This window comes from Sorex fumeus, unplaced genomic scaffold (genome assembly GCF_029834395.1).
Source record: "Sorex fumeus unplaced genomic scaffold, SorFum_2.1 ptg000126l, whole genome shotgun sequence".
Taxonomy (NCBI): domain Eukaryota; kingdom Metazoa; phylum Chordata; class Mammalia; order Eulipotyphla; family Soricidae; genus Sorex; species Sorex fumeus.
In genome coordinates, this window is record NW_026606183.1 from 70,934 (window position 1) to 351,601 (window position 280,668).

Genomic DNA, 280,668 nt, shown 5'->3' on the forward strand with positions numbered 1-280,668 from the left:
TGTGCAAGACAAACGCCCTGCCCGCGCTGCCCTGTCCCCGGCCCGTGCCCGCTGCCCTGTCTCTCCAGGCCTGCTGCTGTCTTCAGACTCAGCCGTTCAGGGAGACGCCATGTCCTTTGTAGAGAGGAAGGCCTTAGTGGCCACACACCTACTTGCACATGAGACAGGCAACACTCCTAAGACAGCCCAGGGCCCTGGAACCACACCACTGCTGCTGCTCACTAATTATTTCTTATTTTAAACTTTTTTTTTTTTTAATTTTTGAGATTTGGGTTCACCCCCTTCGGTGCTCAGGACTCACTCCTGGCTCTGTACTCAGGGATACCCGGCGTTAGCCCCTGCACCCCAACACAGAAAGAACCCCTGCACTGATTAAAAAAAATAAAACAGTTGGATCTAGACACGGGGCCAAGGGGCTGACCCTCAGAATGCAAATACTGCACACCTGTGGCCAGGAGACCAGCAGGGGGCCCAGCAGGGGATATCACACAGTGCCCCTCACCGTTGAAATGACCACCTCTGAGGAGAGTGAGGACAGACAGCAGGGAAGAGGGAGCTCGTGCCCCTAACTGAACACTTGCAAAGCCCATGACTCCCTGCTGGCCAGGAGTCCCACTTCCGGGCCTGTCCCTGGAAAAATGAAATACTCCTGGCGGGTCTCAGGAGACCCTAGTTGGTGCTGAGGATCCAACCAGGGTCAGATGCATGCAAGGCAAGTGCCCTCCCTCCTGTTCTCTTTCTCCATCCACATTCTTTTTTTTTTTGCTTTTTGGGTCACGCCCGGCGATGCTCAGGGGTTACTCCTGGCTCTGCACTCAGGAATTACCCCTGGCGGTGCTCAGAGGACCATATGGGATGCTGGGAATCGAACCCGGGTCGGCCGCGTGCAAGGCAAACGCCCTACCCACTGTGCTATCACTCCAGCCCCATCCACATTCTTTTTTTATTTTTCTTTTGTTTTTGTTTGGGGCACACTCCTGGCAGTGCTCAGGGGACCAGATGGAGTGCTCCAGATTGAAATTGGGTCAACCATGTTCTTTTTTTTTGGGAGGGGGTCACACCCAGCGATGCACAGGGTTTACTCCTGGCTCTCTGCACTCAGGAATTACCCCTGGTGGTGCTCAGAGGAGCTAGAGCGGTAGCACAGCGAGTAGGGTGTTTGCCTTGCACGCGGCTGACCCAGATTCAATTCCCAGCATCCTATATGGTCCCCCGAGCACCGCCAGGAGTGATTCCTGAGTGCAGAGCCAGGAGTAACCCCTGAGCATTGCCGGGTGTGACCCAAAAAGCAAAATAAAAATAATAATAATAATAATAAATACATTTAAATAAAGTTACCAAACATAAAATGCAAAGCAAAATAAATAAATAAAAACAAAAAAAGAGTATCTGGCGGTGCTCAGGGGACCATATGGGAGGCTGGGAATCGAACCCGGGTTAGCCGTGTGCAAGGCAAACGCCTTACCCGCTGTGCTATCACTCCAGCTCCAGGTCAGCCACATTCTTTAAAAAAAAAAAAAAAAAAAAAGGAGAGTGGCCAGAGCAGCTAGGGTTTCCCTGCACACAGCTGAGCCAGGTTTGATCCCTTCCCTGGCATCCCATATGGTCCCCGCAGGCACTGTCAGGAGTAATTCCTGATTGCAGAACCAGGAGTCACCCCTGAACATCACCAGGTGTGACCCAAAAAAGCAAAATAAAATAAAATAGAAAGGATCCCTGAGCATAGCTGAGTACAGCCCCCAAAACCAAACAAATAGTAATAAAAATAGAGTTATTTGGGGCCTCACCCAGCTGTGACCGGGAGCTCCTTGGGGTCCGCCCGCAGTGCTCTGGGACCATGTAGAGCTAAAACTTGAACCCAGTACTCCAGCAGGTAAAGCCCTTTGAAGTTCTCCCCAGCCCAAACATCGGGCATAGCTTCTGAGGGTTGGTACCTCTGAGTTTGCTTTTCGTTGCACCTGGAATGTCTGGGCCCGAGATAATCATCTCAGAGTTCAAAGGCTTGTCTGTCTGGTCCTGCCAGGATGTTGGGAATTACCATATGCGGGTCACCAGACAAACACTTTTGTCTCTATGACTCCAAATGTCAAATTTTCTTCTCAGATAACGACCAACTTGGTTAAAATGGTATATAAGCCTGGGATGGGGGGTGGGGCGGGGGTTTCCCGAGCAAAAACACAGCACAGAAGGTATTGCTTTACACAGAGAAAACCCGGCTCCCATCCCCGGCACTCCAGAAGGTCCCTCGACCTCGCCAGGAATGGTCCCCGAGTGCTGAGCCAGGAGTCAGCCCTGAGCACCACTGGGTGCGGCCCCCAAACCGAAAACAAAACATCCTCAAATTCCAGAGTGGGGAGAGGCCAGACCTCAGGCAGGCTGAGTGTTTGTGAGGTGGAGGCTTGGCAGAGATCACACCATTGGGGGGGTGGGGTGGGCTTCTTTTTCTCTCTTTGGTGCCAGGATGGAATTCAGGGCCCTTTCGGGCCGGTCGGGAGCCCCCGGGTCTCCCCCACCCACCCCTGTCCCCAGTCCCACCCGGGAGTCCCCGTGACGACATCCCCATCCCGACTCGAGCTTCTTCACACCATCTCTCTGCGTGCAGTGTGCGGCCCTTATAGAACTCCTATAACTCAGCAACAAAAGACACCTGACCCAGTTAGAAACCGGGCAAAAGGCCCGGAGCGGGCTCAAAGGCAGTGTGTGCTTTGGGTCTCAGCCCCAAGTCCTGAGTGACCCCCCAGAGACACGAGAAAGGCACCTGGAGCAGTCCCTGAGCTCTGCCTGCAAACTAACAACACACTTGAATGGATTCTCCCCAGAGAAACTGCCCAGGGGCCCGGGGAGGCTTCCCGCCAGAGCCCCTGAGCTCCCTCCGAGGCCCAAGGCCCACCCACATGCCCGAGCTCAATCCTAGTGGCTCCATTCCCGGACCCCCAGCACCAAAACAAAGAGCACAACCTCAGGCACACCTAGACTAAGCCGTGGCAGAAACGAGGAGAAGAGAAGGAGGAGATTAAACTGTGTCGAAGTAGGGAGTGGGAGCCACAGTCTAGTGAGCATGGCCAGCCTGGGTTTATTTTTTAATTGTTTTTATTTATTTATTTATTTATGCTATTTGGGTCACACCTGGCGATGCACAGGGGTTACTCCTGGCTCTGCACTCAGGAATTCCTCCTGGCGGTGCTCAGGGGACCATATGGGATGCTGGGAATCGAACCCGGGTCGGCCAAGTACAAGGCAAACGCCCTACCCGCTGTGCTCTCGCTCCAGCCCCCAGCCTGGCTTTAATCCCCGGCATCCCAGAGGGTCCCCCAAGCACCGCCAGGAGTGATTCCTGAGTGCGGAGCCAGGAGTAAGCCCTGAGAACCCCAGGTGCAGCCCCCGAAACGAATAAAAAAAATACAAATATTAAAAATGAATCAAAATGAAATTTTAGGACCGCAGAGATCGTGCAGCAGGGAAGGCACTTGGCCTTGCCTGAGTTTGATCCAGGTTCGATCCCCGACATGACGTACATCCCCCGAGCGCCATCAGGATGAGCCGGGAGCATCATCAGGTGTGGCCTCGCAGCAGAAATAAGGAACCCGAGGCCAGGACCCTGGGAGTAATACAGGTGAGCTGGTGACTCTCCAGAGCAGAGCTGGAAATACCGCCAGATGTGGCTCCCACAAAAAGAATGTTTCCTTTTTTATTGTTTTTGTGTTTGGGCCACACCTGGTGGTACTTTAGGGCTTCCTCCTGGCTCAGGGGAGAGAGGCCCTCCCAGTCTGAGGATGATCCCCTCTGGAACGCCACAGCCACGTGGGTCAGTGGTGGGTCAGTACAGGCGGGGCCTCCGCCCTCACAGTCCCTGTACCATCAACAGCCCCTGGCTATTGCTGGCCTGAGAGGGGACACGTGAGGAGCTCAGCGAAGCCAGCAGCCGAGGAGAACAAAACCTGTCTCCAGGGCAAAGAACAACTGCCACCAGAAGGGCCATTCGGGACAAGTGCCCATCCTAGAACTCCCCTATGGACCACCACTGCCCATGTGATCCAAGGGAATGTGGGGACTGGATGAGCTGGAGGGGGAAGAGATAAGCCCGGAGAAGCCCCTGGGGTTGGGGACCCCATAGTCGGGGTTTACTCCTGGCTCATGCTCTCAGGAATTACTCCTGGCGGTGCTCGGGGGACCTTATGGGATGCTGGGAATCGAACCCGGGTTGGCCTCATGCAAGGCCAACGCCCTCCCCACTGTGCTATCGCTCCAGCCCCCATTGTGCTGGGCTCTTTCACCCTTGTCTTTGCCCTCTTGCCCCGTTTCCATCCAGAGGAATGTGATTAGGACCTGGGAAACAGAACCGTCCTAGGGTTCAGTGCCAGATTTAGCAGAAACAAGAGGAAAAGAAACCCACATGAAACAAAGCAGGCTGTGGGTTACATGTGAATTTTGGATAAATTCAAATTGCCTCCTTTCCTGGGCAGGGGTGTGAGGAGGTCACGGTAGGGGTCTTCTGCTCTCTGGGGGCCTTGCTCATGCACCAGATGACACACTGGCTCTCATGCATTCTGGGCGGCCACGGGGACACCCGGTCACCCCCCCTCACACCTGACAAATGTGGTGGCCGTCAGGAATTGAACTTGGGGCTCTGTGGTGGCCAGGAGTCTCTCAGGGCCCTCAGAGAGCCATAGTCCAGGGGGGAGGGTACTTGCCTTGCATGTGGCCAGTCCAGGTTCGATCCCTGCCACCCAAAATGATCCCCAAAGTCTACTAGGAGTGATCCCTGAGTGCAGAGCTAGGAGTAAGCCCTAAGCAAAAAATAATACATAAATAAAAATAGGGGCCGGCAGACCTGCATTCAACCCCCAGCATCCCACATGGTCCCCTGAGTACCCCCAGGAGTAATTCAGAGCCAAGTGTGGCCCAAAAAGCCAAAACAAAAACTCGGGGGAGAGGGGGGGCTGGAGCGATAGCACAGCGGGTAGGGCGTTTGCCTTGCACACTGCCAACCCGGGTTCGAATCCCAGCATTCCATATGGTCCCCTGAGCACTGCCAGGAGTGATTCCTGAGTGCAGAACCAGGAGGAACCCCTGTGCATCGCCTGGTGTGACCCAAAAAGAAAAAAAAAAAACCTCTTCCCAAGATAAATTAAAATAAAACAAATAACCTTTTAGTTTCAGTGTGTTTCATGAAAAATTCAAGACAGAACTTTTCTTCCAATGGGATAAAGGAAAAAAAAATATTGTTTATCTGAAATGCTGACCAGAATTTCCTGCATTTTCCCTGCAGTTGCCAAGGATCCCAGACAAGGCCGTTGAGAGGGGGAGGGTGGAGGCAGGGCCCACAGACCTGCGGGACAGCGTTTCCCTCTGGTCCTCTCGCCCGCCCGCCCTTCCCCACGGGGAACTATCCCAGAGGCTGCATGTGCGTGTGGGCGCATGTGCTTGTGTGTGTGTACGTGTGTGTGTGTGTGCATGTGTAGGTGTGTGTGCAGTATGTGTACAGTGTGTCACGTGCGTGTGTGCCTGTGAGCACGTGTGCATCTTTGCGTGTATATGTGCGCGCATGTGTATGCGTGTGCGTACATCTTTGTGTACGTGCGGTATGTGTACATGCATGTGTATGCTTCTTTGTATGTGTACGTTTGTGTGCATCTTTGTGTGTGCATGCATTTGTGTGTGGGGGGGTGCGCATGCGTGTATGTTAGGGGGTGTCCAGGGTGGTTCCTTTGGGTATCACACTGCCCAGGGTGGGTGTCACAGAAGCTGCTGGGAGCCAAGACAGCGGGGAGGGCCTGGCTTTAGTTGGGGGGGGGGCAGGGGAAGGAAAGGGAACTGACCAGTCCTGCAGGGGCCAGGCCAGGACCTCTGTATCGCCCCCTCAGGCCTGGCAACACAGAGGGCACTGAGGAGCCCAGCCCGGCTGCTGAGAGGTCGGTGGGTTGCCCGTGGCTGTGGCTGAGTCAGACCCCCAGAGCAGGGAGGACACTGAGGCCAGGTGCTGGAACATTTTAGGACCGAAATCCAATCATGAGCAACTTGGTAAAGGTGTATATCATTGTGATTCTATAAAACAAAATAGCGCTGTAGCACTGTCCTGTTGTTCATCAATTTGCTTGAGCGGGCACCAGTAACGTCTCCATTGTGAGACTTGTTACGGTTTTTGGCATATCGAATACGCCATGGGGAATGTGCCAAGTTCTGCCGTGTGGGTGGGATACTCTTGGTAGCTTGCCGGGCTCTCCGAGAGGGATGAAGGAATTGAACCTGGTTAGGCCGCGTGCAAGGCAAATGCCCAAAAAAATGTTTATTAAAATAAATAAATAAGTGGACGGGGTCTGAGGGATAGTCCAGCAGGGATGGAGCTTGCTTTGCACATGGTCGATCTGGATCCTCTGAGCACTGCCAGGAGAGATCCCTGATGCAGAGTCAGAAAGAAGCCCTGAGCACAACCAGGTGTAACCCAAAATTTTTTTAAAAATTGGGGAGGGGGCACACCTGGCAGTGCTTAGGGCTTACTCTTGACTGCACTCAGGATTCACTCCTGGTGGGCTGGGAACCATGTGGGATGCCGGGAATCGAACCCAGGTTGGCCATGAGCAAGGCGAGCACTCTACCTGCTGTACTGTCTGTGGACCCCCAAATTAAAAAAAAGATGTTTTTAATGCTCTAGAGAATTATTATTTGTGGAGAGAGGGTATTGGGCACATCTAGCTGTGTTCAGGGCTGACTCCTGGCTCTGTGCTCAGGAACCATTCCTGGGCAGTGCTCGGGGACCATATATGGTTCTGAGGATCCGGGGGTCTTGGCCACGTGCACTTTCCTCCCGGCGTAGAGCATCCTTCACTACATCACAACACTCTATCTTACCTCCCAGGACTCACACATGGTTCACACCTGGAAACTTGCACCTTTCAACCCGCTCTCACTCTGTGGGGCGGTGATTCAATGTGAGAGCCCGTGCCTGGAGCAGGGGGGTAGGACAGAGGCTCACGGGATCTGCCTTGCGTGCACCAGACTGGGTTTAATCCCCGGGTAGCAGACACTATCCCCCAAACACAGCCGGAAGTGATCCTTGAGTGCAGAGCCAGGAGCAAGACACAGCTGAGAGTAGCCCCAAACCCCCCTTTCAAAAAAGTGAAAATAGGGGCTGGAGCGATAGCACAGTTGGTATGGAATTTGCTTTGCAGGTGGCCAACCCGAGTTCGATTCCCGGCATCCTATATGGTCCCCGAGCACTGCCAGGAGTAATTCTTGAGTGCACGAGCCAGGAGTAACCCCTGTGCAATGCTGGGTGTGATACAAAAAGCAAAACAAACAACAACAACAACAACAAAACCCCAAGAAAGTAAAAATCTATACCATGACCAGATGGCATCCTGTCTCTCCAGGAGAGATGTCAGATGATGTTTCTCCAGACAGAAAGGTGGGCCCGGTGAAGAAGGGATGGTTTGGGTCTGGCAAGAGGGCGCTTGCCTTGCACACTTGAGTTCGAACCCTAACACTTCATGTGATTCCCCAGAACTCTGCCAGGAGTGAGCCCTGAGCACCTCGGGGTGCGCCTCTCCAACAAAGAAGCGACAGTTTCAAGGAAGGCCTTTGATCCCCCAGGGAGCCGGGGCTTATTATGAAGAGGCCCAGGGGGTCAACCAGAAACTCCGGGTGGATGATCTAAAGTAATAGACAGACAGACAGATAGACACACACACACACACACACACACACACACACACACACACACACACACTCATGAGGCTGGGCTGTTATTAGGTGTGAAGTGAAGCCTGAGTGGGGTCTGTGGAGGATCCCGGCTGCTTTGGAGGGTCTAGTGGCTTTTGTTTGTAAAACTGTCCCCTTCCTTACTGGGAAGTAGGGAATGGCCAGATTCCTTCAGTTTGGGGGTGGATTTTGTTTTTTTTGGGCTGGGGGGGGTCACACCTGGTGATGCACCGAGGTTACTCCTGGCTCATGCACTCAGGAATTACTCCCGGCGGTGCTCGGGGGACCATATGGGATGCTGGGAATCGAACCCGGATCAGCCGATGTGCTATCGCTCCAGTCTCTGGGGGTGGTTTTGGCGGGGGGGGGGGAGAGGATGGGATTTGGGTCACACCTGGCAGTGCCCAGTGGCTACTCAGTGCTCAGGAGCAGTCCTGGCAATGCTCAAGGGACTCTACGGGGTGCCAGGGAGCAACCTGCAAGGCAAGTAGCTTCCCCCTGGACCAGCTCCATGGCCTCCCCCAAATTCTTTTCCCTCTTATCCTTGGAGCAAGGCAGCCATGTCAGTCCACACAGCGCCCCCGCCCTGGCCACTGCTCCTGCCCCTGCTGCCCCGCACGTGAGCAGAGCCGGTATTTCGAGAGGCGGCTGGAACCTCCAAACCAGGGGCGGCTCTCGAGGTCGTGCCCCTGTGTACACAGGTCCTGCATAGTTCTGGCGTTTGCTTTCTCTCCTGCTAATCTTTCATTTGCAGGGTATTTCTGCCAAGAACCCAAAGGACTGGAGGGAAATTCCTCCTCCCCGTGAGGTGCTCGCCAGTGCTGGCTGGGCATGCATCTGTCTGCACCCAAGGGTACCCACAGGGGCCTTTCTTCTCCTTCCTCCACGTTCAGGGGCGCTGAGGCGGCTCCCAGCGTCACGCTCTGGGGTCCCTCCAGGCAGAGTTGAGCTGCAAACCCCACCTGCAAACCATACACCCTGTGAACGATCTCCGAGGACCTAAGAACAACTTGTTCTTATTGTTTTGGGGCCACACCTCGGCAATGCTCGGGGATGACTCTGGTCTGCACTCTAAAATGACTCCTAGTAGTGCTCAGGGAACCATATGGGATGCTGGGAATCGAACCTGGGTCTGATGCAGGCCAGGCCAACATTTTATCTCCTCTACTGGGGCTCCAGCCCCCAAAACAATTTTCTTTCTTTCTTTCTTTTTTCTTTTTGGACCACAACAGATGATGCTCAGGGCTTAAATCCTGGCTCTGCATTCAGGAATTACTCCTGGTGGTGCTCAGGGACCCTATGGGATGCTGGGGATCAAACCCAGGTCAGCCGCGTGCAAGGCAAATGTCCTACCCGCTGTGCTATGACTCCAGCCCCAAGAACATTTTTCTCAATCACTGTTCCTCTCTACTAATTTCAACTGCATCCAGAATTACTCTGTGTGTGTGTGTGTATGTGTGTGTGTGTGTGTGTGTGTGTAATTTGGAGGGTCCACACCAATGGGCGCAAAGGCTACTCCCAGCTCCAAGATTTGAGGGTCACTCTTGGGGTGTCAGGGCTTGAACCAGGGTGGCTACATGTCAGGCAAGGCCCCCAAATTATATATTTAATTTAATTTTGTTTTTTAATTTTTTTGCAGGGGGGGGTCACGCCTAGCGATGCTCAGAGGTTACTCCTGTCTCTTCACTCAGGAATTCCTCCTGGCGGTGCTCAGGGGACCATATGGGATGCTGGGAATCGAACCCGGGTCAGCTGTGTGCAAGACAAATGCCCTGCCCGCTGTGCTATCGCTCCAGCCCCAATATTTTTAATTTTAAAAGAAAAAAAATTTAAATTAAAAGCAAAATCTTTTTTTTTTTGGGGGGGGGGATAGTGTTTCGGCTGCACCCAGCGATGCTCAGGCCTACTCCTGGCTTGGGGAGAACCATCTGTGATATAGGGAATCATCCAGGACTGGCCACTCTGTGGATGCAAGGCAAGAGTTTCAGTTCTGTACCATCTCTCTGTAGCAAAGTAAATATTTTTATAGGACCTTTCTTTCTTTCTTTTTTTTTTCTTTTTGGGTCACACCCTGCAATGCACAGGGGTTACTCCTGGCTCATGCACTCAGAAATTACTCCTGGCGGTGCTCAGGGGACCATAAGGGTTGCTGGGAATCAAACCTGGGTTGGCCATGTGCAAGGCAAACGCCCTTTCCCCTGTGCTATCACTCCAGCCACTCCTTATCTCTTTCTTTGTTTTTTTGTTTATGGCTTTTTGTGACCACCCGACAATGCTCTGGCTCTGCACTCAGGAATTACTCCTGGCAGGCTCAAGGGATTTATGGGATTCCAGGGATCGAACCTGGGTAGGAAGTATTCCCACCCTCTATACTATTGCTTCAGCCCCCATGACATTATTTCTTATCTGTTCTTTTTTTTTCCCCCTTGGATCATACTCAAGCACTGTTGATCAGTGCTCAGGGGATACTCCTATCTCAATGCACAGGGGACACTCCTGGCTTGGTGCTCAGGGGACCAGGTGGTACCAGGGTGGAGCTTAAATCTCCTGGATACAGAGCCTGTGCACTAACCCTTGGTCTGTCTCCCTAGCCCTCCTTTCCTGACTCCAAAATGCTTTGTTTCTGTGCAAAGCTGGCATGTTCTGGGTGAGTTGTGATGACATCTCCACCCCTCAGAGGTCTCGGAGTCCCAGGATTGGGTTGGGGATCGATGCTGGTCTCAGTAGTTCCTGGAAGGCAGCAAACATGGATTCCTGCTGGCTCTGGAAGCTTGTACGATTTTTCCATGAGGTGGCAGCAGCTCTTCAAGAAGTCCTAGGAAATGATCTTGCTTGAAATTAATGCACAAACGTTTGGCCTCTAAAAAGATGTCTCAGCCGTGGTCCATGGGACGGGGGGAGGGCAAATGCTTGCCTTGCATGCAGCTGGCCCCTTGAGCCCTCCAGGAGTGATCCCTGAGCACAGAGCCAGAAAGAAGCCCTGAGCACCCCCAGGTGTAGCCCCCCAAACAAACAGACAAATATATGTTTTAATAATTCAAAAAATACATATCTCTTTTAGTCCCTTGAACTACCCTGTCTTTCAAGGTTTATAAAATCTGTCTTTAAAAATGAAGACTTGGGGCTGGAGCGATAGCACAGCGGGCAGGGCATTTGCCTTGCACGCAGCTGACCTGGGTTCGATTCCCAGCATCCCATATGGTCCCCTGAGTACTGCCAGGAGTGATTCCTGAGTGCAAAGCCAGGAGTAACCCCTGAGCATCGCCAGGTGTGACCCAAAAAGAAAAATAAATTAAAAAAAAATGAAGAATGAGGGGCTGGAGCGATAGCACAGCGGGTAGACGTTTGCCTTGCATGCAGCTGACCCAGGTTCGATTCCCAGCATCCCATATGGTCCCCTGAGCACCACCAGAGGTAATTCCTGAGTGCAGAGCCAGGAGTAACCCCTGAGCATCGCTGGGTGTGACCCAAAAAGAAAAAAAAGAAGAAGAAGACTGAGGGGCTGGAGAGAGTCAGGGAAACTCTTGCCTTGTACGCAGCGGCTTTGGCTAAGAACATGATTCAGGGGCAGAGCAATAGTACAACAGGGAGTGCTCTTGCCTTGCATTCAACTGACCTGGGTTCAATCCCTGGCATCCCATAGGGTTCTTTGAGAACCGCCAGGAGTAATTCCTGAGCATGGCCGGGTGTGGCCCAAACCCCCCCCCACCACCACCACCACACACACACATTCCAAGTCAGAGTCAGAGTCAGCTCCTAGCACTGTCAGAAACAGAAATGAAGACTCTGTACTGGTGACACTGTGCCAGTCTCTCTCTTGTCCAGCTGCCTCCCTGAATGTTTCTACTCCGTCAGAAATGACACCAATCTCGGGGGTGGAGCCACAGTACAGCACCAGGGTACTTGCCTGGCACGTGGCAAACCCAGGCTCTGTCCTCGGCACCACCTAGGGTCCCCCCGCCCAGCCAGCCAGCAGTGATTCCTGAGCTAGACCCGGGAGTAACTCCGAGCACTGCAGGGTGTACCCCCTCCGTCCACCAGCCTCCCAAAGCAGGAAAGATATTACATTGATCTCAATTCACACTGCTAGTAAGAGAAAAAGGACCCAGCCAACGGGAGGGAGACATCCAACAAGAATTAGGCTGGGGGCTGGAGCGATAGCACACAGTGGGTAGGGCGTTTGCCTTGCACGCGGTCGACCTGGGTTCTATTACCAGTTTCCCATCTGGTCCCCCGAGCACCACCAGAAATGATTCCTTTTTTCTTTTCTTCTTCTTTTTTTTTTTTTTTTTTGGCGTTTTGGGTCACACCTGGCAATGCACAGGGGTTACTCCGGCTCTGCACTTCGGAATTACTCCTAGCGGTAGCTCAGGGGACCATATGGGATGCTGCGAATCGAACCCGGGTCAGCTGTGTGCAAGGCAAACGCACTACCCGCTGTGCTATCATTCCAGCCCCAGAAGTGATTCCTGAGTGCAAATCCAGGAGTAACCCCTGAGCATCGCCGGGTGTGACCCAAAAAGCCAAAAAAAAAAAAAAAAGAACTAGGCTGGAGTGGGCTGGACTGAGAGTGTGGAGGGGAGGGGGCTTGCCTGGCACACAGCCCACCGAGGCTGGATCCCCGACATCCCACACCTCCCCCCAAGCCCATCAAGAGCAATTCCCAAATTCAGAGATCTAGGAGTAAGCCCCGAGCACTGCCAGGTGTGGCCTCCAAACAAAAGCATACAAACAAAAGAAGTGGGTGGGAGGGGCGTTCCCAGAGGGAATTGTTTCCCCTTGGGAACAAAGAGATGCTGGACTGGGCTGGTCTGAGCCCTGCTGGCCTCTGCCCCTCCGGCCCCAGGCTACACCTGAGGCGCTCAGTCTATGTTTTCACCCATCAGCATCCAAGCATCCAAGCGAACCTGGTTACCTGTGTGTGGCTTGAGAAAAAAAATATCCAGTTTTTTTTTTTCTTTTTGGGTCACACCCAGCGATGCTCAGGGGTTACTCCTGGTTCATGCAGTCAGGTATTACCCCTGGAGGTGCTCAAGGTACCACATGGGATGCTGGGAATTGAACCCCGCTCAGCTGTGTGCAAGGCAAACACCCTATCCGCAGTGCTATCACTCCAGGCCCTCCAGCATTCTTGAAGCGTCTGAAGCTCTGCATTCTGGTGCAGTTCTATTTTTGGCCTATTTTTCTGGGGGGGGGGGTTTGGGAGCCACACCCAGCTGCTGGGGGTCTTGCCCCTCCCCCCACCCCCTTCACCCGGTTCTGAGTTTCGTGAAGTGTGCGGGAGACCCTGGTGGGGGCAGACATAACTGAGTCAGGCCTCCGCCTTGCAATACCTGTGCAGAGGCCTGCTAACCTATCTCCCCAGTCTTGGGTTTGCCCTTTAATTGATTGATTGATTTTGGTTTGGGGGGATACTCCTGATTCTGTGCTCAGTGATGATTCTTGGCAGGGGACCCTATGAAATGCTGGAGATCGAACCTGGGTGGGCCACATGGGAGGCAGGCACCCTCCCCCTGTATTATTGCTCTGAGCCCCATGGGTTTCTCCTTTTAATGGGATTTCTCATCCATATTTACCAAAAAAAAATTTTTTTTTGCCTTTTGGGTCACACCCGGCATCGCACAGGGGTTACTCCTGGCTCTGTATTCAGGAATTACTCCTGGTGGTGCTCAGGGGTCCATATGGGGTGCTGGGAATCGAACCCGGGTCGGTCGCATGGGCGGCAAACGCCCTTCCCACTGTGCTATGGCTCCAGCCCCCTACCAAATTGTTTTTCCCAGCAGCTTTTCTTTCCCTTTCCCTGCTCCCCTGTTTATTTATTTAGAGGGGGCACACCCGGTGATGCTCAGGACTTACTTCTGGCTCTGAAATCAGGGGTCACTCCTGATGGGGCTCAGAGGACCATAATGATGTAGGTGGACCCCAGGGGTGGCTCACATGAGTCAGGAAGAGAAAGACAGTCACCTTCTCCTATCCGCCTCTGCTACCCGGGACCCGCTGGGAAGACTAGGGCTGGGAAAGTCTGCGATGAGGCCCCTGATCTGCACGGGCCTAAGCCGCCCCCCCCCCCCCGACCCCCACCCTGCCAGCCCTACCAGGTGGCCGTCAGTCCACGCCTGATGTCTGCTTGGTCTCCTCAGCAAGGAAGTCAATCCCTGATCCCCACCCACCTGATTTCTCAGGGGGCCACAGACTCAGGCTGGTGTGAGGATTTACTCTTTGCAGGAAAGGAGAAACCAGTCCCAGGCCTTACCCAAGGTTTTCGGGGTTTCTTGTCTCGCTCGCAGAAAAGAATTTCAGGAGTAGATTAGCACTGAGGTAAAACAGATTTTTATTTGGAGGATTTTTGAAGGGAAGGAGGAAAAGTGGGAGAGAATGGAGAGTAAGAGAGACAGAGTAACGTGCTCAAGAGAGAACTCGAGGGGAGAGGGGCTGGAGCGATAGCACAGTGGGTAGGGCGTTTGCCTTGCACGCGACCGATCCGGGTTCGATTCCCAGCATCCCATATGGTCCCCTGAGCACCTCCAGGGGTAATTCCTGAGTGCAGAGCCAGGAGTAACCCCTGTGCATCACCAGGCGTGACCCAAAAAAGAAAAAAAAAGAAGAGAGAACTCGGGCTTCTCCAAGGGCGGAGAGAGCCCCACACGAACCCCAGCATTAGACAGGAACGCATGAAAGTCCACATCTCAAGAGGGGAGATGCAGGCGACACATGTGCTCAGGCACTGCATGTACTTGGCAACGCGGGCACAAGCAGCACATGGGCTGGACAGTACATGCGCGCCCTTCCTATGTTCATGGTGTCTTTTATAGGCTCTTCACGGGTTGTCTTGATCCAGAAATTCTGGAGTCTTCTCAGGGCTGGATCACATTTTAATCAGATTAAGGGAGAGGTCCAAGGGTTTGAGGAACTTCATGGGGAGGAGTCCAACCTCCTCAGGGTCTGCTGAAGGTTTTTTTTTTCTTTTTTGCTTTTTGGGTCACGCTCGGTGATGCTCAGGGGTTACTTCTGGCTCTGCACTCAGGAATTACTCCTGTCGGTGCTGGGGGAACATATTGGATGCTGGGAATCAAACCCGGGTCGGTCACGTGCAAGGCAAATGCCCTACCCGCTGTGCTATCGCTCCAGCCCCTGCTGAAGGTCTTATCAGGGTCTGTTTTCTGTATCCGCAGGGTAGATCAGTCTTAAGATTTTCCTCTCAGAATTTCTGTTGAACTAAGGTTTTTTCCAAAGGCCTTTCCCTGTCTATCTGCCTGCATCAATAACATTACCCTCTCCTCACCTTAGAAAGGTTCGGAGCGATAGCACAGCGGGTAGGGCGTTTGCCTTGCACGCGGCCAACATGGCCGACCCGAGTTCGATTCCTCCGCCCCTCTCGGAGAGCCCGGCAAGCTACCGAGAGTATTCGATATGCCAGATACAGTAACAACAAAGTCTCCAATGGAGATGTTACTGGGCCCGCTCGAGCAAATCGATGATCAACGGGAGGGCCTTTACCTTTTACCTTTACCACCTTAGAAAGTAAAATCATAGTCCTTAACCCCTCGCCAATGTGTTGGGGCTGGGGGCACCCCAGCTGTCGGCCCAGTCTTTCAGGGACCCCCCCACCCGAGGGCAGCTGCACACCACCGGGATGCGAGGAGGGTCTATGAGGGGTGGTCACTGGCCCTTGGAGCCAACCCCGCGGCTAGAAATCAAAAAAAACTGGCCGCCCAGCACCCCAGGCGCCTGGAGATCACCTGACCTCAGGGTTAAGTGGGCTCACTCCATTCCCGCCCCGAGCCTGCTTTCACACCCATTTTTATAGAATTCTCCTGAGCTCTTCATGGGGCGCCTGGGGCCTATAATTTGAGAGATCATTAATTTAATATAATTACAAGGACACTGCTGGAATTAATGGCCAGATCACCAAAGCGCTGGTGGCTTCTGAGAGGGGCTCCGTTCCTCGCCTTCCTCCTAGGCCTCTTCTCCCTCCAGCTGCCCCCTCCCCTCCCTTCCCATGAGGCCTAGGCCCAAGCTGGGTTGCCAAAACATGGCACCGTGGGGAGGGCGTTTGCCTTGCACACAGCCAACCCGGGTTCAATCCCCGGCATCCCATATGGAGTTGCAGAGTCAGGAGTAAGCCTGAGCACTGCCAGGTGTGGTCCCCAACAACAAACAAAAATAAACAAACAGGGACTGGAGCAATAGCACAGCGCGGAGGGCATTTTGCCTTGCACGCAGCCGACCAGGGTTCGGTTCCCAGCATCCCATATGGTCCCCTGAGCACCACCAGGAGTAAATCCTGAGTGCAAAGCCAGAAGTAACCCCTGTGCAGAGCCAGGTGTGATCCAAAAACAAAACAAAAACAAAACAACAACAACAACAACAACAGCAAGCAAAAAAAAAGCAATGCTGTGCCCCAGCATATGGGCAGCCCAGGGCGGCACCCAGAAGGCGTCCAGGTCTCTCCTGGTGCCGTCCACAGGGCTGTGGCTGCTCAGCTGGTCTGAAGCGCCTTTGTCCTGTGCTCCTGGCCACACTCATGGCCCGTCCTCATTCCTGGCCTGTCTCAGCCTCGTGCTTGTGAAGCCCTGCTTGTATTCGACAGCTCTGCCTGGACACAAAGACACTCACTGTTGGGGCTTACAAGGCTATAAATAGGCTCTGACTCCCTACATCCAGCAAGCTGGTTTATTTATTTATTTATTTTTTGCATTTTGCAGGGCGGGGGGGGGGCACCCAAGCAGTCTCAGGGGGCCTTGGGCTACATCACTGAGTCACTGGCCTAGACGGTTCCGTGTTGGGGTTTTGCAGTGCCAGGGCCCTCCAGGGCCCACCTCAGAAGTTGTGGGACTGAAGCCAGGACTCACATGCAAAGCATTGGCGCTATTTCCCTGGCCTGGCAAACCAATTTTTTTTTTTGGGGGGGAGGCGGGGCCACACCTGGCAGTGCTTAGGGGTTTCTTCTGGCTCAGTATTTGGGGGAGCATTGCAGTGCTTGGATCAGAGCTGGGTTTCTGGGGCCTGGAGCGATAGCACAGCGGGTAGAGCGTTTGCCTTGCACGTGGCCGACCCGGGTTCGATTCCCAGCATCCCATCATCCCATAGGATCCCCCGAGCACCACCAGGACTAATTCCTGACAGAGCCAGGAGCAAGCCTTGCGCATCGCTGGGTGTGACCCCCCCCCAAAAAAAAAAAGCTGAGTTTCTGCATGTAAAGCATACGGGCTTCAATCCACTGAACTCTCTCTCTGGTCCAACCATTCTTATCTTTTTGTGTTTTGAGACCACACCCGGGGCACTTAGGGCCTACTCCTGACGTGGTGCTTGGGGGTGACTCCATATAGTGTGGGAATCCAACCCTGAGTCCTGAGTCTATCCTCCTCCACCTGTTGGGGTTATCTTCCTGGCCTGCAAATCATTTTTTGTTTGTTTTTGGGTTTTGGGGTCACCCTAGGTGGTACTCAGGGCTGACTCCTGGCTCTGTGCTCAGGGAGGAGCTGAGGGGACTGTGAGTGTTTCCAGAGACAGAACCCGGGCAAGTAAGTACTCTGACCCCCGTGCGGTCTCCAGTCCCCACAGAGCATTTTGAATTAAAAATGCACATAACCTCTCATGGTGATTCAATTAAAAAGGTGGAGGAATGCATGTAATATAATGTATTCCACTGAAACCATTCTTTTTTTTTTGCTTTTTGGGTCACACCTGACGATGCACAGGGGTTACTCCTGACTCTACCCTCAGGAATTACTCCTGGCGGTGCTCAGGAGACCATATGGGATGCTGGGATTCGAACCTGGGTTGGCTGTGTGCAAGGCAAACACGCTACCCGCTTGTGCTATCACTCCAGCCACTGAAATGGTTTTTAAAGGGTAGTTATTATTTAGGGTTTTTTTTTTTTTTGAGGGTTGGGGAGTCGGACCAATCCATGTGATGCTCAAAGCTTACTCCTGGCTCTCACTCAGGATCACTCCTGGTGGGTTCAGGGGACCATATGGAGGGTCAGGGATTGAACCTGGGTCTTGTTGCATGCAAGGTAATTGCCCTAACTGCTATACTATCACCCAGGTTTCATTTAGTTATTACTTAGTATTAATGCTAAAGACACGTAGGCTGTGCGGCCAATCCCCAGAACTCTTCTGTCTTACAAAACTAAAGTCTCTTCTCATTGAACAGTGCTCCACTCCCCCCCTCACCACACAACACTGTTATCAAATAGATGAGGTTTGTTCCTATGTCAAAGCGGAATCTCTCAGTATTTGTCTTTATTTGCAAAAGCAGATTCAGCTGTGAACATCCAATCAAATTCCCAGTCAAAAAGCAGATCTGGGGGCTGGAGCTATAGCACAACAGATAGGACGTTTGCCTTGCACGTAGGTGACCCGGGTTCAATTCCCAGCATCCCATATGGCTCCCCCGAGCACCACCAGGAGTAATTCCTGAGTACAGAGCCAGGAGTAACCCTTGTGCATTGCCGGGTGTGACCCCCCCACAAAAAAAAAAAAAACCAAAAAAACCCCACACAGATCTGAAAACTGTGTCTTTCTGCAACCGACCTGTCCCTCCCTCCATACGACACCCTTCAGAGAGCTGAGAGGTTGACACGTCCCCTGGGGCCACAGGGGCAGTGTCCTCTGGCTGAATAGGGGACCAGGGGTGGGGTGGCTGCTGGGAAGGGTCCAGCCCCTTTAGGTGAAACAAGAAGGGACCTGCATGGGGGGACCAGGAAGATAGAGCGGGGGGCTGACCTGGGTTCCATTCTCTGAACCACATAGTCCAGGAGTGATCCCTGAGCACAGAGCCAGGAGTCAACCCCGGACACTGGTGGGGGATGGCCCCAAAACCAAACAAAAAAGGAAGGATGGGGCCGCTGAGATAGTCCAGCAGGTAGGGGGGCTTGTCTGGCATGTGGCCAAACCAGATTCCATCCCCGACACCACAGAAGTCCCCTGAGTCCTCCAGGAGATATCGTGAGCACAGAGCCAGGAGTAAGCCTCAAGTACCACTGGGTGTGACCCAAAAACAGAAACAAAAGAAAAGAAGAGAAGAAGTGGGTGGGGAGAGGGCTGCTGAGAAGGTTCCTGAGATACAGCTTGGACCTGTCCTCGGCAGGGAGGGGCCCCGAGCCGGCCAGCCAGGTGTGCAGAGAGCCCGAGGCTTTGGGCTCCGGCCTGGGAACTTCACAAAAGACCCGTCTGGTTCTGCAGGTTGAGCTCTGAGGATTTACTCCCAGGCCTCCGATGGTATCTGTGCCCCTCTGCCTGTGCCAACTTGGCTCAGGGTGAAGGTCTGGGGGGTGGGGGGAGCCCGGCACAGGTGCCCTGCGCGGGGAGGGAGGGGGCAGGAAGCTCATCAGGAACATCTGGTTGGCGCTGAAACCGCCGCCTTCTAGAAGGAGGCACCAGAGCCAGGTCCAGCCCTGCTGGCAGCTCAGCTCAGCACGGGAGCAGCCTCAGCGCCTGGCACCCGGCAGCTTCTGGAACGTTCCTGGGGTGGGGCTTCTGCAAGCGGGTGGAGGTGGCTCTCCTTCCTCTCGCTTGGTGCGATTAGCTTAAATCCCGTGTCGTTCCTCTCCCCCGCCTAGGAGGTTTGTGGAAGACTGGCGCTGAAGGGGGGGCCTGAGCCCCCAGAGTGGGTGTCCACAAGCCACTTTCGAAGCCCTCCAGCCCCTCCAGCCCCACCCTATTTTTTTATCAGGAAAGTTCTCAGCCTGACTCAGGGGTCCTGGCCCCCAGTGGTCCCCCAGGGTATACCTGCTTTAGCCTTCCTGGGGCTCCACAGGGCCCCTGCACTCCTGCATTCCCTGTAGGAGGCTATGTGGGGCGGGGGTGTTTTGCAGGGTGTGGGTGTGTGGAAAAGCCCCCCCCCCCAGAGGATACAGCCGGGGTCTTCATTCTACCCTAAACCCCCTTCTCACCTGAGTGAGCTAATAGCCATACTGATGTACTCAATCTCTCCTCTCTTTTTTTTTTTTTTTTTTTTTGCTTTTTGGGTCATACCCGGCGATGTACAGGGGTTACTCCTGGCTTTGCACTCAGGAATTATCCCTGGCGGTGCTCAGGGGACCATATGGGATGCTGGGAATCGAACCCGGGTTGGCCACATGCAAGGCAAACGCCCTACCTGCTGTGCTATGGCTCCAGTCCTTCTCTTTCCTTTTTTGGGGGGATGGTGGGGCACACTTAGTGATGCTCAGGGCCTACTACTGGCTCTGTGCTCAGAGATAACTCCTGGTAAGGCTTGGCAGACTATACAGGGTGCCAGGGATCGAACTCGGTTAGCCCCATGCAAGGCAAACGTCCTACTCGCTGTACTATAGCTCTGGCCTGCATTTGACTTTCTTGTGGTTCTTTTGGGGCCACACATGGTGATGTCAGAAGTTTCTTCTTCTGGCCCTGAACTCAGGAACCACTTCTGGCAGTGTTCGTGGGACCATATGGGGGCTGGGGATTGAACTTGGGTTGACTGTGTGCAAGACGAATGCCCTCCCTGCTGGACTCTCTCTCTAGCCACTCATTTGACATTTTCTTAAAATTAATACACAAGGGGCTGGAGCAATAGCACAGCGAGTAGGGCGACCCGGGTTTGATTCCCAGCATCCCATATGGTCCCCTGAGCATCGCCGGGTGTGACCCAAAAAGAAGAAAAAAATCAATACACAAGGGCAAGGTGCAGCTCAGTGGTATAACCCAGGATGTGTTCGAACCCCAGCGCTGACCCTCAAATGGTGCAATGTTTATGAAAACTCAAAAACCCCACTTCAGCGTCTCAGCCAAGGCAGGTGAGACCGTGTGGACCTTCCCATGAGGTGAGCTCACGGCCTGGAGCAGGGACGGGGGTCCCTGACCTGGCCAGATGTACAAGGGGGCACAGGGGAAGTGCAGAATTTTCTGGATGGCCGTTGGGGGAGCAGTTTACACAGGCAAATGAGTTTGTTCCAGCTCCTGAAGGAACCGTATCAAAATGAATCCTTTCATTTGGGTGACAGGTGTGACAGAGGAGCTTGGTGCGGGGTGGGGGTGGGGGGGAGCGACTGGAAACTGCTTGTCTGCTGGGAGGGGGGTGGAATGGCAGTTCCTGAGGGGAGGCCACATGGGGGGCTGTCCTGATCCCAGACATCTGCCCAACACCCCCAGCCCCACGGCCCTTCTTCGCTAGGAAGTTGACCTGGGCCTCCCTCCTGGCCTGACTCAGGGGTCTCACATCCACCTGTCCCAGCTCTCAGTCCCCAAACTGGACCTTGGCCCTATCAGAACCTGTTTGCAGGGGCTGGAGCGATAGCACAGCGGGTAGGGCGTTTGCCTTGCACATGACCAACCCGGGTTCAATTTCCAGCATCCCATATGGTACCCTGAGCACCGTCAGGAGTAATTCTTGAGTGCAGAGCCAGGAGGAACCCCTGAGCATCGCTGGGTGTGACCCCAGAAGAAAAAAAAAATCTGTTTGCAGCTCTGTGTTCCCATGGTCAAGGATGAGGTGAAGGTCACACCTATGGCTTTCCCTGTCTGGGCACCTACCAAGAACAGGGCGGGTGCCGCTGAAGGTCTGCGAAGACTGTGAGAGGTCCAGAGGGGTTTGTGAAGCCAGTGGGCTGGGGACCGTGAGGGAGGCAGAGCACATGCCAGGAGACTGCAGGATGCTGAGCCCCTCCCACCCCGCCCCAGCATTGCCTGCGGGCCCCTTGCATGTGGCCTGATTTTAAAAGACACAGCCAACCCCTGTTAGATCCCCAGCATCCCACAGGGTCCCTGAGCACCGCCAGGAGTAAATCCTGAGTGCAAAGACAGGAGTAAACCCTGTGCATTGCTGGGTGTGACCCAAAAAGCAAAAAAAAAAAAAAAAAAAAAAAGGAATGACTGTGAAGTCCCAGCCAGAATTAGCTCTTACTCCCCAAAGCCAATGAATAATGGGCGCCCACGTGCGCGTGCGCGCGCGCGCACACACACACACACACACACACACACACACACACACACACAGAGTTTGTTTTGTTTTGTTTTGGATCATATGACACTTGATTGGTGCTCCGCAGTTGCTCCTGGCTCTGCACTCAGAAATTCCTGATCACTCCCAGTGGTGCTCAGGGCATCACAGGGAATGCTGGGGATTGAACCCAGTTTGACCACATGCACGGCAAGCACTCTACCCACTGTACTATCACTCCTGCTCATGTTTGTTTTTCCACACCCTGTGGTACTCAGGGTTAACTCCTGGCTCTGCTCTCAGGAATCACTCCTGGTGGGGCTTAGGGAACCCAGAGGAGGTTCCAGGGAGCAAACCCAGATTGGCCATGTGCAAGGGAAGCACCCCACTGGACTATGGCTCTGGCCCCATAAAAATAAATGTAGAGGGCTGGAGTGATAGCAAAGCCAGTAGGATGTTTGCCTTGCACGCGGCCGACCTGGGTTCGATTCCCAGCATCCCATGTGGTTCCCCGAGCACCGCCAGGAGTAATTCCTGAGTGCAGAGCCAGGAGGCTGTGCATCGCTGGGTGTGACTCAAAAAGAAAAAAAAATGTAGAAAGTGTGGGCCAGAGCAACTGTACAGGACGTAAGGTGCTTGCCTTGTACCCCAGATATAGTATCCCATCACTGGTACTACAGCAGATCACTGAACACTGTCATGAGCTTGAACTGCACACATGGGAGACGCGACCTCCCATGTGACATTCAACCAGAGGACCCCTGGAACAATGGGAAGGATGGTGAAGTGGGGGTGTTTTGGGGGCTCCATGGCACGGCGCAGAGGCCGCAGATAATGCCTCTATGCTGTGTCTTTGTGCTACTTTCTGTTATATCTTTTTGTTTCAGGGGCCACACTAAGGCTCAGTGTTCTAGCATTTTTCTTTTCGTTTTTGATTTTGTCTGGAACCCACCCCTACCAGCGGTCAGCGACTGCTCCCAGCTATGTGCTCATAGTCACCCCGGTGGTGTTCAGAAGACTGAGGGGTGCTGTGGATGGAATCTGGGACCCCACATGCAGACCTTTCTTCTTACTTACTTCTCTCTTCACTCCTGTTCTTGCATTCTTGCCTTTTTTTTTTTTTAATTTAAAGCAAATGTCTCTTTCTTTAAAATTTTTACTATTGGGGCTAGAGCAATAGCACAGCAGGTAGGGCGTTTGCCTTGCACGCGGTCAACCCGGGTTCGATTCCCAGCATCCCTTATGGTCCCCTGAGCACCGCCAGGGGTGATTCCTGAGTGCAGAGCCAGGAGTAACCTCTGTGCATGGCCGGGTGTGACCCAAAAAGCAAAAATAAATAAATAAATAAAATAAACTTTTTACTATTTATATATATATGTATGGACTGGAGTGATAGCACAGCGGGCAGGGCATTTGCCTTGCAAGTGGCCAACATGGCCGACCCAAGTTCGATTCTTCCACACCTCTCGGAGAGCCCGGCAAGCTACCGAGAGTATCTTGCCCGCACGGCAGAGCCTGGCAAGCTACCCGTGATGTATTCGATATGCCAAACACAGTAACAAGTGTCACAATGGAGACGTTACTGGGCCCACTCGAGCAAATTGTTGAACAACGGGAGGACAGTGACAGTGACAGTGATATATATGTATGTACGTATGGACTGGAGAGCTAGCACAGTGGGTAGGGCATTTGCCTTGGTCGACCCGGGTTCGATTCCTTCATCCCTCTCGGAGAGTCCGGCAAGCTACAGAGAGCATCCCGCCTGCTCAGCAGAGCCTGGCGAGCTCCCCGTGGCGTATTCAATATGCCAAAAACAGTAACAACAAGTCTCACAATGGAGACATTACTGGTGCCCGCTTGAGCAAATTGATGAACAATGGGAGGACAGGAAAGGACAGTGCATATATATATACATATATATAATATTTTTTTTGGAGGGGGAAGGGGAGGGCCTCCCCTGGCAATGTTCAGGTTCTCCTGTTCTGCACTCGGGAATCACTCCTGGCTCGAGGGAGTATATGAGTTGTAGGAACGAACCTTGCAAGGCCATGTGCAAGGCAAATGCCTTCCCTGCTGTCCTATCTCTCAGTCCCACGAACATGGTTTGAAAGATATACAGTCACACCATCTTAGGAAACAAAGTCCTTTTTTTTTTTAATTTTTATTTTCTTGGGTCACAGCCGGCGATGCACAGGGGTTACTCCTGGCTCTGCACTCAGGAATCACTCCTGGCGGTGCTCAGGGGACCATATGGGATGCTGGGAAGAGAACCTGGGTCGTCTGCGTGAAAGGCAAACGCCCTACCCGCTGTGCTATCTCTCCAGCTCCACAAAGTCCTTTTTGGATTTCTTGCTTTGCTTAGCAAACATTGTTCCCTGGGAAGTGGGTGGGGGTCAGTGCACCCGTGTAAACGCAGGCAGAAGGGAAAGGAGGGGGAAGAACCCCAGGAAATGCACAGGTTTGAAGCACCCCAAGCAGACCCCCCTCCGACCCCAGGGAAGCGCCTGCATGCATGTCTCCCCTCTCTGCTTGATTCCATTTTCTTCGCCTTGAAGTCCAATTAATGACACGACGAAAAATTCACAAGCTCCCTACTCAGGGCTTCCTCCTGGCGCTGTGTTCAGGGATCACTCCTGGCGAGGCTCGGGGGACCCCATGGGAGGCTGGGGATCAAACCCAGGTCGGCCACATGCAGGGTCCGTGACCTTCTCACTATACTATCCCTCCAGCCCCCAAGGGTTCCCTCGACATCCAAATTTCTGGCTTCCCTTCCTGAGAAAGTCTGGGGACAAGAGGCCTGGGCCTGATTGGCGACAGTGGCATCCCGATCCACTTAGAGGCATCTGTCACGTGACGGGCGCTTGCTCTGTGCCAGGACAAAGGATCAGAAACTGGAAGGGATGAGGCCCTGTGTTCTCAAGGAAGCAGCATCCGGGAGGAAGTGAGAACGTCGCTCGGATATTTATAACGCGAGCTCGAAATGTGCCGAGGAGCCAAGGAGTGGTAGAAAAGCGATAAAATAGCAAGTGCGACCACACTGCAGCGGAGAGTTCACTGAGGCTGTAGATATTTTTACCCGATTAAGAAATAAAACACGGGGGCCAGAGTGATAGCACGGCGCGAGGGTGTTTGCCTTGCACACGGCCGGTACAGGTTTGATCCCCAGGATGCCATATGGTTCTCCGAGCACTGCCAGAAGTAATTCCCGAGTGCAGTGCCAGGAGTCACCCCTGAACATTGCCGGATGTGCTCCCCCCCAAAAAAAAAGCTAATATCCTTCTGTTTAAATAAAGAACTTTAAAGGCTAGAGAGATAGCACAGCAGGTAGGGCATTTGCCTTGCACGTGGCCGACCCGGGTTCGATTCCCAGCATCCCATATGGTCCCCTGAGCACCGCCAGGAGTAACTCCTGAGTGCAGAGCCAGGAGTAACCCCTGTGCATCGCCGGGTGTGACCCAAAAAGCAGAAAGAAAGAAAGAAAGAAAGAAAGAAAGAAAGAAAGTTTGTATAAAAAATGAAAACTGGGGCTGGAGCGGTAGCACAGCGGGTAGGGTGTTTGTCTTGCATGCAGTAGACCCGGGTTCGATTCCCAGCATCCCATATCCCATATGGTCCCTGGAACACCGCCAGGAGTAATTCCTGAGTGCATGAGTCAGAAATAACTCCTGTGCATTGCCGGGTGTGACCCAAAAAGCAAAAAAAAAAAAAAAAACCTGGACTGGAGAAAAAATACAGTGGGGAGGGTGCTAGCCTTCCACGCCACTGACCTGGATTCAATCCTCAGCATCCCATATGGTGCCCCATCACTGCCAAGAGTAATTACTGGGCACAGAGCCAGGAGGAACCCCTGAGCATTGCCACATGTGGCCAAAAACAATAACAAAAATCAAACATTTTTGGGGGGTCTCTAGGGGTGTTCGGGGACTCAGGGGTCATGTCTGGCCATATTTGGTCAACAGGGCTGGACAGTGAAGTGCTGGGACTGGACGACAAACTCGGTGTGGCCTGTTTGCCACGGCTACATCTAGGGATTTTTATTTTAATTTTTAATTTAATTTTATTTTATTTTAATTTGGTTGGTGCTTTGGAGGACTGGGGCTACCCCGGACTAAAGATGCACCAACACCTCTCTCTCCATCCTGTCTTTTTTGGGGGGGTTGTGGGGTGTGTTTCCAGACGGACCCAGGGTCTACTTTTGGTGGTACTCAGGGTGGTACTTGGTGGAGTGCCGGGCAGGGGTTCGAGCCTGTGCCACTGCCTTTGAACCTACTCCCCAGTCTAAGCTGCACTTTTTTTTCCTTTTCCTTTTTTTCTTCTTTTTCATTTTTTTTTTTTTAGGTTTTTGGGTCCCACCTAGTGATGCTCAGGGGTTACTTTTCGCTCTGTGCTCAGGAATCACTCCTAGTAAGCTCAGCCATGGAATCTAGGTTGGCTGCGTAGCAAACACCCTCCCCACTGTATTGTCTCTGTATATCTCTTCAGCTCCTCTCCCTGAAACTCCCCACTCCTCTCCTCTCAGTATTTTTTTTGGGGCGGGCACATCTAGCAGTGCTCCGCAGAGCTCACTCCTGGTGGGTCTTTTTTTTTTTTCTTTTTGGGTCACATCCGGTGATGCACAGGGGTTACTCTTGGCTCATGCCCTCAGGAATTACTCCCAGAGGTGCTTGGGGGACCATATGGATGCCGGGGATTGAACCCGGGTTGACCGTGTGCAAGGCAAATGCCCTACCCTCTGTCCTATCACTCCAGCCCCACTCCTGGTGGGTCTTCGGGGATCATAGTTGGTGCTGAGGATTGAACTGTTGGCCATGGGTTGGCCACATGCAACAAGCACCTGATCTCCTGTTCTCTCTAGCCTCAACTCAAGACCTCAAATCAGGGGCCTAAGGAAGAGTTCAGGGGTCACATGCTTGTCTGCCCGCAGGCAACCCCACTTTAATCCTAGCACCTGGGAAGCACTAGGAGTCAGCCTGGAGCACTGCTGGGTTGCTGGGTGAGGGCCCCAAACCAAAAATCTTTGAAGATTCGGGCTGGAGAGATAGTACAGCGGGTGGGGCGTTTGCCTTGCATGCGGCCAACCCGGATTTGATTCCCAGCATCCCATATGGTCCCCTGAGCACCGCCAGGAGTGATTCCTGAGTGCAGAGCCAGGAGTGACCCCTGTGCATTGCTGGGTGTGACCCAAAAAGAAAAAAAAATCTTTGAAGGCATATTCTGTGTGTGTTCTTTCAACTTGTTTGTTTTATTTGATGTGACCATAGGACCAAGTGTGTGATCCAAGACAATGAGTGATCTCAGAGTCCGGGGACCCCAGCAAACCCTTACACTATCAGGATACTTTGTGTTTTGAGGCCCCAACCAGCGATGCTCAGGGGTTATTCCTGCTCTGCACCCAGAAATCACTCCTGGCAGTGCTGAGGGGCCCTATGAGATGCTAGGAATCAAACCCAGAAAAATGGAATGGCATCTGCCAGGCAAATGCCCTGTCTGTTGTACTATGGCTCGGTCTCCCCTCAGAATATTTTTTTTTCTTTTTGGGTCACATCTAGCAATGCTCAGGGGTTACTCCTGGCATTACACTCAGGAATTACTCATGGCGGTGCTCAGGGGACCATATGGAATGCTGGGAATTGAACCCAGGTCAGCCGCGTGCAAAGCAAACGACCTACCTACTGTGCTATTGTTCCAGCCCCCACCCCCCGCCCCAGAATAGTTTTAATTTGATACTTATTGTTGGTGGGGTCATAGCTGGCAGTGCTCAGGGCTGACTTACTCTTGGCTCTGCATTCAGGAATCACTCCTGACCGTGTGCAGGGTGCCAAGGATCAAACCTTCCCCAGCTACCCCCCAGAGGCGAGCGTCCTGGGGCTGGAGTGATGGTATAGTAGTCAGGACATTTGTCTTGCCTATGGTTGACCCAAGTTTGGTCCCAAGTTTGGTCCCTGGCACCTTTATGGTCCCTTGAGCACGACCAGGAATGACCCCTGAGTGTAGAGCCAAACTTAAACCCTGAGCACCAGAGGGGGTGTAAACAATTGGACACTTCTAGCCCCCAGCAAGCAAGATCATTGCTCCCTAAGGAAGAAAGAGTCAGATTTTCCAGTGCATTAGGAAACTCAGAACAACCACTTTGCAACAAAAGAATGGCTAAGTGCGCAGAAAAACACCCACGTAGCCAGAGGAAAGTGTGGCTCATTCAGAGAATAAAAAAAAAAAAATGAAAAGAATTAAAGAGCAAAACTAAAACATTTACATTCAAGATAGTCCCTGCAAAACCAAGGCATTTACATTCAAGCTATCCTATCAGTAAGTAGGCAGATAGTGGGTAAGCCAAAGCTGGCCTGGGTTTCTGGTCCATGTCCCCAAAACACTGTTGGGAGTTGCCCCTGAGCACTATTCAGGTGGACTCTCCCGACACAAGACAGGAAATCAACCTTTTTTGGGGGGGAGGAGTAGGGGGCCCACCTAGCACTGCTCAGGGCTTACTCTTGGCTCTGTGCTCAGGAATCACTCCTAGACTCGGGAGACCCTATGGGATACCATGGATCAAACCCACTCGGCCACATGCAAGGCAGGTATCCTTCCCACTCTCCCCCTCTCTAACCCCCCTCTATCAGTTTTTGGGGTCACACTCAGATGTGCTCGGGAGGGACTCCTGGCTCAGTAGTAGGGGTCAGTTCTGGTGGGGGTCGGGATGCCAGCAGGGTGGGGATCAAATCTGGGCAACCCATGCTCAGCTCTTGAGCTCTCAAACAGCCCCTCTGTATCATTTTTGAAAAGTTTTTTTGTTTTGGTTTGGTTTTTTGTTTAGCCTGGCAAGCTACCGAGAGTATCTCGCCCGCACGGCAAAGCCTGGCAAGCTACCCGTGGCGCATTCAATATGCCAAACATAGTAACAACAAGTCTCACGATGGAGACGTTACTGGGCCCGCTTGAGCAAATCGATGAACAACGGGAGGACCGTGACCGTGACCGAGTTTTTGCTTTTTCGGGTCACACCCGGCGATTCTCAGGGGTTACTCCTGGTTCTGTACTCAGGAATTACTCCTGGTGTGCTCAGGGGACCATATGGGATGCTGGGAATCGAACCTGGGTTGGCCGCATGCAAGGCAAACGCCCTCCCTGCTGTGCTATTGCTCTAGCCCCCCCATTTCTGAAAAGTGTGACTATTTCAAATATTCATCTTGATCTTTCAAAGGAAACCAGGGGCAGAAAAAAACCGCATGGGGGCTGGAGCGATCATACAGGGAGCAGGGCGCCGACCTGGCTTGCGCTCACACGTGCTCACGCCTTGGCGTCTCGAGACGGCCAGGAGTGACTCCTGAGTGCAGTCAGGACTAAGCTGTGAGCACTTCTGGGTGGGACCAAAACCAAACAAATCAGAGAGAGAGAAGGGAGTGGCTGAGACTGAGGACATTGGTGGTGTAATATACAGTGAAGGAACAGGTGTTGGAACATTGTATGACTGAAACCCACTCATGGAGAACTTTGTAGCTGCATTACAAGGTGAAAAAATAAATTCACAGCAAAAAAAAAAAAAAAGGTGGGGGGAGCATGCCGAGAGAGAGTACAGTGGTTAGGGCTCTTGCCTTGCACAAAGCCAACCAGGGTTCCATCCTGGGCATCCCATACGTCCCCTGAGCGGTGCCAGGAGTGACCCCAGAGCATTGTTGAGTGTGCACTCTCCCCCCCCAAAAAAAAATCTAAAGCCAAAAAAAAAAAAGAGAGAAAGAGATTAAAAATGCATTTACAGATAAACAGTATTGAGTGTATCAGTTACTGTTAGACCTGCCTGAGGAAAACAGCCAAGGAAGTTACTCAAGCTGAAAGCAGAGGTCTAGACTTTGAAACAGAGAAAGAGAAATAAACACAGCCATAAAGAAGGAACCCATCCGGAGAGGAAAGATCTGGGTGAGGGGGAGTGCCTGCTTTGCATAGGGCAGGTTGCAGGGCTGCCTCCTAGCACTGCACAGTTCCCTGAGCTCTGAGCCAGATGTAGATTCTGGGCCCACGGGTGTGGCCCAAACACACACACACACACACACACACACACACAGGCGTGTACACACACACCCACCCTCACACATAAGTGCTCGCGCAGGCACGCGCATACACACACACACACACACACACACACACACACACACTGTTTGTTTCTTAGGTAAATCAGAGCGGAATCGTGTTACTCCTAATGCTTTCCTTCCGCCTCTATGGTCACGCCAGGTCACACCTGGCGCTTAGGCCTCACTCCTGACCAGTGACTGACGGAACAGTTCCCTACCCGGCTGTTCTATCACTCCGGCCCCAATACCTCTTTTTTCCTCTATGTGGTTAAAAACAGAAATGTATGAAATAATCATAACTTTGTACTCACGGACACACATGTAATAAGGTCAATCTGTGGAAATAAAGATGAAGGGAAAGAGTGAGAGAAGATGCTTTTTTTTTTTTTTGCCGTTGATTTTTCTTTTTCCTTTTTGGGTCACACCCGGCAATGCACAGGAGTTCCTCCTGGCTCTGCACTCAGGACTCACTCCTGGCGGTGCTCAGGGGACCATATGGGATGTAGGGATCGAACTGGGTCAGCAGCATGCAAGGCCAGTGCTTTACCCTTGTCCTAGTTCTCAGGCCCAAGATTCCACTTTTTTTTTTCCTTTTTGGGTCACACCCGGCGATGCACAGGGGTTACTCCTGACTTTGCACTTACACTCAGGAATTACTCCTGGTGGTGCTCAGGGAACCACCATATGGGATGCTGAGAATTGAACCTGGGTCTGCCGCGTGTAAGGCGAACGCCCTACCCACTGTGCTATTGCTCCAGCCCCAGATTCTACTTTCTTTTTTTTCTTCCTACATTGGTTTGGGCTCAAACTCAGGGCCTCACACATGCCAGGTACATGCCGCCTGACTGAACTAAATCCCTGGCCAATAGTGCTACTTTATGAGACATCTGGAAACAGCAAACTTACAGAGACATAAAGTAGCATAGAAGTTACAAGAAACTGGGGACAACAGTGTTGTTGAGTGATGGAAAAAGATATCCAGTTCTGGAAAAAGATATCTAGTATTGTACTTAATACCTCTGAACCCTACACATTACCATAGCAAATTTTATACATACATACTTAGCATATTTATCTATTATATTTCTTTTTATTATATACTTTACAATCAGGGATGAAGCGATAGCACAGTGGGTAGGGCGTTTGCCTTGCACGCAGCCAACATGGCCGACCCGAGTTTGATTCCTCCGCCCCTCTCGGAGAGCCCGGCAAGCTACCGAGAGTATCTCGCCCGCACGGCAGAGCCTGGCAAGCTACCTGTGATGTATTCGATGTGCCAAACACAGTAACAACAAAGTCTCCAATGGAGACGTTACTGGGACCGCTCGAGCAAATCGATGAACAACGGGAGGACCGTGACCGTGACCGTGATTATATATTTTACAATCAGGGCTGAAGCGATAGCACAGCAGGTAGGGCGTTTGCCTTTCATGCGGCCGACCCAGATTCGATGCTTCCGTCTCTCTCAGAGAGCCTGGCAAGCAACCGAGAGTATTCCGCCCACACAGCAGAGCCTGGCAATCTTCCCGTGATGTATTTGATATGCCCAAAACAGTAACAACAAGTCACAATGGAGACGTTGCTGGTGCCCACTTGAACAAATTGATGAACAACAGGAGGACAGTGCTACAGTGCTATTTTTTTTTTTTTGCTTTTTGGGTCACACCCAGCGATGCCAGGGGTTACTTCTGGCTCATGCACTCAGGAATTACTCCTGGCAGTGCTTGGGGGACCATATGGGATGCCGGGGATTGAACCCAGGTCGGCTGTGTGCAAGGCAAATGCCCTACCGCTGTGCTATCACTCCGGTCCCTCTACAGTGTTATTTTACAATCAAACCAAAACAAAAATCCATTGAAAACTCGCTTTGCGGTGGAGTGATAGTACAGCGGGAAAAGCACTTGCCGTGCATGTGGTCAACCTCGGTTCAATCTCTTGTATCCCATAATCACCACCAGGAGTAATTTCTGAGCACAGAGCCAGGAGTAAACCTTGAGCACCTCAGGGTGTGGTCCAAAAAAGAGAAAAAGGAAGAAAACTGCTTTTTCTTTGACTAGTTACATGAAAGAAGCATGTAAAAGAGACCGAGAGTGGCCAGGGAGAAGCTAGAGGGTCTGGAATGAGGATGAGGAAGGGAGGGAGGAAAGGAGGGAGGAAGGGAGGCAGGCAGGAGGCTGAGGGGCTTCAAACCCTAGCGCCCCGTATGGTTCCCTGAGCCAGCCAGGAGTGAGCCCTGAGCACAGAGCCCTGTGTGAGCCCTGAGCAGCCCCACCATGTAGACATCAGGTCAGCTGGGTCAAAGTAGTTGACTGGGAGCTAACATGATAATACCACAGGGAAGGCGCTGGTTTTGCACACAGTGGACCCAGGCTTGGTACTCCACACCACTTAGGGTCCCCTTGATGTCGGTGGGCCCCATGGGTGACTTATGTGAAGCGCGGAGGAGAAAGACGGTCACTTTCTCCCCAACCGCCTCTGCCACTCGGGACCCAGGATTACCGAGTTCTTGTCATGCCTCGCAGAAAGGAATTTCAGGAGTAGACAAGCAGTGAAATAAATAGATTTTATTTGGGGGTTTTTAAGGTGTGGAGAGAGAGAGAAAGAGAGAGGAGAGAGAGAGAGAGAGAGAGAGAGAGAGAGAGAGAGAGAGAGAGAGAGATGCACTCAAGAGAGAACAAGGGCTTCTCCAAGGGTGGAGAGAGTCCCTACACACATCCTAACATTAGACACGAAAGCATCAAAGTACACATCTCAAGAGGAGAGATGCAGGTGACACATGTGCTCGGGCACCCCATGTGCTCAGCCACTTGGGCACAAGCAGCACATGGGCTCAGGCAGCATCTGCGCGCCCTTCCTTTGTTCAAGGTGACCTTTATGGGGTTTCTCCAACCTGCCCCCACGTGGGACTTCTTCCCAGGTGAAAGTCCATTGCTAAGGAGATTACCAGGGAGGCTGGGAGTGGTGATGGTCTTCTTTGGGTTGAATCATGTTTTAATCAGATTAAGGGAGAGGTCCGAGGGTTTGAGGAACTTCATGGGGACGAATCCTCACCCTGAGCCAGGAGCAAGCCCTGAGCATAGCCAGGTGTGCCCTGCCTTCCCCAAAGAGCAAGCAACGGGTCCCCTGGTAAGCTGGATAAAAGGAGTTGACTGCATGGAATTTCAGGAGGTGGCCTGACCACTTCAGGGTGCTGTGTGTCAGATCTACAGCACACGCCTATTATTAAACTGTTCTCCTTTGCTAGTCTGTTATTATTCCAAAAGCTTACTCTTGACTCTGTGCTCAGGGATGCCAGGGATCAAACTCGGGTCGGCCATGTGCAAGGCAAGTGCCTATCTACTATACTATTCTATTCATCCAGCCCCTGTGTTTTGTTTTATTTTGAAAATTTTCCCCCACACTCAGCAGTGCTCAGTGGCTACTCCTGGCTCTGCACTCAGGAATCACTCTTGGCAGTGCTCGAGGGACCTATGGGATGCTGGGACTCGAACCCAGATCGGCATGTTCAAGCAAGCACCTTCCCCAATGTGCTGTCATTCCAGCCCCAATGTTTTGTTTTGTTTAGTTTTGCCCCACACAATAGTGCTCATGCCTTACTCCTGGCTGTGTACTCAGGGGTCTCTCCTGGTGGTGCTTGGGGTTCTTTTATGGTGCCAGGGATCGAACCAGGTCAGTGTATGCAAGGCAAACACCTGTACTTCTCTCTCTGACCCACTCTTATTGTTCTCAATCTACAAACAATGTCCTGCTTCATCTCCCAGCTGCTCCTACACCCTGCTGGCATTGCTCCTTCTTTCTTTCTTTCTTTCTTTCTTTCTTTCTTTCTTTCTTTTTGGGCTTTTTGCTTTTTTTTGCGGGGGGGGCCCACCCAACAATGCTCAGGGGTGGTTACTCCTGGCTCTGCACTCAGGAATTACTCTTGACAGTGCTTGGGACCATATGGGATGCCGGGGATTGAACCCAGGTCGGCCGCGTGCAAGGCAAACGCCTTCCCCGCTGTGCTATTGCTCCGGCCCTGTTCCTTGTTTCTGAACCACTTCCAGTCCTGCTCGGATGAGGTGCTCTTGCCGGAGCAGGGACACGCTCGGACGTGACTGTTGAGACACTTAGGTTAGCAGCTGCCCCCCTTCCCCTCCCTTCCCTGGGCCCTGGGAGCCTTCTGGGACAGAGGGTCCAGGTGGGTGCTGTGGGCATGCCAGGAGCCACATTCGGAAGTGCCGAGCACATCTGAGACCCCAAATCAACGCTGGCCGTGAGCATCTGTCTCTTGGGCTACGCTGATTCCTTTCTGTTTCAGTGCTTTCAGGACACACCCCGTGGTACTGAGGAATCACTCCTGGTGGGCTCAGGGGATTGCTCCAGGCCCTGGAGGCACAGTTTGCTGGAATGAAGAGTCAGTGTCCTGTCTGTGAAGGGACAGGAAGATTTAACCCTGCCCACAGCGGGGACAGAGCAAATCAATGTGCCTATCACAAGTGAACACCTTCGTTATTACCTGCTCCTCCCCCCACACTGTTGATAAATCCCCTTTATCCTTCGATGAGAACTTCCCCGGTCTATGTACCTTGATTGTAATTAACCCACAGGAGTGTTTAAGAGGTTTAGGAAGATGGCTCTGGGCTCTGGGGCTGGAGAGACAGTACCACAGGTAGGGCACTTGCCTGGCATGCTGCCCAGCAGGGTTTGATCCCCAGCACCCCCCTAGGGTCCTCTGAGTACCACCAGGAGTTGATCTTTATGCACAGAGCTAGGAATCAGCCCTGAACACTACTGGGTTTGGCCCCCACCACCACCCCTCGAAATAAAAAGGTGACTATGATTCACCAGAAAAGAGGAGAAAAACTTTATAAGTACAAAGATACAAAATCAAGAACCCAGATGTTGTTAGTGAAAACTGAAAAAAAAAGGAGAAATGGGTCATTTGCTTTCAGCCTTTAACCGAGATCCTCCTCCTCTTGATTCTTGGATTTATTTATTTATTTAGGTTTTTTTGGTCACATCTGGAGATGCACGAGTTACTCCTGGCTCCGCACTCAGGAATTACCCCTAGTGGTGTTCAGGGGACCATATGGGATGCAGGGGCTCGAAGCTGGGTCAGCCGCGTGCAAGGCAAATGCCCTCCCTGTGGCCCGATTCTTGGATTTTTGTATAATTTAAAGCTATAGGCTGCCTTCCCCCCACCCCCGCCCAAACTAGACCCCGAGTTGCCGCCCACGAATGGCCTCTCTGGCTCCTGATAGAGTTGCTGAACGGCCATGATCCCAGAGACTCAGAAACAAAATCTCGGAATCCAGCGGCTTTTGGCAGAAATCCCTCCAGATTTAATTATTAAAATTCCAGAATTCCAAAATCGTGTGCTATTCATAATCAGCAATAGAAAACAAAGTGTCTAATGTTGCCTTTTTGGCAGATCTAAGTGTTGGGGAAAAAAATCTCAAATAACAATGATGGGACTGTTGTCAAAACATACAATGTAGTCAAAGTAGAGAGAGAGTAATGTGGCCATCATCTGCCACACAGGTAGGGGGAGGGCGTGGGATGGGGGTATACTGGGGTTGTTGATGGTAGGAAATGGGCACTGGTGAAGGGACAAGTGTTTCATTATTGTATGACCGAGTCTTAAACCTAAAAGCTTCGTAACTGCTCTCACGTAACTGATTCAATAAATAAATCACTGTCACTGTCCTCCCGTTGTTCATCGATTTACTCGAGCGGGCCCATTAACGTCTCCATTGTGACAATTGTTATTGTGTTTGGCATATCGAATACATCACAGGGAGCTTGCCAGGCTTTGCCGTGCGGGCGAGATACTCTCGGTAGCTAGCAGAGCTCTCTGAGAGGGGAGGAGGAATCGAACTCGGGTCGGCCATGTTGGCTGCGTGAAAGGCAAATGCCCTTCCTGCTGTGCTATTGCTCCGGCCCAATTCAAAAAAAAAAAAAGTAGGGGCTGGAGTGGTAGCACAGCAGTTAGGGAGTTTGCCTTGCACGTGGCCGACCTGGGTTCGATTCCCAGCATCCCATAGCACTGCCATCCCTGAGTACTGCCAGGAGTAATTCTTGAGTGCAGAGCCAGGGGGTAACCCCTGTACATTGCTGGTGTGACCCAAAAAGGAAAAAAATAAAGGAGCGGTAGGGGGAGGGGAAGCGAGAGGAGGAGGGGAGCAGAGGGAACAGGAGGGAGTGGGGGGGGGAGAAGGAGAAGGACAAGAAGATTCTTTTTTTTTTTTTTAAGATTCTTTTGGCCAATTGCTCAACTCTCTTAATATATGCAGGATAAACTTCTACACATCTGTGACCTCAGTAAATGGGACGAACATCTCTACAATGGGCTGATCTCAGGAGCTGTCACCTCCGAGAGGAAGAGCAGAGACAGAACCCACACAGGAGCCTGCCTCGGGGATCTCCCGTATCTGTGGTGGTTTTCCGGATACCAGCTTCCTGTTATCTGCTTGTTCTGCCTTTCTCCCGATGCTATCTTTTTTGTTTGTTTTTGCTTCTACAAGCTGCAGTGCTCAGGGCGTCTGGGATTGAACTCAGGTCGGCCGCGTGCAAGGCAAGCGCCCTCCCTGCTGGACTACGGCTCCAGCCCCTATTTCTGAGGATTCTTGCTTGTGTGGGCATGTGGCAAATCAGACCCAGGACCTCACGCAAATGAGGCTCATGCATTTTAGTAGTGACCTGCATCTCTGGAGTCTGCAGCATTCTTGTAAATGTGTGTGTGTGTGTGTGTGTGTGTGGTGCCGGGGACGGAAACAGATGCTCACACATGCAAAGCATGCACTCCACTGCCCGGCCATATCCCCAAACCTCTGTGGGTTTTTTTTTTGGTTTTTTTTTTTGCTTTTGTTTTTGCAGTGCCACGGTGGAACTCGGGACCTTAAACATGGAAGGCAAAGGCCGCCTCACTGAGCTGCATCCCTGGCTGTGATGTTCTTGACGAAAGCGTTTGTTGAGGGGCTGCAGTGATTGTGCACTGGGAAGGGCACTTGCCTTGCATGCAGCTAACCTGGTTTCAATCCCAGCATCCCCTATGCTCCCCAGAGCCTGCCTAGAAGGATCCCTGAACACAGAGCCAGGAGTAAGCCCTGAGCACTGCTGGTGTGGCGCCCAAACCAAATTAAATAGATAAACGAATATTGAAAAAGAAATCCAGGGGTGTAGATGGGGGGAATTAAAAAGATCCCAGTGACTCTGAGACGACGCCCACTGGCTACTTAAGCTCCCACACGACCATAATCCAGAGACACACACATGAACCTTGGAACCGAGTGGTCTCCTGCAGAGATCTCTCCAGACCCCAATTATTAAAATTCTAGAATTCCTAGAGCACGCGGCCGCTATTGCGGCCCCGTGAGATTATATTTTATCCGTAACAAGCGGTACAAAACAAATTGTCTAGCACTGCCTTTATGGCAGGTTTGAGTGGCGGTGGGACTAGTGTCAAAATATCGAATGTAACCAAAGTAGAGAGAGAATATTGTGCTAAGTGTCTGATGCACAGGCAGAGGAAGGGGGTGGAATAGGGGTGGGGGGAAGATATTGGGGGTTTTGGTGGTGGGAAATGTGCACTGGTGGAGGGATGGGTGTTTGATGATTGTATGACTGAAGCTCAAACATGAAAGCTTTGTAACTGTATCTCACAGTGAATCAATAGAAGGGTGGGGAGGGGAATATCCCAGTGTCTCAGAGCCAGAGTTGGGTATGGAATGTTGACCCCACATGGTCCCTGAGCATGACCACCCCTCCACGGGTGGCAGAGGGGTGGAAGAGGGGGGTTCCTCTGCAGCAAGAGGCGGGAATGAAGGGGTCCCTGAGCTGCCCTGGTTTTCAGTCCCCCTCCTGCAAAGAGCCTGGAGCCTCCTGACTCATTTTCCCAGACAAGGAATGTGATTTGTGGGAGCTAGACACCAACACAGAACACAGTCGTCTCTCTCCACAAAATGCACCCCCAAACTAATCAGAGAGGACAGGCACGAGGCCAAGTACGGAGCATAGCTCATGCCTGTCCAGTGTGAGACCCGGAGTTTGATCCACAGCACTGCTCACGTGATGCCCAGTACCTCGGACACCCCTGGACCACACGCTGCCAACAGTGGTCTGGGACTCCGGGCGCTGCTAGGGTGCCCTGTTCATCTCTCAAAAAGAAACTGGAGCTTGGACCAATAGCACAGTGGGTAGGATATTTGCTTCACGTGCGGCTGACCCCGGTTCAATCCCTGGCATTCTGTATGGTCCCTCAAGCATCACAAGGTGTAATTTCTGAGTGCAGAGCCAGGAGTCACCCCTGATCATTGCCAGGTGTAACCCAAAAAGGAAAAAAAAAAAGTTGGGCTCCAGAGAGAGTACAGCAGGGAAGGAGAGTGCCTTGCATGCGGCCCACCTGGGTTCAATCCCAGGCACCTCCTAGAAGCTCCTGAACATCAATAGGATGGATCCCAGAGCACAGAGCCGGAAGCAAGCCCAGCTGGGAGTGGCCCAAAAACAAAAATCAAAATCAACAATAAAAAGAAAGAAAGAGTGCTCGCTTCGGCAGCACATATACTAAAAATGGAACGATACAGAGAAGATTAGCATGGCCCCTGCGCAAGGATGACAGGCAAATTCATGAAGCGTTCCATATTTTTAACCACGGCACCCGAAAGGAGAGAGAGAACAAAAGGGAATGCCCTGCCACAGAGGCGGGGTGGGGTAGGAGGGATGGGGGGGGGGGGGTGGGAGGGCTGCTGGGATCCGTGGTGGTGGAGAATGGGCACTGGTGGAGGGATGGGTACTCGATCATTGTACAACTGAAACCCAGGCACAAAAATGTGTAAGTCTACATACAACTGTACCTCATGGTGTTTCACTAATAAAAATTAAAAAAAGAAAGAAAGAAAGAAAGAAAGAAAGAAAGAAAGAAAGAAAGAAAGGCGGGGCTCTGGCTCATGTATCTGTCCATGCATGCAGGCCTGACTTTGATCCTTGCTAGTCCCACTCCCAGCCCCCAGAAACAAACAGAAAAACAAAGGGGCATTCTGTGCATATCATATTTTTTGCTGTTTATTTTTTTGGCCACGCTAGGTGGTGTGCAAGGCGGATTCTTGTCTCTTTGCTCAGGGATCACTCCTGGTGTGCTTGGGGGACCCTATGGAATGCTGGGGATAGAACCTAGACCAGCACCCTACCTGCTGTACTAGCACTCCAGTCTTCAAGAGATATTTCTATTATTATTATTGACTCTCGGAGAGCCCGGCAAGCTACCGAGAGTATTGGATATGCCAGACACAGTAACAACAAAGTCTCCAATGGAGACATTACTGGGCCCGCTCGAGCAAATCGACGATCAACGGGAGGGCCTTTACCTTTACCTTTATTATTGACTCTGGTAATTCTCAGGGCTTACTCATAACACTATACTCAGGAATTATGCCTGGTAGTGCTCAGGGGACCATATGGGATGTCGGGGATCAAACCCAGGTTGGCTGCGTGCAAGGCAAACACCCTCCCCGCTCTATATTATATAGGCCCCATCTACTTTTGTTTTTATTTTATTTATTTTTGCTTTTTGGGCCATACCTGGTGATGCTCAGGGGTTACTCCTGGGTCTGCACTCAGGAATCACTCCTGGTGATGCTTGGGGGACCATTTGGAATGCCAGGGATTGAACCTGGGTTGGCCATGTACAAGGCAAACGCCCTATCCACTGTACCATTTTTTTTTTTTTTTTTTTTTTTTTGCTTTTTGGGTCACACCCGGCAATGCACAGGGATTATTCCTGGCTCTGCACTCAGGAATTACTCCTTGTGGTGGTGCTCAGGGGACCATATGGGATGCTGGGAATCGAACTCAGGTCGGCCGCTTGCAAGGCAAACGCCCTACCCGCTGTGCTATTGCTCCAGCCCCTCCACTGTACCATTTCTATGGCCCCTACTTTTATTATTTTTTAACCCATCCATCCCCCCCCCCCCCCCCGCCCCGTGCCTGGCTGGGTGATTTGGCAGCTTGGAGGCACCAGAGCTGTTTCTGGATACTGAGGACTGACCTGGGGTCTTTCACTTGTGCTCCACAAGCGTTCTAACTCAGCCCCTCATGAGAGATTCATCTGGGGGGCTGCCCAAGCTGTGCCCAGGAGGTTGAGGGCCTCACCTGGGATTCTTGTCTAACCAGGCCATCAGGTCAACGCAAGGACCCAAGGACAAGAAGCGGCTCAGGCCCTATGGTGCAGGGGACCCTCAGGCACGCCAGCAGTGCTGGAGGGTTCCAGGGCCACACCTTGTGGTGCTCAGGGACTTCCCTGCCTGTACCCAGCAATACTCAGGGGACCACCTGGTGCTAGGAATAAATCCAGGTAAGGCACATGCCAGGCATGTCCCTTGACCGCTGTCCTATCTCCTGGACCCTCTCAGAGATTTTTGTTTTGTTTTGTTTTGGAGCTACATCTGGCAGTGCCCAGCGCTTACTCCTGGCTCTGTGCTCAGGGCTCATTCCTGGTGAGGCCTGGAGGACCCTAGGGAATGTTGGGGATTGAGCTCGGGTCAGCTGCATGCAAGGCAAGCGCCCTCCCCGCTGTCCTCTCTCTTCATCCCCTGTGACACGATTATATAATAAAAAAAAAAAAAAGAAGGTAACATTCATGTAAATCCCTTTAGCACAACTAATACAACTGCTCATTTCCACTGGGGTCACCTGGATATTAAGCTGGCTGTTTTGAGTTGATGTTTGCATAAAAGGCTGAACAAGAACAGGAGGTTTGTTTAACGCACAGTTACATTATTAATTAGTATGAATAAATTATGACTTGATTTCATGTTTTTCCACTTCGGAAAAGGTCACCGATCCAGGATTCAAAACATTTCAATGATACAAACAAAAACCGTTCCAAACAGTGTTTCAGGGACTGGAGAAATACTCCAGCCCGCAAGGTGCTTGGTTTGCACACAGCCAACTGGGTTCAAACCTCGGCATCACATATGGTCCCTTAAGCAACTGCTGGGTGTGACCTCAAAGGCAAAAGACAAATTAAAAAAAAAACACACCAAAATAAAACCCAGAGTTTCCAAATCAGTCTATAAACAGCTTCCTGGACTCTGGGGAGATAGTCCAGAATTGAGACACTTGCCTTGCACACAGCTGACCTAGTCTGATCCCTGGCGCTTCATAGGGTCCCCTGAGGACAGAACCAGGAAGGAAATAGTCCCTGGTCACAGCTGGGTGTGGCCAGAACCCTCCATCCTTCACCCCAAACCTCAGAGCCTCTTGGGGTCTGGGATGTGGTGCTGAGCACAATACTTGCTCGTATGAGGCCCTGGGCTCCATCCCTAGCACTAAAAAACAAACAAACTTACGGATAAGGTACTTGCCTGACACCCCATGTAGTCCCCAGAACCCCGCCCAGAGTGATCCCTCAGTGCAGAGCCAGGAATAATCCCTGAGCATCGCCGGATGTGGCCCCCCAAATCCTCTCAAAATTAAAAATGAAATGAAATTAATCTGGGTGGGAGCGATAGAATGGGGGTAGGGCACTTGCCTTGCATGTGGCCGACCCAGGTTCGGTCCTCAGCATCCCTGGTATTCTGCTGGGTGTGGCCCCCGCCAAGAAAAGAAAGACTCTGAGCCCCACTGGTGGTATGGCCCCCAAACCAGAAAGGTAAAATGTAGGGCCAGAGCGATATCACAGCACGAAGGGAGTTTGCCTTGCACGCGGCCAACCGGGTTCGATCCCCAGCATCCCATACGGTCCCCTGAGCACTGCCAGGTGCGATTCCTGAGTGCAGAGCCAGGAATAACCTAACCCCTGAGTATTGTCAGGTGTGACCTAAAAAGGTCCTCCCGTTGTTCATCGATTTGCTCGAGCAGGCCCAGTAACGTCTCCATTGGAGACTTTGTTGTTACTGTGTCTGGCATATCAAATACGTCACGGGGCGCTTGCCAGGCTCTGCCGTGCGGGCGAGATACTCTCTGTAGCTTGCCGGGCTCTCCGAGAGGGGCGGAGGAATCGAACTCGGGTCGGCCATGTTGGCCGCATGCAAGGCAAATGCCCTGCCACTGTGCTATCGCTCTAAGCAAAAAAAAAAAAAAAAAGGTAAAATGTAGTAAGAAAATTAAATTTTCTAAAGAGGCCAGAGAGAGCTCAAACAGCTTGCAAGCAGGAGGCATGTGTGATTCCCGGAAGATAGAATGCCCTGAGCAATGAGGCAGGAGTAACCTCTGAGCACTGTTTTAAGGGTGTGGCCCTTGAAACAGAACAAACAATCCAAAACTCAAACTGAACAATTACATGCTACTACATACGGTACCATGTACAGGACACAGTAAAAATGAAATGGATCCAGAAGATCTATGTCCACAGCAGCAGAGAACTAAGAGAAACTTAATATTCATCCAAAGATAGGAGGTGTTGTTTAGAAATGGTTGTGTCACAATACTCTCTTTTGGTTGTAACTGTTTGTTTTTGGACTATACCCAAAGGACTTACTCCTGGCTCTGTGCTCAGGGGTCACTCCTGGTGAGACTCAGGGACCACATGGCGTACCTAGACTCAAGTCCAGGTTGGTCGATGGCAAGACAAGCACCTTAAACCCTGTGCTATTTCTTCGGCCCCTATTCTAATAAGACAACACTGAATTTCTTTAATTTAAAATAGTTCTTGAGCACTGATACGTGTGTGTTTATATATGTCTGTATATATATACATATATATATATATATACACGTTTTGGGGCTACATCCAGCAGTGCTCAGGGCTTATACAGCTGTCTCTGAACTCAGGGATCATTCCTGGTGGGCTCAGAGGACCATATTACTGAACCCATGTCAGCCATATGCAGGGGCAAGTGCCTTATCCATTATACTATTTTTTGGGGGGTCACACCCGGCGATGCTCAGGGGTGACTCCTGGCTCAGGCACCCAGGAATCACCCCTGACGGTGCTCGGGGGACCATATGGGATGCTGGGAATCGAACCTGTGTCGGCCATGTTGGCTGTGTGCAAGGCAAACACCCTACCCGCTGTGCTATCGCTCCAGCCCCCCATTATACTATTTCTTGAGCCCATTTTTTGGTTTTTTTTGGCCCATGGGTCTACTCCCAGTCTGGTGTCTGCGGGGTCAGTTCTGGTGGTGTTCAAGGGGACCCTGTGGTGCTTGGAACTGATCCTGCAGTTCCCACCTGAAAAGCAGGAACCCTCTTCCTCTGGGTCACCTCTCTGGTCCCTAGCTGAACTGCCGTCTAAACTCTACGACAGAGGCATGCAAAGATTCAGTTATTCCATTTGTGCCTTGGATCCAGAGGTTTGAGTGTCTGCCTACTCTTCAACCATCCCAGGCAGAGGAGAAGGCTGAAGCTGTGTGAAGATTCACAGAAACCTTACGAGCAAAGTTAGGAGTCTAGAAGGCTTCTCAGGCATGCATGTAGACACATACACATGCACACGCATGCACACGCACGCACGCATGCTCATCCAGCAGCTATGGCTTTATCCCATGGAAGAGAGGAGGGAAGGGCAGAGGGCAGAGGGGACTGAAGGAGGGGAGAGGGGAGGGAAGGGAAGGCAGGTGGAAGGGGAGGGGGGAGGAAAGGGAAGGGGGAAGGCGAGAAGGTTTTGCTGCCCAGCCAGTTAGAGAAAACCAAGTTCCATAAATGTCAAGATGCTCGCAACTCTCAGCTTCTTCCCTCCCTCCCTCCCTCCCTCCCTCCCTTCTATTTTATTTTAAAACCGTGGTTTACAAAGTTGTTCATAATAGTTGCATCAGGAATTCCATGTTCCAACACCAATCCCACCACCAGTGTGACTTTCCCTCCACTGTCCTCAGCTTCCCATCCATCCCCCTTAGCAAGCATCAACAAATTTACTTTATATGCTTGTTAGAACAATATGGCAAATGGAATTATAAAAAAAAATACATCAATGAAAGTCCGTTTGTGATTATTGTTGTATCTCACGATGGTGTGTTGCTGAAGTGATTGAGCATTTACTGAGCTGGTGGGTGCCAGTCGAGTCTTTTGTGTTACCGTTTTCACTCATTGAGCTTGGTGGGCTTTTACAAAACTTTCCCATCAAATTTGCTGTGCTCCTATTGGACTGTCAGTAGTGTGAACTTTGGAGGCATCATGTGGCCATGCACTCCAGGGGCTGTGAACCCAGAATGATTGGTTTGTGGTTTGGCGACTTAATGAGGTTGTTGTGGAGTGGCAGATGATGTCGTGTGGGTGGGGGTTGCTGAGCTGTGGGGGGCGGGGGATAGGTGAGTGGAGGGGACAACGCTCAGTTTCATGCAGTGGACTCAGTTTGTACTTGCCTTTGTACAACCTTTAACATTTATTTATTTTTGCCTTTTGGGTCACACGTGGCGATGCACATGGGTTTCTCCAGGCTCTGCACTCAGGAATTACTCCTGGTGGTGCTCAGGGATCATATGGGATGCTGGGAATCGAACCCGGGTTGGCCATTTGCAAGGCAAATGCCCTTCCTGCTGTGCTATCACTCCAGCCCCTATAACAGACATTTTAACTTTATTTTTAAATTTAATCATATTCTGGCCATAGCCAGCTGTGCTCAGGGCTCGCTCCTGGCTCTGCACTCAGAGATCATTCCTGGCAGACTCAGGGGACCATATGGGATGCCAGGGATCCAAGCTGGGTCCACCGCGGGCAAGGCAAATGCCCTTCCCACTGTGCTATCACTCAGGCCACTCAGGATCTCTGCTGGCAGATTCAGGGGGTCATATGGGGTGCCGGGGATCCGAGCCCGGCTGGCCGTGTCCGAGGCCGGCACCCTTGCCGTTGTGTTCTAAGGCGAGACTTCTCTCTCTCTCATCCCGAGGAAGCGTGCAGGTGCTCTCCCCGGGGGACTGCAGGTTCTGGACTGCTCTGGATCATTGTTTCCGACCACGGCCACACTGTGGGTGAAATAACTGGTGACTCTCGCTTTGGAAGGCTCTGTGGATGTCAGGTATTAATATTTCAAGGAGAGGGTGGTTGTTCTCCCGGGCCCGCGAAGAGGGCTGAGAATGTCCCTGGCTACTTGCTGTGGCACAGTGCTCAGCAGGGCTGTCTGGAAGCTCTGAGCTCGTGTGCATCTGAGCTGCTGAAATGACTCACACCAGCTCCACCCTCGGGGCTGAGGCCCCGGGTCCTGGTTGCATCTTCACGGTGTCAGATTCTAGGCACAGCTCTCTGCCGACAGCAGCCGCCAGGTTAATCATTGAAAGAGAGAACTATTTGAAATACAGGACATGCCAAGTTCGGCTGGCTGTTAGCTTCTAGACTCGCTGCCAAGAGCTCGGAATCTGTCCTTGTGATTTTGTCTCCTACATGCACCTTGTTAAATACTATTCATTTCATTTATTTATTTTTTGGGGTTTTGAGCCATTCTCAGCAGTGCTCAGGCTTACTCATGGCTCAGTGCTCAGGCGTTGCTCCTGGCGGTGCTGGGGAGTCATCTGTGATGTCAGGGATTCCAACCAGGGTTGTCATGTAAAAGGCAAGCCCCTTGAGTGCGATTAAAACTACGGAAAGAGGGGCTGGAGAGATAGCACAGCGGGTAGGGCATTTGCCTTACACGCGGCCGACCTGGGTTCGATTCCCAGCATCCCATATGGTCCCCTGAGCACCACCAGGAGTAACTCCTGAATGCAGAGCCAGGAGTAACCCCTGTGCATGGCCAGGTGTGACCCAAAAAGCAAAAAACAAACAAAAAACAAACTACGGAAAGTTCCTTATTATATTGTACCTAAAACCAGATCAATGCTTTGCTTTCTAATCTGGATTCAACCGCCCCCAAAGCATAAACCTGGTCTTATGTTGGAAAAAGCCACTGACTGTGCTGGGTCATGGTATCCCAGAGGCTGCAGAACTAATCTCTAAGGACTGGAGAGATAGTCCAGTGGGTGGGGTGCTTGCCAAGTGAGGAGCCAACCTGGGTTCGATCTCTGGCACTGTAGATGGTTCCTGAGCCCAGCCAAGAGTGGTTCTAGAGCCAGAAGTAGGCCCTGAGCACTACAGAGTGTGACCTAAGAAAACAAAACATAAAGAATTAAGGTCACCATTACTAACCTGTCTGAACCTGTGAAACGAGGGGCACATTGGTGAAGAACATCAACTGTGCCAATCAGAAAGACCTGAGGGAGACCCCCAAAAAAGTATGACATTTAGGTATTGGATAACAGTTCATTTTTAAATTTTTTTTTTCTTTTTGGGTCATACCCGGCGATGCTCAGGGGTTACTTCTGGCTTTGCACTTAGGAATCACTCCTGGCGGTGCTCAGGGAACCATATGGGATGCTGGGAGTCAAACCCGAGTTGGCCATGTGCAAGGCAAATGCCCTATCCGTTGTGTTATCGCTCCAGCTCCAATTGGATAACAGTTCAAAGCATTTTAAGAAATAACACTGGTGGGGTTGGAGCAATGGCACAGCAGGTAGGGCATGTTTGCCTTGTACACAGCTGACCTGGGTTTGATTCCCAGCAACCCATATGGTCCCCTGAGCACCGCCAGGAGTAATTCCTGAGTGCAGAGCCAGGAGTAACCCCTGTCTGTGCATTGCTGTGTGACCCCAAAAGAAAGAATACCCCCCCAAAAAACCAAAATCGTTGGTTTGTCCTCACCCCCTCTCTCCTTCACCCCCTCCTTGCAGAGAATTTAGGGTTTATTACTTCCCCACAGTGCTCCCCAGGCACGCCCAATTCCATCAGGGACTCCCAATCCTCTGTGTTTATCTTTAATGGCTCCTTTTTTTTTTTTTTTTTTTGCTTTCTGGGTCACACCCGGCGATGCACAGGGATTACTCCTGGCTCTGCACTCAAGAATTACTCCTGGTGCTGCTCAGGGGACCATATGGGATTATGGGATGCTGGGAATCGAACCCGGGTTGGCCGTGTGCAAGGCAAACGCCCTACCCGCTGTGCTATTGCTCCAGCCCCTAACATCTCCTTTTTATAAGTCTTCCCTATGAATCACTTATCCCCATATCAGACCTGTAGGTCAAAATCTTCTGAGGGCTCTGGATTTTGATGTGTAAGTGAATTAATACTTTTCTCTTTCCTTTTTGTCCAATGCATAGGCATAGTTTACTTTAGAGCTATGTCCTTTTTTTTGTATAGACACAGGAAGACAGTTAATGCTATGCTCATGTAACTTAGGAGTTAATTGACACCAACTAATATTTACTCTTTGGCATCCATCATATTTACGTAAGTCTCAGTTGCCCTTGGTTCCTAATACCCGAAAAGAAGGGTCCCAGAGAGGGACAAGGATGATCCAGGGCACCAAAAAGGAACAGGCGAGGGCCGGAGTGGTAGTATAGTGGATAGGGCGTTTGCCTTGCATGCAGCCAACCCGAGTTCAATCCCTGGCATCCCCTATGGTCCCCCAAACACACAGAGCCATGAGTAACACTTGAGCAACATTGGGTTTGAGTCCCCTCCAAAAAAAAATGTTCCAGAGTTAAAAAAAAAAAAGGGAATAAGAGACAGGCACCATAAGAAATATAGTAAGTGAAGTGGAGTTCATGCACAATTCAATCAGCTAATCAGTGGCTGAATAAATAGCAGTACTCCTACATAAAAAAAAATAGTAAGTTAAGAGCACGGTCATCGAACAAACTCTGACATGACCCCAAAACAAATGACTGAATAAAGACCCTGCTGGGGTTAGGAAAGACTAACCTGGCCTGAAGACTGTAGTCTGGGTTATATAAGGAGAGATCCCCAGGAAGAGCCATCCTTTAAGCTTAATATATCTCCTACTGAGTTCATACAAAATGACTTGAGATATTATTAAGAAGTAAATTTACGATGATTGTGTAAATGGATAGGAGAAAGCAGTACATCCTAAGATAGAATTCTGCCCTTGGGCGGATCTCCTAGCAGGAATAGAGAGTGCTGAGCACTTAGATAGGATTTTGTCCTTGAGTATCTCTGAGAACTTCCCCTGAAGGAAGGCTTTACATCTGTTCATTGCTTCTGATAATGTTCGACCACACCTACATGTAATTGCTACCCCAACCCTTCATGATTTCTCTACAAGTAATGCTGTGAGATTTGAATAAACAGCCACTGATTAACAACCAGCCTGGTGGCCCCTATTCCTTTATTAGTCCATCACTGTCAGCCTGCTGGGGGGATGGTTTTCAACAGTGCACCAAGTGGACTGTTGGGTCTCTGTGGGCTGGCGGTGACACCTCGGAATAGAAACATTTAGGAATGTGGGGTGTGCATTTGAGGACCACACACACAGCAGAACCAAAAAGCTTGGCCTTTACACAAGGGATTCAAAACACAGTTTATTTTTGTGAAGTCAGAGAGTTTTTTTCTTTTTGGTTTTGGGTCACACTTGGTGGTGCTCAGGAATTACTTCTGGTTCTGCACCAAGAATTATTCCTGGTGGGCTTGTGGACCATACAGGATGTGGCCTATGCAAGATCACTGTCCTACCCATTGTACTCTCTTTGGCCCTGTAAGATAGCTTTTATTGACCAACACTTGCTTAGAAAGATGGGGGAGGGGCAGAGGAAAGGACTACTGTTCAAGAGAGAACTTAAGGGGCCAGAGCTGGGAGGGCATTTAGCCTTGAGCTGGCCAAACCAGGTTCAAGCCCCGCAACGCCAGAAGAACGCCAGAACCACCAGGAATAATCCCCGCCAGGAGTAATCCCAGAGCACAGAGTTAGGAGTAAACCCTGAGTACCACTGGGTGTGGCCCCAAAACAAAAGAACCCAAAAAGAACAATGAAAAAAAGAGACCGGGAGAAAGAGCAAGCAAGCAATCAAGCAGAGACCTAGAGGCAGGCCAGCGAGGTAAGTGTTCAAAGGACCACACTTCCTTATCCCTAAAGCGCCAGCTTCCTGGCTCCAGGCAATTTAGTTTTTAGGAACTGTTTCCCAAAAAATTGCAGTTGTTGCTTCAAAGGCATTGCAACAACGAAAACAGCAGCAATGACAAATCCCAGGCTGTTAAACAGATTTATAGCCCAAAGGAACTATGTGCTAAGCAAGTTTTTGATGATGACAAGGGTCACGGTTCCAAAAGGAGCAGCTCCACTTTGCCTTACGAACCAGCCAGCACGCTCCTGGTGGGCCGCCCAGGCTCCATCACGCCCTCCACGGTTCCGAACCTCCCCACCTCCCCGGGTCCTTGCACCCACAGCAGCTGGAATTTGCAGGGCGCCGGGGCCGTGGGAGAGCGCTTCTCCGGAATCAGGGCTCCGTGGTATTGGGAATAATGGCATTTAATTAGATATTCCAAAATGTTAATGAAATACGAGCGCGGAAAGCAAGCTGGTCTCGGGAAAACTTAATTAACACTTTGGAGAGGCTCCACTAAGGAGTCGCAATTGAATTAGGCGAGGGGCGAAGGGGAGAACGCGGAGGAGAGGATCGGTCTTCTGTGATCAGGTTGCAGGGCCCGAGAAACTGATCTGCAATCGATTTCAAAGAAATCAACGCGGGGAAATTCTCTCTGAGGCTGTCTGGGTGCGGCCGGTGCAAGAAAGGAGCCGGGGAGCCGCCAATCGAGAATCCCAATTCAAAGGGAAGGTCTTGGACCCACATCAAAAGGACGGGCGGCTCGGAAAGTTTTCTGGGGAGCGACAAAGGCTTGGAGGCTGGAAAAAGCGCCGTGGTCGTCACCTACCCAGGACAGGGAGGCGGCGGCCGCCGGCGGAGAAAGAAAAATCTGGGCTAGAATCGCTCGAGCTAGCGCTGCAAAGCAACACTGAAAATCTGAGTTCATGCACTGAAAAAAAACTTTCGCGTTTAATTTTGGTGAACAGGGTTGGTCTCAACGTTTTCTGCCAATTCACGGGCTCATGAAAGTTGGAAAACACACACACACACACACACACACACACACACACACACACACACACACACACACACCCCGCACCGTGGGGGGAGGGGTTTGAATAAAAGTGTTTAACGGTTGCTGGACTAACTGTCGCTCCAAGTTCGGTTTTCCGATCCCCTGGCTTTTTCCTCCTCAACTTCCAAATGTGGAGCGGGCGACCGAGCTGGACGGAAAGCCTGGATCGGAGAGGGATGGTTCATAAAAACAACAACAAAAACACACACACAAAAAACCCAGAAGCGTCCTCGATCGGCGCCCCGTCCCAAGTTGGGGTTGCAACAGTCGCTCCGAGCCGCTCCGGAGGCGAGCTCTGCAAACTAACAGGAGTTCTTTGTGTCCCGGAGGGTGGTGCCGGGCGGGGAAAGTCCCTTGGCAGGGCACCGAGGGCGGCGAGGTTGGCCTGGGGCTCCCCGGTCTCCGCCGGGGTTGCGGCCTCGCAGTTTGCAAGGAATTTCGGGGTGCAGGAGGGAAGGGCGAGCCCCGGAGGGCGGCGGAGGCCGGCCGGCGCGCGGCCAGGCGCCGGCCCGGGCCGCCCCCGGCCTAGCTGGCCGCTCGGGCGCCCCGGCTCCCCTCCCCCACCCGGACGGCCGCGCAGGCCCCAGGTGCAGCCATGTTCTTGCTCCCACCACCCGCGCCTCCATTGACAGTCCTTGCTGGAGAGGGCCGGGCGCCGCGCTCGCCGCGTCCTCGGGCTCCCCGGCTCGGCGGCGCGCGGCATCCTGGGAGTTGTAGTCCGCCGCCCCCGCCCGCGCCTTGGCGGCCGCGGACCGGAAACTACAACTCCCGCTGGGCGGCGCTGCGGGTGCGCAGGCGCAGCGCGCCTTCGAGGAACAAAAAAAAAAAAAAAAAAGAGGAGGAGGAGGAGGGTGAGAGTGAAGCTCGGAGTGCAGAGAAAAGGGGCCACCGGCTGCCCCCCCGCTTCCCCGCACGCGCTCTCCGGCCGCGGCCGCCCGCCCGCCGCGGCTCCCCCGGCGTCTTCCGCGGTCCCCGGGATCGGGTTGAGGCGTTGGCGAAGGCCCTGCCGGGCGGCCATGCGGCGGTGACAGGCGCTCGGCCGAGACGCACGGGCCCCTCGCCCTCCCCTCCGGCCCCGCTCGCCCGGCTCGCCCGCCGCCCCGACGCCGCTCCGTGGCGGCCGCAGCCCGCGCGCGGCCCACACGCTCGCTTCCCGTCGACGCCCCCGGCCCCGGCGCTGCCTGGAGGCGGCCGCACTCGGGTGAGTCCCCCGCCCCCGCCCGGCTGCCACCCGCGGGCCGGCCCGCTGGCTCGCCGGGCCGGGCCGGGCCGGGCCGGGTGGCCGCCGCCGAGCGGGGGCTGCCCCCGTCGCCCCCCGCCCCCCACCCGCCGGCCGGCCCGCGGGCGCGGGGGGGTGGGGCGGGAGCCGGCGCGGCCGGTCGCGGGGGACGACAGTTTCGCACGCGCGCGCGCTCGCGCGCCGGGGTGCGCGGGGGGAGGGGCGGGCGGTGTGTGTGTGTGGTGGTGATGGGGGGGGCGGCTCACGCGTGAGGCCCGGTCGCGCGCGAGCGAGCGGCGCCGGCCGCGGCCGCTGATTGGCCGGCGCGGGCGCGGCGGGTGCGCGCGCCGCGCCGGCCCGAGCCGAGGGGTCGCGCCCGGCCGGCAGGCTCCGGGGCTCGAGCGCCCGGGCGGCGGGCGCGCCCCATTGGTCGGCGGCTCGGCGGGGGCGGGCCCTGCTGCCTGGCAACTGCGTTGCCCCGCCCCCCCTGCGCGCTCCCAGGTGGAGCCCGGGGTGGGCTTTGTCCCGGGCCGGTGCGCCGGCCCCGCGGGGCTGCGCGCTGGCCGGCGTGGGGGGGGGTTGGGGGAAGGAGGGGGGGGATGGAAATAAATACAATGCCCGGAAGGAAAGCCTGGGCCCGAGCGGGGGCCGCGGACGGAAAAGCGGGCCTCCCTCCCTCCCTCCCTCCTCTCCCACCCCTCCACTTTCGCTCCGGCAAGTTGTGCCCTTTAACGAGGAGAGCGCTACACTCCCCCGCCCCCCCTCCCCCACGTTTGTTTTTGACCCACACCTGGGCTACTCCTGGCTGGGCGCCCAGGGATCTCTCCTGGCCGTGCTCCATATGGAGTGCCGGGGGTCGAACCGGGTGCAAGGCGAAGCCCCCCTCCCGGCTGTGCTACACCTCCCCGGCCCCTGAGTGCGCCGAGGTCGGGCTTGCTGGCCAGGGCTCCCTCCTGCGAACCGCCGTGTCCCCTGCAGAATTCTGATAAAGTCTTGACAACAGCCCCGGGGCCTAGCTGCCGCCTCTAGGTGTGCAGGAAACAAAAGGGAAGTTAGTTTTGCAAGAGAGAAGGTGTCCTTGTGTCTTTTTTTTTTTTTTTTTTTGAGCGAGCGGCCCGTGATTCGGAGGCTCTGTGGGTTGTCGGGTTGTTTCTCTGCCGCACGCTTTGTGCTCTTGTCTGCGCGGCCGTCCGCCGTCCCTGCTGCTGCCGCCGGTGCCCGGGCGCACCCGCTGTGCTCTGGCACGATTTCAGGCGGCTCCGGTGCAGAGCCTGGTGTTGCCAGCCACATTTTGTTCCCGGTTTCCCCCTCCGGGGAGGGTGTCTTTTCCTCCAGGAGCTTGGGTTTTTGTCCTGTGTCCTTGTGCATTTTGTTCTCTGCCCTTGGTGTTCAGAGTAGGGATTAAATCTCTCCCTGCCCTTATCTTTCTCCCCTTCTCTGCCTTTTGAGGTGGTGACTGCAGCTAGCTTTTGGAGATTCCGTTTCCGACATTGTGTGTGTGTGTGTGTGGGTGTGTGGGTGTGTGTGGGTGTGTGTGCACACGCTTGCTGGGGCTGGCACCCTCCTCTGCATGGAAGGCCTGTACTTGACTGCAAGGGCCCTCCCCTTCCCTACCCTGGCAATACTTTTTTGTTTGTTTGGGTTTTGGGCCACGCCCTGCCGTGCCCAGGGCTTACTCCTGGCTCCGTGCTCTTTGATCATTCCTGGGGCACCTGGTTGATCACGTGCTGGGGATCAGATCTGGATTGGCAGGGTTGGAGAGATAGTACAGCAGGTAGGGTGTTTGCCTTGTACACAGCTGTCCTGGGTTCAATTTCCAGCACCCCATGTGGTCCCCTGAGCACCTCCAGGAGCCAGGAGAGCATTTTTGGGTGTGGTTCAAGGAAAAAAAAACCCAAAGCCTGGATTGGTGCTCTTTACCACTGAACTAGTTATGCAGACCCCACCTTGTGCTGCTCTCTTAACCTCAGTAACTGGGTAATCCCTGCTTATTGGTGGGGGCCAGCCTATCGCGGCTGTGTGATTTACTTCTGATAGCACAGGGTAAGGCGTTTTCCTTGCTTGCGGCCGGGTCACCAACCCGGGTTCGATTCCTCCACTCCTCTCAAAGAGCCCATATAGAGAGTATCTCACCTGCACAGCAAAGGCTGTGACGAATTCGATATGCCAAACACAGTAACAACAAGTCTCACAATGGAGATATTACTGGGCCTGCTCGAGCAAATTGATGAACAACGGGAGGACAGTGCAGTGCAGTTCTACCCCAGTGAGGAAACACTGACTCCAAGACTTGAAAGTTGGCAGCAGGACTCTGTATTGTCCAAAGCTCTCTGCCCTGCTGGCACCAGCATCCCTGGACCAGTGGGTTAGGCCCACCCCAGGGCCCCAGCCCAGAATCTGATTCTGGGGGGCTGAGGTGGGGCTGAGTGATGGGGAGAACCCCACTGCTTGCTGTCAGAGTCACCTATGAGTGAGGGAAGTTTTTTCTAAGTGTTTTTTATTACTTTAAAAACTAGACCTGAGGAGGGCTGGAGCGATAGCACAGCGGGTAGGGCGTTTGCCTTGCACGTGGCCTACCCGGGTTTGATTCCCAGCATCCCATATGGTGCCCCGAGCACCACCAGGAGTGATTCCTGATTGCATGAGCCAGGAATAACCCCCTGTGCAGTGCTGGGTGTGACCCAAAAAGGGAAAAAAAAACTAGACCTGAGGGATAGTACAGCGGGTAGGGCCTTTGCCTTGCATGGGCCAACCTGGGTTCCATCCCCAGCGTCCCATATGGTTCCCCAAGTACCTCCAGAAGTGATTCTTGAGTGCAGAGCCAGGAGTAACGTCTGAGCATTGCTGGGTTTGACCCAAAAAGAAAAAAAAATTAGACCTGAAAGCCCATAAGTGATTAGAACTGTTCAATGTAGAGTGCTTGGAAATGGAGTTCTTTTTTGTTACCATGACAGAATAAAGTTTAGCAAGTTTGTAAAGGTAAAGGCCCTCCCGTTGATCATCGATTTGCTCTTTGCTCGAGCAGGCCCAGTAACGTCTCTATTGGAGACTTTGTTGTTACTGTGTCTGGCATATCGAATACTCTCGGTAGCTTGCCGGGCTCTCCGAGAGGGGCGGAGTAATCGAATTCGGGTCGGCTATGTTGGCCGCGTGCAAGGCAAATGCCCTACCCTCTGTTTGTAGTTTTATTTATTTCTGATTTTCATTTGTGTTTGGCCACACCGGCTGTGCATAAGCGATCTCTCTTAGTGGGCTCTGGGGACCACACGGGGTGCCTGGGATTGAACTTGGGTCTGCTGGGTGCAAGCAAGACACGCGCCCTCCGCCCTCTACCATGTCCTGCAGGGCCCCTGTCGCTTTAAAGGAGTCAGGAGTTTAGTCCAGGATGGAGTTAGGAATTTAATTTGTTTGGGGGCCACACTGAGTGGTGCTCAGGGGCTGGCTGCATGCTTCACAGTTATCATTCGGTTGGGGAAACCATTGTATCTGGAAGATTAAAAAGAAAAACAAGGGGCTGGACCGATAGCACAGGGTAGGGCATTTGCCTTGCACACGACTGACCTGGGTTCGATTCCCAGCATCCCGTATGGTCCCCTGAGCACTGCCAGGAGTAACTTCTGAGTGCAGAGCCAGGAGTAACCCCTCTGCATTGCCATGTTTGACCCAAAAAGCAAAAAAAGAAAAACGAAAAACCTTGGGAGCCTGTAGAGCAGGTGTTACAGCGTCTCAGCATTCTGTGTGGGCCTGGAAATCTAACCTCATCCCCTCCTGGCCCCAACACCTCTTAGTCGCTTACTAATTAATTTCCTCCCAGCCAGACTGCCCTCAGGTCCCGTTGTCACCTGGAATTGAGAGTCCTTGAGGTGCTGGGGCCTGGGCGCGGCACCCAGAGGGGCCAGGCTGGACAGGGGACCTGTCCTCTCAAGGCGGGACTCGCTGTCCCCCCTCCCCCCCCAGGGCTGCACATCCTTTGCTTCCTGGCCCAGGCACTTGCACATTCTTGGGGGCTTCACTCCTTTTGTGGTGCTCCCACTGCACTTTCCTACATATGGCCTGGCTGGAACTCACTTGGGGTGCCAGGATCCAAGAACGCAAAGCCACCAGGCCCACATTGCAGTGTGGCCTCAGCTGTCCACACTGAAGGCAGCCAGGGATTTGAACTCGTGGCGGGCACTCGTGAGGCAGGCACACCAGGGCCTGTGCTGTTCCCTGCCCTGATCTGATTTAGGTTTTTTTTTTTTTTTTCCCTTTTTGGGTCACACCCAGCGATGCTCAGGCGTTACTCCTGGCAGTGCTTGGGGGACCATATGGGATACCGGGGATTGAACCCAGGTCAGCCTTGTGCAAGGCAAACACCCTACCTGCTGTACTATCACTTGGGCCCCTGATTTAGGTGTTTTTTTTGGAGTGAGGAGCAGTGTGGGTGACGGGGCTTGCCCCATGTTGCTCAGGGCTTATTCCTGGCTCTGTGCTCAGGATCAATCCTGTGCCAGGGATTGAACTGGGGGAGGCTGCGTACAAGGCAAGTACCCTGGCCAAGGGGGGAAAAATTGGTTTATTTGGGTGTATTTAAAACAAAATAAATAAAATACAAAACTGAAACGTGGATTGGCCTTCTTGTGTGCTCTTTACCTCTGAACTAGCTATTCGGACCCAGCCATGCTTAGGGCTGACTCCTGGCTCTTCACTCAGGGATCGCTCCTGGCAGTGCTCAGGGTGGGTGGGTGGGTGGGGAACACTTGGGGTGCCTGGGATGGAACTCGGGTTGGCCACATGCAAGGCAAGTGCCCACCTACTGGACTGTTTAGCGCTCTGGTCTGAAAAAACTTTTTTTTTAAAATTTATTTTTTATTTTTTGCTTTTTGGGTCACACCCGGCGATGCTCAGGGGTTACTCCTGGCTCTGCACTCAGGAGTTACTCCTGGCGGTGCTCAGGACCATGGGATGCTGGTAATTGAACCTGGTTCGGCTGCATGCAAGGCAAACACCCTACCCGCCGTGCTATCATTCCAGCCCAAAAACTTTTGTTTTGATAGTGGATTTCTTCTGAACAGAGTAATCTCGAGTTACCTAAGAGAAATGGTTGATTTTGTGTTTTATCTTGTTTGAGGAGGAGGAGGGGGTTGGGACCACAGCTGGCGGTATCCTCTGCTCTGGCATCACCCAGCAGTATTGGCAGGCACATTGCGCTAGAGATGGAACCTGGGCCTCCCGCAGGCACAGTCTATGCCCAGACTTGACCTGGCTCCCTAGGTTGGGTCTGAGAGAGTGCAGTGGGTCGGGCGCCAACCCGGGCTTGATTCCCGGCACCCCATATGGTCCCCTGATTCCTGCCAGGAGTGATCCCTGAGCATCACTGTCAAGGATACTTGTCAAGGGTTTATTGATAGCATCTTTAAGAATCATTGATGTAGGGGCCGGAGAGACAGGACATTGGAGAGGGTGTGTGCCTTGCATGTGGGTGACCCGAGGTCTATCCCTGGCACCCATAGGGTCCCCAAGCACTACCAGGAGTGCCCTGTAAACAGAAACAATCATTAATGCTGTTTTTTCTCTTGAACTCAGTTTCCTGTCCTTCTGTGACGGGGTTGAGTCACCCCTCCATATTGGCGCTCCTGGCCGCACAGGACAGTGGTGGGTAGATCTGAAGGCTCCCAGCCACAGAGCACGTGCTCCCCAGAGCTCAGCCTTGCTTGGGCTGTGCTCAGTTGCTGTTGCCAAGTGAAAGAGTGCAAGTTCCCTGCAATTGTAGAGTTGAGATGCCTTCTTACTGCCGATCTGAAAATGCAATAGGGAGACTCTTACTCGTCTTCATTAGCTAACGTGAAGCTCAGGCCACCCACCTGAGGGGGTTAAAAAATAGGAATTGTATTTAATTTAATTTTTTTTTTTTGAGGATGCAATCACACCTGGTGGTACTCAGGGATTACTCTTCATTCTTTCTTGGCAGGAATCAGGGGACCATGTGTGGTGCTAGGGATCAAACCCCGGTTGACTGTGTGTAAGGCCCACACCATCACTCCAGCCTTAGGAATTGAAATTTTTTTGTTTGGGCTGGAGTGATAGCACAGCGGTAGGGCGTTCGCCTTACAAGCGGCCAACATGGCCGACCCGAGTTCGATTCCTCTGCCCCTCTCGGAGAGCCTGGCAAGCTACCGAGAGTATTCGATATGCCAGACACAGTAACAACAAAGTCTCCAATGGAGACGTTACTGGGCCCGCTCGAGCAAATCGACGATCAACGGGAGGGCCTTTACCTTTACCTTTACCTTGTTTGTGCTGTATCCGGTGGTCTGCAGGGCTTACTCCTGGCTCTGCGTTCAGGGATCACTTTGGGTGAGCTCAGGGAACCATATGGGCTCCTGGGGATTGAACCTGGGTCTCTGACATGCATGCAAAGCAGACACTCTTCTGGCTGGACTAGCTCTGGGAGTCGTGTTTTAGATTTTTGGATTTTTTTTTCTTTTTTTGCCTTTTGGGTCACACCTGGTGATGCACAGGGGTTACTCCTGGTTCTGCACTCAGGAATTACCCCTGGTGGTGCTCAGGGTACCATATGGGATGGGATGCTGGGAATCGAACCCAGGTTGGCGCATGCAAGGCAGATGTCCTACCTGCTGTGCTATCGCCCTACCCGCTGTGCTATTGCTCCAGCCCCCTAGATTTTTGGACTTTGACCTCCTTACTCCTGGTATGGTCTGCTGAAGGCTGCTGAGAATTACGGTTTTATTTTTTCATTTATATGCATTTTTTGTTTTGGGGGCCATAGCTGGTGGTGCTCCGGGAACTGCCTGTGTTGGTGGGGGTCCAGCCGGGGTCTGTCCCCTGCTGTCTCTGTCCCTGGTGTGGAGTGGTGCGTGGTCTTCATAGTCTTCATCCTGCGCCGTTTCCTCTCCATCCTTCCCCATTGCCTTCTTCTAGCTATTGCCTAGCTCATAGTTTCGTGTTTTAGTTCTCTCCTTTTCCTCTGTTTTTTGTTGTTGTTGTTTGTTTTTGGGCCACACACCTGGCAGTGCTCAGGGCTCACTCCTTGCAGGGAGGGAACCTTATGGGATTGCGGGGGATCAAACCCGGGTCGGATGCATGCAGGGCCACCACCCTCCCTGCTCCCCTGTCGCCCTGGTTCTCTCCTTTTCATTTGTTTTTAGTCTTGTCTCTGATTTTTCCCCCCTCTTAGGGCTGGTGGGTAAGGTAAGTTAGAAAGTTTGGTTGAGGCGGGGGTTGTCAGGAGCCCATGGAGGATTGACTTCTCATTGCTGTTATAACTTCTGTATAAAAAATAGCTGACTTTCCCATTTGACCCAGCAATACCACTCCTGGGAATATATCCCAGAGAAGCAAAAATGTATAGTCGAAGTGACATCTGCACTTGTTTGTTCATTGCAGCACTCTTTACAATAGCCAGAAACTGGAAGAAACCTGAATGCCCAAGAACTGATGACTGGTTAAAGAAACTTTGGTACATCTACACAATGGAGTACTATGTAGCTCTTAGAAAAGATGAAGTCATGAAATTTACATACAAGTGGTACAATATGGAAAGTATCATGCTAAGCGAAATGAGTCAGAAAGAGAGGGATAGACATAGAAGGATTGCATTCATCTGGGGGATATAAAGTAACAAAGTATGAGATTAATACCCAAGAATAGCTGAGATCAGCACCAGGAGGATTACTCCATAACTTAGAGGCCAGCCGGGTATCCTAGAGGAAAGGGCAGTTCAGATAGAGAAGGGAGCACCAAATAAAGGATGTTTGGAGGATCCTCCCAGGAGGGGAGATGCATGTCGAAAGTAGACTATGGACTGAACATGTTTGCCACTCAATGCCTCTTTTGCAGACCACAACACCCAAACGGAGAGAGAGAACACAGGGGATTGTCCTGCCACAGAGGCAGGGGGGGTGGGGGGATGGGGGGTGGGAGGGATATTATCCATGGTGGTGAAAAACGGGCACTGGTGGAGGGATGGGTATCTGATCATTGTATAATTGAAACCCAAGCACAAAAAAAATTGTAAATCTACAACTGTAAAAAAAAAAAAAAAAAAGTAAAAAAAAATAGCTGACTTTTTTTGGGGGGGGGCACAGCTCGAAGAGCTTGGTGGTGCTTTGCATGCAGGAGGTCCAGGTTCTCTCCCTAAGCACCACTGGGGTGAATGACACCTCCAGCCACCCCCCCAGTGGGAGATGGTTCAGTGGCCACCATGCCTGCCTGACAAGTAGGCCAGCGCTTGGGGTCCCCACCTGTGACCCCCTTCTACGCACAGAGCCACTGAGCCCCGATAGCCCAGAGGGTGAGGCCAGCTTGGGGGAGGGGCGGGGGAGTGGAGCAGACTCTGCTCTGAGGAAGGGGGGGGTAGGGGCGTGCCTGAGGGTGGCCTGCACACAGCTCTCTGGCTCCTTTACCCTCTCGGGCCGGGTGAGTGGGGCTGCTCCTGGCTCTCTCCAGGTCACTCTTGGCTTTGCTCTGGCCACAGCAGAGCATTGCCAGGTGGAGCCGCCTTCTCTTCCCCACTCCTCTCTCCTCTCCTCTCCTCTCTTCTCTCCCTCTTTCTCTCTTTCCTCTCACCCCTCTCCTCTATCCCTCCCCCCTTTCCCTCTCTCCCCTTTCCCTCTTTCCCCCCCCCCCCCCTTGTTATTCTGTGAGTCCACACTCTTCTGCCCTTTTAGAATGCTTCTTCCCTTGCAGGCATTATTTATTTTCTAGGGATGAAGGTTTGGCCTGTGAATTGAACAATCCCCATATTGTTATCTAAGTTCCTGAAAACAGGGCTTTTCTGAGCCTTATTCTCCGGCATAATGAAATTTTAGGTGTCTTTAAAACCAGACAGGATAGGACATAAGGCCTGGGTGTGAGCTTATGCGGCTGGTATTCAGAGCTCAGACCCCATGGAACCATCTGCTCGATTCTGTGATCTTTTGTTTTTCGTATTATTTTCCAGGGTGCTCAGCTGTTAGCTTTAAAAATAAGTTGACCAGAGGGAGCGATTGGAGGCTGGGTAGGGCTCTTGCCTTGCATGTGACGGACCCTGGTTTGATCCTCGGCATCCCATATGGTCCCCCAACACTGCCAGGAGCCATCCATAAAAGCATGAGGCCAGCCGTAAGCCCTGACCACCAATGGGTGTGGCCCTCAAACCCACAAAAAGAAACAAAAATAGATTGGCTGGGCCCTGGGAGAGGAGTCAGAGGGCTGGAGTGCCTGGTTTGTGTGCAGGAGACTTGGGTACCGGCCCGGGAGCACCCCCTGAGCACTGCTGGGTGTGGCTCAAAAACAGAAGCAAGAAGAGTGAAGTTGTTAGGCAGGTGTCTCATAAATAAACCAAGATACTAAGTTAATTCAGAAGGGAAGTAGGATCAGTAAATTTAACCTGAGAGTTTCTGAGAAGCTAGTAATTGGATATAATTAGAACCGATGTTAAAAATTATGGGGGGGGGGCGGGTGGGGAGGCTGTACGGTGTGGAGGGCAATTGCCTTGCACATCAACGACCCGGGTTCGATCCTTGGTACTCCCTCTGGTCCCCTGAGCACTGCCAGGAATAAGCCCTTGGCACTGCCAGGTGTGTGCCTAAAACAGAGCTCAAAGGGACTTTAAATTTGTGTTTACGATCTAAACTGTGAAGCACATACAATTAGGGATGAGTAAATTTGCTTCTACGAAAAACGTTCTTTAGCTTTTAGTGTGTAGTAATCAGAGCTATAACCTGAAGCTCAAATACCATCAATTTCAGTGGCACGTAAGAATTTAAATGAGTAGTAATAGGTTTCACTGTTCTGTTTCTGGGCCACACTGGGTGATGCTCAGGTCTTACTCCTGGCTCTACGCTTGGATCTCTCCTCGCTTCTTGGGGGACTGTGGAGGATGCCAGGGGTCAAACTCCGGTCAGCTGCTTGCAAGGCATGTGTCCTACCTGCTGGACTAGTGCTCCAGCCCAGTAGTAAAAGATTGTTAGAAAATGATATTTTTGTTGGTCAGAGAGATAGTGCAGCAGGGAGGGCGTTTGCCCTGCATACATCTGACCCAGGTTCCATCACCAGTTTCCCATTGGGCACCCCCACGGAGTGACTCATCACCAGGAGTGATTCCTGAGTGCAGAGTCAGGAGTATCCCTGAGCACTGCCTGGTGTGAACCCCTAAAAGAAACAAAAACCAAAACAGAATGTGAGCACGCTAGGTGATGATGGATTTTTAAGTTAGCCCCAAACATTTTGAAGAGATAACAGTTTAATTTTTCTTGGGTTCCAGCTGGTAGTGCTTGGGGGTTACTCCAGCTCCGTGCGTGGGGCCACTCCCAGCCAAGGGGGGCTCTCTGCAGTGCCTAGTGTTGAACCCAGGCCTGCCTTGGCTCAGGCCACTCAGCCCATTGAGCTGTCTCGCTTCACTTGGAATTACTTTCCTTTATACATAACAACATGATTTTTGAGACCCGAGAGGTCGAACGCTGGTTCAAGTGCTTGCCTTGGATGTGGCCAACCTCTGTGTAATGCCGTGTGCCACACAGTTCCCCCCACACCACTGGGAGGGGCACCACCCTCCCCAAGGAAAAAAACACTAACAATTTTTCATTTAATTTTTGTTTTGGGGGTCACACAGGACAGTGCTCAGGGATCACTCCTGGCAGGGCATCAGTGGTGCCGGGGGATTCAGCCGGGTTGTCCACGAGTAAGGCAAGCGCCTTCTTGGCTGTGCTGTCACCCTGCAAACTCCCCCGCCCCCGGCCACATACACACTTTCCTGATGGCTGACATGCCCACTTGGGCCCCTCTCTGGGTGCTGGGGCCTCCTGCATGCAAAACGAGTGCTCTAGCCCTTTGCGCGTGCTTAATTGTGTGTTAGAAGAGAGTGGTCTGGAAGCAGAGATGGGACCCAAGGGACGGAGAGGCCCCTGGTGGGCCTCTGAGTACCACTGGGTGTATTACTCCTCCCAACATTGTGAAAATAAACTTTGGAGGAAAAAAAAAGTGATGGGCTTGCTACTCTAATTTTTGCTGGTCACTTTAATTCCTCCTAGTTGAGTGGAAGGGAGTGTTGAATTTCACGAAGCAAAACCTCCTTTTGTCTCCACTCTGGGCTGGGATAGGCTGGGCGCAGGGACGGGACAGCACTTGCCAGTGGGGTTTGTGGCCTGCACCACAGATGACGTGACTGTCACAGGTTTTTCTTTGAATCAGACTTTGTTTTTGTTTGCTTGGGGGGCCACACCCTCTGATGTTTGGAGCTCGGTCCCCTTGGAGTTTGAGGGACCGTGTGGTGCCAGGGACCAAACCCAGGCCTCGTTCGTGTGCTCTGTCTGCCTAGCCCAGTTTGACTATTTAAAAACTCTTTTGTGTGTGTGTGTGTGTTGGGGGTCACACCCGGTGGTGCTCAGGATGACTCCTGGCAGGGCTTGGAGGACCATTTGGGCCAATCAAACCCCGGTTGGCTGTGCGAAAGGCAAGCGCCCTCCCCCCTGTACTTCCTGTCTGACTCAGAATCAGAGTTTTGATTTTCTTTGATTGAGCGTGAGTTGCGTTGATACCTCAAGTGGTTTCCACTGTCTGCTGAGCCTTTGGTGCCTGGACCGGAAGGTCGGTCCCAGCGCTCAGTTACCGCCTCCGGGGGAAGAAGGTGTGGGTGAGGGCCTGGGTCCGGTCCCAGTGCTGCAAAAACAAAACCAAACAAAAACACACCGGTTGGCCTTTGGCACCATGTAATTTACCTCTGGTTCTTTTCCTTTTTTAAACCTGCCTGCGATTATTACAGTGTGGGAAGGAGGGCTTTGGAACTTGGAGCCCGGGAGTATAGTAGTACCTTGTTGCAGAATTTAACTATCTCATGACCTTAGCAAGGCCCCCACCTTTCTGGGTTGTCTCACGCCTGCGTAAGGTGACAGAACCACGCACTGAAGTGGCAAGGAAAGACGCACATGAGTGGCCCAGCCAGGAAGTAGGGTCAGAGCAGAGCTGAGACTTGGCTGCTGTGGAGAACTCCCCCCCCCACCCTTTCATGGACAAGGAAGTAAATGGGGAGAGGGGGATTTTATTATTTAACACAAGGATGATGTTGATTTAAAATTGTCTATTGTAAGATTAAATTGAAAAGATTTTTGCTGAAAACAAAATTGGGGCACACGAGTGTAATGAAATGAAGTTTAGTGTTCCGGTACTTCCCCCCCCCCCCACTTTGCCTAATTTGAAACAATTTGGAGCAAGAATGTATTAAAAAAATTTGTAATTTTTGCTTGTTTTTGGGCCACACCCAGCAGTGTTCAGGGCTGACTCCTAGTTCCGTGCTCAGGGATCACTCCTGTGGGAAGGGCTTTGGGACCATGTGGGATGCTGGGGATTGAACCCTGGTTGGTTGGCCCTGCGCAGGGCAAGCACCCTACCAGCTGTACTGTTGCTCCAGCTACTTTTAGAAAATAGCTTAATAAAAAAATGTTACTTTTTTTTTTTTTTAAATTTTTTTGGTTAGGGTCATGGTGTGTATGACAGTGTTCAAGAGTTCCATAAGTTCTCTTGTTACAATTTTTAAATTTATTTGGATTCATACCAGTGTTGTTCAGGGAAGACTCCTGACTGTGTCCCGGTGGGTAACATCCGGGCGCAGGGGATCAGGTCCAGGTTGGCATATGCAGGGCTAGAACCTGAACATCTGTGTTACTTCTCCAGCCTTACACAATGTATACACAATTTACGTCGTATACAGTGCAGTGTGTTATATATACTGTATGTGTTGTATACTATGTGTGTGTGTCTATGATTTTTGGGCCACACCTGGTGGTGCTCGGGTTACTCCTGGCTCTGCACTCGGGAATCACTCAAGTGCCCGGGATTGAACCAGGGTTAGCGGCGTGCAAGCGCCCTCCCCACGGTACTCTCTTTGCTCTGGCCCTCATATTTTTTATTACTTGACGTTCAGCCTTATAGCAAGGGACAGTTAAAAGCAGAAGTATGAAATGACATTAAAAAGGGAGGGGGCATTGCTGACTTTATTTGAGGTGAGAACACATCAGAACTGTCAGGACCAGGTAAACTTAATCCCTGAAATGGATCTCTGAGGGAGGTGAAACACAAGATTTCAGGAAAGCCTGGAGTCGGCTTTCAGGGGGGGAGGGGCAGGTGATGGGCAGCAGAGAGGCCAACCAACGCAGGAGAGAGAAACGGAAACAGCAGCCTGCCAATGAAGTTAAGTCTGAAGCTCAGGAAGGAGGATGAAAATCAGGCCAGGGGAACAAAAGTGGAAAGACGGGAGGAAGTGCAGAGAGTGTGTGGGGTGGGGATGCGGCTGGCCTCTCTGTCCCCTCCGTCCCGGTGAGGGACTGCACCTCCTCCATGTGCCTCTGGCCGGCCTCTCAACCAGAGCTGCTTCCTAGTCTGGTTCCCACTGGACACAGGAATTGGGCTGGGACTGACCCTAACACAAACTCCAGAACCAGTGATTTTTTAGGGGGGGCGAGGGGGAGAGGTCGGGGTAGTCACACCTGGTGGTGCTCAGGGCTTACTACTGGCTCTCTATGCTCGAGCATCGCTCCTGACAGGGCTGAGGGGGCCCAGACCCTAGAAGTTTTATGCAAAATGTGGTGGCCAGTCTGAACATCTTTTGCTTCTGGGACCCCAGGACAGTTTTGTGGGTAGAGCGTGCTCGCAGGGCGGGCTGTCCACTGCCACACGAGGGGCGTCTTTGATTGTTTGAGCTTTGGGGCCACACCTGGCGCCGTTCAAGGAGGCTGCTCCTGCGTCTGGGCTCGGGACCCAGAGAAGCTCCTCCGGGCACTGTGCTCCATGGGGGCTCCCACGTGGGCCTCCTGCGTGCAAAGCAGACTCCCTCTGCACTCTGGGAATTCTTAGCAAACACAGAACATGGTATGGGACTTGGGAGACAGCTCAGCGCTCAGGCCTGGGGAGGGGCCCCTGACACTGTGAGGTCTGTGACCCACTCTGCAGGGCCGGTGGTGGCAGAGTGGGTGCCCGGGGACTTCGCAGTCGCTGGCCCCTGACTGCTGCTTGGAAGGCCTCCCACCCTCAACAGAGAGTGCTCAATGCTGCTGGCCCAGAGTCCATCCTGGCCTCCCATAGGCTCCCCAAACTCCTGTGTGCAGAGCCAGAAGTCAACCCTGAGCACTGCTGGGTATGGCCAAAACAGACACAAAAACCACTGACAATTTTGTGGAGTGTGTGATCTGTTTTGGTCTTTTCCATTCTGTGTGTGTGTGTGTGTGTGTGTGTGTGTCCATGCGCGAGTGTGTGGTGAGTTTTTGTATAGGGTTCACTCCTGCTGGAGATGGGGCTGGGGTCCGTTGCTGGTGGGTGCTCCCTCCCCTCCCCTGTACTCTCTGGCCCCTCCTCGTTCCTGTTGAGGGTCCTTCCCTGCCATGCTGACTATCCAGTTCAGGGACTGGGACCTGGCGTTTCAAGGCCTTGTGCCGAGCTGAAATTCCTATCTGCAGAAAGGTCTGTTGAGGTTGGAGTGCAGCTCAGTGGCAAAACTCTTGAGTTCCTTTTTGGTTCCTTAATGTTTTAAAGCCAGGAGATTTTGGGGGGTGTTCAGCTGTGAGCCAGCGGAGGGAGCCCTAGGTCATGGGTGAGGAGATTCTGCTTTATATCTCTTGGGGGCATGGGGGAATTCATGGGTCCCTTGGGTTTGTTTGGGCCATAGCCCACGATCACTCCTGGCAGTGCTTGGGACCATAAGGGGTGCCGGGCGTGGAACATGGAACTTGCGTCGGTTGCAAAGCACCTTACCTGCTGTTACTGCTCCCCCCTCCAAAAGAAATTCGTTTTTTTGTTTAGGGTCCCCACCTGTGGTGCTAGGGCATTAAACTCAGGCCCTCTGGTGTACAAGAATAGTGGCTTGCCTGGCCTGGGGGCTGGACCAGAGTGCTCCTGAGGGTGGGGACGTCGTCTCCTGCTCTGGGACTGAGTGCAGGGACTGCGTTTGTGTGTGTGTGTGTGTGTGTGTGTGTGTGTGTGTGTGTGTGTGTGTTGGGGGGAGGTCCTTTTCTTGGAACCAAACACTTGAACTGATTTCCATAGGCAACCAAGTGCAGCGTTTCCGGGGGAACAGAATCCTGGCCCCAGTGGGTCCCTCCCTCCAGCCTGTGGTTGGTCCCCAGCTGGGTTCTCCCTGCGGGCGGTTGTGGTAACACATTCTAGTAACCAGGAGTGTGGCTGGCCTGCAGGTGTGCGTGCATGTGTGCATAGATGTGTGTGTTTGGGAGGGCATTGACCTGGCGTGGGATGGGCCCCCTGCCCTGGCACAGGCACAGTGGGTGAAGGTGAGCGTGGCAGAAGTTGGCATGCTACCTTCCAGCTGCTGGCAGTCAGTGACCTGGAGGCATCCCTGTAGAATGAAGACAGGGAATTATTGGCAAAGTGACTTCGTTGAGGCCCATTAAGACTTTCACATACCTGGTTTGAGTTTGCATAGTGGGGAGGATGCTGGCCTTGCATGCGGCTGACCCAGGTTTGATCCCTGAGCACCGCTGGGTGTGGCTCATGGAACAGAAACCGAGAAAGACGTCCACAGATTACGGAAGGTCATTATGTATGTTTTGAGGGAACCCCCTTACCCAAGCTTCCTTTGTTTTGACTGAGCCTCATTTTACTGTTTCGTTTGTTCATTTTTTTGGTTTTGGGCCATATATCTGGTGAGGCCCAGAGATCACTCCTTGCTGGCTCAGGGGATTCTATGGGGTGTTGGTACCAGACACAGCTTGGCTGTGTGCCAGGCAGGTGTCCCCCCCCCCCACCGCTGTACTAGTGCTCCGTTTCCCGAACCTCATTTCCCCCCCCCCCCCAAAAAAAAAGCTTCTATTTATTTTTGCTTTTGGGTCACACCCAGCAATGCTGGTGGTGCTTGGGGAACCATATGGGATGCCGGGGATTGAGCACGGGTCGGCCACGTGCAAGGCAATCGCCCTACCCATTGTACTATTGCTCCAGCCTCCTGAGCCTCATTTTAATAGATTTTTTTTTCTTTTTGGGTCACACCCAGCGATGCTCAGGGGTTACTCCTGGCTTTGCATTCCTGGCGGTGCTCGGGGGACCATATGGGGTGCTGGGAATCGAACCCGGGTTGGCCGTGTGCAAGGCAAATGCCCTACCACTGTGCTATTGCTCCAGCCACTAATAGGGATTTTTTAAGCTAAGTTACCTTAAGAGGAAGCATGAGACCCAGGTTCTAAGGGGAAAGTAGTTTCTATGATTGAACCATAGACCCTTTCCTGGCTTGGCAATGCACGCTTTTGCGATTTTAAAACAGAAATGTCAGGGGGTGGGATGGTGGGGAGACTGGTGTGTTGTTCTAGGATTGTAGGCCGGGCTCTGTGTCTGCTCTGTGCAGGCCGTAGGGCTTTTGTAAAAGAAATTGTCTCCAGACAGGTTTGAGATTTTGTGTTGGGAAACAATTGCCTTTCTCTGTCCACAGATCAGGACGTAAGTGTGAAAATTGTCTTTTTATCATTTTTTTTCCTTCTCTGGGGCCACACCTGGCAGTGCTCAGGGTGTGCTCAGGGCACCATATGGGGTGCCAAGGATCAAACCCTGGTCAGCTGTGTGTAGGACGTGCAAAGTACCTGCAAGTCCCTTATCGTTGTTCTGGTACTTTACCTTTTTGGGGCGTGGTCAGCCCCAGCACCCGGATCCCTCCAGGTGTGTGCACTCGGGTGTCCTGGTGATGCTGTGCTACGCTGCACAGCATACTCGCTGTCAGTCAGGCCGCACCCTGGTCCCTTATACATTGTTTTTTCGGGTGGTTGGGCCACACTCTTGGCCGTGTCCATGGCTTACTCCTGGCTCTGCACTCTGGGATCACTCCTAGTGAGGCCGAAGGACCCAGTGGGGTGCCGGGGCCTGGCGCTGTGCACTGTGCTGTGGCTCGGGCCCCAGGTTCATGTTCTCAGTGATGACGCATGAGGACTCCCTACTTTTTGCTGATGCTTCGTCTTCAGTGTCCATGAACCATGTGTTGATGTGCTTAAAATGTGTCCTGGTATCTCCTGCCGGGTCCCAGGATATTTGCTGGCGCGGGTGTGTGTGTGTGTGTGTGTGTGTGTGTGTGTGTGTGTGTGTGTGTCTCCGTCCTGCCCACCTGCCTGCCGCCAGCCTGGCCCTGACGAACCCGTCGTGGGTGAGTCTCTCTCCTGCTTCAACGGTCACGGAGTTGTGAACTGCATTACCTCTTTCTCCAACTTGGGAGAAACTGTAACTTCGGGTGTGCTGTGTGAGTGAGTTTGAGGGGCTTGGGGGGCTTGGGCCAGTTTTCTGGAAACAAGGCGAGAGAAGAAGTCAGAGTAGGTTACTGGATGGGGTCGAAGTTACTTGGGGGCCCGCGGAGCGTGGGACTGTGGAACCTTGTGTTTGCTCACGTGCAGAATCTCATTCCGTCAGTGCTCCCTGTGCTCACTGTCCCCTCTTCTCGCCCAGGGATCATGGCCCAGGTCGCGATGTCCACCGTGCCCGTGGAAGACGAGGAGTCATCGGAGAGCAGGATGGTGGTAACCTTCCTCATGTCCGCGCTCGAGTCCATGGTGAGCCGCTTGCCCCCCGGGAACCGGGCCTGTGGCGTCATTCTTACTGACTGGGCTTGGGGCCACGCTTGGCGCTGCTCCAGGCTCACTCCTGGGGGCTCGAGGAGCCACTGGGGGGGGGGGGGGGCGGAGGGCAGGGATTGGACTCGGGCTGGCTGTGTGCACGGTGGGTGCCTTCCCTGCTGCCCAGTCTCTCTGGCTCCTCGTTATTTTATTTTTATTTATTTATTTATTTATTTATTTTTGCTTTTTGGGTCACACCTGGCGATGCACAGGGGTTATTCCTGGCTCTGCACTCAGGAATTACTCCTGGCAGTCGTCAGGGGACCATATGGGATGCTGGGAATCGAACCCGGGTCGGCTGCGTGCAAGGCAAACGCCCTACCCGCTGTACTATCTCTCCAGCCCCTCCTCGTTATTTTTAAACAATTAAGTTTATTTTGGGGAGGGCGGCTGGTTGGGGCATACCCAGCAGTGATCAAGCATTGCTCCTGACTCAGTACTCAGAGGGCACAAGCATGCACTTGGCCTGCTGGGAAGGTTCCTCAAGAGTGTTTGTTTCTGTCAAATATCTGTGTGTCTGTTCATGCCTCTAATCTAATCTCCCAAGCAGTGGCCCAGAGGCTGTTCACCAGGAATCTTGTTCCACTGGTCCAAAGGTTCAGTGTTAGGCCTGAGGGCGTCCTGGTGTTCGGGGCCTGGTGGACCATCCTGGCAGTGCTTGGCCAGCCGCATGGGGCTGGGGGTGGAACTTGGTCAGCTGCGGGCCTGACACTCGCTTCAATCCCTGGACTGGCTCTTAGCACCATTTATTGGTGGTTGTGTTTGTTTCTGTATTTTGGGTCATGTCCAGCAGTGCTCAGGGTTTACTCCTGGCTTTGTGCTTGGGGTTGTTCCCGGTGGGACATGGAGGACCATGCTGGGTGTCCAGGATTGAGCCTGGGTGGGCCACGTGCGAGGCAAGCATCTCCTGTGGTCGTCGCTCCGGCCCACCTATTTATGGTTTCACTCCATGGTTGGCCAACCCGGGTTTGATTCTCAGCATTCCATATGGTCCCTCGAGCATCTCCAGGAGTAATTTCTGAGTGCACGAGCCAGGAGTAACCCCAGGAGTACACCGCCGGGTGTGACCCAAAATGCAAAAAAAACAACAAAACAACAACTCTCCATGGTGTGCTCGGGAGTGGGAGTGGGGAGTCCAGGCTGGTCTCTATTGTCTAGATCCTCTAGTGGTGACTTGGTGGTCCTTGGCGGACACTGTGCTCCGGGACTGTTCTTTAGTTTTAATTAAGAACAGTTTTGGCTGCCAGAGAGATAATTTGTGGGCACATGCCTTGCATGTGATCGATCCCTGGTTCAATCCACAACACCACTTGGTACCCTGAGCTTCACTAGGTCCAGTCCTAATACCCCACCCTCACCCCAAACCCCCTGCAAGCACTCCTGGGGAACTCTGGGTCATTTGAGTCTTTGGGCCCTGAAAGTTAATGGGAGTACACCTCCCCCCCATGTTAGGCCTTTCAAATAAATTAAAGTTTACTTTTACATTTTTAGAATTCCTAGTTTAAATTTTTTTTTTTTTGGTGGTTGCTGTTGATTTGGGGGTTGTACCTGTGGTACTCAGGACTCAGCCCTGGCTCTGTGCTCAGGTACCTTATGGGATACCTTACGCTGATCTCAGGTCGACCGTATGCAAGGCAAGAGCCCTACCCCGCTGTGTTATCTCTCTGACCCCCCTAAAGTAATTTCTAAACATACACTTAAATTCTTCTGTTTGGTTTTGGTGGAACCTGAAACCAACAGGACTTTCTTTGGACGCAGTTTCCAGTCAGAGAATCCTCAGTGTTTGCTCTCAAAAGTTTTTTTGTTTTTTCTTTGTGGCTCACACCTGGTGATGCTCAGGGGTTACTCCTGGCTTTGCACTCAGGAATTACTCCTGGTGGTACAGGGGCACCATATGGGATGCTGGGGATTGAACATGGGTCGGTTGCATTCGAGGCAAATGTCCTCCCTGCTGTACTACTTACTGCTCCGACCTTCAAAGGTTTCTTTTTCTTTTTTAATTTTTTTTTATATCTTGGACTCCTCATCCAGGATGCGCATGGCTATTTCCGTGCGGGGCGTGTCCCTGCCAGTGCCCTTCCCCTGGCCACTGTGACCATCCTCTCCAGGCAGCCCTGCTCTTTCAGGAGCGACGCTCGGAATCATCAACTTTTTTTTTTTTTTTGAGGGGATGTTTGTGGTTCTGCTTCTGGTTCTGTGCTCAGGGCTGGTGCCTGGACCCCAGCTTCCAGCTTGCAATGGGAGTGCTTAGCCAGTTAGGCTTTGATCTGGCCCCATGAATGTGTTTGATATGTAGGCTCTAAGTTAATGATGCACTCCCTGTAAATGAAGTTTTGCAGACCTACTAAGGTTCGAAGACTGTGTGTACTTCAGGTGTACATAAGTCAGCCTGGGGAGGGCGCTTAGCTTGCATGCCTGGGTTTGATTCCCGGCACTCCATACGGTCCCGAGCACAGATCCAGGAGTAACCCCTGAGCACCACCGGGCATAGTCCCAAAACAAACCACAAACAGTAAGAAGTCCGCCAGTGTGATGTCAATGATCCTTGCAATGCTTCTTCTGTGGAGGTGCCCATGCTGACGTGACTTCCGGCTCCCCACTCTGTGTCTGACTCCACCAATGTTCCCAGCTGCTGGGCGCCCCAGACCTCTGGGGCCTATTGCAGCTTGGACCCTGACCCTCCTTCAGGGCCTTTATTAAGGGTGCTGTGCCAGAGTCAGTCTCTCTTGTGAGCGTCTGGCCCTCAGTGTTCTCTGGGGAGTTCTCTCCGCCCGCCTTTCTTTAGAAATGCTGTGTTCTGTTCAGACCAGGGCTCAAGTCCATTGAGAGAGACAGGCACTGGGAGAGCAAGTGGACTCTCGGGTCACTTAGTGTAACTCAAGTCAAGGAGCTCGGACTTGGGGGCTGGAGCGATGGCACAGTGGGTAGGGTGTTTGCCTTGCATGCAGCCAACCTGGGTTCGATTCCCAGGATCCCATATGGTCGCCTGAGCACCGCCAGGAGTGATTCCTGAGTGCAGAGCCAGGAGTAACCCCACGCATCGCAGGGTGTGACCTAAAAAGCAAAAAAAAAAAAAAATAAGAGCTCGGACTTGCTTTCCAGTTGTGTCTGAGTTTCTAATTTGTTATTGAGTTTAAGTGACAACTTTTTTTTTCCCCCAGCAGAAAAGCAGCCTAGTTTTGTGTTTGGTTCAGGGCTTAGGTCTGTCCAAGGGCAGGGACTGAACCTGCGTCTCAGCCCGCCGCCCGCAGGCCCATGAGCTGTCACTGTGGCCCCGGAGGGGAATTTTTTAAACATCCAAGATAGCACCTGCCTTGAAATGTCAGACTTCCATCTGTGACTGGTTCTGCGTGTGTGTTTCAGTGTAAAGAGCTTGCCAAGTCCAAGGCGGAGGTGGCCTGCATCGCCGTGTACGAGACGGATGTGTTCGTCGTGGGCACTGAGCGGGGACGTGCCTTCGTCAACACCCGGAAAGATTTCCAGAAAGATTTTGTAAAATACTGTAAGTTTGTGGACATCTTTTTGTTTGGTTTGGTTGCGGGGGGGGTCACACTCAGTGGTGCTCAGGGCTGACTCCTGACTCCTAGCTCTGCACGCAAGGATCGCTCCTGGCAAAACTCCGGGGACAGTATTGGGGTGCCAGGGGTGGAATCTGGATCTGCCATGTGCAAGGCAAACCCCACTATATTCTTGTTCTGGCCCCGTCTCAACATGTTTGTCTTTTGTATTTTATACATAGTAAACCAAAATATTTATGGTGCACATCATAAATAGTCATATCTCACATCTAAAGGTGATATTTCTGTCTCCCCACAAAAATCCATCTCGTCATTTCAGAAATGCTCAGAGTGAATCACTGAAGTGATAATGCATGGTTGGGGTTATAGAGGTAGAGCATTTTTCTTCCGTGTGAGGCTCTGGGCTTATTTGTGTTTTTTTGTTTTGTGGCCACACCTGGCGATGCTCAGAGGTTACTCCTGGCTCTACACTCAGGAATCACTCCTGGTGGTGCTTGTGGGACTGCTTGGGATGCCGGAGATTGAATCGGGTCATTCTCCATATAAGGCAAATGCCCGCGCCCTGCTCTGCTTATTATTCTGGGAGGCCCAGCACTGCACAAAGGAAAGAGTAAGCCCTGGAAAGTTCCAGAAACACCATACATGTTATTTGCTTCAGGTACCTGGCCATCCTGCCTGCCAGTCTTTCTCAGAATGGGTCCGTTGCATCCCTCCCCATTGGGATGTGGGAGAATGGTAGGGTGCATTAGCAGCCTTGGGTGCATTTGAGGTGCTTATTGTTTGCCTAAAGAAGGTAGGTATGGATTTACAATCTAGAAATTTACATTTACAATCAGGGCCATATGAGCTCGCATGATACTCAGAACGAGCAATGGAAAATAAATGAGCTAGCGTCTGCCCCGGGCAGGTAGGCTTGAATGGTGGTGGGAAATTTCGAGCAAAACATAATGTCCAAAATTAGAGAATATCGGGGAAATTGTCTGCCATAGAGGCAGGGTGAGAACGGGATGTGGGTGGTGGAAAATGTGCACTGGTGGAGGGGTGGGTGTTTCATCAGTGGCGAATCTCAAATGTGAAAGCTTTGTAATTATCTCACGGTATCAATTTTAAAAAAAAGCAAAAGTAGTGTGGGATTCACGCCCAATTCAATCAGCTTAATCAATGGCTGAACAAAGAGCAACAGTTCTACGTGATTTAAGAAAAAACGGTGGATATCGGTGGTGGTGGGGGACAACAAAGTGATTGTTTACTTGAGAAGGGCTGATAGTCAGGTGAGGTGGGAACCCTGCCAGGTGTGGCCATACTGAACAGAGGTAGCAGCCCTTCTTTTCAATTAAACATGAAAAGAAAATCTTCTAGGGGCTGGAGCGATAGCACAGCGGGTAGGCATTTGCCTTGCATGCAGCCAACATGGCCGACCCAGGTTCGATTCCCAGCATCCCATATGGTCCCCCGAGTACTGCCAGGAGTGATTCCTGAGTGCATGAGCCAGGAGTAACCCCTGAGCATCGCCGGGTGTGACCCAAAAAGCAAAAAAAAAGAAAAAGAGAGAAAATCTTCTAAATCTTTTATTTTTTTTAATTTATTTATTTTTTTTGCTTTTTGGGTCATACCCGGCAATGCACAGGGGTTACTCCTGTTTCTGCACTCAGGAATTACCCCTGGCAGTGCTCAGGGGACCATATGGGATGCTGGGAATCGAACCCGGGTCGACCACGTGCAAGGCAAATGCCCTACCCGCTGTGCTATTGCTCCAGCCCCGAAATCTTTTATAATTTTTAATTTCCGTTTTGAGATTTTTTTTTTCCAGTGCTGGGGGTCATGATTTTGAGATACTTAAAGGTCCTGCTTAGAGTTTTTTGTTTTTGTTTTGGGCTCACACCAGTGGTTCTCATGGCTTATTCCTGGCTGTGCTTGGGGGATCTTGTGGGATGCTGGGGCTCCAACCCCGGGCCAGCTGCCTGGAGGCCCCCCTGCTGTCCTCTCTCAGCCCTTCTGTTTGGTTTTCCAGTTTAGCTAATGACGTTTGGATTGTGCGCTTGCGCTGTATGCACTGCCCTTCTTGCAGCGTGTCTGTCCCCCTTCTCTGTGTTGCTGGGCTGAAGTGCTGCTTCTCCACCTAAACCAGACATTCAGAGGATTGCCCTCAGTTGCTAATCGAAGTTCCTGCTTCCGGTCCTTTTGCGCTTAGGATGGCAGGGAGTGTACCCGGTACTGGAATGTATTCCGAGTACTAGTGTCTTAAGTCGCCATTGTGTCGGACTCGGCAAACCCAGACTTTTTGGTGGCTCTTTTTCATATTCTGGTTTATAGTTGATAGATGACCATTACTGACTCTTGGTAGAGATTTTTCTTTCTTTGTGGGTTGTCCTTATTTTGGGGCCATGCTCGCCTCTGCTCAGGGGTGTCTGCTGACAGGCTGGGGGTGAGGTTCTGCTGGGGATTGAACCAGAGTCAGCCACATGCAAGACCAGTACCTTCACCGCTGTAGAATTTTTAGTTAAGTCTCTGTTATTTCTTAGAAGATACTGTTCCTTAATATTTTCGTTCAGGTTATATTTTTTATTTTCAAAAGTTCCCCTTCTTTTTCTTTTCTATCTTGAGAGCGAGTCGTAAATGTTGGAAACTAGAAAGAATACGCTTTGTAGACATGACATGATGCAGTGGTGCCCTGGGCCCTCTAAACCATTCGATAATTCCCAGGTGTCGAGGAAGAGGAGAAGGCTGCAGAGATGCATAAAATGAAGTCTATGCCGCAGGCCAACCGGATGAGTGTGGACACGGTGGAGATCGAGACGCTCAGAAAGACTGTGGAGGACTATTTCTGCTTTTGCTACGGTGAGGCTCTCGCATGACGTGTGGCTGCCACGGTGGGACTTACGACCCAGGGAACGAGCCAGTCGTGCAGACGGGTGCTCAGACTGACCCTCAGGTGCATCAGGGAGGACTGACTAGAGTTGGAGTGTGAGGGGGCTGGGAAACTGCACTGTGGGGGCTGCTTGCTCCCGTTACAGATTCCCAGTGAAAGGAGTTAGGGAGGACAGAGGTTGGCGGGCAGCCCCTGCCCCCTGCACGAAGCTTCTCCCCGCCACTCTCGGTCTCCCAAAGAATCTGCATCCGCATTCTACAGCCCCCTAAGGCAGCTGGAGGGGCTGTTACAAAGCAGCAGCTAGTGTATGACATTAGCCACAGTCCCTCTCCTTTCTGTAAGTCTTACAACCTTTCACGGGGGCCCTGGAATGTGTTTCTGGTCAGAACGTCTGCCCACTGGGGGCCAAGGACCCTGTGATATTTCCATGGTCTTGCGGTTGGATGTGGGAAAGGCAGGATAGTACGTGTGGAATGAAGGGGTGTTGACTCCTCTGTCTGGTGATGGCGTGTGATGACATGCCCTCTTTGCCCTGGCCCTTGCCTTCCCCCCTTAGGGAAAGCTTTAGGCAAGTCTACCGTGGTGCCTGTCCCCTACGAAAAGATGCTCCGGGACCAGTCAGCTGTGGTCGTCCAGGGGCTCCCCGAAGGAGTCACCTTCAAGCACCCTGAGAACTACGACCTCGCGACCCTGAAATGGATTTTGGAGAATAAAACGGGGATTTCTTTTATCATTAAGAGGTGAGGTACTTTCCCCTTGGCCTCTCAAAGTCTCTTCATATGAAGGTGAACGTTCCCTCGAAGTCTCTGCTGACGAGTTTCCTGCGGCAGGTCCTTATGCTTGGCCGCAGTCGGCTTTGACGTATTCACAGCAACTTTCTGTGTTTTATTGCAGACCTTTCCTGGAGCCTAAGAAGCACCTCGGTATGTGTTTCCTCTCGCTGTCGTGATGCCTGGGTGGGGTCTCCAGTGACTGAACTCCTTAACACAATCACTTTTGTTTTCCCTGGTGGTATGACGGGCGAAAGCTTGGAGTGAGTGTTTGACTGTTTTTCAAAGGCAAGGAAAGGTCTTAGGGAGCCGAGAAAGAGAATGGGCTTTTTTTTCTTTCCTTCACACTCCTGCTTGCTTTATGATGTATTCTTTTTTAAAAAACTGTTCTTTAGGGGGGCTGGAGCAATAGCACAGTGGTTAGGGCGTTTGCCTTGCACGTAGCCGACCCGGGTTCAATTCCCAGCATCCTATATGGTCCCCTGAGCACCGCCAGGGGTAATTCCTGAGTGCAGAGCCAGGACTAATCCCTGTGCATTGCCGGGTGTGACCCAAAAAGCAAAAAGAAAAAAACTGTTCTTTTTTTGGGGGGGGAGGGAGAGGTCACACCCATTGGTGGTCAGGGCTTACTCCTAGCTCTGTGCTCAGGGATTATTCCTGGTGGGCCTCAGGGAACCTGATGTGGTGCCATTAATCAAACTTGAGTTGGCCGCATGCAAAGCACCTTGTACTGTCGTACTCTCTCTGCAGTCCTATGTTTGGTTTATTTTTTGGGCCACACCCAGCGATGCTCAGTGCTTATTCCTGGCTCTGCACTCAGGAATTAATCCTGGTGTTGGGAACCACATGGGATGCCAGAGATGGAACCCATGTCAGTTGCGTGCAAGGCAAGTGGCCGGCCTGCTCCAGCCCCTCTGTGCTATAGATTTCAAAGGGAGACTTCCCCCGGTAGGCTGGGTCTGGCTGGGTACGGGGCGGGAGTGGGGGCTCCGGGGGGTTGGACGGAAGGCCTCCAGCTTGCCTGGCACTCACTCCCTGCTTGGCACTGGCCGCCTGGCTGGGCGCGCGGTTTCCTGCATGCCGTGCGGGGGCTCAGACTCTGCTGCTTCCCAGAACCCAGTCTCACGTATGCTCATGGGAAGTGTGGAATTGCCGCCTCCGTCTGGGGTTTGCAAGGCTCGCCTTTCTCTGCAAATCGCCCTGGCACCTGTGTCATCAGGTCATCGGTCTTGAGCGGGTTCCTGGGCTTCCTGTGTGCGGGTCGGACAGGCTGCGCTTCCCACCCCTCGCCCTCTTGGACGTCTGACCTCTTGTGGGCCCTTTTAATTTTCACTGAGATGGCCCCAATCGGCCACCCAGTGCAGTTTGATTAAGTAGCGGCCACAGAGACCCAGTTGTTGTTGATACTAAGTGGACGATGCCCAGTGCCCAGTTTCAGCTGTTCCGTTAGCTGCTGGGCTCTGGGGCTCCCACGCAGTCTGCAGGGAGCCACCCTGGGGGCCATCCCCTTCGGTGAGTGATGTGACCCAGCTGTCTGGATCTGACAGTTCAGTGCTTGGGCTCCGTGATGCTGGGACCTGGGGGCCACCCCATGCTGTCCAGGGGACCATGCACACCATACTGCTGACCTGCCCCTGACCACTGTTTCATTTGCTTTTTGGGTCACACCTGGCGATGCTCAGGGGTTACTCCTGTCTCTGCACTCGAGAATTACTCCTGGCAGTGCTCAGGGTACCATATGGGATGCTGGAAATCGAACCCAGGTCAGCCGTGAGAGGCAAACGCCCTGTTCGCTGTGTTACTGCTCCAGCCCCAGCCACTCTTTCTTTTGTAGCTGCTCTCTTTGGGCCCGAGAGAATGACCCACTTGGATTTTTGAGCCATACCTGGGAATGCCCAGGGGTAACTTCCTCCTGACTCTGAGCTCGGTGACCGCTCCTGGAGGGTTTAGGGGGGCTCTTTGGGGTGCTAGGATCCAACACACGTGAGGTCACGAATGCTCTCCTTCTGAGTGACAGCCCCAGTTGTCTGTGGCATGGGTCTCCACACTCACAGTCTCCCTGGAAGCGTGAGTCACGCCATCGCAGTCTTTGCTGGGGTCAGCTGTTGCGCCCATCTGCCTTCAGAACAGGCAGCGTCTGCTACATCCAGGCCCTGCTGGCAGCTCTCGCTGCTTTCCTGGGCCATATCTGGTCTTTGCCACCATGATTTTCAGAACTTCAGAAGCACTAATAGCCTCTCTTTGGGGCTGCTGACCACAGCCATATCCAGAGGGGCCCAGGGGCTCCTCTGGGCTTAGTTCTCCAGAGACTGTCGTGCTGGGACTGAGACTGTCGTGCTGGAACTGAACCTGGGACCCTAGCCCGCCCAGCATGCCCGCTGCCAGCGCAGCCTTGTCCCCAGCCCCGGTCCAGGGAATTAGAAGAGGGACAGACAGTAGGCTTGCTGGGCAGCTGGGCCATGCTGGATGGAAGGCTGGGAGACAGGTGTTCATCATCCTCGATCCCTCTGGGAGAAAGAGCATGAGACACCCCCTCCTCCCCCCACACCGCCCAGTCTAGTGGGGGTCGACCCGCTCTGGACAACCACTCTTCCCGGGGACTGGAGGGTGAGGGACTTTGGAACCTATTGGGACCTTTTAACGTGGCTCTAGGGCTCATGGCAGGCCGTGCTGTGGGTGGGGGAAGCCTCTGGGCCTGGGAGTCCATCCTGGGCCTTGCTGCGTGCAAAGCGTGAGCTCTGCCGCTGGAGTCTTCATCCTGCCCCTGGAGTGGCAGTGAATGTCCCTGATGTGTTGAGAGACCTAAGTCTGACTTTCTGTTGTTCTTTTTTTTCCAGGCGGTCGTGTGATGGTGCCGGATGCCGAGAGGTCCATGCTGTCTGCAGGTGGAAGGTAAAGTGTTTGTGGCCAAGGCTGTGCCTCGGGCATTGAGCGGTCAGACGTAGGGCACGAGGGTTAGCATTGACGGAGCCGTCACTGATACGGAGGCCCGGTGTGGGTGCCGGTTGGACCTCGACTCCCGAATGAAACTCGATTTTTGGGTCAGTGCAGCTGGCGTCACCAGCCCAAGGTGGGGCTAGGAGAGCCCTTGACCCACATGGCCCTGAGAGTTGCTCGTCTCCTCTCCATGTGAGGTTGATGGGCGGGGTCGGAAAGTCGAGGGTTCTGTGTATGTTGCAGTGCAGTGTGGTGGGTGAGCAAGCCTGCATGGGGAGCCCTCGGCGTGTGCGCAGGCCTGTGTGTGGACGGGTTGGGGTGCTCACCAAAGCACCTTCTTTTTCTTTCAGCTGTGGCCCCATCAAAGTGAAAACTGAACCCACAGAAGATTCTGGTATGTATCAAATGCATTTAGACTCATTCCTTGATGACATTCAAAACAAATCCCTTCTCTCCCCCACCCCCCCCCCCCCCCAAGTGTGTACAGGACTTTCTCCTGGCTCCGCACTCAGAAATCACTTGTTTTTTCTGTTTGTTTGTTTTTAACTTTCGGTCACACCCAGCAATGCAGAGGGGTTACTCCTGGTTTTGCACTCAGGAATTACTCCTGGCAGTGCTGGGGGACCATATGGGATTCTGGGAATCGAACCCGGGTTGGTTGCATGCAAGGCAAACGCCCTACCCGCTGTGCTATTGCTCCAGCCCCTCGAATCACTCTTGGCAGGATTCAGGGGACTGGGATGCCGGGACAGTGAACCCAGGTTGGCCACTTGCATGGCAGGTGTCTGCCCCATTGTGCTATTGCTCTGGCCCTTCCTTGATGACATTTATATAGTGCAGATTGGTTTATTTTTTTTTAATTTAGAAAGTAATGTTTTTGACTTCTGTGGAGAAGCAAAGAAAATAAATTTAATATATTATTGTTCCATATTAATATCACTATCACCCCGTTGTTCATCGATTCGCTCAAACGGGCCCGGTAACATCTCCATTTGTCCCTATCACATGCTAGTGTAGCCCGATGACAAACTGGGGGTTCCTTCAGGATCAGGGGATTGAGGACCATTCATGGTTACTGTTTTTGACATATCGAGTTCGCCACGATTAGCTTGTCAGGCTCTGCCGTGTGGGCGGGATACTCTCGGTAGCTTGCCGGGCTCTCAGAGAGGGATGGAAGCTTTTGGGGCAGCCTCTAATCACCTTTCCAGGTGTTCCTAGTCAGGAATATAGGCGGGTATGAAACTCTCAGTAGCCTGCCGGGTCCTCTGAGAGTGAGGTCACAAATGCGGCCGCACGCTTCTGGGAGCTTGGTTTTAGAGTCTCTGGATCCTGGCCAGCAGTTGGTGGGTGTAACTGTCTAGGTACTGGAAGGTGGGGGAGCTGGGTGGAGGAGACCGAGTCCTGAACCGAGCAAGCTTGGAGATCTCAGCCCCGGGTTCCGCACACCTGGGTTCCTCTGCCAGTTCCTCGTCCAAGCATGTGGAGAGTGGTCTGCTATGTGCAAAGCAAGCGCCCTCCCCACTGTGCTCTTGCTCCGACCCCTGAGGAGCTTGGCAAAAGTGTGCAACTCGACCTGTCCCCATGAGGGATGTGCATTGTGCTCACACGCGGGATGGCTTTGTTCCAGACCGTCATACCAATGTGGGTGAGCCACCAGTCGGTTATTCACCTGCCAGCTGCACTCTGCGTGGGGGGCCTCTTCCATCCTCGGGCATTCTGAAGAGCAGGGCCACAAGCATCCCGTGTATCTCTGTGCGGAGGCAGTCTTTCTCCTTGGTGGACACCTCACCAGTGGGCGCTGTGCTCATAAACGGTTGCCAAGTACCTGCCACATGACATTCCATGTTCTCAGAGGCAGTGGATCTGGATCTTGGTAATTCTGTATCTTGGCCAACCGGTACTTTATCTTATTATAATGAGCCATACTCGTAATTTTTACTATTCCTCTGACAGTTTTTTATTTTCCTTGGTTTGTGTTGAAACTGCAGAATATGGGACTGGAGCGATAGGGGAGCGGGGAGGGTGCTGGCCTTGATCGTGGCTAAGCTGGGTTCAATTCCCGCATCCCATATGGTCTCCAAGCACTGCCAGGAGTGATGCCTGAGTGCAGAGCCAGGGGTAGGTAACCCCTGAGCATTGATGGGTGTGGCCCCAAAACAAACAAAAAAGCAGAATGAACTGATACCATTGATTCAAATTAAAGGTATCAGAGGGAGCAGAACCTTTGAGCCTGTTGCAGCTGGGACGTTGCTGCTTCTAACACAGGACATAGATGGAGGATGCGGCTCAGCAGAGTCAGCTGGCTGATGCATGCCCGGGGTTCTGGCGTAGAGTCTAAGTGGGCAGGAACTCCGATCAGATGTGCACATCTGTGTGCGTGTGCGTGTGTGTGTGTGTGTGTGAGAGAGAGAGAGATTTGTTGGAGACATTGATAGATCCTGGGGCATGTGTGTGTGTGTATGTGTGTGTAATTGGAATAGTGGTGTTGAATTGTCCTTTTTTGTTTTGTCTTTTTTTTTTTTTTTTGCCACACCTGCCAGTCTCAGGACTTCCTGTTGATTCTATGCTCAGGAATCACTCCTGCCGGAGCTTGGGGGACCCTGTGGGATTCTGAGGGAGCGAATCTGGATTTGCTGCATGGGAGACAAGTGCCCTTCTCACAGGACTATTGCTTCAGTCCCTGAATTGTCCTTTTGTGGTAAAAGTAATTTCAGTTTAGTTCCACAAAAGGTGCTCTTTTTAAATTGAGAGTTTTGGCTTAGTCTGTACCTGATATTGAAATCCTTTTGCAGATTTTGTTTTCTACCTTTATTTGTGAGTTGTTCACACTCTAAAGTGAATGTCAACTGAGATAGTAGTGTAGCAGTGTTGTCAGAAATCTTTTTTTTCTTTTATTTTGTCAAATTATTATTTTGGTTTTTGGGCCATACCTGGCAGTGCTCAGAACCTCCTCCTGGCTCTTTTGTTCAGGGATCACTTTTTTTTTTTCCTTTTTGGGTCATACCTGGTGATGCTCAGGGGTTACTCCTGGCTCCTGCACTCTGGCAGTGCTCGGGGGACCATATGAGATGCTCAGAATCGAACCCGGGTTGGCTGCGTGCAAGGCAAACACCCTACCCGCTGTGCTATTGCTCCAGTCCCTAGGAATCACTTCTGGTGGTGCTCAGGGGATTGTATGGGATGCCAGGGAGCAAAGCCAACTTGGCCCTGTGCAAGGCCATGCCCTCCTCACTATGGTATGACTCTAGCCCCTGGCTGCCGCTCTTAAAGGCTTTTGGTTTTATTTGCGCCCCTCCTGTTCCCTTTGTTGTTTTGATATTTAGGTGCTTACCTGGGGTGATTGCAGTTTTAGTTGATTCGATGAATTATATTTATGGTGCATGCAGAACCCAGCGTGGGTGAGTGAGGTTTCATGGTGGGGCTCACACAGGTGCACGCTGGTGCAGGCTCTTGCACCTCTGTTGGTGGTGTTGGTCTCTCTTGGGGGGGTGGGAGGTGGTTCGGAAATCTGCCCGACAATGCTGGGCTCTTATTCCTGGCTCTGCTCTTAGGAGTCACTCCTGGTAGTGCTCTGGGGATCGAACCTGGGTTAGCCATGTGCATGGCAAGCTCCCTGCCTGCTGTACTATCTCTCTGTGTTGAGCTTCTGGGGTCAGCACCTTTTGTGGTACTTAGATTCAGTGGGTGTGATGCAGTCGGAAGTTGGCTGCTGTGCTGGGGATTCGTTACACGTGGGACTGTTAAGTTTGAACCCATGCTGGTGCCGCTAGTCTGCCACACTGAGATGCAATGAGATACAGAACACGATGCATCCAGGTGGCTCCCTGGCCCGCAGAGCCCGCATTGTGCTTTTTGGGCAGTACTGGGGTTTGGACACAAGGCTCACATGGCCACTGAGCCACTCCTGTCTCCATCACAGTTTTCCAATGGCACCTCTGTGCTTATTTTTTTTGTTTTCTTTTTTTTATTTTTTGTGGGGGCGATGTGTTTGGGGCCACACCCGGTGGTACTCGAGGCCAACTCCTAATTCTGTGCTTAGGAATCACATCTGGTGGGAACTGAAGGGGCCCTCTGGGGTGAAATCTGGATAGTCTGCATACAAGCTAGCTCCCTGCCCGCTGGACTGTCGCTCAGCCCCCCTTTTGCTTTCCTGAGGCATGACCGACAGTCCAGGATTCTACTGACCTGGGTTAGTCCAGTGAAACTGTATTTCTCTTCTTTCACTTGGGCTGCATGGTGTGCTCAGTCCTCACGGCCCAGTTTTCTCCTATATTCGTGCCCTTACCCGCAGGGAGCACCCTCACATCTCCACACCTGGGGCTATAGGGGAAGAACGCTTTGCCATACCTGGTGGGGCTTAGGAGGCCCTATGGGGTGCTGAAGAGTGAACCCCAGTCGGCCACATGCCAAGCCAAGTGCCCTGCCCACTGCACTATCGCTCCAACCTCAAGGAGTTTTATCTCTCGCCAGTTTGATTAGCTTGTATGCCACACCGTTATCAGTAATTATCTTTCACTTCCTTCTTTTATGGCACATGATCAAGTAAAGGTCCGCTTCACACGTGCTGTCGTGACGGGGCAGGCAGAGCATGGTCCACCTGTGCCATGTCATTGCTCCTAGGAACTTCACTGTCAAGAGTGCTGATACTTGGAGGCTGGCGAGATAGTCCAGAGGTTAGGACCACTCTCTTTCAATCCCCAGCACCACCGTGTACAGCTCCTCCTCCTGACCCCTGTCCCATGATAACATAAATGGCACTTATTAAAAAACATTTTCAAGTGACGGTCAGTGGTTTATAAAAGGGTTTGTTGTTGTTGTTGTTGTTGGGTTTTTTGTTTTTGTTTTTTTTTTTTTTTTCCTTTTTGGGTCACACCCGGCGATCCACAGGAGTTACTCCTAGCTCTGCACTCACGGGACCATATGGGATGTTGGGAATCGAACCTGGGTCAGCTGCGTGCAAGGCAAACGTCCTACTCGCTGTGCTTCCGCCCTAGCCCCTATAAAAAGTATTTTTAACAATAGCTGTGACTCAGGTTTTCAGTTTCAGGACAAGAACATGAAAAAGAGGGTATAGTATGTACAGGGAGAGGACAATAGTGGCCTGATGATGTCATCAGGCTTTCTGATAACCCAAGAATTGCCGCTGTGCCTCTGACAGACCCCAACAACTTGGGACCAAACTTCATGAGAAATTAAACGACCAAAAGTTAAATTTATGGGAGCCATGCCCATAGACCACCTCCAGCTCAGCTCTAAAGCTCATTTCCGGCCTTGCTTTAGAGACCCATAAATAAATCTCAAGAGAGATCAAAAGACACAGTTAATCTTGGATTCGCACAAGACTGTACAGACTGGGGTAAATTGGAGCAGGAGTTGGCCAACCTGGTGCCTGCCCAAGCAGAGGCCTGGGCCGGTAGCCGCTTGCCTCCACAATCCGAAGTTGCTGCCATGCCCCTGGCCTGACTCCACCGTTTTAGGACGGACTTCACCAAGATAAAATCTGCTGAAAATTCGGGTATGTGGGTTTTGTGACTGAAATCTCCACGCTTTCTCGGTCGGGATGGGCTATCTTCCCCTACCTCCCTATACTTCTGGGAGCCTCGACAGTCACATACATAACCCAAAGCCTCCACACCCGGTTAAAAAAGTTACACCAGCCTTACCATCCCGATAAAAATACTGAATGTCCTGAACCAACAGAGTGAGCTCTTAGTGTCTGTATTGCAAACTGTAATGCACAAAAATAGAGACTGGGAGTGGGGGGTGGTGGGAGGAAAGTGGGGGGCTGGGGGTGGGAAATGAACACTGATGGAGGGATGGGTGTTGGATCATTATATGACTGAAACCCAATCATGAACAGCGTTGTAATGGTCTAGCTCAAGGATTCAAGAAATTTGTTTTAAAAACCTGAAAATGAAAGAAAACCAGAATTTTAGGGGCTTTTTGGGTGGGCATTAGTTTGTATCATACCTGGTGATGCTCAGGGCGTACTTCTGATTCTCCTATCAAATTATTCGTGGTGGTGCTTCGGGGACCACATGGGATGCCGGGGATCAAACCTGGTTGGCCGTGTCACAGCAAACACCCTCTCCCCTGTCCTGTTGCTCTGGCCCTGAAACGGACTATTAATAGTGGCGGAAACTTCAGTAGGCTGGGTTGTATGTGACTTTTTGCCTAATTACTCTTAGCAAATGTTTATGCTTTTTAAAAGTTCTTTTTTGGAGTGGGAGGTGTGGGGAGATGTTTGGGCCACACCTGGTGTGTTCTTGGGGTGCCAGGGTTTGAGCCCCAACCTTTCACATGCAAAGTGTGCACTCAACGCTTGGAGCCATCTCTCTGGGCCTCAAAGTCTTAAGCCTGTATATTCATTTGTAAGTGGGAGGGCTTTTTCTGTATCATATGACTGACTGCTGTGAGTTACAATGAAAGCATATATCTTTATTCCCTCCTCCCCCTTCCTTCTCTTCCCAGGAATTTCTCTGGAAATGGCAGCTGTGACAGTAAAGGAAGAATCCGAAGATCCTGATTACTATCAATATAACATTCAAGGTAATACTGTTTAATGGCTCTTTTCTTCCTGAAACTGACAGTGACCCTTGACTGGTCTGTATTCTTTCCGGTGTCTCATCAGTGCGAGAAAGACTCTAGGGTGGGTCACAGAAGTCCGTGTACATACCTGTGGGGGAGTGTCCCTGAAGTGACAAGCAGAAACGGAGGCTCAGTTCTTCTGCCGAGTGTTCTTTGCAGGGGTTGAAGTCTCTGAGCTCTGAGCATCAGGAGACTGCCTCCGTCAGCCAGTGCTCATCATCCCGTTCTGTATCTTGTGCGCCATCATTAGGAAGGACCAAGTGGCTCTGAATTCCCCATGGGAGTTTGCCTTGAGGCGTTCCTGCTCTAGGAGGGCGTGTCTTTGAAAAACACCCGTGGGTAACTTCAATTTGTATAGATTTTCATCAGGAAACACTCACCTGCACTGTGAAACCCTGATCATTCTGTGCCCGTACTAGGGGACCACGAAGAGACGAGGCTCTGCCCAGGGGTCTCCTGGTCCCCATACAGCTCCTGCCCTTTCCAGCCACCCACCAGTGTCCTCTCTGACAGCGTAGACAGGGGATGTCGCTCCACGGTGGCGTTTTCCTCACCTTGCACCCCTTTTTACATGGTCCACCCACTGCGGGCAGGCGATGCCCCGTCCAGGTGGCGTGGTTTGTGTCTCCCTTGTCTGTCGGAAGTGTGGTTTGTTTCTGGTTTGTGTTTGCTCTCCGGGAGAGAGAACGCCTACCGACTTGTGTGTGTGGTGCAAGGAGGGTGGCCCACGGGCAGTTCCTGGCACTCCAGGGTGCGCCCTCTCCCCACTTACCTCCACCCAACACCCGAATTGGGAGTAACCCTTGGGCACTGCTGAGTGTGGCCCCAAACAAAAGCGAAACAACGGGACAACTGTGTGGAGCTTTGTGTGCAAGAAATGTCTTCGTTTCCTTGAGAAGATTAAGAAGCAATAGCTGGGTCCCATGGTAGCTATTTACCTCTGTAAGAAATAGCCTGGCTGGGAGCTGGGAGCGCTTCCTGGCTTCGTCCCTCCCCGTTGCTCATCATGCAGTGCTCTTTGAGCTGTTACACTCTCCGTCAGCTGCTCTACTGAGTACGGGTGAGTGAATTTCTCCGCCCTGGGTGGGTGGGGGAGTCGTTTGGCATTGATTGGCATTTGCCAAATAGACTCATGTCATTTAGAAAGGTGAGTCATTCTCTGGATTATCATAATCTTTTTCTTTTTTTGGGTCACACCCGGCGATGCACAGGGGTTACTCCTGGCTCTGCACTCAGGAATCACCCCTGACGGTGCTCAGGCGACCATTTGGGATGCTGGGCATCGAACCTGGGTCAGTCGCGTGCAAGGCAAATACCCTACCCGCTGTGCTATTGCTCCAGCCCCAGTTTTATTATTTTTAACAGCTGGCTCTCATGAACCCAGGCTTCCTGCATGCAAAGCACTGAGTAGTTCTCCACAAACCCTGATTTGAATTTATTTGCATTTTATTGGAAACGTTTCCTGTGCCCCCTGACTGCCCCCTGTGGCTCTGAGGGCACAGTCTGCCTGTAGCTGCGTGTGTGCTCGCCAGCTCAGTGTGACCCCCCCAAAAAAGAAAAAAAAAAGTTCGTAGTTGCTTTTTAGAAGCTAACCCCTGGCCTATTGGGCTTTCTCTTTAAAAACAGACTGGGAGTAGGGGGCAGAGCCATAGTACAGTGTACTATGTTTTTTAAACATTGTTGTCTGGGTTTGATCCTCAGCATCCCATATGGTCCCTCCAGGCCTTCCAGGAGTGAGTCCTGAGTGCAGAGCCAAAGAGTAACCCCTGAACACCACTGGGTATATGAACCCCTCAACAAAACAAAACAACAAAAAAGTAAAAACAGACCTTGAAGGACATTCAGTGGATATGTATGTATGTAGCACTGCACTGTCTTCCTGTTGTTCATCAGTTTGCTCAAGCAGGCACCACTAACGTCCCACAACAAATTGTGAGACTTGTTACTGTTTTTGGCATATCGAATATGTCACGGGGAGCTTTCCAGGCTTTGCTGTGCGGGTGAATTACTTTTGGTAGCTTGCCGGGCTCTCCCAGAGGGGCGGAGGAATTGAACCCGGATCTGCCGCGTGCAAGGCAAACGCCCTACCCGCTGTGCTATCGTTCTAGCCCATATCTGTATGTATTCATGATTTTATATGTACATGGCTGTACAGTACTGAAAAAATACTCTTTTTTGGAAATACAATGTTCAGAGTGTCGCTGCTGTGCGGAGCTCTGCCTGGGTTCTGGGTACAGATGTTTGGGGGCTGTTCTTGAGCTCCTGGACGCTCCCCCTTCAGTACATGGCGAAAACCCTTTTTCTTAGGCTCGCTTGAATTCTCGGTTTATCGCTCTTTCTCCTGACTTCATCGTTTCCTGGAAATTGCGAGTCCGTTGCAGTAATGTTTTTATGGATCCGTCGCATGGTACATATGTGCATGTGCACCCAGACATTCTGTGTCGTACATCTTCTCACTGTTGAAGCTTGGTGGGAATAGTGTTTTACCATCTACGTGGTGGTGCGTGCCCTCCATATCCTCAGCCTTTGTACCCTCTGTCTGTTCTTTTCAAGGGCATATATGTTTTCTTCAAAAGCTTCTGGCATTCTAAGTCTCTGTGTGAAGCCTTTTGCGGCAGTATGCTCGGATCAGAGTGTCTGAGTCTCCCATTGACTGGTGGACATGGCTAGCCCGACATGCTGCTTTCCTTAGGTTGAATAAAGTTGCTGTTTGTGTTGTAAAATACATAAGTGCACATTTGCCACAGATTATTAGAAAGTGTCATCTGAGGAGAGAACTATCAAAGTACAGACCAAAATAAACCAAGGTTAGCTAGCCCAGAGAGATAGTACATGGGGAGCATGCTTGCTTTGCATGGGGCCAACCCCAGTTCCAGCCCCATCATCCCATATGGCCCCCCAAGTCCTGCCAGGAATGATTCCTGAGCTCTGAGACAGGAGGAACCCCTGATCATTGCCAGGTGTAGCCTAAGAACCAAAACAAGACACTGTCACTGTCATCCTGTTCATCGATTTCCTCGAGCAGGTACCAGTAACGTGTCCTTCGTCCTAGCCCTGAGACTTTAGAAAGTGCCACATTCGAGGCTCTTTTGAGGGTCAGGAGAATGAGACCCATCATTGTTACTGGTTTTTGGCATATTGAATACACCGCAGGGAGTTTGCCAGACTCTGCCGTGCAGACAGGATACTACCAGGCTCTCTGGAGTAAGAACTAGATAATAAGATGTGGCCGCGCACTTTTGCGAGCTGGGTTTTATAGTCTCTGGGTCTTGGCCATTGATGGGATTATGTGGCGCCTGGGGCAGTTGGTGGGTGTAACGCCTACATACTGGAAGATGGGGGAATGCGGGTGGAGGAGGCCCAGTCCTGATCTGAGCAGGCTTGGAGATCTAAGCCACAGGTCCTGCACACCTGGGTTCCTCTGCCAGTTCCTTCATGCGTGAGGCTCGTCCAAACGTGTGGAGAGTGGTCTTAAGCATGGCTGTGGCTGGAACCGGAGGTCTTCAGCTGCCGGGGCTCTACTCGGGGTGGGGAGGGAAATTCAACCCGCTCTCCTCCAAAACAAAACAAAACAACTCAAAAGCTATCAAAGTTAGCAATATGAATTCAGGGTGTAAGAAGTAGAGTAAGACTTCGTAATACGTGCGCACATACAGTGACCATGGCAGTAGCATGGGTGTTAATTTGTCTATACACCTTACAGTGTAGCTTTCAAAGAATGTTAAAGGGGACTAAGTGACTCTTGGAAGGAAACTCACAGATAAAATGGCTCTGTGGCTGATAGTGAGTAAATGTCCCATCAAGTGAAGGAGTGTTTCAGGAGTTAATCGAGAACACCTCGGCTCAGGAAACTAACTTCCGGTAGCTGGCGTGTGCGGGGAAGCCTGCACCCCGTGAGTAAATACAGGCATGGCTCTCACAAACGCTGGTTTTATGCTTGCTCACAGATAGCTCAAGTAAACCCCCTGAAACTCGGAATTAAAATTCTGTGGCAAACAGGTTATTTAAAATGGAAATCCTGGGGCCTGAGCAGACAGTATGGCTGGGAAGGCACGTACCTTGCACGTGGTTACCCAGGTTCCATGCCCAGCATGCCACAGGGTCTCCCAAGCACCACCAGGAGTGATCCCTGAGCTCCGGCAGGAGTCAGCCTTGAGCACAGCCAGTGTGGCCCAAGCATAAAATGGAAATCCGAGACCAGAGTAATGGTACAGAAATACATGATTTTTTTTTTTTTGTTGGGGGTGGTGGTGGTTGGTTTTTGGACCATGCCTGACTTGGTTTGTTTTGGGATCATGTGCTTAGGGCTTACTCTTGACTCGGTGCTCAGGGATCACTCCTGGTGGTTTTTTCAGGGACTCTCCTGTGCGGTTATGCAGATCGAGCCCACAGTGGGCTGCATGGAAGGCAAGCGCCCGACCTGCTAGGCTCTGGCCCTGAAATACATGATGACTGATTTCAAAAGAGTTCAGAGAACAAAACTGATGGGAGCCAGTCAGCACCGGGCCAGTCCTATAGCCTCACTGTTGGGTTTCGGTGCCCTGGGAGGTCCGTGCCCTGGTCACAGGACTCAGATAAATGACTGGCATTTGAGTTCAGTTCTCACTCATGCAGTGTCTTGCTCTCCCTTGAGATTCTAGATGCCAGCACTTACTCGCTGGCTTTTCCTGTGATGTGCCCGTCATTCTGACGTCTGGTGCTTCTTTCACGTGTTCCCAAAGGCTATGGAGAAGGGTTTTGTACTCTACACGGCCATGGAGGTAGAACATGGTTCTATACGTTGAAAACCGTGCTTTGTTCTCTATTAAATCGGATACTTTCCATTGCTAAACCTCTTGGAAATGTGTTCCCAAACGTCACGTCGGTCACAGGGCCATTTGGGGGTTAGTCCAGCCAGCCTGGTAAAGACCGGTAGCCGGGCTCACCGGGGCATCCGCGTGGCACTGTCTGTTTGGCCCTGCACTCTCTTCCTTACTTGACTTAGGGCTTAAGGAAGCAGAACCATCTGAGCCTGCATGATGATAAAGGTGCCCCTCGACTCTGAAGTGAAAAGTGTCTCAGAAGCCGCTAGTGATGAACTGTGTACAGTTTGAAATAACCTGTATCTGTCCTTCCAGACATGCCATTACCATTCAGTCTTTATGTGTAGTCATTTTTTTAAAATTTTCTTTTCTTTTGCCTGTGCATTACATTATTTTTTCTTCCCGATTACACCTCCCATTCATTTAAGATCATAAATGACGGAACTTCATTTTGTTGTTTGTTTGGTGCATTTTTCTTTTTTTTGAGTTTTTTTTTTTTTTGTCTTTTTTGGTTAAAGAGAAAGATGTATTTCTACATATCGCTCACCCAAGTTTGTTTACTAAAGTGACCCAAAATCCATAAATAGATTTTGGGCATGACTTTTGAAGTGTTATTTTTGTATTCCAAAGCAGGCCCTTCTGAAACTGATGATGTTGATGACAAACTCCCCCTTTCGAAGTCTTTGCAAGGTATAACCTTTTCACTTCCATTTCCCCACCTGCTGTTCTTATTTAATGTTCCTTAGATGGGACAGACTGTGTTTTAATATTTATTATATCTGTTAAATTGCTTTTCTAAATGGAAAAGGAAAAAATGTATTTGGCCTTTTATTTTTTTAAAAAAAAAAGCATAAATGAACTTCACCAGCAACAATTTTTTTCAAAACCAATTTTCCCTTTTGTGAATCTAGTAATGAATCTCGAAATGGGTACATGACACACTTTCCCCTGGCAGGTAAAGTAATGCATTTATACCTTATATGAGCACAGTCAGAAGTGAGGAGTTGTTGTCTGGTCAGGAGTGTCACTCGTGAGGCGGGCACGCTGAGACAGCTTTCAGGGAGAAGGAGGGCGATGGCTTGCAGTCCCCGGCCTTATTGATTCGACTTCCCGTGGGGTGGGGGTGGGGAGGGTTTTTACATAGCGTCCCCTAATTTGGTGACCATAGACCCTTCTTTGATTGATGCTTCTGTTTCTGACATTGAACGCACAAGATGTATTTTCTTTAGCTTTAAGTGTCTGGGCAGTTGCTTCTTTCGGAATTTATAAGAGCAGAGACAGACGTACAGGCAGAGTGCTGCCGGCCCCTCTTGGGATACTTCTGAGGTGTTCTCACTCCTTATTAACCTCTGTTTGGGGATCCTGGTCTCTTCCCCGTTATCTCTCACTCCTGTGACCTTATATCGTAAGTGTCCTAGGGCCTCTGCCCTATAAAGTTAGGAGTTAAAGTCAGGAAAATGGGGCATGCTGGGCTGAGGAAAAAGTTAATTGCATAATTCATGGCTCTAGGTTTCACTTAACATTTTTAATTCAGGTGAGTTTTTATATGACCTGGAGTAAGTAGAAAAGAGCCTCAGGGCCAGCTGGAGAGAGAACACAGAGATAACGCTGGGGGGGGGGGGGGGGCGGTCACTTGCCTGGTAGCTGGCCAAGCAAGCTCTGGTTCCCTGATGAGCCCAGGTCAGGAGTAAGCACATCTGGGTGTGGTCCCCAAAACAAAAAGCCAGAAACAGAATCCCCCTCCCCCCAAGAAAACTAATGGCATCATAATGTTAGACATTGAAAACCAAATATATTTGATCTGAGTTTGGCGTTTTCAACTCAGCGCAGGCAGGAGTTCCTGTTAGTTCTTGGAACTGGGGTCAGTGTTCTTTAAAGATCACACTTTAAAGGACTTTTTAAAAAGCACCCTTTAAAGGAAAAGTAGGATGAGGCAGACATCTGACTTGTTACCCGATTCATTACTTTCTGCCCCAGTTTTCAGACACAGTCAGATAGTATTACCTGGATTAAAATGCCTTTGAGATTGAAAAGTAGCATCTGCAGGTTTAACTTGTCAGTTTCCTCTAGTTTTGCTGAGCCAGTGGGGATGGTGTTTCCATCCCTCCCACCATAGTGAATTACAGAAGCAGGAAGCGTTTCCCAGCAGAACTTGAACTTGTTCATGGCGCCGAGTGTGAGCATAGGAGTCAGCTATGATCTTGTGTGTGTGTGTGTGTGTGTGCTCGACATCCCTAGCGGGTGGAAGTAGTAGTCCTGTTAGTATCAGTGATTGTCGCGTAGGCGCAGTCGCTGAAGTAACCCCCAAACCTGCTGAGGGGTAGTCTCTGTCTGTATTTTTAAATACGTTTCTGAGCTTTCAAATACAAGTGGTATGTGTTTGGTTTGTAGGGTTTATTTATTTATTTTTTTAATTCGATTGCATTGAGTTAATTAGGGGGTTGAAGAATCAGTTTGTGTATGTTATATAAATCTTTAATTGTTTGTGTTATTACTTTCACTTCTTTACAAGTTTTCTTTACTGGCTTATTATATGTGGTTTATTTTCTTTTTAGGAAGCCATCATACTTCAGAAGGCAATGAAGGAACAGAAATGGAAGTACCAGCCGAAGGTTAGAAATAAAGGGCCTGGCTTTTTATTATGGTTGTCAGTATTGCCCTTAAAGCACCTTATTTGAAAATAAGGTGATTGTTTGACATCTCTTTGAAGCCAACAGGTGTTTTTTTTGGTTTTGTTTTTTAAAAAAAAAACCCAAAGCCCTGATGCGTAATGCACCTTTGCCTGTCCTGGACACTTTAGCCTTCAGGAGGGAAGCTTGGGCCAGTCTCCGGGTCCCAGCACTGCCTGCCTGCCCGCAGGGCCTGCCATCACCCAGGCACCCTCACGGAGCAGCTGCAGGGTTTCGGGGTGTGGTGTGCCTAGAATTGCTTACGTACTTTATTTTGCAGACTCTTGTTTTGATTTGGTTCTTGGGGCCACACCTGGCTGTGCTCCGAGGTCTGTCCCCCTGGTGGTTTGTGGGGACTTCCGGGGCATGAGCGGTGAGCGCCCCACCCACTGCACTGTATCACTCCAGCACTCTTACTGATTTTGAAAACAGTACTTAAGCCTCTTTAAGTGGGAAGCGGTTCCCAGGGGCCCTGGAATATTAGCTCATCTTTACACATTCAGTTTTATGATTAGGGTTTCTAACTGGAATATAGTTCTTGCCAAAAAATGTTAGATGTTCACTTGAGATAACACTTAGTGTCTTTTTGAACTCTCTAGAGAAGATTGTGTGGATGGCCTCTTACTGCTTTAGAGCAAGAGGTAACCAGACAGTTCCTCTCGCTGGAACCATCCTCTGCGTCTGTGGGGTTTCACGCAAAAGAAACCCTACATACCAGACACGCGTGTCGCTCACGAGACACTGTCGCTTTCCTCCCGGTTTCAATTCTGTAGTCAGAGCTCAGGTTCAAAACACTTGAATTTTGAGTAAATGTTTGTTGTCCCAGGTGCAGTGTTAACTAATAGCCGAACTTGGGGTTCTGGTCTTTATTCCTTTACTAACAAGTAAACAATCTGTGGCAAATCAATTAATCTCTCGGCCTCTGCAGAAGCTGCTGACAGAGTCCTCCAGCCGCTTCTCAAGCTCTGGCTTCGGGGTGCACTTTGGTTCTGTGCAGTAACACAAATGTTAGTGAGATACCTCGTGTTTTCAAAGAAGGGGTCATAGGAAAGTTAGGGTTTGCAGCTCTGCCCACATTTACCGTGGCCGTTATCTTGATATTAAGACCTCCTCACTTTATTTATTTTTTGCTTTTTGGGTCACACCGGTGATGCACAGGGGTTACTCCTGGCTCTGCACTCAGGAATCACCCCTGGCGATGCTCAGGAGACCATATGGGATGCTGGGAATTGAACCCGGGTCCGCTGCGTGCAAGGCAAAATGTCGTACCCGCTGTGCTATTGCTCCAGCTCCAAGACCTCCTCACTTTAAAAAAAAAAGTTTTGATTGTATTTTACAGTATAGAGTCCATGATTTTCGGCTGCGGGTCTGTGGGGTGTAGAGGTTGAAAACCTCTGATAGTAACTGCCCTTAGACTCCTGGAGAAACAGCAGTCCTGGCATTTCCAATCAGAGCCGGAAGATAACTGTGACTCAGTTATCGCCTTAGTCCTTTAAACTTAAGAATTTTATAGTCCACATGCCGGTACCTTGGTTTTATTGATTTCCTGGGGTTTTTATACCTTTTGTTTTCTTTATACCTCTGTGAGTAGGGGCAGCTGTTTTAATAAACATGAAATGAGTCAGAGTGCCAGGAAAACTCGATAGGAGGCAGCTTTTTTGAGTATCAAGTCAATAAAATGTTGGAACCTTACAGAAAGTGCTTTATAACGAATGTCATTTTAGAATTTTATTTTCTTCAAGATTCTACTCAACATGTCCCTTCAGAAACAAGTGAGGATCCTGAAGTTGAGGTGACTATTGAAGGTCAGTCCTGGGAGCCTTGTTCTTCCGGTCACGAACGCTCAGCCTGTGTCCCATTCATTCCTCATGGAGCCTGGGAAGCATCTGTGTGTGTGTGTCACCAAAGTAGCCTCCCACTCACCCCCCCAACATCCTTCAGCACAGTGACCTGGACCTCACAGTCAGGTTCTGGCTCCTGAGCGGAGCAACTATCGGTCAGGGTTCAGCCTGCCGGTGGTGGCCGCGTCCACACCAGCCTCTCCATGCTCACCGAATATGCTCGTGTCTGTGTCGCTCAGGTGGTGTCAGACATCGTTTTTCCCTGCAGGAATGCAGTTGCTCAGCCTGTCCCAAGTGAATTAAAAATGTAACTCATGTGATCCACAGTGTTCACGGCTAAAAGTTACTAAATTGGTTTTTTTCTACAAAGTAGAAAATATGCCAATATGCCAAATACCAGTAACAATGATGGGTCTCATTCTCCTAAAGAGCCTTGAATATGGCACTTTCTTAAAAATCTCAGGGCTAGGATGAAGGAGACGTTACTGGGGCTTGCTCAAGGCAATCGACGAATAACAGGATGGTCGTGATCGTCGTGATCGTGATCTCCAAAGTAGATTGCTCCCAGTTTCTTCCAAGTCTTGTCCCCTCTAAAACACGGCAAAATGCTTCAGCCATGCTATAAGTGTAAAGTTGCCTTTATCCCTGCCCAGCCCAAGTGTCTGTGATCAGTAGACCGAAGTTTATTTTGTCAGCCCCTAAATATACCCTAGAAGGTTGATTATTTTTTCCCCAATAAGCATTAAGTGTTTTCACCATTGAACATTAGAGTGAATATTTAAAATAGACACATACCACACTGCTCATATATTTTTTTTCCCTTAAGCAAGTCTTGGGCAATGCTGCTTTTCTCCTTCAGCTCCTTCCCCTCTTCTCGCTCCCTCCCCATCCCCCAGTCTCCTGTCGGTGACTTGGGTTTCTCCTTCATAAACTAGTCAGTGTTTCTTTTCTTTGCTTCTAAAATATGTTGATTGGTAGCTTCTGCCTAATATGATCTCTCGTATTCTATGTTAATGTCTGTGTCTGCTCAACTTTCCATCCTGAGTCTACTAAACCCGAAAGCCGTGTTGGCCTTGCTCGTAAATTGCCATGAGATAATTGGTGCCCCGGACGGGGAGGAGGCTCTGGGCTCAGCGTGCTTGGGAGGCCGGGTCAGTCCTCAGCCCTGCAAGCTTCGAGCCTGCTGTATCCCCTGAGCTCTGCCAGGTGTGGCCCAAAAACAAACTTAGCTGCCGGTGGCCCAGTCGGTGGGGGGTGAGTCGGGGGAGGCCCGGGCTCCAGGCTTGGCAGGAGCAGACCTTGCTCAGGGGGTCACTCCTGCTGGGGCCAGGGAGGGCCAGGATTGCTCGGCCCTGAAGTCTGTTTTCTCACACTCGGAACTTGAAGGGCACAGCTCAGTGGTTTGGAGCATGGGCTGGCCGGGACGGAACCCTTGGGTCTGAACCCTGTGGTCCAGCACCCCACCCCACAGAGCACTCGGCAATAAGGAGGTTAAGTGACTGCTAAAAGTTGTTTTTGTGTCTGCTTGGGGGGGGTTGTTTGTTTTTTTGTTTTGGGGTCACACCTGACTGGGCTCAGGGCTTTCTTCTGGCTCTGCATTCAGGGGGCTGAGGGGGCCGTCTGGGGCACCAGGGATTGAACCTAGGTCAGCCCCATACTCGATAGTTACTACCCGCTTGCTTTGTTGTTGCTCCAGCCCTGGTGACCATTAAAATTTTTAGAAATAAAGAATTTGGTGGGAGTGGGGGTTGGGGAGGGGGGATGGTAGGCAGGAGTATTCTGGGACTGTATCATACCAGAGCCCCCAACCCAGCCTGTCACATTCTGGAACTTGGGGTCTATCTCCAGCCCCAGGATAAAAGTTTTAAGTATGACTAATAAGTTGATAGACATGTATATTTAATATGTACGTCTTAAAGCAGATAAAAGTTGTGAGAATATGTATATGTATATGTATCTATGTATATGTTTTGGGGCCACACCTGACGACGTTCAGGGGTTAATCCTGGCGAGTGTTCTTCCCACTGGTGAGGGCTCGAGAGTAAGTGTTTGCCAGTAGCCGAGGCCTTTGGAGACTCACCTGATCAGAAGATCAGTGCCCGGCCAGAGCCATCTTAGACAGGTGGGGTGCCGCCATCTTAGACAGGTGGGGTGCCGGCCTTGATCCCCGACCCATAGAGGGGAAGAAGTCCCACGTCCTGTTGCCTTTTTTTTTATTTTTGGCTTTGGTTTTGGGGTTGGTTTTGGGGCTGGAACGATAGCACAGTGGTAGGGCGTTTGCCTTGCATGCAGCCAACATGGTCGACCCGAGTTCGATTCCTCCGTCCCTCTCGGAGAGCCCGGCAAGCTACCAAGAGTATCTCGCCCGCACGGCAGAGCCTGGCAAGCTACCCGTGATGTATTCGATATGCCAAACACAGTAACAAGTCTCATGGAGATGTTACTGGGCCCACTCGAGCAAATCGATGAACAACGGGAGGACCGCGACCGTGGTTTTGGGGTCACACTCAGCAGTTGTCAGGGCTCCCTCCTGGCAGGCTAAGGAACCATATGGGTCCTCAGGGGTGAGGATGGGGGTGGGGTTTTGAACCTGGGTCGGCCGTATGCGAGGCCAGAGGCCTTCCCTTCCCGTTGTCCTGTCGCTCCGGTCCCACCTGCTGCCGCTCTTACACCAAGACCCAGCCCCCCGAGGCTTGCTGGGGCATGGCTACCAGGTCACAAGCAACGGGATTTTTCTGCTTCTCCTGAAAGTGCAGGTTTCAGTAAAAGTAATTACAGGCAGCAGCATTTCCCACGGTGTGTGTGTTCACAGATGATACAGTACAAGCTGCTAAGTATTTTCTTTTCTCTGTCTGTCTCTCTCTCTCTCTCTCTCTCTCATTGGTTTGGGGCTATGTCCCGTGGTGCCCTGGCGCTTGCTGGGGGTCGGTCCCAGTGGTGCTGGGAGACTGTCCAGTGCTGGGAATGGACGATGGGGCTCCGGCATGCACAGCACACACTCAGTCCATTGAACCCTCTCTCCAACCCTGCCACTTATTTTCTGTCCATACAGTGGCAAAGTGAAGATTTAAGTGGTACTGACCAGGTTAGTCACGTGAGAACTTGGCACATCTTGTCTGATCACCCCTGTGTGTGCATCGGGATCTATTATATATCATACATACGCCATCATGTGGATGCATGGTCCTGAACAGTATTAGCTAGTTAAAAACGAAGTCTTGGCACTGGTCTCGTAATAGGAGGGAAAAACAGACATTAAAACTTTTTGTTATTCTCTCTGCAAGTGGTTCAGAAAAGATCAGATGAGTTTGGGGTGTTGGGCCATACGTGATGGTGCTTGGGACTCCCAGCTCTGTGGGCAGAGGCCCCTCCTCCCCCACTGGCAGATCAAATTGGGGTGGGCTGCCACAAAGCAGATGCCTTCCCCTCTGTAGGTTAGAGTTGCGTGGCGAAGTCTCTGCCTCTGGCCGACACTCCTGGTCAGGCTGTGCTCCACTGTGTTTGGAAGAGCCAGTGCTGGCCTCAACTGCCTCCTGACCGTCTCAGCTGCTTTTTCGCTTTGTTTTGTTTGGGGGCCACACCTGGCGGTTCTCCTGGACTACTCCTGGCTCTGCACTTGGTGATCACTCCAGCTTGGGGGACCATCTGGAATGCCAGGGGCTGAACATTGCGAGCAGCCCCCTGCACCCCGCCCGCTGCACTGCCTCTGGGCACTGCCTTCTGTGGCCCATGGGGCCTTGCTGGGAGATGCCCCTCACCGTTCACCAGTGTTGGGGACTCTTTGGGGACAGTGCCTGCCTTTGCCCCACAAGCATCTCATCTGGAGTGCTGTGCTTTCTCCTGTCCTGATGTCCTTTCAGAGGCCCTTTGTCCAGCATTTGGTTATCCCTTCTAGGGACGTGCTTGTTGGAGTCTCAGCCACCCTGTGGCTCATTCTGTCACGACGAGCTGATTGATGAGTACTTAAGTTTCCAAAAAATGAATTTTGTTTTGTTTTGTTTGGGCCATTCTTGGCAGTACTCAGGGCTTCTTCCTGGCTCTGCACTCAGTGATCACTCCTGGCAGGGTTCAGAAACTGTGTTCAGGGGTGCCATGCCTGAACTCTGGTCCCACTCTGCTATCTCTCCAGGTCAGGTTGTTCAAAAATCGGTAGAAAGTGGATTCGTTTAAAAATCTATTCATCTCCCTGAGTAAGACTTTGAAAGCTTTTCTGCTCAGACCGTCCCACGCACAGCCGAGTAGCCCATAGTCGCTTCACATTCTGCACATGGCACTTGGGCGGTGAAGTCTTTGATTTTGTGTCAGCACCACACCTGTCAAGGCTCAAGGATGGCACCTCAGCGGTACCAGGGTTCGTCCCTGGGTGTCCGGCATGCAGTGTCTTTGCTGGTCCTTGGGTTTTCTCACTGCCCTGGACTGCAGTGTGGATGATGCTGTTCCCGGCCTTTGACGGGTGGCAGGTGGGGGCGGATTTAACGCTTTGGACTTTCCTTGGTGGGCATGTGGCTAGTTCCAGCCTGTCTTCTCTGTTGCTTCCGTGATGTCCTGCAGGTGCAGGACTGGCCCAGAGAGACGAGCTCCTGGGAGGGTTTCAACAGGAGCCACAGGCTGCCCAGTCCCTGGGCCCATGCTGGTGTCTCCTTTGAGGTGGGCCCAGTCCCTGCCCTCACGCCGCTAAGCAGAGCCAGAGACCAAGTGCACACACACATATACACACCTGTATAGCACTGGTTGCTCCCAGTGCCAGCCTCACCTCTAGGCTGACCGTCACAGGAAGTGACCGCTCCGTCCTTAAGAACCCCGGAGTGTCCTCCAGCTCGCTTAGAAGAAGGGCGGGCGGTCTCCTAGGGAGCAGGCAGGCGGAGGGCAGAAGAGGTTGGGTTCTGGGCCTTGCTGGTCTGTAGCTTAGTTCTGGTGCCAACCTTGTCAGTGTGAAGGGAGATCATACAGTCTACACAGACTCTCGGGTTAGTGTGGACATTTCTGCTGGGGTCTCCTGTGCTCTCACACAACACGTACGCATGTATGCACGCACACTGCTATAGCCAGCTCCAGCCCCTCTGGGGAACTGTGAACACTTTCTAACGCTGTGTCATCTCTGTTCACCACTTTGTTGTCTTGTGAGGAAATGGACTGTCCCAGATTTCCTTTCTTCTTGGTGACCGCTGCTTCTGCTTTTATAAAGTGTATCAATGCCAGTTGGCCCTTTCTGCGACGAGACAGGCTGACAAGAACGCCCTGTCCAGGCACTGAAGGTGACCTGTCCTCCTTGCTTCCATTTGGAGGCTTCACGGTAGATTAGGATTTCTGGCTCCATTGCTGCTCCTCTTTCCCAGTCACTGTGTCTCTTTTTGGTTATATCCCTTTATTTGCCGTGTACTGTAAGATTTCCTGATGATCTGTATATTTAGGCTGCTTTAGCCGGCAGGGGAGAGACTGGTCTGGGAACCACGTCCGGCAGTGCTCAGGGCTCCTGGCTCTGCGCTTGGGCATCACTGCTGGTGGTGTTCTGGGAACCAGCTGTGATGCCCGGGGTCCAACCTGGGTTGGCCACATATAAGGTAAATGCCCTGCCTGCCTGTGTGTTGCGCTGGTCTCAGTCATGAACTCTTGCTAGGACCAGTGACAGGGCAGCTGATCAGGGGCTGTTCTCAGAGGAGCGCCGGGCGTCCCATGAGCAGAGTCGGTTGCTACAGTAGGGTTCTTTTTTTACTTGGTTCTACTCCGGGGGGCCACATTTGCCGGTGCTCAGGGATCACGCCTGGCAGGGATCGAACCCGTGTCAGCTGTGTGCAAGGCAAACGCCCTTCCCTCTGTCCTGTCGCTCTTGACTCCCCCGGGTACAGCCACCCTTGGCCAGAGCACAGGGTGCTCCAGTGCTGTGTCTCCAATAGTCTGACTCATGCATAACGTCCCATGGAATTTACATGGGCTGAAATAACACTTGTTTCACCAATAATGTCCTACCTGCTTTTCTTTAATTCCCTTATTAAGTTTTGTGTTGGTTAAGGGTGCTGAGTCCCATAGTTAGTGAGGCACCCTTGTGTATGCACAGATTCTTCATCCACAGAAATAGGTTTCCATTCAGGATTTTGTTTCCTCTATTTGTATAATTTGAAATGGCGTGCAATTCTTTTTCTAGATAGATACAGAATATAATTCTAAGGTAGTTAGATGAGTTATGAGAGGAGACCTTTAAAATGATGTCACAATAAAAATAAAACTTCTAAAAAAGATTAAACGGGCTGGAGGCCATGGTACAGCGGGGAGGGCGTTTGCCTTGTACGCGGCCGACCCAGGTGTCATCCCTGGCACCCCATCTGGTCCCTGATGCACTGCCAGGAGTAATTCCTGAGTACAGAGCCAGGAGTTAGCTCAAAACGTTCCTGGGCGTGGCCCCCAAACAAAAGAGAAGAGACAAGGAGGTTAAATAGGACAAAGGAAAATGGGGGCACATCCCAAAGGAGTAGAGTGGAGCTGGGGAGAAAGGATCCTGGAGAAGGGGCCCGGGAGTTCTCAGGGTAGACCCGCACCTCCCGGTCGCAGGAGGGCCGAGGAACAGCCCTTCCTCTCCCAGTGCTCGCAAGCCCTGTTTGTCTTCCGGATGTTGAGGCTTTGCAGCCGGAGCGTGCCCCAGCCTGTCATTCTAGTGATGACACTATTCTCTTTCAAGACGATGATTATTCTCCACCTACCAAGAGACCAAAGAGCAGCGAGCCACCGCCCCCGCCGGTCCCGGAGCCTGTCAACGCTGGGAAGCGGAAAGTGCGCGAGTTCAACTTTGGTGAGTGCGTCCGCCCCAGCCCCAGCCCCAGCCCGGCCCAGATGACACAGGCAACTTGGAGGCTTGGTGATCTCCATGGGGGCACCCCAGTGGAGCCGGGCCCCTGGGGCTGTCCCTGCCCACTATGGGCCGCTTGGTGGTCAGGCAGGTGTTCCAGACACATTTAGTTTTCAGCGAACAATATTTAGCTTGCTTCATTTTGAAACCGGGGGGATGAATACCCTGTCCTGAGTTTCACCGCTCTGTGTAATCCCACCAGCCCCCAGGACCAGCCTGTCCTTTGGACTGAATGAAACACTAGTGGTCAGATGGGTTTCTGGCTTGTACTTGGACAGATAGGATGTTTCTTATCTCTTTGAAACATTTTCAGTGAAGAACACCTTGGTCCTAGGAAGTAGCAGTTAGAATGGAGATTGTGGTGTGGGGCTGTGGGCGAACGTCTCTCCTGCCCGAGACCCTGATGAGCCCTCCCTGGCCTACAGCAAAAGGGAAAGGGAAAGGTTATGATGTGCTGTGTGGAGGATTCATCTCTGGGTATTGGGTCATGTTAACATGCGTGTCTTCACGGGGGACTTTTTTACTTTCTGTTTTCAGAGAAGTGGAACGCTCGGATCACTGATCTACGCAAACAAGTGGAAGAGCTGTTTGAGAGGAAATACGGTATGTCTGAATGGAAGCGTATCTGTTCAGTGGGGCACCTGCCCATGGGAGCTTGTCCAGTTCTCCCAAGGCAGTTCTTGGTGCCTTAGGAAGGTCCTGGCCCGTGCCGAGCCTTAGCAAGCATATTCTCCCCCGTGGTGTTTATTTTTTATTTTTTTTCCCCCTTCTTGGGTCACACCCGGCGATGCTCAGGGGGTACTCCTGGCTCATGCACTCAGGAATTACTCCTGGCGGTGCTCAGGGGACCTTATGGGATGCTGGGAATCGAACCTGGGTTGGCTGTGTGCAAGGCAAACGCCCTACCCGCTGTGGTATTGCTCCAGCCCCCTCCTTCATTATTTTAACTACCGACTTCCACCCCACCCCAAAAGCCATCACCTTGTGTGTTTGGGATTTTTATGTTAGAGTGTTGTGGATGTTGAAGATTTAGAGATTCTAATAAGGGGCCAGAAAGAGAGTCCCGCTGGGGGGGCGCTTGCCTTGCTCCTTCTGCCAGTGCCGCCTACATTGTAGGTTCGATCCTCGGCATCCCATGCGGTCCCCTGAGCACACCAGGAGTGATTCCTGAGTTCAGAGCCAGGTGTGTTCCCTGTCCCCCAAAATCAAAAAATATTCTGTTAGGAAGTGGTTGGGGCCAGAACGATAGTACAGCTGGTAGATTCTTGCCATGCATGGGGCCGTCCTGGGTTCGATCCATGGCACCCTATAGGGTTCCCCCTAGCACTAGCAGGAGAGATTCCTGAGCACAGAGTCGGAGGTAACCTCTGAGCATTGCTTGGTAGGCCAAAAAGCTTTGATCTGCTATGTTTAGCCCAGTATTCATCTAAATTTTTGTGGGTTGATTCTCTTGCTGGCTTTTTTGTTGTTGTTGTTAAATCTCATTGTTTTCCTAGTGTATCCTCCGATCTTTATTCAGGAATCTAAGAAGCAAGCAGGCCCTCTGGCCTGATGCTCTGTGTCATGTAGCGAGTCATAAAGCCCATCCAGCGTTGGCTTTAATTGCTCTTTAACTGGGGGGCTGTTGAGCCTACGTGCTGGCATTTAGTGGTTCCTTTTAGAATGAAGAGTCTGGCTCCCTGATTCCGAGCGTGTGTGTTTCCATTACTTCATTACACATTTGGCTAAATTAGGTACTGACATCTTCAGGATTTTTAATTTTGGTGTCCATTTTTAATCTAATTTCCTGAAGTAAAGGTCATGGTGTGTGGTGGTTTTTTTTTTTTTTCCCAAGTATCGAGATGCAAATTTTCAGGTTTTTGCTTTGTTTCCTGCATCCATGCTTTAATACTTGGTCATTAAATGATCTCCCCTTTCTCTTTTTATCTCCAAGCTCAAGCCATAAAAGCCAAAGGCCCCGTGACGATCCCGTACCCTCTTTTCCAGTCGCACGTCGAGGATCTGTATGTGGAGGGACTTCCAGAGGGGATCCCTTTCCGGCGGCCGTCGACGTACGGGATCCCCCGCCTTGAGAGGATCTTACTCGCAAAGGAGCGAATCCGCTTTGTGATTAAGAAGTAAGACCCGTGGACTCTCTTGTCTGTTTCCAGTAGCCACTGGGACTGCGTTGGAATTGTGGCAGCAGCTCCTGTCCCCAGCACCTCTGGGAGCGACCTCCGAGGATGCAGCCAGGAAGAGCCCCTCAGCCACGCTGGGGTGGCCCACAAGGCACAAAATCCCCCCTCCATATGTTTTTCCGTATTTCTTTTTCTGGGGCGTTTGGGTCACACCTGGCAGTGCTCGGGGGATCCTTTGGGATGCCAGAGCTCAAACCTCAGTTGTCTGCGTGCAGGGCAGGCGACCGCCCTCCCCACTGTGCTGTCACTCTGGCCCCTGTACTTCTTCCAGAAGGCTCCACATCTCGTATCTGCCCCTGTTTGGCCCAATTTTCTCTCCCTCTTGGGGCGAGTCTCTTCTCATATTTCCAAGACCCACAAGCTCACTGCCACTGTGCCATGCCAGCCGAGTGTTAAATAAGTACTGGCAGTGAATAACGTTGGCCAATACATCACTCCTTTCCTCACCTTTCAGACATGAGCTTCTGAATTCGACACGGGAAGACTTGCAGCTCGATAAGCCAGCTTCAGGAGGTGGGTCTCAGCCCGGGTCTGCTTCTGTGCCCAGTTAGAGCACTCTCCACCAGGAGTACTTGGCATCTAGGGTCTCCCCAGGGCAGGGCAGGGCTGGAGACTGGCAGCCCAGTCGGTAGGGCAAAGGAGCCCCAAGGAGGAGATAAGGCTGGAAGGGGGCCACAAGTGGAAAAAGGATGCATGGTGCAGAAGGAAGGATTTTCTTATCAGCCTGTTATATTAGCGAAATACAAACACTCTCTCCAGTCATCTGGAATAACTTTGAAATGTCCTGTGATCTGGACCTAAGTATTGACGTGTGTGTTGGCTGAGTCCGTAGTCTGTCCGTTTGCAGCTTTCTTTGCCATACCCGGGATGTGACAGACAAGATTTGCCGCCAGAGGGTCCGGAGGGTATCTTTTTCTTGGGGGGGGGGGTCACACCCGGCGATGCACAGGAGTTACTTCTGGTCCATGCACTCAGGAATTACTCCTGGTGGTGCTTGGGGGACCATATGGGATGCTGGGGATCGAACCTAGGTCGTCCGCGTGCAAGGCAAACGCCCTACCCGCTGTGCTGTTATTGCTCCAGCCCCAGAGGGTATCTTTACCCGTTGGTTAGACACATTTTGTTTCAGGGCTGGGGCATAAACCCGGTAGTGCTCAGGGTTTACTCCTGGCTCTGCTCAGACCAGTGCAGTGCCAGGATTAGAACCTGCATCTGCCAAATGCACAGCAAGTGCCTTAACTCATTTCTCTGGCCCCTGCTATGTAGGACTGGAAAGAAAATACCTTTGTGATTGTTTTGTTGCTCTTGCTCAGTTGTCATGTGAAGGGGGGAAAAATTCTGATGGGGGTGCTGGAGAAAGTATGTAGTAACAGGCACATGCCTGGCATGTGGCTGACCCCGATTGGAGCCCCCATACCCCGAGGTGGCATGGAGCGTCTGCAGTGGGACCACTTTGGGCCTTTCATTGGACCGCAGCTGGACTGAGTGACCAGAGCGTCCCCTGGGTCCCTGATCACCACTTGAGATATCCCCCCCCAACAACAACAAAAATTGCCCGCTAGTTCTTTTGTTTGGTGGACAATGCCACTCGGGCACAGTGCTCCAGCCTGTCGGGGCATGATGCCCGGGCTCAGTGCCTCACTAACTGAGACCGTCACCGTGCGGGGACCTACCCACTGCTGTCAGGTGAAGGAAGTGTGCCTCCTCTCTCTCCCAGTGAAGGAAGAGTGGTACGCCAGGATCACCAAGTTACGCAAGATGGTCGACCAGCTCTTCTGCAAGAAGTTTGGTGAGTGCCCGTTTCCTTCTAGTCAGTCTTGTCCAGCCCAGTGTCCATCAGCGATCCTGGGCTGGGCGCGGGGCAGGGGTGCTCTCTGCCCCTTCTGTTGATTTTGAATGCATGTTTCCTCATGGACATGGCAGGGGCAGGCAGAAAGGGCCCCTGTGTCCAGGTGAGCTGTGTTTACTTTGCTGGTTTTTGTTCACTGGGGGTTGTTGTTGTTTTTTGTTTTTCTTTCCTATTTTTATTATTTTTTTTTTTTAATCATCTTAATGACATCTGGTGGTTTTTAGAAATAGGTTTCTTCTATCTGTGACATATCCCATATATGAGTCCTTCGCCTTGGGTCTAGGAGTAAGGCCCATAAGGTAGAAGGCCATTTAGTCAAGAGGGAAAATCCCCCAGACAAACCAGAAACTAAAATCAAGAGTCACTTTTTCTGATGGACTTCGGCCTTGGTGCCATGCCCGGGCAGGGTATAAGGGTATACTTCAGACTTGGTACCTGGAGGGGGGGTTGGGGGGAGTCCCCTGGTGCCGGAGAATGGCCCCTGGGTCCCCCTCACGCGTGCAGAGCCCGTGCCTCAGCCCTTCTCCAGTCTCCGAGTGAGTTTCCTCCCTCACTTGATCACTTGTTTGTTCTAATACTGTGCTTCTGTTTGAACCAGTCTGTGCTTAGTTTTTCCTTCCCGTTCCGTGCCAGAATTTATTTCCTTTAAAACTGTATGCTGACTGAAGTTGAAGGAGTACGCAGCATTATTCTGTATTTGCATTAACAGATGAATGCTTAATTGTAATAAGTGTGTTCAAGCCAGTAAATATTATTAATTCATAAAATACTCTGAGGCAAAAATCTGCTTCCAGGTATTTGAAAAGGTAGTATGTTTGCTGCATTTTTTTGTTCTATTATATGATTTCTGACTGATTTTTTTCACAAAGGTATCTTTTTTTGTTTTGCTTATATTTTAGCAGTGGATTTAGGACTAGGAACCAACCCAAACTCCAGCAGAAAGTATTAGTGGGCTGGGTCTGTACCGTGGCGGCCCCTGGTCTGCTTCCAGCACCTTAGAGAAAACACATGACACGTACAGAGAATTTCATTTCCTATATTAAGTCTATTTCAGTAGTGTGTGTCTGCGCGTGTTTTGTTTCGTTTTTTGTTTTGTTGGTTTTGGGGCCGCACCTGGCGATGTTCAGGGGTTACTCCTGCCTCTGCACTCAGGGATCATTCTTGCCGGTGCTGGGGGACCGTATGGGGTACCAGGGATCGAACCCGGGTCAGCTGCTTGCAAGGCAAATGCCCTCCCCGCTGTGCTATCGCTCCGGCCCCTGTGTGTGTATATTATTTTAATTCACGTGCTTTGCTTTGCGTTTGACTATGGTGGTTTGAACAGAAACTCAGTCTCGGTCTGCTTTTATTTTGCGAAGCCGAGGCCTTGGGGAGCACCGAAGCCAAGGCTGTCCCTTATCAGAAGTTTGAGGCGCACCCGAATGACCTCTACGTGGAAGGACTGCCGGAGAACATTCCTTTCAGAAGCCCCTCGTGGTACGGAATCCCCAGGCTGGAGAAGATCATCCAAGTGGGCAACCGGATTAAGTTTGTTATTAAAAGGTAGGACTGGAATCCATCAGAGCCCAGTGGAACCTAGTCCCCGCGTGAAAGATGGATTTCCCGAGTCGAACCTCTGGTCCCTGTGGGTTGGACTGTCTGTAGGTTAACCAGGTGCTGCACGAGGTACAGCGGCTGAGCCAGCGGGGGGGACGATGGGAGAAAAGTGAGTGGAAACCTCACTGCACACTGTGGCAGGGAGCAAGAGCCCACAGAGGCCGGCCACTCACAGGGAGGCCAGGCCGGCATCCCGTCTGTCCCCTGTCACAGCCGCGCTGTGCCAACCTGCGGGTCCAGGGGGCTCTGGCCCGCTGTGCCCTGACGGGACTTAGACAAGGCAGCCGGGATGGGACAGGTCTCAGGACTTGGGCTTTGCCCAGTTACTCTTCGAGGTGTCTGGAGGGCGTGCTGAACAAGACCCTTTTTCCTACAATGAGTTTGCTGCCAGTGGAGGGCCACACTGGGGACTGTCTGCCCTGCGGCCCGGCTCTGGGGAGTTTGCCCACGTGCTCAAGGGCTGTGCGCCTGACAACGTGCTTTCGTACTCTTTCGCTCCTTCTTGCTCTCTCTCACTCTGTTTCTCTCTGTTTCTCTCTCTTTCTCTCTCTTTCTCTCTCTCTCTACAGACCAGAGCTCCTGACCCACAGCACCACTGAAGTTACACAGCCGAGAACTAACACGCCAGGTAAGGAAGCTGCGGTTTCCTCTAACAAGCTCAAATCTATGGGTTGGCTTTTTGTTGTATCAACTTTTTTTCAGTTTGGTTTTGGGCTCACACCCGGTGTTGCTCAGGGCTTACTCCTGGCTCTGTGCTCAGGGATCACCCCTGGCGGGGCTAATGAGGCCATGTGGGATGCCGGGGTTCAGCCCGCAGGCAAGGCAGGTGCCTTCCACGCTGTACTATTGTACCCCTCCGGCCTTGTTTTTCCGGCCTTTAAAAATGTTTCTGTTGGCAGAACATAAACGACTTTTTGTGAGTGCTTGATACAGGCAATTCTTATTTTATTAATAGGTTGGAGGCAGAAAAGGGAAACTAGAACTTGGGGAGGGGTTGAAATTTATTCTTTTTGGAGGCGGGGAAGTGGTGTTTAGGGCTACATCTGTTGGTGTTCAGAGGTGTCTTAGATTGAGCCAGTGTGAGACTAGAGCCTTCCCCCCTATGCTGTTTCTCCAGCCTCAGGAGAACCAGTTCTGGGGTTAAGCCTGCTAGGAATGTGCCTCATCTGCTGGCGCTTTGTGTTCCCTGCCACTATTTCCGTCGCCAAACTCCTTTTTGGCCTGTAATGAGTATCAACAGAAACTTCTGTTTTCTCTGAGGGGCTAGAGAAAGGAGTAGCAGAGGGGTTGAGGTGCTTACCTTGCAAGCAGCTGTCCCTGGTTCAGTTCTTGGTTCCACTTCCGGCTCCTGGAGCAGAGTCAGGAATGGTCCTGCCGGCTGGGGCCCCAAACAGCAGTCGCAGGGATTCCTTTCTCTTTTCTGGAGCAGCGCCTGGCAGGTACGCAGTCGCCACGTGTGCCAGCCCTTGTAGATTTGCACCTTTCGTGATGGACCCAGTGTTTAGAGAACAGATTCAGGGCTGGAGAGACAAGAGCTCAACAGGCTAGACGCCGGCTTCCCCTACAGGCAACCTGGAACTGTCAGCCTGGATGTCTCCAGACACCTCCAAGACCCTCTCTGAGCACCATGGGCTTGGGGCTGGAGGGGGGCAGCACAGTGGGCGGGGGGGGGGGTCTGGCACTGGCTTTGCACACTGCTGACCAGGTTCCATCATGGCACCCTATCCTGCGCACCCCAGGTCTGGTTCCCCCAAACCAAGAAAAGGATTATGGCATCTGACGATCATTTGTAGTAGTACCTTGGAGCACCGTTGGGAGCAATCCCGGAGCACATTTGAGTGTGGCCCCCAGGCCCCCCAAAAGTGAATGAATAGAATTTAAAATGGGGCCAGAGAAATAGGGGGTCGACACATGCCGCATGCTGCTGACCCTCGCTCCATCACCGACATGCTTCCACCGCCTGCGATGTCGCTCTGAAGGCCCCAGGCACCACCGAGGGAGGCCTTAAACTGCCTTGTGCCAGGCACCACCGAGGGAGGCCTTAAACTGCCTTGTGCCAGGTGCTGCTGGCCCAGCACCTCCTCGTCCTTGGGCCCTTGTTCGCAGTGAGGTGTTTCCTGGGCCTCCTGGGGGCCACTTCAGGGTCCCCCACCCCCTTGAATTCTTTATGGGATGTGTGCTGTATTCACGCAGCTCCACTGACGCCACGGCCCACTGGGAGAGACCTGCATCTTGGTTCCGAGGATGATTTTCTTCTTGCTTCTTTTGTTTTGGGGCTACACTCGGCAGTTCCCAGGGCTGACTCCTGGCTCTTTGCTCAGGGATCGTTCCCGGTGGGCTCGGCACCCTGTGGGATGCCGGGGATCAGAGTGGGGTCGCTGGTACCAGGCCAGCGCCTTACCTGCTGTACTGTTGCTTCGGCCCCACACCAGGTTTTCTTTTCCTTGATGTGAGGTATCAGTACCCCCTGTCTCCTTTCCTGTTCTTTCCTCATCATCTAATGCCACTGACAGGGACCTGGCAGCCTTTGGAACTTCTGTGTGAGGATCCGTGGGTGTCCCTGAATTGATGTGGTTCATTGTCCTGTGAATAACCCTACGAGGAACTTGAGTTTGGGGGTACTCGGGGCTCACTGTTGGTGTTACTCGGGGACCATCTGATGGAGCAGGGGTGTAACCAGGCTGCACAAGTGCCTTTGGCCCTGCCCCATCTCTCTAGTCCCCTGGGATGAGTTCATACATGAGCTGGTGTTTTGGGGACCAGGGCAGGAGCCCCAAATTTAGTCTTTGATGTTAGGGTGGTTCTGGTGGCCCTAATAGTGGTGAACATTGGACTGTCCAGACCAGTGGGCTGAGTTTTCACTGGGAAAAAATCAGGGGTCCACTGATTCGGAGCTCCTGCCCCCCCCCCCCCCCCAAGAAAAAAAGATGTTATTTGTCCTCTAGAACACAGGTGGGCAGGTGTTTGCCCTGCATGCAGTTGGCCGGGGTTCAATCCCAGGTGCCCCATATGATCTCCCAAGCCCCACCAAGAATGATTCCTGAGCACCATCAGGTATAGCCCCAAACCAAAAATACATGAAGTGCATTACATCCCATCAGCTGTTAGGTTACCCAGGGACAGCTCATAAAGGTTCGCTGGCGTGCAAATGGCGCGTTGATCTTTGGGCTCTATGATGGGGGGTGGGGGGAGGCGGTAGACAGTGGCCGAGCAGGGAACCAGAGTTCTCCCTGTGCGTTGGGAGGAGTGTGATTAGCGAGTCACCTCCAGGTGAAGTGACAAGGTCGGCCCAGTGTGCTCCTTGGTGTGCTTCCCATGCAGGCAGAGAAAGAATGGTAGGCCAGAATTGAAGCTGGGGGGGACCCGCGGGCTTTGATAGATTGAGCCGGAGGAGTGGCAGCGAGAGAGAGCCCTGGCAGGCAGGGGCGATGGTGGCTGCACACGAACGCGCAGGCCCTGGACGCTCCAGCCGTGCTGCTCTCCCAGCCTGCCCTTAGATCAGTGTGGGGCAGGGAGAGTGGACGACGGGCCTTCTCGAGGCCCCGCCTCAGTGCTCAGGGTCTCTGATAGCTGGGGTGGAGGGGGCCATCTCCAGTGGGGGTCTGGGCCCCCATCTTGCCTTTCTCACAGCAGCTCAGTCTCTGCACACCCCTCCCTCTCTTCTCCCCTCTCCCGTCTCCTACTCCGCCATGTTCCCTGGTCTGACACTCCCAGCATCCTCTGCTGCTTCCAAGTATTCCTCCGTCCTCTACCTTGGACAGTATGGAGAAGCTGGACAATCCCCATACAAGCTCGCGAGTATCTCCACATCAGTGACCTCATACAGATGATTGGTTTTATTTCCATTTCTCTGGCGGGGGGCATACCTGGTAGTGCTCAGGGCTTTTCTCCTGGCTCTCTGCTTAGGGATCACTCCTGGCGGGGCTCCGTTTACAGGGGTACCAGGCAAGCACCCTGCCTGCTGTACTGTCACTTCAACCCCCAGAGTTTTTGTGTTTAAGCCAGAGAACTTCAGGCACCTCATCTCAAACCAGTGCTGTTTTGGCTCTCGTCTCTGGGTTTGTCGACTCTTCACCTCATCTGACTGCACCAGTCCCGGCGGGGAGCCTCAGTAACTGGTTTATGTTTGCTTTGTAGTCAAAGAAGATTGGAATGTCAGAATTACCAAGTTGCGGAAACAAGTAGAAGAGATATTTAACTTGAAATTTGGTGAGTAAAAGATACTAGTTGTATCTCAGTACAACTAGAAGGGAAAGAAAATGAAGAAGCATTGCAGAAGGCTCCAGAAGTCTAGATCTCTATTCCCATGGAACAGGTTATTTCTTGTGGGTTTGCCCTTTGTCCAGTGGAAAGGCCGAGCAGCATTGGGCTGGATTCGACCCCACCCCTGGGCCTCCGGTCAGGCTGCTCTCTGGTGTGCGGGGTTCACCTTGGTGTCAGCCGGGATTTGTTGGTATCAGCTTTCCCGGCGGATTGAAGGGTGCCAGAGAGACTGTTAGTGGCCGATTGTTGACTTATGTGTGTCTCTTATGGAGAAGGAAGTAGGGAGTGGGATTTTTAGCAGGATTGGGACCTGCTTTGTGTCATTTTTATACTTGCTGGTCACCTAGTCGTTGTATCCTTGATCTGGGTTCATAAAACTTTACCACTAATCCCCAATTTCAGTTCTGCTTTAATAAGGTCTGTGGGTCACTTTGTGTCCAGTGACCCACAGAAGGCTTATTTGTAGGCACCACATAAAGACTGGGTGGGGGGAGCAGCCGGGGGCACTCTGGTGACCGGCCATCTCTGCCTGCACTTCTCAGCCAATTGCACCAACAGTTGGCCCCAGGATACGGTGCTGGCAGGGCCTGAGCGCTGGGTGTCAGCCCTGTGTGACACCGGGTCCCCCAGGCCGGGCATGTGCCCTCGCCCAGTGCTAGCCTGCCAGCCCCCGCAGCTCTTTTCTTACTTGAAGTATTAAAATGGTTTCTTAAAAAACACATTTCCAACTTGGAGCTATGGTACAGCGGGTAGCATGGCCAGTCTTAGTTCCATCCCTGGTATCCCATATAACCATGGGAGTGATTCCTAACCGCCACCAGGGAAGGCCCCCAAAATAAAAATGTACTTGTTATTGTCCTTGCACAATGTGCAAAGCAGAAATGCTTTTGACTGTTAACCGCATGCTGCTAGAGTGTGTGAATCTCCACACGTCACTTTTTTTTTTTTTATGGTCACACCTAGCAATGCACAGGGGTTACTCCTGGCTCTGCATTTAGGAATTACTCCTGGCGGTGCTCAAGGGATCATATGGGATGCTAGGAATTGAACCTGGGTGGGCCATGTGCAAGGCAAAAGCCCTACCCGCGGTATTATCACTACAGCCCCGTCTGTACGTCACGTTTGACATGCGGAAAGGGCATCTGAAAAGTCCCGCCTCTTACACAGGAAAACCCTCTGTCCTTCCAGCTCAAGCTCTGGGACTCACCGAGGCCGTGAAGGTTCCGTACCCCGTGTTCGAGTCAAACCCCGAGTTCCTGTATGTGGAGGGTCTGCCCGAAGGGATTCCTTTCCGCAGCCCCACCTGGTTTGGGATCCCAAGACTGGAGCGCATTGTCCGCGGGAGCAACAAGATCAAGTTTGTCGTGAAAAAGTAAGTTCTCTCCACAGAGCTGCCGCCTTGCATTGGCCTTTGGCCCAGGGAGAGTCTCAGGCTTGTGCTGGGCGCCCGCCGGGTCCACAGAGGGCGGGCAGGCCGAGTCTGGTGCGGCCCCAGTGGCGGGGGCTGAGAGAGCTGTGTGCGTTTCTCCCGTCTCTTCCCGCACGTGCTTAATTCTGTAGAATTTCAGTCGATGATGAAACCAGCCCAACCCACCGCCTTTTTATCTTTCCTCTGACTTTTGGCGTCACACCCAGCAGAGCTCAGTGGCTCCCGCATCCCCAGTGCTCGGGACCTTACAGTACTGGGGATCGGTGTGAGATGGCCCTTGTACTGTGCCCCCGGCTCTGAGCTGATCTCCATGAAGACATTTATTCTTCACAAATCAAATCTGTGAAGAAAAGGGAATATTTCTTGGTCCACGCTCATAAACATCAGTGTTGTGAGGCCAGATAATACAGTGGTGACGGTATCAGTCACACACATGGCTGGCCTGGTTCCATCCCTGGCACCCCGTACGGTACCCAAAGTACTCTCGGGAGTGATTCCTGAGCACCACTGGAGGTGGGTCCCAGACAGACAAAATTCTTCACATTCTGTGCGGATGATCCTGTGATGAGGTCTTTATGTTCAGCTTTAGTCATGTTTGGGGGTGGGGGAGGGGGGTCTCCCGCCCAGTGCTCAGGAGCCCAGGGGCCCTCCCGACAGTTCAGGGACAAGGAAGAGATTATCACTGCTCGGGCCCTGCTGTGCCCGGGGTCGGTCGCAGGCAAGGCCCAGGCAGGTCGTGAGGGCTGCTGCCCGTGAGGCCATGCGATGCTCACTGCTGGCCTCGGTCCTCTCCCTCTTCTCCTCTCCAGACCGGAGCTGGTTGTATCCTACTTGCCGCCGGGAATGGCCGGTAAAATCAACACGAAAGGTGAGCGGCTTCGCGTGCTGTCGGCTCCCACTCTTGCCTTAGATCCTTCTTCCTCGGCTGACCCGGGCCGACTTGCGGGCCTTTGTTTCTTTCTTTCTCCTTTGAGGCACTTTGTTGAATGGGCCTCCTCGTCTTCTCAGCCTTCCCTGGCCAATTCCTTGCTTGCAGTGCTTGGCCGCCCTGTTGAGCCGGGCGGGAGGACCTCACTTCCCGTTTCCGCAAACAGAGCCAGCCTGTGTGGATTCTGACCCTCTGCTTACCTGCAGCCGCCCCGACACCAGAGTAACTGTGTGCTCGTTCCACAGCGTTGCAGTCCCCGAAAAGACCTCGCAGCCCTGGGGGGAACCCCAAAGTGCCCGAGATCGAGGTCACCGTGGAAGGTGAGGCCCGAGTCTGGAGTTCTTTGTGTGTGTCTGTGAAGATGGAGTTTTGACAAAACTTGACTCAAGATGTGAATCGTCTGGGGCCCGAGCCATAGTAGACAGCAGCTGGGGCGTTTGCCCTGCAGCCATGCACGAAGCTACCCCAGGTTCAGTCACGGGCATCCCATAGGGTCGCCTGAGCACTGCCGGGTGTGGACGAAAAGGATGTGAATAGTTATCTTGGAAAGTTGAAAGTATTTTCCCTTTAAATTCCTTCATTTTTTTTTTTATTATCCTAATTTTGGGCCATGCTCAGTGATGCACAGGGTTACTCCTGGCTCTGCACTCAGGAATTATTCCTGGCAGTTCTTGGGCGACTATATGGGATGCCAGGGATAGAACCTGGGTTGGCTGCATGCAAGGAAACCACACATATGCACTCGTGCATGCACACACGCGCGTGCGCATATACACACACACACACACACACCAGGGGAACCACCCTACAGGAGTTGCTGTGCTCGCCTGTTACATGGCTGGCCTGGGTTCAATCCCCCAACACCACATAATGATTCCCACCAAGCACTTCCAGTAGTGATCCCAGAGCACAGAGCCAGGGGTAAGCCTTGAGCACCGCCAGGTATGACACCCCCCCCCCCAATCCCCAAATGAAACAAAAATAAATGAAGTCCCAAGGAAACTGTGTCCGCCCCAGAACTTCGTCATGAGTCTAGTGCCTGAAAGGAGGCATTGCTTTTACCTCGCTTGTATCTCACTCTTTAAATTGCATTTTGGAAGAATCTCTTTTTAGACTCCCCGATTAGCAACACTTTGAGCAGTGCATTGAGGTCCCGGCACATGGTTCTGCTTCCCCACACCCAGCACCCGCGTGTCAGGGTGCCCCCCACTGCTCTTTCCCCATCCCAGCCCCTCAGCAAGCTCAGGTCTGTAGGAGTTTATTTACTGTGCTTCGAAAACAAATTTTAGACTGTGGGCTGGAGCAAACTCTCAGCCAGACCCCCACGGAGCCCAGGCCCAGAGCTAGGAGGGGCTCGCCGGGTGTTGGTGTTTACCGAGTGCCCAGCACCGGTCACTCTCTGTGCGCAGGGTGTGTGCAGCCTCGGCACAGCTCCTGCTTTCCCCCGTCGAGCCGTGTGATCCCCGGGTCTCCCTGAAGGGTTTTCAGAGAAATCTGAAGGAACTTGGAAGCTCGCTGGCTTTCCTTCCGCTCTCCCCATTAAAATAAACTCACTCTCCCAGCCTTGATATCCTCACGGCAAGGTCCGCGGCCTGGCGCTGGGAACCGAACACAACGGACCTGGGAGGTGGCTCGCGCCTGTCCCCACCTGACGGCAGCTTCCTGTTCCTGTAGGGCTCAGGCTTCCCTGAAGGGTGTGTGCGCACGAGGGAAGTCAGAGGAAGCTTCTGAGTGGACATGAGTCAGCTGCTGGCTGGGGCCGGAAGGGGATGCATAGATGCACGTGGTGTCACGGAACTTTCCCTTTTTTTAAAAAAAAAATTGTTTTGGGGCCAGACCTGGCAGTGCTCAGGATTGCTCCTGCTCGGCTCAGGCGATCTTGTGGATACCGGGGGTGGGAGCCTGGTGGGCTGGGTGCTCAGCGAGCATCCTCCCCAACCCTGCCGGGCGAGTGGGCACTGTGTAGACTGGGGCTCTTTTTCCTTTCAGGTCCTAATAACAACAACCCCCAGACCTCTGCCGTGCGCACCCCCACCCAGACCAATGGCTCCAACGTGCCCTTCAAGCCTCGAGGGAGGGAGTTTTCCTTTGGTGAGTCTGGACTGGACGGTCTCTTTCTCCACGTCGTCGTTCATGCTGGTGTCTGCCTGACCAGAGCCTGTGACCCTGTGTCCTTCTTTGGCCCCGGTTCCCTCTGTAAACTGAGGCTGACGATGCTTGTCACTTCATACTCTGCTTATGAGGATTCTCGGTGTCAGAGTCTCTGAAAGGGCTGGAAAGACCCACCCCGACAGTAGCTGTTTCCATGGGCCTGGGTATAATCTCGATTGTCACTGTTTTGTGTGCCACCTCTCCCTGGTCACTGGCAGGCAGTCACTTCTCCTCAATCAGGATGACCACCCTGGCTTGACTGACAGCGACACTGTTTTGTGTCTTGCAGAGGCCTGGAATGCCAAAATCACAGACCTCAAGCAGAAAGTCGAAAATCTTTTCAATGAGAAATGCGGTAAGTGTCCTCTGTGAGCCCCTGCTGTTAGAACACGGCGAGGTTCTGTGCCCGTGCAGGGGCCACTTGCAGGGGTGCTGTCCCCAGCTGTTGGCAGGTCCTTTGTGGCCTCAGCAAGGAGCCAGGCTTGTGTGTGTCCCCTAGGGGAGGCGCTCGGCCTGAAGCAAGCGGTGAAAGTGCCCTTCGCCTTGTTTGAGTCGTTCCCCGAGGACTTCTATGTGGAGGGCCTGCCCGAGGGCGTGCCCTTCCGCCGCCCGTCCACCTTTGGCATTCCCCGGCTGGAGAAGATTCTCCGAAACAAAGCCAAGATCAAGTTCATCATCAAGAAGTGAGACGCGGGCCCAGAGTGGGGGCGGGGGGAATGGAGCGGAGCAGAACTGAGGTTCACCAGTGACCACTGGACTATATGAAGTAGAGCCACGGCCCCTTGAGACATGAGTGTTGGTCCATACCCAGTGATGCTCAGGGACCACTCCTGCTGGTGCTCAGGGAACCATGCCAGGCAGGGATCGAATTGGAGCCAACTACATACAAGGCAGGTGCCTCTAACTACGGACTGCTGAGACCCAGGGCTACAGTACAGCAGGGAGGGCATTGCCTTGTACACAACCGACCTGGGTTTGATGGCCAGTCTCCCATATGGTTCCCCAAGAACTGTCAGGGCTAAGCCCTGAGCACTGCCAGGTGTGGCCCAGAAATGCACACACACCCCCCAAAAAAACCTCCATGCAACCTCTCTGGCCACATGCAACCCACAGCCATGTTCTTAGTGGTCGAGAAAGAGTGTGGTTCGGTTTTATGATGGTCCCTCTCTTCCTGACTTACAGAAGGTATTTTGAAGTTTCTGTTGGCCTCAAGATCTATGGATTAAGCCAACGCAGTTGAAATAGGAATAACTGTAATTTTTAAATAGGGGCTGGAGAGATGGTACTGTGGGTAGGGCACTTGGTACCCGTGGAATCCCCCGAGCCACCAGGAATTCTCGCTGAGCTCATAGTCTGTGTTGTATAAATTAGAGTTAGGGGCTGGAGAGAGCACAGGGTTTAAAGCGCTTGCTCTGCATGCGACCAACCCCCGGGACCCCAGTTGGTCCCCAGCGCCTCACCAGGAATGATCCCGAGCACAGAGCCAAGAGTCAGCATGACTGGGTATGGCCCCCGAACCAGGCAGAAAGCAGTAGCTCAGAACCTTACCCTGCACAGCCAGAAGCCAAACCAGGAAGTGACGGTCGCTGGGAATGGTGACCGTGCAGGCACCTCTGGCCACCTTGGCAGGTGCGGGGCGGTGTGAGGCCACTCGTGGGGTGCCCCGTGCTACTGCACGCCCGCTGCCCTCCCAAACTGCCCCTTCTTGCTGCGGCACTAAAGCCACGGGAAGCTGCGTGGGAAGCTTCCCAGGCAGTGTGGGTGTGTCATCACAAGGGGTGTCCCAGTGAGGGGTCGTGTGGGGCGTTTCACGAGGGAACAGCATTCCCTGTCTGCTTCAAGGAGGTTGCTGCTATCAGGGGTGGCAAATAGCGATGTTTCCTGCGTGTTGTGAGTGGTTGCTGAGTGCGTGTTTTTCCCCTCTCGTTTTCAAGACCCGAAATGTTCGAGACGGCAATTAAGGAGAGCACGTCCTCCTCCAAGAGCCCTCCGAGTGAGTGTCCAGGCTGTCGGTGGCCAGAGCAGTAGCATAGCTGGGGGGGCGGGGAGGGCGGCTGACCTGGGTTTGATCCCTGCCACCCCTTAGGGTCCTCCAAGCCCTGCCGGGAGTGCTCCCTGAGCACGGAGCCAGGACTCCCGTGGTCCCACAGAGCAGATGAAACTCGAATGATTCCCAGCACGGTACAGCCTCTGGAGCACCAGTTCGGCTAGTACCCTTGAGCAGTACTAGATGGGACTCAAAAGCAAAATTTAAAAATAATGAAGAATGGGGCTGGAATGATAGTACAGTGGGTAGGGCGTTTGCCTTGCACGTGGCCGACCTGGGTTCGATTCCCAGCATTCCATATGGTCCCCTGAGCATTGCCAGGTGTGACCCGAAAATCAAAATAAATAAGTAAAATAAAATTCACTAAAGATATTTTAAAAAAGTAAGGAAGAACGGCTGTTAAAGTTACAACTAGGGAAAACCCTTTTGAGTCACAGCTGTGACCAGTTTACACTTGCTCCTTCACAGCTGAGGCTGCGGTCCTGTACTGAGCACTTGGGGAAGAGTCCGGCCTGACCGTTCCCAAGGCAGCAAAGGGAGGGGGAGGGGGAAACAGACACTGCTGCCTTGGGCTGGACAGGGGTGGAGGGTGGCCCTGTGGTGACTCTCTGGGTGCTGAGTCTCCGTTTCTCCTTGAAGGGAAGATAAACTCGTCCCCCAGTGTCAACACCACTGCATCCGGCGTTGAGGATCTCAATATCATCCAGGTGACCATTCCAGGTGCGTCCCTTGTTGGTGGCACCCAGCCACACCCAGCGCCTCATCGGGTCTCGGGAGCATGCTGGGCACCCACGTGCCTGAAGCAGGCCCCGTGACAGGGGTGAAGCCCTGTTGTCTTCGTCCATCTCTCGTGTCCCATTCACAAGACTCCCATGGTCCCAGCATAGAGCGGATCCTGCCGAGCAACTGAAACTCGGGGGGGTGATCCCAGCACGGCACAGCCCCTGGAGCACCAATGGCTGTGGCCCCAGAGACCACACACACACACACACACACACACACACACACACACACACACGGCCCCTAGAGCACCAATGGCTGTGGCCCCAGAGACCACACACACACACACACCCCACAGGGTCCCTCGAGCACTCCCAGGGGTGATTCCTGAGCAGAGCCGGGACTCAGCCCTGAGCACCATCGGGTGTGCCCCCAGACAGAACAAATGCAGTGGCATCGTTCAGCTGTGCGTCTCCTGTGTTTCAGATGATGATAATGAAAGGCTGTCCAAGGTGGAGAAGGCCAGGCAGCTGAGAGAGCAGGTCAATGATCTCTTCAGCCGGAAGTTCGGTGAGTCTCCACGAGCGGTGTTGAGCGAGGCCATGGGTTCAACACCATCTTACCATTAACCACTCTCAGGTACTCGTGACGTCCTGTTTGAAAAGTGGAGAGGGGCCGAAGCGATAGCACAGCGGGCCGGGCATTAGCTTTGCCCGGAGCTGACCCGGGCGGGGGGCGTCCCTGAGCACAGAGCCATGAGGAAGCCCCGAGTGCTGCCAGACGCGGCCCAAAAGATGTTAACAAAGTAGAGCAGGTGGTGGAATGCCAAGTTCATCAGGTCCTCGTTTGTATTGACGGCTGCTCGGAGCGTGCCCAGACCCTGGCTCGCTGCGGTCTGGAACGGGTGTGGCTGTGCTTTGCAGCTCTTCCGGTTGGGATGGGCTCGTTCATATTCTCCCCCACCTTCTTTCCTGTCTTTTTCCTCTCATCAGGTGAAGCGATTGGCATGGGCTTCCCCGTGAAGGTGCCCTACCGGAAGATCACCATCAACCCTGGCTGCGTGGTGGTGGACGGCATGCCCCCCGGCGTGTCCTTCAAGGCCCCCAGCTACCTGGAGATCAGCTCCATGAGAAGGATCTTAGACTCTGCAGAGTTCATCAAATTCACGGTCATCAGGTGGGCGGGCACCCTGGGACTGGCCATGTCGAGGACTGTTTTGGCTGCCAGGTGGGCGGGCACTCTGTTTTCAGAGACCCTTGAGCAGCAGGGCCCATGCCTTGCAGCCAGCCAACCCAGGTTCAATCCCTGGCACCCCATATGATTCCACGTTGCTGAGCCAGGAGTCATCCCTCAGCATCACCAGGTGTGACCTGAAATTAGATTTTAGAGAAACAGCATCTGGGCTGTGGACCAAATCCAGCCTGCAGCTGGTTTTTATACGCACTTACTGGATTGAGGTCTTTGATTTGCGCGCTCCCAGCTGTGTTGAAACGGAGCGACTCAGGCAGAGAATTCCGCCAGCTCAGACACTGGCACTGCCCCATCCAGTGAGCACTGTCCCAGACTTCACGCATGCGGGTGGGCCCCATTCCATGTCAGTGTTGGCCAGAGGGCAGCACGCGTGTCTCACGGCCGGTGATGCGCCTAGTGACTGTCCCTTGAGGGCGTCGGCCGCAGGCCTGAGATTGGGGTGCTGAGTGGCTCTCCCTCGACTGCCTCGGGACTGTCCCATCTTCTTCCCATGAAAAGCACAGGCCCGCATCATATCCCCTTCACTGCAACAACTCCAAACACTTTGTTGTATTGGGCGTGGGGCCACGCCGGTGCCTGGCTCCGTGTGTGGAGGTGGGGGGGCGGTCAGTCAAGCCAAGGGCTCCCGCGCCGCCGTGTCCTCTGGCCTCTGGCGTTCCTCCCCGGCCCAGCTCCCAGAGCCTTGTCGGCTTGTCGTCACGCTGCATGGACTGTGGTTCCCGCCCAGCTGCCCCCGGAGCTCGCCCCCTCCATCTTCACACAGCCCCTGTTCGTGTCTCTACCTGCAGGCCGCTGCCTCTTTCCTGGGTTTCCTGGGTGACGTTTTCTAGTCTGTTAGGATGGAGGGACAGACAGACAGTGGGAGAGATGGGAAAGGAGCGGGTCCCCTGTGGAGAAGCAGCCCAGGAGCTCAGGCATGTGTGGTCTGACGATTGAGCCACCAGCCCAGCAGACCAGAATCTCTACCCCACCCCAACAAACACAGGATACATTGTAGCAGCTGGGCAGCAGGGACTGAGGGGGCCCAAACCGCTGAGGCCAGTTCTACTCACACTCTGTTTCCCTCCTAGACCCTTCCCGGGGCTGGTGATCAATAACCGTGAGTATTTCCTGGGCTCCCCTCCTCTTACCTGGGCTGGGGTATTGGCACACTCTTGAGTAATGCTGGCCGACACCTCTGTGGCTTAACTGTGCCGGGCCGGTTTGGCTGTAATTAGAACAAGCAGGCACTTTTTTGGTATAAAATGAGCAGATGCCTTCAATGTTTAAAACCTTAGTTTATGGACTGGGGAAATAGCACAGCGGGCTGGGTGCAAGCCTCGCACGCAGCTAATCTAGGGTCGAATCTCAGCACCCCATATGGTCCCCCAAGCCAGGAGTGATCCCTGAGAGCCACTGGGTGTGTCTCAGAAAGGAAAAGAAAAAAAAAATCAGTTTCTCAGTCCTGCCTCTTGGGGGCCTCACGAGTGTGTTTGCCTGCCTTTGTGGAAGGGCGTGTCTTGGTCTCGCCATGTGAGTGAGCCCCCACCCCACTGGACCCTCAGATACTGTTGTCTGGACAGATGCGAGTGGTCATTCAGGTCCCTGGGTTCCCTTTTAGTCAATTCTGACCCCTGCTGGGTACCAGGGAGCAACAGGGCCTCCTTGTCACTGGGCTTCTGCCTTCCCCGAGAGCTGCAGCCCTGGCCCAGCCCAGAATTCTCAGCAGAAGGAAAATCTGCATCAACTAGAGATTGCTTGTTTTTTTTTTTCCAAAAAAATAAAATCACACTATTTAAATGTAATAGCCACGTGTCAGGAAGCTACTTATTGTAACTCCTCTGCCTTGTTTTCAGAGCTGGTTGACCAGAGCGAATCTGAAGGCCCAGTGATACAAGGTAAACGAAGCCGGGGGAAATGCGCCATCTCAGATTGGACCTGAGTCTCTTCCCCTCCCTGGCCCTCCTGCACCCCCGCAGGGAGGACGGGGGCGCTAGACAGGAGCGCGCGTTGTTTGAGGATGAGAAGGCGTCTGCCCCTGTGCCACGTGTTTCTGAGAGCATGTCGGACAGGAATGCATGTAGTGTGGTTATTTGGGAAAATTCCTTCGAGAAAAATGCCCCGGCCAGCGAGCTGTGGCTCGTTGAGGGTGGTGAAAAGTTTTTCTTGAGTGGGGCAGCAGAGCGGGTGTCTAGGGAAGGGGTGGCAGGAGGGATGAAAAGGAAGGAGGAACTTGCCCGTGTCTGAGCCCTGGCTCTAGCGCTCCCGCCCCGACCAGCCTGTGATCCTTTGGCCACTTGCGGGAAAGTCCCTTTCGGAAAGTTCCATTGAGGAACCACATGTTGACCCAGAACCCCTGGTCTTCTGGCTTGTTGGGACTTTTGCTTTTTGGGGAGCTTTCTCTCCTCTGAGTCACTGAGAGCAGCCTGAGTAATGGTCAAACCTTCCTGTGCTTCTCTTTAGAGTCGGCTGAGCCCAGCCAGCTGGAGGCACCGGCCACAGAAGGTACCAAGGGGCAGCCTTGTCTGAGGCCCGGCACTGCGTGCCTTGCCCTGTGCTCTCTGGGGGTGGGCGTCGGTCCTGGCGGGGCGCGGGGAGCCGAGTGGGGGGCCGTGTGCAAGGACAGCGTGCCCCCGTTCCCCCCGGTCCTGAGTCTGTTCAGCCTGTAGTTACGATCAGAAGCAGAGAGATGGCGCGTGCGTCTCTCTGGCTCCCTTCTCCCTGGCTGACCCTGATGGGGTTCAGAAAGAGCCAAGTTCCTACAGCAACCCCCAGATTGTGGTTCCAGTCCGCTCACACCTGTGGGCCTGTGGGAAGAGGAGAAATATTTCGCCAGCTGTAGGGCAGGAATTAACAAGCACATTCTTTGTGATCGTATTTTGTGTGTCTGTTTTTAAATCTGAAACTACAAAATGAATCTTGTCGGGACTGGAGTGCTGGTACTTCGGGCTAGCGCAAGATCGATCCCTGGCATCCTGTATGGTCTCCCGAACACCACCAGGGGTGACTTCTGAGGGCAGAGCCAGGCCGCCCAGTGTGGCCCCCAAGTGGGAGAAAAGTGGAGCTGGGGTGATAGGACAGCGGGGAAGGCGTTTGCGTTGCACTTCGTCAACCCAGGTTCAGTCCCCAGCATCCCTTATGGTCCCCAGCACCGCAAGGAGTAAGTCCTCAGGGCAGAGCCGGGAGTAACCTAAGTATCACCAGGTGTGACCCAAAAAGCACCTTCCAAAAAGGGAAATGTGGAGACGATTCTCTCTGTACCAAAATTTGCAGTGACCAGGCTGGGGGTGGGGGAGCCAGTGTCCACGATGGGACGTTCATCAGCAGAAAGCGGTCAGTTCCTGTGAGGCCACTGGTAGCGAGCCGTTGGTGCCAGCGCTGCCATTTGGCATGGTTGGTGATCCCTGCGTCATTCCTGTCGTGGCCTGGCTGGGGCAGGTCCCTGAGGGGGCGCGCTGGCTCAGGGCCTCCCGTTGTCTCGGCAGAAGCCAAGGAGACTGACGGGAACTCGCAGATCAAGCAGGAGCCGGACCCCACGTGGTAGACTCGTCCTCCTACGGTAAAGCCCCCTCCTCTCCCCCCCCACCCCTGGGTGGTCTGTGCTGGGGCCACACGGGTGCTTGGGACGCGCGGCCTCAGCGAGGCTCCCCCACACAGCCTGACGGGTCGGTCACCCTTGCCTGGCACAGAGGCTCCATGTTGTGTCCCCCAGTGCCATGGCGGACCCCAGCACCACATGGACGCCCCAAACACGCGGTTGGATGAATGGAGGGACGCTAGCCTTGGGCAGGCGGGAGGGCTCCGCGTGTGCCCATCACACGTGTCTTCCTGCCCCCCCCCCCCCCCACGTCATGTGACCTTGGTCTTCTCTGTCGTAGCTTCCAGTATCGAGGTCGAGAAGAGTTTCCGGACCTGCGCCCGCCCCGCTGTGTAATATACTTGTATAACAGAAATACCTTCTATACAAACCTTTTTTTCTACTTTTAGATAGAAATGTCTACTTTTTCAGCAGTTCTGTGAATTGAATTAAAGAGCAGAGTGACTGTAGCTTTGGAATGGCTGGTTGACTTTGGAATGTATTCTGCGGATCTGACGGCAGTGCTGGCGGTGGACGGGAGACGCCAGGGACGGCCCCCGGCTCCTCCGTGCTCCCGTGGCGGCCGACTCGCTCCTCCCGGGACAGCTCAGCTTCTGCGTGAAGAGAAACACCCGTGATAGTTCAGTTCTTGAGTTTTTCTATTTGAAAAATCATTTCGATGATCCTTTTGTTCACAACTCTCCTTAATGACTGAGCGAACAGTTAGTATCTGTATATTTGACTAAACCCTTTTCCGAAGCTGTCTGTCTATCATGGTTCTCTGGTTTTGTTTTGGCTTTTGGATTTTTTTGGTTTTGTTGTTTGTTTTTGTTTTTGTTTTTTTGTTTTTTTAATCATAATTAAAAGCGAGCACCCGGTCACCCAGCAGCCACCTGCGAGGTCAGTATCTCCACGTGTGCTGAGAGATGATGGGCACGACCCTTCTCATCCCCTCCGCGTGCTGTGTGGGGGACGGGAGTCCTATGCGGTGGCTTGTGTGGGCTGCGGGGCCGCTTTCCCGGCTTGGATCAGGTTCGGGGGGTGGGGGGGTTCGTTGCCTTCATTCTTGTATCATTCTGCTTGTAACACTGAGGCCCCAGCGCAGGGCGGGAGGGGCCCCGCTGGGGTCCGGCCGTCTCGGGCGCCTCGTCCGCACGGAGATGGCGTGAGCAGGAGGGGCCGGTGCGGCCGCACTCTGACGGCGGGAGGACTGGACGGCGTAGTTCCCATTAGCTTTATCACGATATTCACAATGGAGAATTATACTACATGGTAGCAGAAATAGGCCTTTTTACGTGTTGCTTATATTTTACCTCAAATTAAATTGTAGATATAGGGTAATAAATAAAGATCCATCCATGCCTTTCACACACTAACTCCTTCCTGGTGGAGCTGTCTGAGTGTCTGTTGTCAGGGGTGGAGTGGCGGGGGGGGGGGGGGCGTCATGCCAAGGGGGCGCTCCGAGACTCACCCTGGGCATCAAGTCAGGCTGGTGGTGTGGATGGGAATGTGGCTTAGGACGGAACCTGCCCTGGGCCCCTCTGGCTGGGAAAGCAGTGGGGGGCAGTCAGGGGCGGGGGGCCAGGATGCAGCAGGAACGAAAACCCTGTGCATCAGCTGCTTTCTGCTGTCAGACTGGGGGGCTCTGCTGGGGTGTCCAGCGTGTGAGCCCTACTCCAAGCCCCACTTCTGGCTGGGCTCGGATCCACGTCCGGGAGGCACTCACACTGCCTCTGAACTGGGGGGTGCAGAGACCCTGTCCTTCCTTTCCGTCTGCCTTGGAAGCGGAGGGTGGCCCACCCTGCTTCCTGGGCTGGGTCACAGCCAAGCCTGCCCCTTCAGCTGTTGGGTCAGCAGGGACTGGACTGGGGACAAATTCAACTCTAGCCGGGGCTCCGGAAGCCTTGCTTGCCTGTGTGTGCCTAAAGACCTCACCACTAGGTGTGCCCTGCGTCCTGTGGCCCCTCACATCCAGCTCTGACCCGATTGACGACGATGGCCCTGCCCCCTGAGCACTGCTGGGTGAGAAGCACCTGGCTTCAGCCGCCTGACATGCAGTGTCCAAACCAGTGACCCCGTGACAATGAACACTGCAGAGAGCCAGGAGCAAGTGAGCCCACCTGCGATCCAACCCAGACAGCCAAAGGTGCCCCAGCACAGCGCAAGAACACTGTCCTTACACAGCTGACCCGGTTTCTTCCCCGGCGTCCCAGATGGCTCACCCCCACCCCCACCCCCCAACACACCAGGATTAATTCTTGAGTTGCAGAGCTGCCAGTAAGTCCAGAGTGTCTCTGGGTTATGGCTCAAAAACAGACACCTCGAGCCCAGGCCCAACGTGGAGGGGCCCGCACCGTGGGCCTGTCTCCCCTACTCCCTGGTGGGCTGGGCAGCTCCCCTCATTACCGGCTCTGTCCCCAGTGCCCATAGGAGGAGGGAAGGGGACACCTCGTGGAGGGGGAACCCCAGTCCAGCCGGTTGGAGGGGCTGGGGCTCATGTTCACTGAAGGACCCAGTTTGGTCCTCACCACCACCCAAAAAAAGTCGTCACCCAGGAAATAGGGCCAGAACAAGATAAGGGGCTCCCCGGTTTCTCTGCTTAAGTGCACACAAAGGTACCCACGTCCAGCCCTTGCATGCACGCTGTGGTCTGGTTCTGAGGAAGTTGGGGTGCAGAGTCCTGAGAGCCAACCCCGAAGCAATCCCCGCTTGCGAAGGTGTTTCCTGAAAGGACACCTGTGACGGGAAGGAGGGTGATGGGGGGGGGGGGTGGGCAGCGTTGCACCCTCGAGACACCCACTTGAGTCCCTAGGTAAGCCATGAAGGGAGGCAGTGGGTCTGGAGTGATAGGACAGCAGGGAGGGTGTTTGCCTTGCATGTGGCTGACCTGGGTTCAATCCCCAGCATCCTTTATGGCCCCCTGAGCACCACCAGGAGTAATTCCTGAGCATCACTGGGCGTGACCCAAAAAACCAAACCAAAGAAAGCAGCTCCCAAGAGAGCAGCGGAGGGGCCTGCGTGGACGGGAGGACAGTCAGGGTGCAGCCAGAGAGCTGGCCAGCAGCGTCCGTTCAGAGTCAGCACTGTCCAGGGGACCAGCGTCCCCGCCCCTCCATGTCCAGTGGGGCTTGTTAGCACTGAGCTTCAACTCACCCTCCACTGCGTAGCAGGACCCAGACACAGGAGGGCGTGCTGGCGAGCAGGAGGTGGGAAACCCACAGACACTGGCCAGGGCATTGGGTGCTGCTGGACACTGCCAAACCATGTCCCAGGCCTTGGCTGCTGACCATCTGCCAGCCATTGTGTGCCTGCCCTGCGTCCTCAGAGCCAGTCCGGGGTCAGCTTCCGAGTGTGGCAGGGAGGTGTCCCCACTGGAGGCCCCCAGGGAGGGTCCAATAGGGTGTTTGCCTTGCACACAACCGACCTGGGTTCGATTCCCAGCATCCCATATGGTCTCCTGAGCACTGCCAGGAGTAATTCCTGAGTGCAGAACCAGGAGTAACCCCTCAGCATCGCTGGGTGTGACCCAAAAAGAAAAACGGCATTGGGGAGGGCCTGGAACAATAGCACAGCGGGTAAGGTGTTTGCCTTGCACGTGTCTGACCCGGGTTCGAGTCCCAACATCTCATGTGGTCCTCTGAGCACCGCCAGGAGTAATTCCTGAGTGCAGAGCCAGGGGTAACCCCTGTGCATTGCCAGGTGTGAGCCAAAAAGCAAAATAAAGCAAAAAGTCAGGGAGGGTCCAAGCCCGCCCCTTGGATCCCCGACACAGCCATTAAGGGCAGGCAGGTCCCTGGTGGAGGCCCCCACCTCCCTGACCTCTGACCACAGCACGTGCCCCTCTCCAAGCTTGGGTCTGTTCTGCGTCCCGGACCTAGGGGCTTCTCTGCTCCCCGTTTCTTTCCAGAAAACACGTCGGGCTGGGGAAGGCTTGTCCAGTGGGAGTCATACTGATGGGCGCCAGAGGGCACCGCCTGGCACTAACACTGTGCCCATCCCCACGCCTGTCCCCATGGCACAGCCGGGCCTTTCTAGACTGAGGATCTGGAGCCCAGACACGGGGGCCCCACACCTGCTGGGGACCCAGGCGCCTCACCTTCAGCTGTCAACTGCTGCTCGCGAAATGAGCCGGTTCCAGCTCTTCACTCACCAGAGGGGCAGCAACCTGCCTCTAGGGGGCTCTTGGGGCCCACTGGGGCCCTCTGGTGTGGGCAGCTCTTCAGCTGGCCCTCCAGGGAGGGCCACTGTCCTAATGCCATCGCAACTTCACACCTAAATGTCGGGTGGTGGCTGGAGCAACAGCACAGCGGGTAGGACGTTTGCCTTGCACGTGGCCGACCCAGGTTCGATCCCCGGCATCCCATATGGTCCCCCCAAGTACCACCAGGAGTAATTCCTGAGTGCAGAGCCAGGAGTAACCCCTGAGCATCGCTGGATGTGACCCAAAAAGAAAAAATTCGGGGGGTTGTTTTTGGACCACACCCAGTGGTGTTCCAGCTTTGTGCTCAGCGATCACCCCTAGCGGGGCTCGGGGGACTATTTGGGTTCTGGGGTTGAACCCAGTTGGCCACATGCAAGGCCAGCGCCCCCGCCCAGTCCCCACACTCATCTGGCCCAAGGAGTCCGAGTCCGGGCTGGTCCACCCCCCACATCCTTTGAAACTTTAGAAAGCTCCTTTCTGACCCTTTCCCAGCCCACAAGCAAACCCGCAGCCGCTCCTGACCTCACGTCACTTGCTTCCCGCTGCTCAGTGACCTGGCCCCGGGAGGAGCCGCGAGTGGGAGCCCTGGGCTGGAGACTGGTTAGCACACCCACGGGCTGGCGGGCTGACCCAAGAGTGGGAAGTTTGGGGCTTCCCCAGTGGGGAGAAAGGGAAGGAAGAGCCTGGCGTCCACAGGGGACAAACGGCCGGTTGTCCCTGCCCACCCCATACAGGGCTGACGTGCTGCCGCCGGCGGGTGGGGTCATCCTGCAGGGAGTCGGCCTGGGAGCACTGGAGGGGGAGCCCAGCAGGTGGGAGCACTACAGGGAGTGGGAGTGCCGCAGGGGTGATAGCTGGACGTGCTGGGCGTCCACGCGGGCCCCGAGTGAGCCATTGCAGGATGTCTCCCCCACTCCCTCAAGTGCCCCTTCCCCTCTCAGTGGAGGTGACCCTGAGGGGGGGAACCCGTGTCTGACCGTGAGCCCAGAGCCAGTGGAGAAAGGACTCCAGTCCCTGTCACAAGTGTCCGGGACAGCCTCCGAGGGCCCTGGAGTCCTGCAGTCACATCCTAGCTAAGAAGACACAGGGTGAGAACAGTTCCGTGGCCCATATGCCTGTCCTGAAAAGTCACTTTGAGGGAAGGAAAAAGAAATGGAAGCAGGGAGGGAGCAAGAAGTTGTGCTAGTATGTTATTGTATCAAAGCAGGCTTCTTGGAGGAGGTGGCTAGGCTGAAAAGAGGGAAGTGAGGGCGGAACTTGCAGCTGTGAAAGTTGGTCCAGGTGTGAAGGCTCTGGGTGGGGGATGGAAAGGAGAGAGACGAGGGTGTGAGTGGACACCCCCAACCTGCACGCGGTCCGGGTCGCCAGGAGAACGACGGTCAGTCTGAGAGTGTTTGGGCATCTGAGGATCCCTCAAAACTGAAAGGAGCCCCCGAGGCTCCTGTGAGCCCTCCCCACCCCAGCCCTGCCGCCTCCACCGCCCACTTCCCCTTTCCAGGGCATTTAAGGCCCAGCCCCCAGGGCCCCAGAAGCACAGCGCGGGCCATGGGGGACACGTTCATCCGCCACATCGCCCTCCTGGGCTTTGAGAAGCGCTTTGTCCCCAGCCAGCACTATGTGAGTGGGGGCCACGGGGAGGGGGGAGGCGGGGAGGACAGGGTGCAGGGGATGGGGGACTGGGACAGGGCAGGGGCGGGGGGGGGGGCAGGGGCGGGGGGCGGCAGGCGAGGGACAAGGGGCAGGGGTGGGGGGTGGCGGGCAGGGGACAGGTGCTGCGGCTGGCTGTGCTCTGACTTTGCATCTCCCCTCCTGACCAGCTTCTAGGGTGGTCGTCCTCTCAAACACCCTGGGGGGGGGGTCACATGCCACCCGTATGATGCCAGGCCACAGGCCCCCCAGAGCCCTATTCTGCCTGGGCTTGTCTGCACAGGCGCATACACACACACTCAGGCGCGCGCGCGTGCACACGCACACACACACACACACACACACACACACACGGGCCGACACCCACACCCACACACGGGCACTGCACTCAGCACACTGCACTCTGGGAGCACTGTCTTGGGCACCTGAACCTGTCTTCCTGTCTTCGTCTGCCGTCTTCTGGGACTTCTGAAGGTGCTCAGGGTACCCTGAGGGGCAGGGCGGTGGCCCAGGATTCCCTCATCATGACATGTGCTCAATCAGCCCCCTTAGCCTCTTCTTCTTTTCGTTATTATTATTTTTTTTTTGGCGGGGGGTGGGGGAAGGGCGGGGAAAAGCCACACCTGGCGGTGCTCAGGGCTGACTCCCAGCTCTGTGCTCAGGATCACTCGGGTGGGACCCAGGGGCCATATGGGTTGCCAGGATGAATCCTGGGTCAGCTGCGGTCTGGTCAGCGCCTGCCCACTGTGCTCTCTCCAGCCTTCGGCCCCTTTTTTCTCCTTTCCCATTTAACTTTACATTTAGCAATAAAATTCACAAACGGTTTTTCCAGATGCCCCAAAACTCCAATACTCCTTCCCCGTCTCCTCAACTCTCTCTCTCCCCTACCTTTGGACCCAAAACCAGAAATTTTCTGAACTGTTTGTTAGTAAGTTGGAGAAGCTTGTTTGTTTCTGTTTTTTCACAGGGATGGGGTGGGGGACTGTTTGGGCCACACTGGGCAGTGCTCAGGGCTGACCCCTTCTGGGCTCAGGGTCACACCTGGCAGCGCCCAGGCTGGTCTGAGTCCAGGGCAAACAACGCCTCTCCCATCCCTGTTTCTTGGTTTGTTTTTGTCTTTTGTGGAAAGTGCCGAGTGGTTGGTTCAGCCACTTCCCCCTTCCCTTCCTTGTGGTGACCTGGGGCTGCCCCCCTCACCCCCCCACCCCGTGGTGCTCCCCAAGATTGCACATCCGGTTGCAAAGTTCCCCGTGGCCCAAGTGACCCCAGGGGTGCGGAGGGGGGGTGCTCCCTGTGGGGCTTCCCACGCTATGGCAATATCAGAGGGCCAGTCTGCTTGCACACGTGCTCCCAACACTGTTTGGGGTTCGCTCAGACTGGCAACGCCGCAGATCATGTGTGTCTGTGGGTGCCCCAGGGCAAGTGTGGGCGGCACCGGGCGCTGGTCTGGCAGGGCGAGCACCCTGGCCACGAGTCACCCCCACTCTGGTTCTTCTTTTTTTTTTTTTTCTTTTTGGGTCACGCTTGGTGATGCTCAGGGGTTACTCCTGACTCTGCACTCAGGAATTACTCCTGGCAGTTCTCAGGGGACCATCTGGGATGCTGGGAATCAAACCTGGGTCGGCCGCGTGCAAGGCAAACGCCCTACCCGCTGTGCCGTCGCTCCAGCCCCACTCTGGTTCAGTTTTCCAGCTTTAATTACCACTTCATGTTTCTTAGAATCTCTGATTTACCCAAGCCCAGAAACCACGAAACCCAAGCCTGGGTTCTGCACACTCCCCAGGGGTGGGTCTCCAAACACTGCCCTCTTTCAGGTTCAGGGACCCCCAGTGCTCTCTGTGACCCTCGTTCCCCACCCCCTGGAAGCCCACCCAGGGGCACCACTGGACCAGGATCTGATTCTGCAGGCTTCTTTTTTGTTTTATTTTTGGGCCCACTGCCAGCAGTGCTCAGGGCTGACTCCTGACTCTGTGCTCAGGATCATTGGATGTCAGGGATCAAACCTGGGTCAGCCATCTGCAAGGCAAATGCTCCCCCTACACGATGGCCCCAGCCCTAATGATGAAATAACTTTACAAGAAAACAAAAGGAAAGTAAAAGTCCACAACTCACATAGCTGTCACCAGCAGATGACTGTCCAGACTCCCTCCCTGCCAGCCTTCCCAGGGCCTTCTCTGCCTTGACCTTTTATTTATTATTTGTTTCAGATGACACCCAGCGGTGCTTAGGGGTTATCCCCTCATTCCTGATTCCTCACTCCTGGCAGGCTTGGAGGATCAGATGGGGTGCTGGGGATGAAACCCAGGTCTGCCATGTGTAAGGCAAACGCCCTCCCCGCTGTGCTATCAATCCAGGCCCTGTTTTTTTCATTTTTTGTTTTGTTTTTTGAAGAGTTGGGTTCTTATTTTGGTTTTTGGTTCTTGGACAACACCCAGTAATGGTCAGGGGTTACTCCCAGTGGTGCTTGGATGACCATATGGGGTGCTGGGAATCAAACCCAGGTCAATCGAGTGCGAGGCAAGTGCCCTGCCCACTGTGTTATAGCTCTGGCCCTTCCAGCCCCTGTTCTGACCTTTTAAAAAGAAGAGATGAAGGGCTGGAGCAATAGCACAGCGGGTAGGGCGTTTGCCTTGCATGCGGCCAACCTGGGCTCGACTCCCAGCATCCCATATGGTGAGCACTGCCAGGGGTGATTCCTGAGTGCAGAGTCAGGAGTAACCTCTGTGCATCGCTGGGTGTGACCCAAAAAGCAAAAGCCAAAAAAAAAAAAAGAGAGAGATGAAGATGAATCAGTTAAATATATTTATTTATTTATTTTTGATTTTTTGGGTCACATTCAGCGATGTACAGGGGTTACTCCTGGCTCTGCACTCAGGAATTACTCCTTGTGGTGCTCGAGGGACCATATGGGATGCCGGGGATCGAACCCAGGTGGGCCGCATGCAAAGCAAACGCCCTACCTGCTGTGCTAGCGCTCCAGCCCCAAATCAGTTTAATATTAACCATAAAATAACCATATTAATTTTTTGTTTTGGTGCTCAGAACTTTTTTCTGGATCTGTGTTCAGGGATAACTCCAGGCAGGGCTATGAGGACCACATAGGGTGCTGGGGATTGAACCTGGTTCTCACAAGACAACTGCCTTACCCCTGTACTGTCTGGTCTCTAGAAACTTTTTTTTCTTTTTGGGTTACACCCGGCGATGCACAGGGGTTACTCGTGGCTCTGCACTCAGGAATTACTCCTGGCGATGCTCGGGGGACCATACAGGATGCTGGGGATCGAACCTAGGTCGTCTGTGTGCAAAGCAAACGCCCTACCCATTGTGCTATCGCTCCAGTCCCCTAAAAACTGTTCTTTATTTTTGTTGTTCTTATTTTCCACTCACACCTGGCAGTTTTTAGGGCTTACTCCTGACTCTGCGCCCGGGGACCATGTGGGGTACTGGGGATCGAACAGGGGTGGTCTGCCTGCAAGGCCAATGCCTTCCCCACCCCACTCCCAGACTATCTCCCCATCCTGGGTGATGGCCCCTTGGGAGGCTGGGTACCCCCTGCAAGTCACACTCAGAGGTGGCTCCCTGTTTCAGCCCGGGTCACCTGTCACTTATTCATATGGACAAGCCATTGCAGATTTGACCTGAGGGATCAGCCTGTGGCCACGCACTCCCTGCTGCCTGGTTCCCTGGTTCTTTTATGTTCGGTTTTTTTTTTTCTTTTTTGGTTTTTGGGTCACACCCGGGGATGCACAGGGGTTATTCGTGCTCCGGCCCCGTGGGCCAATTGTTTGCTTTGCAAGACTTCTGTTTTGTTTTGATGGGGCCACACCCAGTGGTGCTCAGGGCTGACTCCTGGCTCCACACTCAGGGATCCCTCCTGGTGGAGCTCAGGGGATCAGTCCCACTCTCTGTTTGCTCCAGTCCTACTCTGTTTCTCTCTTAAAGGGGCTGCTGGCTTTAAGATATCACAAAGCATGGACAATGAATTTCATTTGAAGGTCAAAAATATCCTGGTTCAGGGGCTGTAGAGATAGCACAGCAGGTAGGGCGTTTGCCTTGCACGCGGCGGACCCGGGTTCGATTCCCAGCATCCCATATGGTCCCCTGAGCTCTGCCAGGAGTAATTCCTGAGTGAATGAGCCAGGAGTAACCCCTGAGCATCGCCAGGTGTGACCCGAAAAGCAAAAAGCAAAAAAAAAATCGTGGTTTGGTTTCATTTCTTTTTGAAGTATGTAAAATGCAAACTCGTGATCAGACATCAGACAGACGCTTTGCCAGCAAATGTGTTGGAGACGCGTTCTGATGGGCCTTTCTTCCATCTCTTTGTAAAAAAGAAGGACACATGTGCACTGTATTTCCTTCTTGGTTAGCACAGCAGGAGAGAAAGGTGCGGTGGGGTCTTGTTACCATGTTGTCCTTGTCCTGGGGCCCTCTGGTGAGCCCCTGGAGTCTCTCCACCCTGGAACAATCCAGCTCCTTTCTGCGGCCGCTCGGTGTTGGCTCATCTGTAGCGGCCTCGTCCGCCTCCAGGGGGCGCTAAGCAGGGCTCTGCCTCTGTGCTTCTGGATCGCAAACCTTTTCTCCCACTTCATCACCGTCCTGTGGCTTTGCTGCCAGACGGAGTGAGTGTGAATGTTCTGACAGTGCCCTGCGGTTGCCATGGTGACCGCGCACTGCTTTGGCGTCTGAGTCAACAGCCCCTCCCTTCTGTTTCCTTCCCTGGTTCCACGTGGTGGAATCAGATGGTCCCCGCCCCTCTCTGCAGTGCTGGGGGTGGCGGGTGGGGGAACCACCAGGTGCTGGTGCCTGAACCAGGGTCGGCCACATGCAAGGCAAGAGCCTTAGCCCTGTGTTTGCTCTCTAGCCCCACACATCAGGTTTTTTCACTTTTTTTTTTTTTATTGGATTTGGGGCCATACCTCACAGGGGTTACGTCTGGCTCTGCACTCAGGAATTACTCCTGACAGTGCTCCGGGAATCATATGGGATACGGGGATCGAACCCAGGTCGACTGCATGCAAGGCAAGTGCCCTCCCCACTGTACATGGCTCCAGCCTTGCTCTGTTCAAAATTATTATCATGTGGCTGAAAGAAAATACCAGCCTAGGTTCCATCCCCCCCCACCATATGGTCCCCTGAGCGTTGCTAGGAGTGACCCCCAAGGATCTCTGCATCCCCCAAACCTGAAATAAACACAACAACTAATGTTGGCTGTCTTAATAGGCACTAAACTTTTCATTATAAAGGCTTGTGGTCAGTTTTGTTTTGCTTTTGTTTTAGGTCCTTAGGGATTACTCCTGGCTCTGTGCTCAGGAATTATTCCTGATGTAGGTCAGGGCACCATATGGGATGCTGGGGATCAAACCCGGGTTAGTCACATGCAAGGCAAGAGTCCTCCCTGCTGACTACTTTGGTCCTGGAGTTGGCCTTCTGGAACCTTCTTCTCAAAACTCCAATCACTGTTCTCACAAGTCCAGGAGGGGTCACCTGCTTCCCCTCACTCTTCACAGATGAGACTTTGGGCCAAGCCTGGCCCTGAGCCCCAAACACTGGCAGCTGCAGGGTTCCTTGAAGTCGGTACTTTTCCTCATCCCTAGTGCCTCATGAAGCCATTCTGGGGTGTGGGGCTGACCTGCACCCCGGATTCACGGAGCTCTCTCCCAGGTGTACATGTTCCTGGTGAAGTGGCAGGATCTGTCTGAGAAGGTGGTTTACCGGCGTTTCACTGAGATCTACGAGTTCCACGTGAGCATCGGGGCAGAATGGGGCGGAGTGGGGGGGAGCACCACAGGTCGCCTGCGGGGGGGGGGTGCCGAGAGGTGGGGGTGGGGGTGGGGGGAATGTCAGTCCACCTGTGGCTCCCAGGGTGAGAAGACTGCTTTTGGTATTATGGGCCACACCCAGTGGTGCTCAGGGCTGACTCCTGGCTCTGCATCAGGGATCACTCTTGGTGGGGCTTGGGGGACCCTATGGGGCGCCGGGGATTGAACCTGGTGAGCCGCTTGCAAGGCAAGTGCCCTCCCCACTGTACTCTCTCTCCAGTCCAACATTATTCTAATTTATTTATTTATATCTATTTATTTGCTTTTTGGGTCACACCCATTGATTCACAGGGATTATTCCTGGCTCTGCACTCCGGAATCACTCCTGGCGGTGCTCAGGGGACCAGATGGGATGCTGGGAATTGAACCTGGGTTGGCCATGTGCAAGGCAAACGCCCCACCTGCTGTCCTATCACTCTGGTCCCACATTATTATTCTTTTTTAACTTGGTCGTGTTTTTGTTTGCAGGGGCTCAGGATTTTATGGGGTCCTGAGGCTAGAACTTGGGCCCTGGGAAATACCTCATTCATTCATTCATCATCCTGTTATTCGTCGATTGCCTCGAGCAGGCCCCAGTAACGTCTCTTTCATCCTAGCCCTGAGAATATATTCAAGGCTCTTTAGGAGAATGAGACCCATCATTGTTACTGGTATTTGGCATATTTGGTGCGTCACGGGGAGTTTGCCAGACTCTGCCCTGTGGGCAGGCTACATTCGATAGCCTGCAGGTTTGTCCAGAGTAGGAATGAGATAATATGATATCTTATTATCTCATTCCTACTCTGGGAAATACCTAATTTTTTTTTTTTTTTTGCTTTCTGGATAACACCCAGCGATGCACAGGGGTTACTCCTGGCTCTGCACTCAGGAATCACCCCTGGTGGTGCTAAGGGGACCATATGGGATGCTGGGAATCGAACCTGGGTCGGCTGTGTGCAAGGCAAACGCCCTACCCGCTGTGCTCTCTCCAGCCCCGAAATACCCAATTTTGATCAAGGGCCCCAAAATGCTTTTTTTTTTTTTTTTTAGTTTTTTTGGGTCACACTTGGCGATGCACTGGCTCTGCACTCAGGAATTAATCCTGGCAGTGCTCAGGGGACCATATGGGATGTTGGGAATCGAACCTGGGTTGGCCGTGTGCAAGGCAAACGCCCAACCCGCTGTGCTATTGCTTCAGCCCCCCCCCCCCCCAAATGCTTATATATATATATATGCCCACATCCAGTGGTGCTCAGGAATCTGCACTCAGAAATCACTCCTGGCAGATCTTGGGGGACCAAGGGGAGGCCAGGGATTGAGCCTGGGTCTGGTGTGTGTGCAAGGCCAGCCCCTTCCCACTTGTACTCTCTCTCAGCCCTCCTGGTTCTTGACCCACCAAGTTGGAGGCTGAATGTGGTGGCGGGGGAGGGGGGGTCGAGGAAGCTCCCCTGCTTGTTCCCAGGGACGCGGCAGTCCCCAGGGCCCCCTCAGCCTGCTCCCGGCCCTGCGGCCCTGTGCTGCATCTCAGGCCCCAGCCGCTCCCTCTCTGTCTAGAAAATGCTGAAGGAGATCTTTCCCATCGAGGCGGGGGACATCGACCCCGGGAGCAGGATCATCCCCCACTTGCCTGGTGAGCCCACCTGCCCGCCCCCCTGCCCCCCCTACCCCCACCTCACCCCGGTGCTCCCCTTCATGGTTCTCTGTGCCCTCGCCAGCCCCACGGTGGTTCTACGGGGGGCAGCGGGCAGCCGAGAGCCGCCAGGGCACACTCACGGAGTACTGCAGTGCGCTCATGAGCCTGCCCCCCAAGATCTCCCGCTGCCCCCACCTCCTGGACTTCTTCGAGGTGCGCCCCGAAGACCTCAAGCTCCCCGCCGCGGACAGCCAGTGAGTGCCTGTCCCCGCGCAGGGGAGGGGAGATGCCGCAAGCCAGCCTGGCCTGTCTGCAGGGTGGGGGGAACTGAAGCCCAGAGAGGGAAGGTCACCTGCCCGGAGTCACACAGCCTGGAAAGGGAGGAGGCAGGACGCCAGCTCAGGGGCGGCTTCCACATCCTGGGCCATGTCAGTGGGGATGGGGGGGGGGGATCCCTTTCCTTGCGAAGGGCTGAGGGTCAGTTCCTGCGGTCCCCCCATGAAGGGTGAAGAAGCCAGAGACCTACCTGATTCCCAGCAATGGCCAGAACAGCGTGGCGGGTGAGTGGGGCGGGGGGGGGGGGGGGGGCGGAGCAGGGCGGGAGCCTCTGCAGGAGGGGTGAGTCTGCAGGGGCGAGCGTGTCCTTCTCACCTCCCCCTGCGCAGACATCACGGGGCCCATCATCCTGCAGAGCTACCGCGCCATCGCCGACTACGAGAAGAGCTCGGGCTCCGAGATGGGCCTGACCGCGGGGGACACGGTGGACGTGGTGGAGAAGAGCGAGAGCGGTCAGCCACCCCCCCACCCCACCCCGCAGACATGGGCGCTGTGGGACCCCACCCTCGGGACACTGCCGTCTGCAGCCCGTGTGCTGGGGGGGCTCCCGGAGGGGACGGGGAAACCCCCACAGGGCGTGTGTGAAGTGGGGTCCGACCGAACCCCGGGAGGGTGTGTGACCTCCGGTGGGGCGTAGGGGATGTGTCTGAGCTGCATGCTGGGGGTCTGTACCCGGGGGGGTCCCTGACGGCCGAGAGGGGCTGCCACACTGCCCAACTCTCACCCCGTGCCCCCACCCCAGGCTGGTGGTTCTGCCAAATGAAGATGAAGCGTGGCTGGGTGCCCGCATCCTACCTGGAGCCCTTGGACAGCCCCGACGAGGCTGAGGACCCAGAGCCCAACTATGCAGGTGCCTGAGTGACCGCTGCGGGGTGGGGGTGGGGGGGTAGGAGTGACTGCTGCGGGGTGAGGGGGATGGGAGTGACCGTGGCAGGGTGTGTGGGGGGCAGGCACAGGGAGGCCACTGTGGGGCATGATGGGGGCAGGGAAGGAGGCAAGTCTGTGCCTGGCAGGAGCTGGTGCCCTAGAGGCGCCAGGGAAGCAGGAGGTGGAGTTGAAGCCAGCCTGGAGGTCAAAGCCGAGTGATGAGCAGTCCCCGGGTGCAGGCTGGAGGGCTTCCTGGGGGTGGGGGCATTACAGCTGGTTAGAAGTGAACACAGGCTGTCCTGGGCAGGATGGGGCCAGTGAGGAGTCTGAAAAACTCTGTATGTTTCAAAACAAATTTTAAATCTATTAGAATCGAGTATTTGGTTTTGTTTTGGGGCGACACCTGACAGTGCTCAGGGCTTCCTCCGGGCTCTGTGCTCTTGGATCACTCCTGGTGGGCTCCGGGGACCCTCTGGGGTGCTGGGGATGGAACGTGGTTGTCTGTGTGCAAGGCCAGCGCCCTGCCCACTGTCCTGCCGCTCCAGCCCTGCATCGATTTGAAGGGTGTTGGAGAGAGAGTACAGCAGGAAGGGAACTCACCGTACACACGGACAGCCCGTGTCCAGTCCCTGTCCCCAGATAGTGTCCCCGGAGCCCGCCAAGAGTGACCCTTGAGCCCAGAGTCAGGAGGAAGACCTGAGTACCGCCAGGTGTGGCCCAAACACACAGACAGACAGACAGACAGACAGACAGACACACACACACACACACACACACTGTGTGCACCGAGCCCCCCAGGCAGACAGCTCACCTGGGGTCGCCGGAATGCTTCATGCTCAGGTGTGGCAGCCACTTACCATCTCACCTCACTGCACCCCTGCAAATGTGGGGGGGAGCCCGGTGTGAAAGGAGGGGGTGCAGCAAGATTCCCAGGGAGAGGAGGAGAGGGCAAATGTCAGGGGTCCCCACGGGGTGGGGGTGGGGGAGGGGAAGCTCCAGGCCCCCTCCCCCCCCAGGAGAGGTGAGGTGTGGCCACTGACCCCGCCCCCTCTGGAGCAGGAGAGAACTATGTCAGCATCCGAGCGTACACGGCTCAGCAGGAGGATGAGATGTCCCTTGAGGAGGGCGAGGCCATCGAGGTCATTCATAAGCTCTTGGACGGCTGGTGGGTCATCAGGTAAGGAGCCCCTTCCTCCTGCCATCTGCTGGGGTGGGTGCTGTGTGACTCTGGGTACACTGCTGGCCTTTCTGCCACGTGGTGTGCCGGGGAGTGATAATCCCCGCCTGCCAGTCTCAGGAGTTCAGGGTTCCTGTCTGAGCGTATTTGGGGGCACGTTCCCTTAACACCATCACTGAGTTCTAAGTGAGAGCCGCCATGCCCGAGTCTCCCAACCTCTTCTAGACCCTTCGCTGAGGTTCTCTAAATGCAGGAAAGCACTGCCTTTTTCTGGTTCCGGGGGAAGTAGAGTCCAGAGGCTCACAGAGCTCCTTACTGGAGCCCTCCAGGTCCTTGCCTGTGTCCAGAGCCAGCCCAAGACCCCAGCAAGCTTGTGGCTGCGACACACCCTAACTTTGGTGAAAGGATTTGAGGCTTGTCCAACTGTAAAAAGTTTCCTTTTTCATTTTTGTTTTGTTTTGGACCACACCTAGTGCGCTTGCGGGACCATAGGGCCCCAGGACAGGCTGCATGCAAGGCAAACACCCGACCTTGTATCTCTCTGGGTAAAAGAAAGATTTTTCAACAAATGATGCCGGAACTACATAATGTCTAATGTGAGGTAGAGGGTGCCCCCAGCCCTCACTCGATCCACACCACAGACAAAATGCAAACGGGAAAAGCTATCAGAAGGAGGAGCCCCAGCAAAGGCTCAGAGGGCTGGAAAAGGGCTGGAGTCTGGGCTTGCCCAGCTGGGCCGGATCCCTGGCACCCCATAGGGTCCCCCCAAACCCACCAGGAATAAACCAGGAGTACTTGCCAGGTGTGGACCCAAGAGAAAAACAGGAAGCCAGGGAGAATAGGTGACCTGCTGCCCGGGTTTCCCCGGACAGAAAGGCACGGCCAAAGGCACTGCACATGTCCGGGAAGGCGCCCACTTCCCAGGAAAGCTGATGCCGATGGGTGCCGGTTTACTGCCCCCTCGCGGCGGGTTGGAGCCCCCACCCCACCCCTCTGTCCTCTGCTGCAGGAAGGAAGATGTCACCGGTTACTTCCCGTCCATATACCTGCAGAAGGCGGGCGAGGACCAGGCCCGCGTCAAACGCCAGATCAAGGCTCGAGGGGCCCCGCCGCGCAGGTGAGCGGGTCGCCCATCCCCTCTGCAGTCGCGCCCCAGTCCTGCGGGGCGTGGGCGGCAGCTCCCTCAGGAACGTGCTGCGGGCTGCCGCCCACTGGCTACTTCTCATTCCCGGGGCGAGTCGAGGGCCTCTGGGAGGGTCGGCATGGACGCTGGGGCGCTGACCAGTTGCCCCGTTTCGCTGGGACCAGGTCGTCCATCCGCAACGCGCAAAGCATCCACCAGCGCTCTCGGAAGCGCCTCAGTCAGGACACCTATCGGCGCAACAGCGTCCGCTTTCTGAAGCAGAGCCGGGGCCAGGTTCGGCCAGGGCTGCAGCGGTCCAGGAGTCCACTGCGTGAGTGCCGTCGGGGCGGGGCCCGGCCGGGTGTGGAGGCGTGGCCGGGGAGGGCGGAGCCAGTCTGGGGGCGGGCCCAGGGCGGGGCCTTCCCAGGGGCGGGGCAGGGAGTTATCTGCAGCGCCCCAGGGTCCTCTGAGTACTGCTGGTTTCTTGGGCAGGGCCTAGTCAGGAGGTGGAGACTTTGGGTCGGGGCTAGCCAGGGGCAGGGGCTAGGAGGGACCTAGCCAGGGGCGGGACCAGGAGGGTGGGGCGGGGCCTAGTGAGGGGGCGGGGTCAGGAGGCTGGGCGAGGCTAGGAGGGGCCTAGTGGGGGTGGGGTCAAGAGGGTGGGTGGGGCCTAGTGAGGGGGCGGGGCCAGAAGGATGGAGGGAGGCTAGGAGAGGCCTATTAAGGGGCGGGCCCAGGAGGGCGGGGTGGGCGGAGCCTGGTCAGGGGCGGGCCAAGGTGGGTGGGGCGGGGCCTAGTGAGGGGGCGGGGTCAGGAGGCTGGGCGAGGCTAGGAGGGGCCTAGTGGGGGTGGGGTCAAGAGGGTGGGTGGGGCCTAGTGAGGGGGCGGGGCCAGAAGGATGGAGGGAGGCTAGGAGAGGCCTATTAAGGGGCGGGCCCAGGAGGGCGGGGGTGGGCGGAGCCTGGTCAGGGGCGGGCCAAGGTGGGTGGGGCGGGGCCTAGTGAGGGGGCGGGGTCAGGAGGCTGGGCGAGGCTAGGAGGGGCCTAGTCAGGGGCGGGACCAGGAGTGTGGGGCGGGGCCTAGTGAGTAGGTGGGACCAGGAGGATGGGCGGTGCTAGAGGGGCCTAGTGAGGGGTGGGGTCAAGAGGGTGGGTGGGGTCTAGTGAGGGGGCGGGGCCAGAAGGATGGAGCGAGGCTAGGAGAGGCTTATTAAGGGGGCGGGCCAGGAGGGCGGGGTGGGCGGAGCCTGGCCAGTGGCGGGCCAAAGTCGGTGGGGCGGGGCCAAGTTAGGGGCGGGGCCAGGAGGGTGTGTGGGGCGGAGCCTGGTCAGGGGCGGGCCCAGGTGGGCGGGGCGGGGCCTGATCAGGAGGCGTGTGCTGCTGGGAAGGTATTCAGGTGGGGATGCGATCTCACCCCGTCGCTCTGTGGTTTTGTAGCGGAGCAGCGGCAGAAGCCACAGCCTGCGGTGCCTCCGCGGCCCAGCGCGGACCTCATCCTGAACCGCTGCAGTGAGAGCACCAGGCGCAAGCTGGCGTCCGTCGTGTGAGGCCCGGGCGCGATCCCGACTGCACCGTGGCCCCTCTGCTTCCTCCCGCCCCCATCCCTGTACATAAGGTGTATAGAGCCCGGTGTCCGGGCACTGAGGGCAGCCTGAGCTCTCCCTCATCTAGCTGTATCTTTAATAAATGTTGCCGGAGCGGAGAGTGTGCAGGCCGTGAGACAGCTGACCTTCGCCCTTGGAGGTACTTCTAGAATTTGAACTGAGGGTTGTGAGCGCTGCTGCAGGAAGTTGCAAGAACTGTTCTGATTGCATATCTGGTCTTGGTCAAGATCAGATTTGCACAAGGCAGAGTGCAGGAGGAACTCGCAGGCCCTGCTGGTGGTTCATTTGGTCAGAGGTTGCACTCTGGACCTCTGGCCTTTCTAGAGTGGACCCAAGGCACAGCCAGCGAGTCTCCTGGTGTGAGCACTTTAATTTATTTTTATTTGGGCTGGAGCGATAGCACAGCGGGTAGGGCGTTTGCCTTGCATGCGGCCAACCCGGCTGACCCAGGTTCGATTCCTCAGCCCCTCTCGGAGAGCCTGGCAAGCTATCGAAAGTATCTTGCCCGTAAGGCAAAGCCTGGCAAGCTACCTGCGACGTATTCGATATGCCAAACACAGTAACAAGTGTCACAATGGAGACGTTACTGGGCCCGCTCGAGCAAATCAATGAACAACAGGAGTCACAGTGACAGTGATTTTTATTTGGGGAGGGCCACACCCAGCGATACTCAGGGCTTACTCAGGCTCTGTGCTCAGGAATCTCTCCTAATGAGTTTGTGGCACCACATGGGATGCGAGGAATTAACCTGAGTCAGTCACATGCAAAGCAAGCACCCTAGCTGCTGTACTATTGCTCTGGCTCCAGCGTTTTTGCAAAGTGTAAATAAGAATAGAGATAGTGCAAAGGGTCAGGCCTTGCATGTGGCTGACCCAGTTTGACCCAGCACTGCATGTGGTCTCCAAACCCCACCCGGCATGACCCGTGATCGCAGAGCCAGAGTCAGCCCTGAGCACTGCTGGGTTGATGTCCGTGAGGTAAAAAATATGATTGAGGCATGGGATAGTGGTCTAATCTGATGTTTTCCTGACCGCCGGGGAGCTGGCCAGGATAGGATAGTCATCTCTTCACCGCAGACCCCCATCTGGCTGCTGGCCGTGGCTCCAAGTCTCTGCTCAGGGCAGACCCAGGGGCCAATTGCAGCTGTGAATCTTGCAAAAGACAAGATTGGGGGCTGGAGCAATAGCATAGCGGGTAGCATGCTTGCCTTGCATGTGGTTAACCTGGGTTCAATCCCCAGCACCCCATATGGTCCCCTGAACCCACCAGGAGTGATAGCTGAGTGCAGAGCAGTAAGAGTAAGCAGTAAGCCCTGAGCACTGTCAGGTGTGGCCCCAAAACACTTTTTTTCCCCAAGCTTCACTTTGTTTTTAAAAACAACTTAAAAAAATTTTTTTTGTTTTATTTTGGCTTTTTTGGGGTCACACCCAGTGATGCTAAGGGGTTACTCCTGGCTCTGCACTCAGGAATTACTCCTGGCAGTGCTCGGGGGACTGTATGGGAAGCTGGGGATTGAACCCGGGTTGGCCATGTGCAAGGCAAACACCTTATCCCCTGTATTATTGCTCTGGCCCCAGCTTCAGGTTTTCAAGTATATCTTCTCCTGCAGGACCACCCCCCCCCCAAAACACACACCCTGTTGTGACCCCCTGGTAGGGGCCTGGTGCCGGGCCCATTGTAAAATGCGGGGATGAGTTCTGGGGACACAGGGGTGCACAGGGTGCCCGTGGGGGAAGGCTGCTGGCCACCCCCGGCACTGTCTGCTCTCTGTACCCGCGCTGGGCACAGCCGCACTCACAGCTTTGCTCATCCTCAGGCATCTCACGTCAGCAGGGTTCAGAGGTGGACGCAGGTGTTTCTCTCTTGACTCCAAAGCCCCAGGCCCCTTGTCCACTTCACCCAGACCCACCGCCCCCCGGAGCTGGTCAGCTGTCTGCCCACAGGGCGGATGGCTGGCTGAGGGCGCCCAGAGCTGGTGCTGTGGCACGGTGCCTGCCTGGGTTTGGCTGGGGAAGCGCCAGCTCTTCCTGGGTCACAGGTAGCTGCACCCCCTCAGTGCTCCTGGGGGCTGGCAGCTCCCACACCACCCCTAAGTGCTCCCCACCACCGCAGTACCTACATGACACCAAGGGCCCACGCCAGTCCCCTGCTTAAAGCAGGACCAGCAGGCTCAGTGATCACTTTGCAGGCCAACCCTGGGCTTGTGGCCTTGGGCCAATCACTCCACTCTGGTCCTGGTTTCTTGTCAAATGACTGTTAGGGATATTTTCCGCTGCTCATCACTTCGAGCTAATCAAAGAATCTGTGAGATCGCGGAGGGTGGGGAGCCTCAGGTGAGTCAGGCCAACTCACAGATTCAGGGTCAGCACCTGTGTGGGCACACCCAGAACTAGCCCCCCCCACCCAACTCCGGCTCTCCCACCCCCCAGGCCAGCCCAGGTTACTGGTCTGGGAAATGGGCCTTGGGACTGACTACGGCAATGACACAGCCTGTAGGAGTCCAGGGCTAGACGTCGAGCTCACTCTGCGACTGGCCCCCTGCAGTTTGCCTAAGATCCCCCCCCCCCCCCCCCCCCCCCCGCTGCTGCTTTCTGACTTGGACGATCTGGCTGGGACCCAGGGCTCCTGCATCCTGGCAGATGATTCCTCAACCTGGAAAGCATTCCCAGCCAAGGGGTCTCTGACTCCAGCGCTGACTAGGGATTCAGGAATTCAGGAGGGCACTTGCCTTGCACATGGCCCATCTGCGTTCCTCCCCAGGACCCTCATGGTCCCCTGAATCCTGCTCAGGATCCTTGAGTGCAGAGCCAGGTGAGTGCAAGCCCCAGAAGAAGAAGAACACAGAGGATACAGCTGCCCCCAGATGACAACCCTGCAGGGCTAGAGGGGCTGGACCTTGCCTTGCACATGGCCGGCCTGGCTTCCTTCCCTGAGAATCCACATGGTTCCCAGAGCCCAGCCAGAGACGGTCCCTGAACACAAAGCCAGAAGTCAGCCCTGAGCAAGAGCACAGCACCTAAAACCAAATAAAGAACCAAAGGAGAAACAATACACAAAACCCTCAGGCAGAAAAAAGAAAGGAAAGGGCATTATGGGTTTTTTTTTTTTTTGCTTTTTGGGAATTACTCCTGGCGGTGCTTGTGGGACCATATGGGATGCTGGGAATCGAACCCGGGTCGGCCACATGCAAGGCAAACACCCTACCCGCTGTGCTATCGCTCCAGCCCAGGAAGGGCATTATGGACCCTCGGACAAAACCACAGTGTCAGCTGGATGAAATAAAGATAGTAAAGATCCAACTTATGCACTGGATCCCAAAGGTGGAGAGGAGGGATAATGTTCCAGGCACCGGAAGCAGCAATTGCTTGGGAGACCAGACAGTAACCCTGGGCCGGGGCGATCAGACAGGGAGGAGGGTGTTTGCTTTGCAGGTGCTGACCCAGGTTTGATTCCTGGCATTCCATAGGTCCAAGCACTGCCAGGATTAATCCTGAGTGCAGGGCCAGGAGCAGCATTGCCAGGTGGAGTCCAAAAATTGAAAATTAAAATGGAAAGTATATCTGGGCCAGAGTGATAGGACAGTGGGAGGGCACTTGCCTTGCATGCTGGCTGACCTTGGCTTGATCTTTGGCATCCTATATGGTCCCCCGAGCACTGCCAGGAGAGATTCCTGAGCACAGAGCTGGGAGTCAGCCAGCCCTAAAAACCACCAGGTATGCCCCCCCATTCTCCCTCCCCAAAAAATATCCCTGAAAGATGTGGTAGTGACCAGTGTCATTTTCAAATGGGTCTGAAGAACAGTGACACATTTATACACACTTTATAGGTACTCAGGGATGTTCATTTTTCTGCAGGGCAATGCCGCACACAAACACGCGTGGAGGAGGAAGGGGACGGCAGGACACAGGGCGGGGGGGGGAGTGGGGTGTGGCTTGGGCAGGACCCAGCACCCGAGTCTGTGTCCTTGCGGGGGGTCAGCACCCTCCGACTCTCCCAACACACGCCTGCACGCTTAAGGCTCCGGGCTCTATCCCCGGCCCCGGGAAAGCAGACAGGACGGAGGAAGCATGTTCACAGTTCGCACCAAATGTTCTCGACTCTCTCCGTATCTGTAGGTCTTCTAATACAGCTGAAGTCGTCTTAAACTGAACTCCAAAACTCACAGTTTCCAGCCCCCCATACTCTGCCTTTTGAGGCTTCTGCTGTGGGTTTTTCCATGTGGAATTTTATTTGGATTCTTGTAGGGGCGGAGCGTGAGAAGACAGGCACGGAGCACGGACACTTGGCCACGGGTGCACTGCAAACCCGGGGCATGCTGGACGCAGGGGACATGGGGTAGGGACACACAGGTGCCTGGGTCTCTCCACGGAGGGGCCCAGTGTTCTCTAGTCTGTGGGTTAAAGTCAGCCCCAGCACCCACAAGTTACGGGAATGAGCGACACAGTCAGGTATCAGGAGGGTCAGCGGGGCCAGGGAGAAATGCCACAGGGCCGAGCCTGGGTTTGCATGCGGGGGGCCCAGGTGCCATTCTGGGCACAGCACAGTTCCTGCAGCACCACTAGGTATGACCTCAAAACTAAACCAAATCAAACAACAATAAAAATAGAGAGAGAGAGAGAGAAAGGGAGGGGATTCGACCCCCAGCACCCCATATGGTCCCCAGAGCCCCAGCAGGCGAGATCACCAAGCACAGAGCCAGGAGTCACCCCTGGTGAGCACTGCCAGGTGTGCGCACCACAAAAAACAATAACACAACAACAAAAAAAGAAAGTTAAAAAAAAAAAAAGGAAAAACCGGTGACTGGAAAGAACAATTCATCTTTCTTGATTTCTGTACTGGACTCTCGGGTGAAGCCTAACAGGGCACACAGACACGATACTGCAAGTTCTCTATCTGTGTCCAAGTGGGAAAAAGTGGACGGAAAAAAAATAAAAAACATAATAAAAGATCTCCGGGGCTGGAGCGATAGCACAGTTGGGTAGGGCGTTTATCTTGCACGTGGCTGACCTGGGTTCGATTCCCAGCATCCCATATGGTCCCCCGAGCACCGCCAGGAGTAATTCCTGAGTGCATGAGCCAGGAGTAACCCCTGAGTATCGCCGGGTGTGACCCAAAAAGAAAAAAAAAAAGCTTCTCAAGAGCCCCCGTTGGCCCGTCTCACGAGCTGGGGTCAGGGGCCGTGGCGGGGGCGTTTCTCCGGGCGGGGGCCACCGCCCGCCCTCAGGTGGCCACGTGGAGCACCGACTCCCACGGCGCCTCCTTCAGCTGCGAGCCGAACTTGGTCTTGCTCAGCTTCATGATGGAGAAGAGCTGCTCGCAGATGTAGGTGCTGCCGAACATGGACAGGATGTTGGCGCAGTGCTGCCGGTACCGGGGGTAACTGCCGCACAGGTGCCGGTAGAACTCGGGGATGCCCACCTGCTCGAACTTGGCCTTGAGGACCGTGTTGCACTGCAGGTCGATCACCTCCATCTGCAGGGCCTCCTGCACGCGCTCCACCGTGGCGGAGAAGGGGGCGCTGAAGAGGCTCAGCTCCGCCTCGTAGCGCTGGAAGTCGCCCAGCCGCCGCTGGAACTCGGCCTTGAGGTCGGCCAGCCGGGGGATGTAGTTCAGGCTGTCGCTCTCGCTCCGGGACACCGACTTGAGCGTGGGGAAGTGGGCCAGGTTGTTCCGGGCCAGGTGAGCTTCCCAGAGGGCCAGCTTGGTCAGGAAGGCGCGGAGCAGGTCGTGCATCTGCGTGACCAGCTGCGAGTGGCCCTGCAGGGACAGGGTCAGCGTGTTCAGGTGCGTGGTCATGTCCACCAGGAAGGCCAGGTCGCGGATCCAGTCCGGGGAGCTCAGCTGCGGCACGGGCCTGCCCCGGGATGACATGAAGGCGTCGATCTCCTCCAGGGACTCGAAGAAGCGTCGCAGTACCAGCCCCCGGCCGAGCCACTTGAGCTCGGTGTAGTAGAGCAGGCTGCCGTACTGGCTGTCCAGCTCGTAGAGCAGCGTGGTGAACCCGCTGTGGTTCAGGCCCCGCGAGCAGAGCCAGTTGACGGCGCTCAGCACCACGCTCATGACGTGTTCCATCTTCAGCTTCTGGGCGCACAGGGCCTCCGTGTGGATGATGCAGCCCACGGACTTCAGGTCGGAGCCCTTGCAGGCGGCGGCCACCTTGCCGCGGAGCTTGGTGACGAGCCCGTCGCTGGGGTCCAGCATGGCCGGGGTGCCCGTGGAGGCCACGCTCACCAGCTTGGCCCAGTCGATGTGGAACTTCTTCAGGCTCTTCTCCACCCGCAGGAAGGTCTCGTGGCCGGACCTGGCGCCCGTCATGGGCACCGTGTCCAGGAGCTCCTCCGAGACCTCAAAGTTGTCGTCCACGCCGCGGATGAAGATGGCCAGCTGGGCGGTGTTGTTGATGTCCGTGATCTCGTCGATGGCGATGGAGTAGGCCACCAGAGACCGGATCTTCTCCCGCAGCTTCTCCCACAGGTTCCCGGCCACGTCCTCTGGGGGTGGAGGCGGCGGCGGCGGCGGCGGCGGTAACACGCCGGCCTCCTCGGCAGCGTGGGCCTGGGCAAGCTCCCGGCGGTGCTCGGGGCACATCATGTCCTCGTTGCCGAGCAGGTACTTGCGAAGCCCCTTCTTGAGCTCCTGCAGCTTCTCGTCCCGCATCTGCTCCGTGTACTGGTCGTAGTGCTTGCTGTGGTTGGTCTGGTAGTGGCGCCGCAGGTTGTACTCCTTGGACACCGACATGCTCTGCTTGCAGATCAGGCACGTGGGGATGTTCTGCACCTCCACGAAGAAGTACGCCCGCTCCCACTTCTCCTGAAAGACGCGGCCCTCCTGGTCGATCTTGCGTTTGCCCACTTGGGAGGGAGACAGGGAGACAAGAGAACGGTTCACGGGGGCTGGAGTGACGGTACAGCGGGCAGGGCGTTTGCCTTGCACGCGGCCGGCCCGGGTTCGATTCCCAGCATCCATCCCATAGGGTCCCCCGAGCACCGCCAGGAGTAATTCCTGAATGCAGAGCCATGAGTAACCCCTGAGCATCGTGCGACCCAAAAAGAAAAAAAATGGTTCACCTTTTCTCTGAACTCGGCAGCAACGAAAAAACCAAACCAAACCCAAACCCCTAGAGGGGAGGTGAAGCGGCTTGGGGACAGAGGGCCAACAGCTGGAGAGAAGGCCTGGGCCATTGTGGGCACAAAGTCTGGGGATGGATTTCTGCAAAAAAAGGTCCTTGGTAGGGCTGGAGTGATAGCACAGCAGATAGGACTTTTGCCTTTCACGTGGCCAACCCGGGTTCAATTCTCAGCATCCCATATGATCCCCTGAGCACCGCCAGGAATAATTCCTGAATGCAGAGCCAGGGGTAACCCCTGAGCATTGCTGGGTGTGACCCAAAAAGGGAAAAAAAAAAGTCCTTCGCTCTGGGGCCAGAGTGACCTACAGTGGGTAAGACACAGTCTAGATTCAGCCCCGGCACCCCATACCACCGAGATTCTTGCACAGACAGGAGTAAGCCCTGGGCACAGTTAGCTGTGACCTTAAAAAAAAAAATCCCCTGGGCTGGAGCGATAGCACAGCGGGTAGGGCGTTTGCCTTGCACGCAGCCAACATGACCGACACAGGTTCGATTCCCAGCACCCCATATGGTCCCCTGAGCACTGCCAGGAGCAATTCCTGAGTGCATGAGCCAGGAGTAACCCCTGAGCATCGCCGGGTGTGACCCAAAAAGCAAAAAAAAAAAATCCCAGCTTTTCATTGGTCACTTTTGTTTGTTTTGCTTTGTTTTTTGGGCCATCGCCTGTGATGCTCAGGGGTTACTCCTGGTTTTGTGCTCAGGAATTCCTCCTGGTGGTGCTGAGAATCTCACACAGGCACAGCAAGTGCCAAGCACTGAGCAGTGTCCCGGCCTCTCTGTCCGCCTCCCACAGATCCTGGTCACGTCATTCAAAGAGAATCTGGAAATGACAGGGAAGGGACCACGTGCAGAAGGAACAGGACTGGACAGTCTGAGTCATACAAGACTGTGGTCAGAGCCACAGAACTGCACAGAATTCATTACAGGAGCCGGAGTTGAGGCTGACCTGGGATCGATCCCCAGCATCCCAGAGGGTCCCTGAGCACTGCCAGGAGTAAGTCCTGAGTACCGAGCCAGGAATGATCCCCGAGCACTGCCGGTGTGGCCCAACAACCAAAAAAAAAAAAAACCCAAAAAACTCTTTCTCACTGTTTATTTTATTTTACTTTTTTTGGTATTTGGGCCACACCTAGCAGTGCTCAGAGCTTACTCCTGGCTTTGCAATCAGGAATCACTCCTGGTGGTTCTTGGGGGACCATATGGATGCTGGGGATCGAACCCGGGTTGGCTGCATGCAAAGCAAATGCCCTATTTTTTTTTGCTTTTTGGGTCATACCCGGCAATGCTCACAGGTTCCTCCTGGCTCTGCACTCAGGAATCACTCCTGCTGGTTCTTGGGGGACCATATGGGATGCTGGGAATTGAACCCGGGTCGGCTGTATGCAAGGCAAACATCCTACTCTCTGTGCTATCGCTCCAGCCCATCCCCTGTACTTTTGCTCCAGTCCCTCGTTTTACATTTTAAAGACCCGGGCCTTGGGTCAGGTATGCTTGACTTTAAGAGAACAATTTTTTTTTCTTTCTTTTTGGGTCACATCCAGTGATGCTCAGGGGTTTCTCCTGGCTTTGCACTCAGGAACTATTCCTGAGTGCACTGGCGGTGCTTGGGGGATCATATGGGATGCTGGGGATTGAACTCGGGCCGGCCGCATGCAAGGCAAACGCCCTACCTGCTGTGCTGTCGCTCTAGCCCTTTGAGGGAACAGTGACATACAAACTCCCTTTAAGCTCCACCAGAAGCGGTCCCTGAGCACGGAGCCAGGCATAGACCGTGAGATGAGCACCACCAGGTGTGGCCCCAAAACCAAAACTGAAACCAAACCAAACTGCACACGCCAGCCCAATTTCCATCCCTGGAATCCCACAATGGTCCCCTGAGTCCGTCAGGAGTTGTTATCCCTGAGCATTGCCGGGTGTGATCTCCGAACCAAACCAAAACAAAACAAACTGTAGGTAGAGAGAGAAAATTCGTTGAGTGCTGGGCTGGGCAGTGATGGAGGTGAACACCGAGGGGAGAGGGAGAGGTTCTTGTGGGCCCTGCCCAGGGTGCTCACTGTGGGGCTCCTAAACCCGCCCAGAGAACTTTTCCATCCCGTTAGAATTCCTGCCACAGGGGCTGGAGTGATAGCACAGCAGGTAGGGCGTTTGCCTTGCAGGCGGCTGACCTGGGTTCGATTCCCAGCATCCCATATGGTCCCCCGAGCACCGCCAGGAGTGATTCCTGAGTGCATGAGCCAGGAGTAACCCCTGTGCAACGCCGGGTGTGACCCCCCCAAAAGAAAAAAAGAATTCCTGGCACAGAAGCTTTCCTCTGTGGGAACGATCTGTGTAGGAGCCCCTCCATCCTGCCCCTCTGCCCCTCTGCCTTGGAGGCTGCCCTGCAGCCCCACTTGGGCGGGCACGACTCACTGGCCACTGTAGAGACTCGTGAGCCCACCCGGGGGTGCCCTTTCCTTCTGCCAACAACCCCTTTCAGCCTGATTCCTCTTGGTCTCAGTTTCTTTCTCTCTGAGCTCTCAGTTCTGGCTCCAGGCTGCTGGAGCGCAGCCACCCGAAAGTCCCTGGGAACGACACGTCTTGGCACGTGGGTGGCAGGCACCATCGCTGACGCCGCCACCAGGCTTGTTTCTGAATTTCTTCATTTATTATTTCAAGGTTTTGGGGCCCTGTCTGGCGCTGCCCCAGGGCTTACTCCTACCTCCTTGCTCAGGGGCCACTCCTGGTGTGCTCGGGGGAGCCTATGGGGTGCTGGGGACTGAACCTTGGGTCGGCTTGTGCAAGGAAAGCGCCCTACCTGTTTTATTATTACTCTAGCCCCGTGTTTTCTTCTTTCTTTCTTTCTTTCTTTCTTTCTTTCTTTCTCTCATCTCCCTCCCTCTCTCCCTCCCTTCCTCCCTTCCTTTTCTCTCTCTCTTTCTTTCTCTCTTTCTTTCTTTCTTTCTTTCTTGCTTGCTTGCTTGCTTGCTTTCTTGCTTTCTTTCTTGCTTTTTGGGTCACACCGGCGATGCACAGGGGTTACTTCTGGCTCTGCACTCAGGAATTACTCCTGGCGGTGCTCGGGGGACCATATGGGATGCTGGGAATCGAACTCAGGTCGGCCACGTGCAAGGCAAACTCCCTACCCGCTGTGCTATAGCTCCAGCCTGCTGTTTTTTTTTCTTTTTTTTTTTTAATGTAAAAGAAAAAGTATTGAGGGTTGGGGGGACAGCATAGCTGGTTAGGGGGTTTGCCTTACATGTGGCAGACCCGGGGTTTTTTTTGCCCTGAATCCTTAGGGTTCACCTGAACCCTGCAAGGAGTGACCCTGAGCACAGAGCCAGGAGTAAGTCATTGTGGGCTGACCCCCTGCAAAAAAAAAAAAAAAAAAAAAGCAATGAGTTTCCAGATGAGTTCCAGAGTGAGGGGCTTAGGACGAGAGTGATAGCACAGCCGCGAAGGCGCTTGTCTTGTATGCAGTCAAGTGGGTTTGATCCCTGGAACTCCATATGATCCAATTCCCGGCACCCCCATCTGGTCTGCCGAGCACCGCCAGGAATGATTCCTGAGTGCAGAGCCAGGAGGAAACCCGAGCATCGCCAGGTGTGATCCAAACACGAAACAAAACAAAAACATAAAGTGAGGGGCTGGAGAGACGGTGCGTGGATAAGGCGTTTGTTCGCCTTGCACTTAGCCAGCCCAGTGCCATGCTTGGTCCCACATATGGTCCCACTCACGCACCGCCGGGAATGATCCCTGAGCAGAGAGCCAGGCAGAGGCCCTGAGCACAGCGAGTGTGACCCAGGAAAACAAAACAAAAGCAAAAACCAACCAAAAAACAAAAGAAATGAAGAAATACACCTCGTGGGGCTGGGGAGATGCTCGGAGGGCTGGGCTTAGGCCCGCGACACTCCAGGGGCAGAACGAAAGAAGGACCAGGGCAGCAGAGTGATCAGAGCACAGACCCTGTTTGCACGAGGGTGGGACATGCAAACACCCCTCGGCCACCACGCAGATACTCACCGTTGCTGAGCTCCAGGCCTGGCAGTGGTCTGTGGGGGAGAAGGGGGGAAGAGAGAGAGGGAGAGAGAGGGAGGGGGAGAGAGGGAGAGAGAGAGAGAGAGAGGGAGGGGGAGAGAGGGAGAGAGAGAGAGAGGGAAGGGGAGAGAGGGAGAGAGAGAGAGAGAGAGAGGGAGGGGGAGAGAGGGAGAGAGAGAGAGAGGGAGGGGGAGAGAGGGGGAGAGAGAGAGAGAAAGAGAGAGAGAGAAGAAGGAGGGAGGGAGGGAGGGAGGGAAAGGGAAAGAGAGGAGAGGGAGAGAGAGAAGAGGAGGGAGGGAGAGAAAGAAGGAAGGAGAGAGGAAGGGAAAGACAGAAAGAGAGAGAGGAGGGGGAAGGAGAGAGGGAGAGGGAATGAGAGGGAGGGAGAGGAAGAAAGACGGAGGGAGAGGAGAGAGAGGGGTAGAAAGAGGAAGAGAGAGGGAGAGAGGAAAGGGGAGAGAGAAGGAGAGAGGGGGAGAGGGAGGGGGAGAGAGGGAGAGCGGGAGGGAGAGAGAGAGAGGGGGAAGAGGGAGAGAGGTGGGGAGAGAGGGAGGAGGGAGAGGGAGGGGGAGAGAGGGAGAGAGGGAGAGAGGGAAAGAGTGGGAGAGAGGGAGGGAGAAAGAGAGGGAGAGAGAGAGGGAGAGGGAGAGTGGTTAGTGCACGGGCTCCATTCCCATTCTCATGCATGGTCTGTTTGTGAGCTACACCGTGTGCAGAGGGAGATGAGCAGGCCCTGGAGTGACCGCAGGGAGCCATGTCCAGTAGCTGTGGCTGGCCCCCCTCCCCATGCTGGCCAGCTGGGATGGGGCCGAGGGACCCAGCACCTCCCTTCTTGGCCTCCCGACCTACCGGAGGACCGTGAACTTGATAAACTCGGCCGCGTCCAGGATCCTTCTCATGGAGCTGATCTCCAGGTACCCGGGGGCTTTGAAGACCACGCCGGGGGGCATGCCATCGATGACCACGCAGCCAGGGTTGAAGGTGATCTTCCGGTAGGGCACCTTCACCGGGAAGTCCACGCCGATGGCCTCGCCTGGGGGCGGACATGGAAGCCAACGGCCTTTAAGTTTCTCACCCAGACCCCAAGCCCCAGGTTCTGTTCTGTATTATTATTGTTGGTATTATTGCTTGGGTTTGGGGGCCACACCCAGAGGTGCTGGGGGGATTTGAACCTGGGTCAGTCGCAGGCTATCTCTATCTTTCTGGCCCCGAGCTGACTGTGCTCACACACGGCCACAGTTCCTCTCCCCTCCTGAACGCCTTTCATTTTACTGACTTTGAAGGTCAGTGACGGGGTGTCAGAGTCACAGCAGGGCAGGGAGTCAGCCCTGGTACCACTGGGTATGGCCCCAAAACCCGAGGAAGAAACTGTGTCTGGGAGATGCGGCTGCCTCTGAGTCCAGCCGGGAAGTGACCGAACTGGCCCCCAGGGGCTGCTCCCGACTGGGCCCCTCAGGGCAGTGCTGGGCTTATGGCTGCCCTCGGGAGGTCTCCACTGCACACGTCCGGCCAGGGGCAGGGGCCTGGGGCTTGACCTCACACTCTTTCTGCTGCTGGGCAGGTGCTTTTGATCCCTGTCCCCCGTGCCCCCCACCCCCTGCCCCGGTCTCTGTCAGGAACAGCCCAGGAATGGCCCAGTTACCTGCCCACCCCCGCACCTGTCCCCCCTTCTCTTTCCCCCCACCCCCAACTGGCTTAGGGTGTCCTTGAAATGGGGCTGCCCCTTCTCAGCAAGTTGTGCGTTTGGGAAGTTCTGCTTCTGGTCTCTCCTGCTGGCCACCTGCAAAGGCCCCAGCCCCTGCCGGACACTCCACCAAACTGGGCTCTTGCCTTTGTTCTGGGCCACCCTGTCACATGCACTTGGCTGGGCTCCCACGTGTAAATAAATTCCGCATAGTCGAGGGCTTTGTGGGGGGACAGCTTTGCTCCTCCCGGTCTAACGGTCTAACCTGCCGGAATTCTGCAATGCCTGAAGGCCGGGAGCCAGCTGGAGGCCCTTAAGTTTCATTAGCTGTGACTACACTGGGTTCCTTGTAGGTGTGCAAATGGGGATTTGAGGATGACCGTTTTTTGGGGTTTTTTGGGGGGGCACACTCACACCTGGTGGTGCTCAGGGATTACTCCTGGCTCTGTGCTCAGGGATTATTCCTGGTAGGCTTGGGGGACCACATGAGGCCTGGGATCGAACCTGGGTCATATATGTGCAAGGCGAATGCCCTGCCCACTTCCTATCTCCCCACCCTCCGGAGACAGCTGCTATTCTGGGTGTTGTCATAAAAAAGCTCTAAAGGCTAGAGAGACAGCAGAGCAGGGAGGGCGCTGGCCCTGCACGTGTCCATCCTGGGTTCGATCCCCGGCAATCTATACGGTCGCCTGAGCCCGCCAGGAGTGACCCCTGAGCTCAGGGCCAGGAGGAAGCCTGAGGATCACCCCCTGTACCCCGGACCACCAAAAAGGACACAAAGTTATGTAATGATATAAATACTTACCAAATTTCCGGCTAAAGAGGTCATTGACTTGTTCTCTTAGTTGTTTTATTTTCTCGATGCTTGACAATCTTTCCTTTTCATTATCTGAAAACAGTGAAACCAGTGAACTCTGATTACTTATGTATCTGCCCCAGAAAATGCACCCAGAAGACAACAAAAGACAACTGGTCTCCCAGCCACTTGGTTTTGTTTGAGCAAGGACCGTGCCTTTTGTGTAGTGAAATCCTGACAGCTGGTGGAGAGCATGTGGAGAAGAGCTTGAGGTCACCACATGAAACACTGCTTCTGGAACCTTCCATCTGGGTCATCAATAATATCATGGAGCTCTCGCCAGCAAAATGTGATGTGGGACAGAAATAACATGACCTGTGATTGAAGAGCGGTCATGTCTTTTTCTCCTTTGAATTGTTGTTTTTGGGTCACACCTGGCAGTGTTCGGAGCTTACTCCTGGCTCTGTGGTCTGGGATCACTCCTGGAGGGATGACACGCGGTGTTGGGGCCCAAACCCAGGATGGCCAGGTGCATGACCAGCGCCTTACTCGTCACTTTCTCTCTGGCAAGGGGTCAGCCTGTGCTCAGGAAATTGGGTTTCTTGGGGATTGGAATCTAGGACTCCTGCCACCTCTACGGCCAGGAACAGCGCTGACTGCTTGAAGCTTTGACTGGGCTTATTTCCCAGTGACTCCAGCAGTGACAAGGTTCCACACTCCCCGGCTGTGGGCGGCAGGTGAGCGGAATGCCTGGCTCGGGGCTCTCCCTTCCTGGGGACACTTGGCGAGCAGCCAGGGCAGGTGACAAGGTTCGTCTTTTGCAGAAGTTCTACTTAGACACACTCAGGAGAGCCTGACAGGCAGCAGGTCAACTGTCCCCTCTGCGTCCAGTCCCCAATCAGCAGTGGCTGGGAGTCTGGAGTCACCGCACAGCAGTGGTGGGGCACTTGCTCTGCACACTGTTGGATCCCGGGGGGGGGGGATCCGGGGCGATTATGGGGGGGTGATCCCGAGGGGATCCCAGGGGGTCCCGGGGGTTTGATCCCAGGGGGATCCCAGAGGGTTTGATCCCAGGGAGATCCCTGGAGGGATCCCAGGGATTTGATCCCAGGGGGGACCCGGGGGGGTATGGTCCCCGAGCCTGTCCCAAGAGTGATCTCTGAGCACAGAGTCAGGAGTAAGACCTGAGTATCACCAAATGTGGCCCCTAAAACAAACAACCCCCCCAAAACAAAACCAGCACAATCAAGCTGAAGCAATAGTACAGCAGGTAAGTTGCTTGCTCCGCACACGGCTGACCCAGGTTTGGTTCTCAGCATCTCATCGGATTGCTCCCCGAGCCCATCAGGAGTAACTCCTGCGTGCAGATCCAGGAATAAACCATGGGCCTCACCAAATGTGACCCAAAAAGCAAAGACAAAAACCCCACAATCGCTGGTGCTGGGAGCTGCCCACTCTGAAGGGATTTCCAGGTGCTCAAGGCGTGGCCGAAGAAGCTGACTGGCTGAGATCATGTCTGGGAGAAGAGGCAGCATCTGTTAGATTCCTGGGCCTTTGTTCCTGAGGCATCACTATTCCCAGGCATCGTCCCTTAGCCTGGGTGAGTCAGTAGAAACGAACTTCTCCAATGGTCTCACCAGGTCATAAAACAAATGATTAAAATTTAACACAAATGGAACATGAGGCCCCCATAGCCATGTCATTGGACCCTGCACAAGGCTGTTTTCACTCAGGGCACCCCAGAGTGGGGTGGGGGTTGAGAGCCCTCCCCGCCCCAAGGGACCCAGCCCTGGCAGCCGAACTCCACTACCCAACCGCCGCCATGTTCCAGGCTGCTCCCCCCACGCTCTGGCCGAGCCTCACATATGAGTGAACAAGTTCCTGGATCAACACATCATAAGGCACTCCCTACCCATTCTCCATAATTACCACACCATATTTGATGGGGTTCAGACAGTAGGCAACAAATCATCACTGTCACTGTCACTGACCTCCTGTTGTTCATCGATTTTGCACGAGCGGGCCCAGTAACATTGTGAGACTTGTTACTGTGTTTGGCATATCGAATACGCCCTGGGTAGCTTGCCAGGCATTCCGAGAGGGGCGGAGGAATCGAACTCGGGTCGGCAATGTTGGCTGCATGCAAGGCAAATGCCCTAGGATGCCCGCTGTGCTACTGCTCCAGCCCACGCAACAAATCATAGAGGGAAATATATATATATATATATTTCAGATATATATGCCAAAGACCACATCACCCAAACTTTAACAACATGTCAGTGATATTCTATAGAATATCTTAATATCTCCTGCCAAAATAGAACAATCTTCATACTGTTTCCTATATGAACACCTTTTTGTAAGCATGTTCAGCAGTTCTTCATAACAGACAATACAAAATATATTCTTTCGGTTGCGTTTTGGGACAGGGATTGGGGTTTGGGATGGAAACACCCTGAATTTTGTGGTGGGAAGGTGGAATGGTGATGGGATGGGTGTTTGGATATTAAATGTAATCAAACATTGTGAACTAACTTATAAAATAAAAAATAATTTAAAAATAATAATGATAGTAATAGAAAAAAGAAAACAAAAAAAAACCAAAAACATTTAACACAAATGAAAGCTATATAAACTGCAGGACTCTGCGCTGGAGTGTCCTGCATGCGCCAGGTCCAAGTCTGATCCCGGACCCCTGCTTGGCCCCCATCACCTCTGGGTCTGAGTGCTGAGTCCTCCCTCTTGCGTGACACTGGATGGCCCCAGCTGTGGAGTCCCTCCCCCCAGACAGAAACTGTGGCAGAGTCAGGAAAACATCCGTACCTGGAACTGTTACCTGGACGATGTTAAGATCCTCAACCCCTGCTGCAGAAGTTGCACTGTTGGCGGAACTGGTGTTTCCTTGAAAGAGAACAGGGAGTTCAGGGTCTGCATGAAGTCAGCTCTCTCAAACTGTCAAAGGGCCCTTTGGATTCGAAGCCCAGAAATGTCTACCTGTGGGCACACCCAGCTGTGCTTAGGGCTAACTCCTGGCTCTGCACTCAGGGATCACTCAGATGGTGCTGGGGGACACACACGGTGACAGTGACTGAAGGCTGGGTGTGTCAAGCAAGCACCTTACCCATTTATATGTCTGGACCTTAAATTTTTTTTTTCATTTTTAATTTTTGTGTGTTTTGGGCCACACCTGGCCATATTCTGGACTTACTCCTGGCTTTGTGCTCAGGGATCATTCTTGGCAGTGCTCAGGGAACCATATAGGATACTGGGGACGGAACCTGGGTCAGCCACGTGCAAGGAAAGCGACCACCCTGCTGTCCTATCACTTGGGTTCTCCTTCCTTTTTATTTTTATGTGATGGGTTGAACTCAGGGTCTCGTGTATGCTAGGCATGTAAGTGCTCTACCATTGAGCTCTAGAAGAAATGGCCTCTCAGGAGGTTGTGTTTAGTTTCTTTCTAAAAGAAAAGAATCTTTATCATTTAGATCACCTCTCTCTCTCTCTCAGTTACATCCAGCATGCTCGGGGGTTAGTCCTGGATCTGCACTCAGTAATTACTCTTGGCAGTGTTCATGGGGACTACATGGAAGGCCATGGATTGAACCCAGGTCAGCCACATGCAAGGCACCCGCTGTACTATCGCTCCAGCACTAGATTGCATTTCTTTCCATGATACACAGGCTGGAGTGATAGCACAGCGGGTAGGGCGTCTGCCTTGCACGCAGCCAACATGGCCGACCCAAGTCCGATTCCTCCGCCCCTCTCGGAGAGCCTGGCAAACTACCGAGAGTATTCGATATGCCAGACACAGTAACAACAAAGTCTCCAATGGAGACGTTACTGGGCCCGCTCGAGCAAATCGATGATCAACGGGAGGGCCTTTTTTACTTCCATGATACATCACAGGGTCTGAATTGGCTCTGTCATGCCTGTCTGAGGGAGTTTTAAGATTTAATGAATATTTCCAACCTATTGGATGCTTCCATTATTCTTCCTTTTCTTGAATTCTAAAATTGGATTTTAAATTAAAAAAAATTTTTTTTTGGTTCTTGGGCTACACCTGGTGGTGCTCGGGGGCCCACATGGGATGCTGGGGATGGAACCCAGGTTGGTCGGATGCAAGGCAAGTGCCGCCCTTCCCACTGTCCTGTTGCTCCAGCTCTTCAATGTTTTTATTTATTTATTTTTCTATTTTTATTTTATCTTTTTTGCTTTTTGGGTCACACTCAGCAATGCACAGGGGTTACTCCTAGCTCTGCGCTCAGGAATTACCCCAGGCGATGCTCAGGGGACCATATGGGATGCTGGGAATTGAAACCAGGTCAGCCGCATGCAAGGCAAACGCCCTACCCGCTGTGCTACTGCTCCAGCCCCCAATGTGGTTTTTAAACTAGCCAACAGGGAAAAAAACATACATACTGGCTTTTATTTGAAAGAAAAGGACCTCAGGGATCGAGGATCCTGGAGCAGCGAAGGGGACCATAAGGGATGCTATGGGGATCAAACTGGGTCAGTGGTCTGCAAGTACCCCGCGGTGCTACTGCCCTGCCACTTCCATCACAACTCTTTTTTTTTTTGCTTTTTGGTCACACTCGGCGATACTCAGGGGTTACTCCTGGCTCTGCACTCAGGAATGACTCCTGGCGGTGCTCGGGGGACAATATGGGATGCTGGGAATTGAACCTGGGTCAGCCGCATGCAGGGCAAACGCCTTACCCGCTGTGCTATTGCTCCAGCCCCTCCATCACAACTCTTTAGAAAAAAATCTTGACTAAATCTCACTTTGAACGTCACTACTCCTAGATATCTACACGTAGAAATGAGTTTACAAATTTCAGCCAGGATGTGATTATTTCTGGACTGTAGCACTTTGAGCCGAATGTGACTGATGAATCTGGTCCTTCAGCCTTAGTCCCCGCCCAGACCCAGCTTTTGGCCCCACCTCTTTGGCCCCGCCCCCGCCCACCCCTCCCCAGGGTCCTGGGTATGGGGCGGGTTCAGAGCAGTTTGGGCTCCAGGCCCTTGCTAACCTGTACTCCCTAGGCTGAGATCTGGGCAAGCCTGGGGTATGGTCCACTATGGTTCACTCGGGACTTACAGGCTGGTTTCTGGCCCCCAACTCCCTCAAGGAAGAATGGAAATTACATTCCGCAGGGTGCTGCCTGGAGGGAAGCTCGGCTACTCACCTTCAGTTTTCACCTCAGCTTCCAGGTCCTCACTCGATTCAGATGGGCCATGCTGAGAGGAATCTGGGGGAAAATTTTTTTCTAAAACAACATCATCTGTTATGTACCTTCATGTCCAATGTTCAATGGCTCTTATGCCCATGAGGCTCGGAATCCTAGTATTTTACTTGTTTTTGCTATGGGGACCACCACTGGCTCTGTGCTCAGGGGTTACTCCTGGCAGTGTTAAGGGGATCCTATGGGGTGCCGGGGATCGAACCTGAGTTGGCTGCAGGCAAGGCAAGCAAACACATCACACCCTGTGCTATCCCTCCAGCCCCAGGAAATCTGGCATTTTAAATCTATCTCATGTTACAGAGAAAGATATAAAACCAAGGTGGTCTTACTGTGAAAGAGATGGGAACCATCCTAAAGAAGCCACTCGTAGGAGAATCTTCCAGAGAGATTTACTTGTCCCAGAATCACCCACACTAGCAGGCTGGGACCTCCCTCCCTGGAGCTCAGGGAATCCCTGTGTTCATGTGACAAAAACACTCAGGAGCATTCTTGGAGGCATCAGGAATCACTCGGGTCGGACACGGTCGTCGGCTTGCTGATGGAGACTGTGTTTATTTATTTATTTTAATTTATTATTACTATTATTATTATTATTATTTGCTTTTTGGGTCACACTTAGCGATGCTCAAGGTTTACTCCTGGCTCTGTACTCAGGAATTACTCCTGGCGGTGCTCGGGGGGACTATAGGGGATGCTGGGAATCGAACCCGGGTCGGCCGTGTGCAAGGCAAGCGCCCTACCTGCTGTGCTATCGCTCCAGCCCTGAGACTGTATTTATTACAAGGGAAGCACGAACAATTTTTCTGGCGGGTAAGAATTATGACACACACACACATACAACGATACAATGAGATAGACAGACAGACAGACAGACCACACACACACACACACACACACACATACACACGCACACACACGCACACACGCACTCCTGGCTGGACCAGCCCCTTAATGCAGGCTCATTTCAGCAAGACTCATCGAAGCTCACATCGGCTGCCCGGGAAGGAACCTGCCACAACTCAGAGCAGCCTGGGGGAAGCCTTGTGGTTCCGCAGGCTCTGTCTGTGCTACTTCTACACTCCCCTGTGCAGCTGTATTATTCCCAAACCAGAGCAGCTCCACTGTGAAAGGGTTTCCCTCTCTGCAGCTTAAAAAAAAAAAAAAAACTCTCTTCCTATATCAAGCATCTCCCGATACCCACGGACATCCTTCTGACTCATCGCTAATTCTCCGACTCAGAGTCTCGCATAGGATTTCTCCCTAAGTACCATCGGGCCCCCTGGAAAGTGGACAGACAGTAACTCAACAGCAGGCTGGCCGCCAAGGGGAGGGAAGGAACACGAGGCAAGGGGAGACCAGGCTGGAAAGGAATTCAAAGGAACTGTCTGCCCTCACATCTCACGTTGGAAGGTCAGAGACTTGCTGACGGGGAATAAAACAAGAGCAGATGAAAGGATCTTGTCACAGACAAGCCCAGGAAATGGGGCCACACGGGGCCAGCCCCCGGAGACTCCATGGACAGATGACACCCCTGGACAGCAGGAACATTCACCGGGCAGAAAGGGACCTGGGTAGGGACCAAAGCGACAGGGCAGCGGGGAGGGCGCTGGCCTTGCACACTGCTGAGTGGGTTCGATCCCCGGTACTCCATAGGGTCCCCTGAGCACCACCAGGAGTAATTTCTGAGCACTGAGCCAGGAGTAACCCCTGAGCACTGCTGGGTGTGGCCCAAAAAAGACAAAAAAAAGGTGGAGGGAGGGGGGCTCCAGGGGGGGCCCAGGAAAGCAGGGAAGGACAGTGATGAATGGGGACAGAGTTGCCAGAGGAGAATATTCTGGATTTGGCTTCCACCACAGAACGAGCATGAGTGTACTCTGAGCACTGCTGCCTTGGCAGAATGGAGCAATGAATGGAGGCTGTGACAGGACATTTCAGGGGTGTGGTTTGAGCACACTTGATTTTTTTGGCTTTTTTGGTCTTTGGGCCACAGGGCTTACTCCTGGCTCTGTACTCAGGGATCACTTGTGGCAGACTTGGGGACCATATGGGATGCCAGGGATCAAACCCAGGTCGGACACATGGAAGGCAAGCGCCCTCCCTGCTGTGCTCTCGCTCCGACCTCAGCACCCTTGAATATATGGAATTCAGTCCGTGTTCTCCCTTGAACAGCATCTTGCTTGCTTGTTTCTCTGTTTCTTTCCTTGCCTGTTTTCTTTTTTTCTTTATTTTTTTTTGCTTTTTGGGTCACACCCGGCGATGCTCAGGGGTTCCTCCTGGCTCATGCACTCAGGAATTCCTCCTGGCGGTGCTCGGGGGACCATGTGGGATGCTGGGAATCGAACCTGGGTCGGCCATGTTGGCTGCGTGCAAGGCGAACGCCCTACCCGCTGTGCTATCGCTCCAGCCCCTCCTTGCCTGTTTTCTGGAGAAGCTCTTGTTCTAACACATACTTCTTCTCCCTCCCCTTGCATCTTCCTAAGTAAGTTCCAATAAAAACTATCTTGTTTCAGGAAGGGAGGAAGGGAGGGAGGGAGGGAGGGAGGGAAGGAAGGAGAAAAACAAGCTCAATAATGACTGTTAACTTTTTGGATTAAAGCAATTAAGTTCCAAATGACTAATGTTAGGGGGGAATGGACCATTTTTGTTTTGGGGATACTCAGGGGTCACACCCCACTCTGCACTCAGGAATCACTTCTGGTGGTGCTCGGGGTACCATATGGGATGCCAGGGATCTAACCTGAGTAGGCTGAGTGCAAGGCAAGGGTGCTCCTCATTGTACTATCACTCCAGCTTAAGGCTGGGCTCCATCAGTGTCAGCTGGGAAGATGCTATCGGGAGCCACGGAGACAGCTCAAAGGAACATGGAGTGTGTTTCTCATGTCGGAGCCCCACATTTGATCTATGGCACCAAAGGCCCCTCAAGCACCACCAGGAGAAACCCCTGGGCACCGCTGGGTATGGCTCAAAAGCCAAACCAAAACAAAACAAAAAAAACATTATTTTAGGGCTGGAGCCACAGCACAGCTGGTCGGGTGTTTGCCTTGCACGCGGCCAACCCAGGTTCGATTCCCAGCATCCCATATGGTCCCCCGGGTAACTCAGGGATACTTCCTGAGTGCAAAGCTAGGAGTAACCACTGTGCATCGCCAGGTGTGACCCAAAAGCCAAAACAAGCAAACAGAAATTTCAAAAAACAGAAAAAAAAACATTCTTTTACATCAGAGAATCAAACCAAGGAACTTCAGAGCCCACAGCGAAGAAGCTATCTAATAGGACAAGAATAATACCCAGAGACAGTGGAAACAAGGACCACATGGGCTGGTCTGTGGCAGGAAGCCTGACACGAGGGGTGGGGACAGGACAGTCAGGACAGAGAAGAGAGGAGAGAGAGAGAGAGAGAGAGAGAGAGAGAGAGAGAGAGAGTCTGCCACAGAGGTGGACTGGGTGGCCAGGGTAGGAACAGAGAGGGTGGAGGGAAAATGGGGACATTGGTGCCCTAGAGAAGGGACAGATGTTGGAACAGTGTATGACTGAAATCCAATCTTGAACAACTTTATAACTGTGTATCTCATAATGACTCAAAAAAAAATTTTTTTTCTTTTTTGGGTCACACCCGGCGATGCTCAGGGGTTACTTCTGGCTCATGCACTCAGGAATTACTCCTGGCCGTTGTCAGGGGAACCATATGGGATGTTGGGAATTGAACTTGGGTCGGCCACATGCAAGGCAAACGCCCTACCCGCTGTGCTATCGCTCCAGCTCTGATTCAAAAAAATTTGAAAAGCTATTTATCTGTTTATTGGTTTTGGGAAGATGGGGGGGTTGTCACACCTGGTTATGTTCAGGGGGTCACTCCTGGTGGAGTGCCCTAAGTGGTGTCAAAGATCAAGCCCGAGGCCAGCCAAGTGCAAGGCAAACGCCTTCCTTCATGCACCGTCTCTCCTGGCTAAGACCTTGTTTAAAATGACAGCAAAGGGGCCAGGCCTGGAGCACATGCGCAGTTGCTGGTTCAAGCCCCAGCACCCTATAAAGCACCCTGAAAATCAGGTGTGCGCCCCCCCCCCCCACTTCCTCAAAAAAAAAAAGTCACAAATCAGTTCCCGGGCAAAGGTCTCCTGACTCAGGGAGAAACCAAGCAACCACAGAGGTGCTGAGGCCTTTACAGCCCGAGACACTTGGGTGTGGAGAGCAAAGCCCCTGGCTGGGCTGTGGACAGAGGCTTGGAGAGTTTAGGCCTTATGGGGGGAGGGGGATGGGTCGCCCCGCTTGGCCTCTGACTCCAGACTTCCCACGGCTCTCTTCAAAGGACACAGAAGACAGGGAAAAAGCAGCCGGCTGAGCCTCCTCCACCCGGGGGCTCTCCAGGACCCTCCCAGCAGAGCCAGGCCTCCTGCCGGGAAAGCAGGGACAAACCTGCCCGACTGACCTTCCATGGGCAGGTCCACGTCCGGGGCTTCACCGTGGCAGGGAGAGCGCTGACCGCCTGCAACGAGAGAGAGCGGATCAAGAGGCTGGAACAGCGTCCAAAGCGGCGCTTGGCGGGGACACCTTTCCCTCCAGGACAGAGAATTCCAGGTGGTCCCTCGCATCTCCTCTCTGGTCATTCTAGTGCACACTGGGCCTTTCTCTGGGCACAGCAGGGCACAGCGACAGCCTGGGGCTCGCCCCCCACTGTCCCCGCCACCGCCCCACTTGCCCGGATGTCGCTAAATGCCCCAAAACACTACTGACCCCGAGGATCGACTGTCTCCGGGCTACAGACAGAGGCCTGGAGAGTTTAGGCCTTATGGGGACAGACAGGCCGTACAACCTGGCAGCCAGAAATCTGGCAGTGGGGGGGGGGGGGGGTGCGATGGGGGGGTCAGTGAGGGGGTGGGCCACACTGAGCAAGTGCGGGCCTATTCCTGGTCTGGTGCTGGGGGGGGACCACATGGGGTGCTGGGAATTGAACTGGGGTCAGCCACAAGCAGAGCGAGCACTTTAACCCCCAGACTACCTCTGCAGCCCCCAAGACTCTTCACTCAAATGAGAAACACTGAGGTCAGTGGTGGAGCTTAGCAGGAGATCAATTAGTTTGACTCTGTGGTGCCCTGAGTTTGATCCTAAAACTGCAAAGAAGTAAATGATTACCAGGTAGACCAGCAGGGGGCTGGAGTGGGGGGGTCACACCAGGCAGGCTTCTCCTCCTTCAGGAAGTGCCCCCATTCCAATACCTGACCCCTTGCAGCATCTGAACCTCGTTGACCTGCCAAACGGTCCAGCTCTGCCGCGAGCGCTCAGCCTCACCACATCCCCAAATTTCCCAGTCCCGACTTCCCTGCAGGGCCACAGCAAATCTGATGGGAAAGTTGTGTAGCCACCAAGCTCCCCTCCCCCAATGAAATAGTAACACTGATGGGAAACAGTAACACAGACAGGAAACAGTAACATAGACAGGAAACAGTAACATAGACAGGAAACAGTAACATAGACAGGAAACAGTGGCACTGCCGGGAAACAGTAACACAGAAACACAGAGGGCTCAACTGGCACCCACCAGCCCAGGAAACGCTCAGTGACTTTAGCAACACCATCCAGAGATGTGAAGATAGTCACAAATGGACTTTCATGAAACAGACTTGTTTGTGCCTTCTAAGGGGGCAGACACGGGGTGGGGGGCGGATTGTTGAGAAACAGGGGCAGGGCTGGAGCGATAGCACAGCGGGTAGGGCATTTGCCCTGCACGCAGCCGACCCAGGTTCAATACCTAGCATCCCATATGGTCCCCCCAGCACCACCAGGTGTAATTCCTGAGTGCAGAGCCAGGAGTAACCCCTGTGCATCACCGGGTATGACCCAAAAAGAAAAAAAAAATTTTTTAAAGACCCGCAGGAAAAAAAAAATAAAACGCATGCATGATTAGGATTCTCGATCCCTTTAGCTGCCGCTGCACACCTGGCTGCAGGATGCTGGAGACCCCAGCGTTGGGGCCCCAGGGAGGTCACACGGGGAGCCCTGGGACCTCACTGGGGAGCCAAGTTCAGGCCACCTGCTTTGTCTGTCTGGTTTCTATCTCTCCCTCTACCTTCCTGCCCACCGGAACAATCTCCCCTGTGGCCTGGGGGCCACTGCTCTGCATCACTTTCCACTGTTCCCGGTATACTCGGGGGCCTGGTCCTGACACCCTGACAGCCCAGTGCTTCTCAAGCGGTGCAGACAATTGGATCTGGGGCCCCTGCAAGGCACATGCTTCGTCTTTTAGGCTCTCTTTCCCGCTCCTTACTCTTGGGGGGAGACAGGGGGGCCACACCCGGCAGTGCTGAGGCCTTCCTGGTCTGCACTCAGGGATCACTCCTGGCGATGCTCAGGAGACCTTATGGGATGCTGGGGATTGAACCTGGCTTGGCTGCCCACAGGGCAAACACCCTCCCTGCTGTACTATTGCTCTGCACCCCCCCTTACTTTTTTTTTTCTTTTTGGGTCACACCCGGCGATGCACAGGGGTTACTCCTCGCTCATACACTCAGGAATTACTCCTGGCAGTGCTCAGGCGACCATAAGGAATGCTGGGAACCAAACCCATGTTGGCCATGTGCAAGGCAAACGCCCTACCCACTGTGCTATCGCTCCAGCCCCCCCCCCCCTGCTTTATTTCTGCAGCTCGGGGGGACCCAGCCCAGGCCCTTCAGTATTTGAGGCATGTGCTGTCCAGCTGAGTGACATCTCCAGCCAGGATGATCTCTGCTTCCTAGCAGAGGGCTACTCCGCTGTTAATCTATGAGTCTCCACCCACTCACCCACAGACAGGCTGAGGGCATGCACTGGCTATGACAGCAATGTCGCAGTGTACACCGGTGTACAGCCCTGTTTCCCTTGGGGGAAGGCCCTACACCTGGCGGTGCCCGGGGAGTGTGTGCTCGGTGCGTGCACACAGCGAGTATCGCTGGGTACTTGTGTTCTTTCGCCTTCAGATAAACACCCTCAGTGGAGTTGTGGGGTCACATGTGTGGGACGTGTGGTCCCAATCTCCCCCTGCTGTGATGGGGTATGGTGGGGGGGGGTGTCACACGGTTGTGCGGCACATTCTGGCTTGCAACGCTCATTGGGATGGTTCCACTGCTGTGCCCACACAAATCTGCCAGCAATCCGCCGGCACCAGGCTCTTGGCAGAGCCGCTGGCACGTGGCACGTTGTGTCCAACGCCCGGTCTCATGCCCATCAGCCATGTCCTGAAACACAGGACCCTCACTCCGTTCCCAACACATCCCTGGCAACGTGTGCTTCTGGGTTACAGCAGCGGCAGGCGGGGAGGGCTGGGATGCCAGGCCCTGAGGTTCCGGGCTGCATTTCAGAGACACGAACGGACAGACAGGAGAGCCACAGATGGACGGATGGGAGAAGCGTCTACGCGGGTCCTCTGCCCGTTTTCTTTCTTTTTAATTTTGCAGGGGGCTGGGACGGGGGGATCACACCTAGTGATACTCAAAGGTTACTCCTGGCTCTGCCCTCAGGAATGACTCCTGGCGGTGCTCAGAGGACCCTATGGGGTGTTGGGGATCGAACCCGGGTCACCCGTGTGCCAGGCCAATGCCCTCCCCACTGAACTATCACTCCAGCCCTTCTGCCCATTTTCTAAGACACTGCTTTTGTTGTAGATGCTGAATTGTTGACATATTCTGATGTGAACCACCCCCTCCTTTTATTTTTATGTTACTTTTGCCTTTTTGGGTCACAGCTGGCGATGCTCAGGGGCTACTCCTCCTGGCTCTGTACTCATTGGTGCTCAGGGGACCCTATGGGGTGCCGGGGATCGAACCCGAGCTGGCTGTGTGCAAGGAAAATGCCCTCCCTGCTGTACTGTCGCTCTGGTTCCCCTGCTGTTTTTATTTTTTTTAGACTTGGTTGATTGAGGTTCTGTGATGGACAACACTGTTACTGATGGCTTTCTGTGTGCGCCATTCTAATACCACACCCCTCACCAGTGCACCCACTTTCCCAAGGGCCTGCCCCGCCCCGCCCCTTCCTACTCAGATGTGTGGGCCAGTTCTCCTGCTGTGCTGAGCTTTTGCCCTTCCTTGCTCCCTCCCTCGCTGTGTTATTTCGAAGTCCCAGGCGTGGAGTGGGGGTGTCGGTCTGTGTCTGTCCCTGGCCTCTGACGTCACCCAGCAGGGCACCACCAACCCCAGCCATGAGGTGGCAACCTGCACGACTGTGCTGTGCCAGAGAGCTGTGCGCTGACCGCGGCTTCTCCGTCCGCTCACCCCTCTGGGGACAGAGTCTGTGGAAGCCATTTCCCCCATGCCAGGCGTCTGCTGTCTTCTCCTTCTGTTGCCGGCTTCCTTTTCAGCTCCAGGTTCTTGTTTGGTTTTATTTTGCTTTGGGGGCCACACCTGGCGCGGCTCCAGGGCCCAGAGCAGGGGGGAGTCCCCCTGAAGCGCCTTCCCGGCCCTTGTCCACACCTTTCTTCACTGGGCAGCAGCTTCTGCACTCGTGGGCGCCCCGTCTCACTCATGCTCCTGATTTTGGTCCTGAAGCAGAGTCAGAGATGCCCCCCAGCCGCTGGCTGCCGGCTGTGAGCAGAAGCTGAGATGCCGACAGCGCCTGATCCTGCCTGGCAGCCTGTGGATTCCTGTTCCCAGGACTTCGGTTGGAGCTTTCAGCTTCGTCTCTTCTGCCGGCTCAAACCAGCAGCTGGCATGACCCCATCAGAGCCCAAAATGGCCAGAGAGGAGCCAGAGAGCCTGGCTTGGAAGTCACCGGTCCCCAAGGCCAAGAAACCCGGGAGGAAACTACCAACCCCAGTCCCCGAGAAAGCCACAGGGGGTGTCCGAGGTACCTCCCTGCCCCTCACCAACAGCCCAGCCGCCCCTACACTGAAGGCCCGCTTCCAAAGTCTGCTGGAAACTGCCTGGCTCAATGGCTTGGCACTGCCCACGTGGGGCCACAAGGCCCAGGGGCCAGACCAGACTGCTCTCCGTGCTCCCATGCTGGGCGGCCAGGGTCATCCCCTGTAGCTCGGGACGCCAGTGCTGTTCCACAGCTGACTGTCGGGGTCACTGCACAGCTGGTCCCAGGGGCAGGAGGGCCCCGTCTTGGGGTGCCCTGACCCTGGAGCTGCCTCACTGATTCTGCAGTGACATGAGTGGGGAAAGGCAGGCATCCCTAGCCCTTCCTAGCCTTCCACCCTGTAAGTGGGTCAAAGAGGAAAGAAAGGGAGCAGGAGGGAGGTTGGGCTGAGGCAGACGCTGGCCAGGAGTGGGTGGGAGGGATGAGTGGGGGGAACGGGCACTGCCCTGGCCCGCAGCGCCTCTCATGCCCTGTGAGGCCATGCCGGGCCCTCGGTGACATCCAGAACATTCTGGGGTGCTCCAGGGGAGAAGAGCACACAAAATTGTTTCCCAGTGACTGACCCGGCCCGCTGGGATGGCAGGACCACGCAGGAACAAGATGTGACCACCAGGGGGCAGCCTGGGGCTGAGCGTGGACAGGCTGGCTGGCTGGCAGTGGGGAGGGGGCACCCCGGGGAGGAGAAGCAAGGGAGTTGGGGGGTCAGGAGGTGAAGTGAACAGTGTCTAATCTGCACCTTGACCTTCCTCCACCCAGACCAGCGCCTGTCCTGCCCGACAGAACCCTGGCCGGAGACCAGGGGTCTTGGACCTTCCTACGCCCACACGCACCAGCGCTCTGGAACCTAGGGGTGGGAGTCCACTGCCCGGCCCCAGATGACACTGAAACTGCCCTTCCGTGCTGGAAAGAAAAAGGCTGGGCTGGAGCGACAGACAGTCCAGTGGAGAGGGCACTTGTCACCCGCGCAGCCGACTGGGTTTGATCCCAGCATTCCGTACCAGTCCCCGAGCGACCCGAGTGCAGGGAAAGAAAAGGGCCCAATTATTCTTGTTTTGGGGCCACGCTGGTGCCGCTGGGTCTAGTCCTGGCCGCTCCCCCAGCAGTGCTGGGGCGTGAACCCGGGACTCACGCTTGGAACAGTGAGTAGCTTGGTGGGTGTGTGTGTGTGTGGGAGGGGGCAGGTGAGGAGCACCAGCACCCAGGAAGCCCCTTCTGAGGCTCCGGGGCCACAGACTGCCCTGCTCAGGTGCTCTGTGCTGGTCCTGGTCTGGTCTGCTGTGTAGACCGGCACACCCAGCGGGGTCAGGGAAGACTCCAGGCTTTGTGCTCAGTGATCACGCTTTGCGAAGCTCAGGTTCAGGCTTCATACACGGTGTCAGGAATTGAACCCGGGTTGGCCCCATGCAAGGCAAACGCCCTCCCTGCTGTGCCACCGCTCAGCCTCCACCTGAACATCCCATTCCTCTCCCGAGCCCACTGCACTGAGTCTGTTCCACGGGGGCACCAGGGGTCAAACCCAGGGTCTCAGGCAGGCGAGCTGGGCCACATCCCTGACACAGCTGCCTGTTTTAATTAGGTCGTTTGCATTTTGACTGTTTGATTTTGATTTGGGGGCCATACCTAGCAGTGCTCAGAACTGAGTCCTGGTTCTGTGCTTGGGGATCACTCCTGGCTGTGCACGGGGACCCTGTTCAGTACCAGGGATCGAGTCTGGTCAGCTACATGCAAGGCACCTGCCTGATCCGCCATTATCTCTGGCTCCTGGATCCTGGAATATCTTCCTCTTCCTCCTCCTCCTCCTCCTTTATCATTCTGGGGCCACACCTGGCAGTGCTCAGGGCCTACTCCTGGCTCTGTGTTCAGGGATCATTCCTGGTGACACTTCGGGACTGTTTTTTCCCTCCTCCTTCTCCTCCTCCTCTTCTTCTTCCTCTTTATTTTTTTTTTTGTTGTTGTTGGGGAAACATCTGGCTCTCCTGGGGGGACTGTGGGGATCCTATGGGATGCCCGGGTTCGAGCCTGAGTCAGCCACATGCAAGGCAAGCACCCTCCTGACTGGATGATTGCTCCGGCCCCTGATGATGAAGACAAGTCTTTTTCTTTTGTTTTTTTGGGCCACCTCGATGACGGAGCTCAGAGATCACTCCTGGAGCTGCTCGGAGACTTGATGTGGTGCCCAGGATCGAACCAGGATCAGCCATACACTAATTTTTTTTTGGGGGGGGGGTTGGGGTTAGGGTTTGGAGACTACATCTGGGAATCTCAGGATTTACTCCTGTTCTGTGCTCAGGTATCACTCCGGCGGGGCTTGAGGGCTCACATGGATGCAGACATTCAACTCAGTCAGCCTTGGGCAAGGCAAATGCCCTCCCTACTGTCCTACTACTCCAGCCCTGCACTTTCTTTTCTTTTTCTTTTTCTTTTCTTTCTTTTCTTTTCTTTTTTGCTTTTTGGGTCACACCCAGCAATGCACAGGGGTTACTCCTGGCTCTGCACTCAGGAATTACTCCTGGCAGTGCTCGGGGGACCATATGGGATGCTGGGAATCAAATACGGGTTGGTCACCTGCAAGGCAAATGCCCTACCTGCTGTGCTATCGCTCCAGCCCCCCTGCCCTGCACTTTCTATACTTTCTAAGTAACTTTAAGGGACAGGCTGCACAGGACAGGATTGGGGGAGCATTTTTTGTTTGTTTTGGGGTCCCACCTGGTAGTTTTAGGGGCAAGGGCCTACTCAGCTCAGTGTTGGAGGTTCCCCACGGAGCTCAGGGATCATGCAGTGCCGGGATTGAACCTTGGGCCTTGGGCATGCAAAGCCTAAGCTCAGCTTGGAGAGCTCATTCTCTGGTTCCTGGGGGAATATATTAGAATACACAAAAATTAGAATATTTACTAGATAAACTCAAATAAAAGATCCCCTGACACAGGTAAAATTCACGGATGCCTAAAGTTTAGGTGAGGGGCTGGGGTGATAGCACAGCGGGTAGGGCGTTTGCCTTGCACGCGGCTGACCCGGGTTCGATTCCCAGCATCCCACAGGGTCCCCTGAGCACTTCCAGGAGTAATTCCTGAGTGGAGAGCCAGGAGTAACCCCTGAGTATCGCCAGATGTGACCCCAAAATAAAAATAAATAAAAAATAAAATTTAGGTGAAACTGATTTTTTTTTTTGAGGTGGGGCCCACCCTGCGATGCTCCAGGCTGACTCAGAGCTCTGCACTCAGGGGTCATTCCTGGAGAGGCTTGAGGAGACCATGTGGGGTGCGGAGGATTGAATTCAGGTCAGCCACGTGCAAGGCGAGCACCGTCCCCGTGGCTCCGGCCCCGAGACGAAATCTCTCTGATGGCTGTTACGTCTTTCCCTCTTCATGAAAATATGCTGGAGTCCAGCTACATGGATGGGATCTTTATTCGTCCTCTCTGATTTTCGGATGGGTGGCAAGAAATGGAAATCTTCATGACAAGACAAGTAGTTTTTGGAGAAGAAAATGATTACAGCCTGGTCTTACCTGCCGTATCGTATTGGTAGTAATTGGGCTCTTCTGACTCTTTCTTGACCGACATGGCTGCTGCTTTCAGAGACAAGCCTGTGAAGGTGATAGAAATGGAAAAATAAATAACTAAATAAATCAATCAATTAGGGGCTGGAGCCACAGCACAGCGGGGAAAGCGTCTGCTTTGCATGTATCCGACCCGGGTTCGATTCCCAGCATCCCATATCCCCAAGCACCGCCGGGAGTAATTCCTGAGTGCAGAGCCAGGAGGAGCCGAGCACAGACACAGAAAAGGAAAGAAATCACACAATCAGGGGTAGTGATTGTTCCATCAGGAGATTCTTGACGGCTCAGGAAAGAAAGCAGGGGGATGGAATAACTGTTCTGTAAGAGCTGGCAGGCTGTGCCTGTGAAAAGGCAGAGAATGAACACCAAGGATGTGGTGGAAAGCCGCAGAGTCACCCCAGGCCCCAAGAAGCACAGAGAGGCAAACGCCACCATCCCACAACTGGGTGAGCTGGAGTAAATGCAACGGCTGGCCCTGAGCTCTGGCTCCTGGGGACGGGTGCAGGTGCTCCGAGCAATTTCAGAACTCGGGGGGGGGGGGGCGTTTCGAAAGGGGAAAGTGACCGGGTGAAGAGGAGCAGCGCTGGGCCAGCTAAGCGTGGAGCCAGGGGCTCAGGTCACATCTGCTGAGGGCTTTGAAAAGGAGGCTCTCGGGGCTGGAGCGATAGCTCAGCGGGTCGGGCGTTTGCCTTTCACACGGCCAACCCGGGTTCGATTCCCAGCATCCCATATGGTCCCCTGAGCACTGCCAGGAGTAATTCCTGAGTGCAGAGCCAGGAGTAACCCCTGTGCATTGCTGGGTGTGACCCCCCCAAAAAAAAGAAAGAAAGAAAGAAAGAAAGAAAGAAAGAAAGAAAGAAAGAAAAGGAGGCTCTGGGCACAAACTCGAAAAGCAAAGCGGGTTGGCTGGAGGTTGGTGGCCAGATGTGACTCTCTGGGAGGGTCTGATGTGCTAGATGGGAACCAGTCCCCGGCTCCCCCAACCCAAGGGTCTGGGCAGGGGCCCCCAGGACTGAGAGGCTGAAAGCCCCCACCCCATGCCAGCCGCACCCCCAACCAGGTACAAGTGCTCCCCAGATGTGGCGGAAGCAGGATTCGCCTGCCGACCCCGAGGAGCCTGCAGGCAGCTGGAAGCCATTGGCAGCCCCAGCCAGAGACAGCCGCTAATGAGGAGCAGGTTTGATCAAAGCGGCCCTGGGGGGTGGGGGGTGGGGGGTGGGGCTGCCAAGGCTGTGGTGGGTCTCAGGAAGGTGGAAGACAGCTGTTGAGGAAGGCGGTGTTTGGGGGAGGTGCTGAGACCCCCTCTCCCCAGTGGCCTCCCTAGGTTCTGCTGGAGCCTCGGCTCTGTGGAGGGCCCAGCTGGGCTGGCCTCAGGCTCGGGCCCTGCGCTCCCCTCCTCCCCTCCCCCCCACAGGAGCCTGGACTGTCTGTGAGGGTGGAGCTGCCCTCTGCTTACAGACGGGGAGGGGTCACAGCATGCGGTGTGAGGGGGGAGGAGGCTGGCCTCTACCCCCCCCCTCCCCCCGGCAGGGGAGGCTCAGTTCTGGGAGGCCACTATCCAACCCGCTCGTGCCAGGGGCCACAGCCCCCTCCTCTCTTCCCTTCCTGTTTTTGGGGCCACCCCAGAGGTGCTGGTGGCTTACACCTGGCAGGCTCAGGGGGCCAGATGGGGGGGGGGTCAGGAATCGAACCCGGGTCGGCTGCATGCAAGGCCAGCACCCTCCCTGCTGTACTATCTCCCCGGCTCGTTTCTCCTTTAATAAAACAAAAAAGAAACTGGGGCCAGACTAGAGTATGGGGTTCCGAAGTTCTGGCTCGCACGCGTTCAAGCCTGGCACTGCCGGAGGTAAGCCCTGAGCACAGCGAGTGCTGAGGGGGGTCTCAGCACCTCCCCCAAACACCTCACCCCCACGCCCCCCCAAAAAAGGAATCAGACAACAACCCAACACATGCTGGGTCCGGAAAGTGTGGGTGCACATACCGGAATCTTCCATGGGCTCCGTTTTCACGTTGATGGAGCCGCAGCTGCAAAGGGGGAGGAAACCCAGGTGAAGACGGGCCAGAGGGGCCGGTCCCCCACTTCCAAGCCAGCTTCACTGAGCCCCTTTACGGACGCCCTGCCCCCAGCCCCCGAACCCACCAAACACCAAAGTGCCTCCTGTTCCTCTCAACCTCCTCGTCCCAGGTGACCCAATGAAGAGCTTCAGGGGAAGGGAGTCACCACCGACATCCATGTGAAAACGAACATGGATGAAGCAAGGCAGGGAAGCAACCCAGGGCGGCAGGCGGCTCTGCAGGTTTGAGCCCCAGTCCCACACACAGGAAAAATAAGAGCAGCGTGGGGGCCGGAGCGTTAGGACAGCGGAGAGCGTGTTTGCTTTGCAAACAGCCAACCTGGGTTCGATCTCCAGCCTCCCAGAGGGTCCCCTGAGCACTGCCAGGAGTGAATCTCAAGTGCTGAGCCAGGAGTAAACCATGAGCATCGTCGGGTATGACCCAAAAAAGGCAAAAAAAAAAAAATTAATTAAAAATAGAGCTGGAGCGAAAACACAGCAGGTAGGGCGTTTGCCTTGCACGCGGCCAACCCAGGTTTGATTCCCAGCATCTCATATGGTCCCCCGAGCACCACCAGGAATAATTCCTGAGTGCATGAGCCAGGAGTAACCCCTGAACATCACCAGGTGTGACCCAAAAAGAAAAAAAAAAGCAGTGAATGAAGCCTCTAGACCGCAGGTGGATAGCTGGAGGAGGGACAGAGACGATGTCCCCCGCCTCCATCCCTGGCACCACATGGTCCTGGAAGCCCCCGAGCACTGTGCCAAGAGCAACCCTTTGGTTTGCTCTTCGAGCCTGGGTTCTCCCCTGTACATGTGTCTCATTGGCTTGTCCCTATGCCTCTGTTTGCTTTCTCCGTACCGGAGAAGACTGTTCTCTCCTGAACACGAGCTTCTTTTCTCCCTCTCCCCTTGCGCATCTTTCTAAGTAAGTTTTGTCCAATAAAAACTACCTTGAGGCTGGAGAGATAGCACAGTGGGTAGGGTGTTTGCCTTGCACGCGGCCGACCCGGGTTTGATCCTCAGCATCCCATATGGTCCCCTGAGCACCGCTAGGAGTAACTCCTGAGTGCAGAGCCAGGAGTGCATCCCTGTGCATCACCGGGTGTGACCCAAAAAGCAAAAATAAAAAAATAAAATAAAAACTACCTTGCTTCAGGGGCTAGGGGGATAGCACAGCGGGCAGGCACTTCCCTTGCACACGTCTGGCCCCAGTTTGATCCCCAGCACCCGTCCACTTCCCTGAATACTACCAGGAGTGATCCCTGAGTACAGAGCCCGGAGCAAGCCCTGAGCACTAGTGAGTATGGCCCAAACACAAAACCAAAACCAACAAAACCCTAAAATCAAAACAAAAGAACTCGAAAGACAAATAAAAGCTATCTTGCTCCACACACACATGCCCACGCGCACGCACACACACACACACACACACACACACACGTAACCTGTGTGGGGCCAGAATAATAGGACAGTGGGGAGGGTGCGTGCCTTGCACATGGCTGACCCGGGCTCGATTCCTGACATCCCACAGCTTAGACAAACCAGCAGCAAACACGTCCACGGGCAGCGTCTCTGCAGTGGACAAGTGAACATTGCCCCTGTCGCAGCCTTACCTCTCTCGGGGTGATGCCACGGAGCTCTGGGGCGCTGACCCCCCATCGGGGTCATCTGCGGGAGAGACAGACACACAAACCCGAATGCTGTTCTGCTCCCGAACGGGACTCAGAGCCAGGCCAGGGCCAGAGCCGCTGAGTCACCAGGACCTCTGGGCCTCAGGCCAGGTCCCTGGCCACTCACGGAAAACTACAACCTCCCGGGGCCTCAGTTTCCCCTTCAGGACACGATGGTTGGGGACCACAGTGCCCGTGGGTGGAGCTGTGAGTGCCCTCCGGGGCCGCTCTCCAGATCCGCTCTCCTGCCCCTCCCCTCCGGGGGACCCCCACTTGGGGAAACCCACCCTGGGCCTCACGTAACTGGAGCTTTGAGGTAGGCAGGTGCCTGACTCCATTCTGGAACAATCTTCTCGGAAAAGAAGAGGTGATTGGGGGTGTGAGGGGGAGGAGGGTCCAGTGCTCCCCGAAGCTTCTGTCCCACTAGCTCCTGGGTCCGAGACTTGGCTCCACGAAGCCCTTCTGTGTGACCCCATGGAAGCCCCTCCCTCCGGCCTGCGGGGAAACCCTGCAGCCCCCTAAGAACAGGGGGTCACCCCCACTGAACAGGCTCACCCCTCATCCAGCACGGTGGTCTCAGGAGCCCAGCAGAGCTGCACCTCTGGGAGCAGAACCCCACAGAGCTGGCCAGCCCCGGGGGGCAGGGTCATGGGTCAAAGGCCATGAAGCTGCAAGACACCCCCCCCCCAACTCTGCCGGATGGGAGGTAGCTCCTGCTCCCTGGCCGGGCACCCCGGGAGGAGTGGGGGGCAGTGGGGAGGCCAGCACTTACCCAGCCGAGTGCCGGGGCCCAGGAAAGATCTGTAAGAAAACCAAAGTGTGAGCCCTGGGGGCCACCAAGACGGGGCGGGCTCGGGGGGGGCCGGCGGCGGGGGCTTCGCACCTGTTGATGACGATGGAAATGCCGGCTTTGTTCTCCACGATCCACCGAAGCGTCTCCAGGTCGTAGTTCTTGGGGGGCTGCAAGGTGACTGCTGGGGGGAGCCCCTGCACCGTCAGGGCCGCGCCTTCTCCCAGCGCCTGCTCGTAGGGGACGGGCACAGGTGCCAGCACCCCCAAGGCTCGCCCTGCAAGGACAGGCCACAGGACCCTGAGACACAGACGGGTCACGGCTCCTCCAGAGTTCCCCGAGACAGCCCTGTGCCCCCTTCATCCCCCAAAGGCTCAGAGGAGTCACTGGCAAAGTCTGACGTTAGAGGCTGGGTCAGGGAGAGCCTGGGCTCCTTCCGGGTACCCAGAGGAGGAGGGAGAAAGACAAGGGAAAGAGAGGGGAGAGTTTCTCTGTGGTCGCCACCGGTCGGAGAGCTCCAGCCCTCGGCTTGCCCGAGTCAGGGCCTGGCTGCCCCAGCTCACGTTACCCCCATACTGGCTCCTGTTCTGCTCTGCGGGTCAGCCCCCAGGAGACCCCTGGAGTCCAGCACTCACAGGAAGCGGGAGGTACCAGCGACGAGCAGGTTGTCCAGGGACGGAGACGGGCCCAGAATCAGGGTCCCTGGCTCTCAGGCCTGCCCAAAGCCCCTGGATGAATCCCAAGTCCCTCTCCCAGGTGTGGAGAGATGCGGGGAGAGGTTGGAAACAGTGTGTGCTGGGGTGCAGGGTCGGAGATGGGGTGCACGGACATCTTTAAGTAGACGCTCCAGCTCAGAGTGAGTGAGGAGGTTCTTTTGGGGGTCTGGGAACGCAGACACAATTCATCTGCCTGGAGACTGGGAGGGGCGCTGGGCCACACCGAGGGGGGCTCCTGGTTTAAAAATACAATCTCGGGGCCAGAGGAGCAGTACAGTGAGGAGGGCGTCTGCCTGCACACACTGTCTCAGCTTTGTGGCCAAGGCCTCCAGCAGTGACCCCTGAGTGCAGAGCCAGGAGGAAGCCCCGAGCACTGTCCAAACGAAAACAAAACAAAAGCTACCAAAAATATTTCCTTTCAGGGGCTGGAGCAATAGCATAGCGGGTAGGGTGTTTGCCTTGCACGCGGTCAACCCGGGTTCGATTCCCAGCATCCCGTATGGTCCCCTGAGCACCGCCAGGGCTGATTCCTGAGTGCAGAACCAGGAGTAACCCCTGTGCAGCGCCAGGTGTGACCCAAAAAAGCAAAAAAAAAAAAATTTCCTTTCAAATAATAAGGGAAACCTGTTACTGCGAGGCACATGGAACAAGGCTTAGGGTTGGAAGTTGCTCCCCTAAACTGGGCGGAAGACATGACTTGGAATGCGGAGCACAGCCCTTACCTGCCGTGGGCAGAATTCCATCCTCGGTACTGCTGGGAGTGACCCGAGCATCATGCCAGGTGCAGCCCCTCAGTGCCACCTAATGTGCCCCTCCCCCCCAAAAAAGGGGAACAAATATTAAAATCTAATCCTCCTGGCTGTCTGGAGGCACAGAGGCCATCTGGCCACCTCCCGTGATGATGTCCAGGCTTCGCTGGCACCAAGCTGACCCTTGGATGGCTGAGAGGCCGGAGCAACAGGACAGCGGGGAGGGCGTCTGCCGTGCTCGGGGCTGGCTCAGGTTTGATCCCTGGCATCCCATATGAACCTCCAAGCATGCCAGGAGTAAGCCCTGAGAGCAGAGCCAGGAGTAACCCCTGAGCACTGCTGGGTGTGGCTCAAAAATCCAATACTAATAAAATTTAAATTAAAAAATAAAACAAAACACAGGAGACACAGTCTTGAACCTAAAACAGTTGGAGCAGGGGCCCAAAGGCAGGAGTATACGCTCTGCATGGAGGGACACTGGTTCTGATGCTGGACACCACCTGGACCCTTGAGCATTGCCTGGAGCCAGGAGTGGCCTTTGAGCACCACTGGCTGTGGCCCTCCCAAACCACAATAAAAAAAGCTTAATGATGGTGGTAGGAAGATGCATGGTGGTGGGATTGGTGTTTGCATATTAACTGCAATGAACTATTGTGAACAACTTTATAAAAATAAAATTAAATTTGAAAAAGAAATAAAATAAAACTTACAAACAGGGCAAAGGGGCCAGCACAACTGCACGGTGGGTAGGGCGCCGGCGTGCATGCAGCCAACCTGGCTCAGCCTCGGGCAGCCCATATGGTCCCCTAAGTAGCACCAGGAGTCAAGGAGTCATTCCTGAATGCAGGGCCAGGAGTTACCCCTGAGCGCCACTGGGTGTGGCCTCAAAACCTAAACAAAACTTTATTTATTTATCCATTTATTTGCTTTTTGGGTCACACCTGGAGATGCACAGGGGTTACTTCTGGCTCTGCACTCAGGAATTACTCCTGGCGGTACTCGGGGGACCATACCATATGGGATGCTGGGAATCGAACCCGGGTCGGCTGCATGTAAGGCAAAAGCCCTATCTGCCGTGTTTTCGCTCAAGTCCCTAAATAAAACTTTAAAAATAGGGTAAGAGCGATAGTCCAGCAGGGAGGGCATTTGTCTTGCACTCGACTGACCCGGGTTTGATCCCCGGCATTCCGTTTAGTCCGGTAAGCCCGGTCAGGAGTAATTCCTGAGCACAGAGCTAGGAGTAACCCCTGAGCACCACAGGGTGTCACACACACACACACACACACACACAAGAATAAGGTAAAGGTAAAGGTAAAGGCCCTCCCGTTGATCGTCGATTTGCTCGAGCGGGCCCAGTAACGTCTCCATTGGAGACTTTGTTGTTACTGTGTCTGGCATATCGAATACTCTCGGTAGCTTGCCGGGCTCTCCGAATAAAGAATAAATAAGATTTAAAAAAACAAATGAAACTTTTTTTTTTTGGGTCAAACCTGGCGATGCACAGGGTTACTCCTACCTGGCTCTGCACTCAGGAATTATTCCTGGTGGTGCTTGGGGGACCCGATGGGATGCTGGGAAGCAAACCCAGGTCAGCCGCATGCAAAGCAAACGCCCTACCCGCTTTGCTATCACTCTAGCCCCCAAACAAAATTTTTAAATAAGGCTGTGTGTCGGAGCCAGCAGCATGCGTCTGTTGGGCCATTTGGCCGTTACCGTAGCTGGAGCGGAAGTGGTCCTCCACGGCCTTCTGGAGAGCGTCCCTTTCCCCTGCGTCCATGGGCTTCTCCTCAGCGGGCAGAGTCTCTGGCAGCCCCTCTGCCGTGCCTGGAAGGGAGTGAGGGGCACAGTCAGCCAGTAGGGCCCCACTGGGGTAGGGATGGGTCCAAGCACAGGACAGTCCTCAGAGAGGAAAATCAAACCAACATCAAACCAACCAACCCAGTGCGAAGGGCTCTGACAGGCGTCCCCGGACACAGGGCTGTCAAGGACCCAGCCACAGGAAGGGGTCTTTGAACAAACGTTCCCCACCGTGCAGTCGAAAAAGCAAGAGTGAAGCTGGGGAGACGGACGAGGGTCAGGGTGTTTGCCTTGCAGGCACCAGGCCCGGTTTCACCCCTGACACCCCACTCCCGGACACTACCCCAGCCCCCCCAGCATGTCCTCTGGCCACACTGGTTTGCAGAGAAGATCTCCAGGAGAAGCCCCAGGGTTCTCTGGGCGTGACTTGGTGGAACCCTCTCTCCCCACCAAAATGTGACAGTTGGGACCAAAGCCGTAGTACAGCAGGGAGGGCAGTCGCCTTGCAAACGGCCAACTCAGATTCCATCCCCGGCATCCCACAGGGTCCCCTGAGCACCGCCAGGAGTCATTCCTGAGTGCAGAGCCAGGAGGAACCCCTGAGTATTGCTGGGTGTGGCCCCCAAACAAAAAACCATATATGGTCCTCAAGCCTGTCCAAGTGCCCTCCCCCCAAAAGTAGAGCCAGAGATAGAATCCAGCTTTGCACATAGCCAACCTGAAGTCGATTCCTGGCACCCCACAGGGTCTCCTGAGCCAGCCAGGAGCGATCCCTGCAGGCAGTACCGGGGGTGAGCCCAGAGTATCGTGGCACGTGGCCCAGAAACAAAGACAAAGATAAAAATGGCAGAAAGGATGAGGCTGAAGTGATAGTACAGTGGGGAGGGCATTTGCCTTGCACGTGGCCCACCCGGGTTCGATTCCCAGCATCCCATAGGGTCCCCCGAGCACCGCCAGGAGTAATGCCTGAGTGCATGAGCCAGGAGTAACCTCTGAGCATCGCTGGGTGTGCCCCAAAAAAAAGAAAGGCAAAAAGGTGAGTGTCTCTGTGTGCAGGACCGAGCACCCCTCAGGACCAGCCTCTCCCCTCCCCCGCTCCCCCATTCAGCAACTAGCGTGGAAAGTCTCCTGGGGGAAGGTGGGGTGCACTGGCCGGGACAGTGAGGCAGGGAGGCTCCTGAGGACAAGGAGGTGTCCTGAGGGTAAGGGGCGGGGCCAGGGGGGCAGGGACAACTTCGGAAGAAGCAGGTTCCATCCCTGAGGAGCCTCAGACACTGGCAGGGGTCAGGTGGCCAGGCCATGGCAGAGAGCAGCCTCTGGGGTCCAGGGCGCCCACCCCTGGCTGGATGTAGCAAAGAAGCCACTTCTGGGTCTGAGGACCCCCAAGAGGGAAGGGGCGGGGGAACGACTGAATTCATCCAGGAAGCTCCCTTCTGTGACCCGGTGGGGTTGAGGGGGGAGGTTCTGGCTGCAGGAAGCAGGAGGTCCCCAAACCCTCTCTCACCACAGCTCCAAGTGGTGAGTGGCGGGGAGCCCACTGGACGCAGGGAGCCAACACACCAGCAGTCAGCAGGGAGTTGAAGCCACGGTGGGGGGTGGGGGGTCACCCCGAGCAGAGGAGCCGTAACGGGGTGACTCCCCCAGAACATGGTCCCTCAGCTGTCTTCCATGGTGGAAGCAAAGGTGAACAGTTGTCGGGGGAGATGGGAGCCGCGACGCCCCAATGCCCGGCAAACTCGGCGGGTTTCCCTCTGAGAACTGGTCAGTTCAGCTCTGAGAAGGAGACATGCAGGAAACGGGTCCTGCCTGGTCACTTTCTGGCTGCGGCTGCTCCCGGGGAAGGAGCCACCAAAGTGGGCAATGATGCCCTCACCCAGTCAGGGTCACCCAGGGCTCAGGACACCAGAGCTGGGGGTTTCTGTGCTCTGAGACGTGGAGACGGCCGAGGCAGGGGCACAGGTTTTGCGTGCAGGAGACCCCGGGACAAACCTCAGCACCAAACACTGACAGAGGAGCCACAGCACAGTGGGGAGGGCGTTTGCCTTGCACATGGCCAACCCAGGTTCAACCCCCAGCATCCCCTAGGGTCTCCTGAGCACCACCAGGAGTAATTCCTGAGTGCAGAACCAGGAGCAATCCCTGAGCACCAACGGGTGTGGCCCAAAAAGCCAAAGCTGTAGCCCCCTCCAAAAAAAAAAAACCACTGATAGGGGCTGGAGCGATAGCACAGCGGGTAGGGCATTTGCCTTGCACACGGCTGACCCGGGTTCAATTCCCAGGATCCCATATGGTCCCCTGAGCACTTCCAGGAGTGATTCCTGAGTGCAGAGCCAGGAGTAACCCCTGAGCATCACCGGGTGTGATCCAAAAAAGCAAAAAAAAAAAAAAAAAACAAACCAAAAAACCACTGACAGAAGTGACCTCAGACACAAACAACAACAGAGAGGCACCACAGGTCATCACTCAAACCCATGAAGGGGAAAGACAGTGCATTGCTGGTGGAGCCACCCCATGCCCGGGCCCCCGCAGCTCTTGAGGCCAGGATGGGCAAGAAGCCAAGCCATAGGCCCAGAGAAGAAAGAGCGGGTCCGGCCCCTGCCACTCCTCACCTCAAACCCTCAACACCAGCTGACTAGAGATGGCCGGGGATAAATGCTCACGCCAGAGGCTGGAGCAATACCACAGCGAGAGGGCGTTTGCTTTGCACGCAGCCAACCCGGGTTCAATCTCCAGCATCCCATGTGGTCCCGCGAGCACCGCCAGGAGTTAATTCCTGAGTGTACAGCCAGGAGTCACCCCTGAGAACCGCTGGGTGTGACCCAAAAAAAGCAAAATAAATAAATAAATAAATAAATTAAAAGTTCACGCCAGTCGAGCAAGGCCCATGACGCGAATCCACCAAAAAATCCTCCCCACTTCCAAGGAGACAAACACAACCTCTTCAGGAGTCACAGCATGGCAGGGGGCAAGCCTGCTGTGCACGCGCCCTATGGCGCCCTATGGACCCGTTAGGGGCAACTCCTGAGCACTGCTGGGTGTGGCCCCCAGACCAAAACAAACAAAAAAGGATCTAGTCCCATGTTGTAGAAAAGCATGGCAGAAAAGCACGGACCTGCCAGGAGAAAGTTTACAAAACACTGTGGGCCAATAACTGGACCAGAATGAGGAAGCCAACTAATGTCAAAGGGCTGGTCTCCCAGCAATACCACTCCTGGGAATATATCCCAGAGAGGCAAAAAAGTACAGTCGAAGTGACTTTTGCACTTGTTTGTTCATTGCAGCACTGTTTACAATAGCCAGAATCTGGAAAAAAAACAGAGTGCCTGAGAACAGATGACTGGTTAAAGAACTTTGATACATCTACACAATGGAGTACTATGTAGCTGTTAGAAAAGATGATCACAATCACGGTAATCCTGTTGTTCGTCGATTGACTCGAGCAGGCACCAGTAACGTCTCCTTTGTCCTCGCCCTGAGATTTTAAAAAGTGCCATATTCAAGGCTCTTTCAGGGTTAGGAGAATGAGACCCATCATTGTTACTGGTATTGGGCATATTGGGTACGCCACAGGGAGTTTGCTAGACTCTGCCGTGTGGGCAGGTTACATTTGGTAGCCTGCCAGGTTGTCCAAAATAAGAATGAGATAATAAGATGACATCATGAAATTTACATACAAGTAGTCCTACATGGAAAGTATCATGCTAAGCAAAATGAGTCAGAAAGAGAGGAACAGACATAGAAAGATTGCATTCATCTGGGGAACATAAAGTAACAAAATTGGAGACTAACACCCAAGAATAGCCGAGATAAGTACCAGGAGGTTTACTCCATGGCTTGGAGGCCAGTCGCACATGCTAGGGGGAAAGGCAGCTCAGAGAGAGAAGGGAGCACCAAATAAAGGGTGTCGAGATGATTCCCCCAGGATGGGAGATGCATGCTGAAAGTAGACTACAGACCGAACATGATTGCCACTCTGCCACTCGATGCCTCTTTTGCAAACCACAGCACCCAAAAGGAGAGAACAAAAGGGAATGCCCTGCCACAGAGGCAGGGTGGGATGGGGGGATGGGGGGTGGGAGGGATACTGGGATCCGTGGTGGTGAAGAATGGGCACTGGTGGAGGGAGGGATGGGTACTCGATCATTGTATAACTGAAACCCAAGCATAAAAATTTGTAAGTCTACAACTGTACCCCATGGTGTTTCACTAATAAAAATTTAAATAAATAAATAAATAAATAAAACAAAGGGCTGGTCTTCACCCGGCATGTAGACCCCACACTACACAGGCCTGAGACCATGGAACAGCCGTGCTGACGGAGCACCCAACACCGCCAGGCCTGCTCAGCTGGGCTGAGTAACGTGTGTGTGTGTGTGTGTGTGTGTGCATATGTGTACCTGTGCACATGCGCATGTATGCCTGGGTATGCATGTGTGCACATGTGTGTCCCAAGCCCCAAGCACCCCAAGCACACAAGTCCCCCTCAACAGACTTCACATCTTATGTCGACAGAGAGAAGGGGATGGGGAGGTCATTTTCTTTTTATTTATTACTCTTTATTAAAATTTTTTGGGTTTGGTTTTTGGGGGCACATCCAGCCTCGAGCAGAGCTGACTCCTGACTCTGTGCTCCTTCCTGGTTGGCTGGGGGACCCTATGGGATGCTGGGGATTAAACCTGGGATGGCCATGTGCAAGACCAGTGCCCTCTAACCCACACTATCTCTCCAGGCCCTTGGCAATACACTCCACCTCAGATGTTCATTGAGACCATTTACATCAATTAACAGTTAAGAGTGAAAGATGATTCATTCTGTCGGTATCTTTATTTCATTTCATTATAGGTTTGTTTGTTTGCTTGCTTGCTTGCTTTTTGGGTTTTTGGGTCACACCCAGTGATGCACTGGGGTTACTCCTGGCTTTGCACTCAGAAATTAACTTCTGTCGGTGTTTGGGGAACCATATGGGATGCTGAGAACTGAACCTGGGTCGGCCGCGTGCAAGGCAAATGCCCTCCCCGCTGTACTATGGCTCCAGCCCCTAGTTTTGATTTTAGGTCATACCCTGCAGTGCTGAGACCCAACTGAGAACAGGGGCTGGAGCGATAGTACAGCAGGGAGGGCGTTTACTTTGGGTTATGTTCCCAGAACCCCACATAGTCTCCAGAGCCCTGCCAGAAGTGCAGAGCCAGGAGTAAGCCTTGAGCATCACCAGGTGTGACCCAAAAAGCAAAACAAACAAAAACTGCTGCACGCAAGGCCAAAGCTGGACCCCTGTGCCCTCTCTCTGGCCCCGATTTTGCACTCTTTTTTTTTCTTTTTTCTTTTTTTTTTTGGGTCATACCCAGTGATGCTCAGGGGTTGCTCCTGGCTCTGCACTCAGGGATCACTTCTGGCGGTGCTCGGGGGACCATATGGGATGCTGGGAATCAAACCCAGGTCGGCCGCATGCAAGGCAAACGCCCTCCCGGCTGTGCTATCGCTCCAGCCCCAATTCCGCACTCCTTGAGGCAAGTCTGTAGCTCTGAGCACTGGCCAGCTCTGGTCCCAGTGCCAGGACCATGGGCCACTTCGGGGCCGGCCGGGTCGGGGGAGGCGAACGTGGCCCACTCTAGGATGACGCTCGTGTCTCAGGAGGACACGCTGTGAGTCTGCTCCCCACAACCCTCAAGGCGCCCACACGGGCGGGGCCGCTGGCACCTACAGTAGTGGGCAAAGTCCTTCTGCAGGTCCGTCCTGGCGCTGACGAAGGCGCGTCCCCGCTCGGTGCCCACGACGAACACGTCCGTCTCGTACACGGCAATGCAGGCCACCTCCGCCTTGGACTTGGCCAGCTCCTTACACTGGAACAGAGTGGAGAGTGAGAGGTGAGGGGGGCCCCGAGTCCATGAGGCCGAGGGGTCTGACCTGGGAATAGGACGCAGGGCAGAGGGCAGCGCAGGGGGGGGAGGGGGGGCTGGCGACTGGGTTTCCTTTATTCTTTTTGATTTGGGGGCCACACTTGGCGAAGCTCGGGGGTTACTCCTGACTCTGAACTTGGGGATTGCTCCTGGTAGGGCTCAGGGGACCCTATGAGATGCCAAGAATTGAGCCTGGGTTGGCCGAGTGGAAGGCCCCGCCCCCCCATCCTGTCGTTTCAGCCCTGGGAGCCCCAGATTCCTTCCCTGACTTCCCAAGTTTCCCGAAGCAAGCACCCGGAGTGACCCCGACGTGCAGAGTTGGGAGTAGTCCCTGGGCGCCACTGGGTGTGACCCCCCCCAAAAAAATAAACAGAACACGGGGCCAGAGAAATGGCTCGAAGGGCCCCAGCTCCAACCCGGGCAGCCCAGAGTCCCGAGCATCACTGGCCAGGTGGCCCCCAGCAGTAGCGGGGAAGACAAGCCCCCGCCCTGCAGAGAGAGGAATCTAACCCGCCTGAGCACGGAGAGGGTGAGGGCTGAGTTCCACCCCCTCAACCCCCACCCGGGCCCACACGCATGCACTCGGTATGGGCCCCGCAGAGCGCCTGGGGGCGGGGGGGAACCCGGCAGCCCCGTGGCCGGGCAGGGCCAGCGTCCGTCCACGGCAAGCACCACGCTGAGTCTGTGAGCTGCACAGCCAGAAGTGCACCCCTGGTCAGCGTGCAATCCCATCCCCCGGCAGTGGGTGGGGGCCAGGGCAAAGGGACAGCAGGCAGGGCGCTTGCTCGACCCTAGGCCATCCAGGGGACCTGAGCCTGCTAGGAAAAGAGCCCTGAACAGTAACAGGGGTAGCCCCATAAAAACAGTACAGTGGGAGGTAAGAATGATACCAAGAGGATAAAGAGGGACAGGACGGGGGGTGGGGGGGTAGGGGGGAAGGGGGCGCGATTTAAAGGGGCACCTGCCTAGTATGTTCGATTCCCAGCACCCCATATGGCCCCTGAGCCGACCAGAAGTGATTCCTGAGCGCAGAAACAGGAGTGACCCCTGAAGCACTGCCACAACCCAAAAACCAAAAAACGAGAGGGGGGGGGAGAGAGAGAGAGAGAGAGATAGAGAGAGAAGAGAGGAGAGAGGGAGAGGGAGGGAGAGGGAGAGAGGGAAAGAGGGAGGGAGGGAGGAGAGAGAGGGAGAGGGAGAAAGGGAGAGAGGGAGAGAGGGAGAAGGAGAGAGAGGAGAGAGAATGAGGGAAGAAGGAAGGAGGGAGGGAGGGAGGGAGGGAGAGCACAGGAGCTGGAGCAGTGTAAGTGGCAGGACACTTGCTCTGCAGGTGGGTGACCTGGGTTGGTTTCTGGCACCATGGATGGTCGCAGAGCCCCACCAGGAGTGATCCCTGAGCCAGGAGTAAGCGCTGAGCACAGCCAGGTTTGGCCTCCCCCACCAAAAAAAAAAAGAAAAAGAAAAAAGGAAAACCCACAGAACCTCCTCCTAATTATTAAACCGATGCCCTAGGCCTGAAGCCTAGAGGAAGTTTTGCCTCTGGGGAGGGGCCACACCCCGAGGTGCCAGATTCAAACACCTGTCCCGGCCTCAGCCACATCCAGGACCTGAGCCGCAGCAGAGGATTTCCGTCCGCAGGCCCGGGGAAAAATATGTTTGCTTTCTTTTGGGGGCGACTCCTGGCTCTGTGTTTAGGATGGGACCCACTATACTGGCTCTCTTCTTTTTTTTTTTTCTTCTTTCTTTCTTTCTTTCTTTCTTTCTTTCTTTCTTTCTTTCTTTCTTTCTTTCTTTCTTTCTCATTGGGTGGAGCAATAGCACAGGGGTAGGGCGTTTGCCTTGCACGCAGTGAATATGGCCGATCCGAGTTCGATTCCTCCACCCCTCTCGGAGAGCCGGGCAAGCTACCGAGAGTATCTCGCCGGCATGACAGAGCCTTGCAAGCCACCCGTGACGTATTCGATATGCCAAACACAGTAACAACAAATCTCACAATGGAGATGTTACTGGGCCCGCTCGAGCAAATCGATGAACAATGGGAGGACCGTGACCGTGACCATTGGGTCATACTCGGTGATGCTCAGGGGTTACTCCTGGCTCTGCACTGAAGAATCACCCCTGGCAGTGCTCAGGACACCATATGGGATGCCGGGGATCAAACACGGGTTGGCCGCGTGCAAGGCAAACGCCCTCCCCGCTGTGCTATCACTCCAGCCCGTCCTGTCTCTTCTGAACCTCTCCAACATTCTGATTTATTATAGGTAGCCCCTGTTTGGGTTTCACACTCCCACACTAAACCCAAAAATCAAAACCAAAACAATCCATCAAACCCCCAAAATTCTCCCCCAAAAAAAAAACAGAATTGGGGATGTGGCCGACCGGCAGAGCACTTGTCTTGCACCTGGGCGACCCCCAGGCTCCATCCATGGCACTACACACACACACACACACACACACACACACACACTAAATAAATAAATAAACGGGGGAATCACCCATATTCACAATGCTTGGAATTAACACTATTTACATGATACTGGTTGATTTTTGGGGGTGGGGGGCTTGGGTCACACCCAGCATTGCTCTGGGATTCCTCTAGGCTCTGTGCTCAAGGATCACTCCTGGCAGTGCTCTGGGGGCCATGCACTGTGCCCAGGATGAAGGGCCAGCGCCTGGGCGCCCACACAAAGGCTTCACATGAGAAACAGGCACACATATACATGTATCGATTTCGTTTTCTTTTGGGGTCACACCCGGGGGTGCTCAGGGCTAACTCCCGGCAGGCCCTGGGCACCATAGGGGATGCAGGGGATCAACCATGGGCCAGCCATGGGCCAGGCAAGTACTTCCCTGCCGTTCCCACCTCTCCAAGCCCCACACTTTTTTTTTCTTTTTTGGTTTTTTATTTGCTTTTTGGGTCACTCCCAGCGATGCTCGGGGGTTACTCCTGGCTCTGCAATCAGAAATTAACTCCTGGCAGTGCTCGGGGGACCATCTGGGATGCTGGGAATCGAACCCGGTCAGCCTCATGCAAGGCAAACGCCCTACCCGCTGGGCTATCGCTCCAGCCCCGCCCACACAAGTTTTAACCAACAAAATTGGAATTTCATTACCGCACGCAGGCTGGCATTTTGCTTTATTTTGGAGCATTTATAATCTGGAAGAACCTGATTTGTCCTTCGTAATATGTGTCACCCTACTGGCTCTCAGCCCGGCAGAAAGAAAACTGGGAGAAACTCTGACCTAAGATAAAATCATTTAAATTTTCTTCCTTTCTTTCTTTTTTTGTTTTTGGGCCACACCTGGGAGTCTGGGGGCTGCAGGGCTCTGTGGGGGAGGTGTCGGGTGCCAGGGACCAAACTCGACCCTGTGTAGTCTGGGCATGTGTTCCACCATCCGAGTTCCCTTTCCAGCCCAGAATGTGGTTCTTGCATGAATATACAAATGCTCTATCCTATGCCAACGCCATAAACAAAAACAAAATCACATCTTGACTGTTTGACAGGAAGGGTCCGGCACACCGCCGATGTTTCCAGAGCTGACCGATCTTCTGACATTCTACTCACCAACACTAAAGAGCTCCACTTTGCAGAGACGCAGTATAAATGGCAAAACTATGTTCCGGGCCATTTCAGAACTGGTAGAAGCGCTGACCTGAGACAAAATCATTTAAATTTTCTTTCTTTCTTTTTTGGTTTTGGGGTCACACCTGGCGATGCTCAGGGGTTACTCCTGGCTCTGCACTCAGGAGTCACACTCCTGGCGGGGCTCAGGGGACCCTAGGTGATGCTGGGAATCGAACCCAAGTCGTCTGTGTGTAAGGCAAACACCCTCCCCTGTTCTATCGCTCCTGTTCAAGGGGGCCCAGATTTCATCCCGACACTGCACGGTCTGCTGAGCGTGTGCTGGGAGATCCTTGGACCAACACGGACTTGAGTGCTGGGTCCCACGCCCCGGCCCCTCCAGCATCCTGCCACCCCCTTCCTCTCCCTCTCCTTCATGTGTGTATGTGTGCGGCATTGCCCATAAACCTGCAGGAAAATGAACATTCCCGAGTACCTATAAAGTGTATATAAATGTGTCACTGTTCATCAGACCCATTTGAAAGTGACACCGGTCACTACAATGTCCTTCTGAGATACATCTCTTTTATTATTTTTTTTGAGAGGTGGGGGACCCCTCGTGGTTTTCAGGGCTGACTCCTGGCTCTCCCCGCAGGAATCTCTCCCATCGGGCTCAGGGAACCATACAGGATGCCGGGGATCAAACCCAGGTCGGCCAGCGCAAGGCAAACGCCCTCCCCGCTGCACGACGCTCTGGCCCCCCTCTCTGAGTGACTGGTAACCCTGTCTATTCTCCTTGAACGTTTGATGGAAGATGACTGATACTTTAAATATTATCGAGTATGGGGCCAGAGAAATAGGACAGCGGGGCGGGCACCTGCCTTACTTGTGGCCGACCCAGGTTTGATTCCCAGCACTCCAGATGGTCTCCTGAGCACTGCCATGAGTGACCCGCACAGAGCCAGGAGCCAACCCTGGCACCACTAGGCATGGCCCCCATGCCTCAAAAAACAAAACTAGGGGCTGGAGCGATAGCACAGCGGGTGGGCGTTTGCCTTGCATACGGCCCACCTGGGTTCGATATCCAGCATCCCATAGGGTCATCCCTGACCGCCAGGAGTGATTCCTGAGTGCGGTGCCAGGAGTAACCCCTGTGCATCGCTGGGTGTGACCCAAAAAGCAAAAAACTGAAAACTAAATAAATTCTTAAAAAAAAAAAAACCAAAATTATTGAGTAGGGTTTCTTCTTGTTTTGGGACCACAGGCAACAGTCAGGCTCTGGGGTCCCTCCTGGCAGTGCTCAGGGGACCATATGGAATTCGGGGATTCAGGCCAAAGTCCCTGCATATGAAACAAAGCTCATCCTCCTTGGGCCACACCCTGTGCCGGGAGCCAAAAGATCAGTACAGCCTGACATGCAATTTAGGAATTAATTTCTTCTTGGAAAAATGTCAAAATATGTTGTGTAAGTTTCTGAGCTGTGTCCGAGATAACTGCCACGAGCCTGCCGTTAGGGTTCACACCCTGATTCACTGAACATCTGCATGCTTTGTTAATTCCCCATTTTGCCCACTTCCTCATGTAATCAATGATAAAAAGCTAGCTTGGGAGAAATAAATTTGGAGCTTGATCAGAGTCTTGTCTTGCTCCCATTCTTCTGTCTCTCTTTTTTTCCCACTCGTGCACCCTCTCCCGGTTACCCACGGTGACTAGTTCCATGAGTCGGGGCAACCCTGGATCTCTAAATTTAAGCAAAACTATTCTCAGGGCTAGAGCGATAGCACAGCGGTAGGGCGTTTGCCTTGCACGCAGCCAACATGGCCGACCTGAGTTCGATTCCTCCGCCCCTCTCGGAGAGCCCGGCAAGCTACTGAGAGTATCTCGCCCGCACGGCAGAGCCTGGCAAGCTACCCGTGATGTATTTGATATGCCAAACACAGTAACAACAAAAGTCTCCAAAGGAGACATTACTGGGCCCGCTCATGCAAATCGATGAACAATGGGAGGACAGTGACAGTGACAGTGACATTCTCAGGTAAGACATCAGAGGTGGGGCTGGAGCGATAGCACAGTGGGTAGAGTGTTTGCTTTGCACGCGGCCGACCCAGGTTCGATTCCCAGCATCCCATATGGTCCCCCAGCACCGCCAGGAGTAATTCCTGAGTGCAGAGCCAGGAATAACCCTTAAGCATCGCCGGGTGTGACCCCAAAAAGCAAAAAAAAAAAAAGACATCAGAGGTATCTTCAGGTATGGATTTGTGACATACACACATTAAATATCAAACCTGGGGCTGGAGAGTAGAGAGGGTACTTGCCTACACATGGCTGACCCGGGTTCAATTCCTGGCATCCCATGTGGTCCTCTGAGTCCTGCCAGGAGTGATCCCTGAGCACAGAGCAAGGAGTGAGCCCTGAGCACCCCCGGGTGTAGCCCATGAACAAACAAAAATATTAAGCCAACCTACCGATGTGTATATTTGTACATAAAAACAAATTTGCATATTTATATATCCGATGTTTTTGTTTTGGGCTGGAGCAATAGCACAGCGGGTAGGGCATTTGCCTTACCTGGGTTAGATTCCTTCGTCCTTCTCGGAGAGCCCGGCAAGCTACCGAGAATATCCCACCCGCACGGCAGAGCCTGGCAAGCTCCCCGTGGCATATTTGATATGCCAAACACAGTACCAACAAGTCTCACAATGGAGATGTTACTGGTGCCCGCTCGAGCAAATCAATGAACAATGGGAGGACAGTGCTACAGTGCTATGTTTTTGTTTGTATGTATAAGCATTTATATGTATGTTGGTTTGGTTTGGGGGTGACACCTGGGGGTGCTCAGGGTGACTCCCAGCTCAGTGCTCGGAGGTCAGTTCTGCGCTGGGCGTGGAACTAGGCCTCCTGCACACCAAGCCCACGCCGCAGCCCTCGGATCCATGCCCAGGCCTCAGGCCCTCTGCAGAGGCCCCGCAAGGGCTCGCCCTCCGAGGCAGAGAGGCGTGGCATGCATGCAGGGCACTCAGAACTGGAAACCTCACCATGGACTCCAGAGCGGACATGAGGAAAGTCACCACCATCCTGCTCTCCGACGGCTCCTCCTTCTCCACGGGGAGGGTGGACATCGCGACCTGGGCCATGATGCCTGGACAGAGAAGCGGCGAGAGTGAGTGGACGGTGGCGCACCGGCCCTGAGGCCACTGTGGGACCCAGCAGCAGGCAAGGTGCACACGCATGGTCTCCACGGCCAGCCTGCACCAGGGGCCACGCCCTAGAAGATGGGAGGACAAAGCCTGGGGGGAGGGGCCTGGGGGGCAGAGTAGCCTGTTTCTGCATCCTAGTGGCTGTTTCCGAGTTAAATCCTGGAAGACCAATCAGTGACCTGGAGAGTGAACACAAACCCTCCATTCTGAAGAGGCTCCATCAAGGATGGAATCCGGGGAGGAGGCTTGGGGCAAGTACAGCCTGTTGATTAGAACTATGCAGATCAGAGGCGGGGGGGGGGGGTGGATAGTACAGCGGGGAGGGGGTTTGCCTTGCACAAAGTCAACCCAGGTTCGATCCCCGGCATTCCATATGGTCCCCCGAGCACCGCAAGGAGTGGTCCCTGAATGCAGAGCCAGGAATAATTCCCTGGGTGAGGCAAAAAAATAAAAGTGAGAGAAAGAAAAAGGGGGGGGGGAGGGAGAAACAAAGAGAAAAAGAAAGGGAGGAAGAAGAGAGGAAGGGAGGGGAGGAGGGATGAAAAGAGGATGGGATCCCAACGAGACCCCGAGTCGCTGCCCATGAACGGCCTCTCTGGCTCTGATCAAGCCGTTTAATGGCCAAGATCCCAGAGACTCAGAAACAAATCTCAAAACACAGTGGCTTTTGGCAGAAATGTGTCCGGTCCCTGCAGTAGGTTATCGGTGCTGGGCCAACCCAGGTGGGAATAGGTTTCGTGCCTTGGCCTGTTCCCCCTGGTGGCCCAGTGGCCACCATCTTCCAGAAGCCACTGGGCAATCAGGTCTAGGCCCGCAGTGACAAGACACACTGGGCCTCATGGTATGGGGGTGGAGCCAGCCCTTTCCTCCCCGTCCCAACAAGACCCCAAGTCATCGCCCACAAATGGCCTCTCTGGCTCCTGATCAAGCTGCTTAAGATCCAAGAGACTCAGAAACAAATCTCGGAACCCAGTGGCTTTTGGCAGAAATGCGTCCGGACCCTGTAGTAGGTTACTGTCACTAGGCGACCCCAGGGGGGAAAGGGTGTTGTCCCTCCGCCTGCTCCCCCTGACCGCCATCCTCCAGAGGCCACTGGACAGTCAGGTTTGTCTCAGTGATGAGACACGCGGGGCCTCAAGGGGTGGGGGTGGAGCCGGCCCTTTCCTCCCTGTCCCAACGAGACCCTGAGTTGTAGCCCGTGAACAGCCTTTCTGGCTCCTGATCAAGCTGCTTAATAGCCATGATCCCAGAGACTCAGGAAAAAATCTTGGAACCCAGCAGGTTTTGGCAGAATTCTCTCCAGATTTAAGTGTTAAAATTTCGGAATTTCAAAATCGTTCAGCCACATGACATCATATGTTATTCTTAACCAGCAATAGAAAACAAATCTACTGTTGCCTTTTCGGCAGATCTGAGTGTTGGGGTAAAATCTCAAATAATAATGGTGGGTCTGGTGTCAAAATATTGAATGTGATCAAAGTTGAGAGAGAGTGATGTGGAAATCATCTGCCCCACAGGTAGGGGGAGGGTGTGGGATGGGGGTATACTGGGGTTTTTTGTTGTGGAGAATGGACACATGTGAAGATACGGGGGTTTCATTGTATGACTGAGACTTAAACACGAAAGCTTTGTAACTACTCTTACGGTGACTCAATAAATAAAATTATAAAAAAAGGAAAAAAAAAAGGAAAGAGGATGGGAGGGACAGAACTCACACCACATGCCCAAGGCCCTGTGTTCAATTCCCCGGCACTGCTAGGCATGACCCTGCCTGCCTCCACCCCCCACCCTGGAATGTTTACTCATTTTTCAAAGAGGTAGGTTGGGGCTGGAGCGATAGCACAGCAGGTAGGGAATTTGCCTTGCATGCAGCTGACCCGGGTTCGATTCCCAGCATCCCATATACACCCCCCCCTGAATAGCACCCCCCCCCCCCGAACAGTGCCAGGAATGATTCCTGAGTGCATGAGCCAGAAGTAACCCCTGAGCATTGCTGGGCGTGTCCCCAAAAGAAAAAAAAAGTGCCATTATTTATCAAAGAGGTAGGTGAGCTGGAGAGAGATTAATATAGAGTGTGGGGCAGTTGCCTCTCACACAGCTGAGCAGGTTTGACCCTGGGCATCCCATATGGTCCCCAAGTTCGCCAAGAGAGATCCCTGAGCAGAGCCAGGACTCAGCCCTCAGCATGGCCTGGTGAGGCCAAAAAAGGAAAAAAAAAAGTGAACAAAATAAGGTGGGCCCAAGGAGACAGAACAGAGCTCACAGCACTTCCTGAGCATGTGGCCGGCCGGCTTATGAACTGGCACCATATGTGGTCCCCTAGCAGCACCAGCTGCGACCGCCCCCCTCCCCCAATCCCGCCCAACAGGCGGCTGTGAGTCTCCCAGATCACTGACGGCCCCATGACCTCCAAATGCCTCCTTGGGGGAAAAAAAACAGTTTTTGTCTGATTCTTCCCCAGTGTCTACACACACACACACACACACACACACACACACACACACACACACCTGGCTCTGTGCTGGAGGCCACACACTGTGTGGTTGGTGGGCCAGAGATCCCACATGTGGGTGGCACGAGGGATCGAACTTGTGGCCTCACACGCACAAGGGCAGGCGACTCTGCCCCGGCCTTCCTGGGGCCACCTGGTCCCCGAGAAGGAGACCCTGAGTCAGAGAGGGGCCGGGGAGGCTGCATTTGTCCTCATTCAGAAATCAAGAGAGCCACGTGTGACGTGAGCCTGTCCACAGCCGAGAGGCTGTGCCGGCCAGGCCAGCCGCAGTCGAAGGCACAACGGCTCCTTGGGGCTGATGACACTGTCCTAAAATTGGCCATGACCATGGCAACAAACCCTGTGGGCAGACTCAGCACCGTGCAACTGAACAATTCTATTTTTGGGGTTCCCCATCAGCAACTGGACAGTGTCGCGGCCACCACTCAGAGCCTGGGACATGCTGGGCCCATGCCCCAAGTCTTCGCCTGCCTGCTCAGTCTCGGAACCATCTCAGTGGGTGAACTGCAGGTGTCTGAGGGGGTGTCTGCAAAGCAAGTGCCCTCCCTGCCCACCGCACCATTGCTCCTGACACCACCATCCCCCATTTGATTTTTAATATCTTTCTAAAACTCTTTAATAGCTTGATTATAAAGTTTAAATATAATTTATATTATATTGATTTTATATATTATGTTATGTTATATTTAATATATAGTATGTTATATTATACAATATAAATTATATCTGTCACTGTCACTGTCCTCCCGTTGTTCATCGATTTGCTCAAGCGGGCCCAGTAACATTATGAGACTTGTTTTTATTCGTCGATTGCCTCGAGCAGGCCCCAGTAACGTCTCCTTCATCCTAGCCCTGAGATTTTAAGAAAGTGCTATATTCAAGGCTCTTTAGGAGAATGAGACCCATCATTGTTACTGGTATTTGGCATATTGGGTACGCCACGGGGAGTTTGCCAGACTCTGCCGTGTGGGCAGGTTACATTCGGTAGCCTGCCAGTTTGTCCAAAGTAGGAATGAGATAATAAGATGTTACAATAAGATGTCGCGCGGCCGCAAATGCGGCCGCATGGTTCCAAGAGCTAATTTTTATAGTCTCTGAGTCTTGGCCGTTGATGGGATTACACAGCGCCAGGGGGCCAGTTGGTGGGTGTGACCCCCGCCTACTGGAATTCGGAGGATCTGGGTGGAGGATGCTCAGCCCCGATCTGAGTATGCGTGGAGATATTAGCCCCGGGACCCGCTTGCCTTTGTTCCTCTGCCGGTACCTTCAGGTGTGCGGAGAGTGGTCCCAGTAACATTATGAGACTTGTTTTTATATAAGTAAATTTTTTAATTATAAAAATTTTTGACAGCTTTATAAAAAGATAGGGGCTGGAGTGATAGCACAGCAGGTAGGGTGTTTGCCTTGCACACAGCCGACCCAAGTTCGATTCCTCCGTCCCTCTCGGAGAGCCTGGCAAGCTACTGAGAGTATCCTGTCTGCATGGCAGAGCCTGGCAAGCTCCCTGTGGTGTATTCGATATGCCAAAAAGAGTAACAATTCTCACAATGAAGATGTTACTGTACCCACTTGAGCAAATCAATGAGCACTGGGAGGACAGTGCGAGAGTGCTATGGTGCTTATTGAGGTAAAACTAATGGGACCAGGGGCTGGAGCGATAGCACAGCGGGTAGGGCGTTTGCCTTGCATGCGGCCGACCCGGGTTTGATTCCCAGCATCCCATATGGTGCCCCGAGCACCGCCAGGAGTGATTCCTGAGTGCAGAGCCAGGAGTAACCCCTGTGCACTGCCAGGTGTGACCCAAAAAGCAAAACAACAACAACAACAACAACAACAAAAACCAAACAAGATGATCACAGAGTTTCCTTCTTTGTTGGTTAGTGTGTTTGGGGGCCACACCCAGGGATGCTCAGGGCTGACTCCTAGCTCTGTGCTCAGGAATCACTCCTGGCAGTCCTTGGGAGACCCTATGGGTTGCTGGGGATCGAATCCTGGTCAGCTGTGTGCAAGGTGAGTGTCCACTCCGCTGAACTATCCCCCCTAACACATACAGTTTCCTTTTAATAAAGCTTCATTATAAGTATTTGTTGGTTTTGAGCACCTAGTGGTCATGAACTTGGAGGTTCACCTGACAGTACTCGGGGGACTACACTGCTGGGAACCAAACCCGGGCCTCCTGCATGCAAAACACACACTCCAGTCCTTTGAGCTATCTCTGCATCCCTTAATCACTTAATCACTTAATCACTTAACTTCCCGTTAGTCGTCGATTTGCTCGAGTGGGCGCCAGTAACGTCTCCATTTGTCCCTGTCGCGTGCTAGTGTAGCCCAATGGCATCTCTTCGCTCCGGGAACATGGAGGGCCTCAAACCGATCGTTCATGATCTTGACAAAGAAGTCTGACCATCTGGTAGGTGGGCGGCCACGCGGTCTCTTGACATCCCGTGGAATCCAATCAGTAACAGCTCTAGTCCAACGGTCGTCTTTAAATCTCTGCATCCCTATATTCTATCATTTAAATTTTTTTTTTCATTTTATTTATTTGGGCTGGAGCAATAGCACAGTGGGTAGGGTGTTTGCCTTGCAAGCGGTCAACATGGTTGACCCGAGTTCGATTCCTCTGCCCCTCTCACAGAGCCCGGCAAGCTACCGAGAGCATCTCGCCCACACGGCAGAGTCTGGCAAGCTACCTGTGATGTGTTCGAGATGCCAAACACAGTAACAATTGTCACAGTGAGATGTTACTGGGCCCGCTCGAGCAAATCGATGAACAACGGGAGGACAGTGACAGGACAGTGACAGTTTATTTATTAGGAGGAGGTTTGAGGAGGAGCAGAGCTTGGGAGCGACTCTGTGCTCGGGGACCATGAGAAGTGCCAGGAATCAGACAGGTTGCCCATATGCCTTAACCCTACATTCTCTCTCCAGTCCCTCCTTGCACACAGACAACTTGGGTTCAATCCCCAGCACCCCATATGGTCCCGAGCCTGCCAGGAGTGATCCCTGAGTGCAGAACCAGGAACAAGCTTGAGCACTGCCGGGTGTGGCCCATCCCTCGAAAAAATATTCCTTTTTTTTTTTTTGGCTTTTTAGGTCACACCCAGCGGTGTACAGGGGTTACTCCTGGCTCTGCACTCAGAAATTACTCCTGGCGGTGCTTGGGGGACCATATAGGCTGCTGGGAATCAAACTCAGGTCAGCTGCGTGAAAGGCAAATGCCCTACCTGCTGTGTTATTGCTCCAGCCCCACGAAAAAAATATTCTTTTGGGGGCCAGAGTGCTAGTATAGCAGGCAGGGCACTTGCCCTGCACACAGCCGACCAGGGGCTTGATCCCCAGTACCGCATATGGTCCCCCGAGCCCATCAGGAGGGATCCCTGAGCACAGAGCCAAGAGTGACTCCTGAATACCACCGGATGTGGCCCCCCAAACAAACAAAATTTAATAAGCACTTGGTTATTAACTCTAGTAGCTATTCACCCTTTCCACTGTACAACTCCATAGGTTCTTTTCTGTTTGTTCTGGGGCCATACCTGGTGATGCTCAGGGGTTACTCCTGGGCTCAGGAATCACTCGGGGGACCCTATGGGATTCCGGGGATCGAACCCGGGTGAGCTGCACGCAAGCCAGTGGCCTCCCTGCTGTGCTATCGCTTCGGCCCCTGCAGTCCCATAAGTCCTGACAGTCCTGCAGTCCCCCTAGATCAAGGTCAACACCTTCCTTCCCATCACCCCTAGATTCCTCTGCGCCCCTTTACAGGCAGTCTGGAAGCCCCCAAATCCCTGGCAATAACTGATCTGTCTCTGGAACTTCCCTGATTGCTGATATGTTGTGGAAATAGAACTCTAGAAGCCTGGAGGGAACTTTCTGCATTCATCCTTTTCACTGCTGAGCTGGCTCATTTCAGGGAGATAACAACATTTTCTTTTTCTTTTTTTTTGGGGGGGGGAGGGAGGAAGGGAAGGGGTCAGGAATGAAAACCAGCACCTGGTAGAAGCCACACCTGCCCTCTTGGCTCCGTCTGGGCTGTTGTTGCTGCACTGGGAACATGTGCTCCACGGCTGAGCCCTGGCCGCCCCCGCTCCTGTCCACTCTCATCTCTTTATTCTTTTGCCAGTGGAGGAACATCTGGTTGGCTGCGGTCCCTTGTGATGATGACGGACACCTGCCCCCATCCTGGCAGCCTGGGTTTTGGTTTCAGTCTCAGAGTCTACTCGGGCCCAGTATTCAAGGACCCTAGAGTACTGAGAATTGAATGTGCCCCCCTCACAGCGGGTAGGGCGTTTGCCTTGCACGCAGCCAACACGGCCGACCCGAGTTCGATTCCTCCGCCCCTCTCGGAGAGCCCGGCAAGCTACCGAGAGTATTCGATATGCCAGACACAGTAACAACAAAGTCTCCAATGGAGACGTTACTGGGCCCGCTCGAGCAAATCGACGATCAACGGGAGGGCCTTTACCTTTACCTTTACCTTTACCCCTCTCCGGCCACCCATGAGGAAAGCCTGGGCTCTGGGTCAGTCACTCAGGACACGGAAAGCTGGTCCACCCCAAGGCACAGTCCTGGTTCCCAAGTTTCTTCCCTGAGTTCAGGAAATGCTTCTGGTTCTGTATCAGAGGGCAGGGCCACCCCAGCATTGCACATTTGATTTCTGGGGAGTGAACAGAGGTCCATGTGGTGCCTCTGGGGGTTGAACCCAGGGTCTTCCACACCTAAGGCTGTGCTCTGGAACTGTTCTCAGCACCTCTGGATTCAGTTAACTTCTGTTGCTAACACTGGGCCTTTGTTTGTTTGTTTTGGGGCCACACCCTGTGAAGCTCAGGGCTGGCTCCTGGCTCTGTGCTCAGAAATCCACCTGGTGGGGCTCAGGGGACTCATGTATATAGTTCCTCAGGGGACGATATGGGATGCTGGGAATCGAACCCGGGTTGGCCACGTGCCAGGCAAACGCCCTCCTCACTGTGCTATTGTTCCAGTCCCATCCCATGTATACAGGATGCTGGGTGAGCTGCCCCAAGGCCAGCACCCTATCTGCTCTCTTATCACTTCTGATTTTGCATCTTCTAGCCCAAACCCATCTTTCTTCGGGGGACTCTGGGCGGGCTGCGGCCAGTTTGCTGAGAACTGAGTTACTGGTTACTGAAGGGGACGTTGTCCTTCAAGTTTGTGTCTTCCAGACAAAACCTGAATTATGCTCAAACTTTCTAAAGGCTGGGAAATAGCTCGGAGTGGGGGTCAGGGAGCGTGGCTGCACACACAAGGGCCCAGGTTTGATCCCTGTCACTGCCGGCACCTCAGTCTTCCCCCGTCCTGCTCTATCCACTATTACCGTCCACTGGGCATTCAGTGATCAGCCACTCAGCAGCTAGGATGTCTGGAAAATGTGTGTTGTATTTACATAACTTTGCATCTGAGCCACGCTTGGCAGTGCTCAGGGGTTTCTCCCAGCTGTGCAGTCAAGGGTCACTCCTAGAGGTACTCGGGACCTTATGGGGTACTGGGGGGTTCAACCTAGCCCAGCCCCAAGGCAAGGGTCTTATCCATTGTACTATTGCTCCAGCGCCATTTCCCCCCACCCCCCATATGGCAGGGGGACACCTCAAAGGGCCAGCAGGCAGTGACCCTTAGCAACTCACTATGAGCAGCCCTTGGGACCCCCAAACTCAAAATAAATCAAGTACAGGCCGACAGCCTGTGCTCTCAGATAATGCAGCAAGATCCCTTTAAGAACACAGTCCTGGGGGGCTGGATCAATAGCACAGCGGGTAGGGCATTGGCCTTGCACGTGGCCAATCCGGGTTCAATTCCCAGCATCCCATATGTCCACTGAGCACCAGGGGTAATTCCTGAGTGCAGAGCCAGGAGTAACCCCTGTGCATCGCCGGGTGTGACCCAAAAAGGAAAAAAAAAAAAGAACACAGTCCTGCCAAGGGCAGAAGATAGCACAGTGAGGAGGGCGTCTGCCTTACATACAGTCCAACAGGGTTGGATCCTCAAACCCACCCCCCCCTTCATGATTCCTGAGCCCCCACCAGGAGTGTCTCTGAGTGCAGAGTGAGGAGTAAACCCAGACTGTGCCCTCCCACCCAAACCAAGAACACACGCCACACGCCAAGCTCCTGTGTACACCTGCGCCCCCATTTGTAAGATGGAGCAAGGAACCGACTGTATTGAATTGCTGTGTCTGTCAGTTCATGTCCACACTCTCACAGTCCAATGTTACGGGGCCTCGCCACTGGACCTGGTATTGGGCCCAACTCTTTCCCTGGGAACCTTCTGGCAAAACCTGGCACAGAAACACAAAGGCATGACACGGGCCATCTGCCAGCCAGGGGGAAAGGGAGCTTTGTGTCAATTACAGCCTGAGGTCTGGGAGAGATACTGCTGGAAAACCGTTTAAAAAAAATAAAATAAAGGAACAGGCAGAATGAAGAGTAAAAACAAAACAAAAACAAACAAAAGAGTTGGCATAAGTTGTATTACCAGTAAAAATCTTAAAAATTAGGACAAGAGGGGCTGGAGTGATAGCACAGCAGGTAGGGCATTTGTCTTGCACGGGGCCGACCCAGATTCGATTCCCAGCATCTTGGGTCCCCTGAGCAGTTCCAGGAGTAATTTCTGAGTGCATGAGCCAGGAGTGACCCCTGTGCATTGCTGGGTGAAACCCAAAAAGAAAAAAAAAAGAGGCGCAAGATCAATAGTACAGAGGGGAGGGCATTAGCCTTGCATGCAGCTGACCTGGGTTTAATCTTTGACATCCCATATGGTCCCCTGAGAGCACTGCCAGGAGTAATTCCTGAGCACTGAGCATGGTTAGGTGTGGCCCTCAAACAAAACAAAACAAGATCTTTTTTTTACTTATTTATTTATTTGCTCGAGCGGGCCCAGTAACGTCTCCATTGGAGACTTTGTTGTTACTGTGTCTGGCATATCGAATACTCTCGGTAGCTTGCCGGGCTCTCCGAGAGGGGCGGAGGAATCGAACTCGGGTCGGCCATGTTGGCCGCTTGTAAGGCGAACGCCCTACCCGCTGTGCTATCGCTCCAGCCCAACAAAATCTTAAAAGTGAGTGCTTCAAAAGGATTATGAAGGTCAGAAAGGCAGAACAGCGAACAGTGAGAAGAGCTCTTGTCTTGCACCTAGCCGACCTGGGTTGGATCCCCTGCATCCCATACTGTCCTCTGAGCCTGCCAGGAGTGATCCCTGAGCGCAGAGAAGAGACAGCCCTGAGAACCGCTGGTGTGGCCCACCAAAAAGGTCAAAATGAGGATTGAAGAGCTAGGACAGCAGGAAAGGCGCTTGCCTTGCAGGCAGCTGACCCAGGCTTGATCCCTGGCATCCCATATGGTTCCCCTGAGCACCAAGTTATTCCTAAGGGCAGAGCCAGGAGTAACCCCTGAGCATCTCTAGGTGTGTCCGTCCCCTATACACACACATACACACACACACACACACCTTTCAAAAATATCAAAATTATAACTTTGTTTGCATCTTTTATTGAATAACCAACAGAGGAAGGAAACTTGTGCTTTGCAATTATGATTTGAAACATACCAGAATGGGGCGGCAGGGATACTACAGCACAGGGTGCCTGCTTTGCATGCAGCCAACCTGGGTTCCAATGCCAGCACCTCCATGTGGCCCCCTGAGTCCGCCAGTAGCGATCCCTGTGCTCAGTGTCCTACCAGGCGTGGCCCCCAAATAAAATCAAACAACCAAAGCCAAACATACCAGTACCAGATGAGAGAGATCATGCAGGGGGTACAGCACTTGCCTTGCACACATGGCTGACCTGGTTTCAATTTTAGGCACCTGAATTCCACCAGGAGCGATCCCTGAGCAGAGCCGGGTGTTGGCCCAGAAACCAAGAGGCAAAGAATAAAACATACCAGACATTAATAAAGGTAAGGTAAAGGTAAAGGCCCTCTCGTTGTTTATCGATTTGCTCGAGCGGGCCCAGTAACGTCTCCATTGGAGATTTTGTTGTTACTGTGTTTGGCATATCGAATACGTCACGGGTGGCTTGCCAGGCTCTGCCGTGTGGGCGAGATACTCTCGGTAGCTTGCCGTGCTCTCCGAGAGGGGCGGAGGAACCGAACCAGACATTAATAGAACACCCCAAATAAAACCTACTTAGAAGCTTTCCCACCAACTATTAAGAGAAGCCCCTGTCCAGAGGCCCCTGACAAGGCAGCAGGCACCTGTCTGCACAGTCAGCCGCAGCCCACACGCCCGATGGCCACTGAATCGGTTTTATGTTAAGTTGCAGCTCCAGCAGTGTCTGTGCCACACATAAAATAGGCTTCCTAAGCGTGCACATAAAATAATAGGCATAAGGACCAACAATTAATGAATCATCACTGTCACTGTCCTCCCGTTGTTCATTGATTTGCTCGAGCAGGCCCAGAAACATTGTGAGACTTATTGCTGTGTTTGGCATATCGAATACGTCACGGGTAGCTTGCCAGGCTTTGCTGTGTGGGTGAGATACTCTCGGTAGCTTGCCGGGCTCTCCAAGAAGGGCGGAGGAATCAAACTTGGGTTGGCCAGGTCGGCCGTGTAAAAGGCAAATGCCCTACCTGCTGTGCTATCGCCCCAGCCCGATGAATCATAGACATTTTATTTATTTATCTGATTTATTTGGTCTTGGGGCCACACCCAGCGATGCTCAGTGGTCACTCCTGGCTCTTCACTCAAGAATTACTTCTACTCGCGAGCAGCTCTCCAGCACGGCCATGGCTCTAGAGCCACAGAAACCAATCTCATAATTCTCTGACTCTCCCCAGAAATACTTCCAGGCTTAATAAGTAAAATATCAGAAATCCAAAATCGTGCATTTGATTCTTGTAACCAGCTGTAGAAACAAATTATTTCACAATGTCTTTTCAACAGGTTTGATTTCGGGGTGTAAGCTCTAAATAATAATGGTGCATGTTTTGTCGAAACAATGAATCTAATCAAAGTAGATAGAGTGTGAACTAGAATTCATCTGCCTCACAGGCATTAGGGGGGGTATACTGGGGTTCTTCTTGGTGAAAAATAAGTACTGGTGAAGGGAAATGTGTCTGATGATTGCATGACCGAGACTTAAACCTGAAAGCTTTGTAACTTTTCCCACAGTGATTCAATAAATAAATAAATTAAAAAAAAAAAAAAGAATTACTCCTAGGGGCTGGAGCAATAGCACAGCGGGTAGGGCGTTTGCCTTGTACTCAGCTGACCCAGGTTCGATTCCCAGCATCCCATATGGTGCCCCGAGCACTACCAGGAGAGATTCCTGAGTGCATAAACCAAGAGTAACTCCTGTGCATAACCGGGTATGACCCAAAAAAAAAAGTAAAGGCCTTCCCGTTGATCATCGATTTGCTCGAGCGGGCCCAGTAACGTCTCCATTGGAGACTTTATTGTTACTGTATTTGGCATATCGAATACGTCATGGGGAGCTTGCCAGGCTCTGCTGTGCGGGCAAGATACTCTCGGTGGCTTGCTGGGCTCTCCGAGAGGGGCGGAGGAATCGAACTCGGGTCGGCCATGTTGGCTGCGTGCAAGGCAAACGCCCTACCGCTGTGCTATCGCTCCCAAAAAAGCAAAAAAAAAAAAAAAAAAAAAAGAAAAAAAGAATTACTCCCAGTGGTGCTCAAGGGACCCTATCAGATGCCGAGGATAGAACCCAGGTTGACCACATGCAAGGCAAATGCCCTACCTGTTCTCCTCGTGCTCCGGCCCTTGAAGAAGTTTCTTTTAAAACAGAAAAATCGGGGTGTGTGTTTTGGGCCACAATGCTGGAAGCTGACTTCTGGCTTAGTGTTCAGTGCTCACTCTTGGCAGTGCTCAGGGGATCTATCTGGGGCGGGGGGGGGGGGGGATGAACCACAGTGCCTTAAGCTCTGTGGCTTGGTTTCTTTTCTTTCTTGGGCCATACCTGGTGGTACTCAGGACTTACTCCTAGCTCTGTGCTCAGGGATCACTCCCCAAGGGTTTGGAGGACCATATGGGGGTTGCTGGAGATTGAATCCAGGCTGCCCATGTGCAAGGCAAGAGCCCCTACCTGCTGGACTATCACTGACCCTGAATTTATTATTTTTATGATTATTATTTTAAAAAAATGTCTAGGGCTTTCCCATTCACTCCAAGGTTAATATTTACAGTCTTGATGTTAAACAGCTTTTTCTCTTTCTCTGCAGCTCAGCCCAGGCCCAGAGCGAAGGAAATTACAGAGACCCACGTGCCCATCTCATTCACTGTTCAGCAGAAACATGCCCAATACCCGCGTGGTGGGAGATGTACTGCTGGTGGCCAGGGCAGGGGTAGACACAGAGGGGCAGAGAGCCTAAGCCCAGCATGCTCTGGAGAGCCTGCATGGACACAGCAAAGTGGGAGCTCATAAAGGGAAAATACACCGCCAGCATCCTTGAAAAGGGCCAGGAAAGGTGTAGTCACCTGTCGGAGGGAGGCGGGCAGAGGCACACGAGCAAAACTCCCAAGAGTTCTGGCCTCAGCCGCACATGCGAGGGGAAAAGGCAGCTCAGAGAGAGAAGAGAGCACCAAATAAAGGGTGTTGGAAGGATCCTCCCAGGATGGGAAAAGCATGCTGAAAGTAGACTATAGACTGAACATGATTGCCACCCAATGCCTCTTCTGCAAACCACAGCACCCAAAAGGAAAGAGAGAACCAAAGGGAATGCCCTGCCACAGAGGCAGGGTGGGATGGGGGATGAGGGTGGGAAGGATACTGGGACCCGTGGTGGTGGAAAATGGGCACTGGTGGAGGGATGGGTATTTGATCATTGTATAACTGAAACCCAAGCACAAAAATTTGTAAGTCTACAACTGTACCTCATGGTGTTTCACTAATAAAAATTAAAAAAAAAAAGAGTTCTGGCTTCATCAGCAAGGCTACAGTTGTGCACACTCAAAGAGGGGGCACGAGGGCCCGAGGGCCAGCTCAGGGGTCCGGGAGCCTGCACCGGATGCTCCTGACAGAGTTTGAATCCCCAGCACTGTCGGGAGTGATCCCTGAGCACAGCCCCAAGAGGGAGGAAACCTGGAGCACAGCGGGGTGTGGCCCCAAAACCAGACAACAGAAGAAGGGGTCAGAGCTGGCTGGGAGAACCCACTCCCCGTCCTGGGCACCACAGCGGGCACCACCCGCTTAACTACCTCTCCCACTGGGAGGAAAAGGGAGAAGAATCTCCTGAGCTAACAGTCCAGCTGCCAGCTTCCACACTTACCTCCAGACACCCTTTGACCTCAGTCCACCAACATGAAACAAAATTTTTTTTTGCCTCCCCAAACAGTATTTGGCCTTTGGTAAATATTCCAGAGCAGAAACCCATGTGCACTGCTCACAAGAGACATGCGGGGACAGCCACCATACCCACCAACACATGAGAAAGGAAAATGAAAAAGGAAAATGGCGCAACCTGGCCCTGGAGTATTTCAGCCAAAGGAAAGAAAGAAGCCAACACACTAGGCACTTTGCAGGCGAATTCTCCCCTCCAGGAAACCACCAGAAGAGGAAGCGTCAAGGTTTATCTGCAGTCACAGTCAAGAGTGGGGAGAAGGGGGAAGGGATAAGAAAATCTGCTTTTGGGGGCGAGGGGGTTGACAGCCCTCTAAAGACTGTGCAATGGGTGCACAGCTCCCTGAGGAAACTGAAAAAATCACAAATACATCATTTGCTTTGGGGGGGAGGGTGTCTCAGGTTGGTGCTTGAAGGACCAGGCGCCACCTGGAACCTGGGGCTCCTTCATGCAAAGCACATGCTCCAGCCCTTCCAGAATGACCATCTCAGTCAACATTAGGGCTGGAAGAGCCATGAGGAGCCAAGGAACAGTGGGGTGGGCACGTGCCTTAGGGGGCGGGTTAGAACCTGTTTTGATACCCTGCAACCTCTGGGCACCTCCTGAGCATCGCTGGGTGTGGTCCCCAAACCAAACCAAACCAAACCAAAAAAGGTGAACTGGGGCTCCAGCGATTGCACAGCGGGTAAGGCGTTTGCCTTGCACGCGGCCCACCCGGTTCGCTTCCCAGCATCCCATATGGTCCCCGGAGCACCGCCAGGAGTAATTCCTGGGGCTGGAGCAATAGCACAGCGGGTAGCGCGTTTGCTTTGCAAGCGGCTGACCCAGGTTCGATTCCCAACATCCCATATGGTCCCCTGAGCACCGCCAGGGGTGATTCCTGAGTGTGGAGCCAAGGAGTAACCCTTGTGCATAGCCGGGTATGACCCAAAAAGCAAAAAAAAAAAAAAAAGGAGTAATTCCTGAGCGCATGAGCCACGAGTAACCCCGGTGCACGGCCCCGTGTGACCCAAAAAGCAAAAAAAAAGGTGAACTGCATGGGCCGGGGCATCAATAGTCCAGCAGGCCGACCCAGGATCCATCCCCCCAGTGCCCCCCAACCCCCGATTTCTACGGCGTTCCCTTGAACAAAGATCGGGTTTGGACGGCAGAGAACACAGCCCCGGTGGGCTCTGTCCTCCTCCGACGCTAATGCAGAGCCAGGGCAGCTCACGAGCCGCGATCCTGCTGCGTCCTCCCCACTCCCCACACGCACCCCCCACCCCAAGCACCGCACCAACTGGCGCGCGAAATCCGACGGCCGGGTCGCGCTGCGGGAGGCGCCCCGGGCGCGGTCACCGGGCAACCGGGAGGCCCGCCCCCCCCGCGCTAGCCAATCAGACGCGCCCGCCCGCCGCGCGAGAGCCGAGACCTCCGCGGCCCCGCCCCCTGCCGGCGCTCGCCCAATCCGGAGGCCGGCCCGGCCCGGCCCGGCGCGTGCGGCCGCGGCCCCACCGCCCGCCGCCCGCCGCCCCACCCCCACCCCGGGCCGCGCTCCGGGGGAGCCGCGGGGGCGCCTCTCGCCGCCGCGCCCGCCTCGCCCGCCCCGCCCGCGGCCCCGGAAGGCGGCGGGGCGCGGTACCCACCTGCGGGCGCCTCGGGGCCGGCCGCGGGACGCCGGGGCGGGCGGGCGGGCGCGCGCGCGCGCGGCTGCTCCCGCTCTTCTCCCCCTGGCCGCGCTCTCCCTTTTCGCTTTTCCGTTTCTCTCTTTTTTTTGGCTTCCTGGAGGCGGCGTCGGTGCGGGCGCCCGAGCGCCCCAAGTGGGAGCCCGCGTTTCCGGCCGCGCTCGGGGGGCCGCGCCGCGCCTGCAAGCCCGCGCGGAGGGGCGGGCGCGTGTCCGCGCGGCGAGCGCCGCCCCCAAACGGGGCCGCACTCGGGGCTCGCGGGCCGCCGCCGCTGCCGCGGGGGGCTCCTTTGGGGGGTCTCCCCGGCGGCGCTCGGGGCTTGCTTGCACCTGGCGGGACTCGGGGGGCGGGGTTGGGGACCCCCCCAGCGGGGTGCCGGGGATCGAACCCGGGGCGGCCGCGTGCAAGGCCAGCGCCCCCTCTAACCCCCGCCAGTTCTTGCTCCAGCCTCCTGCTGGCCCAGGGACCTTTGTCCTTTTTAAAAATAGGCCACGGGAGGACAGGCTGGTGGAGACGTGCGACCAATTAATTGCAGGTTGTGTATTTTTTTGTGTGCAGGGAGGGAACTACACGCGGCGTTGCTCGGACTTCACTCTTTTTTTTTTTTTTTTCTTTTTGGGTCACACCCGGCGATGCTCCGGAGTTCCTCCTGGCTCATGCACTCAGGAATGACTCCTGGCGGTGCTCGGGGGACCATATGGGATGCTGGGAATCGAACCCGGGAGGTCCAGGTGCAAGGCAAACACCCTACCCGCTGTGCTATCGCTCCAGCCCCTAGGACTTCACCCTTGGCGGTGTGTGTGTGGGGGGAGGGGAGAGGGGGGAGGGACGTTACTGGACTCCTACCCGCAGTACCACAGCTGCAGCATCTCCCCCCCACTTCCCCCCCCCCCCCCCCCCCCCCCCCCCCCGCTGGATGGAACTCATGCATGCAAGGCAAGCAACTGTCCCGCTGAATTTCAGTTCCACTCCTGCTATATTTAAATCAATATCTGGGTTAGAAGACAGTACGTTTGTTTAGGGATTTTTTTTTTTCAGTCTATCTCGTTACTTACAAACGTTTTTAGAGACTGGAGAGATAGCTTGGTGGGTAGGGTGCTGGCTTTTGCACAGGCTGGGCCTCTAAATCCTGCCAGGAGTGTGATCTCTTAGCACAGCTAGTGTAACCCAAACCCCCCAAAATAAGTGCATCTTTGTAGATGCACCAGTAGAGTATGTGTATGAGATTCTGCATACACACACTTTCCCCTACCCACAAATCTTACCGGTAGGTGTGCAAGCCAAGTAAATTGGAGACAATCGCACTGCAACAAAGGGGAGGTCTTGTTCTCCAAAACCTAGAGAGCTTCTCTACCAGCAGAAAACTGAATCTAGCTGGGATGACTGACACTGATGGTGCTGGGCGGGCGCTGCTGCCGGGAGAGGCAGACTTGCCTGAATTTCAGTTTCTCTGCCTTAATTTCTCTATTAGCTTGTGAATTCAGTGCAGTTCCAATAAAAAACCCCTGTGGGATTTTTGATGCGAAGTGACAAGATGATTTTAAAATTTCCCGTGGAAGTAAATGTTATGAACAGCACTTTTGTAGAAGAATAGGCCGTTCGCATAAAAATCAGAAGGTTTGATGAACTTGTCATGGTTGAAGGCTGGTCATATTATTCCTCAGTAGTAAGGGACTTCCAGCATTTCCAGGACCAGAGAGATGGTCCGGCGATTCAGATGCTTGTGTGGTCCAGACCGTGGTCCAGTCTCCTGCACACTCGATCCACCAAGCACCCCACCAGGAGTGACCTCTGAGCACAATGCTTGGAATGAACCCTAGAACACTTTTGGGTGTATCCTGACATCCCTTCCCTCGAAAAAAGTGTTCCCAGAAGTTTACCCACATAAATAGAAACCTTTATGTGAGAAATCACATTTCAGATTCCCTAGGTAACACTGATTTGGGGACAATGAAATACCGCTTGAAAAATCTCAATAAATACACTACCACCCAATAAATGTGGCCCCATTCTATTCAGTTGCAAAATGTGAAAGAGGGCCAGAATGGTAGTACAGCGGGTAGGGAGTTTGCCTTACCTGTGGCCGACCTGGGTTTGATCCCCAGCATCCCATATGATCCCCCCAGAGCCCACCAGGAGTGATTCCTAAGTTTAAAGGCAGAAGTAAGCCTTGGACACAGTGAGGTGTGGACCAAAATACAAATAATAATAAATAGAGCACTGCAGGGGGCTGGAGCAATAGCACAGCAGGTAGGGCGTTTGTCTTGCACGCAGCCAACATGGCCGACACAGGTTCGATTCCCAGCACCCCATATGGTCCCCTGAGCACCGCCAGGAGCAATTCCTGAGTGTATGAGCCAGGAGTGACCCCTGAGCATCGCTGGGTGTGACCTAAAAAGCAAAAAAAAATATATATCTATAGCACTGCACTGTAGCACTGTCCTCCGTTTGTTCATCTACTTGCTCAAGTGGGTACCAGTAACGTCTGCATTGTGAGACTTGTTACTGTTTTTGATATATCGAATATGTCATGGGGAGCTTGCCAGGCTCTGCCGTGTGGGCGAGATACTCTCAGTAGCTTGCCAGCCTCTCCGAGAGGGACAGAGGAATCGAACCTGGGTCAGCCTCGTGCAAGGCAAACGCCCTACCTGCTGTGCTATCGATCGCTCCAGCCCAATAATAAATATACATGGAAATATGAGAGATCCACTGTATTACACATTTTACAGAACACCTTCATAGTACTTTGCATAAAAGACTTCCTAAACAAGTCACAGGAAGCAATAACTTCAATGGATAAGATTAATAAAAATTAAAAAAAATACCAAATATAGTTTCTTGCTACAAAAGACAGCGTAAATTAAGCCAAAAGGCGACACAGAACAGAGTTTCTAACAAAGGGTTTCAGATATCTGTTTCTTCTGTAACGAGCCAGTAGACAGATGGCCCAGGACACGAATAGCAAGCGATCATCACAGAGGGAAGCTGGGAGGCAGGACGCACAGGTGTGCAGCCTGCCCGGGTTACAGAAACAAAGGAAAGCAATGACCACGAGCCTTGTGTTGGGTATCAGGTGGACAAGCTTTCCGAAAGTCTGCTATCGTGTGTACAGAAGAACCAATCCAACTCCTATCCTATTGAGAACAACTTTTGGGGTTTCCTTTTGTGCGGTGGTTTTGGTTTTCAGCCACACCCAGCAGGACTTGGAGGCTACGTGGAGTTGTCCTGTCGCTGAGGGGTGGTGCTGAGGGGAGCAGGTGGCGTCCAGGATCAAACCAGGGCCTTCCAAATGCACAGTACAAGCACTTTGAGCTGTCTCCCTGAAGGGAAACTTTCGGAGAACAATTGGAAAAATAGCTATTAAGCATTTTGAAATGAGCGTTTTCTCTGACCCCGCAGTTCCATTATCTGTATTGACTCAGGAGAGAATGCTTACACAAGCACAAAAGGAAACCTACGAGAATATTCATCAGGGGCCCGAGAGAGCAGGAGGGGTGCTTGGTTTGTACCTGGCCAACCTGGCAGCCCATATGGTCCCCTGAGCACTGTCAGGGGTGACCCCTGAGTGCAGATCCAGGAGAAAGACATGAGCACAGCCAGATGTGGGCACCCCCCAAAAATAATCATCATAAAATTGCCACAGCAAAAAGCCCTTACAAACGTTTAAAGAACCCAGATAAGCTGAGTGTTGAAAGTAGGTAAATGGATATACCTGATAATCTTTCACTATCTGTATTGCAGATCATAAGGCCCAAAGGAAAGAGAAAGAGAGGCAGAGAGACAAAGAGAAAGAAGAAAAGTGACTGGGGCTGGAATGACAACACAGCGGGTAGGGCGTTTGCCTCGCACGCGGCCGACCCACGTTCGATTCCCAGCATCTCATATGGTCCCCTGAGCACCACCAGGGGTAATTCCTGAGTGAAGAGGCAGGGGTGACTCCTGTGCATCGCTGAGTGTGATGCCAAAAAAAGGGAAAAAAAAAGAAGAAAAGAAAAGTGACTGCCACAAATGCAGGCAGGTGAGCAGGAAGGAACTGGGATCATTGGTGGTGGGAAATGTTCACTGGTGAAGGAATGGGTGTTGGAACTTTATATGACTGTGTTTTAAAAACAGTGGTTGGGTGCTGGGGGGATGGGATGGCATGTGAGCCTAAATTCACTATTTCCCAGGCTAAGGAATTCCAATCAGCCCAAAGTAACAACAAAAATCTAACATCTGGGGCTGGTGCAATAGCACAGCGGGAAGGGCGTTTGCCTTGCACGCGGCCGACCCGGGTTCAATTCCCAGCATCCCATATGGTCCCCTGAGCACCGCCAGGGGTAATTTCTGAGCGCAGAGCCACGAGTAGCCCCTGTGCATCGCCGGGTGTGACCCAAAAAGAAAAAGAAAATCTAACATCTGCTGGAGTAGCTGTGGCGACAGTTTGGGAGCAGGAGGCTGTTGTCATGCACAGAGCCCACCCCCACCGGGCTTGGCTACCCTTAGAGTCCCCCAAGCACCACCAGGAGTAATTTCTGAGTGCAGCTCCAGGCGTAACCCCTGAGCACCACCGGGTGTAGTCCTAAACCCAAAAAACAAACACAAAAATCTACGGGAAATGTCAGGAATGTAGAGGGTAATTTAGCTTGGCTTGGGAGAAATTTTAAGACTTTGGGGTAGCTAACATTTTGCTATAGAAACGTCTTCTCCAACTAGAAATCTTATCAAAAATGTAATTTTCTGCCACCATACAACTGGTAGATAAGGCCAGCAAAATACACATTTTTTTATAGTAAAATACAAAAGCCCGATGGGGCCAAGAGGCTTTTGATTCCTTTTGTCCTGTTTGTGACGCCGAAAGGAGTAAAAATGATGGGTACCTATCGCCACCTGGTGGCTATGATTCGCATTGCAGTTGTCTGCAACTGTCCCTCAAATCTCAAACCACTGATTTTTTTTCCCCAAACTGGTCTTCAGCTTGGTCTTGACATTTTACTCCTTTAAAAGTGAAATGTTGGGGGACTGGAGTGATAGTACAGCGGGTGGGACATTTGCCTTGCACGCGGCTGACCCGGGTTCGATTCCCAGCATCCCATATGGTCCCCTAAGCACCACCAGAAGTAATTCCTGAGTGCATGAGCCAGAAGTAACCCTTGTGTATCGCCAGGTGTGACCCAAAAAGAAAAAAAAAAGTGAAATATTGGGGCTGGAGCATAGTACAGCAGGTAGAGCGTTTGCCTTGCATGTGGCTGACCTGGGTTCGATTCCCAGCGTCCCATAAGGTCCCCTGAGCACCTCCAGGAGTAATTCCTGAGTGTAAAGCCAGGAGTAACCCCTGAGCAATCGCTGGGTGTGACCCAAAATGCAAAAAAAAAAAAAAATTTAGGAGGACCATGTAAAATGAATAATTTTGTCAGTGTTGGGCCGTATCCAGTGCATTGGGGAGCTATCCCTGACTCTGAGCTCTGAAGCAAGGCTGGAGGCTTGGCTCAGTCCCAGCACTGCCATGAGTTACTCTGAAGCACCAAGTCCTGAGCACCACTGGGTGTGGCCAAAACCCAAACCGAACATACAGGGGCAGTTCCATTTATGAAAATAGAAAATCCACAAATACATCATCATAAAAATTGAAATATTCAATAACTCTCTTAAGGGGCTGGAGTGATAGCACAGCAGGGAGGGCATTTGACTTGCATGCAGCTGACATTGCACGCAGGAGCGATCCCTGAATTCTGAGCCAGGAGTAAACCCTGAGCACCTCTGGGTATGGTCCCCAAACCAAACCAAACTGAACCAACAACAACAAAAAATTAACTCTCTTAACAGTTGTAATGGGGGGGCTGAAATGAAAACCCAGTGGGCATGGCGCATGCCTTGGATGCGGCCAACCAGGTTTGATCCCTGGTACCCCATGTGGTCTCCAGAGCCCACCAGGAGTGATCCCTGAGTGCAGAGTCAGGAGTAAACGCTGAGCACTGCAGGCTGTGGTCCTCAAACAAAAAAGTTGTGATGGCTACTGTGCATGTGTGTGTGGCAGGACCTGTTCCAGGCCTCACACAGGCGGGGTTGTGAACTTCCATCCAAAGTCCCAGAACCAGCTCCAGGGTAGGAGAAAGCTTGTCTCTGTTGTCTCTGGCTCAGGGAGAGACAGAGACAGAGAAAGGGAGAAAGACACACACACACACACACACACACACACACACACGCAGAAAGGGAGAGAGATAGAGACAGAGGGACAGAGAGATCCCAAACCTCCTCCATTTCTCTGTTGCTTATTAAGTTTTGGCTTAATATCTAGTACCAAGCCTCCCCTCCCCTGCAAAAAAAAAAAAAAAAATCAAAGGGCTGGAGAGATAGTACAATGCATAGGGGGCTTGCTCTGTACAACGGACACCCCAACTATGAACCCCAGTATCCCATATGGTCCCCCAAGCACCATCTTGCCTGGGTTTTGCAGACAAGAGCCAGTGAGTTTCCTGCTTCTCTTCTCCATTCTGTGGCTTCGATTTGCATGCAGCTGATGTTCAATCCCCTGCATCTCATCCCCAAGCCCATCAGGAGTTGACCCCTGACTCAGGCAGGGCTGTTTGCCTCAATCTCCATCACAGATAACCAGATGTGGACACAGACACCTGATAAGGGAGTGGGATAGCCGGACAACTGTCCTTTTGGAGGTGGACATTGCCTGAGCCGCTTCCATTGGGCCAGAACAGGAGCCCTGTGGCAGGAGTCTAGAGGCTTCCAGAGTCTGTGTCAGTCTGTACAGACACACACCCTCAGCATGATCAGGCCTTGAGTGTCCTGATCCTATCACAGACACGCCTCAGCAGTCACCAGGGAGCCCGAGGCCATCCCAAGGTAGCCTGGAGAAACGTAGAGGGGAGAGTCAGCTCTTTAAGAAGCAAGGCACGGGGGCCCACCCAGGGGCCTCTCATTTCCTGAACCCTCTCCTTTCTGCAGGAGCCAGCAATGTGTTGGGATTGGGGAGGCGCAGGAACCCCAGAACCCTTCACATCTCTAGCACACCCATGGGACTGTGCACCTCATGCTAGCTGGAAGGGGAGCCAGGTGAGCGGTTCAGGACCACATCCGGCAGTACTCAGGGGTTACTCTTGGCCTGCCTTGGAGACCCCCACGGGATGCCAGAGATCAAACCTTGGTGGGCTGACCCCGTTCAAGGCAAAGGCCCTCCCTGCTGTGCTGTCGGCTGGGCCACGCTGGGAAGAGCTTGGGCCTCATCCGGAGCCCGGGACTCATCTTTGGGAATCCTGTCGTGGAATACAGTGGCCTCAAGGGATCCTCCGGGCAGCAGCAACCAGATGTGCGTGAAAATAAGAGCCACTTTTTTTGAGGGGGCGGGGGGGGGGAAGGAAACTAATTTTACTTGGAGTTCTTGATGTGGAGGAGAGAAAATGAGAGCGTGAGCAGAGAAATAACGTGCTTAAGAGAGAATGCGGGCTTCAACACACACCTCAGCATTAATTATGAAAGCATGTATCACTGTATTGCTGTCATCCTGCTGTTCATCAATTTCCTCTAGCAGGCACCAGTAACGTCTCCTTCATCCTAACCTGAGATTTTTATAAAGTGCCACATTCGAGGCTCTTTCAGGGGCAGGAGAATGAGACGCATCATTGTTACTGGTTTTTGGCATATTGAATAGCCACGGGGAGTCTGACAGACTCTGCCCTATGGGCAGGATACTTTTGGTAGCCTGCCAGGGCCAGGTTCTCCAGAGTAAAGCATGAAAGTACACTTTTTTTTTTTTCTTTCTGGGTCACACCTTGGCGATGCACAGGGGTTACTCCTGGTTCATGCACTCAGGAATTACTCCTGGCGGTGCTCGGGGGACCATATGGGATACTGGGAATCGAACCCGCGCCGGCCCTGTGCAAGGCAAACGCCCTACCCGCTGTGCGATTGCTCCAGCCCTGAAATTACACATCTTGAGCATACACCAGCTGGGCCTGGAGGGCACGTGCAGCACACGCGCTGGGCAGCAAACGCTCACACGCCTCTTCCCGGGGTCAGGAATCAGCACGGTCCTTGCAAAAACGGGAGCATCCTGCGCTGCCGGACGCCCAGCAAAGGCCAGGTCCCCGCTGCGGCGGCGGATTCCGCCAGGTGCTGCTTCCCCGCCCCCCTTACCCCACCCCCGCTCTACCCCCGCCCTCAGCGTTTTTGCCTTCAGCCCACAGTCAACATGGCCGCGGCTCCTTCCGCCCGAGCGCGGGGTCAAGGGTCGCGCAAGATGGCGGCGCCCAGGAGCCGCTGGGGCGTGCAGCGGGGCATGGTGCTGGCGGCGCTGACGGCGGCCGCTCGGCTGGGCCGGCGGCGGTTGAGCGGGCCGGGCCGGGGCCGCGGGGCCGTGACCGGGCGCTCCCGGAGCCGGCGGGAGGCGGCGGAGGCCGAGGCGGCCACGCCCGTGGTGCAGTACGTGGGCGAGCGCGCCGCCCGCGTGGACCGCGTCTTCGTGTGGGGCTTCAGCTTCTCGGGGGCGCTGGGCGTGCCCAGCTTCGTGCTGCCCGGCTCGGGGCCCGCGCCCCGCGGCCCGCGCCCGCGCCGCCGCATCCAGCCCGTGCCCTACCGCCTGGAGCTGGAGCAGAAGGTGCGCCCCGGGGGGCCGGGGGGCTGAGCGGGCCCCCGCCGCTGGGAGCCGGTGGGAAAGGTCCGGACGCGGCCCCGGAGGTCCGCCCGGGGGGCGCAGCGTTGCGAGGGGGGCGGGGACCGAAGCTGCCAGGCGCAGGGTGGGCGGCGGCTGCAACACGCGCCCCCGGTACTCCGGCCGCAGAGGATCCTAAACGCGGGAGGGGGAGCAGAGATTTGGACTGGTGGGTTTGGGGGCCACGCCCAGCTGTGCTCAGAGCTTTTTCCTGATTCTGCACCCAGGGGTCCCTTCTGGTAGGGCCGGCGTGGGAGAGTGGGTTGGGGGGGGGGGCCCTTTGGGATGTTGGAGATTGAATCCGGGTCTGCTGCCTGCAAGGCAAACTCCTTCCTCGCTGTACAATTGCTCCGGCCCCTGTCCTAGCTGCACTGAAGAAAGTCGCCAGCACAGGGGTAATATTCCAAAGGACCTCAGGAAACTTCGAGTCAGTGATCCAACAGGGCATGCGGGAGGACCTGGGTTCGGGATGGGGGAACTTGATTCTCCTTGAGGGCTCAGACCTGCCAGGGTGGATTGAGAACTTTCTGCTACTATGTTTTTGTTCACACCTGGGGGTGTTCAGGGCTCACTCCTGGCCCTGTGCTCCAAGCCTGGTGAGGCTTGAGGGGACCATACGGGGTGCTAGGGACCCAGCTAGAGTCGGCAGCATTCAAGGCTAGCTCGTTCCCGTCTGCACGATTCCGTCAACTCCTGCCCCTGTTACCTAGGACAGATTTTATCATCTATCAATGACTGCTACTGGCAGTCACAATAATGACATAACAAACTGCCACTGTCACTGTCCTCCCGTTGTTCATCGATTTGCTGAAGTGGGCCCAGTAACGTCTCTATTGTGAGAATTGTTGTTACTGTGTTTGGCATATTGAATACAGCACGGGTAGCTTGCCAGGCTTTGCCATGTGGGCGAGATACTCTCGGTAAAAAACCACACAAATCAGGTTCTGCTCACTGTAAGGGTGTTAGCTATAGGGACTCATTTAGTTCCTACAGCTACTCAGTGAGTAAAGTTATTGGGGCTAGAGAGATGGTTAAGTGGGTAAGGCACTTTGCCTTGCATGCACTTAACCCAGGTTTGATCCCTGGCATCTCATATGGTCCCCCAAGCACCTTTAGGAGAAATTCCTGAGTGCAGGGCTAGGAGTAACCTCTTATCACTGGGTGTGACCCAAAATCTAAATAAGGGGGCTGGAGTGATAGTAGAGTGGTAGGGTGTTTGCCTTGCATGCTGCTGGACCTGGGACTGGTCCCTGACACCCTATCTGGTCCCCCCGATCCTTCCAAGAGTGATACCTGAGTGCAGAACCAGGAGTAAGCCTTGTGCACTGCTGATGTGACCCCCCAAGCCAAAATAGATAAACAAAAGGACTCCTTATACCTCACTGATGGAAAATTTCAAAAGAAAAATGACGTTTTAGAACTTTATTTTTGGTGTTGGGGCCATACCCAGCAGTGCTCAGGGCTTCCTTCCTGGCTCTGTGCTCAGGGATCATTCCTGGTTGGGCTTGGGGGGGAGCATCTAGAATGGCGCTATCAAACCCAGGTGAGCTGTGTGCAAGGCAAACACCCTACCTGCTGCACGTTTACTCTGGCCCCTGAGTCTATTATTATCAGAGAGAAAGGAAGGGAGAGGGAGAGACAGAGAGAAGAGAGAGGCATGCCAGTCTAACTGCTCAGGGGATCATGCAGTTGAAATGACACGGAGGGCAGGCCTGTGATGTGGGTCAGCGTCCCCTTTCTCTCTCCTAGTCCAAGGTGTCCTTGGGTTGGGTCTGCCAGTCTGCCTTTGATTCCTGGGGCAGCCAGAGGGAGAGTTTAGTGCAGAAGGCGCCTGCCTGGCATGGGGCCAACCTGGGTGCCATCCCTCCCTGAACACTGGCAGGAGTGATCCTTGAGCATCGCCGGGTAGGGCCCCAACCCCCCAACAGAACAAACGTTCCTGGTGATACTGAGCTCACACACGGCTGAATGTTTGCCGAAAACTCTCCCCCACAGATTTCATCTGCGGCATGTGGCTACGGATTCACATTGCTCTCCTCCAAAACCAGGGATGTGACGAAAGTCTGGGGCATGGGCCTCAACAAAGACTCCCAGCTGGGGTTCCAGAAGAGCCGGAAGGATAAAGGTGAGTCTCTGCCGGGGCTGGGGAAATGCCCTTTGGTAGACAAGAATAAGACCACACCGAAAACCTCATACTGGTTTATTTTTATTTATTTATTTGTTTGGGGCCACACCCAGTAATGCTCAGGGGTTACTCTTGGCTTTGCACTCAGGAATCACTCCTGGCGTTGCTCAGGGGACCCTGTAGAATGCCAGGGATCAAACCCAGGTTGGTTGTCTGCAAGGCAAAAGTCCTACGTCCTGTGCTATTGTTCTGGCCCCATTTTTTCTTCTTTTTTGCTTTTTTTGGGTCACACCCGGTGATGCTCAGGAGTTACTCCTGGCTTTGCACTCAAGAATCATTCCTGGTGGTTCTCAGGGGACCAAATGGGATGCTGAGAAGAGAACCTGGGTCGGCCACATGCAAAGCAAACGCCCTACCCAGTGTGCTATCGCTCCAACTCCCCTGGCCTTTATTATATATATATTTTTTTTCTTGGGGGGGGTCACACCCTGCGATGCACAGGGGTTACTCCTGGCTCATGCACTCAGGAATTACTCTGGCAGTGCTCGAGGGACCATATGGGATGTTGGGAATCAAACCTGGTCGGCTGCGTGCAAGGCAAATGCCCTACCTGCTGTGCTATCACTCTAGCCCCCTAAATTTTTTATTTTATAAAGTACTTCACAATATTTCATTACATTTAATATTCAAACACCAACCCCACCACCATTATACCTTCCTACCGCCATAGTTTGGATGTTTCCATCCTGAAACCCCAGTTCCTGCCCCAAAACAAAACCAAAATATATATTTCGCATTGTTTGTCATGAAAAACTGCTGAAAATGCTACAAAAAAGTATCCTTAGAGGAAAGAGTATGAAAATCGTTGTGTTTCACCCAGAGGCCATTAAACCCTTCTATAAGAGATTACTTACATGTTGTTAAAGGTAGAGACTTTTGTGCTTTTTACATATATATCTGTAAAAAAAAAAGTATATTTCACTCTAAGATTGGTTGCCTCCTACTCTGAACCCTATCAAATATGGTGCAGTAATCTTGGAGCACGGGTAAGGGTGTGTGGTTTAAAGAATCGCATGGCTGCAAATGTGGCCGCGCAGTCCAGGAATAGGTTCACTCGTGGGTGATGCTCTTCCTGAGTGGGTGGAGAGCGGCCATGAGCATGGCAGCGGTTGGGTTCTGGAGGTTTTCAGCTACTGGGGCTGGGTCCCTTGGGGCGGGGAGGGGGTCTTACTGGTCTTACTGGCTCCCCCCCTCCCCCCCCCCAGCACTGCCAGTGAAACAGCCTGCCGGCCCCTATTTTTAAACTTTTTGGTAATGATGTTGAACTTTTTGGCAAAAAGGATGTGCTGATAAGAAAGGATGTTCCTTTTTGGCCTCCAGGAGGTGACCTTTCACCCTCAGCTTGGAGATAACCCAGACACAGGTTCAGTGGTGTTTAGGGAATACCTAGGAAAGAATTCATGGAAGCCTTACATGTTGAGGCTGTAAGGGACTAGAGAGATTGGACAGTGGTTCAGGCACTTGCCTTACACGTGACTGACCCTGACACCACCTATAGACCCCTGAGCACAGAACCAGGAGTAATCCCTGAGTGCTGCTGGGTGTGGCCCCAAAACCAACCAAAAATTTCTTATGGGCCAGGAGAGAGTTCACATGGTAGTGCATGAGTCTGGCATGTGGAATGAGGTTCTGGGTTCCATTCCTGGCACCGCATCTGCGTATCTGTGTCTCATGGGAGCAATGGGGTGCAGGCGAGACTCCGCCAGGTGTGGCCCCTGTGAAAAACACACCTCATATTAAGAAATAAAAGGGAAAGCATTTAAAAAAATCTTTTAAGCTCATTTTAAATCTATTTTTCCCTTGGAAATGTGTTTATTAAAGATATCCCTTTTTTTTTCTTTTTGGGTCATACCTGGCAATGTGCAGGGGTTACTCCTGGCTCTGCACTCCTGGTGGTGCGTGGGGGGCCCTGTGGGGTGCCAGGGATAGAGCCAGGTTGATTGCATGCAGGGCCAGCACCCTCCTCCTGTGCTCTCCCTCAGGCCTCAGAAACCCCATCTTTTAGCTATAGAATTTTCCAGTCTGGACTTTGCTGAATGAACCCTCTATTTCTCACTAGCAAATTGTTGGCTTTACACTAGTTTGTGGGGTGCCTCTGGAAAGCCTCTGCTCGATTTCTGGGACAAGACACGTTGGCCACGTCTGTCTACACCAGACTGCAGAGCAAGGAGCCAGGAATTGACACCCTGGTTAGGGTCAGCTTCATCCCACGTGTCTGGGGCACGGAGCTCAGTCAGTTTCATGCGGGTGAATTGGAAGCCCCCTGTGGAAAGTGACTTGCCCCAGATGACTGTGGTGTCAAACACAACCTCCAGGAACAGTGCAGAGACTTAGAGCCTGCCTTGCAAGCGTCTGGTCACAAGTTCGGATCCCGGGTATCCCACATGCAGCCACACAGGAGCCTGGCTGCTCTGCCATCGGCATCCCAACCCTTTCCTTCAGGTTTGGGACCTAACTCTACGGTACTCAGGGGTCCTTCTGTAGTGCTGGGCTTTAAAACCAGGCTCAGCTACATGCAAAACACACATCTTTTTTTTTTTAACTCCCCTCCCCCACACACATCATTTTTTTTTAAATTTTTATTAGTGAAACACCATGAGGTACAGTTGTAGACTTACAAATTTTTGTGCTTGGGTTTCAGTCATATAACGATCGAGTATCCATCCCTCCACCAGTGCCCATTCTCCACCACCAATGATCCCAGTATCCCTCCAACCCCCTCATCCCCCCCCCCCCCCCCCCCCCCCCCCCCCCGTATCCTCCCCTGCCTCTGTGGCAGGGCATTCCCGTTTGTTCTCTCTCTCCTTTTGGGTGGTGCTACATGGAAAGTATTATGCTAAGCGAAATGAGTCAGAAAGAAAGGGACAAAACACGTGTAGAGGAACCACAGTCTACAACATAAACATTCTGGAGAGGCCAGAGCCGCAGTTCAGCGGGGAGGGCGTTGGCCCTCCCGACTCAGGTTTGATCCCCACTGTCCCCTACGGTTCCTGAACACACCAGGAGTAATCTCTGAGTGCAGAGCCAGGGGTCAGCCCTGAGCATCACAGGCTGTCCCCTCCCCCTAAAAAAAGTCCCAGATCTGGTTGGTCAAGCCTCAAGGATGCTCTCTCTAGAAGGTTCCAGTCTCTTCCAGAGGATTAGTGGAAACAATCAAGTTCTTTTTGTTGTGGGGCCAGGGGGTCAAACCTGGGTCACGTGCTAGCGGGGCTTGTGCCACGCCCTGCCCCGGAACAATAAAGCTCTTCAGAGCCTGTTCTAAAACACTTAACCCTGCTGACTTCTTGCAGTGTTGACGCTTTCTGGTTTGAATGGACAGCCTGTTTGCCGGGTCTCAAGCTGAAGTGAGCAGAGGCCCCTGTGTGTGAAAGTCCCCCTACTCTGCCATCCCAGCAGCCTTTAGACTTTTTTTTTTTTTTTTTTTTTTTTTGGTTTTCAGTGCAGAGGACTTAACTCCTGAGTGCGCTCAGGGGTCACTCCTGGCAGGGCTCAGAGGACCATCTGTGATGTCAGGGATTGAACCCAGGTCAGAGGGCAGATTGTGGTGTCCGTTTGTATTTGGCACACGGCCGACCAGGGTTCGATACGCGACACTCCCTATGCTCCCCCAAGACCCGCCAGCAGTGATCCCTGAGTCCTGCTGGGTGTGGACCCAAAACAAAAGAACAAAATCAATTTTTTTGGGGGGGGGCGTTGCGTGGGGAGATAGCTCAGAGGCTGGAGTGTGTTCCTGCCTGTGGAGTTTCACCCCAGCCTTGCATGGCTCCGCGAGCACCTGGTGGACCCACCTGGCCCCCAGCACGGGACAGAAGGTGCCAGGACTGTCCCTGAGCACTGTGGGGGTGGCCACCCCCACCCCCACCCCAGACAGTCAGGGATGGTCAGGTGCTTCACATGTATGATGCCAGGTGTCGGTGCCCCTGGCCAGACCTGTGTGCCTCTCAGGCCAGCGGGCGGTGGGCAGAGCAGGGTCCCCCAGCACGTGCCTGCCGTGAGGAAGACGACGTCTGGCTGCCCGTCCGTCCTTCCTTGCAGCGCGGGGCTACGAGTATGTTCTGGAACCGGCGCCCGTGCCGCTGCCGCTGGACCGGCCTCAGGAGACACGGGTGGTGCAGGTGGCCTGCGGCCGGGCCCATTCCCTGGTGTTGACTGACCACGAAGGAGGTGAGTGGCCCAGTGGGGGCCGGCCAGAGATGTGGTCGGGGCCCCCCGCTGACCGTGAGGCTGGACATTTTATCAGGAATGGCCTGGGATGGCCCCGGAGAGCTGCATGGGGTCCCCGGGTGGCTGTGTACTCGGCTTCCCATCCAGCACTGCCCCGTCCCCAGTCAGGTCCCCGTCACCATGTGGGCTGTGGACAGAGGGCTGGGTCGGACAAGGGTGGGAGAGAGAGCACCCGGGGGGCGTGGGTGAGTGGCGGCACTGGCTGCTCCCCACACCCCACCCCGTCATGCCACTGACTGGGGTTGCTTCTCAGTTCTCAGCATGGGAAACAATTCTTACGGGCAGTGTGGACGGAAGGTCGTGGAGGGTGAAGTGTACAGGTGAGTCCCCAGAGCCTGTCGCAGGAGACCCTGCCAGCCGGGGGCCAGGGTCCTGGCCTTTTCTTTTTCCTATGTCCTGTTGCTTCGGGGTCACACGGAGCAGGAGCTACTCCCTGCTCTGTGCTCAGGGGTCACTCCTGGCGGGTGCTGGGAGTTGACAGTCCCGCCCTCTCTCTGCACCCCGTCTTGAGGGGGAACTATGGGCGCTCAGCAGAATGTCCTAGATTGTTCTTCTGCAGGGTAAGCTCCGGACTGCAGCTCAGCGAGGCACAGCTGGGTGTGGCCCTCAGGTCTCTTACGATGGTGGTGGCTCCAAATGCGCCAGCCTCAGCTGGGGCCAGAGCCCTGTCTCAGCTGCCCAGGGCTCCATCCCTGACACCCCATATGGGCCCCCAAGCCCACCAAGTGTGATCCCTGAGCGCAGAGCCAGGAATAAGCCCTGAGCATGCTGGGTATAGCTCCAACCCCCCCCCCCCCCAAATGAATGAATAAATGAACACCAGGTTCAGTGCTTGTTGTGCATTATAACCCCCCTCGGGGCCTCTTTCCATCTGCTGTCTGGTCTGAGACCTCCCCCAACGGGCAGTGTGTGGGGGGAGGCCCCCCATTAGGGGTGTCCGCAGAGTGCTTACCCGCTTCCCTCTCTGGTCTTCCCAATCTGCCTGCAGTGAAAGTCACAAAGTGCATCGGATGCAGGACTTTGATGGCCGCGTGGTGCAGGTGGGCAGGGGGTGCCGCGGGGGCAGGGCCAGGGGGCGGGGCGGGGCCAGGTGGGTGGGGCGGGGCCGCGGGGGTGGGGCTGCTGCCTGATGGGTGGTTTGACCCGGCTGGCCAGTTAGTGTAGGGATGGACAGGAGATGTCCCAGGGCAGGAGGCCAACAGGGCATCTTCTCATCCCCAGGTGGCCTGTGGTCAGGACCACAGCCTGTTCCTGACCGACAGAGGGGAGGTCTACTCCTGCGGCTGGGGCGCCGATGGCCAGACAGGTGAGTGTGTTCCCCCTGCAACAGGGCCTCGGGCTCTCGTGGGGCCCCGGGCCCTGCACGCTACCCTCCCTTGTCCTCTGCCCCTCCCCCCCCTTTCCGGCCATGGACCAGACTCTGGGGGCAGCTTTGGTCAGTCCCCAGCAAAAGGGTCTCTGCCTCCCCTCTCCCAGAGAGACCAGAGATGTTGAGCCCCTCAGAGGGGCTGAGCGGGAGACTGATTACGGGAAGGGGACCCCGGGTGGGGGGGGCTGGAGCCAGAGCATAGCGGGGAGAGGGGGTTTGCCTTCCACCAGCAGACCCGGGTTCGATCCCCAGCATCCCATATAGGCTCCTGAGCATCACTGGATGTGGCCCAGAAACAGACCAACCAATAAATTAAAAAAGGGAAGGAGTGAAGGAGGGGGGGTTTAGTAGTCATCCGTGTTTTATTTTATCTTCTTTTGAAAAATAGTAGACTGAAGGCAGGCTCTAACTTTATCCGCTGGGGTGAGAGGGTGGGGGTGCATGCTTTTTTCTGTGGGAGCCCTGGGTTTGAGCCCCAGACCACGTGGTTCCCTTAGCACTGGTGGGGAGGCACCCCCCAACTCCCCCAACCCAGCAGACAATAAATTTCTTGTTCTGGGGTCATACTCAGCGGGCGGGGGGGGTGGGGTGGGGAAACCCTGCAGTGCTGGGGATGGAGCCCCAGAGGCAGGTGACTCTGGTCCCTGGAGTCATCTCAGCCCTAAATTGAAAACCGTGGAGCTGGAGCGATAGCACAGCGGGTAGGGCGTTTGCCTTGCACGCAGCTGACCTGGGTTTGGGTTTGATTCCCAGCATCCCATTTGGTCCCCCGGGCACTTCCAGGAGTGATTCTTGAGTGCAAAGCCAGGAGTAACCCCTGTGCATCACCAGGTGTGACCCAAAAAAGCCAAAAAAAGAAAAACAAACAAAAAAAAACCCCGACTCCCCAGCGAATCCTCTGTGATTCTCCCACCAGATAAGATTTTTAAAATAATAATAATAATAATTATTATTGTTTGCTTTTTTGGGTCACACCCAGAGATGCTCAGGGATTACTCCTGGCAGTGCTCAGGGGACCATATGGGATGCTGGGGATGGAACCGGGGTCGGCCGTGTGCAAGGCAAACGCCCTGCCCGCTGTGCTGTCGATCCAGCCCCTAAAAAATGATGATGATGATGATGATTTTTCTGTTGTTCCCATGATCCCTGTGGTGTGCCTTCGCGTGCAGTCGCAGCAGTCTGCACCGTGCGCCAGCCGAGCATCTCAGCTCGCCTCAAAGCGCTTTGCTGGGAGCAGCTGACAGACTCCGAGTTTGACTGTTGGACACGGCGTCAACACTGACGCTACACAGTCTCCGGGACCGTCCGCTCCCCTCCTGCCAAGAGGCGGCGTGTTTGTGTTTGTTTTGGGACGACACCCTTGGTGCTCAGGGGCTATTCCTGGCTCTGTGCTCATGGAGTGACCCCCTCGTGGTGCTGGACATGGAACCAGGGTCAGGCAAGGCAAGTGCCTTCCCTCCTGAGCTATCTCGGTGCCCCCAAGGTGGACTATTTTGGGGGCCTGGGGGTGGGGCGTCCCTCAAGCACATTGTGTCATCCTGCTTGCCTACTGAGAGCCTTTTCCTTTACTTCCCTTAAGTAAGTTCCTAGGAGTGGGCCAAGGAATCTTTTATTGTTCTGGGGGCCCAAGCAATAGCACAGTGAGGAGGGCGCTTACCTTGCACAGGGTCCACCCGGGTTCGATTCCCGACCCCCTCCCCATGATCCCCCTGAACACTGCTGGGAGTCATCCCTGAGCACTGCTGGTGTGTGCGGCCCACAAGCAGACAAAAAGCCAAGAGTCTGTCATTGTTCTTAGATTGTTAAATTGCCTTCCAAAAGCTTTATCAGTTTATAGTGCCATCAACAATGTAGAGCAGTCATTTGGGTTTTTTTTTTTGGTGGGGGTTGTGTCTTGGTCACATTTGGTAGTCCTCAGAGCTCTGTGCCCCCGGCTCTGTGCTCGAGGAACACTCCTGGCAGTGCTCAAGGGACTATGTACACCCGGTACTGGAGACCAAGTCAGGGTTGGCCACATGCAAAGCGAGTGATTCAGCCTCTGTGTTCTTCGACTCGGCAGTATCAGCCTCTGCAGTGGGCAGTAGCATCAGTTAAATGCTCCTGAGTTCAGCTACCTATGCCTGTTGTTCTTTTTTTTTTTAAGTGCTTTTCTTGAGGCAGTAGTGATAGTACAGGGGGTTGAGGCCCTTGCCTTACATGACAACCCTCTCCTCCCCCTCCTCCTCCCCTCCCCTCCCCCTCCCTTCCACCTCCTCTCCCCTTCCCTCCCCCACCTCCCCCCCCCACGCCTCCCTCCTCCATCCTTTCTTCTACCCCCTCCCTCCCATTCTTCCCCCTCCCCTTCCTCTCCCCTTCCATGCTGGAGATTGAACCCAAGTCTGCTGTGTGCAGGGCCAGTGTGCCCACCTGCACCCCCGCACCCGCTGTCCTATTGCTTCGGCTCCTGAGTTGCACTTTGTAAAGTGCTTGGGTCTGTGCGTGGTGCCTGGCTGAGTTCTGATGTATTTGCTCGGTGAGCGAGTCACTCACCAAGTCTGTCCCTCCTGCCGAGCAAGGTCTGGGCCACTACAACATCACCAGCACCCCCACCAAGCTGGCCGGGGACCTCGCCGGAGTCCGGGTCATCCAGGTTGCCACCTATGGGGACTGCTGCCTGGCTGTGTCTGCCGACGGCGGCCTGTTCGGCTGGGGCAACTCGGAGTACCTGCAGCTGGCCTCTGTCACTGACTCCACGCAGGTAGGAGCCGGGGTAGACATGTGGGTCTCTCCTGGGCCTGTGTGGGAAGTGGGGTTCAGGCCTGGCCTCCAGGGGCTGAGCTCAGGGCTGACTCCTTTCTTGGTGCTCAGGGGCCCTGGCAGGGCTCAGGGACCCTGTGGAGTGCCAGGGGTCAAATCCGAGTTGATTATGTAAAGCAAGTACCTTAACCTCCGTGTGGTCACTCTGGCCTCAGGGCCAAGTTCTTGAGGTTTGGGCCAGACCCAGCTGTGCTCAGGGCTCACTTCTTTCTTTTTTTTTGGGGGGGGGAGGGGGGCAGTCACACCTGGCAATGCACAGGGGTTACTCATGGCTCTGCACTCAGGAATTACCCCTGGTGATGCTCAGGGGACCATATGGGATGCTGGGAATTGAACCCAGGTCGGCCCTTTGCAAGGCAAATGCCCTACCCGCTGTGCTATTGTTCCAGCCCCTAAGGGCTCACTTCTGCAGGACTCAGGACCATTATGTGGGGCCAGGGATGAATTTGGGCTAACTGCATGCGAGGCCGAGGAGGCCGGTGCTGATCTGCTGTACTGTCTCTGCCCCCAAGGGACCAAGCTCTTGGCTCAGGGATGCCTGGAAGGAAGCAGGGGTGATTCAGGTGCTGTGCCCGGGGTGCACTGTGCCCAGCCTCTTCAGCCTCGAGGCCATGTTCACAGGAGACTGGGGGCCTGCAACGGGGCCAGGCCCTGGGTAGCCGCCCGCCGCCTTGGCCCCTGCACAGAAGCCTTGGGCAACTCCACTGGCTCTGGTGTCTCTGTGTTGCAGAGGGTTGCTCTCCCTGCAGACGGCACTTAGCAGGTGACAGGGATCAAACTTGTGGTCTCACCCTTGCAGGGCAGGTGCTTTTGCCTCGGAACTGGCGTGCTTTCCCCCAGGGCCCCTGTCCTGCATTATTCTGAAGCAGATCCTAGACATAGCGAGCCCCCCTTTGCCGTTTCAGGGTGCACCTGCAGAAGGCTGTGGCTATTTCAAGTCAGCTCCGGAGAGTGGGGAGCAGGGGGACAGGCATGGGGCAGGGGCACGGGCACGGGGCAGGGGGCAGGAAAGGGGAAGATGCGGGGGAAGGCACAGGGCGGGGTGGGGGGGGACACACTGGCCTGCTGCCCACCCGCTGGGCCCAGGGCTCAGCTCCGTGCCCAGTGGCGGTATGTCTGGCTCTGAGCGCCCTCGTGCTCCAGGTGAGGCTCAGTGTGGCTCATGGCTCCCTGGGAACCACATGGCTCAGCGAGGGCCGCCTGCTCTGGGGCCTACTCCTTGCAGGTCACCTCTCCAGCTCTCTGCCTGCACGGAGCTGGGCCTGGCCCACTGCTCTGTGCCTTTTTTTTTTTTCTTTTTTGGGTCACACCTGGCAATGCGCAGGGTTTACTCCTGGCTCTGCCCTCAGGAATTAGTCCTGGCGGTGCTCGGGGGACCATATGGGATGCTGGGAATCGAACCCGGGTTGGCCACTTGCAAGGCAAACGCCCTACCTGCTGTACTATTGCTCCAGCCCCTGCTCTGCACCTTCTTGCTGACCGCTGGCCGCACTGTCACTGCGCCCAGGGCCAGCTGGCTGGGCTGCTTGCCCTGGCCCCGGCCATGGAGGCCTCTCCCTGGATGCCCCCGCACGGCCGGTTGTTGGCATTTAACCCTGGCAGTGATTACCCCCTATGGATGCTCTCCTGCGCCTCTGAGGCAGGTCCTGGGGGCCCCCAAGCTCATCTTACCACTGAGCACTGGAGGTCGCTCCAAGGTTTCCGTGGAGTCTTGGTTGGCATTGGGCACATGTGTGCAGGGCACGGCCAGAACACACACGCCTGACCTGCTAGGACACAGCACCAGCCTCCCCCCCAGCTCCCCTGAGCCTCCCCTCGGCTGCTGACCGGCCTTTGCCCTTGGCCACCTGCCCCTCCCTCTGTCATTGCGGCTGGACCCGGGCCCCCAGAGCCCTCCTGGCAACCCCCCACCCCGCCCCGTGCTCAGGAAATGCTGCGTCCTCACGGCAGCCTTTGTGACTCCTGCTCTCCCAGCTGCAGCCTCGGCTCGGGCCTCCCCCTCTCCCTCTTCCCATCACAGGCCAAGGACAAAGGCCCTGCTGTGGTGAGGCTGCCCCCAAACCAGACCAGGCTCTTGAACCCCTCAGCGCCCCTCACCCCATCTGCCCTGACTCCCCTCAGTGCCCCTGACCCCTGTGAGCATCCCTGACCCCTCTACCCTGACCCCCTCAGTGCCCCTGACCCCCTCAGTGCCCCTGACCCCCCTCAGGATCCCTGACCCCCCTCCCCCGTGCCCCTGACCCCGCTCAGCACCCCTGACCCTCTCAGCCCCTTTTTTTTTTTTAAGATTTCAATAATTCTATTTTTTTTAATCGAATCACTGTGAGATACAGTTACAAGCTTTCATGTTTGTTTCAGTCACGCAATGATTAAGCACCCATCCCTCCACCAGTGCACATCTTCCACCACCAAGGTCTCCAGTATCCCCCCATCCCATCCCTCCCCCTGCCTCTGTGGCAGACAATCTTCCCTGTACTCTCTTTTGTATTGAATAGTATATGAAGAGTGTATTTTCGTTATGAGTAGTATAAGCTCCTGGAATTCTAAAATTGTAGATAACTAGGGTCTGGAGAAATCTCTGCAGCAAGCTGCATGGTTTGGAGAGTTTTTTTTTTTTCTTTTTGGGTCACACCTGGTGATGCACAGGGGTTACTCCTGGCTCATGCAGTCAGGAATTACTCCTGGCGGTGCTCGGCGGGAGGGACCCAGTGGGATGCTGGGAATCGAACCTGGGTCGGATGCGTGCAAGGCAAACTCCCTACCTGCTGTGCTATCCCTCCAGCCCCTTGGAGATTCTTTTGTGTGTCTCTGGATCATGGCCATTAAGGGGCTTAAGTAGCAGCCAGGAGGCAGTTTGTGGGTGTGACCTCCAGAGTCCCATGGGGACAGGGGAATGAGAAGGACTGGCCCATCTCCCAACCCTTGAGGCCCCCTCAGTACTTTTTTTTTTTTTTTTTGCTTTTTGGGTCACACCCGGCGATGCTCAGGGGTTACTCCTGGCTCATGCACTCAGGAATTGCTCCTAGCGTTGCTCGGGGGACCATATGGGATGCTGGGAATCGAACGTGTGTCGGACATGTTGGCTGCGTGCAAGGCAAATGCCCTACCCGCTGTGCTATCGCTCCAGCCCCACCTCTCAGTACTTTTGACCCCCCTTGGCACCCTGATCCCCCTCAGTGCCCCTGACCCATCCCCTTTGAACCTGAGCCCCGATGATGCGCGGGGTGGGGGGCTGCCTTGCTCCTCTCATCCTCCCAGCCGGATGGGCTGGAGCCCGGTCAGCCGGGCCCATCAGCTGAGCGCCCCCCCTTCCCACCCCTCTACCCAGGTGAACACAGCCCGGACCCTGCCCTTCTCGGCCGTGGGCCAGGTGAAGCAGGCGGCGTGTGGTGGCACGGGCTGTGCGCTGCTCAACGGTGAGGTCTGGGGCGGGCAGGGGGAGGCCACACACAGTGTCCCCACGCAGACTAATGGCTGCCCTGAGGCGGGGGGCAGTGGGGTCGACGAGGGTAGAAGCAGCCTTGTGCTCCTGAGTCTCCACAGCACTGTCGTCTGTCCTGGTGGGACAGGCTGGTCCTCCCGGCCGTGCCGTCCACCCCGGCAGCCTGGCCGTCGCGCCTCCTTCACGCCCGGGCATGGGTACTCGGAGGAGACGGGCTCCTTGTGTCCCCGCCCTGCCTGCGTGCCCCGGCCAGCTCTGGGGACGGCCGTGGCTGGGGGTGTTAAGTCCTCGAGGGGCTGCACCTGGCCCAGCCCTCTGACAGCCGCTCTCGCCATGGTGGTGCAGGTGACGGCCAGGTGTTCGTCTGGGGCTACGGGATCCTTGGCAAGGGGCCCAAGCTGGTGGAAAGCGCCCTCCCCGAGATGATCCCGCCCAGTCTCTTCGGCCTGACGGACTTCTGCCCCGACGTGCGGGTCGCCCACATTCGCTGCGGCCTCAGCCACTTTGCTGCCATCACCAGTGAGTGCCAGGCCACCCGGTGGACTTGGAGCTTTGCCAGTTTGCTGCGAAGGGGCTCATGGTCATCTCCTCCCTGGCAGATGCGGGGTGGGACGGGGAGAGAGGCGTGAGTGGTGCCCAGGTGCCACCCAGTGGGTCACTGGGAAATGGGTGTGTGGGACTTCAACTGGGTGCCTGGTCCAGCCCATTTCCTGGTCAGCCGGCAGAGGCTCCACCAGGGCACCCGTCCCTGGATGACATAGCTAGGGGCCCATTGCTCCCGCAAGGCTGCTGCCTGGTGGTCTGGATAGTGATTTGACACTAAATTAACTTCATTGTGTGATTCTCGAGAAAATTCCCTGTTTTCTCGCAGCTCAAAGATCTTGTCTGGCCAAGATTGTTTTATTTTCTTTTTCTTTTTTTGCTTTTTGGGTCACACCTGGCGATGCTCAGGGGTTACTCCTGGTTCTGCACTCAGGAATTACTCTTGGTGGTGCTCAGGGGACCATATGGGATGCTGGGAATCAAACCCTACCCACTATGCTATCGCTCCAGCCTCTGGCCATGATTGGTTGAGCCTCGAGGGTGAGAGACGGTGGGTCCTTCCCCTCTGCCCACTCTCCGGACCCTGGGTCTCAGGGCCCTTCTGTGGCAGCCCTGAAGTTGAGTCTCATTCTCATCCCCGGGAGGTAACACATTCCTGGAGGGACCGATGTCAGCCAGAATTTCAGTCGATCTGGAAATCAAGACTCAGGGAAAGCGGGGAGCTGAGTTGGGACCAGAGCTTGACCCAGCTGGTCTCTCCTCATCCTCTGTCTGTGAGCCAGTTAAGATGCTGGAAACAGGGCTGGAGCGATAGCACAGCGCGGAGGACGTTGGCCTTTCACACCACTGACCTGGGTTCGATCTCCAGCATCCCATAGGGTCCCCCAGGCACTGCCAAGACTGATTCCTGAGTGCAATCAGGAGTAACCCCTGACCACCCTGACCAGTTTGTTTGGTGTGGTCCCCAAACAAACAAAAAGATGCCATAAACTGGGCCGGTCCAGGTCTGATCCCCAGCACCCCATATGGTCTCCCGAGCCCCACCAGGAGTGATCCTTGAGTGTAGAGCCAGGCGCAAGACATGAACACAGCAGGGTGTGGCCCCCAAACAAATCCAACCAGAGAATGCTGTAACTTATGGAAACTGGAGGCTGATGTCAAGGGGGTGCAGGTCAGTTCTGTGGTCAGGGGTGGGGTCTGCGTCCAGCCGTTCCTGTGGCCACTGGTGCATCTGTCTGTGTATTCGTGTTCCCCCCCCCACCCCCCGCAGACAAAGGCGAACTCTTCGTGTGGGGCAAGAACATCCGAGGGTGCCTGGGGATCGGCCGCCTGGAGGACCAGTATTTCCCGTGGCGGGTAAGGCCGGGGGCTGGAGGGGGTCCCCACAGGTGGCAGCGGCACCAGACCCGTGGGATCCTTTACTGTGGGTCCCCACAAGATTCAAGGGTGGTGAGGCGGGCCCTGACCCCTGGTGCTCCCTGTGGGGAGCCACGGCCATGGTCAACCCCTGGGAACCGCATGGGGTCACTCTGCAGGACTTGTCGCAGGTCAGCCAGGAAGAGGGAGGGCTGAGAGGAGGCCTGGCCTGCCGGGGACTTTTCTACTAGGACAGGAGGGCACTGGAGCACTGGAGCACTGCCCTCCCATTGTTCATCGATTTGCTTGAGCGGGCACCAGTAATGTCTCCATTGTGTTTTTTTTTTGGGGGGGTCACACCCAGTGATGCACAGGGGTTACTCCTGGCTCTGCACTCAGGAATTACCCCTGGCGGTGCTCGTGGGACCATATGGGATGCTGGGAATCGAACCTGGGTTGGCCACGTGCAAAGCAAATGCCCCAAATGCCCTACCCGCTGTGCTATTGCTCCAGCCCCAGTAACATCTCCATTGTGTGACTGTTTTTGGCATATCAAATACGCCACGGGGAGCTTGCCAGGCTCTGCTGTGAGGGCAGGATACTCTCGGTAGCTTGTCGGGCTCTCCGAGAGGGATGGAGGAATCGAACCTGGCTTGCCACGTGCGAGGCAAACTCCCTACCCGCTGTGCTATCACTCCAGGGGAGGGCAGGATAGAGGAGAGAAAGGGGAAGGCAGGGTAGGGGAGGGGCAGGGCAGAGGAGAGGAGAGCAGGGGAGAGGGGGGCAGGGGAGAGGAGGAGAGGGCCGGGCAGGGGAGGCAGCACAGGAGACGGGCTGCAGGCAGGAAAAGGGCATGCCCCTCCTTGCCCCCAGCTCTGAAGACAGCCTTCAGGACGCCTCGCACAGCAAGCCTTGCGCGGGGTGTGTGTATGGGCAGAGTTCGACAAAAGGTTCCTTGTGAGATTGATGGGTGCACAGTGATTTCCTTGACTGCAGTTTGTGTCAGTGATGTTTACCAAGTCACTACTTTAGGTTCTTCTTTGTCTGTCAGTTTTTGCATTTCTGGGTTTAATTTGGCCCATGCTTGGGGCGTAGGAGCATGGTCCACAGGCACCCACTGGTGCCAGGACTCACCCTGGGGTCCTGTTGGTCAAGCCAGTGTCCCAGCCTTTGAGCCATCTCTCTGGCCCAGGTTTTTGAAGTCTTGTAAGAAAAGATGTAGGGAGGGGCTGGAGCGATAGCACAGTAGGGTTGGGCGTTTGCCTTGCACATGGCTAACCCAGGTTCGATTCTCAGCATCCCATAAGGTCCCCTGAGCACCGCCAGGGGTAATTCCTGAGTGCATGAGCCAGGAGTAACCCCTGTGCATCATCGGGTGGACCCAAAAAGCCAAAAAAAAAAAAAAAGAAGAAAAAAAGGAGCAATAGGATGGTGAGAAGGGTGATGGCTGCACACGGCTGACACGGGTTTAATTTCCGGCACCTGGCATCCTGGAAGGGGTCTGAACCTTCCAGGAGTGATCCCTGAGCACAGAGCCAGGAGTCAGCCCTGAGCACTGCTAGGTTGACCCAAAAACAAACAAAAAAAAAATCACTTTTTTCCAAATACAGGACAGAACTGTCCTGAAACCAAGTCTGTGTGGCCGAAGCCGGGCCCAGAACTGGGTCCTCACACGCCCCACAGAGGCTGCTGGGGAAGCCCTGGCGTAAAGCGGGGCTTTTCCTGCCTGAGAAGTTGGGAATTCAGTTTTGAAACTCACTTGTGCAAGACCAAGTCCTTTGGGCTGGATGGCAGCTCAGGGATAAGCTTCTTTGTTTGGACGGGACCGCACCTCATGGTGCTCGGGGCTGACTTCCGGCTCTGTACTCGGATCACTCCCAAGGGTGTTTGGGGGACCGGCCACGTGGGGTGCCCAGGGGTCGAACCTGGGTCAGCCATGTGCAAGGCACGTGTCCACCCTGCTGTACCGTCCTTCCGGCCCCCAAAGCTTTGCCTGGTGTCAATCTCCGACACTGAAGAAAGGACAGGAAGTAAATGTTATAATTGATAGCAGAAGGGTGGTTTTGGGTCAGAAATCCCAGAGGACCGCCAGGGATGCCCTCTACTCTGGAGCCTGACTGCCCTCTCCCTCTAGTTCCCATTAAACTTGTTACATCATTTAAAAAATAACGGGGCAGGAGCTGGAGCAATAGCACAGCGGGTAGGGCGTTTGCCTTGCACGCGGCCGACCCAGGTTCCATCCCCTGCATCCCGTATGGTCCCCTGAGCACCGCCAGGGGTGATTCCTGAGTGCAGAGCCAGGAGTAACCCCTGAGCATCGCCGGGTGTGACCCAAAAAGCAAAAGAGATTAAAAAAATAAATAAAAAATACAGGGCAGAAGACCAGAGGGTTTAGGCCTGCAGCCGGCCCTGCTCTGATCCCCCTCACCACAGGCCCGGAGCATGGAGCCCCGGGCTCCATGCCACATCCTCGCCCTTGCCGTGTCGGAGCACTCCTCTCTGGATCTTTCTGGAAAGGAAGCCAGGAGGGTTTGGGGGTGGGGGTGACAGCTGTTGAAGGGGGCGTGACCCTGTCCCAGCAGCTCCACAGAGCTGAGAGTAGCCAGGAGAAGCTTAGGGGGTAACCACTGCGGGTCACGGCCCTCATCCATGCCCCAGGGGAAACCCGGACCCCTGCTCTCCAGCTCCTGCTCCCTGCTGTGCCCCTCTGCGGCTCTCCCCTTACCCTGCAGTCCTGTCCCCTCCCGGCCCTGCCCCGTGTGCTTTAGTGCTTCCTTTAGGTTGGGCAGGAACATTAGTTTGGTGAGGCGGGTGGCTGTAGGTGGCCGTCCACTTGGAGGCCAGGAGGCCTTCATGGACACATCCCCTACTCGACCCAAAGCCCCTGGTGCTGGCGCTGCCTGGATCTAGCCTCTCCACCCAGTGCTTGGCACTTTCGCCTGTCAAGCTGCCTGGCTGGTGCGGCCTCCAGGCGGGATGGTGGAACCTGAGGTGGACAGAGAGCCTCAAAGGATAGTGTCAGGGGACCCGAGCTGGTGAGGGGAATAGAGACAGGAGGGCTAGCACGCACGCACACACACACACACACACACACACACACACACACACACACACATTGAACACCCACACACATCTGAACACACAACACACGCATTCACACACACATGCTCTGAACACACAACACACTGAAAATACAACATACACTGAACGCACTTTTTTTTTTCTTTTTGGGTCAAACCCAGAAATGCACAGGGGTTACTCCTGGCTCTGCACTCAGGAATTACTCCTGGTGATGCTCAGGGGACCATATGGGATGCTGGGAATCAAACTCGGGTAGGCCGCGTGCAAGGCAAACGCCCTACCCACTGTGCTATTGCTCCAGCCCCCCCCACACTTTCACAAAGACATACAAAACATACATTTACACAAGCACGCAGACACACACACTCTGAACACCCACATACATCTGAACAACACACACACACACACACACTCTGAACACACAACACACTGAACACACTTTCACACATACAAAACATTTACACAAGCGCGCACGCACACGCACACGCACACAGACACACACACACACACACACACACACACACACACGGACACACATGGGAAAACTGATTGCAGGGCTCTCCCTGGCCGCCTTTTGCTGGAGTGACCAACCCCGCAGGGACCACGGGTGAGGAACCGTGTTGGCTCAGTGGCCCCTGGCTTGAGAGCAGCCCTCTGTGGGGTCACGCTCTGAGGGTGTCCCTTGGCTCTGCACCTGTCCCTTGGGGACCCAGACGGGGAGCTGAGTGAACAGCGGGTGCCGGGGAGGGGCAGCAGGGGGGAGCGGGCCCTTCCCATGGGGTAAGGCAGTGCGGGGAGCCCCTCACACCCCTCACACCCGCCCGCTGGCCCACTCTTGCAGGTGACGATGCCGGGGCAGCCTGTGGACGTGGCTTGTGGTGTGGATCACATGGTGACTCTGGCCAAGTCTTTCATCTGAGTGTGGGCTCCGAACTGGACGCCGGCCAGGAACTGACACCCCCGCCCCCCAGCCCCAGACCTGTGCAACCCTCCCACGGGAAGCTGTGATGCTGGGTTGGGGATGTTGGGGAGACCCCAGTGCTGAGAAGCTGCAGGACCCTCCAGGGCACCCCCCTCAGCCGAGTGCCGGGCTTGGGGAGCCACCACCCCAGCTTTAACCAGGGCCCCGGCTTCATCCTGGGGTCACCGTCAGCTGCCCACTGCAGCCCCCACTCCTCCTGCCCTGGCCCCGGAGCCCCCGCAGCAAGAGGCCGGGGGCCGCGTTCCTGTGGGCTGAGGGCGCAGACAGGGCCACACACGTTTGGCCCGAATACCAGCCTGGAGAAGAAAGATCCAGAAAATTGGGAAAAACAGTTGTACTGGTAACATGTCTTTGTCTTCACAAACTTTTTTTTTAAACGTCTTTGGAATAAAGTCTATTTTCTGCCTGATGTTTTTCAGAACTGAAATCTTAAAAGATTTTTTTTTTTCCCTTTTTAAACTTCATCCTTTAGAAATTAGGTCTCAGGTTTCAAAAACAAGCTTCGAGGAAGGCAGAGAGGCTACTTGGAAAATGTTGGCCTGAAGTGTCCAGTCCCACAGTCGAATCGGGAGGAAGTTGGGAGGTTCGGGTTAACTGTCAGGGGCCAGGGAGTGAGCACAGATGGGAGGGTGCTGGCCTAGCATGCGGCCAATCTGGGTTCAATCCCCAGCACCCCAATATGGTTCCCTGGGCCCCCAGGAGTAGCCCCTGAGTGCAGAGCCAGGAATAAGCCCTGAGCACCGCTGGGTGTGACCCAGAACAAAAGCTGGTAATCCCATGAGAGATGGGGTACCCCTTCTATGCCAGGCAGGCGCTGCCCGAGGGACCCCCACAGCTGTGAGTGGGGGGCAGGGCTTGGGGGACGTGGCAGGGGACTTGCTGAGGACAGGCTCCCTGGGCTCGTCACAGGGCAGAGGACGCGGTGGCCTGAAACGGTGAATGTTTCCGAAGCAGCCGGGTCATGCCTCCCCCCGGGGGTGCTCCGGTTCTCTTCTAGTTTTTTGTTTGGGCCACAGCTGGCAAGGCTCAGGGGTGACCTCTGATGGGGTTGGGGGGAGCAGATGGGGTACCAGGGACTGAGCCCAGGTTCGCTACGTGCAAGGCTAGTGCCCTTCCCGCTGTACTGCCTCCTGGCCCCCGCTCCCAGTGGGTGGAGATGGCAGGACTCTTCCCTAACTCAAAACACGCTTGGAAGTGGAGTGTCCGCCTTGTGCGCGCCCCGGCCTTGAGCTGTGATCCGAGCTCAGTGGCCAGCTGTGCTTGGGGGAGCCCGTGGTGGCAGAATCCAAGAACCATCCCAATCCTCTGCCAGGCGCGTGCTGTAGCCCAGGGCACCCCCCACCCCCGCCCCGGTCTCAAGCGCCCACAGTGCACATGTGAGCATTGGGAGTCAGATGCTGCCCCCTAAGGGGAGCCCGGCTGGTTCCCTCATGCTCAGGGTGGGGGCAGGGGCACCCCATGCACAGGGTGGCCAGAGCTTCTTGCTGGCCCAGCCCAGGGAGTCCCTCGAAAACCATCTCCGGGGACCTGATCCATCCCCAGTGGGTCATGAGCTCCTGAGACCTCCAGGCCCTGAATGGGCCCCAAGCACCGTTCATCAAGCCGCACGGGAGGGGGCTGTGGAGGGCAGGCCTCAGGGACAGTGCGAGGCAGGGCAGCTGCTCAAGGCTGTCTGTCCGTCCGTCTGCCTGCCTCTGGTCCCCAGGGATACCGTGACACGACTTGGCCCCCGCTGTCTGGGATCTGCAGACAGAGCCTGGAGCGGAGCCAAGTCCAAGTGGAAAGAACGTGGCGTTTCAAACCAGGGCTGCGGGGCAGAGCCACGGCACAGCAGTAAGCACCGTGTGCGTAGCCCACTCTGGTTCGACCTCCAGCACCCCGTTTGGGTTTGTCCCCCAAACCCATCAGGAATGATTCCTGCGTGCAGAGCTAGGGGTCAGCCCTGAGCTCCCCCCAAACCAAAACCGAAATAAGCCTGAGTGGGGAGGGGATGCCAGCAGCTGTCAGAGGGGCCATTTGGGGGCCAGTGGCGGGGCCCCCAGGCCTGCTGGGCACTGGGTGATGTATGTAAATGAGGGAGGGAGAGGGGAGGAAGGGCACCTTAGGGAGGGGTGCACCCACCCAGAGGAGGAAAAGGGAGAAGGGCTCAAGGCTAAGCTCACAGATTTTCATTTTTGGGGGGCCACACCCGCTGGTGCTCAGGGATCACTTCCTAGTGACTTTGGGGGACCCCAGGTCGGTCACGTGCAAGACCAGGCCCCCCCCCCCCCCCCGCTGTCCTGTCTCCAAGCTCCACAGCCGATCTGTTGGATTTTCTTCCCGAATTACCCAGCGGTGCTGCTCAGGGCATCCCTCCTGGCTGTGTGTGCGGGAAATGGGGTTCCGGGGAATCGAACCCGGGTCTGCTGTGTGCCAGCACGTGCCCCACTGCGGTTGTTCTCTCCCCCGTCCTCCAGACTGCGGCTGAGCTGTCGTCTCCTCAGGGCTTCCCGGGTGCTGATCCTGCGGCCGGCTGTGTGCTTAGGCAGCCCCAACCCTGCGCCCTCCTGGCCTTTGTCCGGGGGGCCGCTGTGGCCTCCTCGGGTCCCAGCTGGGTGGTGGTAGCAGCGCCCACCAGCCTGGAGCTTGCCCCCGGGCACCCCAGGGCGTTGCGCCCCCGTTGTGGGCTCTGACCGCAGCCTGAACCACAACATCCCAGTGCAAACCACCCCCCTCCACCCCCCCACGGCACTCTGGGCATCGTCTGCCCTGATTTGGGGTGTGGGGCTGTGAGCCTGCCTGTGCCCGACTCTTCGCCGCCGCCCCCCGCCCCCGTCAGGGTGTGAAGATGGGTGATCAGGGACCCACCGTGCAAACAGACACACCAGGTGCTGTTTCTTCCACTTTAATGAACACTTTACAAAGTACAAAATATACTGTCTTTGGGGGGGGACGATGGGGGGGGTTTCTCTCCAACGTACAGTACATGGATCTCAAGGGTGTGTCCATCCGGCCAGGACACAGGACTGGTGCGGGGCTGCCCACGTCTCCCCACGCCTGGGCCCTGCCCGCCCCACTGCGCCCCTCCACGCACCCCCACCTCAGGATAACGGAAATGATTTTGGCAGAGAGCAGGGGGGGAGGGGAGGCAGCTTGGGATTTGGTTGCCAGACGCCCCCCGCCTGGGGGCTACTCCTGGACCTTCTCTGGTAAACTGAGCAGCAGACAGGACCCAACACGGGGGCTCTCGGGGCCTGACCTTCCGACTCCCACTCTCGTGCCCCACCAACACTGCGTCAACCAAGCGGCCCACCCGACAAGGGGCCAAACCCCACACCTGGCCCCCAGGACTGGGGACTTGGAACTCATGTCCAGACTCTCCCCACCCCCCAAATGTCCATTGCACCTGTGCCCTCCCCACACCCTGTGACATCGGCCCAGAGCAGAGGCTGCACCGGGGGTCACATGCAACACGACCTCACTGGGACGCAGGGGGACGCCGTCCAGAGCTGCCTGGGATACCCCAGACTAGGGCTGTCCCGTGGCCCCCTGGCCGGGGGACACCACCTACGCTGCCTCCACATGCCCAGGCCCTCGCTCACTGCCCAAACAGCACCCAGAGTCCCTCCGTCTCTCCCCCAGGGGTTCCCTAGATCCAGAGGACCACCAAGGGGCCCCAAGTTGGCCGGGAAGTCTGGTGAAGGGGGTGCCGGGCAGGCCCCTCGGTCAGGCACATGGTGGCCCCAGCCCTGCTTGCCGCCATTGTACCGAGACTGCGTGGTGGGGCTCCACGCGGGCTGCTCACTCCCAACCCGCAGGGGCGGGGCTGGCGGGGGGCAGGGGGGGGGGGAGAATGCTGGTGGCTGGAGGGGAGACAGGGCTCCCCGCATCTGGGCGTCCTGCACGCCCTCCCATCTGGACACGCGCCCTGGGCTGAAGGCAGTGATGGGGGCAGCACCCCTGGAGGATGGAGCTGGCACTGCCTGTCTGGGCTCAGGGCTGGGGGTCCAGCGGAGAGTGGTCTGGTGGGGACCCTGGGCTTGGCATTCGAGTCTGGTCCTCACTGCGCCATCACTGGGGGACAGGACCACCTCCTATACCCCACCCCCAACACCCTCAGCCACACTGGGGCATACACCAGACTGACAAACACCCCTCCAAATGGGGCTGGGGTCTGGCACCCCCCCTCCCCCAAGACAGCTGGGGCAGCGGGGACCACGCCCATGGCTGAGGACGCTTTTCCTTCTCCAAGTCTCCCTGCCCTGGACCTCTCTTGTGAGGGAGGCCCAGAGGCAGCCCGGGGAGCAAGACCCTGAGTCTGCGCGTGCCGGTGGGACGTGACCATGGAGACAGCTGGAGGAGGGGGGCCTTACGGAATGGGGTAGGCGCGAGGGCCCGGGGCCTTCTGCTCACCTGCACTCTTCCTCCGTCTGGGTCTAAGAGCAGACTCCCCAGAGGCCAGTGGCCTCAGCCATTGAACGGGGGTGCAGAAAAGGGCCACTGAATGCAGCTCCCGAGGGAGGCTGGGAAGATGGGGCGGGGGGGGGGGCGGGGCACTGCTGGCCTGCCCCGGGGCTCAGGCCTGGTTGCTGGTTTTGGGGGTCGGGGCCGGCCCCATGCGTCCAATCAGTCCATCATTGTATTGCCGCTATACTTGAATTAAGAAGGAACCACCCCAGGGTGCAGGGCCCAGTGGGGGGGGTCCCCTGGTCTCCTGCACGCCCCACGCGTGCGCATACAGTATATATTAACATATATATTGCTCAGTATAGATGCTATGTACAGTATATGCCCATATCCACACAGAACACAGGTATTTATATGTGTACAAAGGACGTTCTGGGGGCCGGGGGCCACGCGGTCGGTGCTGGGATCACAGGGCAGGGTGTGGGGTGGGGTGGGAGGGGAGGGGGACTGGGGGAAGAGTTCCGAGAGGCGTGGCCCCCCCCAAACCAAGGCCTTCCAAGGACAGGTAGGGATCAGGGGCACAGAGTGTCCCCGGCCCCACCTGTTTTGGAACCAGCAAACAATGTACACGTTTTGGTTGTTTTGTGCAAAATGAATCAACTTAGAAAGGGGGGGTTGTGTGCGCAGGGGGGGAAACGGAGGATGCCTCCTCAGTGCGGGGTGCTGAGTGCCCACACGACCCCACCAGCAGCTCCTCTCCCCGGAAGTGGGTCAGAACTCCCAGGGGCCCACACACCTCGGCCCAGCCAACATCCCGCCTCCGCCCTTCCCTGCCCGTCTGAGACCCCTGGCCAGCTGGCTTGGGGGTGTCTGGGGGACCCCAACTTGACACACGACCTTCTACCTGAAAGCGCCAAGACACTTCCTGTGACCTTCCCGAGGCTGTGCCCCCAGGCCCTGCCAAACCCGCCCCCCCCAGACGGACGCTGCCCACGGTGGCTGGACACAGGCGGGCGACAGCGGCACAGGAAGGGGCCGTTCTCAATTAAGGCTCAGCTGAGCTGCCCCCTCCCCCCCACTCACTCATTCAGGAGTCCCGGGGTCCCAGAGGGCCGGGTGCCGGGGCCCCCGTGCTGGCCTAGTCCTCGGTGGGGAAGAAGGGGTGGCGCAGGGTGCTGGGGAGCCCCACGCAGGGGAATGGAGGCCAGGAAAGCAGGGTCAGGCTGACAGGGGTCCTAGGAGTTCACGCGCTCACCCAGCTCCCCCGGCCGTCCTGCTGGGAGTCGGGGTGCAGCCCTGAGGCTCTGGGGGCCTCGGATACTAGGAGGCCACGGCTCCCCACCCCAGACTCCTGCCCCGAGACTCCGGGGGATGGGACCCCCCTAACTGCCTTAGGCACGTGCCCCCCGGCTGTGGCCCCCCGTGCTCCAGGACCTCAGCCATGAGGCTCTACCGAGGGGTGGGGGGGCAGGGGGCTCTGTGTGAGGGGGGGGCTCCTGGGGAGGGCAACAGGGCAGCCTTGGCGGGGTCCTGAGCCTGATGGCGTCGCTGGGGCGTCTCTCAGGACCCTCCTTCTTCAGGGGCCCCGGACCCCTTTTCCAGTCCGTTGAGAAATACTGCAGGGGCCTCGTGGGGGGGCCATGGGCGGCCGGGGACCGGGCCCCGCTCCCGCCTAGTGCTTCTCCGCTTGGCTGACCTTCAGGGCGCTGATGACCCCGTGGATGTTTTCCTCTGGTACCTGGGGTGGGCGGGGGAGCCGAGCGAGCTGGTGAGCCCCCGGGGAGCCCCACCCCACTGCCCACTGTCCACACCCCACTCACCAGCGCGTGGTCGAACTTGAAGGTGCTGATGTAGTAGGCGGGGATGTCGGCGGCAGCCAGTGGCTCGGAGATCTGGGCCACGATGCCACACTCATCTGCGGGGACCAGCCTGTCATGGAGGCCCGCGAGCAGCCCCGCCCCCCGGGACCGCCTGGGCCCTACCCTCTGTCCATTTCTGGGTCATGAGTCCCCGTCGGCTTTCCTTCCGGAGAGTCCTCCCAGGGCTGGGGGGGCTGTGGGCCCGCGTGGGGTGGTGGTGACTGCCCCCTCCTCTCTGACCCCTGTCCTCACCAGCTTCCCGAGGGTGGGTGGGCGCCTGGGCTGACCCTGTGACCCTTCTTCCCCTGCACCCCAGCCCTCCTCAGAACCCCTTTTCCTGGTGTTGGGACCGACAAACCCCCGCCGTGGCTCGAGCACTGACCATCCTGCCCCCTGGCCCGACTGTGGCTCTCAGGCAGCGCCCCCCGTCCATGCAGGAGCCCCTGCCTGCATCCACACAGCACCACCCGGGGTCATCCCCATACAGGCCGGGTGAGGCCCCAGGAATCCAAACCGCAAGTCACTGCTCTGATTGCTGCCACTGTCCTGAGTGAGTCCCCAGCCCAGTTCCAGGGCTGGCCGTCTAGGCCGCCGTGTGGTGGACACAGCTATGCTCTCTGAGGGGGCCTGGGCGGGTGAACCCCATTTCCTTCCTCAGCAAAGGAGATGCCAGGGCCCTGCACAGGTGCTCACCTGGTGTGCCAACGTAAGATGGACCCCCGGCACCACACATGGTCCCCTCAGCCCTGCCAGCCAGAGCAGGGGTTGGCCCTGGGCACTCACGGGTGCGGGTCCCCCCAAAGAGCATGTAGAACCTACTGCTCTGGAATCTTCTAGAATCTTCTGGACTCTTCCCATGCCTGCTGCCACCAGCAGGCTAGGGCTATGCATTTCCCCTGCCGCTCGTCCTGACTCAATAGCCTCTGTGCCCGCCTGGGGCTGTTACTGGGAGACGGGCACTCTCTTTCCAGACAAAGTTGCCTTTGGGGGGGGGGGGGATCACTCCTGAAAGGACTTGGGGGACCCTGCATGGCACTGGGGATTGGGGATTGAGGCTGGGTCCCTGCTCTGTGACGTGGCTCTGGCCCTGTACCGTTCCTGATTTGATGAACGGGCACCGTCACACACATGCTGCTCACTAGTCCCTAAACTGCGGGCAGGGGGGACCCAGGCTCCCTAGGTCTCAGTTTCCCCTTTAGGGGGGCCATCCTCTGCAGAGCTCGGAGGTTACCCCTGGCTCGGTACTTGGAGGTGTTCCTGGCTCAGGGCTGGGGGGTCCCTGCAGCGCGGGGATAAAACTTGGGGCCTCCTGGGTGCAAAGCTGTGCTCAGCCCTGAGCCCCCTGCCCCACCACAGGGCACTGGCTGAGTGGCGCTGGACAAGCAGAGCGCTGGGTGGGGGGTGTGAGGGGGGCTCACCAAAGCCCAGGGGCTGCCCCCCGATCCGCACCATCTTCCAGAGCTCTCCGGATGCGCTGGTGAAGAGCAGGTTGCTGGGGAACCTTGGGGAGAGCAGACGGGTGAGTTTCCTGTGACCCGGGCCAGCACCCCCAACTCCTGCCCTCAGGGTGGGACCCAGCGCCCCACTTCTGGGAAGGGGTGCAGGATGCAGGAAGACCTGGAGGCCGGGGTGGTCTCGGGAGCCCCCAGCACACCCGCAGGCAATGCCGATCACCAGCCAGTGAGGTCAGCTTAAGGCCGGGCTGGGCGGGGGGGCGACAAGCCTGTCAGCACCTCCACCTACCTCCTCGTCGGTGTCTGTGCTCACCCCCGCCCCCTCACCTGCGCTGTGCCCCCATCCGGCCCCCAGCCCTCACCTCTGCTGGGTCTGCACATCCATGACCAGGGAGATGTAGCCCTCGATGAGCGAGAAGGAGAAGAAGGGGATGTGGCCACAGTCGTCGCTGGCGCTCAGGGGGTCCTTCATTCTGCAGGCAGGAGAGTGGATGAAGCTAGTACCCGGACCCCCACCTAGCCTGGCCCGGTGCTGCAGCGGGAAGGCCCCCCCCCCCCGCCCCCCCCCCAGCAGTCACAGGGGCGGCCACCACCCATCAGCGTGGGGCAGCAGGATGGCCTGCCAGCCCCTGGTCCTAGGGCAGGTCACAGAGCCTGCGGTCCAGACACAAGGGCCACCTCCTCTTTCAGGGCCCTGCCCGCGGGTTGGGAGCTCCCGAGGAAGGGCGGGGCCCTCCTCCTGCAGACTGGCGCAGACCGTGCGGGGTAGCCCCCTACCCGTTGGAGTAGAACATGACGTCCATGAGGAGTGTGGCCACGGAGGGCAGCGTGTCCGGGTCCAGGCTGGTGACGCAGAAGCGGTTGCTCGGGCTGGACAGCGGGTGAATGACGGGCCTCTGGACTGCGGGGATGGACGCGGGCACTAAGGGGTGGGACTGCGTGTCCCCCTGTTCCCTGAGCCCGTGCCCCCCCAACCCCACCCCCCGTGTCCTCTCAGTGCTTAGGCAAGGCTGGGGGCTCCTGGCACGGACCCCTCGCCCCCCCGACTCACCCAGCTTGGGCTTTACAAAGCCATTGGTGATGCCCAGGTTCTCGGCTGCTACCGTTTCGCCATTGAGCACCCGCAGGATGGTGAACTCCGAGGACAGCGTGTGGGTGACCAGGGGCAGGTCCCGCTCACGTACCTGGTGCGACGGACACGCTGGGACCGTCCCCGGCCAGACCAGCTCCACCCAGGTGGACCCTCAGGGAGGGGCAGGATGCCTCACACCCCACATCAGCCCCTCTTCCCATCCCTGGTTTCTTGGCGCCCCCCACTCCTCCCAGCAGTGCTCAGGGACTCTGCCCGGCCCCTGTGCTTGGGAGTCACACACCCACAGGGCAGAGGGCTCACCAGGATGAAGTCTGTCTGGTACGTGGACAGCATGAACACCGAGATGTTCTGGTCGGCCAGCGGCGCGATGACCGACTTGGCAATCTTGGTGACGCCGATGGGCTGGGAGCCGGAGAAGCCGCCGCCGCCTGACACCACATTGAGGGCTAGCCAGGTGGCGTCGGCCACGCTCAGGTGCTCGGAGGACGGCAATTCTGGGGGACCCAGGGCAGCCTGTGACTGCTGGGCCCAGTGTGGGGGAGGCCGCAGAGTGGGGACCCCTGTGAGCACACACACACACCCCCGCCCCCCCGCCACAAGCCTGGAGAGTGATGCCACTGTGGGGGGCTACTCTGGGGGGCGGCCTCCAGCCGGGCCCTGCGAGGGTGGGGCTGAGAGCTTGGCCAAGGAGCGGGGAGACAGGCGGGAATCGCGGACGGCGGGCAGCAAGGAGTGTGGACTGTCCTCAGCGAGGGTCTGGGGATGCACAGGGGCCTCACCCAGGAAACCCTCCTCATCCACGATGATGGTGTAATCCTCCGGGGTCTCCGTCAGACTGAAGAACTTGCACCTGCACGGACAAACGGACAGACATGAAGTTAGACCCGTATTGCCACCCACTGGGAGACACCCCCACTCTCCAGGGTCCCTGAGGCCATCTGGTCTGCACTCAGGCGGTGCCTGTCTCCAGGGCCCTGCTGTGGGGTCTTGGTTTGTCCCCCCTGGATCCTCTGCCATCGGCTTGCAGCTCGCTCAGACGAGCGGGCCAGTGCATTTAGGGAGAACAAGACCCCAGAGACCCCATTACTGCCAAGGCTGCTTCCGGGGGTCCCGTAGAACCTGGGCTGGCCACTATCTTCATGCCCCGACCCTGCTCCAGTGCAGGTACAGATGCTGGGCATGCAAACGGGGTGCAGTGGCTGCCCCTGACCCCTCCAGCAAGGCCCAGAGCCCAGGGGTAACAACTGCCCAGTGCGAGGACCCCAGAGGGCATCTAGGCAGTGCAGGGCCAGCGCCTCGAGCCGCTGTCTTGAAGCCCCCACCCGGGTGCCTGGGAGCTTTTGCTCCAGAGAAACATACACAAGGCTGCAGAGATCTGCGGGGCAGGGGCTCCCAGTGTCACCCCAAACTGGAGGTCCCCTGCCCACATCCTACGGCCACCAACTGTGGAGACGAACAGGTGGATGGATTTCTGGTTGCTGGGACAGAGGGGAGCAGTCACTTGAGTTTCACCAAGCTCAAGAAACCAGAATAGAACATCCTTGAAGAGGTGCCAGCTACGGCACGGAGGGCGAGTTGGGGTTTGCCCGGGGCGAGGGGCATGGAGGGTGTGGGGTGATGAGGCTCTTGGTATTGTGACTCTGATGGCGGCCGCCCAGTCAGCCTGCCAGAACCCAACAGGATGCGTTAAATGACCCCGGCGAGGTCTTCGGCTCTCCTGGCCCCAGATCACAGCTTGGGCCCTGCTGCCCCGGGACAGCAGCAGATGGTGACCCCGAGGGACCCCTGTGCGGCCCCCAGCACCGCGATGCTGACATGAGCGGGTCCCCGCGGGCAAGGGGGCGGCCCCGGGGACAGCAGCCGTGGGAAGATGATGCTCCAGAAATAGCCCAGATCATTTCCCTGACGCGCCACCCTGCCTGGTGGCCTCGTGGCCCTCAGCCCCACCAGCTGCTGCGTGTCCTTCTCCTGCTGTCCGGCACCCTCACGGCCAGGCTCTGTGCCCACGCCCCATGGCTGGCCGCAGCCCTCCTCCAGGTCCAGGGCAAACCTATTCCTTTCCTCTGAGTCTCAAACGGTGCTCACAGGGCCCCAAGGGTGACTGTAGCCTGAGCCCGCGGGGCTGGGGGCCACCAGGGCCACCTGGTCGATGCTTGGGACTGGTGTCAGGGACGGGACTCAGGCAAGATGCAGACCTGGAGCCCAGCACTGGCTCCTGGCCCTAGGCCGTTTCCAGTTAGTGCCAACTCCCTCCTTCCCCGCCCTGTCAGGGCAGGTCAGACTGTGCCCTGCCGAGGAGGGGAGGTCCCGGGCAGCACCGGAGCCTCAGCATAACCCTCAGGCATTCACCTCACGGACCTCATGATGCCACCTTGGGGTTGGGCAGTGCACAACCTGAGCAACGGCACATGATGGGCCTGGGAGCCTTTCTCCGTTTATTATAGACCCATGGGAGCCGCAGTCCCAGAGGTGGTGGTAGTGGTGGGTAAGGCTGTCTGGGGGGTGGTCTGAGGGCTTCCGCATACACAGCAGGAGCTCCAGTCCTGTGACCTTCTCTCTCTCTGTGCTGCTTCATGGGTCATGCCCAGACAACCCCCCGCCCCCGCAAATGCTGGGGATGGGGGTGGGGGCTTCTCTGGCTTTGAAGCTGGGGGAGGGGTAAGGCTGGCAGCACCCTAGCGGCCTCCTGCTCTCTAGCCCTGGGTTTCTCAACCTCCCTGGGTCCCCAACAGAAACGTGCTTCCCTTGACGGCAGCTGGGAACTTAGGAGGACACATCCCATGGCAGACCGCCCACCCAGGTGTGCTGGCGGGTGGAGCCTCTGTACCTGACCAACGTCTCAACTTCAGGTACCTGCTGAGAGCTGGACCCCCCAACCCTCCTTCACACAGAAGCGGGGTTGGGGGTGAAGCCGAGTTGAGTACAGGGACCCCCAGAGGAAAGGGGGCCCCACTTGGCCCTTGTCCAGCCCGGCTGCCCAGGCCATGGAGATGGATGGACCCAGGGAGCGGGGTGAGGAGCCCCCCCACTCCAGGCCTCTACGGAGGGAGGTCCCCCTTCTGGTGGCCTGGACACGAGAGTGGGCAGTCTTGCACACACATACCTGCAGTCACCCTCCCCCCCCACACACACCTGCAGGTCCATCACACACCTGCAGACACAAACATCTCTCTCCTGCAGTCTCAAGTGGGCAGTCTTGCACACACATACCTGCAGAAACACACACGCATACCCTCCCCCCATACCTGCAGACCCATCACATACCTGTAGACACAAACATCTCACTCCTGCAGTCACTCACACACACACACACACACACACACACACACACACACACACACACACCACACCTGTCCAAGAATGCAGCAGTGGAAACAATGTCCCCACCACACCCACAGCCCTGTTGTACTCCTGGCCCCCAGCCCTGACCCACCACTGGAGCCGGAAGTCACAGTCCCTTTAGCTTGTCTTGAAAACACTTGACTGGCCTGGGGCCCGGGGCTGGGCTGGCCCAGCCCGCCGTTGCCCTGTCGCCGGGAGACCAGGCCAGTACAGGCGGCTGGTCACCTGAGTGCCACCTCCTCCGTCCTGCCCTGGCCCCCAGCTGACCCCCTGCCCTCACACCTTCCTCCCTCCCTCTCTCCCTCCATCCCTCCCTCCCGGCACCCCAAAACAGCAGCCACATTTCCTAAGCCAGAGGCCAAAGGGCACGGCCCACTCCGGCTGCCGTCAACACCATGCTGGGGTCTGCAGGTCAGGCCTCCGCTGGTCATGCTGGGGCTGCCTGCACTGGCTTGGTCTGATTTCTGCATGCTTTTGGGGAAACTGAGAATGACAGCCGGTGTGGGGACGTACACAGGAGCCCACAGCTGACCATTCCCCCTCCCCCCAGCCCGGCGCTGCGTCACCCAGAGCCTTTTCCACTCCCGTGGCCGCCGTGGCCCCGGCTCGCTGGCCATGCCGGAAACCTGATCTGTTTACTCTGGGGCTCTGGCGAGGCCCGGAGCAAGGCCTCATACGGGCCCCTCCTGGCCACCAGCTGCGGACACCGAGGCTCAGCCGGGGCTGGGGGAGGGGCCGCGCCACAGAGGCTGCCCCCGGATGGCCTGTCCAGAACCTGCTCCCCAGCTTCCAACCTGGCAACCAGACCGATGAGCAGGAAGATAAGTGCAGGCTGGACAGGGACATGCTAACCAGAGGGGCCCGGCCCAAGTGTCGGGCATGTGGGGTGCAGGGGACAACTGCCTTTTGACTGACCATCATCATGGGGGCCCCTGGCGAGCAGGAGCTTCGGTATCCCCAGGAAATCTGGATTTCTGTGCCTGCCCAAGGCCGGAGTCTGGTGTCCCACTGACGACCCCACCAAGCCTGGTGAGGCCGAGACCCCGTTCTCCTGTCTCGCCCTCCCCTCCCCCACCAGGTTCTCAGGCACCTCGGAACTGACGGGCACTCACTCACCGGGCAGGTGGCCAAGGGGTGTCTGTGCACGGCCACTTGTGGGCTTGGTGCTTGGAGGGGCGGGTGCTGTCTTCCACGAAGGTCAGAGGAGAAGTGCCTGGCAGGCAAACCCCACAGAACCCAAGTGGCCACGGATGCCCAAAAGCTCTCAGCAGGCACAGAGCAGCGCTGAGCCCCGACTCCTGCTGGGATTCTTCTTTTTTTTTTGCAATGCACAGGATTACTCCTGGCTCTGCACTCAAGAATTACTCCTGGCGTTGCTCGGGGAACCATATGCGATGCTGGGAATCGAACCCGGGTTGAACATGTGCAAGGCAAGCGCCCTACCCACTGTGGGATTCTTATCACAGACCCAAAGAGGAGCCGGTGACCCCGGGCATGATGGCACGGCCATCAGGGGTGGCAGGTCGTAACGGGGCCCAACACGGAGAGACCTGTGTGTGGGGGGTGGATCTGAAGGGAGCCAGGGCCGCCAGGCCAAAGGAACCTGGCCGGCTCTGTCCCGTGCCCAGGCGAGGCGTCTACAACTCAGGAAGCTCTGGGATAGGTGGAGAGTCTACACTGCCGGGTCCAGCTGGGGGTTCGAGCCACAGAGGCTCTGAGACCTTTGCAATGAGGCTCTCGTGGCCGACGTGACTTCGAGGAGTCCGAATTTAAAAGTCACCTGTGGTCTGGGTGCATGTTCTACAACTTTCCTGCCTGAGTTCCCCACTGAGCCCCAGGCTGTCCCACGTGCCTGGACACAGAGCCTCATCTGTCTCCTCTGTGGGGTGAGGGGTCGCAGAATGCCCAGTCCAGGCTCTCTCTACAGTCCCTGGGGCCGTGAGATGAGGCAGAAAAGCTTGGGGCGAGGGCACCGGCAGCCACTGACCTGGGGGTCATGCCCTGGGAGCACCCACGCAGTGTCCGAGTAGCCAGGAGGGCAGGTGGGGGGCATCTCCTGATGTTCCCTGCGTGAAGCAGGTCCCCCAGGACTCAGCTGCAACCGTTGAGTCCCGGAAGGCCCCAGCAGCCAGGGTCCTGTGGGATGATTGGGTACCCGCAGACGACCCGACACTTGGGCCAAACCTCTTGTCCCAGTCCCCATCAGGGGGTCACACGAGCAGGACAGGGCAGAGGGGACAAGGCAGGTTCCCAGCCAGAGCAGCGGCGAGGGCCCATATGGGGGCAGACAGAGACAGGGCCTCTCAGGAAGGGTGGGAGGGGGTGGTTTAGGAGGTGAATAGGCACAGGCTCAGGCGGGGGGCCGCCCCCACCCAGACCCAGGAGCCAGCGAGCCCTGGGAACAGCCTGGTCATGGCGGGGGTGGGTGGGCTGCACTCCAGAGGGACCTGGGCGCTGTCCAGGCCCTTCCCCTTGGGGCTCAGTTCCAGAGCCCAGAAGTAACTGAACTCCAGCTGCTCTGGGCTCGCCAGGTTCTTGGGGCTCACGGTGCTGAGCCCCGGTCCTCCCTGCTCCCCAACATGCCCTGACGCCCAGGCTAGCAGTGCGGGGGTGCAGGGCCAAGTCAGCACCGAGACATCCCAGCCTGGACCACTTGGGAGTCCAGATCGGGGAGGGCGCTGGCCCTGCATGCTGGCCAACCCGGGTTCCAACCCTGGCACCCGAGAGGGTCCCCCGAGCACCACCAGGAGTCAGCCCTGAGTATCAACGCCAGATGTGGTCCTAAGACAGACAAAAAAATCACCAATGACTGCTAGTGGCCCCAGGCCCGCCCCTGGGCCTCTTAGAACCCTTGGGCAGTGGCGGGAGTTTCCTGCTGGGCCACGAGCCGAGGGCTTCCGTGGTGAGTGGGTGGGTGGGTCAAGGTTTCGTTTTTTTTATTAAAATGCTCCCTGGGCTGCTGCCAAGACTGCGGGTCGGGTCTGTGGAGTCAGACGGTGGCTGCACAGTGGGCAGGGGGGAGGGTGTTTGCAGAGCCTCAGGGCGCCCAGGCCTGTCTGCCAAGGCCCTCTCTGCCCACACAGGAGCCGGTGACCTCAGGGCTGAGGCGCCTTGGCAGGGACGCCCGGAGGGTCAGAGGGGCTGGCGGTGCCCACTCACTGCTCTGCATGCTCTCCTGAGCCCTGGCACCCCTCACCTCCGGGGCGGTCCAGCCTTGGCTCTGTGGGGTGGGGTGAAGCCAGAGAGGCCTTGGAATGGGGGGTCACATGCATGGGCAGGGGGGGGGCTGTTGGGAGAGCAAGCGAGATATACACGTGCCCAGCAGGGTCTGAGGTCTGGCGGTCACCGCAGGCGGGGGGCGGAGGGGGGTGGTGGTGTTTGGGGTCCGATGAGGTCACGAAGACGAGACCAGCCTGGGTCAGTGCCCCCAGGAGAGGCAGATGGAGAATAGGGGTGGGGGCCTCTGCAGCCGGGGCACTCCCCTGCCCAAACAGGGGACAAGGGTGAGGGCCCGCTCTGCACGGGGGGGGGGGGGGGACCCGGCTCCCTCCCCAGCCCCCAGCACTGCCAGGCATGACCCCAAAAACCAGAGGAAGAAAAAACAAAGGTGGGTCCCCACATGCCTGTCCCCACCACAACTGATGCTCAGTGCCCGCAGGCCCCCATCCCCCTCGTCCCCCCTGAGCTGCTTCCGACCCCTGATGGTGGGGGGCCTGACCCCACTGAGGAGTGTGGACGGAGCGACGGCTCCTGTGGCCATGTCACCCCATCTCTGTCGCTCTCTCGGCCACGCTTCCGTGCCTCGCACATGCTGTTCCTCCTTCTCCAAGTCCCTTCCCGACACCCCCCATCTCAAGTTCCCTCTGTGGAGCCAGTGTGTGCGGTGGTGGGGTGAGACGCGGGAACACGAGCTCTGGGGTGCTGGGGGCAGGCACGTGGCTCTGGGGGCCAGTCCTGGATCTCAGGGTGGGGCCTCCCCCCCACCTCCGCCCCAACCCACCAGAGGGCGCTGTTGTGCCCCCGCCCTGAGGAGCCATTCACACTAGCTGGGTGACAGACGTGGGTGTCACAGGGGCCTGGGAGCGCCTGAGACCGCTGATGCTGCGTCTCAAGACCTCTCAATGGGCTCCACTCCGGCTCTAGCCGTGGCCCATGCAGTCACACCTGGACCCGCCCCTCGGTCCGTGGGACATGCCATGAGGGGTTGGCGTGGGGCGCGGACACCCAAGTCCATGTGAGACGGGAAACTGAGTCCCTCTCAGTGCCAGTGACCTCTGGGGGAAACCGCCAAGTCACAGAATTCAGCTGCTTGTTCTGACCCCCGGGGGGCAGAGGGGGCTCTCCTGGGCCTGGAGGTCCCCCAGCACACACGGTGACTGACTTCTTCTTGGGTTTGGGGGCAGCTGAAGCCAGCAGGGCTCAGGGGCGACTCCCAGTACGGGAGTTGGGGTCACACTCAGAGGTGCCGGATCTGCTACCTCTCCCTGGCCCCCAAGACGCGAGCTAAACCAGACACAGGCTGAGGGTAGGAGTGAGACCCCGTGTCTCACAGCTGCGTGGTGAGATGGGGTGGCGGTCAGGGTGCAGGGTGGGTGGCCTGGGAGGGAGGCGGGGGCGAGCCCCAGCTCAGGGTGCCTGCTGACCCCTCCCCCTCCAGGGCTGGGGCGCAGCGTCAGACAGCGTCTTCCCTCGATGCAACTGTCCCGGGGGCCACTTTCCTCCCCGAGAGGCGCACGCTTCACCCCGTTTCCAAGAGGAGACCGTGTCCACTGAGCTCCTGACCACCCGCACGGGCCCCAGAGCTGCTGAGTGGTGGTTCTGCGGGGCGGGGGGGGGGGGGGCGGTGGGGAATGTCTGACCCGGGTTCTTTGTCCGACCCCCACAGGAGAGAAATGAAAAATGAGCCCAGGTTTGTGGGCTGCTGAGTGGTTCCCCCGGCCTGGCTCCGAGCCTGAGATGGTCCAGCTGAGACCAAGCAGAGTGTGAGTGTGTGTGTGTGTGTGTGTGTGGTGGGGGGCTCTGACCTCTTCCCACAGACCCCTCCCCCCACCCCAGTGCTCGGGTGAGCCCTGCCCCCGGCAGCTGTTTGCTTAGTCTCCAGGACAGGCCGGCTGCTGACTTCCGGGCCCTGAAGAAAAGGAGGTTGAAGTCTGAGAACATCCCCGCCTACTGCTCTCCCTAGCACCACCAGGCAGAGCGGGGACCCCCACGGGGGAAGCAAGTACAGGCGAGCCCAGAGGCCCAAGAAAGGAAATCACTCCCCCACCCCACACCCACTGTCTGCCCGGAAGCTTCCTGGGCCCTTCACCCCGGTCAGTCGCCCATCGGCCCAGGGACCCTAGGGCACCCAGATCATCAGATAGGGGAGGAGGCACTTGGGCAGGTCCCTGGACAGGTGTGCCCATCTCCACTCACAAATATGCACGTGCAAACACACACACACACATACACACACACACGCGCGCGCGCGCGCGCGCGCACACGCGCACTCACACACTTGCACACGTCTGCAGGTCCAACCCAATTCTGTGGCTCGGGACCCAGCCACGACCACGGTGTGACCCTGGCTCCAAAGACACCTTGCCTCCGGGCCTCACAGCTGGTCATGGTGGCCAGGCTCCTGCCCGTGCTGTGTACACAGAGGCCCTGGATTTGCACCTTGGGGAGGGGCAATAGCACCTTGGGGAGGGCATTTGTCTTGCTCGCAGCCGACCCGGGTTTGATTCCCAGCATCCCATATGGTCCCCCGAGCACCGTCAGGAGTGATTCCTGAGTGCATGAATCCGGAATAACTCCAGTGCATCGCCAGGTGTGACCCAAAAAGCGGGGGGGGGGGGGGGGGGGGGAGCCGGGCTCCCGGGCTCCCACCCCAGCCCCCCACACCCACCTGCCGGACAGTCCTCTCCACCTGCCGGACAGTCCTCTAAGCTCCCCACCCCACCCCCTCCAGCTGGCATGTATCTCAGCCTGTGCCCGAGCTCATCTCCATGTTCCTGCATACTGTAGTGTGCCCTTCGTAGCCGAGGGCCATCCTGGCCTCTCTGATAGTCACGCATTGGTGTGTACACATATGTGTTCATGGACAGTCAGTGGGTTTTCCCCACTGGGGAGCCCCGCCCCTCGGCTCAGTGCTGGGGGTCCATCCATGGCACTGGGGTTCCGATCATGGGCTCCTCGCCCTGGAGCTGCCCCTGGACCATTTTCACACTTTGTGACCCATTTGAGTAATCATTGGCGTGAATGAATGAATGTCTGTGTTCTCAGCAACTGTATGTTCTGAGTGGGGCCTCCAGGCTCTACCCAGAGGTGCTGGGAGGTGTGTGTTGGGGTGGGAGGGGGTATGCCCTTGGAGCTGGGATCCTTGCAGGCTGGCTGGTTCTTGAGACGCTCAAAGGGCCATTCTCGCTCCAGGCCATTCTCACCTCTGGGCTATGGAGAGTGACCTGGGCCGGCAGATCAGACCCCAAGTGTTCCTCAGGGGTCTGGGGTGGAGGGAGCCTGGCACAACATCCCACAGATGATGCCAGGGGCATAGCCTGAGCAGAATGATGCCACCCGGGCTGGCAGCGGGAGGGAGGGTCTCTGCTCATCCTGTGCTCACCCACATTCATGAGAATGTTCCCTGTCCTTTAGCAAGGTGAGGCGGCTCCCAAGGCAGACAGGAGGAATGGACACGGGGGGGGGGGGGGGGAGGGGGGGGGAGAGGGGGTGTGTTTCTTGAAGCTCGGGCTGACTCACCATGGGCATGGTTCATGGGTCTGTCTGCTCAGCCAAGGTGCAGCTTGGGGCCTTAGGGGGGTCTCTGTGTCCTGGGGCGTCCCCAGCCAGAGACTGGCCACCTCTCTACAGGGGTGATCAGTGCCACAGTGCTGGTCTGACCCCGGACACGCATCTGGGGTGAACCTCCACCCTAAGCTATCCCTCACAGCATGGAGAGCCCAGGAGGTCTTCAGGAGGGGCCCAGGGGGGCTTCCTGGAGGTGATGATCATTAGGGGCCTCACAAGATTACTACGACAGCCAGAGGCCAACGTCACTGGTCATTCGCTGTAGTGCTTTGAGTCATCTCTCAGAATTCTCCACTTGAGGACAGATCACAGTGTCAGAGTAGGAGTTACCTGTCGTGTCACCGCAAATCACCCCAAAAGTCAGTAGGTGGAAACCGTGAATTTCCACCCAGGGAGTGGGAAACATCTTCTGCTGCTGCTTGCCTGTGGGCACAAGCGAGGCCACAGGCGGCGACCCTGCTAGCCTCCCCTCGCCTGTCCAGCCCCCCCAGAGGTGGGAGGGGAGGGTGCCTGGGCGCAGATGCTCTAGACCACACCAGCCGCCTCGGGCCTGGAAACAGGCCAAGCAGACGGGGTGGGGGGCGCGAGGGTGAGTGGGGGACGAGCCGGGATGGAAGGACACGGGATGCGCAGGGGGTCACAGCACAACTGACCCCAGTCGCTGGGCCTCAGGTGGGGCCTCTCCATCCCAGCCCTCATCACTGCACGGACACGGACCCCTGCGGTGCTCCGAGCCCTCGGTACAGGGCCCCGACCAAGGCGGCAGACACAGAAGGGGGTGCCACAGGACTGGAGTGTGGGTCTGGCTGAGATCCTGGTGTCAGGAGCTGGGTGGGTGGAGGGGACAGTCCCTGCCCCTGCGGCAGTGGTGGCCCAAGGCTGCCTGAGGTGGGAGTGAAAACGGGCTCTGGACCCCACTTCTTGGCTCCCTCCTGCTCCTCCCTGTTCTCTGCTGGGCTGTCTCCCTTCTTCCCAGCACCGCTGGACTTCCCACCCCACGTGGGCACAGTATGCGGCGCCCCCTCCTTCAGGAAGCCTTGCGTGCTTCCTTCCGGCTCTGGGATCCAGAACCTGTTTTTGGCTGCCCCTTCCATCAGTCTCCATGAGGGCTGTCCTCAGCCTGATTCCTAGATGACAAGGACAGGATCCAGGCTCACTAGAATCACGACCGTATGAGGAGAGCCATAGAGCTGGAGCTGTCTCTCAGACGATGCTGATGGAGCTTGCTGGCAGAGCTCGAGCTGACTCCGCGGTGTAGGTGCTGGGGCAACACCCTGCTGATCTGTCTCTCCCCCCAACGGTGGCCACTGTCCACTGCTCTTTGGAATTCGGCAAAATCTCAAATCTTCAGTGTTCACGATGACCTGCTGGTAAGATGGGTGTGTGTGTGTGTGTGTGTATGTGTGTATGTGTATATGTGTGTGTGTGTGTGTGTGTGTGTATGTGTTCGCGTGCGCGTGTGGGGAGGAGGGGGTTGGTGTGGAGTGTGTGCTGGGATCCGACCAAGGGGGGGTGTCTGGGGGTCACTGTGAAAACAGCTCCCCAGGACAGAGGTGCAGCTGGGTTCCACCGCCGGGCAGAGGACAAGTGTCTTCACTTCCGGCCACCTGGACCCATACTTTGCCTACCGCGTGGCCCTGTGCCCACACTCCTGTTACACTTCGCACAGGTGCCTCCTGGCATAGGACCCCCACGCTTGCGGTCAGCGGGCCTGGCTCTGTGCTGTCCCTCGGTGTCCTCGCCTGAAAACGGACCCAGCTCGGTGCTGGGGCTCAGCCTTGCTTTCTGGGGTCGTGAACGCTCTGAGTCTCACAACGTCGCGTCCCTTGAGCCCAGGGTGGCTCAGCTGGACACCTCCAGTCCCCCACAATTCCCTGGGTGCCAGGACCCTTCTGGTTCAGCCTGCAGATTCCAGCCGACAGAGGAGAGGGCAAGCAGGGTGCATACATGAGATGTGAGTTCCGGGTTTTCCTCTGCATGCCCAGGGGCCCCCTCTGCCTGGCACTAGCCTGCAAACTGGGGGGCCCCCCCAGCCTCCCAGTGGCTGCGAGCACCCATGGGGGGGCGGGGGCAGTTTGCCTCAGTGAGCTCTGATTGGCCCAGTTGCATCAGCGAGTTCTGATTGGCCCATTTACATCGGCGCATTCTGATTGGCCCATGATGGTCTCATTCCCTGGGCCAGGGATTGGTGGCTGTGTGTCCGTGTAATTCGGCTCTGTGAGGGGAGGGTAGGGGAGGGGAGGCAGTAGAGAAGGGGGGTGTGTCCCAGACTCGGTGCAGCCTGACCGGGGGTCCTTCCCCCCTCACCCCTGCACCCCTGCACCCTGGGGGCTACGCTCTGGTGCCAAGGATGCACCAGGAGGTCCAGCTCCTGGCTGACAGCATCAGTGAGCCTCTAAGCAAGACGGATTTCCCACACCAAGTCTAAACTTTGTATTGCTTAGGCCTCCTTACTGGAGCTCAAAGAAAAGTTCCTCCCTCCCGGCCTCCCCCAGCCGTGGTTCACCTTGAGACTAAGTCCCTCAGGCCCGAGGAAGGGGCTGAGCTCAGCCATACACTCACGGAGGCCTTCCTGGAAGAGGGGAAGGCTAGAACAGAATGCAAAAGAACAAGCAGGTGGACAAAGTGGGTAGGTAGGCGAGAAGGACCCCTTCGGACAGAGAACAAAGGGCTGGTGGGAAAAGTGTGGGTGCCAGGAACACTCTGTGGGCTCAGGGCCAGGTGGGAGAGGGCTCAGCCACAGATGGCCTTTCGCCAGGCCACTGGACGTCAGGGTGTGGGGGAATCAGTGGGCTCCTCAAGTGTGATCTTGGGGGGCTCACCCTCGAGATGTGTGCTCTGAGCCTCCCCCCCGCCTCTGGACCAGAGGCGCACCCACACTGCCCCGAGCTGGGACAGAGGCATGGCGCTTCTCCAGGGACGCCGCGGCTGAGGCTGGGGCTGGAATCTGGGTCACCGTCCCCGCATCGGTGGCAGTGGACAGGCAGGCACTAGTGTCTATAAAGCGGCGAGCTGAGCACAGGGCCGGGTGGCCTGGGTCCCAGACCCAGCTCCGCCATCCTCCCGCGGCGTGACCTTGAGCCTGCCGGCCAGGTCTCCCAGCTCGGCTGCAGATGGGAGAGCAAAGTGGCAGCCCTGATTATCTCCGGGGGTGTGGCGGGGCTGGGGCGAGCTGCCCGGAAAGTTCTGCACTTGGAGGCCGGAGAACAGGAGCAGGCGTTAGCAATGGAAGTCGGAGAGGCGGGTGCTGGCTCAGGAGTCCCAAACTGGGCTTCAAGCAATAACGGTCAGCCCTGGAGGGCCCATATCTGGGCAGCAACAGATGGAGGGATCCAGAGGGCCTGGGGGCTTTGTCCTGCTCTGTTGACCCTTTGGGCTGGTCACTGTAGGATGGGCAGGAGATAGCAGCTCCAGGTCCAGTTGTATCACATCCTGGAGCGGGCATCGAACCCCAGCCCTCCCGGGGCTCCCAGAGCGTCTCTGTAAAGCAGTGTAACGCCTAATGCACACGGCTGTGCCACACATGCACAGACATGCAGGCACACACACACACACGCACACACATAGAGACAGATGCAAAGACACACAGATGCATGCGCACACACACACACACACACACACAGCAGAGGGACTGGGACCCCTTCCACCCAGCTAATCCCTAATTTGGGGGGACACTTCCCAAACAGGGCTCAGGGACTTGGGGCCGTCCGCAGTGGAACTGGGCTAAGCAGACAGCACCTCAGTGCTCAGGCCCGTACGGTACCACTACTTGGGCCTGGTGGTGGGGGTGACCTGGGGTATCCCAGCAGTGGTGGGGAATTCATGGGACACCAGGCATCAAAACTTGGGTTTTTGCACGTGTAAGCCATATGCCCCGACCCCCGAGCCATGCCAACCTCCCTCCCTGCCTGTAACTCCTATTTTAAAACCTGACATGCTAATGTCACCTCTTCCAAAAGCCCCCCACCTCTCAAATCAACTCCACAACTCCATCTATTACGCCCAGGAACCCCCTTCCCAGACTCCTCCCTGTTCTCCTCATCCCCTCTTTCTTTCTTAACCAGGCTCTGAGCTTCAAAGAGGGCAGGGGCGCTGGCTGGAGATACTGGATCCAGCCGCACCCCTACTCCGAGTAGGGCCCCCAGCCTTTAGTCCAGAAAGATGGGAGGGGAAAGACAGGCGAAGAGCTCACGGGGAGGGGCAGGAGACGTTTCAGGGCGCTCTCTCAAGGTACTCAGGGGCTTGCGCTGACTCCTGGCTCGAACATTCAGAATGACTCCTGGAGGTGCTCAGGGGACGCTATGGGACGCCACGGGTTGAGGATCCGACCAGGGCTGGGCCCCACCAGCCTCTTTATCTCGAGACCTTGAAGTATGGCAGGAGAACGGAGTCACCCAAGGTCCCAGCCAGGGACAGAGCCTGGACTGCGCTAGGGGGGGATCCAGAGGGAGTGAGGGACGACCCAGGCAGCTAGACAGGGCCCCCCTCCCCCAAGCCGTGTCGAGGGACACTAGTGGGCAGTTGGGGGGGGGAGACAGTCCAAAGGGGCCCCGACATGCCACCTGGGTGCTGAGCACCAAGTACTGCTCAGTGACCCCTCGGAGCTCCCCGCTTCCCGAGACCATTCAAACCATTCACAGGTAGTTCTCCCCAAAGGGGAGGGCGAGACTCAGACAGGGAGGGCAAAGGGCCCTACCTTGCCGCTTGGGGGGGGGAGTGGGAAGGGGAGGGCAGCACCCATGGCCAGTGTCGGTGCCCAGCCGCCCATGTGGAGTACGACCCTTGAGACATGGTGACCCTTGACCCCTGAGTCATCTGAAGACTGGACTGGTCACCCGGGCCACAGGGCAGCCGCCTCTTGCAGGAGGAGGCGGTGGAGGCGGGCTCTCCGAGGTCAAGGGCCGGCAGGATCTCCCCATGGGGTCCGGCTCATTAATGAGGTCTCTAACCTGGACCTGGATGGTGGGGGTGGGGGTGGGGGTTTACCCAAGGTGGCCCAGTCCCTGGCACACACACACACACACACACACACACACACACAGGGTGGGCGGGGGTGGCCCGGAGCCAGAGGCTCGCTGCCTTTCTAAGAAGCCCCCCATGCCCCCTCCTGGCGGCACCCAGCCCCGCACAGCCGCAGCCTGAGTCATCACCGTCAACGTCCCCGTTTGAATGGGAGCCAGCCAGGGGGGCTGCCCGAGGCCCCGGGCTGGGAAAACAGGCGGTTTCCTCCAGGCTGTGGGCGGCAGAGGGCAGCTAGCTGGGGGCCAGGGAGGGTGTCCTGGGTGGGGGGCTCAGGAGGAGGGGCGGGAGGAGCTCCAGAACCTCTTAAGCAGTTGGCTTTTGTTTTCAAATGACCTGTTTAATAATTACCTTTGCCATCAAAGGAGCGGGGGCCGGGCCAGCAGCGCAGCGGCCAGTGGCCCCCGGGACCCCACCGGGCGGCGGCGGGCAGGCAACAAGATGCCCTCTGGCCACCACCGGCTCGGCTGGCAAACAATGGCCCGAGCCACATCAAAGTGCGATTGCCAGGCTGGAACTTTCATGGGCAGAGAGGCGGCGGGGAGGGTGCTCCGTGCCCAGGGGGCGGCGGGGGCCGGGTGGGGGCGGGAGGGGGGCGGGCGCGCTCGCCGTAACCTTGACCTGCCGGCAACGATTCATTCATTCCGCACGAGACAGCCACCGAAAAAGCCCGATCGGGCAACAACAACTTCATCCCTCCGTGGTGGACAAACAAGGGATTTAAGTTACCGGGGCGAGCTGGGGCCGCAATCACACTCCACCAAGGGGGTAAAAAAATAAAAAAAATACAGAAAAAAATAAAAAACCCACCTCCCCAAATCCGCCTTAATCCCAAACCCGGTTGGAACTCCCTTAAAGCAGCCCTCGACCTGGCGCTGGGGGAAAATCCAACTTGCTGGGTGTTTTTTTTTTTTTTTATTTAAAAAAAAAAAAACCTCCAAGGCCTTCTTCCACTCTGTTTTTTCCCCCTGCAGTATCCAAGCCCAGCCTCACGGCAGAGCCGTAAGCATGCCCGCTCCTCCCCCTGGCTCGGCGGCCAGCACCCCCGCCCCCCACGGCCCCCCAAGCCCACCTTGACCCTGACCCACGGCCCGCCCCCGCGCCCCGCTCCGGGGCCGGCCCCGGGAGACAAAACATCCACTCCCGATCTAAATTCGAGTCCCCCCACCCCGCCGGGGCCGAGCCCCGCGCGCCCCCTCTCCCTCCCTACCCCGCCCCCCAGCGCCGGCCGGCCCCGGCGAGCGGGTGGGGGAGGGGGCCGCGTTAGTTTGTTTTTCCCACCGCCGCGTCCCCACACCTGTTTTTCATTCATTCATTCGTTCGTTCGTTCGTTCATTCATTCCGGGATCCATCCCCGGGGCCCCTCCGCGGTCCTGCCCGGCTCGGGCAGCCGAGGACGCGGCGCGGGGCGACAGCGGCGGGGATGCGTCTGCGGAGCTGGGGGTCGGGGGGCGCGCTGGGGATCAGAGGACCCCCGCCCCCCGCCCCCCAATCGGCGGTACAGCAGGGTGGCTGGGTCCAAACGGAGAAGGCGCAGAAAAGGAAAGGCAAAAAAAACCCAAAAAAAGCCCCCAAAGCCCCCGACCCAGCCCCAAACCGAGCCAAGCCCGGCTGGGCGGCGGGGCGGGGGCGCTGCCCGGGGCTCCAAGTTGTTTTGCGCGGCGCGGCGGCGGGCAGCGGGCCCCTTTGTCTGTGCCCGGCGCGCTCACCTGGTCTTGGACGACAGGAAGGCGAGCTTGATGAGGCCGTAGGTGAAGAGCGGGAGGCTTTCCTTGGCGACGCTGGCAACTTGCAGCCGGTGCTCCAGGATGTGGAGTTCCATCGTCCGCCCGCGCCCCGCGCCCCGCCGCGGCTCATGGGCAGCGGGGCGAGCCGCGGCCCCCGCCCCCTGCGCGCCCCGCCGGCCCCGGGACGGGAGGTGGGCTCCGGCCGGGCCCCGGGACGCGGGCGGGGGGGGGGCACACGGACAAAGGCGAGGGGCGCGGGCGGCAGCGCTGGCGGAGCAGCGGCGCTGGGCGCCCGGCGCGCACGGCAGCTGCTGCTCGCTGGAACAAACAACTTGCCACTCAAACGCCGGCCCGCGGCGCATGCGCGCCCGCGCGGGGCCTGCCGGGACTTGTAGTCCACGCGTGGGGGGGAGGAGGAGGAGGAGAGCCGGGGCGTCGCGGAGCTGCGGCGGGCAGGGGGGCGGGGGGCGGGGCCCGGGAATGGGCACGGACGCGACCCCCTGCCCCCTCTCCCCCGGAGGGGCCACGGGAGAGGCCGAGCGCAGCGATGAGACCCAACCACCCCCACCCCGAGATGCCAGCTGTGTCGCCGTTTGGCGCTTGGGCATTTGGGGGGCTGCCCTCCCCGCCCCAACCCCGCGAGGCATCAAGTCCGGCGCTGCGGGGAGGCCTCGGGGAAGGGAGAGCGCGACAGGATAGCGCACAGAATCCGGGCTGGGGACCGAGCTGGGCTCTGGCGCAGGCTGTCCTGCAGGATGGGGCACCTCCAGGCTGGGGATTGAAGGATGAATGGGAAGCTCAGGGTGCAGCAGGGTTGGGGAGCTCCCGGGGTGGGGGCTCCCCGGGGTGCAGGCAGTGGCCTTCCAGGCGGAAGGAACAGCGTGTCCCGAGGCACAGGAGCGTGAAAAGCCCCCACAGCGCTGTGTTTGGCTTTGTTGGAGCGGAAAATGTGAGGGAGGACAGGCAAGAGATAAGGCAGGCACCGCCACCCCCAGGATGCCCAAGGGGGGTTTGAGCGGTGTGGAGGTGCCCTTCATCCCCCCCTCAGAGGGTTGATGGGGATGCCAGGGTGTGACTAGGGTCAGGTCTGAACCACAGCCAAGGACTTCCCTGCCTGGCCCTCCCAGGCCCGTGTCCCATTGCCCCTTTCCCAATGTCCCCCTACTGCCCCACTTCCTGGTGATTTTCTAGGCTAAAGTAGCAACAGATGGGGCTGAGGCAACAGTCTAGTGGTCCAGCACGTAGGGAACTTGCACCCGGCTGTATTCCTGACACCCCATACCTGGAGCCCACCTGGAGTGATCCCTGGATGCAAAGCCAGGTATGGTCCCAAAACAAACAAAACAAACTACCAGACTGATAGGACAGCGGGCAGGACGCTTGCCTTGCATACCTATGCCCTGGATTTGATCTCTGGCATCCCACACGGTCCCCTGAGCACTACCAGGAGTGATTTCTGAGTATCGAATCAGGAGTAACCCCTGAGCATTGGGGTCACCCCTGATGAATGTTTGAGTAACCCCCAAATAAAACACCCATACAAAAAGAGTGGTTTGGGCCCATGATGGGTCAGCTCTACTGAGCAAATCCTGCTTTGGCCCCTCTGTCAGGTAGAGGCCGATAAGGAGTCCATATTTCCAACCCAAGAGCTGTGAGTAACTGAGGACCTGCATCCCCACCCCCACACACCTTTTTGGGTCATCCCAGGGATGTTCAGGGGTCACCCCATCTCTGCTGTCAGGGATCACTCCTGGTGGTGCGCCGGGGACCCTATGGTGTGCTAGGGATGGAATGCTGGCCAGATGCTCTAACCGCTCCAGCCCTCTCCCCGTATTTTCACCAAAGGCTTTATCGGCCTCTAAAAGGGCACTGACAACCTTGACCGAGTTCCTTTCATGTCGCTCTTCACCCTTTCCAGACTCCAGCCTCATAAAGGCAGTGATTTCTGTCTTCAAGGACGTGACAGATACAATCAACCTGCACGGCACCCAGGCCACAGCCTGGCATTTCCACAGCTGGCCTCTGCAGATCTCCACAGCTGACCATCTTTGGAGCTCCACAGCTGGTCATCTCCAGATCCCCAGGGCCCCTAGAGAGGCAGTGAGGGGCCACACAGACCCTCGAGGTGTGGGAAACAGTTGAGGAGTACAGGGGACTCCAGGACCAGGGAGTGAAAGATGGTGTAAGATGCAGCTTCTAGAGCAGTCTCCAGCAGGTGTGCCTGGGTCAGTGAGGCAGGATCTGGCCACTTCTCTGACTTCTGCTCTTGTGGCCCAGATCAGCAGTTTTCATCCTGCAGGCCATGGCCCAGGAGAGGGTAGCGAAATCAACACAGCGCCAAAATGGGCCCCCAAATGGTGAGTGTGTGGAGGGATAGGATGGCCAGCATGCTGCGCACTCCGGTTTGCTCCCTGACATCACATGTGGTTCCCTTGAGCACCTCCAGGAGTGAACCCTGAGCACAGAGCGCTGTACACAGCGGGTATGGCCTCCAAACTGAAACATCCCCTTTAATAACTTTTTTTTTCCCTCGGGTCACACCTGGTGATGCTCAGGGCTTGTTCGTGGCTGTACACTCAGGAATCACTCCTGGCGGGCTCAGGGGGGACTTATGGGGTTCTGGGGATTGAACCCAGGTTGGTTATGTGTAAGGCAAGTACCCTACCTGCTGTACTGTCTCTCTGGCCCCCATCTCCTTCAAATACCCCCAGAAGAGTAGAGAGAATGGTAGGCTGCTTTGCACACAGTCAGCGGAGGTGATTGTGAGCTTATCTGTATCTGGGAAAATGTTCATCTCGGCCTAATGGATGTACATGTGCGCCTGCATGCTTGTGTGTGCATGTGTATGTGCCTGTGTCTGAATGTGTGTGCATGTGCCTGCTTGTGTGTGAGTGCATGTATGTGTGCCTGTGTGTGCATGTGTGTGTGCCTGAGTGTGTGTGCATGTGCCTCCGTGTGTGTGCGTGCATGCTTGTACATGCATGTATGTGCATGTGTGTGTGCCTGTGTGCATGTGTGTGCCTGAATGTGTGCCTGCATGTATGTGCACATGGTGCCTGTGTGTGCCTATGTGTGCATGAGTATGTGTGTGTGCCTGCATACATGTACGTGCCTGCATGCGTGTGCTTGTGTGTCTGTGTGTATGCATTTGTGTGCCTGTGCACATGTGTGTACAATGTGTGCATATGCACATGTGTGCGTGTGTGCATGCATGTATGTGCATGTGTGTCTGTGTCTGTGTGTTATGCCTGCATGCATATGCATATGCATGTGTGTGCATGTGTACGAGCATGTGTCCCTGTGTATGCCTTGTGTGTGCATGCATGTGTGTGTTGTGTCTGTGCATGTGCATGTGTATGCGTGTGTGCATGTGCCTGTGTGTGCATGCCCGTGTGTTCATGCCCGCGTGTGCATGTCCGTGCATGGATCTGTATGTGCCTGTGTGTGCATGTGTGTGCCTGTGTGCGTGTGTCTGTGTGTATGCATGTACGTCTGTGCATGTGCATGTGTGTGCATGTTTGTATGTGCCTGTAAATGTGTGTGCATGTGTGCCCGTGTGTGTGCTTGTGCCTGTGTGCATGTGTGTGCATGTGCGTATTTATGCATGCGTGTGCGTTCCTTTGAATTTTAGCTTCAGCTTCCTCTTGTCCCAACCTACATGGGTGAAGGCATTTCTGGTCTTTTCTTCCAGGGTCAGTGTTGCGGGCCTGATGGCGAGGGACTCAGTCTCCTGCTCAGCCTCCCCCATGGACACCTGGTTTGCTCAATATCAGAGTGATTTTCTTTGGCCAGAGAAATAGTAACATATGGAAGGCTCAGCCCTAGGCGTGGGATCTGTCCTGTTGGGAAGCTGCCCTGTGGCCACCCTGGAAGAAGGCCCGAGGGCAGGCCCCTGGAGAAGGGGGACAGGTGCTCCAAAGTTCCAGCCGGGTCCACCCCCTTCATTCTTGTTTTGGCTCACACCTGGCAAGGCTCGGGTTACTCCCGGCTCTGCACTCAGGAACTACTCCTGGTGGTGCTCAGGGGACCATATGGGATGCCAGGGATCGAACTCTGGTCAGTCGCATGCAAGGCAAATGCCCTCCCCACTGTATAGTCACGCTGGCCCACCCCCAGGTCGAGGACTGAGGTCATGTTGAACTTCAGCTCTACCTAATCACAGCCGTGCGAGTGAGCCAGGTGCAGCCTGATGGGGAACCAGCCACCATTCTGCAGAAATGTGAAAGCTAGAGCACAGTTGGCATTGGCCTGAGATTTGGGTGCAGTCTGTGGATGAGAACGTTCCCCCGACCTTCCTGCCTGCTGTTTGCTTTGGTCCATTCGCAGCAACACGGTGGCAGGGTTGGAGTCTGGAGTTCCCACATGTCCACCCTGTGCTCTCGCCTGGGTGCATCTCCCTCACCCTCCACCTTTATCTCCTCACCCTCAGTGGGTGTTCCCAGCATGCTTCCTGGAGCGTGGGTGAGCCCCAAATGGAGAGTCTATCCCCGAGGCACACACCTGGTGGTTAGCAACCCCTTCACAAGCAGGGGCACCCCCACCTGTCCAAGCCTGGCCTCGTTACCCACCCAAACTTCACCCACAGGGCCTCTGCCCGCTGGCCTGACAGGACCCCTCGTAATTTCCCAGAGGGCCAGAAGGTTGCGCGCTGGTCTCAAAACACACCAAACACTCGCCCTGTCAGGGCTGGCTTCTTCTTCTTCTTTTTTTTTTTCTTTTTGGGTCACACCCGGCAAGGCACAGGGGTTACTCCTGGCTCTGCACTCAGGAATTACTCCTGGCGGTGCTCAGGGGACCATATGGGATGCTGGGAATCAAACCTGTGTCGGCCATGTTGGCTGCGTGCAAGGCAAACGCCCTACCCACTGTACTATTGCTCCAGCCCCAGGGCTGGCTTTTTGCACCCTCTCCAGGCAGCAGATGACCTCAGAGGCATCCCCAGGACTGCTGGAGCTAGATTCAGGGGTCCCCACCAGGTCTTCTTGTGCTGCTGAATGGAGAGGGAGTTTGGACCATACGGACAGAGCCCCAAGGAAGCAAGTGTGCGGGTTTGCTCGGGCCGTGCTACCTTCTCCCTCCTCCTCTCCTCCTCCCCTCCCCTTCCCTCCCCTCCCCTCCTCTCCTCTTCTCTTTTCTTCTCTGCTTTTGGGTCACACATAGCTGTTCTCAGGGCTTATTCCTGGCTCTGAGCTCAGGGATCACTCCTGGTGGGGCTTGGGGGGGCCATATTGGGTGCTGGGGATCAAGTCTGGGTTAGACACATGCAAGACAAATGCCCTCCCCACTGTACTGTCATTCTTGTTTCTTTTCAGACAACCCCAGAGGGGCCTGGAGCCACAGAACAGAGGATAGAAAGCTTGCCTGGCGCGTGGCAGACCAGGGTTCGATCCCCATCATCCCGTAAGGTCCCCTGAGCACCTCCAGGAGGGATTCCTGAGAGCAGAGTCAGAAGTGACCCGAAACTTAACAAAACAAAACAAACAAACAAACAAACAAACCTAGAGGGGGTTGGTCTCTAGCTCAGTGGCTACAGCACTGATGTGTCAGACTGAATTTGATCCCCTGAGCTGTTGGGCATGAGGAGGGGGACCTTGGGGGCTCTGCCACCTGGGACCCCTGGGCACAACCAGCTGCCATGTGAGCTCCTCTTAAGGCTGAGAACCCCTTGGAGCCTTCAAATGTGGCAGCTCCCCAGCTGAACATGTACGACCTGCCACCACAGGCTGTGTGGGGAGCAGAGAGGAGGGAGGGGGCCCTGGGCACCCAACATCCTCACACCCGTCTCTCGCCCCCTCACTCCTTTCCTCAGGTGACCTAAGCTCTGATGTCCACAACCCCCGGATTGTTTTGATTTTGCTGGGTCTGTTCATCAATTTTGTCTCTTTAGATGGCAGGGAGCAGAAATCACCAGTATTTGTTTTTCTCCCTCTGGTTCATCTCGCCTCATGAATTTCCCTCTAGTTCCTCCTGTTTTCCTGCAAATGTCAAGGGCCTGGGATGTTCCAAGGTGTGGCTTGGACATCCACTTGGACATCCACTTGGACATACCAACAGGTAACTCGAGTCTCCAAGACATTTTTGTCCCTTTTTCTGCGGGGGGGTGGGGTGGGGCAGGGGCACCCCTTCTTCAGTGGTCCTGGGGGAATCTGGGGTTCAGTTTGTTTGCCTCGGGGCAGCTGAGGGCCACCAGGCCATCACGACCCTAAGGTGCAGGGTCGCACCTGTGCCTTGTGTGTGTGCAGGGTTCGCGCCCCACCCCTTTAAACTCTCCACTGCCCCCCTTCACCCCCCCATCCCCCCCCAACCTGCCAAGCCCGGACTCTATGTTATGATCCTAATCTGCTTGCCTCTGAGTGGCTGCGTCCTGGAAGGTGCTGAGGTCACTGGGCCGCATGTGCAGTGACCTGCCAGTAGGGGGCGTCTTGGGTCCCAGCGCGACCTCAGATCCTGTTCAGGGCATGTCAGAGGACAGGACGGGGAGTCTCTGGAACTCTGGGCTCTTTAAAATCCTTTGCTATTCGGGCCCCGGAGATAGTTCAGGGGGCTGCGACACTTGCTTTGCAGGTGGGAGCCTGGGTTTGGTCCCTGGCACTGCATGCTTCATGGTTTCCCCGAGCACCACTGGGTATGGCCGAAAAAAAAAATCTTTGAGGCCAGAAAGCTAGGGCAACCACTAGGGCACTAACCTCATACCTGGCTGACCCAGGTTTGATCCTTGGCACTGCATGTGGTTCCCTGAGCGTCGCCAGGAGTGATTCCGAGCACAGTGCCAGGAGTAAAAGCCCTGAGCACTGTGCATTGCTCCAACAAAAGGTACCAAATCCTTTGTGCTCGACCAAAGGGCCGGGCCCCTGCAGAGCATATGTGTGGCACCACAAGTAAAGGGGTGCATACTTTGGGGGGCACCTCAGCCAGGCCTGTGGAACCACAGCAGCAACAATAACAGCAGGAGAAGGGGAGGGAGGAATAAACCCCCCTATGTGCCAGGACTGAACGAGATAAAGAGCCGTATCCTGGTGAATAGACAGACCCATGTATCAGGGACGCAGAACCTTCTAGAACCTGATTGTGGCTCATGGGAACCAAAGGGTCTTATTCTGCACTCCGAGGGACAACAAACCCTTTGACCTACTGTTAGACTCGCAGACGGGGGTAGGGGGTGGGCAGTGTCCAAGCCCCAGGCAGGGGAGATGGACCAGGCTTGGGTGCCTCGTGTCTGGTCACGGGAAAGGCTTGTCTCCCGTTGGGATTCAGCATGGGGTCCCAGACAGCCGGGGGTTGACAACCCAGCATCATGATGCCCTCCTGGGAACTTTCTTGGCAGGGCGGTCTCAGTTTTGTCACCTGTAGACTGGGATGATGAGATGCTATGGCAGGGCAGTGATGAGATCTGTGGACAGAGGGGCAAAGAGGCCTATGGTGTGGCCTGTGAAGGCTGGTCCTTCAATGCCCATCAGGCAGTGGCCTGGAACTCTGACCTTGAATTCTGTGGTTTTTGACACCTGTCCTGAACGAACTCATGCTGGGCTCCACTCCTGCAATGGTGGCACCCCCAGACTGACAGGGCCTGGTGGGCGGGTGGGAGCTGGCACAGGCCCTGTCCCCAGATTCTCTGTGACTGGTTAAGTCATCAGTGGTCAGCAGGATAGAAAAGGCTAAGGACATATGTGCAGGACCCTGCAAAGGTCCGTGAGGCCGGAGGGGGGTCATGTTCTGAGCTTTGGGAGGGGCCAGGGTTCTGGGAGGCAGCAGGAAAGACTTTTATTTATTTATTTTTTTGCTTTTTGGGTCGCACCCAGTGATGCTCAGGGGTCACTCCTGGCTTTGCACTCAGGAATCACTCCTGGCAGCGCTTGGGGGGGGGACCATATGGAATGCTGGGAATCGAACCCGGGTCGGCCACGTGCAAGGCAAATGATCTACCCGCTGTGCTATTGCTCCAGCCCCCAGCAGGGAAAACTCTTGAGTTTGCTGTGGTTGTTTTTTGATCATAGGTCACCATTCTCCCCTCCCTCTCCCCTCGCTCCCCCCCCACCGCCTTTTATTTTTTGTTGTTGTGCAGGGCTGAAGGGGGTGGGGGGGGGGGGGAAGGGATTGAGTCAAACCTGCTGGTGCTGAGGGTTTACTTCTGCTTCTATGCTCAGAGATCATAACTTGGGAGATCATACGTGGTGCTCAGGACTAAATCACAGGCAAGGCAAGCACCCCTGTACTGTCTCTGGCTCTGCCCTTCCCTTCCCTTCCCTTCCCTTCCTTCCCTTCCTCCCTTCTCTTTCCTTCCCTCCCCCTCTAAGGAAGGAAGAAAGAGGAAGGAACCCTCATCCCACTTTTCTGAGAGGAAAATGGGGAAGTTGCAGTCCTTCTGGAGGGCACAGCAAGAAATGAGCTGTAGGCAGGTCAGGACTCAGGGGCTCCCTGCGTCTCCATCTCCGTCTTATCCCAGTCACACCCCCTGCTCATGGCCTCCCCTCCAAGGCTGGTTTCAGCGCTCCTAGTACTGAGCTCAGACTCTGCATGTGGGAGCTCTGGGTTCCATTTCCCTGTGCCCTCCCTCCCCCCACAACCCCCCCTCCAGCCCCCCCCCCCCCCCCCCGCACCTCATGGTTCCCAGCACTGCAGGGTGTGGCCGGAACTTTCCCTCCTCATCCTCATCCCCACCGATGAGCCTTTTTAACGAGCTGCCTTGTTTTCTGATGATTTACCTTTGAGGGTTCTTAAGATTGGGGCATATTGGGGAGATGCCAATGAGAGCCACAGCGCCCCCTGCTGTGACAACTGAAGCAGAGGTCAGGGGTCAGAGCCTGCAGGCCTGGAAGGGCTCTTGTCCCGGGTGTGTGTGTATATATGTGTGTGTGTGTGTGTGTGTGTGTGGGGAGGGGCGGTCTCCTCCCTCTGCTGCCCTCCTGCCCACGGCTGCTGCCCCCACCATAGCCATATGCAACCAGCTTGCTCTGCCCTCTCTGGCCCGGTCTGCATCTCTATCCCTCTCCCGAGAGAACCACACACGGGGCTTTGAACCAACGTAGTCATTTATTCTGAGTTTCTCATTCTTTATCCCAAACAGCGCGACCCTCCCTGTTTCCCCCTCCCCCGCCCCCAACCGTTTGAAGTGTTAGGAACCAGAAATAGCTCCCCATCTATGGGGTCGGACCATCTGGACAAAGGTTGAAAGGCAATTCAGCTGAGAGGAGGGGAAACCCTTTCAACGACAGCCAGGCAGTTACAAAAGAAGTGGGGGACGCTGAAAGCACCCTCGATGATCCCCTCTGCCTCACCAGGCACACAAAAATGATCTGGAAATGGAGCACAGGCCCGACCTGCAGCTCCCCCAGCTGAAATGCTCCCAGAAGGGGTAGGCGGGAGAGAGACACGCTCTCGGTAACTAGAGGCCAGACAAAAAAAAACGTTTCTTAGCGCTCGCTTTTCTGGCCAGGCGCAGGGCAAGAAAATGATGCGCAATTCGATTTTATCAAAATGAAAACCATCTGATTTTTTCACAAGCCATTAGGGAAAATGGAAAGCCGAGCCCTAGAGCTGGGGCTTGGAGAAGAGAAAATATTTGCGCAACACGTGACACAGGCTTTGCCGCCAGAATCTCAAGAACCCTCAAAGGTCAATTATTAGAGAACAAAGCGGCTTGTTAGAAAGACGCAGAAGATTTGGGCAAATCCGGCAGCCGAGTTGTGGTCCTGGATGGTGGGGCTCAGCTTCATTAGCTCGCAGGGAAGCGCAAAGCCAGAGAGTGGCTCGTTCTGGGGAGTTAAGCAACCAAACAAACCAGCAAACTTCACTTCACCAGGGGCTCTGAAGGTACAGAGCAACTAGAACATTCTTGGAAAAATTGTGCAGGAGATTGGGCAAACAGTCGGGCAGTTGCTTGATTGCTTGCTTGCTTGCTTCCTTCCTTTCTTTTTTTTTTTTCTTTTTGGGTCATACCCGGCGATGCACAGGGGTTACTCCTGACTTTGCAATCAGAAATTACTCCTGGCGCTCTCGGGGGATCATATAGGATTCTGGGAATCGCACCCGGGTCAGCCGCGTGCAAGGCAACCGCCCTACCCACTGTACTATTGCTCCAGCCCCTTTCTTTCTTTCTTTCCTTCCTTCCTTCCTTCCTTCCTTTCTTTCTTTCTTTCTTTCTTTCTTGATTTTGATGCCTTTTATTTCTCTACCTCTATTTTCTTGGAACCACTGTTAGACATATAGTTACGAAGCTTGTTCAAGACTGGGTTTCATGGGGCGTGGAGGGGGTAGTGGGGAGATAGGGGGTGAGGGGTGGAGGGGTATGGTACTGCAAACAGATCAACCTGATGGGCAAGTGCATCAGCAGCCTGATGGTGTCTTCGGGCTTCCTGATACCCCCAAATTGCTGCTGTGCCTTTGCCAGACCCCAACAATTTGGGGCCAAGTTTACCAAGAAATTAAACAGTCAAAAGTTAGGTTTGTGGGAGCCATGTCCACAAACCACCTCCAGATCAGCTATACGAGCTCGTTTTTTGACCTTGTTTCAGAGACCCATAAATATCAAAAGAGATCAAAAGCTTCAGATAATCTTGAACCCGCACATAGCTGTACAGACTAGGGTAAATTGGAGGGGGTTGGGTTGGCCTGGGGCCCACCCAAGCAGAACACCGGGCAGTAGTTTGCTAGTTTGCTTCCAATCCAAAAATCCAAAAATCACAGCCATACCCCCGGCCTGACTCCACTGTCACAGGAAGGACCTCAACAAGACATCACGACCATCCTGTTGTTCGTCGATTGCCTCGAGCAGGCCCCAGTAACGTCTCCTTCATCCTAGCCCTGAGATTTTTTTAAAAAGTGCCATATTAAAAGCTCTTCCAGGGTTAGGAGAATGAGACCCATCATTGTTACTGGTATTTGACATATTGGGTACGCCACGGGGAGTTTGCCAGACTCTGCCGTGTGGGCAGGTTACATTCGGTAGCCTGCCATTTTGTCCAAAGTAAGAATGAGATAATAAGGTGTCGCATGGCCGCAAATGCGGCCGTGCGCTTCCGGGAGCTGGGTTTTATAGTTTCTGGGTCTTGGCCGTTGATGGGATTACACGGCACCAGGGGGCCAGTTGGTGGGTGTGGCCGCTGCCTACTGGAATTTGGAGGATCTGGGTGGAGGATGCTCAGCCCTGATCCAAGCAGGCTTGGAGATCTCAGCCCCGGGATCTGCATGCCTTTGTTCCTCTGCCAGTACCTTCATGCGTGTGGAGAGTGGTCCCAGCATGGTGGTGCCTGGTTCTGGAGGTCTTCAGCTGCCGGAGCCCTGGTCGGGGCGGGGAGGGAAACTCAACCCCTCCCCTCCAAGGGGCCCCGGCGAGGACAGCCAGGCGCGGGGGCAGGAGACTCTGCCAACAAGACATAAAAGGTAAAGGTAAAGGTAAAGGCCCTCCCGTTGATCATCGATTTGCTCGAGCGGGCCCAGTAACGTCTCCATTGGAGACTTTGTTGTTACTGTGTCTGGCATATCGAATACTCTCGGTAGCTTGCCGGGCTCTCTGAGAGGGGCGGAGGAATCGAACTCGGGTCGGCCATGTTGGCCGCTTGTAAGGCAAACGCCCTACCCGCTGTGCTATCGCTCCAGCCCCACAAGACATAATCTGCTGAAAATTCTGGTATGCGGGTTTTGTGACTGGAATCTCCAGGCTTTCTCAGAGTTGGTATGGGCTATCTCCCCGCACTTACCAATACTCCTGGAAGCACTGACAGTCACCCCCCCCACCCCCGAACCAACTCCAGTGCCACCATGTAAACTCTACTACTGGCCTTGCTTCAGAGACCCATAAATTTCAAAAGAGAGCAAAGACTGCAGTTAATCTCAGTTCCGTGCATGGCTGAACAGACCGAGGTAAATCGGAGGGGGGTGGGTTGGGCTACCTCCCCCCACCTCCCTGTTCTTCCAGAAGCCTTGGCAGTCACATACACACCCCAAACTAGCCACCCAATTGAAAAACTGTTCCAGCCTTATCATCTCAATAAAAATACTGAATGCCTTGAACAAACTCCATGACCTCTTAGCACCTGTACTGCAAACCATAATGCACGAAAGGAAAAGGAGAGAGAGAGAGAGAGCAAGAAGGAAAGTGCCTCCCATAGAGGGAGGCTGGGGTGGGGGTGGGGTGGAGTGTTGGGGGTTGGTGGTAGGGCAATAGAGGACATCGGTGGTAGGAAATGTACCCTGGTGGAGGGATGGGTCCTGGATCATTGTATGACTGAAACCCAATTATGAACAGCTTCGTAGTGGTCTATCTCATGGATAGTCAATTAAAAATTTTAAAAAAATTAAAAAAAGTAATGTGGAGTTCATGCCCAGTTTAATCAGCTTAATCAATGGCTGAATAAATAGCAGTACTCCTACATTAAAAAAAAAGACTGGGCTTCAGTCATATAGTGTTTCAATACCCATCCCTTCACCAGTGTACATTTCCCACCACCTGTGTCCCCAGACTTTCCCTCTTCTGCCACCCCCCACCCCAATTCCCAATTTGCCTTTATGGCAGACTCCTTCTCTCTTTCTCTCTCTCTCTCTCTCTCTCTCTCTCTCTCTCTCCTCTTTCCTTTTGGGCATTATGGTTCGTAATAGAGGTACTAAAAAGTTATCCTGTATATCCCTTTGCCTCCTTTTAGCTCTCAGTTCTTGTCCTGAGTGATTATTTCCAACTATCACTGTCCATAGTGGTCCCTTCTCCGTCCTAACTGCACTGCCCCTCCCCCTTGATGGATGCTTCCTACCATGGACCAGCCTTCCTGGCTCTTGTCTTGACTGTCTTTGGGTAGTAGTCTCACATACTATGAGTGAGTGAGCGAAGGAGGGAATGATTTTATGTCGCCCCTCTCCCTCTGACATACTTCACTGAGCATGATACTCTCCATGTCCCTCCACGAGCAAGCAAATTTCATGGCTTCATTTTTCCCTGGCGACTGTGTGGTGTTCCACTATGTAGAGGTGCCATAGTTTCTTTAGCTAGTCTTCTGTGCTCAGGCATTTGGGTTGTTTCCAGAGTCTGGCTATTGTGAACAGGGCTGCAACGAACATAGAAGTGCAGATGGCATCTCGGCATTGTTTTTGGAGTTGAGCAGTTTCTTACAAAGGTAAACACATCTTTGATCTGGAGATGCAGCTCCAATCTGTCCTGCCTGTGGTCAGCCCCAGGTTGAGCCCTGGCACTACATTTGGTCCCGCTGAGCACCACTGGCAATGATTCTTGAACGCAGATCTGCAAGTAGCCCCTGGGCATGGCTGGGGTGATCTTTCTACCCCTCAGATAAAGGGGGGAATGCCTTGATCATTTGACCCTGCATCCTCTCTCTCTCTCTCTCTCTCTCTCTCTCTCTCTCTGGTGAGAGAATGAGAATGTATATCCTTGCAGAAACTTTTAGCAGGTTTATTACAACTGCCCTGGAAACAAACCACGTGGTGCACGGATAAATAAACAAGTGCATATGCACAAACAGCTGCTTATCCGGCAGCAGAAACCCGTGTCTCCACTCACTGCCATGGGTGACGCCAGCACAACCTGCTGAGTGCAGACTCAGAAGATACTGCATGATTCCAGGACTTGGCAGGGCAAGGGAATGAGTACCTAAAAAAAATTTTTTTTGTTTTTGGTAGGGGAGAGGCTTGATAGAACTGTTTTCTCTATTTTTTAATAGTTTTTCTTGTTGTTTTGGGACCATACCTGGGGTATGCTCCTGGCTCTGCACTCAGGAATCACTCCTGGCGCTGCTCTGGGATGGGATGCCGGGGATCGAACCCGGGTGGTCTGTGTGCAAGGCGAGCATTCTACCTGCCACACTATCACTCCAGCCCCAGGAACTGCTCTACATCTTGATCATGATGGGGACCACGTAACTGTATGCATATGTCATGACTTACAGAAAATGATGAAAAGCCACATTTCCTGGAGGTCTGCTATCTCAATAAACTCGCCTCAAACAGTGGGACCCTTTGCTACTTGGGCTAAGTGATTTCCTCCATTTTACCCTTCCCCCAACTTGGTCTTTTGCTCACCTTGAATGATTTTTGAGGGTAGGACAAGTTGACATGTGTATAACAATAGAAGGGTGCCTTTGCCTCCCTCAATTTTTAAACGGTTATACTATATTCCCTTATACACCACATCTGCCTTGACTGAGTCATTTACTTGCAGGTGGACTTTACTTTGTGCCGGTTCCTCTTCCTGTTTTTAAATGTTTCTGTAAGCATGTAACTGCGAGAGGGGGGAGGGCGGCTTCCCATGGTGGGAAGCTTCCCTGGTATAGAGCTGCTTCTCCACTTTGTCTTTCTTCCTTTTCTTCTGGTGGGGGATACATCTCGTGATGCTCAGGGGTTACTCCTGGCTCTGCACTCAGGGATCACTTCTGGCAGTGTTTAGGGAAACCACATAAGATGCCGCGGATTGAACCTCGGCCATCCCCGCTGTGCCGTTTTCTGAGCTGCTGCTGCTGCTGTTGCTGCTGCTGCTGTTGCTGCTGCTGCTGTTGCTGCTTCTTCTTCTTCTTCTTCTTCTTCTTCTTCTTCTTCTTCTTCTTCTTCTTCTTCTTCTTCTTCTTCTTCTTCTTCTTCTTCTTCTTCCTTCTCCTCCTCCTCCTCCTTCTGCTTTTCCTCCTCCTCCTCCTCCTCTTCTTCTTCCTGTTCCTTCTCCTCCTCCTTCTCCTTCTCCTCCTTCCTGTTCCTCCTCCTTCTCCTCCTCCTTCTCTTTCTCCTCCTCCTCCTCCTCCTCCTCTTCTTCCTGTTCCTCCTCCTCCTTCTCCTTCTCCTCCTCCTTCTCTTTCTCCTCCTCTTCCTCCTCCTCCTCCTCCTCCTCCTCCTCTTCTTCTTCTTCTTCTTCTTCTTCTTCTTCTTCTTCTTCTTCTTCTTTTTCTTCTTCTTCTTCCTGTTCCTCCTCCTCCTCCTCCTCCTCCTCCTCCTCCTTCTCCTCCTCTTCCTTCTTCTATGGAGAATGGGCACTGGTGGAGGGATGGGTATTCGATCATTGTATGACTGAAACTCAAGCATGAAATCTTTGTAACTGTGTCTCATGGTGATTCAATTAAAAAATAATTTAAAAAAAGAAATGCATTCATTATTATCTTTTTGGTTCATGCCTTTTGTTATTTTACTAAGAGATCCTTCTCTGCCTTGTGAAGCAGAGTTTTCTGTAAACCTGTGAAAGTTTGTTCTTCTTGTTGGAGCCAGAGGTCAACTTTTACTTTATTTTCTTATTATTTATTTATTTATTGCTTTTTGGGTCACACCTGCTGATGTTCAGGGGTCACTCCTGGCTCGGCACTCAGGAATCATTCCTGATGGTGCTCAGGGGACCATATGGGATGCCAGGAATTGAACCCGAGTTGACTGCTTAATCACTTAATCACTTAACTTCCCGTTAGTCGGCGATTTGCTCGAGCGGGCGCCAGTAACGTCTCCATTTGTCCCTGTCGCGTGCTAGTGTAGCCCAATGGCATCTGTTTGCTCTGGGAACATGAAGGGCCTCAAACCGATCGTTCATGATCTTGACGAAGAAGTCTGACCATCTGGTAGGTGGGCGGCCACGCGGTCTTTTGACATCCCGTGGAATCCAGTTGGTAACAGCTCTAGTCCAGCGGTCGTCTTTAAATCTCATTACGTGACCAGCCCATCTGATTTTCGACACCTTGGCAAATGAGACAGCGTCCCTGATTCTTGATCGTCGACGGATGTCAGAACTCCGGATTCTTTCTCTCATTTGAGTGAAACGTGATATTCCAAGCATAGCTCTTTCTATTCTTCTTTGAGTTGACTGCATGCAAGGCAAACACCCTATACACTGTGCCATCGCTTCAGCCCCTATTATTATTTTTAAACACATGTGTAACTCTATACCATCTACCATTCTCTTCCCCCCCCCCAAGAGTAATCTAGACTTTGGGGCTCTGTTCTCTTTTATTGGTCTACTTGCCTATCCTATACATTAATCATACCGTACATCTTTCTAGCTAATAAATCTGTCTGGGGCTATTCTTGGCCCTTTGCTCTTCTACATAATTTAGAACCATCTTGTCAGGTTCCCAGCGGGGCCTTTTGGATTTTTAAAACTTTAACTTAATGTATAGATAAATCTGGTAGAAGTGGCACTTTTAATGCTGTTGAATCTTTCTGTATATGAATGTGGTTTATTTATTTCCTTTGTTCTTTTCTGGGGGTGCCGTAGCTGAAAATGTGCTGGGGTCACTTCCTGCAGTTTTTGAGGGGTCATATGGTGTTAGGTATAGTTCTGGGGCTCCCATGTAGAAAGCACATTCTCCATCCCCTCAATATATCTCCAGCCCTATATTCCTTTATTTATGAATTTTAGGGGAAGGTCATTTGGCCCACTCCTGGTGGTGCTCAGGTTACTCCATGCTCTATGCTCAGGGATCATTCCTGGTGGTGTTTGGGGACCATATGCAGTGCCAGGGATCGAACCAGGGGCAGCTATATGCAAGGTGAGTGAATCTGTAGAACTATCTCTTCAGCCCCAATATGTATTATTATTATTATATTTTTTGCTTTTTGGGTCACACCCGGCGATGCACAGGAGTTACTTCTGGTTCATGCACTCAGGAATTACTCCTGGCGGTGCTCGGGGGGCCATATGGGATGCTGGGAATCGAACCCTGGTCAGCCGCGTGAAAGGCAAAACGCCCTACCCACTGTGCTATAGCTCCAGCCCCTGTATTTTTTTTCTTGACTTGATTTTCTTTTAGTTTTTCAATAATGCTCTGTGATCTGTACTATGAGGGTCTTACACAATTTTCATTGGGTTTATTTTAGGCACTTGGTGTGTATATGTGTGTGTGTGTGTGTATGTGTGTGTATTTATGAGTGTTAAAACTTTTTCCTATGATAGGGGACCAGAGAGATAGTATAGTGGGTAGGACACTTGCTTTGCATGTGACAATCTCTAGTTTTGGGACCATACCCAGCAATGCTGACCTGTTGTATCCTGTGCAGTTGTTCAAGGGAGCTGGCAGACATGTTTTAATGCATCTGACTTCAGCATGGAGCGGATGATTAGGGATGGGGCACCGGTTGCTCCCAGTGGCTATAACTGTTCTCATCTTCTCTGTGCCCACTGATTCGGCCACTCCTGAGTCAGTCCCCTGAGCTCCGTGCTGCTCTCCCATGGAACAGTCTGCAGTGGTGGGCAGGTTCTGGCCTGCCCAACGTATTGCCTACCCAGATCTTGTATCTCCGACTTCTTGAGGACTTGAGTTGAATTTAATCACAAACAGACCCAACCAGATGCTGGCTGGTTCACTCATTAAACCAGTATTTATCAGCTGCCAATGCGCTGCATATGTGAGTGCTGGGGATTCTGCGGGAGCCAGGACAGGTAAGGGTTTTGCTGCCATGGAGACAGATAAGGTTAAATAAATAAATACACCATTCAGATCAGGGACACAGAAGCCCTCAGAACACCATCAATTGCTAAAGCAAAAACCAAAGAAATGGTTCCTTTCCCTTAGCTTAACCGTTCTCCTTATTGATCTTTTGGGGGTAGACTTTGAATAAGCTTTATAGAAGCTTTGAATAACACATAATGTTGGTTAATAAAATGATGGCAAGATAAAGGAAAATGATGCCTTCTGTGCCACTTCAGTACCTGAAGTCATGGTAATGAAAACACTGGAAGTTGATACAGCGCTGGAAAGGAAAAACAAACACCAATTTCACAGAGAGACATCAAATTTCTAATTACAAACAAAATTCAGTGATAAGTCCCA

At 54.8% G+C, this 280,668-nt stretch overlaps 5 protein-coding genes and 1 non-coding gene across 13 annotated transcripts; 4 read left to right on the plus strand and 2 right to left on the minus strand.

The window, feature by feature from the left end:
• Positions 1-38,183: 38,183 nt before the first annotated feature.
• On the plus strand, positions 38,184-38,290 carry LOC130045040 (U6 spliceosomal RNA). Its single transcript, XR_008795518.1, has one exon. It is a non-coding gene; the product is annotated as a U6 spliceosomal RNA (small nuclear RNA).
• A 12,035-nt stretch (positions 38,291-50,325) lies between these two features.
• On the plus strand, positions 50,326-124,464 carry GTF2I (general transcription factor IIi). Of its 7 annotated transcripts, none has more exons than XM_056137702.1 (35): positions 50,326-50,703; positions 68,128-68,231; positions 71,658-71,796; positions 74,516-74,650; positions 75,238-75,421; positions 75,576-75,604; positions 78,289-78,343; positions 78,739-78,782; positions 84,860-84,937; positions 90,409-90,468; positions 92,334-92,390; positions 94,190-94,252; positions 100,962-101,072; positions 101,667-101,732; positions 103,063-103,246; positions 103,761-103,819; positions 105,024-105,095; positions 106,514-106,697; positions 107,321-107,379; positions 110,889-110,960; positions 112,203-112,386; positions 113,253-113,311; positions 113,617-113,691; positions 115,361-115,462; positions 115,812-115,877; positions 116,022-116,205; positions 117,457-117,515; positions 118,209-118,289; positions 118,776-118,859; positions 119,282-119,465; positions 120,611-120,639; positions 121,376-121,417; positions 121,983-122,024; positions 123,005-123,078; positions 123,398-124,464. In XM_056137702.1, exons 2-34 carry the CDS (start codon positions 68,133-68,135, stop codon positions 123,061-123,063), a joined length of 3,000 nt encoding a protein of 999 aa, XP_055993677.1. In that variant the 5' UTR covers positions 50,326-50,703; positions 68,128-68,132; the 3' UTR covers positions 123,064-123,078; positions 123,398-124,464. The 7 variants fall into 7 exon arrangements, with proteins under 7 accessions (XP_055993677.1, XP_055993678.1, XP_055993679.1 ...); XM_056137703.1 differs by having other exon boundaries at positions 90,412-90,468; XM_056137704.1 differs by lacking the exon at positions 121,983-122,024.
• A 4,366-nt stretch (positions 124,465-128,830) lies between these two features.
• Positions 128,831-141,534, plus strand: NCF1 (neutrophil cytosolic factor 1). Its single transcript, XM_056137713.1, has 11 exons — positions 128,831-128,914; positions 134,606-134,686; positions 136,297-136,372; positions 136,458-136,629; positions 136,880-136,935; positions 137,041-137,163; positions 137,454-137,561; positions 138,638-138,755; positions 139,765-139,872; positions 140,064-140,209; positions 141,315-141,534. The coding sequence occupies exons 1-11, from the start codon at positions 128,843-128,845 to the stop codon at positions 141,422-141,424; spliced, it is 1,170 nt and encodes a 389-aa protein (XP_055993688.1). The 5' UTR covers positions 128,831-128,842; the 3' UTR covers positions 141,425-141,534.
• Positions 141,535-146,701: 5,167 nt separating this feature from the next.
• Positions 146,702-208,851, minus strand: LOC130045006 (general transcription factor II-I repeat domain-containing protein 2-like). Its single transcript, XM_056137710.1, has 17 exons — positions 208,607-208,851; positions 193,005-193,108; positions 186,211-186,349; positions 180,426-180,536; positions 177,341-177,524; positions 177,230-177,258; positions 176,762-176,806; positions 176,401-176,455; positions 174,712-174,755; positions 172,680-172,757; positions 164,774-164,830; positions 160,291-160,353; positions 157,928-158,005; positions 155,114-155,197; positions 153,474-153,657; positions 152,610-152,638; positions 146,702-148,332 (listed from the first exon to the last, which is right to left on the minus strand). Exons 2-17 carry the CDS (start codon positions 193,101-193,103, stop codon positions 146,702-146,704), a joined length of 2,910 nt encoding a protein of 969 aa, XP_055993685.1. The 5' UTR covers positions 193,104-193,108; positions 208,607-208,851.
• Positions 208,852-216,914: 8,063 nt separating this feature from the next.
• Positions 216,915-237,685, plus strand: RCC1L (RCC1 like). Of its 2 annotated transcripts, XM_056137711.1 has the most exons (11): positions 216,915-217,232; positions 219,282-219,411; positions 223,507-223,635; positions 223,949-224,015; positions 224,684-224,735; positions 224,917-225,001; positions 227,620-227,801; positions 231,189-231,276; positions 231,648-231,821; positions 233,116-233,201; positions 237,124-237,263. In XM_056137711.1, exons 1-11 carry the CDS (start codon positions 216,915-216,917, stop codon positions 237,199-237,201), a joined length of 1,389 nt encoding a protein of 462 aa, XP_055993686.1. In that variant the 3' UTR covers positions 237,202-237,263. The 2 variants fall into 2 exon arrangements, with proteins under 2 accessions (XP_055993686.1, XP_055993687.1); XM_056137712.1 differs by lacking the exon at positions 233,116-233,201 and having other exon boundaries at positions 237,124-237,685.
• A 5,499-nt stretch (positions 237,686-243,184) lies between these two features.
• CASTOR2 (cytosolic arginine sensor for mTORC1 subunit 2) lies at positions 243,185-263,247 on the minus strand. The gene is made up of 9 exons (XM_056137714.1): positions 262,913-263,247; positions 246,836-246,906; positions 246,357-246,550; positions 246,015-246,147; positions 245,741-245,864; positions 245,326-245,436; positions 244,928-245,010; positions 243,471-243,565; positions 243,185-243,388 (listed from the first exon to the last, which is right to left on the minus strand). The coding sequence occupies exons 1-9, from the start codon at positions 263,023-263,025 to the stop codon at positions 243,323-243,325; spliced, it is 990 nt and encodes a 329-aa protein (XP_055993689.1). The 5' UTR covers positions 263,026-263,247; the 3' UTR covers positions 243,185-243,322.
• Positions 263,248-280,668: the final 17,421 nt, after the last annotated feature.

What these genes read in the sequence shown, in the direction of transcription:
- RCC1L (XM_056137712.1), top strand. Translation starts at nt 216,915, where the DNA reads ATGGTGCTGGCGGCGCTGACGGCGGCCGCTCGGCTGGGCCGGCGGCGG. An exon ending in GTTGACTGACCACGAAGGAG is followed by an intron (nt 223,636 to 223,948) that starts GTGAGTGGCCCA and finishes GTTGCTTCTCAG; the next exon opens with TTCTCAGCATGGGAAACAAT. An exon ending in TTGATGGCCGCGTGGTGCAG is followed by an intron (nt 224,736 to 224,916) that starts GTGGGCAGGGGG and finishes TCTCATCCCCAG; the next exon opens with GTGGCCTGTGGTCAGGACCA.
- GTF2I (XM_056137702.1), top strand. Translation starts at nt 68,133, where the DNA reads ATGGCCCAGGTCGCGATGTCCACCGTGCCCGTGGAAGACGAGGAGTCA. An exon ending in CTATTTCTGCTTTTGCTACG is followed by an intron (nt 74,651 to 75,237) that starts GTGAGGCTCTCG and finishes TTCCCCCCTTAG; the next exon opens with GGAAAGCTTTAGGCAAGTCT. An exon ending in ATCAAGTTCATCATCAAGAA is followed by an intron (nt 116,206 to 117,456) that starts GTGAGACGCGGG and finishes CTCGTTTTCAAG; the next exon opens with ACCCGAAATGTTCGAGACGG.
- LOC130045006 (XM_056137710.1), bottom strand. Translation starts at nt 193,103, where the DNA reads ATGGCCCAGGTCGCGATGTCCACCCTCCCCGTGGAGAAGGAGGAGCCG. An exon ending in TGTCCGCTCTGGAGTCCATG is followed by an intron (nt 186,350 to 193,004) that starts GTGAGGTTTCCA and finishes ACTCTGTTCCAG; the next exon opens with TGTAAGGAGCTGGCCAAGTC. An exon ending in CTGCCTACCTCAAAGCTCCA is followed by an intron (nt 176,456 to 176,761) that starts GTTACGTGAGGC and finishes TCTCTCCCGCAG; the next exon opens with ATGACCCCGATGGGGGGTCA.
- NCF1 (XM_056137713.1), top strand. Translation starts at nt 128,843, where the DNA reads ATGGGGGACACGTTCATCCGCCACATCGCCCTCCTGGGCTTTGAGAAG. An exon ending in CGAGGGGCCCCGCCGCGCAG is followed by an intron (nt 139,873 to 140,063) that starts GTGAGCGGGTCG and finishes CGCTGGGACCAG; the next exon opens with GTCGTCCATCCGCAACGCGC. An exon ending in GCGGTCCAGGAGTCCACTGC is followed by an intron (nt 140,210 to 141,314) that starts GTGAGTGCCGTC and finishes GTGGTTTTGTAG; the next exon opens with CGGAGCAGCGGCAGAAGCCA.
- CASTOR2 (XM_056137714.1), bottom strand. Translation starts at nt 263,025, where the DNA reads ATGGAACTCCACATCCTGGAGCACCGGCTGCAAGTTGCCAGCGTCGCC. An exon ending in ACCAGACAGACTTCATCCTG is followed by an intron (nt 246,148 to 246,356) that starts GTGAGCCCTCTG and finishes CCGTCGCACCAG; the next exon opens with GTACGTGAGCGGGACCTGCC. An exon ending in GTCATGTTCTACTCCAACGG is followed by an intron (nt 245,437 to 245,740) that starts GTAGGGGGCTAC and finishes TCCTGCCTGCAG; the next exon opens with AATGAAGGACCCCCTGAGCG.